General features: G+C 39.3%; 1 protein-coding gene and 2 pseudogenes across 3 annotated transcripts; 1 reads left to right on the top strand and 2 right to left on the bottom strand.

Moving 5' to 3' along the window:
• Positions 1 to 17,877: 17,877 nt before the first annotated feature.
• Positions 17,878 to 18,845, bottom strand: LOC150004694 (glyceraldehyde-3-phosphate dehydrogenase pseudogene; annotated as a pseudogene).
• Positions 18,846 to 53,278: 34,433 nt separating this feature from the next.
• FRMD4B (FERM domain containing 4B) lies at positions 53,279 to 195,721 on the bottom strand. Of its 3 annotated transcripts, XM_090283847.1 has the most exons (22): positions 195,656 to 195,721; positions 193,209 to 193,303; positions 185,117 to 185,209; positions 170,977 to 171,061; positions 124,861 to 124,917; positions 123,911 to 123,933; positions 99,902 to 99,985; positions 98,358 to 98,423; positions 96,208 to 96,265; positions 94,702 to 94,788; positions 78,075 to 78,151; positions 76,130 to 76,268; positions 75,523 to 75,664; positions 74,482 to 74,615; positions 74,262 to 74,381; positions 72,900 to 73,128; positions 67,385 to 67,441; positions 66,027 to 66,174; positions 63,682 to 63,801; positions 62,077 to 62,879; positions 59,137 to 59,269; positions 53,279 to 53,791 (listed from the first exon to the last, which is right to left on the bottom strand). In XM_090283847.1, exons 1-22 carry the CDS (start codon positions 195,719 to 195,721, stop codon positions 53,668 to 53,670), a joined length of 2,940 nt encoding a protein of 979 aa, XP_090139973.1. In that variant the 3' UTR covers positions 53,279 to 53,667. The 3 variants fall into 3 exon arrangements, with proteins under 3 accessions (XP_090139973.1, XP_090139974.1, XP_090139975.1); XM_090283848.1 differs by lacking the exon at positions 63,682 to 63,801; XM_090283849.1 differs by lacking the exons at positions 123,911 to 123,933; positions 124,861 to 124,917; positions 170,977 to 171,061; ... (1 more) ...; positions 193,209 to 193,303; positions 195,656 to 195,721 and adding an exon at positions 112,159 to 112,303.
• On the top strand, positions 56,660 to 57,482 carry LOC150004693 (ras-related protein Rab-11A pseudogene; annotated as a pseudogene).
• Positions 195,722 to 259,454: the final 63,733 nt, after the last annotated feature.

Genomic DNA, 259,454 nt, shown 5'->3' with positions numbered 1-259,454 from the left:
AACAGATGGGGACAACCAACCAGCACTTGAATTTCCACTGAGTGGGGAGTTTAATATTTTAAATAATTTGTTTTTCTTAAGTATTCATTAAACCAGAATAAATGTAAATGGATCTCAATTGAAGTGTAAAACACACACACACACACACACACACACAAACAAACAAACAAAAATCCCCAAACATTAAAGTGCCAAAAGAGAGCAGGAAAAGATATTTTCATAACTACAGAATATGGCAAAAATTTTCAAATTGCAATATTTATCCAAATGACAGATGTACATTTCTTTTGAACTAGCCATTCTACTTTAAGGATTTTTAAAAAATTTAGAACTTTTTATCCACACTTTTTTCTTACAGATATATCCCCATATGGGTGAAATGACAGGTGTACAAGATTATTTTATGTAACAAAGTGAAAAACTGTGTATTGTAGGTTATTATTTGTGTGATAAAAGGTAAAAAGAATATATGTATTTAAACAAATTTTATCAACATAATGCATTCTTGGAAAGACACACAAGAAATCAATAACTTTGGATAATTTTGAGGGAATGGGATGTCTGAGAAGGCTGGGAAAAAGACTTTGTTACTGTATACCCTTTGATAATTGTCATAATTTGAACTTTGTGAATATAATACTTATTAAAAATACATATTTATTATACAAAATTAGGATAACACAGAGAAGCACAAAGAAAATAAAAAATTTCCCCTTCTCTCACTATTAAGAGCTTACCACTATTAATATTTTGGTATATCATTGCAGTCCTTTCTGGTAGGTATATAAACTTAATATCTTTTGTTTTGTTTTTGTTTTTTTACTTACAAAATCAGTTCTTTTTCTAGGCTATTGTATATTCTATGTATATGCTACTACCACAAAATTTTTGCAACCCATCATATATATATGTACATACAAAATTATTTGCAAAGTATATACATTTTACTATTCCAATATCATACATAATTTATAAATATTTATAGTTATATTATATATATTATATATACTTGATATATGATTAAATAATATATTCTAAATATTATACTTATAGTAGTAATATATATTTTTAAATAAATCTATAATTTTGGTATATATTTTATACACACATACATATATAATGAAACATATGTGAAAAAAAACAACTGTGTAGTTTTATTTTATTATTTATTTATTTATATATTTTTAACTTCTTTTTTTATTGTTGTTCTATTAGTTGTCCCGATTGATTCCTTGTTGCTCTCCACTGCCCCCCACCCCCATACCCACAGTCAATCCCCACCCTGTTGTTTATGTCAATGGGTCATTTATATTAGTTCTTTAACTAGACCCTTCCCCTTCTTTCCACCCTTCTGCACATCCTCCCTCCCCTCTGGTCACTGTCAGTCTGTTCCTTATTTACTTCCTTCTGTTTTGCTTGCTTGTTTGTTTTGTTCATTAGGTTCCAGTATTAAGTGAGATAATTGGTATTTATCTTCACTGCCTGGCTTATTTCAAAATGCATAATACTCTCCAGTTCCATTCATGCTGTCTCAAAGAGTACAAGTTCTTTGTTTCTTTCTGCTGTGTAGTATTCCATTGTGTAAATGTACCACAGTTTTTTTATCCATTCATTTACTGATGGGCACTTACGCTGTTTCCAGCATTTGGCTATTGTAAATTATGCTGCTATAAATATAGGGGTGCATAGATTCTTTTAAATTGGTGTATTAGGATTCTTCAGATATAACCTTAGCAGTGGAACCACTAGTTCAAAAGGCAGGTTCATTTTTAGTTTTTTGAGGAAATTTCATACAGTTTTCCACAGTGGCTGCACCAGTTCGCATTCCCACCAACAGTGCTTTAGGGTTCCCTTTTCTCCATATTCTCACCAGTACCTGTGTTTGCTGATTTGTTAATGATGGCCATTCTGACTGGTGTGAGGTGATATCTCATTGTGGTTTGCATTTCTCTGAAGACTAGTGATGTTGAGCATCCTTTTGTATGCTTATGGGCCCTCTGTATTTCCTCCTTGGAGTAGTGTTTGTTTAGGTCTTTTGCCCATTTTATTTTAAATTTATTTTTTATTTTTAAAGTATATTTTATTGATTATGCTGTCACAGTTGTCACAATTTCTTTTCCCTTTGATACCCTCCATCCAGTATCCCTCTTCCCTCCAGCGATCCCACCCCCACTGGTTCATATCCGTGGGTCATGCATATAGATTATTTAGCTTCACCCTTTCCTATATTATTCTTAACTTCCCCTGTCTATTTTGTACCTACCAATTATGCTTCTTAATTCCTGCACCATTTCCCCCTTTCTTCCCCTTCCCACTCCCAGCTGATAATCCTCCAAATAATCCCCATACCTATGATTCTATCCCTATTTTGGTTGTTTGCTTATTTTTTTTATTTTTTAGATTTCTTTTTTAATTTTGGTTTTTCAATTACAGTTGTCCCCTTTTCCCCCAATTTCTCTCCCCCACCCAACCCACCCCCTCTCCCGCAATCATATCCCTCCCCGTTGTCCATGTCTATGAGTCATTTATACGGGTTCTTTGACTAAACCCTTCCTTTACTTATCCCCCTTCTCTCCCTCTCCCCTCCCCTCTATTGACTGCTATTCTGCTCTTTGTTCTATTTAGTTCCTTTGTTTGTGTTGTTCTTTAGTTTCCTGTATTAGGTGATATCATATGGTATTTTTCTTTCTTTGCCTGGCTTATTTCACTAAGCATAATTCTCTCTAGTTCCATCCATGTTGTTGCAAATGGCAGGAGTTCTTTCTTTCTTTCTGCTACATAGTATTCCATTGTGTAAATGTACCACAGTTTTTTGATCCACTCATCTACAGATGGGCACTTAGTTTGTTTCCAGCACTTAGCTATTGTAAACAGTGCTGCAATGAACATAGGGGTGCAAAAGTTCTTTTGAATTGGTGTTTCAAGATTCTTTGGGTATAATCCTAGTAGTGGAGTCGCTGGTTCAAAAGGCAGTTCCATTTTTAATCCTTTGAGGTAATTCCATACTGTTCTCCATAGTGGCTGCACCAGTCTGCATTCCCACCAACAGTGCAGTAGGGTTCCCTTTTCTCCACATCCTCGCCAGCACTTGTTGTTTGTTGATTTGTTGATGATGGCCATTCTGACTGGTGTAAAATGGTACCTCATTGTGGTTTTTCTTTGCATCTCCCTGATGGCTAATGATGTTGAGCATTTTTTCATGTGTCTATGGACCTTCTGTATGTCCTCTTCAGAGAAGTGTTTGTTCAGGTCCTTTGCCCATTTTTTCATTGGGTTCTTTGTTTTCTTGATGTTGAGTCGTATCAGCTCTTTATATATTTTGGAAATCAGTCCCCTGTCTGTGATGTCATTGGCAAATATGTTTTCCCATATGGTTGGTTTCCTTTTCATCTTGCTGATGTTTTCTTTTGCTGAGCAGAAACTCTTTAGTTTGATATAATCCCATTTATTTTTTCCTTTATTTCTCTTGCTTTAGGAGATGTATCCGTGAAGAAATTGTTATGTGAGATATCTGATATTTTCTTGCCTATGTTTTCCTCTAGGACTTTTATGGTGTCACGGCTTACATTTAAGTCTTTGATCCATATTGAGTTTATTCTCGTGTGTGGTGTAAGTTGGTGGTCTAGTTTCATTTTTTTTGCACGTCCCTGTCCAGTTCTCCCAGCACCATTTGTTAAAGAGGCTCTTCTCACTCCATTTTATGTTTCTTCCTCCTTTATCAAATATTAGTTGACCATAGAGGCCTGGGTTTATTTCTGGACTCTATTCTGTTCCACTGATCTATATGTCTGTTCTTATGCCAGTACCAGACTGTTTTCATCACAGTGGCTTTGTAGTATTGTTTGATATCTGGTGTTGTGATTCCTCCTGCTGTGTTCTTCTGTCTCAAGATTGCTTTTGCTATTCGGGGTCTTTTTTGGTTCCATATGAATTTATGGAGTATTTGTTCTAGGTCTGTGAAATATGTCATTGGTATTTTAATAGGGATTGCATTGAATCTGTAAATTGCTTTGGGTAGTATGGCCATTTTGATGATGTTGATTCTTCCCATCCAAGAACATGGTATTTGCTTCCATTTATTTGTATCTTCCTTAATTTCTTTCTTCAGTGTTATGTAATTTTCAGAGTACAGGTCTTTTATCTCTTTGGTTAAGTTTACTCCTAGGTACTTTATTTTTCTTGTTGCTATAGTAAATAGTATTTACTTTTTTGTCTCTGTCTCTGATATTTTATTGTTGGTGTACAGGAATGCCTTAGATTTCTGTTTATTTATTTTGTACCCTGCGATTTTGCCAAATTCACTTATTATATCGAGTAGTCTTTTAGTGGAGTTTATAGAATTTTCTAGGTATACTGTCATGTCATCTGCATATAATGAAAGTTTTACTTCTTCTTTCCCAATTTGGATGCCTTTTATTTCCTTTTCTTGTCTGATTGCTGTGGCTAGGACTTCCAACACCATGTTGAAAAGGAGTGGAGAGAGTGGACAACCTTGTCGAGTTCCTGAGTTCAGGGGGAATGCTTTCAGTTTTTGTCCATTGAGTATGATGTTGGCTTCAGGCTTCTCATATATAGCCTTAATTATGTTAAGGTATGCTCCCTCTATTCCCGTTTTGCTGAGTGTTTTCATCATAAATGGGTGTTGTACTTTATCAAATGCTTTTTCTGCATCTATTGATATGATCATGTGATTTTTGTCTTTCATTCTGTTTAGGTGATGTATTATATTTATTCGTCGTCGGCAGCCGTCCGTCTCGAGAGACGATGGTGTAGCTTCTCAAGAGTCTATCTGCACCGCCGAGAATGGCTGTGCAGTCCGACTCGGGAGTGACATGGTATCTGTCTCCTCCCGTGTTGAATCGACATCTTGTGATGACGCTGAAGCTACAGAGCCTGGGCAGGGTAATATGGAGGGTCTGCTGTTGCCCATGCAGCAGACCCCCCCTCTCTTCGCAGCTGAAGGGTCCAAGGGAAAGACGGAGTCGATACAGCTTGGGTTCAGGTGCGCCGCAGGAGTTGCCGGTGTTGACTACAACGTCAAACCGCCTTAGGGACTCCGGCTCCGGATTTTCTGTCGGGGTTTACTCCCTTAGCCTTTCCCCTGAAGAGGTATGCCGCAAGGCAGCGGAGGTTTTTTGGAGTCAGAGTTTTCCTTCTCTGATGTGCCCTGACTGGAAGATCGAACCAGCGACACTTAGCTCGCAGGCCGACGCTCAATCCACTGAGCTAAACCAGCCAGGGCTTATTATATTTATTGATTTGTGAATATTAAACCATCCTTGCATCCCTGGATTGAAGCCCACTTGATCATGATGTATGATCTTTTTGATGTATTGCTGGATCCTGTTTGTCAATATTTTATTGAGGATTTTAGCATCTATGTTCATCAGTGATATTGGCCTGTAGTTTTCTTTCTTTGTTGTGTCTTGACCTGGTTTGGGGATTAGGATAATACTGGCTTCATAGAAGAAGTTTGGGATTTTCCCCTCTTCTTGGATTTTTTGGAACAGTTTGAGGAGGATAGGAGTTAGTTCTTCCCTGAATGTTTTGTAGAATTCGCCTGTAAAGCCATCCAGTCCAGGGCTTTTGTGTGCAGGGAGATTTTGGATTACTGTTTCAATTTCCTTCTTTATTATTGGTCTGTTGAGACTTTCCACTTCTTCTTGATTCAGTTTTGGAAGGTTGTATGTTTCTAGAAATTTGTCCATTTCTTCTAGATTGTCAAATTTCTTGTCATACAGTTGTCTGTAGTAATTTCTAACTATCATTTGTATTTCTGAGGTATCAGTCGTGATTTCTCCTCTTTCATGTCTGATTTTGTTTATTTGGGTGTTCTCTCTTTTTTCTTGATTAGACTGGCTAGAAGCTTGTCGATTTTGTTTATTTTCTCGAAGAACCAGCTCCTAGTTTTGTTGATCTTTTGGATTGTTTGTTTAGTCTCTATGTCATTTAGTTCTGCTCTGATCTTGATGATTTTGTTCCTTCTTCTTGCCCTAGGCTTTGTTTGTTGTTGTTGTTCTAGTTCTTGGAGCTTTATGGTTAGGTTTTTTAATTGAGATTCTTCTAGCCTTTTCAGATATGCCTGTATTGCTATGAACTTCCCTCTCAGGACTCCTTTTGCTGTGTCCCACAGGTTTTGGGCTGTTGTGTGCTCATTATCATTAGTTTCTAGAAATTTCTTGATTTCCTCTTTGATGTCATTGTTAACCCATTCATTACTTAATAGCATGTTATTCAATCTCCATGAGTTTGGGTGTCTTTGATTTTTTTCTCTGAGGTTGTTTTTTAGTTTCAAGGCATTGTGGTCTGAAAAGATGCTTGATATGATTTAAATTTTCTTGAATTTGTTGAGGCTTGTTTTGTGACCTATCATGTGGTCTATCTTTGAAAATGTCCCACGTGCATTTGAAAAGAATGTATATTTTGCTTCTTTGGGGTGAAAAGTTCTGTATAAATCAGTTAGATCCATGTGGTTTAGTGTGTTGTTCAATGCCTGTATATCCTTGGTGTTTCTTTGCTTTGATGATCTGTCTATTGTTGATAATGGAGTGTTGAAGTCCCCTACTATGAGTGTGTTGTTGTTGATATCCTTTTTGTGGTCTTCTAGTATTTGCTTTATGTATTTGGGTGCTCCTATGTTGGGTGCATATATGTTTATCAAAGTCATATCTTCTTGATGGATTGTTCCTTTAAGTATTATGAAATGTCCTTCTTTGTCTCTTTTTATTGCCCTTGCTTTGAAATCCGTTTTGTCTGATATGAGAACTGCTACCCCGACTTTTTTTTCCGGTCCGTTTGCTTGGAATATTTTTTTATATCCCTTTACTTTCAGTCTGTGTAAATCTTTTGTTATGAGGTGTGTTTCTTGTAGACAGCAAATATGTGGGTCCTGTTTTCTTATCCATTCCATTACCCTATGTCTTTTAATTGAAGCATTTAATCCATTTACATTTAAGGTTATTATTGATGTGTATTTATTCATTGCCCTTTGTACCTCTGTTCCTCTCCTCTCTTGTTCTTTTCTTCTTTTTTCTTAGAACATTCCCTTTAGCATCTTTTGCAATGCTGGTTTGGTGGAGATGTATTCTTTCAGTCTTCCTTTGTCTGAGAAACTCCTTATTTCACCTTCTATTTTGAATGAGAGCCTTGCTGGGTAGAGTATTCTTGGTTTTAGGCCTTTGTTTTTCATTGCTTGAAATATTTTTGACCATTACCTTCTGGCTTGTATTGTTTCTGTTGAGAAATCAGTTGATAGCCTTATCGGAGCTCCCTTGTATGTTATTTGCTGTTTTTCTCTTGCTGCTTTTAGGATCCCCTCTTTGTCTTGGAATGTTGCCATTTTAATTATGATGTGCCTTGGAGTGGGTTTTTGGGGGTTCCTCTTCATTGGAACTCTCTGTGCTTCCTGAACTTGTATAACTTTTTCTCTCATCAGGTTCAGAAAATTTTCTGTCGCTATTTCTCCTATCAGTTTTTCAATTCCATGGTCCTTTTCTTCTCCCTCTCTAATTCCTATGATCCTGATATTATTTCTTATCATGCTATCCTGTAATTCCCTTACATCTTGTTCATATTTTTTTCAATCTTTTTTCATTTTGCTGTATTGTCTGGGAGTTTTTCTCTACATTATCTTCTAACTCACTAATCCGATCCTCTGCTTCATTTAGTCTGCTTTTGACTGATTCTACTGTGTTTTTCAGTTCAGAGATTGAATTCTTAAGTTCTTCCTGGTTCTTGTTAACAGTTTCTATGTCTTTTTTTATGCTGATGTAGTTCTCTGCAAGTTCCCTGTAATTTTCTTGGAGCTGCTGGTAACTTCCTTGGAGGCTGTCATAGTTGATTTTAAGGATGTCGAGTATATTGAGCTTCTTTACCACCATTGTTTTGAATTCCATGTCTGACATTTGGGCTATGTCTATTCCATCTACCTCTCTTTCTGAGGATTCCTCTTTTCTCTTCATTGAGGGGTTATTTTTGCGTCTTACCATGTTGGATTCTTTTTGTTTTTATTTATTTATTTATTTATTTGGTTTTTTTTTTTGGGGGGGGGGGAGTCTGCTTTGACTTCCCTCCTTTGTGGTGTGAGATTCTTTATCGGAGATCTGGAGGTTTCAGTGGTGCAGTCTCTTTGATATCCTGAGCCTGATGTCCTTGAGTTACCCTTTATGTCGTTTGTTTATGCTGTTTGGTTATATTTCAGATGTTCTTTGGTAGGATCTTCCTTCTGGCTAGTTGGTTGAGAGTCACTCTATTCACTTTGTCTTGAGTTCTTTTGTGGATATGCGGTTAAAAACATAAACACACAGCCCAGGCAGGAGACCCACACCCTCAGAAAGTATCCCCCACTCTCTATCCTGCTATCGTCAGCCAACGAGCCCATATTAATATAAATGTAAAGAGATTAGAGCTTTTATACTATAAGAAGAATAGATAAGAGTTGTTTTTGGGGAGGAAAAATATAATTTTTGATAGAGGGGGTGATAGATTAATAATAGTTGAGAATGTGCAAGCCAGTAGGTAATATTTACATTGTATGTTAATAAAAATAGAAGAAAAGGATGGAAAAATGCCGAATATAGTAAGAAAGTGGGATTGTTTTGTATTGGGTTTATATAGTAATTATATTCTATTATTTAGAGTGATAGGGGGGCTAAACTAGACACACAAATGAATAAACAATGATTAAAGAGAAAGGATGAGAAGGAGAGGTTATATGCAACACGTTAGAGATAAAGTTTGTTGTTCTTTTTGGAAGGGGAGGAAACCCTCCGCCCCAAAAAAAACCCAAGAAAAGAGAAGAAAGAAAAGAAGAAAGAAAGAAAGAAAGAAAGAAAAGAAGAAAGAAAGAAAGAAAGAAAGAAAGAAAAGAAAGAATAAAGAAAGAAGAGAAAAAAATTGAAAAAAAAAACCCACAAAAAACCCTCCAAAAAAACCAAGAGAAGAAAAGAATAAAGAAAGAAAGAAAGAAAAGAAAGAATAACAAAGAAAGAAAGAAAGAAAGAAGAAAGAGAGAAAAAAATTGAAACCCCCCCCCCAAAAAACAGCGATGTTTTTACTCCGTTTTAGCCTTGGTGTGTCGCCTTCTTTTTCTGCATCCGCAGCTGGTCTAGTGTGGCGGTTCAGAGGTTCTTGTTTCTTGCAGCACTGGTGTGCGCCCGTGGTTGCCACAATGGTGCGCGCCCACGGTTGCCGGCACGGCGCGCTCCCTTGCTACCCGCTGGAGCCAGTTGAGGTGTCCTTGCGCACCAGCCCATGCACAGGCGGGGCGGCCCGAGAGTTTGCCCCACGTTTGGCGCCTATTGTTGCCGGGCCGAGGTGTTTCTGTGTTCGCGCTGAGGTGTCCCCTCTCGCATCCCTGCACGGGCGGGGCGGCCGAGAGCTTGCCCCGAGATTGGTGCCTATTGTTGCCTGGCAGAGGTGGTTCTGCGTTCGCGCCGAGGTGTCCCTCCGCGCGTCCCTGCACACGCTCGAGCGGCCCAAGAACTTGCCGGCGATTGGCGCCTATTGTCCCTGGGCTGAGGTGTTTTCGCGCTCACGTGCCTGTGTCCTTAGTCCCACTGAGCCGAGCTCCCGGAGTTCGTCTCTCGCCTCTTAGGGCGGGGCTGTGGATACTTGTGCTCAGTGAAAGTGAGCGTCTATGAGTCGCTGCCGCCCACTGTTCCTGTGCTGCAGCCGCCTGCCTTCCCTCACCCATCTGGGCGGGCACGAACAGAGCCTCCACTAGTGGTCTGCTTTCCAGCCTGGGGCCCGGCGCCCACAGGAGCTGTCTAGGGGTATCTGCGCACGGTCCTCTGCGTGTTCAGTGGGCCCTTCCTGTGCCCGTTGGGGCACTGATCTTATGTCCATTGGGGAGTGTCCGAGGGACGCCTGGACTCACGGCCCCGTGCACCTGGGCCAGTGAGTGAGAGCACTTCCCTATGCGTGCCCCCCCCCCCACGAGACCCAATGGTAGGGTTGGGAAGTGGATGAGCGCGCCTCTGCACCTGCGCTCCTCAAGAATGGCCTACCACCCCAAAACTTTCCTCCCCTCTCCACCGTCCACTAGAGAAAAATATAAAGGAGAATTATGTTCTCACTTGCCCGGCAGCACGCTGTCTCCTGTCCTTCAGCGCCAATGCCACTTGGTCGAGTCCCGTCTCTGCCAGCGGGCAGAGACCCGCTCTCCTCCCGACTCCTCTATGGGGTAGCCTGTGGTGCCAAAAAGCCTTTGTGTACTTCCAGCCGCAGCTCGAGCAGCCGCCCCAGTCAGGAATCCCGTTTTGTCCCCTTTTCCTCCTCTATCCTCACTAAACAGGTTGTTTCCAGATGGATTTTCTCTAATCCAGCAGTGCCTTGGCTCGACTCCTGCCAGTGTCCAGCTGTTCACTGAGATGTTCTGTCTGCAATTAGCCCAAACTGCAGATGGGTCTCGGGAGCCTGAAACCGCAGCCTCTCCTCACTCCTCCGCCATCTTCCCCATCCTAGATTTTGTTGTTGATGTTATGAGTTTGTTGTCATTTTAATATTCATAGTTTTGATCTTCTCTTTTTTAAGTAAGTCCCTTTGACATTTCATATAATAACAGTTTGGTGATGATGAGTTCCATAATCTTTACCTTGCCTGGGAAGCACTTTATCTGCCCCTCCATTCTAAAAGACAGCTTTGCTGGATAGAATAATCTTGGTTGTAAGTCCCTGCTTTTCATCACCTTGAATATTTCTTGCCAGTCCCTTCTTTCCTGCAAAGTTTCTTTTGAGAAATCACCTGATAGGCACCCCTTTGTAGGTAACTCTCTGCTTTTCTCTTGTTGCTTTTAAGATTCTCTCTTTATCTTTAAACTTGGCATTTTATTTATGATGTGTCTTTGTGTGGTCCTTTTTTGGTTTAGCTTGTTTGGAACTCTCTGTGCTCCTGGACTTCTATGTCTATTACCTTTGACAAAATTGGGAAGTTTTTCTTCACTATTTCCTCACATAAGATTTGCATTTCTTGCTCTTCCTCTTCTCCTTCTGGCATCCCTATTGTTTCTGATGTTTGCACACTTAAAGTTGCCCCAGAGGTTCCTAAGCCTCTCGTCATTTTTTTCAATTCTCGTTTCCTCATTCTGTACTGGTTGACTGTTTTTTTCTTCCTTATGTTCCAAATCATTGATTTGAACCCAGTTTCCTTCCCTTCACCACTGGTTTTATGTGGATTCTCCTTCATTTAATTTAGCATAGCCTTAACTTCTTCCCTTATGCATTTGCCACACTTAAGCATATCTGTCAAGTCTGTGAACATCTTTATCACCAGCATTTTGAACTCTGCATCTGTTAGGTTGGCTAGCTCCTTGTTTGTTAGGTTGGCTATCCCCTCATCACTTAGTTCTCCCACTGGAACCTTGATCTTTTCCCTCTTTTGGGCCATACTTCTCTGTCTCCTCAACTTGACAAGCTCCTGTGTTTGTTTGACTCTGTGTCTCAGGTAGAGCTGTTGCACCTGTTACATTGTAAGGGGTGGAGTCTTAGGTGTTCATCAGTACAGGGCGACCTGTTTCACCACATTGTGGCACTGTGTTGTGGGGTAGGGGTCTGAGAGGGAACAATGCCTCTTGCTCAGCATTTGCCCCTTTTCCAGGCACTTTTGCCACTTCTGTATGGGACTGGTGACTCTCTAGTTGTTGCTCTGGTCGTTGTCCCCAGAGGGGGTGCGTCTGCAGACATTCTAGGACCGTTGGGGCCCTTTAAACAAGTGGACTCTTCTGAGAGACCAGAAGTTTCTTCCTCTGCCCTCACCCCCACTGGTTTGCACATTCAGAAGCAGTGAGGCTTTATTTTCCCCAGCACTGGGACTGTGAGCTGTGCGATATAGTCTGATGCTGGGAGTGCTCCCCAGGTGTCCTTCCCAACTTCTTACAATGTGTGACTGTGCTTTCTGCTGGCCTGCCACTGCTGTCACCATCCCTGTTGCTGCCACCACACCACGTCCTCTCTGCCCCAGCTCCGCCCCTCCTCTCTGTCTAGATGAGTATTTCTTCTTTATATCTTTGTTTGTTGGACTTCCATGCAGCTTGATTTTTCTGGAACTTCTTGTTGTTTCTAGTTTTGAGGTAGTTGTATTCCTTCTTAGTTGTGGAGGGAGATGCAGCATGTCTGCCTAGGTCACCATCTTGGCTGGAAGTCCACACTTTCTCTTAATGATTTTCTGTGGCTGCCACCTCAGCAGCTTCTCACATCAGAAGGCTGCTATGATACCACAATCATATATTTACATCAGTGATATCTATATTGATATACAGTATGTCAATCAACATAAAACATATTTATAGAGCTATAGGTACAGTATTTATATCAATAAAAAACAGATCCTATTTTCTTCTTTAGACATTTCCATTTTTTGAATATTTTACTAGTATATATAGTTTTATAACCCAATAAACCTGAATTATGTTCTTAGTGCATGTTAATATATAGATAATATCCTTGTGGGTATTATCATGCGGAGGCTAGCCTGTTCCTCTGTTTTACTATCTTTAAATAAAAATGTAAGAAATAAGAAAATATACTTTTTAAGGAGCAGACAATAAATAAATGTGTCAGGAAGACAAATTATGTGGGAAAAAATCATAACTAGCACAATCAGTGTTTTGAATATTTGTTCACTATGGATTAATATATAGATTTTGATAGATTTTAAAGTAATCATATTTAAGGTATTCAGAGTAATTAAGTATACTGTCTATTTGAGAAGAGTCATATGTTGTACACCTGAAACTAATAAAACATTATGTTACCTGTAATTGAAAAAACTGTATGAAGAAATTATACATGATTAAATAGAAAAATGTAAAAAGTAAATTAAAAATCTAATCTTGGAAATAAATAATATAGTTATGGAAATAAACTGTGTGTGAATGAGATGAACTCCAGCTGGATAAAGAGTGCATTTTTATGTTGGAAGATAGCACTGAGGTGTTCAGAATATGGTGGGGGAGTCAAAAGGCTGAAAGAGCAGTTGAGATACAGAGAATGATTCTAAGGCTCTCACATTTGTTGAATAGAAATTCCAGAATAAGAGAGTACAGAGAATGGTGAAAAAGCAATATCTGAAGAGAAATTATTAGTTATTTTCCAGAATTAAAGAAAGACCTGGGTCCTCAGAATGAAAATGTTTTCTAAATGCTGAGCAAATAAGTTTAACCACATTTAAAACCACTTGTAATTTGAAAACATCTGTACCTGGCTCTACTTAGGCAGTTTATAGTAAAATTGTAAAACTTCGAGAAACTATCGGAGAAAGAAAAGATATTATTGAGAGAATAACAAAAAATCAGGGTGACAGTAAACATCTTATCCATAGTAGTAGATACAAAAAATTTACAGAGTAATATAAAAACATTCGTGGCCAAGAAAAGCACCAAATTCAGGATAGTGGTTCTCTCGGGCAGAGAAAGAGTAGAATGAAAGGAAATGCTAACCTAGGACCTCAAATGTAACTATAATATTTGATTCCTTCAAAAAAATATTTAGCCCTGGTTGCTGTGGCTCAGTGGATTGAGTGTCGGCCTGTGAGCCAAGTGTCACTGGCTCGATTCCCAGTCAGGGCACATGATTAGGTTGCACGTCAGGTCCCCAGTTGGGGGCGCAAGCGAGAGGCAACCACACAGTGATGTTTCATTCCCTCTCTTTCTCCTTTCCCCTCTCTCTAAAAATAAAATAAAGAAACAAATAAATAAATAATTTAAAAAATATATTTAAAGCACCGTTGGTGGGAATGTAAAATGGTACAAGCCACTATGGAAAAAAGGTTGTCAGTTTCTCAAAACATCAGAAACAGTTAAGCACAATGTGGTATAAGTCTTAAAAACAAGGAAATCCTGCCATGTGCTATAACATGAATGAAACTTGAGGACATAATGAGAAGTAAATAAAGCCAATCACAAAAAGACACTGTATGTTTCCTCTGCAGTAGTCTGATTCAGAGTCAGAAGGTAGAATGGTGGTTTCCAGGGGGTGAGGGGAAGGAGAAATGGGGAGTTGTTTGGTGGGTACAGAGGTCTAGTTTTGCAAGATGAAAAAGTTCTGGAGACCCACTGAACAACAATGTTAATATACTTAACATTACTGAATTATACACTTTAAAATGGTTAAGATTGCCCTGGCTGGTGTGGGTCAGTGGACTGAGCACCGGCCTGGAAACCAAAGGTTCGTGAGTTTGATTCCCAGTCCGGATACATGCCTGAATTGTGGGCCAGGTCCCCAGTTGTGGGAGCGTGAGAAGCAACCACATATTGATGTTTCTCTCTCTCTTCTTCTCCCTCCCTTCTCCTTTCTCTAAAAATAAATAAAATCTTTTTTAAAAGTAAAATTGTTAAGATGATGAATTTTATGTTATATGCTTTTTACCCCAATTTTATAAATACTTGAAAAACTTTGAACAGAAAATACTAGAAGCAAATAATTAAATGATCAAGACGTTTCCACTAGTATTTATTATATGGGATTCTATTAATTATTTCTGAATTATCTCACAAAATAAAATCTCACTCTTTAAAAGTTAATAATTAAGTCCGTCAACAAAAAAATGGATTAAAAAAATTGTGGTTTAGAGGACTTCCGGCCAAGATGGAGGCATAGACAGACATGCTGCATCTCCCTCCACAACTAAGAAGGAATACAACTACCTCAAAACTAGAAACAACCAGAAGTTCCAGAAAATCAAACTGCATGGAAGTCCAACAAACAAGAGATAGAGAAGAAATACTCATCCAGACAGGTAGGAGGGGCGGAGCTGGGGTGGAGAGAACGTGCTGTGGTGGCGGCAGCAGCAGCAGTGGCACCAGCAGGCTGGCAGAAAGTGCAGTCACACATTTTAAAAAGTCAGGAGGGACACCTGGGTAGCGTTCCCAGCTCCTCACCGGACTTCACAGCTCAAGGTCTCAGCACTGGGGAAAATCAAGTCTCATTGCTTCTGACTGTGCAGACCAGTGGGGGTTGGGGTGGGGGCAGAAACTGCCTGTCTCTCAACAGAGTCAACTTGTTTAAAGGGCCCTCATGGTCCTAGAACGTCCACAAACCCACCCACTGTGAGAACGACAGCCAGGGCAACAGATAAGGGGCACCAGTCCCATGCAGAAGTGGGAGAAGTGCCTGAAAAAGGGGCGAGTGCTGGGCAGGTGGCATTGTTCCCTCTCAGACCCCTCATCACATACAGCGCCACAACGTGGTGAAACAGGTCGCCCTGTACTCATGAATCCCTAAGGCTCCGCCTACATAACAGAAGCGACAGCTCTACCTGGGACATGGAGGCAAACAAACAGAAGCCTGTCAGATGAGGAGACAGAGTATGACCCAAAAGGGGAAATGGATCAAAGTTCCAGTGGGAGAACTAAGAGGCGAGGAGATAGCCAACCCAACAGATGAGGTGATAGCCAACCTAACATATGAGAGTTCAAAACACTGGTGATAAAGATGCTCACAGGCTTGACAGACATGCTTGAGTATGGCAAATGCATAAGAGAAGAAATGAAAGCTATGCTAAGTGAAACAAAGAAAAATCCACACAAAACCAATGGCGAAGGGGAGGGAAATCGGGGTTCAAATCAATGACTTGGAACATAAGGAAGAAAAAAAACAGTCAACCAATGCAGAATGAGGAAGAAACAATTGAAAAGAATGAGGAAAACTTCCCAAATTTTGTGAAGGAGGTGGACATACAGGTCTGGGAAGCACGGAGGGTCGCGGGCAAGCTGGACTGAGAGGAGACCACACCAGGACGTATCATGATTGAGATGCTAAAGGTGAAAGATAAAGAGAAAGTCATGGAGGCAGCAAGAGAGAGGCAGAGAGTTGCCTATGGGGGTGGTGGGGATGGGGGTGGAAATAGGACTATCACCTGATTTCTCAGAGGACACTTTGCAGGCAGGAAGGGACTGGCAAGCAGTATTCAATGTGATGAAAGGCAACCTACAATCAGGATTACTCTATACAGCAAGGCTATCATTTGGAATGGAAGGGCAGATGAAGTGCTTCTGAGACAAAGTAAAGCTAAAGGAGTTCACCATCACCAAGCCATTATTATATGAAATGTCAAAGGGACTTACTTAAGAAAAAGAAGATCAACACTATGAATACTAAAATGACAACAAACTCACAACTATCAACAACAAAATCTAAAAAATAAAAACAAAATCCAACTAAGCAAACCAAAATAGGAACAGAATCATAGGTATGGGGATCATTTGGAGGGTTATCAGCTGGGAGGGAGAGGGGGAGAAATGGGGAAATGGTGCAGGGATTAAGAAGCATAACTGATTGGTACAAAATAGACAGGGGGAAGTTAAGAATAATATAGGATAGGTTGAAGCCAAAGAACTTATATGACAACCCATGGACATGAACTAAGGGAGGGTGGGATTCCTGGATGGAAGAGGGGTACTGGGCAGAGGGGAGCAAAGTGGAAAAAAATTGGAACTACCGTAACAACATAATCAATAAAAGATACTGAAAAAATTGTGGTTTAACCAATCAAAAGAGACTACTCAACAATAACAATAACCTACTGGTAGACACAACAGCATGACTGAATTTCAAAAACATTAGGTTGAAAGAAAGAAGCCAGACACAAAAAGATACATGCAGTAAGATTCTATTTAAATGAAGATCAAGAACAGGCAAAGAAAAACATTGGCTATAGAAATCAAAAGAACATTTGCTTCTGGAGGGTGAGGATTGATTGGAAAGCTAGCACTAGGAAACTTTCTGGGGTGACAGCTGTAACTTGATTGGAGTGTTGGTTACATAGGTGAATACATTTGTTACAAGTCATCTATTTGTACCTAAGACCTAGGTATTTCTCTTAATGCTCATTTCACCTCAATATATAAATAAAATTTTAAACAAAGAGTGAAGCTAGAAAAAAATGCAGGGCTGTCAGGAGTGGCAAAAATAACCTCAACCTTGGTGGCACCCAAACTTGAGGATACAAACAAAGAGCACTTCAGTTGATTGAAATGCAAGGAGAAATTTAGATATCACAGTTCTGTTACTTAAGAAGCATTAGGACATTGGAGAAAAGGTCAGAGCTTCAAGAAACTGTAGAAGCATAACCTGAAACTGTGTTTTCTGTCTCAAAAATTTTATCAAATCTTACTAAGATACAAGCAAGCCTCTTCTTTAGTGCCTTGCCAAAGAACGGGCTGAAAAATATGGTCATTGGAAATAAGTTAATTCTTGTCTCTCTTTTAAATAACTTGATTTTAATTACATAAATCATAAATGTTTATTATAGAAAAATAGAAACTGTGGATAAGCAGAAAGAAAAAATTGAAATCAGTTAAGAGATAACCACTCTTAACATGTGTTCATTTAATGCTGTGCCTCTTTCTTTTAAGATTGTTCCTATCTTTTCTATTATATAAGTGAGATTCTCACTTTGCAGAAACCTGTGGCTATCTTTCCTGGGGAAGATCCAATAGTTTGAACATGTAATTAATCATATTTGGCCCTAGACTCATGGTGTGATTTTAAAATGCTTTCCTCAGTTTCCCTTTTTCTAATGATAAGAGAAACTAATTTTGTCTTTCAAATGTTAGCATTTATGACTTGGAATATGTTCTGTAATTTTAAGGTAGTACTATTTCTCCATGAATGATTTCTTCCTATTGATATAATTCCATCACTTATACCTGTGTAGGAAACATGACTACCAATGGCTGTAAAACATGGGTTTTATTTATTTATTTGGGTACAGTGCATGTTATTGATGGGGCATGACAAAGTAGGGCTCCCTAAGCGCCTCCTCTTCTTCAGGGGGTTGGGATGGAAACTGTGGAGATTGGGAGATTCTCTGTCTTGGGGATTGATTTGGGGCAAGGACTCCCCATGAGCTGAGGACCTCTCTTCCTCTTTCTGGGGCCTCTTACTCCTTGGAGTTGCTATAGCCAAATTCATTGTCTCACCAGGAAATGAGCTTGACAAAATGGTCATTAACAGCAGTGCTAGCACCAGCATCAAAGGTGGAGGAGTGGCTGTCACTGTTAAAGTCGCAGGAGACAATCTGGTCCTCAGTATAGCTCAGGATGCCCTTGAGGGGGGCCTCTGGTGCCTGCTTCGCTACCTTCTTGATGTCATCATATTTGGCAGCTTTCTCCAGGCAGCAGGTCAGATTCACAACAGATACAATGGGGATGAGGACACAGGAAGCCATGTCAGTGAGCTATTCATTTAACTCAGGATGACCTTGCCCACAGCCTTGACAGTGCCAGTAGAAGCAGGGATGATGTTCTGCACAGTCCTTCGGTCATCATGCTACAGCTTCCCAGAGGAGCCATCCATAGTCTTCTGGTGGCAGTAGTGGCATGAGCTGTGGTCATGAGTTCCTCCACAATGCTAAAGTTGCCATGGATGACCTTGGTCAGAGGGGCCAAGCAGTTGGTGGTACAGGAGGCATTGCTGACAATCTTGAGGGAGTTGTCATACTTGTCATGGTTCACACCCACCACATACATGGGGGCATCCACAGAAGGGGCAGAGATGATCACCCTCTTGGCTCCATCCTTCACGTGAGCCCTAGTCTTCTCCAAAGTAGTGAAGACACCAGTGGACTCCACAATACATTCAGCACCAGCATTTCCCCATTTAATGTTTGTGGGATCTTGCTCCTGGAAGATGGAGATGAGCTTTCCATGATAAAAAGCTTCCCATTCTCAGCCCTGACTGTGCCTGTGAACTTGCCATGATAGAATCATACTGGAACATGTAGACCATGTAGTGGAGGTCAATAAAGGGGTCATTGATGGAGACGGTATCCACTTTGCCAGAGTTAAAAGCAGCCCTGGTAACCAGGCGCCCAATACAGCCAAATGCATCAACTCTGACCTTTACCATTGTGTCTCATGATTGCAGCTGACACTGCGCAGGAAATCGTGGCTGTCGGTTGAACAGTAGGAGCAGAGAGTCTGAAACATGGTTTTTAAAAGTGAATACACTATAGTTTATAAATCTAATGAGCCTGTTCCCCTATGTAGTGATTTTGGTAGGATGTGTACTTATCCAAATGGTTCTGCCACTCAAAAAAGCATCTTAGCAATATTTCTCTGTGAGCTGCTTTAGCCTATGGTGGCTTCTGTTTAATACTCTCAGATTGACTATTCTTCATTAGAATATGAGCTGAGTAAGATCAGAGACTCTATCTATCTCATTTACTTTGTTATCCCAATGCCTAGAAGAGATAAAGAGGGGTTTGAAACTGATGTGTTGAGTGAATGGTAATACATTTTCATGTATTGAGGGTCAGCTGGTTGCTGAAATAATTTATAGTTTTCCAGGATGACTTCCCCATCCTCCTTACCACCTCCCCTCTTCCTTTTTACTGTGGTTGGGGGTTAATGAGTGAGGGTGAGAGTGACAGGAAACACCTCTGGGGAGATAGGCAGGGGTCAGATATTTTATACTAAATTTAAATGCAATTGGAAGCCACAGCAAATTAATTAAAAGGGAATAAAATGAATTGTGTCTCAAAAAGTTTTCTCTGACTGCATGAGGAGAATAGATTTCATGGAGGCAGAAGTGGAAACAAGGAGACATTTAAGAAGCTACTGTGAAAATCCAGAAAGAGAAGATGGCAGCGTGAGCTAGAGAGGTCATAACAGCAATGGTGAAATGTGGATTGCTTCTTTTTTTCCCTTTTAAAAAATAATTAATGTTAAAGAGAGAAGAGGGGGAAGAGAGAGAGAGAGAAGAGAGGAGAGAGAGAGAGCAAGGGAGAAAGGGAAAGAGGGAGAGAGAGAGAGAAACATTGATTTGCTATTCCACTAATTAATTCATTCATTGGTTGATTCTTGTATGTGCCCTGACCAGGGATTGAATCTGCAACCTTGGTGTATCAGAATGATACTCTAATCAACTGAATTACTCAGCCAGGGCCTGGATTGTCACCTTCTTCTTCTTCTTCTTCTTCTTTTCTTTAAATTAAATTTTAGTTTTCAATTATAGTAAAAGTGGATTGTTTCTGAGTGAATTTTGCTGTTAGAACAGCAGGGCTCCAGAAATATAGTTAGCAGGAACTAAGGGAGATGTCTTCCTCATGCTTGACAGAGACAAATAAACTACCATTTTAGTCTTCAAATTTCTCAATTTAAGATTCAAACTCCAGAGAATAGTATTTGGTCATGTTAGCTTGGATGGTTTGGGGAGGGTGGGAAATCTTGACTGGTGGCTCCAAAAACTCTCCTATCCCGTGGGGGAAATTATTGGGGTGCTATTATCAGGAAAAGAAGAAATGGTTACTGGGTTGGCAAAAACATAATAAATAATCCCTACCTGTGTGCTAAGTTTATAATCACATCATCGACTTTTATAGAAAGAAATATCATAGAATATTATTGACCATGTTAATATTAGTTAATAAGGCATTAAACTTACATACATGTAAAATGGCTGAATAAAAATTAAGATATTAATCCCTAATATTTTCTCCATACCTAAGCGGGCTTCAAAATCTGGTTCCAACTGGCAAAACTTTGCAATATTAATTTATAAAATTGAAGTCCCTTCCATTGCAATTTAATTCTAATATGTTTTCCAGAACTCAGGTGAAAACTCTAGGATCAGTTATTAAATCACTTTTTTTATTTTTAGAGCATCCCAGGAGTTGCTTCTCTATCTCATTCTATCTCTGTTTGCTACTCCCTCAGCTCATTGTACAGGGCACTTTGTATTATGGCAGCTGATTCCAAGTGGAGGCAGCTGGAAAGGAGTAGAAAAACCACTGAGTCAGGTATTAGAAGGTTAAAGGCTGTCTCATAAGCTCTTTCCTGTGGGCAGATGACTTACTTACCTCTTCTAAGTGAAATATTATCAAATATTATCAAATATGTATACCCAACAGATTGTTTTGGAACTGAGAATGTCTGTGAAAGCACTCAGAAAATTGTGAAGATCTATACAAATGCACATTATGATTATTAATGTAGACCATTTCAGAGTTAGGAATCCTGATCTCTGTATTTCCTATCAGGTTCTCCGTCTTAGCCTCCCTTGTTTATATATTTGATTTGGAATACCATCTGTGCCCTATTTTCCTAGCTGACCTCACTCTAAATTTCAAAAACAGCTTAAACATCACCTCCTCCAAGAACCCTTATCTACTCTTCCCATCTGTGGAGAATGCTTTTTCTTTGGACCCTCAACCGTCTGTGCTACCATAGGTGTGAAACTCTCTCTTATTAACTATTTCCTGGTGCGTTAGTTCTTCATTTCACAACCTTGTTGTCTTGCTCTCATGATGTCAGTTTTTTCACCTGTTCAATGACTTGTGTGTGTGCTCCCCTTTGCATTTGAGATGAATTGTTAGTCTGTCATGAATGCTAATATCTGCTATCAGCAGTCACACTACAGGATTATGATTAAGGGCTGGGCATGCTGCTGGACATGATATGCCAGTAGCTTGTTCTCCAAGTGGAAATTTTTTCAATGAACATATTTTTCCTTTTCTGCACCATGTAAGAAGAAGACATGACATTCTAACATATAAAAGATAACTATTACCTAAGCGATCTAAAGTTTACTTGGTTATTCCTTGCATTATTTATAACAAAAGATTTGCCAATGTCTCAAGCATCAGAAAGCTCTATAATGACAAGGGGTATATCTGTTCCCTATGTCTTCATGTGGTGCAGTGAACACAAAAGGTTATCTAGTATTTTGGTTGAGTGAATGAATGAGCCACTTAGGTGGAGAGAAAAGGAAGACAAAAGGACCAAAAATACTTAGCAAAAATAATTTGATAAATTTATGAGGTCAATAGAAACACAAAGAAAGTCATAACTCATGTGTCCCCTTCTCTGCCCTGTTGTTTAGAACCAGATCTTCCCATCAGAGCATCTACTGTGCAACAGAGCTCACACAGGGGATTTTGCCTCCTTCTCCATCAGAGTTCAGATATCATCACTTTGCAATTGTATGCAACCTGGAGAGCAGCCAGAGTGTCAGTTTACAGAGCAAAGCATTGGAGGTTGTGTGACAACTTTTAGGACAACTTGAACCAAAAATAACCAAGAGTAGTTTAAAATAGCCATCCATACTGTAGTTGGTCTTCAAGTTGCAATCTGAAGTCACAATCAATTCACTGCGTGAGCTCTTGGTATTTTGCGGAAAAAAAGTTGTATTAGAGGTGAGAAAAAGCCACAGATGACTAGAAGTGAGACAAAGTCATTGTTTCTTCAGTTTTTAAGGCACGCCCAATATGCAGGATTATTTCAGGGCTTTTCAGTTTCACTGGTATATTATATTTCTTAGTAAACCATTTCATTGGTTCATGGATACTTTTTAGCAATATGGTTTATACTATCTTTAAAATTTCACATTTGAAAACACATGTTTTTTTCTAGGAGTTCAGAAATTTAACCCATCCAGAAGGAGAAACAACCACAAAACTATTAGGAGAATTATAACTGGAGACTAATTTGTGGTCATCCTACCATGATCATTTTTTAAATTTATTGATTTGAGAGAGAGAGAGAAAAGGGGGTGGGGGGAGAGAGAGATTTGTCATTCCATTTATTGATGCATTCATTGGTTATTTCTTGTATGTGCCCTGACTAGGGATTGAATCTATAACCTTGGCGTATCAGGACAATGCTCTAACCAACTGAGCTACACAGCCAGAGCACCACTTTTTTTTTTTTTTTAATAAGTCACAGTGAGGTCGTCTCTGTAATCCTGTGACCAATGTCATTTTTTTTTCATACTTCACATGTTTCCTGGGTTCTATTTTAAAATTAATGCAAGTATTATATTAAAAATGCTTCAAAACAAAATTTGCATTGTTGGCTTTGAATTTTCATCCTAATAAATCCCACAAAGTACCTGCTTTCTTTGATTGCCAGACATTCCCTGACTTTGCTCAGTAAATGTTTGCATGCAACACAAACTATCAACACTTAAAAAAAAAATACTTGTAGGTATGACGGAAGCTTCTAAAATTGAAAAAATATTTATCTGCTTCTGCCAACTGAAATCCACTGAAATGCAATCTGGGGATTACAGAGGGTCAGATGGTGCCTTTAAAATAACAACCACCCAGCAACTAGAGGAATAAAAGTGCAAGGTTCTGGAAGAGACAAGGCCATGAGGGCTTGGGACTTGCATATTTAACACTTAGTGCAGACATTAATTTGGGGGGAGAAATTATCCTGCTGTAGTTTTTACTAAAATAATTTTTAAGGCTTTTTATATTTTGTGGCATGTATAATTTCTATTAATATGATTTTCCCCTTTTTTGAGAAATGTATGTTTCTAGAATGAAAAGAAATAACATTCCAAAGTTTCATGAAAAAATAAAAATAATATAATCACTAGAATGTTTAGATCTAAAGTAAGTTTATGTTTGCATTCATCCTAATATATTTTCCATCTTTTTTGGCATCAGAATATATTTTGAAAGTTTAAGCACGTTTTGAGAGCTCAAATATATGTGTATAATATGTTCATTAATCCGGTACTTAAATTAAAATACAATTTTAAGTGCAAAATTAGTTCTTGTACATTAGGCAAGGTAAGTGAACAACAAAACTACCCAATTGCTACAAACACATCTGAATAACTAGCCAAGGCCATGTCCACATATAACCCAGAAGAAAATTAACAGCTACTACCACTGACTCAGGTTTATATCACAGATCAGGAATGACAAGTGTATGGCTCTTACAATGCCACTCTTCTGTCATTTCCATGGCAGAAGTTGCCAATTAATCATGGTATTCTCTCTAAGCCCAGGAATAACCTCAGAATTTTTTACAGAGCCCCAGACCAGTCAGTCACTATCAATCAAGTCAGTGCCCAAGATAAAGGGTATATTCAATCCCTAATTAAGACCATCTATTGAGCAAGATGGCCAGAAAGGATATTCTTCACTTGTATATCCTTCAACAACAAAAGTCTCTTTGTTAGAAATTTGGGACTGAGGTAGGAGACTGCAACTCTCATGTAGTCCAAGACTGAGGAGAGTTGTTTGAAATGTCAAGCTCACACTCAACTGGATGACTTGCAGACCATGGTCTCAGTTATAGATCCAGAAATTGCTCTGAGAACTTAGCTACAACCCCATTTGGCTTTCATTCTATTACCAGCAACATATGCCAAGGGACCCATACACCAGGTAATAGGCATACAGACTTTGATCCCAGCTGTGGACCCTGAAGTAGACCATGAAATGGCTCCTTCCTTTCTTGGCTGCAGTCAGGGAGCCTCTGGAGGTAAGCCTGAAAAACTCTGTCAGATTGTAGATTCTGAAAGGGCCCTGAAACTGGGCTCCAGTCCATCCCAGACACAGTTCATAGGTAGGCCTGCTGGCACCAGGACCCAGCAGGAGACACTCCTATCTGTGCCACCAGGGGTCTTAAGATATCCCTGTACTTAGCTACAGTACCCACCCACCCCCACCATAGCCACAGCCTGTCAGCAGTCAAATTTGGTCACAAGAGACAAAGAAGGTCACTATATAGTGATAATTGTGTGACTTCATCAAAAGGATATAACAATTGTAAACATATATGCATCCAACATTGGAGCACATAAATATTTAAAGTAAATATTAAGAGAACTGAAGCAGAAATAGACAGTAATACAATAATAGCAGAGGATTTCAATGCCCCACTTTCAAAATTGGATAGATCATCCAGACAGTAAATTAATAAGGAAACAGTAGACCTAAATAATACCATAGACCACCTAGACTTAACAGAGATATATGGAACATTTCATCCAATAGCACCAGAATACACATTTTTTTTCAAGCACACATGGAAAATTCTTCAGGACAGAACAAGTGCGGGGCTGCAAAGCAAGTTTAGCAAATTAAAGATATGAAATCATATCAAAGATCTTTTTTAAACATGATGTTATGAAATTAGAAATGAAAAATAAGGAGAAAATGGAAAAAAAGAACTCCACAAATACATGTATATTAAACAACACATCCCTGACCAACCAAGGGTCAAAAATAAATCAAAAGGGAAATCAGAAAATATCTTGAGTCAAATGAAAATAAAAACACAGCATATTAAAACGTACAGGATGCAGCAAAAACAATTTTAAGAGAGGAGTTACACCATTCACAAAAGTTAAGAAAAAATGAAAATCTCAAATAAACAACCTCAAGGAATTAGAAAAATAAGAACAAAATGCCCAGAGTTAGCACAAGGAAGGAAATAATAAAGCTTAGAGCAGAAATAAATGAAATAAAGACTAGAAAAACAATAGTAAGAAAATCAATGAAACTGTTGGTTTTCTCAAAAGGTAAATAAAATTGACAAATTTTTATTGACACATTTATTATAAAATAGAGAGGACTCAAACAAAATTATAAATGAGGACTCAAATAATATTATAAATGAAAGAGTACACATTATAACCTTACCACAGAAATACAATAATTATTTGCCAACAAGTTGGATTACCTAAAAGAAGTGAATACATTCCTAGAAACATACAATCTACTAAGACTGAATAATGAAGAAATAGAAAATCTGAACAGATCAATCACTAGTAAGGAGATTGAACCAGTAAATCAAAAGCCTCTCAACAAAGAAAAGCCTAGGACCAGATGGCTTCACTGGTGAACTCCACCAGACATTTAAAGAAGAAGAAATAGCAATCCTCCTCAAACTCTTCCAAAAACCTGAAGAGAAGGAGCCACTCTCAAGTTAGGATTTAACCCTGGGATACCAGGATGGTTCAATATACAAATCAATAAATGTCTTATACCACATGGATAGAATAAAGGATGAAAATTAAATGATCTCAATAGATGCAAAAAAAGCATTTGACAAAATTCAACACTCTTTTATAATAAAAGCTCTAAACAAACTGAGAACCTATCTCAACATAATAAAGTCCATTTCTAACATCATACTCAATGGTGAAAAGCTAAAAGTTTTTTCTTCCAAATCAGGAAAAAGACAAGAATGTTAACTCTCACCAGTCCTATTCAACACGGTACTGGAAGTTTTAGCCAAAGCAATTAGGTGAGGGGAAAAAAAGGCATTCAAATTGGAAAATAAGAGTAAAATGGTCTCTGTTTGCAGATAATATAATCTTATACATAGAAAATTCTAAAGATTCCACAAAAAACTTGCAGGATACAAAATCAACACACAGAAATCTGTTGTGTTTCTATACACTATCACTGAAATATCTTTAAAAGGGAAATTTAAAAATACCATTTATAATAGCATCAAAAACAAAACAAAATTGCCCTAGTTGGTGTGGCTCAGTGGATTGAGTGCCAGCCTGTGAACCAAAGTGTTGCCGGTTTGATTCCTAGTCAGGGCACATGCCTGGGTGTCAGGCCAGGTCCCCAGTTGGGGGCATGTGAGAGGCAGCCACACATTGATGTTTCTTTCCCTCTCTTTCTCCCTCCCTTCTCCTCTCTCTAAAAATAAATAAATAAAATCTTAAAAAAAAAAAAAACCCAAAAAACTAAGTTGAGGAATAACTTTAAGCAAAGAGGTGAAAAGTCCGTACCTTAAAAACTGTAAGACACTGACAAAAGAAATTTAAGGAGACAAATAAATGGAAAGATATCTTATGTCTGTAGATCAGAAGAATTTATTTTTATAATGTCTGTACTGTCCAAAGCCATCTATAGACTCAATGCAATCCCTATCAAAATTCCAATGGCATTTTTTACACAGATAGAAAAAAAATCCAATCCTAAAATTCATATGGAACTACAAAAGACCTTGACGAGGCAAAGCAATCTTGAGAAAGAAGAACAAAGCTTGAGGCATCATACTTCCTGATTTTAAACTATATGACAAGCCTATAGTAATCAAAACAATATGGTACTGGCATAAAATAGACACATAGACAGTGGAATAGAACTGAGAGCCCAGAAATAAACCTACGCATATATACTCAACTAATATTTGACAAGAGGGCCAAGAATACTGAATGGGAACAAGATAGTTTCTTCCATAAATGGTTCTGGCAAAACAATATTTACATACAAAAGACTGAAACTGGAGCCCCATCTTACACCATTCACAAAAGTTAACTTAAGTGTAAGACCTGAAACTGAAAAACTCCAAGAAGAAAACATAGGGGAAGAGCTCCTGGACGTTGGTCTTGGCAACAACTTTTTGTATATGATACAAAAACACAAGTAACAAACAGAAAAAATAAACAAGTGGAATTACATCAACCTAAAAATGTCATGCTGACATCACCAAAGATGCTTAATTTACAGGCAAGAAGAATGTCAAATGCCTTGCAACTGGATGTCTTTCCAATAAGACAGTCTTGCAGATTTAAAGACTGGTTTGTGGGTTTATGTTGCATAAATTAACACGTGTGTTCTGTTTTCATAGGTCATAAGCCTATGATCTCATTACCTGAGTGACTGTCTGTATGTATAGGCCTTACTTAATCCTGTCTGCATCTCTGCCTCCTGAGACTCAATGGTTTGGATGAACTAAGTGGCTGGGTTGGTGAAGTATGGGGTGGTCTGTGGACTTCATTTTAAAACTGGTTTCTCTTTTCTATCCTAATGCTTGGACAGAAAGAGCCTAGAGGTCTGAGATGGGGGAAACCTAAAATTTTCCCCTCAGCCCAAACTAAATGTAGTAGGCAAAAGGGTTTTGGACATGTGTGGTGTGCCTTGCACACCTTCCTCTAAAGAAGCCTTTTTTTCCCCTAATGTGAGACATAGAAAAATTAATCCCTGCCTTTTGTCATCTAGTGGTTATAGACTGAATGATGCCTTTTAACCTTGTTGCCAAATCTGTTGCCCTCAGAATACAACAAGGATGCCAGCCTGTTAAACCAAGCATGCCATTGTCCAAGGACGACCAACTGACCTGAAGTCTGCAAGACCCTTCCCCATGTGGGAAGGCCACCCTCCCCTCCACATCCCCACACTTATTAGGGATTTCTGGACTCAACGGTAGGTAAGACAATGACCATGTCCAGCCTGAAGCAGCTAGAGGAGCTTGAGACCTTCGTCCATTGTCCTTTATAAGATTAAAAAGTGTCTTAAGTCTGAGAGGTGTTGTTACAGACTGGGGTCCCCCCACCCCAAAATAAATAAATTAGTTAATTTTTAAAAAGACCCAAAAAATGTCATGCACAGCAAAAGAAACAACCAACAAAATGAAGAGGCAACCTATGGAATGGGAGAAAATATTTCTAAATCTTATATCATATAAGTAATTAATATTTGACTTCTGGTCTAGTTGGCAGAGTAGGTAAGTGCTGTGCTTGCCCCCTCCCATGATCTTATCAAAATTACAACAAAACCACAGAATAACCATTATTGATAACCATGTGAAGTGTAGCTGAATAGAAGCTACATCAGAACTGGTAGGAGGGATGGAGATGCTGATTGGGCTGGTCCCACACTTACATGTGGCAGACAAAAATTGGGAGGGCTATCTCAGTTCTGGAGGTCCCCACTGAGGAATGAGGAGTCTCAGGGCCCCCAGCCCAGGGTTAGAGTGGCAGGAAGAGAAGTCCCCCTAACTTTAGACTAAGAAAACCAGAAGGGATTGTGGTTTAGTGAGAAAGAGGTTCCTGGTTCCTCACGCATTCCTCTTAAGGGCTCATGTACAGATTTGCTCACTGATAGACCCACTTGCTCTGAGCTCCAGTGCTCCACTTGTTCCACTTGTTAAAAATGTATTGTTGATCAGAATCTAGGAACTATTTTCTTTCTCTTCCAGGGTTTATCTGATTACCTCACTAGTCTTATGGCATAGTAACTTAAAAAAAAAAAAAATATATATATATATATATATATATGTTTGTTTATTTATTTATTTTTAGAGAGAGGGGAAAGGAGAAAGAGAGGGAGAGAAACATCACTGTGTGGTTGCCTCTCACTCATGCCCCCAACTGGGGACCTGATGTGCAACCTAGTCATGTGCCCTGACTGGGAATCAAACCAGCGACACTTGGCTCGCAGGCCGACGCTCAATCCACTGATGGCATAGTAACTTTTGATACTGCCCCAACATAGTCGCTGGGCTAAAGATGTCTCCCTTGAAATTCTTGGTAGGTCTCCAGCCCAAACCTTGCTCTGTTAAAACTGTGCCAGGTCTACAGCATATGTCAAGCCAACAGCTCTTGAGGGAGAGATTGAATCATTATTGCTGGTCTAGCATTATTTATGTATCAAATTAACACTTAACCATTTGGTTATTGAGGTGCTTGTGTTAGTTGAAACCAGAATTTTAAACTTATTAAGACCTGAATTTCATAAAGCTTTTCCAAATGTGCCTGTAGCCAAAAGGTATAGATTACTTGAATAACCTAAGGGGATCTTTACAGAGAGGGCTCACATGTCTATCTAACGTGGTCAAATCCCAAGGAGAGGAACCCGTTTGTGTAGATCATCTCCTCCATTAGGTACTGTACATGTATATTTCTCACCCACATCTCAACAACAAATTAGCTTCCTCGTTCCCACGTGAGAGATGAGGAAAATGACCTTGGGCATATCACTTAATAAAGCATCAGTTTGTTTATCTATATAATGGGAGTGGTTATACCACCTACTTCATGGGTATGTTGTGAGGGTTAAATGGGATAACATGTGGAATCTTATTACATGACAAGAGCTTTAGTACTGTTAGGCCTTATTATCATTATCCCTACTAATATAATCACAGTGTAAGAAAGTGACCCCACAGTATGTTGTTTTCATTGTATCACATGACCTCCAATAACAGGAGCCACAATTTTTCAGTTATTTATATGTAATCTTAGAAATGGCTCAAATGGACCATACACATTGATCTTTTTCTATCTCTCAAGTTTAACTTATTATTTATTTCTCAGAATCTCCCCTCTCCCCATAGCCCCCCCCCAATAAAAAGGAAAAAAGCCATCAACCAAGCAACTTGGGAGTGCTTTCCCCTAGTTCTAAGGTACTCTTTCTTTCAGAATTTAAGAAAATCATGATTATTTCAGTCTGGTGTGCTTGGATTACAGGGAGATAAAGAATTCATTACAGTAAGGATGGTTCTGTAGCTATGGTTCCTGGACAAAAACCTATGGATTGGCTGGTTCCCTGCAATGTTAATACCACAAATTTCTTACTGCTTGCTCTGCTCTTGGATGGCTACTACCCAATATTTTCTGGTCCTTGATGATGATTACAGAAGTAATACATTTCTCTTTTTTCTCCACCTCTTCCTTCTTCTTTTAGTTTCACAAGATAATAGCAATCTTGAACACACACGCGCACACACACACACAGAGTCAGAGAGCACTTCCTTGACTCTATCTGGCCCCCCAGATGGATTGGCTGCCCATACCCAGTTCCCTTTTTGTCCCTGATCACATTACTTTGCATTTTATTACAATTACCTATGAACTTAACTGACTTCATGATTAGACAGCAAACTACTAACGTATGGAGCCCCTGTGGTTTTCTCATTGCCCAGCACATTATAGGTAATAATTTATAAACAAGTTATTGAGTAAATAAATGAAGACCATATGAAAAAACAAGAAAATGAGAATGAACACATAGTGTGTTTGCACATGCTTGCCTGGTGGCATTGGAGAGAATGAGGAAGAATGGGGAGAGTTTTGAATAGAATGAACAGTGGTCCCTGGAGATTAATTAAGCAGTGAGGCGAGCTAGAGTATGGTAGATCTTAAGTATGATATTTAGATCTGGTGACCTGAACAGCAGAGAACATTTTTCCTACCTTTTTAATTTTATTGTGGAAAAAGATGTATTACATAAAATCTGCCATTTAACTGTTTTAAAATAGCAATTCAGTGGCATTAATTACACTCATAACATAATGCAACCATCATCACTATTTATTTCCAAAGCTTTCTTATCGCTTCAAACAGAAACTTCTTGACTACTAAGCAATAACTCTCCATTCTCTTGCTCTATTCAGCTCTTAGTCAACTCTAGTCTACTTTTGTTTTTATAAAGTCACTTGTTCTAGACATTTCATATAAGTGGAATTATACATTATTTGTCCTTCTCTGTCTGTCTTATTTCACTTAGCACAATGTTTTCAAGATTTATTTACATTGTAGGACTCAAGTGGAGAAGTATCCATGTATTCCAGTCAACCATGCTGGACTTACTGAAAGATGGCATATCACTTTTCATGTGGGTCATTTCTAATAAATTTTCTGGCAATATTTTATTTATTTAAAAAAAGTTTTGATTTCCAGCCAAGATGGAGGCCTAGACAGACACGCTGTATCTCCACCCACAACTAAGAAGGAATACAACTACCTCAAAACTAGAGACAACCAGAAGTTCCAGAAAGCCGAGCTGCACGGAAGTCCAACAAACAAAGATATAAAGAAGAAATACTCATCCAGAAGGTAGGAGGGGTGAAGAGGACATGGGGTGGTGGCAGCAGCAGCGGCAGTGGCAAAAAGTGCAGTCACACATTTAGAAAAGTCATGAGGGACACCTAGGGAGCATTCCCAGCACCAGACCAGACCGCACAGCTCACGGTCCCAGTACGGGAGAAAATAAAGCCTCATTGCTTCTGACAGTGCAAACCAGTGCAGGATGGGGCAGAGGAAGAAACTGACAGTTTCTCAGAAGAGTCTGATTGTTTAAAGGGCCCCCAAGGTCCTAGAACATCTGCAGACCCACCCATTCTGGGAATGATGGGCAAGGCAACAACTAGAGAGGCACCATTCCCATATGAAAGTGGGAGAAGTGCCTGGAAAAGGGGTGAGTGCTGAGCAGGTGGCATTGTTCCCTATCAGACTCCTCCCCCAATACAGCGCCACAACGTGGTGAAACAGGTCACCCTGTACTGACAAATACCTAAGGCTCCACCCCGTAAACATAAGAGGAGTGACAGCTCTACCTAAAACACAGAGGCAAGCAAATACAAGAGCCTGTCAAGATGAGGAGACAGAGAAGTATGGACCAAAAGAGAGAATGGATCAAGGTTCCAGTGGGAGAACTAAGTGGTGAGGACAGAGCCAACCTCACAGGCAAGGAGATAACCAACCTAACAGACACTGAGTTCAAAACACTGGTGATAAAGATACCCACAGGCTTAACACATATGCTTGAGTATGGCAAACACATAAAGGAAGAAGTAAAGGCTATCCTAAAGGTAACAAAGGAAAATCCACACAAAACCAATGGTAAGGGGAAGGAAACCGGGGTCCAAATCAATAATTTGGAACATAAGACAGAAAAAAAGTCAATCAGTACAGAATGAGGAAACAAGAATTGAAAAAATGAGGAGAGGCTTAAGAACCTCTGGTACTTGCCAACGTCCAAACCATAGGGGTGCCAGAAGAAGAGGAAGAAATTGAAAGCTTATGTGAGAAAATAATGAAGAAAACCTTGCCAAATTTGGTGAAGGAAATAGACATACAAGTCCAGGAAGCACAGAGAGTCTCAAACAAGCTGGACTCAAAAAGGACCACACCAAAACACATCATAATTAAAATGCCAAAGGATAAGATAAAGAGAAAATCTTCAAAACAGCAAGAGAAAAGCAGAGAGTTAGTTACCTACAAATGGGTGCCTATAAGACTGTCAGCTGATTTCTCAAAAGAAACTTTGCAGGCAAGAAGGGACTGGCAAGAAGTTCAAGGTGATGAAAAGCAAGGACTTACAACCAAGATTACTCTATCCAGCAAAACTGTCATTTAGAATGGAAGATCAGATAGACTGCTTCCCAGACAAGGTGAAGCTAAAGGAGTTCATCATCAGCAAGCTATAGTATATGTAATACCAAAGGGACTTACTTAAGAAAAAGAAGATCAAAACTATGAACATTAAAATAACAAACTCGCACCTATCAACAACTGAATCTAAAAAATAAAAACAAAATCCAACTAAGCAAACCAGAATAGGGACAGAATCATAGATATGGGGATCATTTGGAGAGCTCTCAGCTGGGAGGGGGAAGGGGAGAAACAGGGAAATGGTGCAGGGATTAAGAAGCATAATTGGTTGATACAAAATAGGTAGGAGGAAGTTAAGAATAATATAGGAAAGGGTGAAGCCAAAGAACTTATATGCATGACCCATGGACATGAACTAAGGGGAGAAGGGTTGCTGGAGCGAAGGGGTGTACTGGGCAGAGGGGAACAAAGGGGGAAAAAGATGGGACTACTGTAAAAACATAATTGATAAAATATACTTAAAAAAATTTTATCCTTACCTAAGGACATGTTTCAGTTGCTTTTAGAAAGAGAAAGAATGAGAGAGCGAGAGAGAAACATCGATGTGAGAGAGAAACATTGACTGATTGCTCCCCATATGTGCCCGGACAAGGGATCATATGTGCCCTGACTGGGAATCAAACTTGCAACCTTTTGGTTACGGGAAAATGCTCCAACCAACTGAGCCACACTGGCCAGGGCTGGCAACATTTTTTCACCAGATACAACTTTCACCTTATGGACTAACTTTAGAACCTCCTTCAATTTTAGATTAGTCTCTGTTATAGGATATGGTGGGAAAACTATAGCATCTTGAGATCTCTTGGGGTGACAAGTAGCAGAATCTAAGTAGAGCTAGCTCAAGCTTAAAAAAAGATAAGATATTTCATAAGAATCTGCATTTGTGTATGCAGTTATGAAGATGCAAAGGGTGCCTTCTAATAAGGCAGCAGACTCTCCTTTAATGTGTCTCAAGCTGTAATGTGTACCTTGTTAAAAATGCATCCTTATTCAGTAGGTCTCAGATGAAGCCTGAAATTGTGTCTCATGTAACAGGCTCCCAGGTGATGTTGATACTGCTGCTCCTCTGACAGCTACTCTTCTCCTTTGACATTGCTTGGTCTCTGAAGCTTTCACTTCCCAATTCCAAATTCTTAAGAGCCAATGCAATTGTCGTAGCTCGGGTCAGACACACACTGCTGGATTCATCAACTATACCTAAACAGGTCAGATCATAGCAAAACCACCACCATCAGTAGCATTTAAACAAATGTCTTCTATGAGCCTGTCAATGTACTGTGCATTTTATACACATTATCTCCTCTAATATGCAAATAAACTCTTTGAAGTGAGGGGAGAAAATGAGGGCTTAGAGATGCCTAGTGACCTCCCCAAGGTCACATGGCTAGTAGGTGTCAGAGCTAGGTTTTGAACCCACACTGCCTGACTCCAGAGCCCCTGTGCTCTAACAACTTTAAGATTTAACTGTGGGGACTGGGGTCCTTTGTGACTGTGAGGAAATAGTTCCTAGAGGAATCACTGCCACCTAGGCAGCAGTGCCCTAGAAGAGTTACAATTGGCATTTGTGAGACAGTACAGAGGTGGGGACCAGTTACGGTTCTGGAATTTTATATTTTTTTTAATAAATAATATGCCTCTTTTCACTCAAGTTCAGAAAAAGGACACAGGTGTAATATAAAGACCAAAGCATGTATAGTATTGGGTTGCCCAAAAAGTTTGTATTTTTTTTCCATAAGATGGTTCCAGTAGTGCTTGGTTGTCTTGAACTTCATTCAAAACAATTTTGATAGATTTATTGTGAAAACTGTCATATCAGTGTGCATTTAAAAAACTTATCAAAATTGATAAATTTTTGTGTAGCTATTTTAATATTGAAGATAGGAGAAAATATGTGACATTTTTGGCATATTATGCTTTATTTCAAGAAAGATAAAAATGCAAATGAAACAAACACAAGATTTGTGCAGTGTATGGAGAAGGTGTGGTGACTGACTGAACATGTCAAAAGTGGTTTGCGAAGTTTTGTGCTGGAGATTTCTTGCTGGACGATGCTCTATGGTCAGGTAGGCCAGTTGAAGTTGATAGTGATTAAATCGAGACATTAATTGAGAACAATCAATGTTTTACCACCCAGGAGACAGCTGGCATACTCAAAATATTCAAATCAATAAAGTTATTGGTGAAAATATGCCCTGGCTGGTTTAGCTCAGTGGATTGAGCGTCGGCCTGCGAGCTAAGTGTCGCTGGTTCGATCTTCCAGTCAGGGTACATCAGAGAAGGAAAACTCTGACTCCAAAAAACCTCCGCTGCCTTGCGGCATACCTCTTCAGGGGAAAGGCTAAGGGAGTAAACCCCGACAGAAAATCCGGAGCCGGAGTCCCTAAGGCGGTTTGACGTTGTAGTCAACACCGGCAACTCCTGCGGCGCACCTGAAGCCAAGCTGTATTGACTCCGTCTTTCCCTTGGACCCTTCAGCTGCGAAGAGAGGGGGGGTCTGCTGCATGGGCAACAGCAGACCCTCCATATCACCCTGCCCAGGCTCTGTAGCTTCAGCGTCATCCCAAGATGTCGATTCAACATGGGAGGAGACAGGTACCATGTCACTCCCGAGTCGGACTGCACAGCCATTCTCGGCGGTGCAGATAGACTCTTAAGAAGCTACACCATCGTCTCTCTAGACGGACGGCTGCCAACGAATATTGGTGAAAATAAAAAATATGTATTTTATTTTACAAAAAAACCCACATGGACTTTTTGGCCAACCCAATATGTATAGTGATAAAGCTGGGTAGAAAGGGATGGTTTATTGCCAGCTCCTTGTTACTTCAAATGTGAGCCATGGACAAGAACATAGACATGTCCTGGAAGGACATTCTAAATGCAGGTTCTCTGCCCCTGCACCAGATCTTCTGAATCAGACCCCTGTGTTATCAAGGTTCCAATTGATGCATGGGGCTTGGGTTAATCAACATTCCCTGGAATTTCACAAGCAGCTCTGGACAATTGCAGAACTCACTTTATGCATTTTGCTTATAGAAACTAACATGCTAAGTTTACCTCAGGGCTGTGGGGAGCTGACCAAATGCCCCCTGTCTATAGGCAGGCATACTGAAAAAAGAAGAAGAGGGTTGGTTCCCTGGTAATAATGGGGAAGAGGTGGGAAGAAGACAGGTCTGGCTTAGTGGTTTTCATTCCCCACACTGTGATGCCTATTAGTATCACCTAAGTACTTAAAAAAAAAAAAAATCAATGATTGGGTTTACCCTCTGGTATTCTGCTTTAGTTGTTCCATTGTGGGGATGGGGCATTAGTATGAGATTTTTTAAAGCATCCTGGGGGGATTTAACATACACAGGTCTAGCTGAAGTCCCTCTATGGGAACATAAGGAATAGGCAGTGAGAGTGCCTTCTTAACAATTAGTTCACAATTTTGGGTGAAATGAGGCAAAATGAACAGAGCAAGTCTTCTTATACTTGAATACGCCTGAGCACAAGCTGAGGATCTTTCTTTTTTTTTTTTAAGTCTTATTTTTAAATTTTATTTATTTATTTACTTGTTTGTTTGTTTATTTATTTTTAGAGAGAGGGGAAAGGAGAAAGAGAGGGAGAGAAACATCACTGTGTGGTTGCCTCTCACTCGCGCCTCCAACTGGGCTCCTTTGGGGACCTGACGTGCAACCTAGTCATGTGCCCTGACTGGAAATTGAACCAGCGGCACTTGGCTCGCAGGCCGACACAAGCTGAGGATCTTGAGCTGACTCTGGCTCAGCAGATTTGGTCTGATCAATACTCTGTTCTCAAAAGCCAACATCCTGATCTGGTTGAGGTGTTTTTGTTGTGTAGAAATTTTTACAACCAGAGCCTGTTAATCTAGAATTCTATTTTATTCGAACCTCAAAAACACATCCTTTGGATTTGGGTGATTTTTCTTCTTCATCTGGTAGGTGTTGTTATGGGTTGAATTCTGCCTCCCCACCAATATATGTTGCAATCCTAAACCCCAGTACCTGTGAATGTAACCTTAGTTGGAAAATTTGGTCTTGACAGATGTAATCAAGTTTAGGTGGATTAAATTAATATGACTGGGATCCTTAGGAAAAAGGGACACTTGGACACAGCGACATGCACATAGTGAGAATGCATTGGAAGAGGGAAGCAGAGAGCAGGGTGATGCTTCTACACTCAAGGAATGCCAAAGATTGTCAGCCAACCTCCAGAAGCCAGGTGAAATGCAGAGAACAGATTCTCCTTCAAGCCGCAGAAAAAACCAACCCTGTCCAAACCTTGCCATCAGACTCCAGAACTGAGACAAAATATTCTGTTGTTTAAGTCACATAGTTTGTAGTTCTTTTCTTACAGCAGCTCTAGCAAACTAATACAGTTGTATATACTTTGCAATTACACAAGCACCTGCTAGACAAGACATTAGTTTTAGATCCTAAATGGAACACATTTGAATAAACATGGTCTCTGATTTCTAAGAGCTCACAAGTGGAGGGAAAGCGCACGCGCGCACGCGCGCACACACACACACACACACACACACACACACACACACACACACAACCTCCCCCCCCCCCCCCGCCAGAAATCCAGAAACTGGGTGATCATATGAAGTGTTAGTACTCTGAGAAGGATCCATCTGTGTTGAAGGGATCTAGGGAAATTTCATGGGGTAGGTGGGGATGAATTAGAAATTGAAATGGTTGTCCAAATCATGCAATTCCCTAAAAACCTACTGACAAGTTTTAATGATTCACTTTTCTGTAATTAAAACCCTAATTCCTCGAATAGTACTTAAAATCAGGCTAGCTTAATTTTTTCCCTTTCTCCATCTGCATGCAGTAGCATTATTAAAAGAAATAATGGCTGATAACATATTTAATTTGCCTAGCTCCAAGGAGCTAAAATTTGCTAATGTTTTAATTCTAGGTAGGCAACATGATTATCAGTATTTTTAAAGACTGAATTTTATATTCGTTTAATCATTTTCATTGCACTGTGAATGAAAGCAAATCTTTGGAATTCAGAATATTGTTCTGTCAAGGAAATAATTTATGTTGCCCAGAGCTGGAGATCTCAAAATAACATTTGCAAGACATGCAACACGGAACACCTAAAGCATTTTTTTCATTTTATTCCAACTCAGGACTGTAATTTCTTATCCCAAAGCATCTCAGGAAAAGCCAAAAAGGGACTTTGGTAAAGCCAGACGAAGCTCAAACTGTCCTGTTGCTTTTAAGCCTAAAACACTAAGCCAATTTTCTATATATTTTTTGACCCTTGTTACTCTATTGAAGTGGTTTTTTTCCTGGTCTGTGCTTAGGACAGAAACAGCAGGCTTAATCCAGCGGATCTGTTCCATTTTGAAATTGCAAGCTTTCTTTATTACATTATCTGGTCACCTTGGTGATGGGGTGGGAAGGAGGACTGTTCCATAAAATAAAGAACGTGCATGTGACATGCACATATTAAAAATTATTCATTGTTTTCTCAACTTCGAGTTCCACTGAGTACCCTTCACTCTTATTTGGTAAGTCTGGGAACTCTAAACACAGTACAAGTGTTAGATTATACCCCGGGTAGAAAAATTGTAGCTTATGTCACTTTGTGAATGTGAAACATGAACAGAGAGAAAGGGCAAGACATAAGTTTTAGAATCATTCCAATATGGGGACAAATTCTGGCCCTATACTTGATGATGTGGCCCTGGGCAGTGTTTCTGAGCAGTTCCTCACAGCTTCCTTTCTCGCATCTGTAAAGTGGGTATACGTAACATTTGCCTCCTCCAGTTGTTAGGACTGTCAGCACAGTGCAGTGCTGAGGCAAAAGGAAAAACCAATAATACTGATCCAGTCATTATTAAAATTTTTGATATTTTGTTGATCATTATTTTTTTGGGGGGCATAAGTTTTAATATTTTAAAAAAGATTGCACTAAAATATTATTTGTCAACTGGGTTTCCTGGTGTTCCTTACATTTTGTACCTGAGTAAATAACTCTCTCATTTCACCCCCATTCTAGCCCTGGTGCTAAATGAGTGTTAAATATTATTAATACTACTATTCTAATTTTGTTACTATTTAATGATAATTAAATATTATTAATAAAAACTCTCATATCTCTCATTTTCACAGTGTCACATTAGAAACAATAATGACAACAAACATTTATAAGGGCTTACTGTCTCCTAGGCACTGTCGTCGTCGGCAGCCGTCCGTCTCGAGAGACGATGGTGTAGCTTCTTAAGAGTCTATCTGCACCACCGAGAATGGCTGTGCAGTCCGACTCGGGAGTGACATGGTATCTGTCTCCTCCCGTGTTGAATCGACATCTTGTGATGACGCTGAAGCTACAGAGCCTGGGCAGGGAAATATGGAGGGTCTGCTGTTGCCCATGCAGCAGACCCCCCCTCTCTTCGCAGCTGAAGGGTCCAAGGGAAAGACGGAGTCGATACAGCTTGGGTTCAGGTGCGCCGCAGGAGTTGCCGGTGTTGACTACAACGTCAAACCGCCTTAGGGACTCCGGCTCCGGATTTTCTGTCGGGGTTTACTCCCTTAGCCTTTCCCCTGAAGAGGTATGCCGCAAGGCAGCGGAGGTTTTTTGGAGTCAGAGTTTTCCTTCTCTGATGTACCCTGACTGGAAGATCGAACCAGCGACACTTAGCTCGCAGGCCGACGCTCAATCCACTGAGCTAAACCAGCCAGGGCACTAACCTGCTTAAGTGCATAGCTTTATTGAATTTAATAATTCTGAGAGGTTGTTACAATTATTATTTCTATTTTATAGAAAAGTGATATGTAAAAAAATTTAAACAACTTTTCCAAGATGGCACAGCTAATAAATCAAGATGTAGGGTATTGGAAATTAACTTTTTTTTCTGCAGAGTTCTTGAAGCATTATATGAATAGTATTTCAATTCAGAATCAGATCTCCTGCCTGCAATAACCCAAGTACGACTCTAGGTGACATCATTGACCAATTTTGTAAATACTGTATGTATGTTAAGTTAGGTAGGTTTAAGAGTGTAAAATATGTTTAAGAACATAAGTAGTGTTTATAAAAGTGTGGCAAAGGTTAATAAGGGAGTGGGAAAGGTTAATAAGGAACCGGGAACAGTTTATAAGTGTGTGGGAAGGGTTTATAAAGTCTTAAAAAATATATAAATACTAAAATAAATGTAAGGTTCCTACTTTGTGGATTTTCACCTATCACAGGGGGGTCTAGAATGTAATAACCGCAATAAGTGAGGGAATATTGTACCAGAATTCCAGGTCAGAGAAAACCAGGTTTTAGGAAAGAATGATTTTCTCAGTGTGCTTTTCCAGAAGATCTTCTACACATCTGTGCATGCATGCAGAACAAACTGAGTCTGACCTATGTGTGTTAGAAGGTTTCTTGTGTGAAAAAAGGCTCTGGATTGAGCAGGAATGATCTCCCCTTGGATGGGGAAGATGTGGCACACACCTCCCTCATGCCAAGACCAAGACGGCCTCAAGCATCTAATTATTGTCCCACATGCTCATGGGCAGAGGCCTGGCAAGTGTGGTTGGCAGGTAGGTATCCTGTATCTATAGGACACGTTCTGTATTTATTGATTTTGTTTGGTGTCTCGCTGTTTTTCTTCCAGGATGCCCTAAATGTCCTATATTCAGCTTTTTAGAAAATTACAAAAATCGAATATCTAAGTTATTTTACAAATTTAACTGGACACCCTGTATTTTCATTTGCTAAATCTGGCCACCCTACTGGTTGTCTCGCTTGCGTTTTTAGGCATACGAGGCAGACGGCAGTCCTTGAGCCAGCAGCAGGACCAAACCCAGGATGAAGCAAGTGAGGCAGCCAGGATGCCCATCTTGAATAGGTGCTCACTCTCAGGCTTTTGCAAGTGCAACTCGCCCTAAGTCTCTGCCTTGCAGGAGAGCTCTGGTTAAAAGGTCAGTAACACACCTTAATTGTCTTGACTCTTTGGGTTAAAACTTGTGCAGCCTTCCTCCACAGTGGACCCCAGAGTAGCCAACTTCATATTTCACGAAACTTCTGCTTTATGTATCTGTGAATTGCAATCCAGACCTGGGTCCCTTCTAGATATGTAACTTAGACAAACTACCACACCTTCCTGAGGTTTCCTTTGGGATTAATGATTGCAAAGTTGCTGTATGCGTTAAATAAGAAAAAAAATCCAAGTGCCCAGACACTGCCTGAGACATAACAGCCCTCGACAATGATAAGTTATTTCAATAGTGTTTTCATTTCAGTGGTTAACCTGTGCAAATCCTTAGACCCCAACTTTCTAGATCTCATTGAATACTCAACATTACCAGTCTTTCCTCCAGGAAATAACTTATATTATGAAGCATGTGTTGGAGACTAGGTGGTTTGCTGAGCTCTTTATGTGCATTATCTTATTTAGAGCACAAAATACCTTTGTGCAGTGCATACTGAAGAGGAAACTGAGGCCCGGGGAGGTTAGAAAACGTACACTAGTTCATACAACCATCAAGCAGTGAGAAGGCTGGGGTTAATTCCAAGCCTGGCAGTCTGTCTCCAAGTCAGCCTGACTTCAAAGCCCACACATTTAACCACTGTTTTAAAAGGATGGTGGTTTCTGCCCAGACGCCCACTGTCAGCTCCGAGGAAGGCTCCTTCCATAGTAATTGAAGGGTTCAGGAATGCCCTTCCCAGTCTGGCCTGCTGGTATCCCTAATGAGAGCCTTCTCATTCTGGCTTTCCATTCTTTGATCTCCTTTCCTTATGGAGCCATTTTCTTCTGAAAATAAGAGGACACTATAAAGAATGATTTTCCAGGAAAAGTTAAGTGTTTGTGTTGGGAGGGAGCAGGGATGGGAAGTTGCCCTGCTAGGCTAATCTCAATTCAGGAGCCTTTTGATAGCATATTCCTCAAATACCTTTGCCCTTTTCCTCCAACATTTTTGCAAGGGTAATTCCAGCCTGATTGGTTATTAATTGGCCCTTCATTCGGTATATATCTTCCAGCTGTGCCCTGATCAGAACTATCTGAATTGTTGAATTGCACAGCTTGAAAACATGCCAAGCCTGACTGCAGGCTGCCTTTTCTCTGGTTACTTTCACCATGCAAGCTGATTTTCCACTAGCCCTGGGCCCTCTCTCCTTTTTCCTTCCTCCCCAGGCTGACCATTTTGCTTATTTCTTCCCTTCCCTTCCCTTTTCATTTTCTTTGATTTCCATTTAAGAGGTCCTTGGTGAACATGCTTTTTATAATGTCATGGTTAATAAAAAGTATGGGATTTGGAATCAGACAGACATAAGTTTGAATATTAGCTTCACAACTTACTGCAAGGTCATGTAACTGAGGCCATGGGAACCTTTTGATACTCTTTTTTTGTATCCTTTTCCGGGAAAAGACCACCTCTGGCACCCAGTTGTAGGAAGGATTAAATGAAGTGACATACAATAGCCCAACATCCCATTGGTAGATATAGTGAGAGCTCAACAATGGTGCCAACCTTTCTTCCTTATTTCCTGTATTTCTTTACTCCTGGCATACTCTTTCTATTCTCATATTATAGTTTCTAAAACTAGCTAAGCCTCTCCTAGCTTTAAGGCCTTGGTGAATGCCATAACGCCATTCTCTTAGCCCTTAAAGAGCTTCTTTTCCTTTTTCCTTAACTGGATCTTCTCCTACCAATCCTCAAGTCTATAGTTAATCATCACAGCCCCAAGGGGCCCCATGTGTCCTACCAATCCCAGGTTTTGTCCACATCCCCTTTCTTCTCTCACTACTCTTGGCTTTTAAAGGACTAATGAGAGAGTCTAAGATGGCGGAGGAGTAAGTGGAAGCTACACTAACCTCCTCCCAGGACCAGTCTGGAATTACAACTTCATTTTGGAGAAATCATCTGGAATAACCAACTGAACACTTGTTACAGAACCCCTGGGCTGCTCCAATTGAAAACAAACCTATGGGCTCTTTAGTTAGGGGTCCGATTGCCCGCCGCCAGAATTACAACTCTTAGTACTTCAGTTGAGTGAAAAGAAAATTGTTCATTTAACAGTTACACATATCCTTGCCTCCCCCCTACCAAACCTAGCCAGTTTTGGGAAGGTCAGAAACACCGTTTCCCTACTTCCCAAACACAGTTCAGCTTTACCAGTGGCTGCCAATCATTCAATGTGATTGGGGAGGTCCTTTCTGTGCTGTGGTGCCCTTCAGCTCTCAATACAAAACCGCCGGGATTCTCAGCCTCCTTGCAAACTGTCTTCTTTCTGTAAACCACGTGGATCTCCTCTCCTTCTCCAGAGCACCCCTGCGAACACCCACCAGTGAGGGAGACAGCCCCAGAGTGCGCCGTCCCCCTAAAGTGTTCGCAGCTGCCTATATATCCCTGACTGCGTCCTCTGACGCAGTGGGTGTTGCCAACAGTTCTGACCATTCACAGAACCCCACGTAGGCTCTGTGTGCTTTCCATACCGTCCCCTGGTTCAAGACTCCTCCCATCCACCTGAGGCCTTGGAAGCATCCAAGCAATTTTGCATAATGAAAGACACCAGCCACCAGCCTCAGGCATGTGGAGGCATTCTGAAAGCTGCTTCCTTCTCCTCAACCCCCAGCCACAAACTCCGGGGATTTTTGGACTCCCCTGTTTCTGTAACACACTAGCTGGAGAGAAGTCTTATAACCACGGAGAGACAGAAAAGGCTGCTACATCACAACATGACCGGTAGGGAGTGTGGAGATGCAGAAGGTCTGGCTGGGCTCCCATGGGTGGCAGCTGAAGGGACTGAGAAACATCTTAGCAGCTGGGGGTTCCCCCTGAGAAGGACAGGGTCTAAACCCCCAGCTGGGCTTCCCAGCCTATAGCAACAGAGTGGAAAGTAAAATAGTATCCAGCTGTGAAAAGCAAAAAGCCACAGGGTTTCTTGCTAGCCAGAGAGAAACAGCTGGAGAAAAAGAGCTCTTAAGCAGATCACATATGAAAATATTTTGGTCCCCACTTACCCTGGGCTCAAGCGGAGGGAAGGCAGAGAGGACTAGAGACACTTGGGGAGAGTTGGCGCAGTGGCTTTGAGGGAAGAACTGGGGGAGCAGCCAACTGGGTCCCAGTGCTGACTCATCCCCAGTACTGCAGGTAGACCATTCCCCTCCAAGTGGCATCAGCCTGAGGGAAAACAAAAGCCCTGCCTACAGGAATTAAGCTGCCACACCCTCAGTCCTTAAGCCTGATGGCTAATCACAGATTGAACAGGTTAACAACTAAAACAGACAGACAAAGGCAGTAGATCCCTGGAAGTCTCCAACAGGCTGCCTCGGGCCAGACTGGTACAGGATCTGATGCCACCAGGGGCAGATCCAGGAAGTGCAAATCAATCTAAGAAGCAACAACAAACAATAGGAGTCACAAAAATGGGGAGACAGAGAAACAACCCCCCATCAAAAGGAAAGGTAGAATCCCCAGAAAGAGTGCTAAATGAAATAGAGGGGAGCAAACTATCAGATATGGAATTCAAAACACGGATTATGGAGAAGCTCAATGAGCTCACCAGAAACTACAAGGAACTCCAGAAAAACTACAACAAACTTACTGAGAATTACACCAACATGAAAAAGGACATAGAAGCTATCAATAAGAGCCAGGAGGAAATGAAGAATGCAATCTCTGAATTGAAGAACCCAGTAGAAGGAATGAAAAGCAGGCTAGAGGAAGCAGAAGATCAGATCAGTGAGCTGGAGGACGACATAAACAAAAACTCCCAGACAGTGCAACAAAATGAAAAAGACTGAACAAGAATGAGGAGGTTCTAAGACAGCTGCAGGACAACATGAAACGTAATAATATCTGTATCATAGGAATTCCAGAAGGAGAAGAAGAAGAGCAAGGGATAGCAAACCTCTTTGAAAAACTAATGACAGAAAACTTCCCTAACATGAGGAGAGAAAGAGTCACACAAGTCCAGGAAGTACAGAGGGTCCCAATGAAGAGAAATCCCAACAGACCCACTTCAAGACTCATTATAATTAACATGGCAACATTCAAAGACAAAGAGAAAATCCTAAAAGCAGCAAGAGAGAAACAACTAATAACATACAGGAGAGCTCCGATAAGGCTATCATCAGATTTCTCAGCAGAAACACTACAAGCCAGAAGGGAATGGCAAAAATTATTCCAAGCAATGAAAAACAAAGGCCTACAACCAAGAATACTCTACCCAGCAAGGCTCTCATTCAAAATGGAAGGTGAAGTAGTGAGTTTCCAAGACAAAAGAAGGCTAAAAGAGTACATCTCCACCAAACCAGCATTGCAAGAGATGCTAAAGGGTCTGCTTTAAGAAGATGAAGAAACAGAGAGAGACAGAGAGGAACACAAGTACAAAGGGGGGAAATTATGCTTAGCAAAAATAAGCCAGGCCACAAAAGAAAAATACCTTATGCTATCGCCTATTACAGGAAACTAATGAACAACACAAACAAACGAGCAAAATTGAACCAGAGGTATGTAAACAATAAATAAACTAACAGTAACGAGGGGGGAGGTGGGAGGGAGAGAAGGGGTAAGAAGGGGAAGGATCTAGTCAAAGAACATGTATAAATGGCCCACAGAGATGAACAACTGGGTGGGGACTGACTGTGGGAGAAGGGGGGGGCAGGGTACGGGGAAGCAAGAGGGGGAAAAAAGTGGGACAACTGTAATGGAAAAACAAACAAAAAAATTTTTAGTGGGGGAAAAAATGAAAATATAAAGAATGGAAATGCAAGTTCAGTGACTATTAGAAGGACAAGGATTTTTCCTTCACACTGTATATTTTTCTCCCTATCTGATCCCTCCAGAGTTTGCATTCTAAAGAAGTAAGTAATGACATAAGGCTCTTCGCATACAACTAATAAGACCAGTTGTTAACAGAGGTTTTTTTTGACCAAGACTTTGACTGGAATGTCATGGCTAAAGGAGACATGCTTGGGCTCTGGTTGTTACCAAAAAGCCCTGAGGAACTGAGATTGACTTTCAAAGGTAATAAAAGCCCACAAGATAAAAGGTCTGGTACCTTGGTTGGATACGTGGTCCATGGCAATCTTCCCAGGGAAGGAATGAAGGTTGTTTTCCTGAAAGATGGCTAGAAGGGCCCTTAAGGCACAATGGAAAACCTGAAGGACTTGGAAAAGACAGGTGTTTACATTCAAGGCTGAATGCCAGGTATGTGACTCAGCTTCTGTGCCCTGAAGGGCAGACTGAAGGTCACCCTAAACGTTTCTTGTTCCAGCAAAGTAGAACTAAAGATCATAAGTGATCATTTGCTGCTCTTGCTGTGTTTATGCAAATGAATAGGATAAATTAAAAATGGACTTAATGCAGTCCCTTTAATGACAAGGAGGGTAATCTTAGGGAGAAAAATCATGATGCAAGGAAAATCACAATGCTCAGTGGTAGACTATATAGTGCAGCTAACTGTCTTTAAAGTTTCTTTTCATTTAAAATTTGTTTTCATTTGAAAGTTAAACTATGTGCTATCATCAAAGATGTTTAATTTACAGGCAAGAAGAATGTCAAATGCCTTGCAACTGGATGTCTTTCTAATAAGACAGCCTTAGAGGTTTAGAGACTTGTTTGTGGGTTATGTTACATAAATTAACATGTGTTTTCTGTTTTCAAAGGCATAAGCTTATGATCTCATTACCTGAGTGATTGTCTGTATGTATAGGCCTCACTTAATCCTGTCTGCATCTCTGCCTCCTGAGACTCAATGGTCTGGCTGAACTAAGTGGCTGGGTTGGTCTGTGAGCTTCACTTTAAAACTGGTTTCTCTTTTCTATCCTAATGGCTTGGACAGAAAGAACCCAGAGGTCTGAGAGGGGGGAAACCTAAAATATTTCCCTCAACCCAAACTAAGTATAATGGGCAAAAGGATTTTGGACAGGTGAGATGCGCCTGGCACACCTTCCTCCAAAGAAGCCATTTTTTTCCCTAATGTGGGACATTGAAAAATTAATCCCTGCCTTTTGTCATCTAGTGGTTATGGATCGAATGATATCTTTTAACCCTGTTGCCAAATCTGTTGCCCCCAGAATACAACAAGGATGCCAGCCTGTTAAACCAAGCATGCCATTGTCCAGGGACAGCCAACTGACCTGGAGTGTGCACGATCCTTCCCCATGTGGGAAGGCCACGCTCCCCTCCATACCCCCACTCTTATTAGAGATTTCTGGACCCAGGGGTAGGTAGGACTACGACCATGTCCAGCTTGAAGCAGCTAGAGGAGCTTGAGACCTTCGCCCATAGTTCTTTATAAGATTATAAAGGGTCTTAAGTCTGAGAGGGAGGGATTGTTATTTTTTATTGTTAAAATAATTATTTATTTGAAAAAATAAGAAGAAGAATCTATGGAAGGGTGAAGTGGGAGAGCTTGTATGTATGACCCATGGGCATGGACTTGGGGTCGGAGATTGCTGGGGGAGGGGGATGCTGGGCCGAGGGGAGCAAAGGGGAAAAATTAGAACTATTGTAACAATATAATCAATAAAACATACTTTAAAAAAAAGGACTAATGATCATTATTCAAATTGTTCACTTTTGTTTCTCCGTCATTGGGCTGTCAGCTTCAGGAAAGCACTCTCCTCACTGCCTAGGAAGAACAGCGACTGACTGACACAAAATTCATTCCAATTATATGGTTTTTAAAATCACATACAGTCTTTCCCTCACCCTCAGAAAACAATTGTCTTCTTCACTTTCCCCTTTGTCCCTCCCTCCCAAACTGAGAAATCTCTGCTTCAAACACTGGAAAACAGCACACACAGACTTGCTAACAAACACTTTTTCCTACCTAAGTCACCCAGGGTTTCTCAGTGGGGTCACTTTGGGCCAAACAACTATTTGCTGTGTGGGGACATCACATGCCTTGCAGTATGTTTAATGTCCCTGGTTCCTAAATGTCAGTAATAACTTCTTCCAAATCACTGGGAGATTCCAAAACACAGCAACACATTTCCAAATGTCCAGAGAGGATGGTACAGCCCTAGTGAAAATCACAAACCTCTTCAAGTTTGGGTAGTTCATGAGTGTTACAAGCACTCAAGAAGAGATAATTATCTAAAATTCTGAAGTCAGGTCAATTTTCACCTGCTTCTGGTCCCAGTACACTGTTTTCATCAAGGCTGCTGATATTCAAAAGCACAATGAAATGAAGAAAATGTGTTTATATGTGTGTGTTAATATTAAAAATCAGGTATTGCCAAAATAAATCTTGGTGCATAATTCTTATTTTCTTTTGCAGGGGAGATACTCTTCAAATGAATCACCAAAGGTAGAAGAGGACGAAAGTGTTATAAGGACTTTCTAGCAGTGGGCTCAGATTATAATGGCAGATTAATTTCAGATTCACTCTTTCCAAAGAGAATCAAACTGTAAAGCCCATAGCACATACATCTGATAGAGCTGAATTCTGAGAGGACTCTACAGGGCACTGGGAAAAGAGCCGATAAACTTAATATTATCATACTGCCCTGAGCAATCAAAAATGGGGATGAATCAACAGATATTTTCAGTGCTACTGATCAATATTTAGTTTGTTATGGCTATCTGTGATTGCAACACATATATTCATTGGTGTGAGACATTCTATCAATGAGAAAACAATTTAAGAAATGTTCTTCATCCCCTGATGAGCTCACAAAGCAATAAATAATGTGGCCTAGTGGGCAGCCACCCAAAACTAGGCTGTATCCTAGATAAGCATTATCTTGACCTGGTCTGGACTGAGGCCTTTATGCCTCTGTTAAGTGGAAGCAAATTAGGTCCATTATCTTTAGAAAGTAATGAGCAAGGAAAGCTGAACTTAGCATATATTCACTGAAATTTTCATTAATATATTTTTTAAAGTACTGTTTGTTACTCTTATTGTAGAGAAATTGTTCACAGAGCAAGGTAGTTTAGAATTTGGAGTTTGAAAACTCAGAATCTATTCCCTACTTTTCTCCTAATAGCTGTATGACTTCAGGCAAATTACTTGACCTTTCTAATTCTCAGATTCTTTATCTGTAAAATGAAGATAAAAGCACTATATTCCTTGTTGAGCTGTTGTGGGGATTAAATGTGCAAATAATTTATAAAGCACTTTAGCACAGTGGTCTAGCAAACATTGAATCATAATTAAATAAATGCCTATTCACTTCTGCAGGATGTACTTTTCTTTTTTCTACTCCAGAGTGGCATAAGGATGGGGGTGGAGAGAAAGCAGAATGGTAGGAAAGAAAGACCTATGGGAATCTAGAGGAGGCACTTACAAACTTTGAGCTGAAAGATGACTTAGTTTTGCATCATCTTCTGGACTCCATGTGTGTGTTAAGATCTTTCTTTTTGGAAACATACAGCATCTCCATGCCCTGTGAGATAACAGGGGACAAATGACTTGCCTTATTAACAAGCATGGATAATAGCACCTCTTCTGATAAAACCCCAGGTCAGTGCTACTCGAACGGTTGTCTAGCAATTTTGATACTGGAACTTGGGACAAGGTAAGTATAGATACTGAGGTCAGCATTTAGAAACTTTGATTGAAACCTGACAGAGTAGTTTTATGTCAAATGAATCTAATAATAAACATGAATGTATATTTTTGTATGTTTACTTTCCCTATCTAGCAATTTATTTAAAAAAAATAGCTTTTACCTTAGTAATTAAACTTTTATTTTACTTTAAAAAACTATAGACCCTCAATGGTTGAAAATTTTAAAAATTGGTCTTTCACAACTGATAGTTTGAGAAGTATTACTCTAGAAAATAAACCAAACTTTTCTCCTGTAATGAAGAAAGTTATTCTAATTATATAAGTTCTTAAAGACTGACATTTGAGGGGAAATTCTTTAGTTTGAACCTTTTTTTCCTAAGAACAGGTCAAATTACTAATTTAAAACAATTCTGGAGTTATTATCATGCATAATATTAAGCTTTTATAAATATTAGAAAGAATTTTGAAGAATTTACTTAAATACACAAAAAAATTAAGTGACAAGGAAGGTGAGGCAATTTTAAATCCACCTTGTAAAGCACAACACAAATCCTTATGAGGTACATTTATATATATTGATATAGAGTGAGGCCTAAGATATGTTAGGTGAAAAAAAAAGTTGTAATACTGTACTTGTAATATGATGCTGTATTTTGAATAAAAATATCTGTATGGAAAAAATATGAACTAATATACAATAAATTAATTATATCTGGTAACATTCGGCTTATAGGGCACGATTGTATTTTTATTCTATATATTTGCTTTGTGTTTGCATTTAAAATTTTTACCGTGAGTATATTTTGTAATAAAAAAGGAAATTTACATGTTGAATAATGTACATCTGTCACTTTTTGATTATTAATAAACATAACAATAAAGTGATTGAGAGATGTTTTTCGCATAGCAGGCCCATTCTAATTTCATTTCTACACCTTTTTTTTCCTATTTGGGAGCCAGGTCACATTTGTTCTTTAAAGGTACACTTGCAATTCTGAGCATACCATTTCTTGAATAAGAAAAGGTCATTCCCATATAAGGTACTTGCTTGGAAATATTAGGATCTCCCTGTCAGAATATGGCGGCAGCTAGAATGCACACCTGGACCTTTGGTATATGCTAATCAACTTGTCCCTGGATTTAGTTGTTCCCAAAGGATATGCTGAGGGACTGAACCCATTTCCAGAGGAAATGGTAATGGACCTAGCCCGATGTTAACTAACCTGGTGTGTGTGTGTGTGTATGTTGGGGGGAAGCAATGAGATGTAAATGACCTACTGAATATGTTGATAAGCAAGCTCACCCTTACTGAAAGGTGTGTTTCACAAGTATAAAAAAGGGTGCCTGCACCCTGGTTGGTGTGGCTCAGTAGATTGAGCACTGGCCTCAGTTCGGTTCCCACTCAGGGCAAATGCCTGGGTTGTGGGCCAAGTCCCTATTTGGTGGCATGAAAGAGGCAACTGATCCAGTGGATTGAGCGTCAGCCTGCGAGCCAAATGTCGCTGGTTTGATTCCCAGTCAGGGCACAAAACTAGGTTGCACATCAGGTCCCCATTTGGGGGTGCGAGTGAGAGGCAACCAAACAGTGATATTTCTCTCCCTCTCTTTCTCCTTTCCCCTCTCTCTAAAAATAAAATAAACAAACAAATAAATAATTAAAAAGAAAAGAAAGAAGCAACTTATCAATGTTTCTCTCACATATCTTGTTTCTCTCCCCCTCTCTCCCTCCTTTCCCCCCTCTCTAAAAATAAATAAATAAAAATCTTTTAAATTAAAAAAAAAAGAAGGGTGCCTGCAGGTGGGTGGGATTCCTACGAGTCCACAACAAGGACCTGGAGTCCCCATTCCCCACTCCCCATTCCCTTGCTCCCCATTTCCCTTGCTCCTACAGGCCCCTTGAGCTGTTCCGGACGCTGCCTCTCCCCTCCCCACTTCCCCCACCTTTCCCTCAATAAACCCATTGCCTAATCCCACAGTGGTGCCCAGGTGATTTCTCAGAGCAAGGCTGCCCTGACACTCCCTACATTTCATTTCCCACTCCGCTTCCCCCATTGAACAGGATAAAAAGATGTCAGGTGAAATATTTTCTTGAATTTAAAAGACCTGTTTGCTAGTCAGCAAAACTATGATGACTTACGTGTTACAAAAAACAACATTCACAAGATTAGAAAGCCTAAAAATTCACATCAGTGAGGCAATAAGCTACTGTATTCCATCAATTTTAAGACAAGTTATTGTAAGACACAGCAGTATTTTATGCATCACTAAGAAAGAAAAAACACACTACAAAGTCAGCTAGAACAGGCTATCAATCAAAAGATTCACCCTGATTTCAGATATGTAAATATAAAACACTTGCATCTTGGAAACAATAACACATGGTAATACTCGTCGTCGTCGGCAGCCGTCCGTCTCGAGAGACGAAGGTGTAGCTTCTTAAGAGTCTATCTGCACTGCCGAGAATGGCTGTGCAGTCCGACTCGGGAGTGACACGGTATCTGTCTCCTCCCGTGTTGAATCGACATCTTGCGATGACGCTGGAGTGTCTTCTCCAGTGAAGCTGAAGCTACAGAGCCTGGGCAGGGTGATATGGAGGGTCTGCTGTTGCCCAAGCAGCAGACCCCCCCTCTCTTCGCAGCTGAAGGGTCCAAGGGAAAGACGGAGTCAATACAGCTTGGCTTCAGGTGCGCCGCAGGAGTTGCCGGTGTTGACTACAACGTCAAACCGCCTTAGGGACTCCGGCTCCGGATTTTCTGTCGGGGTTTACTCCCTTAGCCTTTCCCCTGAAGAGGTATGCCGCAAGGCAGCGGAGGTTTTTTGGAGTCAGAGTTTTCCTTCTCTGACATGGTAATACTATATAAGTAAGAATCTGCGATCTTATCCAACATGATTATTTGAAGTAGACCACCTTAAACTGCTTTGTATGAACCCTAAAAATAAATGAAAGAATACATAAACATTTTCAGTTGCACACTTTTAGTTTATTGACCTATGTAAAAAAAAAAAAAAAAGGTCTTAAAAAGTCAGAAAAGTAAAAGAATATGCAAAAGGGCATTTCTGTTTCTAGAAGGCTATACAAATATGCAAAAGGAATAAGTTGTTTTTTATTATTTTTTTTGCATGTCCTTTTTGTGGTCCCAAAATTTCCCCCAAAACTTAATTTTTAATGATACAAATGACTAAGGACCGGTTTAACAAATCAACTTTATGTATATATTACATGCTTTGGGATATAGATAGAAAATGGCCCAAAACAGTTGTTTAGAAACTTCTCTAGTCACAATATGAACAAGAAACCTGTATAAAAGGGGGGAAGGAGCACCTTTTATGAAATTTTAAAGCAGAATAGATGACAAAAATGATATGGAAGGTGGAAATATTTGTTAAAAAAAACCTCAACCATGAACTATAATTAGTTGTTCTTCCACAAAAAGTATGAGGTAGTTTTAGCCTCATAAATAAATCTACTGCAGCTTGGAGGTTTTTTTTTTTTTTTTCTTGTAACTGACTAATCTTGTTTTTGTCACTTGGTGACTTAGAACTACCTATGGAATCTCGACAATATGCTTATTTTTCCAATGGTTATATTTTAAGGCACACAATTCATCTAAAATAATGGTTTTTTTTCTTTTATTTTATTTTGGGATCTTTCTGTATCACCTTAAAATATTTTTCTAAATTACTGATTAGAAAACTTTGCATATCAAGCCTCCCATTTCAAATGACAGCCAAATTGGAGAGTTAACAGCCTGAATAATAGCTCATACCATTGTATAGAAAGAAAAAAGGAGCTCAATGATATTGTACCTCAGAAAATTCTCCAAGCGGTTTGTCAATTATTCAGTGGGCTGCTTCATTTTCCCCAATCTGCTACCATAAAGTTTTATGACAGGATGCTATGGCAATACGTCTTTCTGGACCCCATTTTATGGTGCTTATGAAAACCATCACTCTTTATAAAATCCTAAAAACATTTACACTCATTCAGAACTTTATGAAAATCCAGCTTCTATTCAAGTAATTTTCCAATACTGTCTAAGTTGTTCATGTCCGTGTAGAAATAGCATCATTCTTGTCAGCTCACAATCCAAACTTTCTGATGGTGAGCAATGACTATAGAGCTCTGGCTTCCCTCCTCTCATCATTCTGAATTGTGCTCTGAAATTTCCCGTCCTTTTTTCTTGGAGATCCTGAAAGCACTTTTCACAGTTTTGAGGTTTGCCTTCAACAATGTTTATTCCATTAAAAAGTGCTTGCTATTGATAAAGATTAAGTCCTTCCTTGGCAGTGGTTCAACATGTGATCTGATTTTTTGCTGTTAGGCTAGCGCATGGACTTTGAAAGGCAGGTTGTCCTGCAGCGGTTTGTGCAGCTTAGTGTGGGATTCACTTTCAGGGCAACGTGAGTCCTCGCTTCAACCTCTGATGCCTTTAGGTTCCTAAAGACAAACAGCCTTCTGGTAAGACAAACACATTTTGCAAGGCACACTAGTGTGAGAACGCAGTGGTTGGTCAAGAGGTCCAGCTGCAGTTCAGACTAATGTTCCAGGCTTTGAATCTTCATGCCAAAAGAGCCTCTGCTCACTAATCTCCAGGCTGTCTGGTTCCAACTGGTTTCCATCTGTACTATCCAGTTGACTGGTCTCGGCGTATTGTCTATTAAAGGAAAGCAGAAAAGTTATTACCTGTGGTCATTCTGTTCTCAGACTACAAATTATTATACTCAAAAGAAGTTAGTAGAAAACACTGTTAAGAAAATTATCCAAAACTTGGAAATAAGGCAAAGGATGACTGTAGTTCTTTCAATATCACCCTGGAGCATTGTCTAACAGGACCATGCAGGAGTAGTTGATTGTCTAACTTACATTTACCATTGATGAGGACCCAGATTATGTTAAGATAGACATTAACTTAAGAGGTTTTCTTTTGGTCTGAAGGAATACAAATAATTTCTGTCTAGTATGAGAGATTATGGTTATAGTTGTATTGCCCTGTAGGACATAAAAGTTGTTCTATATCTAATCTAGTAATCTTGCTCTGGCATTTCTCTTTCAGTGTGTTGAATACATTCTCTCTAATTCTCTTGGAACAGGTTTTCCATTCTGTTAGTTCCCTTATTAATGTGTTAAATAAATCTTTGACACATGTCCATTCTCCATTTATGTGAGAGTCATATTTTTAACGCTTTAAAAGGTATTTTTTGACAGCCTTGGTTCCCATACCGTCCCCTCTCCCCCTGCCTGCTTGCAGCTGCCTGGGAGTTTCCCATGATAGTGGGGTGTATCAACCCAAGCTCCATTTGGCCTTGATCAGCCCTCAGACTCACAGCTGCAAGATAAACGACTGAATTCAATAGTTTCTTTTTTTCTTCACCCTATAAAACAGCCCCTCCTTCCCTAGGAGCCCAAAGTCGGAGCCATTCGCGGCACGACTTCCTCCCTGCTTGCTAATTCCCTCAATAAACTTCTTTTTGTCTGCTTGCTGCGTCTTAATGGTTCTCTGAGCGACTCCGTTCTTACATTTTTGACAGCCACGTTTTAAGTACTCTTCCAATTATAGGAATATACCAGATGTTTTCTTCACGGACAAAGGAAGATATTCAGAGGGAGGCAGGGTCACCTTGGGATATATGTTAGATCCCTAGGGTTTATGAGTCAAGTGTAAATTTGAAAGAGCATCATATATAAAAATCATAAACATTTTTAGATGATATCTTCAAATGAGAACATCCTATTACACAAACCATTCCAATAAGAAAAACCTCATTCTTGTAGCAGCAGGTTAGAGTAAATTAGATGGTTAGTAGATTTCCTTTCATTTCAAGTTTCAATGCCTTTTAGTAAGGGTAATAAAAAGCCTTTGGAAGAAGAGCTTTGGAAATACTACTATGTGAATCCAGGTATTTAGTGCTTTCATCTAATATAAAAACAAAGTCAGATTTTCATAACTTCACACAACAGTCAGGACAAGCAGAACCCCTGCTATGTAAGAAGCAACACACAGCTTTAAGAGACTGTACTTACTACAGCTGACTACACCTAGCAAAAGAGAATTTAAAACTGATTTCATTTCTGGAGACACAACCATTCTCTGGGACAGAAGCCCCTCGTTTTGTCTAGTAATAGGTAGAGTGAGATAAGGAAGAGGAAGGGAAATGGAAAACAGGGAATGAAAGAAAAAAGTTATCTGAAAACACAATTTGCAGCAGTAGAGCCAAGACTCTTGACTATATTATATACTAGGTAGCACAAGAGATTTTGACATTTCTAATTTTGGAAAGTTTATGCTGCTGACAATTACAGCACATCATACTAAGAAAAAATTTTTTTTTGTTTTGGTAAAAAATTGTAGTTTTCTGTAGTAGTAAGACCTGGACACTTTGGGGAAAAAGAGCTTTAGATAATATGCATTTTATTTATAATAATCTAATCACTGATCACTAAGTACTTCAAATCTTTAACTTGAGAAGACCTGAAGGTTTTTACCTTTATCTTAACACTCAATTTCTCTTACTTAAAAAATTAGGTTTTCATCAATAATAACTTGCAAATTTAAGGCAAAATATTTAAAGCTTCATGGATGGTTGCTATTATTCTTGCATTGTTAATAGGTCAAGTTGAATTGAGCAAAGTACACAATAATTTTAAAAAATCCTAAATAGACATATGAATGAAAATAAGCACTCCCATAACTCTGTGGCTGGGATGATAAACAGGCAAATTTTTCTGGAAAGCAGAGTTTAGGAAATTATACTTTTCAGTTTAATCCTTTAAGTCTATTAATTGGAATATATCCTAGGAAAATAATTTGGAATTCAGACAAATATTTTGTGCAAAGATGTTATTAATAGCATCATTACTTACAACAAAAAAAGAAAATCCAAACAGAACATGGATGACTGCTAAATAGAGTATGTTGTATTAATGGAATGCCATATCAGTCACATAAAATAAGGTTTAAAGAGCTTTAAAAAACATGGGAACATGTTTATGTTATAATATTAAATAAAAATCTTGGAAGAAGAATTTCACATACAATAAAAAAATTGTATATGTTATCATTACAGCCATGTTAAAAATGAATGCAGAAAAATGGGGTGAATGTGCCAAAATGTTAATAACTGCTATCTCTAGATGCTGGAATTATGGGTAAATTATTTCCTACTTAGTTATCCCTTTATGATTTTCTTAATTTTACACAATGACCTCATATTATGTGCATGTGCACACACACACACAATATGAATCTTTAAATAGTTCTAATTTCCTGTACATTGTGCCCCTTGGACATCAGCCTCTCTATCAATCCATCTTAGGCTGGTTGAATTAGGAGGGCAGACTATTTAAAAACAGATGTTCCCTAAAAATGATTAGCACTTCCTGAATCTAGTGAGAGTAGTGTTAAGGATACTCTTAAAACTGTCTTATAACACCCGCTCTGGCAGCTGAAGCTCGGAGCTCCGGTTACCCCTGCCGCGACGCCCCCTGGTCCCACCGATACCACTGCTGCTCCCACCGATACCACTGCTGCTCCCGCCCCTTCACTCATCGGCCGCGCAATGGGCACCCGCGATGACGAGTACGACTGCCTCTTCAAAGTTGTCCTTATCGGAGATTCTGGTGTTGGAAAGAGTAATCTCCTGTCTCGATTTACTTGAAATGAGTTTAATCTTGAAGCAAGAGCACCATTGGAGTGGAGTTTGCAACAAGAAGCATCCAGGTTGACGGGAAAACAATAAAGGTACAGATATGGGATATGGCTGGGCAAGAGCGATATCGAGCTATAACATCAGCATACTATCGTGGAGCTGTAGGTGCCTTATTGGTTTATGACATTGCTAAACATCTCACATATGAAAACGTAGAGCGATGGCTGAAAGAACTGAGAGATCATGCTGATAGTAACATTGTTACTGGGCAATAAGAGTGATCTGCGTCATCTCAGGGCAGTTCCTACAGATGAAGCAAGAGCTTTTGCAGAAAAGAATGGTTTGGCATTCATTGAGACATCAGCTCTAGACTCTACAAATGTAGAAGCTGCTTTTCAGACAATTCTGACAGAGATATACCGCATTGTTTCCCAGAAGCAAATGTCAGACAGACGTGAAAATGACATGTCTCCAAGCAACAATATGGTTCCTATTCATGTTCCACCAACCACTGAAAATAAGCCAAAGGTGCAGTGCTGTCAGAACATATAAGGCGTTTCTCTTCCCCCCTAGAAGACTGTGTATAGTCCATTTCTCAGGTCTGAGATTTAAATATATTTGTAATTCTTGTGGTCACTTTTGTGTTTTATTACTTCCTTATACTTAATGAATGTTCCATGTTTTAAGTCTTTTGATTTTAGCTTTTTAAAATTATGTTTGTCCCGAAAAAAAAAAGAAGAAACTGTCTTATACATTGAATGTTTTATATCATTTCTAACTGAGACAACAAAAAAGGAAAGTAAAAGTATATAAACATGAGAACCATTTGCACATTATATAAAATAATTAGAACTGAACTGAAAAAAATTCATCACAAATGCTGAGCCAAAACCATTTTGGTTCTTGGTCATAACTCATTCTCAAGCATTATTTACAGAAATCCAAGTTATGTCACATCCTTTGAAGTACATTTTCATTAACCTTCTTTTCTGAGTACATCCTTTGTTGAGTTTAGACAACTGGACTAATATTTCATGCCAAGAAAAACTACTGCTGAATATGGAGAAGAAAAATAAGGCTTTTGGGGGTGAATATGTCTAATTTGCTGTAACTGAGTGCTTTAATAAAAAACTAACCTTTAAAAATACCATATGATATCACCTAATACAGGAAACTAAAGAACAACACAAACAAACGAACTAAATAGGACAAAGAGTAGAATAGTAGTCAATAGGGGGGAGGGGGGAGGGAGAGAAGGGGGATAAGGGAAGGGTCTAGTCAAGGAACGTGTATAAATGATTCATGGACATGGACAATGGGGAGGGATATGATTGCGAGAGAAGGGGTGGGCTGGGTGGGGGGGGAAGCAATGGGGGAAAAATGGGACAACTGTAATTGAAAAACCAAAAAAAAAAAAAAAAGAACAAAAAAAGAAACTAACCTTTACAATTCACCAGTTTAAAGATCTTTATAATTAGAGTCTGTGTAAGTTGCCTATGACTGAAGCATATGATTTAAAGAAAACAAAATTAATTTTCTAAAATTCCCCAGAAAATGTTCTCCTTCTTGCCACCATGGCTGTGGTTTATATTCTGTGAGAAAGTGATAGGGAGAAGTGACCTCTTCAAACCTAACTTCTCCTGTGTAATATGAAAAACTGAAAAGGATGTAATTCAGACTTTGCAATCTTTTTGAAAATTGCATTTGAATAAACTGTTCTTATACATTTCCTCTAAATGTTTACAAAAAATTACTTTTTACAAATAGGACAGCTGGTTATGTCTGTTGTTTCTTAATAAATACAGGGTCAGATATAAGAAGCCAGCAAATGTTTGAAATCCAGCCCACCAACTGTCTATAAAGAATCTTGGTATGAACAGCCTTTTTCTGGAGAAGAGATATTTGTTCTGCAAGGTTCCAGAACCGTCTAAATAGTTAAATCAATTATGCAGTTTTAAGTACTGCAATTAAGCACAAAACCTTCAGACACACAATTTAATGTACAGAACTCTAAGAACAGGGTCACGTTTGAAGGAACTATATTTGAGGGTCAACAAAGTTTTCCTTAAAGGGCCAGATAAGAGTGTATTTGGTTGGCCATATGGCCTGTGCCACAACTACTCTGCGTTGCCCTCTTAGTGCAAAAACAGCCATAGATAACATGAAATGAATGAGCACGGCTGTTTCCCAATAAAACTTTATTTGCAAAAACAGATGGCAGCTGGTTTTGACCCATAAGCTAGAGTTTGCCAACTCTTGACTAGATTATTTAGCACTCATAAAATAAAATAGGATTCCTGAATTCTTTTTACCAGGAACAGGCTACTAGAATATATGAGCATTGCTTCCTCACCTGGCTGGAGAGGGCAAAGAATTATAGATGTTGCTATAGCAGCTGGTATAAGAAGGATGTGCCAGGGTCTCGTATTCAGAAAACCCTACTGTTATCTGGGTCCTCCAGTTCCCAGAAGCATTTGTAGAAGACACTAGAAATAAAAATGAAAAAATAGACAAAATTAGTGGTAATATTTAAAGTGAAAATTGTTCAGGCTATTTAGATGTACATTGTAATCAGCTGTATGTAAAATAGAGATTAAGAGCCAATGTTTGGAATCAACAAAGTTCCTATCCCAGTTTGGTCACTTACTGGCCATGTAACCTTGGACAAATAGCTTATTCTCTTTAAATTTCAGGTTCTTCATCTGAAAAGTGGGGATAATAATATAAATATATTTTTATGGAGATCATATCAGGATTAAATAAGGTAATGAATGTACGAAAATATTTAGCACTGCTCCTGGCACAGAGTAGACTCAATAAATGATAACTATTAATATTATTAATGGGGATAAGGTTAATTAAAAGACATCCTATAAAAAAAAAACAAACCCAAAATACAAGCCAGAAAAAATACCCTATATTGAGAGAATCCTCCCATTTGGTCTAAGTTGGCTGGTATATAAGGCTTCTGTTATCTAAGTAACGTGATGATTGAGTTTCTTGGAGGCCTTTTGAGGAAGCATAATCTGTGTATAATCCTGGAGCAACACCCAGTGGATGCCTCATCGCTGGGCATTTGTTGTCCTCTCTCTAAAAGGAGTTCTGCTCCACACCTAGGCTGCACAGGTGACCACAGTGCCATCTGGTCACCTGAGACTCAAATAACCATCACTACTCATGGTTCTTTCCAGCCATCCTCCATTTCTCTTCCTGGCAGCCAACTCCTTCCTCTTCACTCTTGTACCCACAAAGCACTTGTGACCCATGTGGGACAAACACTTTTCAAAACCCTGGATGCCAAATCTCACTTTGAGCTTCAAGAATGTATCACCAGTATCAGTTGGGGCTGTGAGGCTTGGTGGTTAAGATGTCAGAGCTGGGACTGAATTCCCACTCCACCACTTACTAGATTTGGGGCTTGGGCAGGGTCATTTATATTCTCTAAGCCAGAATTGCCTCAGCTGCACAATTAGGATAATAATAATAAGCACTCATTGTATAGAACTGTTGCATACATTAAATAGGATAGTGCAGGTAAAGTGCTGAGTGTGCTGCATACACATGGTAGTATGACAATAAATGGAGGCTTGCCACTACTACTAAAACTGAGTCACTGAGAGCCTTTGGGTGGCTGGAAGGAGCTACAAAATCCCCGACTAATATGGCACATAATCAGGAACTTACCTCTGCATGAGAATGAGGCATGGCTCTTGTAATATATTTCAACAGCTATAAAATATAGACAGGAACAGGGAAATTTCTAAAAGCAATTCTGGGAGCACTGATTTCATATCTCTCATTCAAATGGTGCCTTTTGGTCTGTGGGGCCAAATCCTGCTGGTATCAGCAAGGCTCAAGCCAGGTCCAAATCAGGATGCATTAACTCTGTTCTCACCTTTGCCCGGAACTGAGCCCATTGCTAGGAATGTTAATAGTTCTTAGTTACACCTGCTTCTCCCTGGCCTCGCTGTTTAAAGGAGGCATTCCCTCTGCCCGGATAACGACCCACATGCATCTCAGCCTTCTTTGCTTGTTTTTTGATTTGTAGCACTCTGCCCAGGTTTGGTTTCTGTCAGTTTCTCATGCTATGCCTTGAACTTTAGGGGGAAGAAAGGCATTCTCTAGATTGGAGCCATAAGTGACAAAAAATAATTAAAGGAGACTTTTCCTATGTTAGGTGTGTTAATAGATGGAAAGTACTAGTGGAAGTCTGAAGTCCTGCACAAACATAAGATAACTCAAACTCAAACAGAAATCTCCATGGAAATGCTTCTGGTCAACAAGCTTACGAAACTTTTAGAGGTACAGTTTTCACTGATTAATTACACCACGATTTGGGACTACTTGTGCATGTCTCACTGAACAGTCATGCTTGAAGGAGGGGGCATGAGTCATGCCCTCCAGTTTTCATGCTGTTCAAGAATTTAGTCATTTCTTAGAAGCTTTAAAATTGCTTAATTTTCATACATTCCTTTGACTGTGAACTAAAATGTGAGCCCATCAAGGCACACAACTGTTTTAACATTGGCTCCCTAGCATCTTGGATGTGCTAGTTGTTTACTGAATAAATTAAACCAGAGACATATACTCCTATCACCCATTTCTCTACTTAAAGTACTTGGCACAGCTGGAAGGTACTCAGTAAGTTCACCACAAATGTCAGCAGAGTTACAGGCCAAAGTCAACGCATGAAGGGAACACTAATGAAAACTATCTCTGAAAATCCCTTAAATTAACTGTAAATTGAACTATATATGATTATTGAATTGAGTCAAGACAGTGGCAGGAACAGTACTTAATAAATGCCAGCTTCTATTACAATTATGAAAAGCTGTCTGCAGGTAGCAGAGCATCTGAAGTACACTGATCAAACTTTTGGTGGTGAAAAGGGAAGGATGTATAATTGTTTTCTTTGTACCTGAAGGACTTAGTCTGTTCTTTTAATATATCAAACCTCAATGACATGAACACATTTTAGAGATGTGACTGTCAATTAAGATCTAGAAAAATAAAGCATGTGAAAGCTCCTCATGTGGGCAGCATATAGAGCAGGTGCTCAATAAATGTTTGCTGGATTTCAATCTAAAACTTGCTTCATCAGACCTGTGTGACAGTGTTCTTTGGAAAGCTAGAGGGAACTGTTTTTAAGTTGGCAATTTGGGTCCACCCCATGGCACCACCCTCCTGATCTTGGGTACTGGTCTCCTGATCCTTGAGGGGCATGGTTTTGGGTGGGAGGGGAAATAAGGGTATGTCAAATCCGGGTATCAAGTGCCTCCTCAAGTATTCTTACCTGAAGAGTAGGAAGATGTGCGACTGCCTGGAGAACAGGGCACTTGGAGCCCGGTAAACCCCAGGTACCCCTGTGACCCCCTGTCTGAGTCAAAGCTGGTCTGTGGGCTGTGCCCTTGCTCCTTTTGCCCAGAGGCCCGCTGGTACCAGCCCCGCAGGTGCTCTGCAACTAAGGCCCTGTGGATGTTCTTGGTGATGCGCTTGGGTGCAGCAGCCTTCCTCGGCAGCCGGAGGGTTGCATATGGGTTATGGGGCACCCGGTCTGTCTCGTCTTCATGGAAAGACCTACTATAGTCCCTCTGGTGGTCGTATGCATAGTGAGCCAAGGAGCGGTAGGAAGGATTGACACTGTACTGCCCCTCAGTGTCATTCTCATAGACGTAGCCGCCGCTGTAATAAAAGTCACACTCTGCATATGGCATGTACCCAGCGATGTAGTAGCTGGAAGAAGGCTGCTCATAGCTCTTTGTACAGATGCTATTTTTCAGACTGTCTCTTTGAGCAAGATTGGGCATGCTTCCTGAATTCGAAGTGGAAATGTTCTGTTTCTTAGACCTTCTCTGGCCCCTGGTGCGCGTGTCCAGGGTGTGGGTGCTGTGACAGGGGCCCATCATGGGAGTCATACAGTAGTATTCAGCGCTGGACTGGCTGGTGCAGGAGGACCCATCATCCAGGACTTCAGTGCTGCTGCTCCTTTGGGATTTATGGAGGGAGAAGGGCCCATTGTGGTCAATCTCGGACAGCAGGTGAGACTGGGACTCCAGGCTGCCACTGCGCTGGCGGCAGTGCTGAGAGGACTCTGGCCTAAAAGAGAAGAAAGGCAAACTTGTCAAAGAGAGAGGGGAAAAGGGTGACTGAAATAAGGAAAAAGAATGCCACATTAAAGGTTTTAATAGGACTTTTAAGGTTTCCAAAGCTGACGGCTCAACAGAACCCATTGGTTCACATACAGTTCACTGCCATGGTCAAAATGAGAAATGAACCAAGTTCTGTCAATTGTGTAATCCATATTCGTTCTTGAGAACCAGGAAGATAAACTGATGATGCAAAATTGCATTAAAGTCTGAAAAAAAAACAACAGACTTTGATGGGTCCTGTCTTCCAACAGGATAGGAAAATACATGGACAGAGCCTGGGCTCTGCCGGCAGAGTCTGAGTGAGTCTTGGCTCTGCCATTTTCCAGCTGTGTGAGGTTGACCAAGGTATTTAACCTCTCTGAGCCATGCTTCCTCCTCTATAAAGGGAGGACAAACATAGTACCTAATATTTACAATTACGCTTGTTGTGGGGACTAAATAATATGGTGCATATAAAGTATTAGCACAGCCTTCAGTAAACACTTCAAAATGTTGCTACTGTCATTATCTTCATCCTCACCAATAACAAATGGTAATATCTGGTTGGAAAAATTAAGGTACAAAAAAATCCAATATTGACTTGAACATAATACATTTTCTTTGCTGAGATATGTGAAATTGTGAGTAGAAAATGTAGATTTCATAAATAGAGACCTGCTGCCAAAGTCCCATAAAATGATTACAAACACAAGTGAAACACAACCTTAAAGCAAAGATTAACAAAGTCCAAGTGACCAAAGCGCTCTTACTCCAGGTGGCTGCTGCTGTATGTGTTTCGGGTGAGCACAGGGGTGGTGGGCATGCTTCGTCCTCCCTGGGGCCGCTTTTCCAGCGTTTTGTAAGGGCTGCTGTGTGTCGACAGAATTTCTCTGTGACGGTAAAAAGAATTCAGAAAATGACAAGTTCCAAACATCTTCTTGCAAAAGCTGACAGAAAGGGTGCATGGGGAGAAACTTAGAAAGGTCTTTCGGTGGTGTGGGATCCTGGTACATCCCAGATAAGTTTTAGAAAAGTTCATGTGGTCTGACTCTGAGTCATAAATATGAAGGAAAAAATTAAAACGTTTTTTTAAAAAAGAGTGTACTGACTAAAATAGAATGAAAGCAACTAGAGCAGGGACAGCAAACCTTTTCTTTCTGTAAAGAGTCTAATAGTAAATATTTTTGGCTTTGTGGGTGAGGTGATCTGTCTTAATTACTCAACTCTGCCCTTGAAGTGCAGTGGTAGTGCAGACAATATGTAAGTGAATAAAACTTGACTATGAATATCAAAATTCAAATTTCATATAATTTTCACATTACAAAATATTATTGCTTTTGATTTCTCCCCCAACTATCTAAAAATATAAAAACCATTGTTACCTCATGGGATATATAAAAATAGGTGTTAGGATGAATCTGGCCAGTGGGCCATAGTTTGCTGGCCCCTGGTCTAGAAGGCAACATCCTTGAATCCTCTATTAAATAATTGTGATTAAATTTTTACTTATCACAAAAGGATGCCAAGCTCATTGCAAAAAAGTTCAAAGATACAGATTTTAAAAAATGTAAATGTCCATAACCTGATACCTTAGATGTAGCCAGTCAATACTAAATGTTTTCAGATATTTTCCCCAAGTATGTATACTTATAAGTATTTATACTTTTTAACAACAAAAATGAGATCTGACTATATATTTTTTCAAAACCCATGTTAAAAAAGTTAAATTATACCTAAGATTTCAAGTTGCTTGATATTTGTTTACCATGTTATTTTAACGACTATGTAACATTCCATTGTAAAGATTTACTATAATTTATTTACACAATACATTTAGGTTGCTTTCAATTTTCACTAATATAAACAATGCTGCAATGAGTGTCCTGTATTTAATTACTCCAAGAGGAAAAATTCCTGTAAGTGAAATTACTGGGGCAAAGGGCAAACTCATTTAAAGCTATTGTGGATGTGGGCATAATAATTTTTAAGATAATGATTCTTAATTATAATTTTTCCTTTTGCTGAAATAGTTTTGTTTTCCCTATATAACAAATACAGGGGTGGGCAAAGATAGGTTTACAGTAATTCATATTGAAAATAATATAATAATAAATGAATAATAATACAAAAATAAATTCCATGTTTTGTGTACTTACAACCGTAAACCTACTTTTGCTCACCCCTGTATACTTGTCCAGTGTTATCTAACAGGACTTTCTTCAGTGATGGAAATGTGTTATATCTGTGCTGTCCTATAGTATAGACACTAGCCACATGGGGCTATTAGCACTTGAAATGGCTAGAATAACTGAGGAAATTAGTTTTTAATTTTATTTGCTTTTAATTATGTTGGACAGCAGAGAGACACTTAGAGCTCTATAATTTAACCCTTTGAGTGCCAGCATCACTGTGAGCAACGCTGACACGTTTTCCCAAAAGTACCAGTGTTGCTCCCAACGACTCTTTTTTCAATGGCTATAAATGTGAATAACAATGGAATAATTTGTATTTTATGTTTTGTTCTCTTTTTTTGTACCTCAGGTTATATATTAATATAACTTTTTCTCATGTTGATCCAAATTTTGAATTTTTATGCTTGTTCAAACACTGACATATTAATGTTTTTATAGACATTTTTCATAAACTCTGCATTTCTCAGCAAAATAGCCTAGCATTTCTCACACAAATTTTTCGCAATTACACATGGCACTCAAAGGGTTAAGGAAACAGTTCTTAAATGTCAATCCACAAACTTGAGCTAATATGATCTTTGACAAATCAGTTATATAACCAAGGTTTGTTTTACTTTTATGAGTGAAAAATTATTTAATCTAAATAATCTTTTATTTTAAAACCAATTTCCATCTTCATTGAGTTACGGTAAAACATATTGACTTAAAATCATATCACAGGTTTGGGAGTAGGCTGCCTAGGTTCAAATCCTAATTCTGACATTTACTAGTTGATGAACCCAATAAGTTATTCATGTTTTCTGGTCCCCTATGTACTCATTTGTAAATGACAATGATAGTAGCAGTACTATCATAATTGTTGTGAGGATTAATACATTAATATACATTAAAGCACTTCGAACAGTGTCAGAACAACCTCTCACCTGCACTGCCGGGTATCTGCAAACTGTTCATTTACGGATGACTTTCTGAAATGGATTTGCTCAATACCGAGAGACTTGGGGGGAATAATTCTTGGAGAATGAGGTACTGAACTTGATCGCTGCCCAGCAAGAGTGAAGGCATCATTGGCTGTAAGAATTAAATGAATGAATAAATGAGTAGGTAAATAAATACGTATATAAATACCATGCCAACACATCAAAAAAGAAATCAGAAGATCTGGTGGACAAAGTGTTCTTCTAATGATGATGTTTTTAGAGTCATGTAAATTTTGAAAATTTATTTTTATATTTTATACACTACAAAAAAGAATTTACTGAATCCAACTTTTGTCAATTCAATAGGTGCCACTCTGAGCAAAGAAATTACTTAGGTGGTACGGGTGATACTATTGCTTTTCAGAATTTATGTCACAGAAAATCCCAGTGCATGAAGGGCCAAGAGGAAGTTGTTCAACTTTACTTTTTAAAGTTCCTAGGCCTCTTTGGTTGACCAGAGGCCATCCAATCATTGAAAGCGATGAAACTGATTTATGGTGAGAGACTGGAGTCTTGTTATGTCTCCCACTAATATTTGTATTGTCAAAAAGGAATGGCAAGTATGACCAAACCTCAGCTCAAAGGAAGAATTCTGAAATGATGGCATTTCATGCGCCATAAAACTTGGGAGAAGATAGAGCAGCAGGTGTCAGAGGCTCCCCCAAATTGCTTAAATCTTATCAGATATAGAGTTACTCCTCTGCTTAATCACAGGGGATTTCAAGGAAATACTGTATCAGCTGATATGAAATCCATTCCATCATGAAATGTGAACACAGCAAATCAACAGTATTGTGTTGTGGCACAACACAACACATAGACACAACATTTTGTACAACATTGTGTCTGTGAAACGGACATAGTGACATGTAACCTAATTTCTAAAACATATATTGCTTTCTAAGGAAAATAAAGTAAACTCCCAGTTATCCAAATATAGGGATAATCACAGGCTACACTATAATTTCCTGGTGTAATATTGGATGTCAAATATGCAAAATGTCATCCTGAGAAAATGTGGGCGAAGGAGTCTGTATTATTTATACAATATATAATTACTTCAAATAAAAAAAAAAACAACTTACAGTCTTCTGATTCCCAGAGTCATGCAATTTGTAAGGTATTTAATGTTAACCTGTGTAGAAGTTCATTGTAACCCCCCCCTTTCCCAGCCTTTCTGCATGACTGTGAGTTGATTCTACTGTTCCCTAAAGAGTAACAAACAGGCTTTAGTTAACTAAAAATCTTTCTTACTATTTCAGAATATTTAACATTTAAACCCAAAAAGGGGTGTTACTTACAATCATCACCAGTGGTAGTGTCGGACAAGGAGCTGCTCTCTGAGGGGATTATGTCTTCTGTGAATAACAAGGACTGCCTTTAGTATAACTGTTCATTTATACAACTATTGTGAGTTTAATAAAGCAATTCCTAGTGGAGTGCATCTTAGATAGATAAATGTAACTACAGTACATTAAGAATAATTAAGTATAAAAAAGCACCCATTTACTATTGAAAATGTAAACATTTCATATATTGTATAAATATTACATTGGATTATTTCTTAAAATGGAACAGAGTTAAAGGCAATTTTGGTTTTCAACTAGTTCTCAATCTAGTTTCTACAGGGGACAAAAACTACACATTGAGTGTTTACAACCAACAAACTGCAAAGAAAAATCATACCATTCATGTCATAAGTGCTAAGTGTTATGAAATATACAAGGTCTGTCCAGAAGGTATCCAGCCATATAATATGAAAAATAGAGACATTTATTAAAGAAGATACAAGAAACATGGTACACAGGACAATGACATTTCAGTCTCCTTCAAAGCAGGCACCTTGGGACCTAACACAGTTCTCCCAACCACCATCAGCTGCCCTATTGTATTTTACTGAATCTCATCGATGGTCCAAAATCGCTTCCCTTTCAAAGGCGATTTTAGTTTTGGGAAAGGCCAGAAGTCGCATGGCACCAAATGTGGGCTGTGGGGGGGCTGAGTCACCTGGGTGATTTGACGTTTCACCAAAAACCTCTGTATGAGACACGATGCATGAGCAGGTGCACTGTATGAAGTTGCCAAACACCAGTTGCCCAGAGCTGCGGCCTTCTGAATCAGCCAAATAGTTTCCGCAGAGGAATGTTCAAGCTTAACGCAAAATTTGATGCAGATTTGTTGCTGTACTTGCTCAGTCATAGTTTTTAAAAAATATAACTGTGTTTTTTTTAGTATATTTTATTGATTATGTTTTATAGTATTCCCAATTTCTCTTCTCTTTGCTCCCCTCTTCCCAGTACCCCCTTTCCCTCCAGCAATCCCATCCCCCTTAGTTCATCTCCATGGGTCATCCATATAAGTTCTTTGGCTTCACACTTTCCTATATTATTCTTAACTTACCCCTGTCTATTTTGTACCAACCAATTACGGTTCTTAATCCTTGCACCATTTCCCCATTTCTCCCCCTTCCCCCTCCCAGCAGATACCCCTGCAAATGATCCCCACACCTATGATTCAGTTGGCTTAATTTGTTTTTGTTTTTATTTTTTAGATTCAGTTGTTGATATTTGTGAGTTTGTCGTCATTTCAATGTTCATAGTGTTGATCTTCTTTTTTATTAAATAAGTCCCTTTAACATTTCATATAATAATGGGTTGGTGATGATGAATTCCCTTAGCTTTACCTTATGTGGGAAGCACTTTATCTGCCCATCCATTCTAAATGATAGCTTTGCTGGATAGAGTAGTCTTGGTTGTAGGTATTTGCTTTCCATCACATTAAATACTTCTTGCCAGTCCCTTCTTGCCTGCAACGTTTCTTTTGAGAAATCAGCTGATAGTCTTATAGGCACCCCTTTGTAGGTAACTCTCTGCTTTTCTCTTGCTGCTTTGAAGATTCTCTCTTTACCTTGAACCTTTGGCATTTTAATTATGATGTGTCTTGGTGTGGGCCTCCTTGGGTCTATCTTCTTTGGGACTCTCTGTGCTTCCTGAACTTCTATGTCTATTTCCTTCACCAAATTTGGGAAGTTTTCCTTCATTATCTTTTCACATAATTTTTCAATTTCTTGCTCTTCCTCTTCTTCTTCTGGCACCCCTATGATTTGAATGTTGGCATGTTTAAAGTTGTCCCAGAGATTCCTAAGCCTCTCCTCATTTTTTTTCAACTCTTGTTTCCTCATTCTGTACTGGTTGACTGTTTTTTTCTTCCTTATATTCCAAATAATTGATCTGATCCCCGTTTCCTTCTCTTCACCATTAATTTTGTGTGGATTTTCCTTCGTTTCAATAGCATAGCCTTCACTTCTTCCCTTATGCATCTGCCATACTTAAGCATCTTTATCACCAGTGTTTTGAACTCTGCATAAAAACTATCTCCTTTTTTGTTAGGTTAGCTATCTCCTCATCACTTAGTTCTCCCACTGGAACCTTGACCCGTTCCCTCTTTTGGGCCATACTTCTCTGTCTCCTCATCTTGACAGGCTCCTGTGTTTGTTTGCCTCTGTGTCTTAGGTAGAGCTGTCACACCTGTTACCTTGTAAGGGGCGGAGCCTTAGGTATTTATCAACAGGGTGACCCGTTTCACCACATTGTGGCACTGTGTTGTGGGGGAGGGGTCTGAGAAGGAACAATGCTGCTTGCTCAGCACTTGGCCCTTTTCCAGGCACTTCTCCCACTTCTATATGGGCCCGGTGCCTCTCCAGCTGATGCCCTGGCAACATGTTGTTCACAGAGTGGGTGGGTCTGCGGATGTTCCAGGACCGTAGGGGCCCTTTAAAGAGACTAGCTGAGGGACCAGCAGTTTCTGTCTTTGCCCCAACCTCCACTGGTTTTCACAGTCAGAAGCAATGAGGATTTATTGTCCCCAGCTCTGGAATCGTGAGCTGTGCAGTCTGGTCTGGTGCTGGGAGTGCTCCCCAGGTGTCCCTCTTGAATTTAAAAAAATGTTTGTGCTTTCTGCCAGCTTGTCACTGCTGCCGCTGCTCCCACCACCACACTGCGTCCTTTTCACCCCGGCTCTGCCCCTCCTACCTGTCTGGATGAGTATTTCTTCTTTATATCTTTGTTTGTTGGACTTCCATGCAGCTTGATTTTCTGGAACTTCCGGTTGTTTCTAGTTTGAGGTAGTGTATTTCTTCTTAGTTGTGGAGGGAGATGCAGCGTGTCTGTGTAGGCCTCCATTATGGCTGGAAGTCCTCTCGCTCAGTCATTTTGAATGTGACGACCACACATGCTCACTCAATGGTGTCTACCAGCCCCACTACCTAGTACAGTGAAGTTGTTATTGTTCAGGCATGTGCATTCCAGTCCACTCTCCTTGGCTGCCAGGTTACATGAAGTCATGCAAAACATCTTGTTATGTTAGCAATGGCTGGACTTTTTCTGGACAGACTGCATACACGTGAACACATATTTGAGAATCTATTGTTAATATTACTTAATTTTAGAGACCTCTCCTGGTGGAAGGCATTTTTTCTTAATAGAGTGTAGACTCTGTGGTACATAAGCTTTTCAGTTAGACCAGGGCGTCTCAGTAGTGTTTGGCACTACTGATATTTTGAACTGGATATTCTTGCTGGAGGGAGCTGTCCTTTGCTTTGTGAATCTCCAGCCCTCTCCCTCAGCTTGACAATCAAAAATATCTCAGACATTGCCAAATGTTCCCTGGGGGCCAAAATTGAGAACCTCTGAATTAGACAGACCTGGGTTCAAATCTTAGTCAATTTATTAATCTCTGTGAGCATTATTTGGCTCAATTTTAAAGTGGGATTAGAACAGGACATAGTTAATAGTGCTGAGGTGAACACTAAATGAAATAATGGATGCAAAGCCTTTAGCCCAGCTCCTGGAAGAAGACAAATGGTCACTAAACATTAACTCTACTTAACTATTTTGTAACCTAGACATAGTGTTCTGGCAAAAGAACTCTGGTGGTTGGAAATGCCCATAGTGCTCTGTATCAGTTGATCTGCTTTGGCAAACAATTTCTCAGTGTTAAGTACTATCAAGATTACAGGCAAAAACGACCCCTCAATGTGAGCTTCAAAGCCATTGTGAAGGGAATCTCCCCCAACCAATCTCCAATATTAATCTCTATCAGAGCCAGGCAGACTATCTCTTAATCTGATACACTATAGAACCTGAAGGCAAGGTGCCAGTATAGTCAGCTGTCAGACACACTTAAAAAAATCTATCTAGTGTAAATGCTCAACCATTGGCACCACTTGCTGCCCAAATAAATGTCAGTCACTGTAGAGAACACTGAAATCCTGCACAATCTGGGAAGGAATCAGCCACAGAAAATGGCTATGAAAGTTAAGTGCACTGTCAATCACTCTTCTCTTACCACCATCATGGCCAGCTAGATTTTGCATTTAGAGTCAAAGCCATCCTAAATTCTTCTGATGTCATTGACTAACACTTGTGTGTTGATGTCTGTGCATTTACTTTCCAAAAGCTTTATCTGTTTTTTATTGTTTTGTAATCCTCACCTGAGGACATTTTTTCATTGCTTTTAGAGATAATAGAAGGGAGAGAGAAACATCAGAAAAAAAGAGAGGGGAGAGAGAGGAGAGAGAGAGGGGAGAGGGAGGGGAGAGGGAGGGGGGAGGGAGAGAGAGAGAGAGAGAGAGAGAGAGAGAGAGAGAGAGAGAGAGAGAGAAACACGCCCAGACCAGGTGTTGCCTGAACCCAGGGATTGAACCAGAAACCTAGAAATGTGCCCTGACTGGGAATTGAACCTGCAATCCTTTGGTTATGGGTCAATGCTCTAACCAACTGAGCCACCCTGGCCAGGGTTTATCTCTCTTTTTAAAATCCTATGCCCTATACCCAAATGTGCTTTAAACCTAGTTACCATATCTTGTCAAATCTAATCTATATAATTATTTTATGTCCTAGTAAAAAGAAGAAAAACTTACTGCCAATCATAACTATAACACCATCTAATATAAGAATTATCCCAATTTCACAGGTGCTTAAATGTGAAAAAGGAAAAATCTGGGAATCAAAGAAATACAATCAGATTTCAACCAATGATCAAGGCTAAAAACCATGTTAATAAATATGTAGGGCCAATTGAACTTGAAATCTACATAAGTGAGATTTTTCAGTTTACTTTTTTTCTGAACATGAAAGTTTTAGATACATAATGTTGAGAATTTTGAAAATACAGAAGAGTGTTAAGAAAATTAGGTTACCTGAAATTCCACAACTATTACTATTTTAAACTATTTCCCAAAAAGTCTGTGTGGACATATTATATAATGTAGGGATCATGTTGTGGTTACAATTTCATATCCTGCCTTTTTGCATTTTACGTTCTGTCATGAACATTTGCCTGCAACTTTAAATAGCCTCTATAAAATTACATGACAGTAATTGTCAGAATTCTTTTCCAGCCATATTAAGTTGAATAGGTCCTTAAAAACTGTATGGTCTGCATTAAAGACCTTTGCAAAACTACTGGGTTTGCTCTCTTAATGCTACTCTGTGTTGTCAAATGTATTTCTTGCAATGTCATCAGGCCACTTAAAGGTGAATCTGTCTTATTATGAATCAGCGTTTTTGTGAAAGCTCTTTTATACTGAAAATTAAAGCAATGTAGTAGTATAGCATTATTACAATAGCGAGAATGTCACCACAAACCAAGTTTACATACTTGTAAGGCTGAAATTCCAAATCTTTTTTATCCCAAGGAAGTTATTTTTAATCCTATTATTTCTTTTATCTCTCACCAAATGAACTGGTTTGGAAATGCTACATGCCATCAAAAGCTTTGACTATGGGACTCAAAAGAACTTTACTTGTTACTAACCTGATAAAATTACTGTCCCTTTCTGGCTAGGTTTCTTTCCACATTTAATTCGGTATTCATTTATTGTATTTTCAATCTCCTGAAGCTTTTTCATTGCATCTGTGTATTCTTGCTTTCGTTTTTTCTTCACCGTTTTACAAAGGTCTGGCTCACTGGCAAGTTTCTTTGCAGCTTCAACCAGCTTTTGCTGTATCAGGAAATTGCTCTCCATTTCTTGCAAGGCAGGATCCTGCATTTATACAATGATGCTGTTTTATTTCTATGGTCACATACAGTTACTCTCACCTGTACTGGGTAATAAATCAAACTTGTTGTGCATTCTTAAACCAGATGCCCTTTGGGAATAAAATCTTCCTAAATTTTACTACATGGGTATCCTCAAACATTTTCCTAAAAGACATGACCTCCCTAATCCAAACTTATCCTCTTTCCTTATCAAAGGAAATGGCCTTTCATTCATTCAGTTGGTTGGGTGAAGATCACATTTTTCAAGAAAGGGATTCTTAACCCAAGATTCATAGATGCAGAAAGTTGTGTTCACATACATGACTTTAGAGACAGATAAATTTGGGTTTGATACCTCTTTCTGGTGGTTCCTGTCTGAATTACCCTGGACACACTGCTTAATTTTTTAATGATTCAGTTTTTTTCCATTTGTAAAATAGAGATAACATGTACTTTACACCAGTATATGTGCATTTGTTATACTTTACACAAGTATATGTGCATTTCTTAGTTCAGAGCTGGGTATACAGTTAGCACTCAATAAATAGCAAAGCCCACTCTTATTGGTGGAAACCACTATAATTTCAGGATGGCTAAATTTCTATAAGAAACAGGAGTAAGGTCATATTGATAATATGTGATGAGAAAGGACATTCTATACTGGCTAACAATTTTTTTTACTTTATTGTACTCATGTGCTATACATGTATTATCTCATTGAATACTCCGTACACCTCTGAGGGAAAAACAATCATTGCACCTCATTTTATAGATAAGGAAACTGAGACCTGAGAATTAAGACTTCAAAGAGGGAAAAGTATTTGCCAAAGATTGCTACTTAGTTTTAAGTGGAAGAGTCTAATGTCAGAGTTCTTAATTCTTACGTTTCTCAGTTTATAAGCATTTGGAGTTTGTTGAATGCTCTCTCTGTTTGGAAAAGTAATGTAGTAAGAAGTAACAATTTTAATTGAACTGTGCATAAAAGAAAGAAATTAACTGGTCTACATTATCGCTTTTAACTGGTGAGATAAAAATGCACAGCAGTGACTCAAAAACCAAAGGAACAAGTCAACCACACTCAACGGACAGCTTTTCTGTCTCACTGTTAAGAAAAATGCTGGGAGCTGGGGTTCATACCTCTTCACTGGGCAGCAAGTTGTCATCTAATTTGAATGCAGTACCTATACGCCTTCTGACCTGAGGAGGTTTCTCACCTATGTTCAATGGGTATTCCTTTGGCATTTTGCCTGTGAGCTCCTGTAGAACAAAACAGAATTGAGAGGGGATGATAGACACTGGCTGGAGTTGTCAGACAGAATTTGAGGAGCACCCCCCTCACAAAGCAGAAGACACTCACAGCCTCCCGCAAACAGATTTTCTTAAGCTCCTCGACTTTTTTCAGGAGTTTTTCTTGCAACAGCTTTTCCTTTTTCTTGAGTTCAAGAATTTTCTCTCTCTTTTGCTCCTCACTCCCTTCTGAGTCTTGAGAACCTGGGTGAATTGGAAAGGAGGGTCAGGGAAGTTTTATACAAGGAACGTTTCCTTCCTTTTCAAAGGACAAAGGATTTTTAATTCAAACCTCCTAGTAAATAGTGGTTTATTTCTGATTTTCCTCATTTCTGAACATAATAAAAGGAAACTGGAAAACGTTTTCTCATACTTCTGGGCATCAAACATAGCCTGGTAATAAAATGTGCCTTTTGCATTTTGGCTCAGTCATTTTAGAAACAATAATAAAATGCTTAATGTTTTAGACACACCCAAGGAAAAATTTAATTTTTCTGAGCAGGTGAGAAGGTTAGATGTTCCTTGAGGTAGTTGTTTAGAATGTTCTTTTAGAAAGCAAGCAAGCAGGGCAAAGGAATGTCCTGTGCTTCAGATTCACAGGTTGACAATGGGATTTAAATGAGAAAATTCATTTTAGTGAAGTTATGTGTACTTAGTGATAAAGTATTCCAGAATTCTGCACAGGAAGGGCTTCAGGAATCAAGCAGTGTGGGGGTGAGGTGGGGTGGGCGTTCAAAGCTTTTAGTCACATTTAACTTTATATTAAATGGAGAATTAGGCAATTGTCTGTGTCAAAAACTAAATATTGGAGGAAATAAGAAGCTGATGGGATTTATGGGGAGAAAATGTCTTTCCAAGCCACCCCTAGGCACTCACTATCTTTGCACATACCATTACTTATGCAGCCTATTTATAATTTAACTTTATACTTTTTGAAATTAGTTTAAAAATTTTGTTCAAAACTGTTGAATACTATAATTTTAATATGCTTATATGCTTATTTATTCCCAAAATAATAGGTTAAAAGATGCATTTAAAATTGGTTTACAACAACAACAAAAGTGAAATAAAGTAAAGATTGCTTGTATTTTCCTTAATCCCAGGATGTTACCTGAAGAGATTAAGCTGCCATTGCTGGCCATAATGAACTGACTTTTTGCCTCTAAAGTGACCAGTTTGGAGGTCCTTGGTGTTCCTGTCTCTGTCAAATCCATTGCGATATCGTCTAAACTTCTGGTTGAAGGAATTTTTGCCTAAAAGACATACAACATTATAATGGAATTCAGTTAATCAAACCTATTTCAAATTAATATGATAAGTTAGTATAGAATAAAAATGTCAACATAGAGGACAATTTTGAATTTTTGTATGTATACTTAAATGACACTCTTCAGAAAAGAAAAGAAAAAACAATACCAAAGCTTTGTAGCTAAAGCATATTAATAATGATGCATGATTCTTTCTTATGGTATAGTTCAATCATTAGCTTTAAAATATCACTAGGGTACACATACATGCATGCCCAAAATTCTGCAAATCTTAGAACTTTCGAATAAGATTATATGAGTATATTGCTCATTTTTTAAATGTTAAGAAAAATTAAAACAGTTTGCAGTAAATTTAAAAACACTAAAAGAACAAAACTCCATGTGCTTGCATCTTTTCTGAGAATGCTTATCTTTTAAACAGAAAGCAAACAAGGTTCCTATAGAACTTACTTTGCTTTGCTTCCGGTCCAAGTAAAATTGATGCTGACTTATTGCCATTACCCAGATGGACTTGATCAGAGAAGAGTTTGCATACCAGGTTTGCACAAAGAGGCCACTTTGCCCGAAGGTTCTTCTTGACACAGAAATCCTGAAAGATTAGGAAAAGCCCTCAAATTATTTGCCTCTGGCCCAAGCACAGTACAAAATATCTCCAGGGCGCAATGCAGGAATACATCTTCTTTTTTTAAAAAAGCATATTTTATTGATTATGTTATAGTAGTCCTATTTTTTCCCCCTTTGCTCCCCTCTGCCCAGTTCCCACTTCCCTCCAGCAATCCCAATCCCCTTAATTCATGTCCATGGGTTGTGCATATAAATTATTTGGCTTCCCCCTTTCCTATATTATTTTTAACATCCCCCTGTCTATTTTGTACCAACCAATTATGCTTCTTTTTTAAATTTATTTTTAATAATTTATTTATTTGTTTGTTTATTTTATTTTTAGAGACAGGGGAAAGGAGAAAGAGAGGGAGAGAAATATCACTGTGTGGTTGCCTCTCAATTGTGTCCCCAACTGGGGACCTGATGTGCAACCTAGTAATATGCCCTGACTGGGAATCGAACTGGTGACACTTGGCTCGCAGGCCGATGCTCAATACACTGAGCCACAGCAGCCAGGGTCCAATTATGCTTCTTAATCCCTGCACCATTTCCCCATTTCTCTCCCTTTCCTCTCCCATCTGATAACCCTCCAAATGATCCCCATACCTATGATTCTGTTTCTATTCTGGTTTGTTTAGCTGGATTTTGTTTTTATTTTTTAGATTCTGTTGTTGAAGGTTATGAGTTCGTTGTCATTTGTAAAGTATCTTCTTAATTATTTTTCCACTGCCACACTCTCATGTTGACAGGGTTCTGATTTTCTCCTTTTATGACAAAGCCAGTCACACCTAGGTAATATCTCTCTGTAAAACTAGCATATTAAAAATGCATACACTCAAAAGCAGATAAGGACTAGTCAAATTAGGTTGTACTAAAACACTTAGTTAAAATCATCACAAGCAGTCAGGAATAAATGTGATAATATTTTAGAGACAAAGAGTTATGGGATCAGTGTCTTCCTCAAGGTGAAAGAGCATCTTGGATCTAAATAAACTTGTCTGACTCAGACATTATCAGAGGAAGAACAAAATAATATTGCCTGAAAATATGCAAGTACAAACCTAGTCCAGATTGCTGCTTAAGCACAAACCAGATGAAAAGGAGGACAGAGTGAAAGAGAGAAGAATGAGGGATGGGAAGGAGAAAGGGACCAACATTCTTTGTAGGAATTTAGGTCATCTCTTTGTGAAGGGCTGTTTTTTCCCCATCCCTCTTACCTCCAAACATCCATAAATGTATCTGAAAAGCAACCACTGAGGACTGATAAAGAATTGCTCTGGAGAGTTTGGAGAAACTACAATCCTGACTTTAATTAATGTTGATAACTTGACAGCTGTTTTTTGACGTGATCAGAAATACCAAATTTTAAAAATGAGCAAAGGAGCTGAATAAAAATTCCTACAAAGATATACATATGGCCAATGAGCACATGAAAAGATGCTCAGCCATCATCAGTTGTGAGGAAAATGCAAATCTAAACCAAAATGAGCTACTACTTCATACCACCAGATGACTATTAAAAAAACAATGAAAAATAACAAGTGTTATGGAGGATGTGGAGAAAATGGACCCATATACATTAATGGTGTGAATGAAAAATGGTGTAGCCATTTTGGTAAACTTCTGGCTGTTCCTTTAAAGGTTAAAGAAAGTTAGCTTTTCACCCAGCAGTTCCTCTCCCATTTCTCCCAAGAGAAATGAACACATGTTTATGCAGAAACTGCACATGAATATTCATAGAATTATTCATAAAGTCACCAGGACCATACAGAGAAAAAACTGTGATCCTCACCTCCGTGGGTCGTGAACTTCAACAGCAAATTTTCTCTCACGGAAATATAAGTTCTCCAGCTGTTTCCATTGGAATAGCTAATAAATTAAGAAAACACAAAAACCACACAGCTTTTTAATGTTGGTTTACTAAATCTAGAAATCAGTTTAATAATCATGTAATGAAAAATGTGCACTAAGATTAAGAACAAACATGTGATGCAGTCTCTACAACCTGAATCCATTTTATTCCTTCTTCAGTAGTCTTTACTGACAACTCTTGGAACAATAAAATTAGGCAACTGTGGGGAACATGCATACTATTTTTCCTGTGAGAGTTAGTAAGGAAATCCTCATAGATTCCAGTAGGCAAATGCCTACTGATCAAAGACATTGATTTCATATTTAAATGAAAAGATATTCAAAGAGATGTTTCAATAAGACCACAGATTAAATTTCAAAAGAAAGCAAAGCGAAAGTAAACCAGAATCCCAAGTAGGGGTGATTCTCCATGGACAACAGTTTTCTTGCCTACAAATGTTCCCCTAAACTGGACAGAACCATGAATTGGAGGCAGGAGTGGGTTAGGGGTGAATGCAGGAGCTAGCTGCCCTTTTGGTTTCTGAGCTGGAGCCTCCAGTTTTTATAAATAGAACCTATGTCCATATTCCCACTGCTGACATTGTAATGCTGCACTTGGTGTTTTTTGCCAGTTTATTGGGAGAAAAGACTTTACTAGCAATATACTTTTGAAAACCACATAATTAAAAAAAAAAAAAAAGCAGCTCATTCACAGAACTGAGTGTGCCCTGCTGTATTTTTTGGCCCCTTATGTTAAGACCTTGTGCTAGCCTGAGCCTCATCTTGTCTACTAATTTAGATGTCATAGAATTCCTCTACTCCATTTCTAGTCTTGATTATTAGGGAAATAATAGCAACAGTGATTTCATCCTATTATAAGACTTTGGCTGGATTTTTAAAATCATTTTCAAAGAGTCTTCAAAAATCATTTTCATTATCTAAATAATGCATTATCAGTAAAATCATTTCCTGAAGTATAGAAACCAAGGCATTTTACAAACATGTAACCCTCACGCGAGGGAAAAGCATGAGTTTAAGGGTCCTGTGCATATAGTCAGGAGATAAGTGTTCAAACTAGACCTGCAATCTAGAGCGAAACACACCAGCCCACACTAAGACACATGCGGTCATCAGTAACTACAACACTCACCCAGGTTCAAACAGTTATTAGTGAAAGGTTAAAGCTACATACCAATTTCCTAAAATGTCCGTAGACTTGAGGCTTTCCTTTGTTTTAATCCAGAGGTTCCAAAAATGGGACAGAAATGTGAGGGAAAACCCTAAGGTTCTTTCTACGTCCCCTTCTCAAACAGCAGCAGCACGGGTGAGCTCTGAATTAAGTTTCATAGGATACTTAGGTGTAACTCGGTTTCACAAAGTGAGCCTCCCACGGCTGACACACTGACTGACATCAGCAACTCTTTATCAGGTGGCACCTCCCCAGTTTCACTCCTTCTTCCAACTGGTGGGACAGAGCAAAGTTCTCAGACAAATTTTCCCAGAAGAGAGACTCATTTTTCAAACAGGGTACAGTGGGGATTCAGACGACCTTCCTAGGAAGTAGGTTGCTCTCGACGAAGGTACAGGTTTCACTGCGGCTGCCCGGGGAAGCCATTTCTACCCGGTTACTCACCCGGGACACGAACAGGTTCTACAGGAAGAGCTGCAGCGCAGCTCAGCTGTGTTTTCCTTTGCGTCCATTCCCACAAACATAAAAACCAGGGCTGAACTTGAAACAGGATCTCTTAAAGCCACCCCTCCCCCGCAGCACTTACAAACTGAAATCCTAGCTTTTTTGCCTCTATTCGTTCTGTCCCTGCATTGAGAACAAACATGCCTCCTACGAGCAAAACCCTACTTAAAAGGTGAGGGGCTTCAGCTTATTTAAAGAATTTGAAGTAATTAGATGGCAACTGGGTTTGCAGAAGAAGTTATGGGAACGAGATTTTACATCTGGAAGGCAAAGCCATTTTCCTACCTGATATCTTAAAAGCCTATGCAAAATGCGATTTCATATATGTATCTGTAATAATAAATTGCAATGATAAACTAATTTGTGACTGGTTGCCACTAGGGCAGGGATGGTAGAATGTACAGGCGCAACTCGTACAGAAAACTTCATTACCAGTAATGTTTTATTTCTTTTATTAATAAAAATAAGATGAAGTAAATGACAAAATATTAGTAATCATCAATTTAAGTGGTTATGTAGGTGTTATCATTTTTTGGTACTCCTGTATTTTTAAAAGATTTAAAAGAAATGAAAATTTCTCAAATTACAATGAAATGCTTACATAAAATGAACATAGCTCTGTCTCTTTTATGCAATAGTACAATGTCCACCTCCTAAGCACTTAAAAGGCCTCTATTGTAGACACTTATTATCATTGCGATTCTTATCAATGTTTGGGTTGCTAGCAAAATACTTGTAATTTTAGTGGCACTAGATCCAGCTTACAGCTGGAAATAGGCTAGTTTTTCTTTCGGAATTCCTGAAATTATTCTTCTATTGAGCTTATATATTGTTTTTGTGTCCTGACCTCAGAAAGGCAGGATGGAACTGAAAATGGCAATGGAGCTGATGTGAAGTATTCATTTACTCTAAGGTCGGCTATGCAACAGCTCCTTGCACACAGCAGGCAACTGACTAATTTCATTCCCTTCCTTTGTGCCAGTGTTTTCCTTAAAGGATAAATAAGAGCCCCCTCTACACTCCTGTCAAAATGGAAGGAGAAGGGGAAATTGGTCAAAGAATTATTTACCAGGCTGACCTGACTTGTTGGGGCCTCTGCATCAGATAAATGGTCTATCATGGAATAAGAAATATTCTAAACCACTTGAAATATGAGGGGCCTTAAAGAGGTCAAAGTTCAAAGGTAGAAGAAGGCAAATTTTCTATTATTTGGAGAATAACTGGTGCCCTTATAGGGTAGGATTATTACCAAGTATAATGTCTTAAGCTAGGACAAGACTATTACATATATTATTTATCCATGTGTATATATACAAACACATCTGTAATTTTCATATTAAAATTGAAAACAATGTTTTGTCCAAGCCCAAATTACCATTCTTGGAGATTTAAATGAGGAGTTTAATTTGCCTTGCAACACAAAGTATGAAACAGGACTGTTTTCTAAAGTGATCATTAAACAAGCATTATAACAATCAATTACTAGTATTCGTTGTGGTTTATGTGAAAGTCACTAGTAGCTATAAGTTAGAAATTGTACTGTTTTTAGAATCTGTGGTGGAAATACTTATATGATGAAAATAAAACTATGAATTAGGTCTCTCAGATTTCTTCCTACCCTACACAAATCTAGAATGACTAATTGTGCCCTTCAGCATCAAAAGAAAGAAGTAGATAACAACAGATGAAATAATAGCTGGGACTAACTTTGAGGCTACAAAATAAATGAATAAATAGATAGATAAAACAGAAAAAGTGAAAGAGAAGCAATATGAACAATGATATTAACAAAGAGATAATTAAAAGCTACAACAGGAAGAAAACATATCCTAAGGTCAGTAATAATTTTGTCTTAAAAAAAAAAAAGTGTCACCCTGGGTGGTGTGGCTCAGTGGATTGAACGCTGGCCTGTGAACCAAAGGTTAGCTGGTTTGATTCCCAGTCAGAGCACATGCCCGGGTTGCAGGCTAGGTCCCCAGTTGCAGATGTGCGAGAGGCAACTGGTTGATGTTTTTCTCACACATCAGTGTCTCTCCCTTTCTTCCTCCCTTTCCCTTTCTCTAAAAGATAAATAAATAAAATCTTTTTAAAAATGTCAAAAAAATTTAAATTGATGCAGAAAACCAAAGCAGACTCAAACCCTATTTTGAAAGTGAACTTATGGAAAACATTACATAATCAGAAAAATTCCCTTTATCCTTAGATGTAAAGGAAGTTGGTGGTTTTAGAATAATTTGCCACACATTATTGCACTTTAATGAAATGCATGGGTTTAATATTTAAGCCATTTTCTCAAAATCTACAGTCAATTTTTTAGTTACATTCCACTATTATAGACTAAAAAAAAAAAAAAACACAGAAGAAATCACCTCTTTCCCATTCCTACCTCACAAATTCAATGGTTCCTAAATACCCGAAACTACTGTCAAATTTTGATTACAAGACTATAAGGAAAAGCACAGGAACTTTTAGAACAGGGTGATACATACTTTAGTAGCCCATGGAGTCATTTATTCATTCCTCTTGAATAAACAAATATTTCTTGTCCACCTTCTACATAAGAGGTCCTGTTCTTGTTGGCGAATAATAGCCAGGTCCCCTCCCTTGTGGGGCTTACCTGAACCAATTGGACCAAGTCAGACAGCCTTGGTTTGCATTCTGGTTCCATCAGTTGTGTTTTATTTGACAAATTGCTTAACTTTCCTAAGTCTCAGTTTCTTCATTTGCAAAATGGGACCAACAGCGCTTGCCGCAGAGAGTTGTTGAACAGTTCGGTGATATTATGTCTGTGAGACATTTAGCCCAGTGCTTGGCTCAGAATAAACATTTGGTAAGTGACAAAGCTAGTTGTATTTGTTAGGACTCTCAGTCCAATTCCCTAATTTTATCATGCCTTTGTGCAGAGGGAACACAGCCAGTTAATAGTAGAAACAGAACAAGAAACAGCTGTCTGGATCCCATATCTGTCCTTCCGCTGATGAGAGACAGCGAAGTTATTCTGTTGACACACCTGTATCACTCAGGCTTCCAGTTTTGTAAGTTTCAACCTCTGTAAAAACTGCTCTATATCTGATTATTTCATCCGTGGTTTCCAAATACACCCTCTAGGTAGGAAATGTGTTCACTGATCCTGCAACATGGAGGTCACAGAGGAGGAGGGAGGAGTGAGTCAAGGGCACGCCTGCAGGGAGATGCAAGACAGCAAGCTCCCTCCTGTCTTGGGTACCCAGTAAAGGAACGTGTCCTGGCAGGTGCAAGAATGCTGAGAAGTGTACACTTGCCAACAGTCAGAGATACCTCCTGGGTTAATGAAAGACAGAGAAAAAGCCTCAGACAGGATCAAACTGTCTTTTTGAATCTTGAAAAATTGAAAGTAGACACCACTCAGACAGTAAAGATGTCATTGGAGGTTTTCTTTTTGTTTTTGTTTTGTTTTTTTTTACATAATAGCGCTTATAATATAGGTTAATCATTAAACTACAAATTTACCTCAAAATGACTAAATTTAGGCTAGTCACAGCTGTAGTGTATGACTACATCAGTGACTCATATAGTGTCATCCCCTGCTATAACCTGAAGAAAACAAAATCATGGTATCATTGATTTATTTTTTTATTTAAAAAAGTGTATTTGATAAATATACTGTTCATGAATCAGCTAATGAATTTGTTTTGCTTTCTGAAGTATGTACTACAAAAGTAGAATTTTCCTGGATTATGGGCTTTTAAGAAAAGCCAAATTGACCTACCTTCTACCGACCCAGCCATCCTTCTATCCATCAAATGTTTATGTGACTGAGATTGTGTTTTCCCAAAAACTCGATGGGGAATTACTACTTTTAGTCTCATTTTATGAAAGAGAAAACTGAGGCTCAGGTAGTAATTTGACCCAAGTTACGTACCTAAACAGGGGCAGATCTGGGATTCACAGCAAGGCATAACCAGGCTCTAAAATCCCAGTGCCTAACCACAGCCCACTGTCCTACCTTTCTCACCTGAGAAGTGTGCTCTATGGACATTTGTAATGTTAACAAAAAAAAAAAAAAAAAAAAAAAAAAAAAAAAAGAAAGAAAAAAGGTGTAATTCCCAGTTCTAACTCACAGGAAGAAAAAGCAGCAATTATGGCATTTACAAAGAAGGACAAGTCCCTCGAGTAGTCGAACTATTTAGACTAGTAGTTCTCAACCAATGATTGATTTGCATCACTCTGCATACCGAACCACAACCTCAGGACACCTGGAGAGATCTGGAGACATTTTTGGTTATCACACTGGAGGGGAGGGTGCTACTAGCATCTTGTGGGGGAGGCCAGGGATGCTGTGTAACATCATACCATGCTCAGGGCAGAATTATCTGGCCCAAAATGTCAAAAGTGCAGAGATCGAGAAACACTGACTCAGAGAATAACTTTTGGCAATGGAACTATACTGTGATCAGTGGAGTGTATTGGTGAGGAAGTTGACATTTTTATTCTAAAAAAATGAAGTTTGGAGTTCTATTTTTCTCAACTAGGTAATGCCTTAGGAACAAATGGTTATTCAGATTGTTTTCTAAATGCAGACGTTACCTACCAGAGGGACTTACAACACCTGATCAAACCAGAAAGGCCCTGCTAACAGTGTCAGGTATGCCGAACTCAAGTTTCATAACATACCCAAGTGGTACACACTCAGGTAGTAAGAACTACTTTTCACATATAATGTCACAACCCTCCATACATGAAACATCACATCTGAAATGTAAGGAGTAGAACATTCTGGTATTTTTGAAAAAGTTTCAGTGAAGAAGTTCTGGGTATCAGGAAATGCATAAAGTAAAAATCTGGCCATCTAGGAGGATGTCATCTCCCCCAGGTTTCCTCTGTGGCTGAATGTCTAACCTTCTAGGGCTGACCTCATGCCTTTCTGTTTCTACATACATCAGAGTGCTCACCGTATGAACATGGTACAACTGGAGTTGACTGGTTGCTCACAGGCACCTACGTGATTCTTCCAGATGTTTACAGCTAGCATCCCTTCTCACAGGCTGGTACCTAGTCTGGTATTACATATTTTCAACTAAACCCCTAATTTTGAATATAATCCTGTCTTTCCAGTTGGATTGTCACATCCTTGATGACAGAGTCTTGGCTTTTTCCTTAAGATAAAGAATAAAAAGTACTAGCTCGAGGCCCTCATAGTCAAAATGGTACCAATAAAATTTTTTTTGTTCCCAAAAGTTGAATGAATTAAAATGAAATCCATCTTCAGCATGAGCATGCATTGAAGAAACCTTCATGACATTCCTGGTTCCCATGTCCTCCCCCTGCCCCCCTGCCCCACCTACCTGGGAGATAACGATGTTTCAAGGCTGGAAGTTTCCCGCCTGCAGCTGCCTGGGAGATAACAGGGTGCTTTAAACTGAAAATAAACTAAAACTGCATTCCACTTTGATCAGCCTGTCGCACCCGCAGCTGCGAGATAACCAAACAACTAAGCTCAAAAATCCATTTTTTCTCTCCCCCTATAAAAGAAACCCCTTCTCCTCTAGAAAGCTGGGGTCCTAGCTGCCCACTGGCAGGGCTCCCTCCCCGCTTGATAAGTTCAGAGTCCTGACTGCCCATGGCAAGCCTCCTTCCCACTTGCCGATTCCCCCAATAAAACATTTTTTCCCCTGCTCGCCGTGTCTTAATGGCCTTCTGAGCGACTCCATTCTTATATTTTGGTGCCAAAACCTGGGATTGGGACACCGGCTTGACTGGGACTACCGAGTCAGACTCGGGCCCCTGAGCTGGCCCCAATCCTTGGACCCGGAGTCTCTCAGCTCTCCATGAGTCAGCAGCTCGAGCTTTCCCTCTGGCTTGCTGACCCCATCTGCCTCCTTTTTCCTCCTTCGCCTTCTCCAACTGCCACTTACTCAGTCAACACCAGTCATCAGATTAGCGGTTGAGTCCTTGCCTTCATCTCCTCTGGTGGTTCTGTTTCATGGTCTATCCGAGACCACCCCAGGCAGTTTGGCTCTAAATCTGAGCGCCCAGTCAGAACCACTCCCAGAGTCACCTGATTCCTCGGGTCAATCGGACCCACTCTCTGGAGCCTGATGGCTCCTGGGGATGCTCGGGACAACTCAGTGCCTCTCCTCTTGGCCTTAGCCTCTCCACTCTCCAGTTGAAATGGGGACGCTCATCTTGACAGATTGTGGAGCCAGGAACATTGGCTTGGATTCACCCTTCTCTTCTTTCTCAGACTCAAATTAACCCTAACCACTGCTATGGGAATCGGTCAGTCTCTCCCACCCAAAGATACCCCTCTTGGGTGTTTAGTTCGTAATATCAGACCTCTCCAACTAAACAGAGAAGTCAAGGCCCATGACTTGTCTTTTTGTCCACTGTCGCGTGGCCCCAATATCCTCTGGATAACCAGAAGGTGGCCGGAAAAAGGCACTTGAGTTCAAAGTTCTCACAGACCTCGATAAATTTCTCCGGTGGTCAGAAATTCCCTATGCTCAGGCTTTCTGGACCCTTCGGAGAAAACATTCTCTCTGCGAACGGCTCACTACTGACCAAGTTCTCCTTGCCCAGGAAAAGCCGCCTTCCTCTCGACTCTCTGCATCCCCTCTAACTTCTCCTTCTTCCTCGGACATCTTTGATCCCACTGACCACCCACCTCCCTATGACCCTGTGTCAGATACCTTCTCGCCCCCTTCATAACCCCAGTCACCTGACTCCTCACAGTTCCCAGCCCCACAAGACCCCGGACCTTCTCCTCCCCCTACCTGATCCTATGGGCCCATCCTTACCTCTTCTTCCCTGGCTCCCTCCCCCTCCGGTCAGCCTCACCCTTCTGGTCTCTGTCCCTGTCGCTGGTAGAGATGGTGTCATGTGAGTACATGTCCCCTTCAATTTGGCTGATCTTTCCCAAATTGGGCAGTGTCTTGGTTCTTTCTCCAAGGACCCCACTCATTTCATCAAAGAGTTCAGATACTTAACCCAGACCTATGACCTTACTTACCATGACATCATCACCATCCTTATTTCTACCACAATCCCTGAAGAGAAAAGTCGTATCTGGGTGGCTGACACAGCTTATGCTGATGAGTTACATGCTGACGGACCTGCAGATGCTGACTATCTTGTCGGGTCAGTAGCAGTCCCTGCAACCCCCTCTCATTGGGACTATAAGATAAATTCCCCTGACCTTCAGAAAATGTTTTACTTCCTTGCATGTCTCCTTGCTGGAATGTGCAAATGGGGCTTTAAAGCTGTCAACTATGACAAAACCCTTGAGGTCACCCAGGGTCCTAGTGAAAATCCAGCCACCTTCTTAACAAGGCTCACAGAATCCATCCAAAAATACATCAATCTAGACCCCACTTCGCCTGAGGGACACCTCTTTTTACACCCCCACTTCACTAGTCAATCAGCCCCAGACATTCGAAAAAAGCTCCAAAAGTTAGAGGCGGTCCCCAAGGCTCCCCAAAGTGAACTTATTCAGGTCACCTTCCCAGTGTTCAACAACCAGCAAGATGAACAGGAACAAAAAGAAAAGGAGAGGGAAAAGGAGTGACAGGAATGGGAAGACAACTGGTATCTTCTGCTAGCTAATGCCCTGGAAAACTCCTCCAAGGAACAAAATGAGCCTAAGGGCAAAGCCTCCAGCATCAGGCAGCCTCCAGGCCCTGTTTCTGGTGTGGTCAGGAGGGACATTGGGCAAAGCTTTGTCCAAACCCCTGCTTACCTCCTCCAGGTCCCTACCCTATCTAAGACAGGTCACTGGAAGGTTAACGGTCCAACGGCCTCTAACTGGGGGATTAGACTGCCTACCTCAGCAGTGGATCTGGACGTGGGTCTCTCAGTCCCAGACCTCCCAAGACTTTCCACTGCCTGACAGCGCCTGGGTTCAGGAGCCCCGCCTCTCACCGACATGGCTGCAAAACCCAGGGTAAACATATTGGTCCTTAATCCTTAATATGGGAGCCATGTATTCCGTCCTGCCCAAATTTTTGAGGCTCCTAACTCCCTCTGCCATATCGGTTGTAGGAATAGACGGCAAGTCGACCCAACCCCTAAGTACTCCTCCCCTAACCTGTCTCATTGGGCCTCAGGCATTCATCTACTCCTTTCTAGTCCTGCCCCACTGTCCAACCCCTCCGCTCTTCAGACAGATAATGGCCCTACCTTTGTTTCAAAAATATCCCAGAAGTGGCTCAGGCACTAAACATTAAGTGGCAACCATCACATCCCATACCGACCCCAGTCATCAGGGAAGACAGAATGAGCTAATGGCCGCTTCCAAGGCAATCCCCAACCTTGGCTACTTCCTCGAGACCTCCCTCTTGTTCTGCCCCTGACACAAATGAGAACGGCAGTGGTCTGAATTTGGCAGACATGCGTACAGCAACCCTATCCTTGAACAACTGGAAATAGGGCACTCCATATATAGAGGCTTCTTCTGGTTCGTAGGAATACCCCAATTAGAGAAATCAGTACTAAATCTCTCTTTATCCCTTCAAGAAACTTGGAATGCCACCTTCTAAGCCCTAGAAAAACAGCAAGAATCCCTGAACAGCTAGCAGACGTAGTTCTCCAAAACAGGAGAGCCACAGACATCCTCACAGCTGAAGCAGGGGGGAACTGCACCATGCTAAATGAAACTTGCTGTTTTTACATTAACAATATTGGCATAATAGAAGAAAATTTACAAGTACTTAAAAAACGCATTGACATTATTGCCCAAGCTAGGGAATGGGGATACAGAGAATCCTGGTTTGGAACCTTCCTCTCATACTTCTCTCTCTTCAAAGCGATCCTAGTGCCTCTCATAACGCCACTGCTTCTCCTCCTATTATTCCTCACCCTTGGCCCTTGCTTCCTCAAACTGCTAGTTAACTTTATTCAAAAAATGGTCCAATCCATGACAGCCTCTACTGTCCATAATGTACTCTTATTAAAATCTTTCAGATATCAACCCGTGGCAAGAGACGAACCCGAGCCGGCAGTCAACCCCCTCCCATTGCCCTAACTCAGCAGGAAGTCATTATAGAAGAGAGATTCAATGACCCCTCTCCCATCCGGTCTCTAGCACACAAAACCACTCTGCTGCCCCCCAAAACTCCCTACCCCTCACCTCCTTTTATTAAAACAAAAAGGCCAGAATGACATCCCTGGTTTCCCAGCCCCCTGCCCCCGCCTGCAGCTGCCTGGGAGATAACAGGGTGCTTTAAACTCAAAATAAACTAAAACCGCATTCCGCTTTGATCATCCCATTGCACTCACAGCTGCGAGATAACCAAACAGATGACTAATCTCAAAAATCCCTTTTTCTCTCCCCCTATAAAAGAAACTCCTTTTCCCCTAGAAAGGCAGAGTCCTAGTCACCCACGACAGGGCTCTCTCTCTTTTTGATAAGCTTGGAGTCCTGACCGCTCATGGCAAGGCTCCCTCCCCTCTTGCTGATTTCCCCAATAAACATTTTTCCTGCTCGCTGCATCTTAATGGCCTTCTGAGTCACTCTGTTCTTACACTTTACTGTTCATGCATCTTCATAGAACAATTTTTCACAATTATTTATGTACTATTTGGTTTTCTCTGCATTTGGACTAGTCAACCAGTTAAAGAGGTATCATTTTTCTCTATGTATCAACAATTCAGCCATTTGGCAAATGCCTAGAAATATAAGGTAATATGAAATAATGAAACCTAATGGTTTTGCCTATCCAGCAGGCATTTCTCTTTTTCAGTTTCTACGAGGATCAGTCTTACTCTAAGCTCTAGCTCAGCGGCCTCCCCTCAGGTGTTATAAGGTACCAACCTCCTTCCCAGCAGTGCACACTGTTGTCTGACTAGAAAATGCCAACCCATTCCGCACAAACCCAACTCCCTCTCACCCTTCATGTTTCAACTTAACTGTCACCTTTCCCGAGAGGCCTTCCCTGAACACACCAAGTGTTCTCCACCCATCCCATTATTGTTCTGCCATCTCATTTGTTTCCATCAGAGACTATTCAAAATTTCTAATTGTCTTTATTTCTTGCTTATTTGTTTCTCATTAACCCCCCCCAAAACACTTCAAAGAAAACAACACAGTGTGACAAAAATTACTTATCACCCTCAGAATGTTTTTCTTCCTTCCTTAGTAATAGAACACCTTGAGGTAAGGTTTTGCCATGGTCACCTATACCCACCATGGCCTCCCTCGCAATTAGACTGGGTAATTTATGAATAATATGGCTGTCTGCCTTGGGTTCTTTCCATTTGCCTGCTGGTTTTGAAATAAAAATGCATACTCATTAATGCCCAACCAATTCTCCGAGAGTTTCTTGTCTTAGAAGAGCTGCTGAAAATCCTAATTGTGATTACTGTGGGAGGGGAAGAGAAATACCTATTCTGTCCAGTATACTTTCTACAGAGTATTGTGTGAAGGGAAAATACCTACTCAGTGAAGGAATTCACTAAGTCATTTGGTCCTCAGAATAATCTCTGAGGTACATAGAGTAGAGAGAATTATTTGAACTTGACAATTGAAAAGTAAAGACCCAGAAAGGTTGAGTGACAGCTCCAGGTGAGGTAACTGGTAAGCAGGAATACAGGGCTGGTTCTTATTTCAAATCCAAGCTATATGATTTGAGTTTTCCACCCACTGATCCTGCAGAAGGTTTTAACATTCAGATTGATTATTGGTGTGGCTGAACCTTTATTATACACTTTACAAACAGGATGGACTGGTCTCCAGCTGATATTTGGTGATTCAGTTTTCTTCATCCACACCATACTGTATTTTGTACTGATGCAGAAAGTGCGAATGGACAGCGTATGTTCTCTTCTACAGTTAACCTCATCTAGCATTTGAGCAGCATTAGAAGTAGTATCCTAATTGAGATCCATGGTGATATGATAGTTGTGGGAAAAGCAAGGGAAGGTTAGAAATAATCAAGATGGCTCTGCTTAGAAAAACAAGTAAGTCACTCTCAGTTTAAATGAAACTAACCCTGTACTTTTGTGATAAAGAAACAGAAAGACGTTTGTGCTTGTTACTTAATTCATCTAGCTCTAGGCATTTGGGAATTCTAATAGTTAAAAAAATAAGCAGTTCACTGAAGTCTGAGAACCTTTTCTCCCCACCCTAAAATGCCTTGGGATGATTATAAGACTTTCTCAGCCTGTTATAATGCAGAAAGATACTAATCTTGAAAGGCCTTTTTATCCCATCAACTTGTATAACACCTTGAACTAGCATGGCATTTTTCTTTCTCTCATCTCAGACTGGTCCTGGTTTTCACAGGTGAAATAACTTGCCAGAGAGGTTCAAATCAGTCATGACATATACTTTAATCAGCCACTGACCCACTGCCTACTTAGTGAAGAATAGACATTTTCCATGAAGTACTGAATAAACAATAAAAACGTTGAAGAAATACAAGTCTGCATTTTTTTTTTAAAGTAAAACTTCATTTGAAATTAAGTTGAGTTCTGGTGTGTTTTCACAATCCATAAGAGTCTGCAGTGACATGTTTCCTGCACAAAGGGAGGATTTAAAAAAACTGCTTATGATCTGAAATTTTAAAATCCTGAATTTTTGTGTTTTGTAACTCAGAATTCTAAAATTTTCTCTTAATTTTCATTATGCATTATTGTTAATGAACTGGGAGAGGCAGAGTGCTTACCAGTCTCTGAAACAAAAAAACTTGAGGTGGAGCATAAAGGCTGTGGGTTTGTAGCAATGTTGGGTTCTTTTCTGTTCAAACTGTGACCCAAGAATATTTGCCCTACCCTTCTTTATTGTATCTCTCCCTCACTAACAACTACCAGGTATTAAGTGATGGCTGTGTAACAGGCCCAGTGCTAAATATAATCCATTTATTTCTTCTAACTACCCTATGCATTTGGGGGCATTACCATTGTGCAGATGAGGAAATTGCATTTAAAGAGAGATTAAACAACATGTCCAAGGTTACTAAGCAAATAGACATCAGATATAGGCTTTGGGTTGCTTCCCAAACTATCTCCTTCATCATTCTACAATACTACAGGATTAAAAGCAACTTGGTCCCATTACTGGCAAAAGCCTTACAGTCAAATTATATAAAGGGCACTTGTTGGGTATTCTGGGAGGGAAGACAAACATAGGCCCCAACACTCACAGGCCATAGTTGATAGACATTATGTGGAAAGGACAGAAGGACTCAGCCTGTGGATCTTGGACCAACCTCTTTTCAAAACAGCCTTCTGGCATCAGTTGGTCTCTCTTATTGTTGGCAACTCTTCCTCCTTCTGGCCTGTTTTCAGTTCATATAATTATAACACAGCAGGCATGTGGTTCAAGAGGCTGAGCATGTTCAAGGCCTCCCATTCCAGCCTTTGTTTCATTTGAGTCTGCCAATTTGACCTTCATACATGTCCAGCCATTCGTAACTTGCTACATGCACAGGTCCATGCAAACAGCAGAAGCCATGATCCTCCTTTTGTAAGTCTGCTCTCATAGCCCTTTAAATGATGCATTTTTTTTCATTTGTGCCAGCTGGTCTCAAGGCAGGGACTTATAAGCCATCCTTCCTCCAATAAACCCTTAAATTGTTTAGATGTGGAAAAATAGTTGCAGAAACAAAACCAATTGTCAGGTTTAACAGAATAAGAAAGGAGGAGGCAAACAATGGTTTTTGAGCTGAATGGCATATCTTATAAATGAAACAGGAAAACTCTGCAAACTGAAAAAAGGAAGTGGCTTCTGATCCTTGTCTAGACTCTGGAATGAACAGGTACAGCTAATTATGATCAGTGTCAAACAACAGTTACCAATTTTTGTGAAACTGGTAAGGGAAAGAAAGGCCTGTGAGTCACGAGCAATCAAGAGCAAGTTCACTGCGCTGTTCACTGTGAACATTCTGATTTGCCATTCTTCTGGGGGAAGGCTGGCTGTTTTCAGTGGAAGCACTTCCAGTCTGTGGGAATCTCAATTTTAACAGCCATGTCGGCTAAGAAATTACTTGTGAGCCAACTTGAATTATATTTTTCATGCAAGATTCAAAAAACCAGTAAGACTCTTTGTTATTTCTTAAAGTAAAATTAAGGGGAGAAATATATTACCAAAAAATGTTTACCTCACTGAGGTCTACCTTAAGAAAACATAAACCATAATTTGATCTTATAAAATGCATAAATGAGGGATTAGTTATTTCCATGGCTGGGACTCAACTCTGACCCACCCTCTCCCAATGGAAACACCATAATAGGCATTGAAAGAGAGTTAGTTAAATACATCATATATTTCCTCATTATGGAATGAGGCAGCTTTGCAAAGACTAAAAAGAGACCTCTGTCTAAGTGACCTGAAGAAATATGACCAAGTGTGGAATAGGATACATAGCCAGATTTCTTTTTCTCTGTAAAAGCTTAGTACACACTGACGAAGTCTAAATGAACCATTTCACAGCTTTCTCTTGACACTGGTCATTGTGGGAGAAAAATGGGGACTACAGAAGGACTTCCTGCTCTCACTGACATGTTTCTATGGTGGTTGCTTTTTCTGGTTTTACAATAAATATTTATAAATCTTAGTAAAAAATTAAAATATATAACTAAATAAAAATAATTTTGAAAAAATTATATGGCCCTCATTTCTAATTTGGTCTCAGAAGCAAATTTTCAAGTATCCTCTTCCTTCAACTGATCTTGGTCATAGGGCTTACAGAGACAACATTCTATCTGTATGATTACATACATGCTCTCTCACTGTCCTCACCTAGATAGATTTTGGTTGTGAATTAATGTCTTAATATTTTTATTGATAATTTTGGTAAGCTTCAATGCCCAAATAGTCTGATTCGGAGAGCTGGATAGGCAGTAGAAGAGGACTTTGGTGGCCCGGGCCCACCATTTTGCGTTGTCTGAATTAGTGTCATCACCATAAAATGGGGAGAAAAGGGGAGATTTACTTATTTTCTCAACTCAAAGGAATATTTGCACATTGATTGAAACTAAAAGGACACTTAGATGAAGAGCTCATGGTATGATTACAAGGTCCTAACTTCATGAAGCATATGGCTGTTATTCTAAAACACATTAATGATAGATGTTATTGAATGCTGTGATGTTGGGGTATAATAATGCAGGCAGGCTGACCATAGTCTATTATTATAGGCCATTGTTTCACTGCTGTGACTCCTAATGATGCAGCAGAGCATAGGGAGGGTGGCAAAACTGACAAGGCAGCATGAGGAAACCTTTACACCCTTAGAATACTGACTAGGCCTGGGCAGCTGGATGGTTTTCTCTATGGACTCATCAGTTCTTACATAGACAAAAATGTATTGTATGTTTGTGCTTGGGTTGAAAGAAACAACTTCATAATCAAATTTCAAATTGAAATAATGTAACTTATTAGCTCTGGCAAGTCCAATCTGACAAAGTGTGACCCTTTACTAAACAGCACATAATTTAGTTTTTTTTTTTTTTTTACAAAAAGCAGACATGTTTAATGTGGAAAGTTGTGAAACAGAGATAAGCAAAAATAGCAAGAGTAGTAAAACAAAGATTACAATACTCATAAATATATTGCTGAGAAGTAATAGCACCAAAAATTTTGGCTTATGTCTTTACAATTCATCCATTTATCCATCCAATTAAATATGTACATCGTCCTGTTCATACTCACTTAAGATAGAAACCTCCTTGTACGCACTTGTGAACTATGTTGTGATCAGTGTTATCTTTGTACACACATTTCACACTTAACCTGAGCCTTCCCTGAACCCATGGCTTCACCAACCTAACTAACGTTCTTGTTATTCTTTAACAAGTATAAGCAAGTTAAAACAAAGCTGTTCAGTGCCTCTTAAAGCAATGTTCCAAGCTCTAGAACAGCTCAAGGTTCTCCTAAGTGTCTAAAATGATTCACACTTACTTTCCGAGGTTTCACTTTATCTTGTAAGTCATACTGGCCTATTCCTTTATAGCTGATTCCAAGCCACCAAGGAAGTCCTTGTTTATCCTGGAAGATGGAAAAGCATGAGAACCAAGACCTAATTGTTAAGTCTTCTAGAAGTAAAGTAATTTTCATCAGTTTCATTCTTTAACAAGTATAAGCAAGTCAAAACAAAGCTGTCTTGGTAAACAAAATAGCACTTAAAAACCTAAGTTGTTATTAAAATGCCTTCTTAGGGTTTCTTCAAATAAGATCTGTAAGTCACAACAGACCTATTAATACTATCAAAAACAATAAAGCATTACTGTTTTGATTAAACAGTTGGAGAAGAAATAAAATGTAAGTAATTCAAGAATTAATTTGAAGTATAAAGCTAGTTATCTATTAGAAAGAAAGAAAGAAAGAAAGAAAGAAAGAAAGAAAGAAAGAAAGAAAGAAAGAAAGAAAGAAAAGCTCTTTGTTTTCTTGATTAGTAACCAGCTATAAAGGTCAGGGAACTTTCCAAAGAATTACAAAGATACAAAAAGTGGTTCCAAATCCTGATGCTTACAATACACTTAACAGTGCACATGGGAATACTGAAGAACAGGATATTTGAATAATGCCTTTGAGATACATATGGGGAGGGAAAAATTCTTTTACATAAATTTATCTTTTAGGTCTTGAAAAGCAAAGATGTATTGACATAAGGAAAGAAAAACTTAGGCTGAAACATATACCCATAGACAAGTACACTAAGAATCAGTAGAAATTAAAGTTGCATTAGTATACATTTTTAGTGCGGGTGTCCCCATTACGCAAGAATTTATTATGCAATTCCCCACCATTTTGAATTGCAAACATTGTTAGAATTTGAAAAGTCAATCAAAATTGATCAATTAGAAAACTATTCCTCTTTCAAACAACATTCCGGTCTTAACCTGCTTTATCCCTTATCATTGCACATTATTTATTAGTCAATCTCTCCCTACTATAGACATCTGAAAACACTACACAAATACAAAGCATATCAACCAAAAATTGGTATTGCAAATTCTAAAAAAGTGTGAGGATTTTATGAAGTTATTGAAATGACATTGGGGAGTGTATGGTTCTCATACAAAGGCACTATCAAATGAACTTCTGGTAGCGTTAGAAAGGGAAATAATTGGAAAAGAGAAATATAAGTAAGAATAGCTAATGGAACAGGTGTGCCAAAAGAGGATGATCTGAATATCTTAGGACTAATAGGCTTTGGGAAAACATTTAGACATAGCAAATATTTGGCAGAAATGTATTTTATAATTTGCTAAAAATGACAAGATATAACCAAGCTTTAATCTTTTTAAAGAAAATCAATCCTATTCTCAATGCTCAAATTTCTAGAAACAATTTAAATATATATATGTACATTGATTTATGTGCTTTTAGAAAGTTGGTGTAATTCAGTAACTCTCATAGAATAACATGGGCATTATGAAAGCTTAGCCATGTAAAAGTATTTACCTTTACTGCATAATAATGGACTCCATAAGTTGGTAGAGCTTCTACTATTTTCATATACCTGTAGAAAATGAATATATATTATAGCCCCTTATTAAAATAGAGGGTCCTTCTGGGGAAAGTGACCAAAAGAAACATAACTTGTATCTCCTTTCATTATAACCATGTCTTTGAAATAAAATAAGCCATTCTAGGGAATAATATATTTTACTTTATCCAAATGTTTGGAAGTTACTAACAAAACTTTAATTTCGAAAAGCTACAGGAAATGTTATTTTCTACATATTAAGAGTCATGTGGTTTAGAAACATATTGTACTGTATTATACACTCAAATTGTAAGTATTTTTTAAACTAAGCACCAAATAATGCAAAGCAATGAAAATGAACTTTTGGGTCATTCTCATAAAAAGTAAAACATAGAACTATTCCATGTATTGATTGTGATAAACTCTTAGAAATATATACTCAACTCCTAAGTCAAATCTTTTAGAAACATACTTAAAAAGGGTGAATTTTATTGTATAAAAACCTGATTTTAAAAAGTATGACCACTCCCCCCTAAAAAATAAAAATTCAAGCAATGGTGCTAACCATTTGCTACTTTTAAAAATTCAATAAGTATTTATTGTGTACCTCTAAGACTTCATAGAGTGGACTAAATTGTGTAAGACTGCCTCTCTGCCTACAAGGAATTGAAGATCTTATTTGATAAAAGTGGACTTATTAATGATATTTGAAGATTAATTGCTCTGGACTTTGTAATCGATAATTTGATAATTTTAAAAGCAAGAAAATAGCCTATATGTAAATGCATATAAGGGGTCAGGTAAGCGTGCCAGGGTCATGTAGCAATTATACTGTGCAGCCAGGATTCTAATAGATTGAGTTGAATTTTGAAGTCTAGAGCCTTAACTACCAAGTTAGACAGTTCCTTATTTGGAACCACAGTGATAATGATCAGGGGAAATAAAAAGACTCCATTTAAGCAAGGATACTTCACAATATGCTCATTAACCTAACCTAAAATCCTCAGGGAAATTCTTACTCTTTTAGTTATTTCATTTCAGAAGATAGGCAAAATGAATTAAAATGTCAAGGATTCAACTTTAGGACTACTAACTTCTGATTTCTACCTTGAAGATTACAGAAGGTGTGTTATGACACTAAGAAAATTAGTGTAAGAGGTAGGGATAGGGGAAATCTATGTATAAACTGACTGGGAATTAGCAGCCTCCAAGGCTTTATTTCAGTTCTCACATGCTCTGAGCTATATTCAATAGTTTTCTTTTTAATTTAGTTTTTATAATTTAAAATTTTAATGTAATGTGAAAAAAAATTTTTTTTAAGTGAGAGGGCAAGGGAAGGAGAAAGAGAGGGAGAGAAACACTAATATGAGAGAGAAACATCGACAGGTTGCCTCTCGTACATCTCTGAACCGGGACAGAATCTGCAACCTTGACATGTGCCCTGACTGGGAATCGAACTGGCGACCTTTTGCTTTGTGGGACAATGCCTACAACTGAGCCACACCAGTCAGGGCACTTGTGAACTAATTTTAATAAATGGGTGGTAACTCTAAGAGTGGAAAATGCAGAAATATATCAGTATGACTTTTCTCGGTAGCATGAAGAAACAGATTATCCAACATGAAAACTTTGTGTTACATTCAAAGTAGGGTCACAAACCTGGCAACCAAACAAAGCTGCCAGACAGGTTTTGTTTGGCTCACACTGTATTAAAATTTCTTAAAATTACTTTGCAATGTTTAAAATAGGATTTAAAAATCAGAAATTCCAGCTTTTCTTGGAAAATATCAAAGATCTGATAACATTTTGACTGAATTTTTAAGCTGTGTAGCTTTGCCTCTACTCAGGGCAAAAGCTCTCCAGTTCACCACAATCCCCACCATTCCCTATTGCCTCATACTTGGTCTACATTTCTCATTTTTGTTACCTGCCTGACACTGGTGGCATCTGAATTGATAACACCAATATATGGAATGAAAAGACATTTTACAATTTAAGGTAAGATATTTCTAATCAGATAAGGGCTACATGCACATAAACCACACAACAGAAATCATTTCAGATGACTTCTGCAAAAAGAAGACATTAAAGTTATATTTAAGCAAAAGGAAAAAAAGACACTTACTGAACCACAGCTTGACCTCGAGTCAGACCTTTGACTTTCAAATAATGCTCAATTACCCTGTCCTCACTGTAAAACAAGGAAATGAAAAGTATGGTAATGCATAATTATCTGAGACACTGACTTATTACAAGTTTCTCAGGTGTCTATTTGAGAAACTTGAGAAGGAAGGCCTTCATCATCTTATTTGGGAGAGAGAAGCTGGCTGACATTTGTTTCTGTAGGACATGGATTCAGAAGGATTCAAACCTCAGACATTTGACTATCTTGTCATGATTTTTAATTTATATGTTATATAATATATTTATATAATATATATTACTAATTTAAAAACAATTTATTAGAAGAAACAGTATCAATTTATCAAATGAAAAACTAATATCCTTCTCCATAATTGAATAAAATATAATAAATACAAAATAATGTTAGTAAAGAGAGATCAACAAGTACTAGGTATTAAAGATAGTTTCCTTAAATTATTCAGAAAGACTTAGAAAGAATTGAAACTGCTTTAGAGTGTGTGTTCAATCTAGAATACTCTATTGTCGCTACTTGGGACACACTGCATTGGGGGAAAACCGTTCATTATTATTCTAGGATAAAATGTTGGCTGAAAAGGGGAGATGTGAGCTGAAGTCCAGTGACCTTGGCATTCAACTATTGTACCCTACTTTCAGACAGGTAGCATTTTCAGTCATATTTCAAGTATAAGCTAGAATAATAAATGTTCTTATCTCTATACATCTGGTAATCAATAGTAATTGGGTCTTTCTTTTTTCAAGAAAATATTACTTAACAATGATTTTTTAAAGTTCCAGACTCAGGATGCAATGTGATCTTAGTACTTATTTTCACTGCTTATTTGGGAAATGTATTCCACCTTTCATATTAAAGCTATTAATGTTGAATATTTATTTTGTAATCAATATTTTAGTAGAAAGGAAAACCATCTGCAGGATTTGGAGCCTTTAACCAAGCAAAATATATTTAAAGTATGAATGTAAGTAATTCAAAGGGGGAAAAAAGTACTTCTCTAGAAAAATAACATTACATAAAAAATTGGTACTATGGATTCATTAAAATACAAAGAAATAAACTCAAAATACAAAACAATTTCTGGCCCTAGAGGAAACTGCTAGTCATTCAGGTCATTTCTGGTTACTAAGAAAACCTCTGTCCAAGGAATTTTGTATTTTATACCACTTATACTGCATTCCGCTAGCTTTGGACCATATTACACAATGACTGCACATCCAGTGAGGATTATGTTCACTAAAGCATGCTCTGCAGGCCTTCTCACTTCGATAGGAAGGCACACAGCCAGCTGCTCATTACAAATGACTATAATCTTGGTACAATGATTCTCAGGGAACTTTGACAAGATCCTTTCACTGAAAGGATCACAGTCTACTTACAGTTACTCTGACACATTTGGTGGGCAATTTGATATTGTCTTCACTTATATTTCTTTTAATTTACTGAGAAGCATGCAGTTCTCAGTGGAGGCTGTGATAACAGGTTCACATGCTGTCTTTGCTCTGGCTTACCAGTAAGCAAGGGACGGATGCTCCTGAAGAGTTTTGGTTGGAAAGGCTGGCAGAGTCTTTAAATCTTTCCTGGCATTTTCATCACTAAAAAGAAGAGCAGGACAGTAATGTCAGTCACTGTTACCTACAATATTATCCAAGCTAGTAACCAGACGAATCTGAAAAATAAGTATGGCACATTGGGCTCTATTAAACCTTTCTCAGCACATATCAGACTCTGGTCTCTAACCAGAGATAGACCCTATTTTGACAACCCTCCCAAAAGTCATTTGATATTTTAAAGTTTAAAAAGACCAAAATAAATAAATAAAATAATCGTATTAAACTACCTTAACCCCATTTTCCTTATTCTCCTCATAAACTTGCAGCCACTTTCATCACATATTTTCTGTATGTATCTATATTATTGCACATAATTGTTATGATATGCACAATCTATATTCTATTTTAATATAGCATTTTTCAAATTTTGTTATATATTTTCACCATCTTCTTATAGCAACCTCATAATTATCTTTAGTGACTACCCTTTTAGAATATTGTTTATCATAAAACCATTCACATAGTGTTACCAATATTTCATAATAGATATCATTGCAATAAAGAGGTTTAGGTAGACCTGTCTATTACTCATATACTATTTCTGCCATCTGTGGAAATCACTGGAATAGATGACTTGAAAACATGTTTCTAAAGAAACTCAAGGTATCGTTTAAATTTCATCAAGTGAACTACAATGTGCCCCATGTAAGGTCAACTGTTATCTAATTATAAAATGGCAAAATTCTGGTTGTCAAAAGAAAAGAGTGTGATCTTTATGGAGTTTAACAGAAGGAGAGTAGGTGATATGGCCCAGTCATAGTTGGTCCCGCACTGTATGAGAGAAAACACTCTCTACCTGGCCCAGATATTTAAAGAGGTAGTCTCTGAGGAGCAGACATGACTCTCCAGAGTCTATGAGAGCCTAGCACAAGGTCCTGAAAGAGCTACTCAAAATCCTGATCAAAGAGCTGTTCATCAAGCAGCGTGTCGGTAACTGCTACTTTCCACTTCTTTGTACCTATACCCTAGTGACTCTTTGTAGAGAACTTACCAAGAGCCAGGCACTATGCAATGCACTTTGGTGGTATTATTGGTATCAGGTAAGTTTCATCACAGCTCTTCCCATGCAGTAGGTACTATTATTACCCAGCTTTACAGGTGTGAGTGTGAGGCTTAGAGGGGATAAGCCACTTGCTCAATGTCTCACAGAAGCTATGAGGAGAAGCCAAAAGTCAAATTCAGTCTATTTGGCTTAAAAGGCCAAGACCATAACCATTGCATTCTCATTTCTTGCAAAGACATAGTTCCCCTTAACCCTCACCCCTAGTTACCAATGAAAATATTAACCCATTAGTTTAAAAATTCACCATTTATGCATTTTTACATTAGTTTCTTAGGGTTTGCCCCAAAGTGAATCATGATACTGAAAAAACAAAAAAAAAAAAAATGAACCCCCAACTGGAGAACCAAACATTGAATCCAAGGTGAATCTTTTTCTGAAGCATTCATTCAACACTCATACATCAATTGCTATAGGTCAAATGGGAAGCCAAGTACGGCCTGAAGACAGGTTTTGTCTGGCCCACATTGTGCTGTGCTGTCTTAGAAACTGTTCACTCTGTTACTTAATCAGGTTTGGTGTAAGTGACTCTCCTTCACTGACTACAGAAGCTTGTTTTCTGATTCTGGTTTCCAAGTTTCTTGATCATGCCACGGGCAACGAAGTAAACCCACTGAGCAAACTATACATAGACTTACTGTCTTTCAGTAGCAACAGAGAGTTAGGGTTGAGTGTCTCCTAGCTTGGAGACACTATGATTTGCACCTGCCAACATTCATTTCAAAACTAGGTTCATGGTCCTTCTTAAAGGTGAAAGATCTGGCTTTATGAATTGTTACAGGAAATAAAGTCACTTGGCTCCTGTTCTTACATAAGGATAAATCTCTCTATTTATTTGAAATCTGAGTAGTATGGCTTAACCACATTGACAATCTTGAGAAACTGGTTTGGGCTTCCTGAAAACCAAAATGTACCACAATCCAATTTTTCATACTAAAGGTCACCTGTCAACTTCAAGTAATATTATTTATTTTTCTTAATAATTTCTTTTATACTCTGTCCTGTCCTTCAAATCCCATTTCCTTTTTAAAGAAGTTGGCTTGTCAGTTTTTTAGGAGGGGCAAATGCATGTATATGTTCTAAAATGACAGACTAAAAACATTTTTTATATTTATTTATTTAAAAAAAAATTTTTAATTAATTAATTAGTTTGTTTATTTTTAGAGAGAGGGGAAAGGAGAAAGAGAGGGAGAGAAACATCACTGTGTGGTTGCCTCTCACTCGCGCCCTCAAATGGGGACCTGATGTGCAATCTAGTCATGTGCCCTGACTGGGAATCGAACCAGCGACACTTGGCTCACGGGCCAATGTTCAATCCACTGAGCCACAGCAGCCAGGGCACATTTTTGTTTTTAATCATCACCACAAACCACATGCATATTGTGCTATTTTCTGGGTCTGTGTGAACTGTATGATCCCAGCATTCACTTATTCTTTGAATTATAGTTAATTTTGTGGCAATCAAGACCTCACTAAAGTAGAAGCTGTGATTTACCATTAAGTTCATTTATTCACTTAGCAAGTATGTGTTACATATATGTACTGCATACCTAGCATGTGGAAGCAAGTGTTATATGATAAAGTTACCCACTTTCCTTAACCCCATTGGCCAGAAAGACATGAGCATCCCTAATTGCAAGGGACACTGGCATATATAGTCTTTATTTGGGGCAGTCACATGGCTAGCTAAAAAATCCATTAGTATGGGAGAAAGGGATATTGGATACTGGGGAAAACAATCAGACTCCATTGCTGATAAGGAACCATCACTCAGATCTAGGAAATTTCTGCTGTGTGTGAATGTGGATCTACTACTGATTGAAAGTTTTCAAAAATAAGGCAAAATACCATAGTTTTATGTAAGATATCTAAATTTTAAAATATTGCCTCAACCAAAAATAAAAAATAAAACATTTTAGTTCAGGCCATATATTATATGATAAAAAATATCAGCAGACCATCACCATCACTTTACAATTTCTGACATAAACTCTTAGTAAAGAATGGATAGGGAGATGCCTTCTCAGCTTTTCAACTTGGTTTCCAGTTTTAGAAAATTTATTAACAGTTCGAAATCTTTAGTACCACACACACACAAAAAGATACACATAAATAATTTTGACTAATGTGAAATCTAGACCATCCCAAATTATTGCATTCTCAGGAAAGAACACAACCTTATTTCTCTGTATTGGAAAAAGTTCCTAGTATTCCCCCAAATATGGTTATTTATGCTATTGCAAAACATCCTTTCTTTCTGAATATAAGGCATTACTTGCCTATAAGAACCCATTCAAAAACCCATTTCAAACAAACCACCACTTGAATTGAGGTGACTGAGCTGTGGACCTAGCAGTAACTCTAAAACAGAGAAAGAGAGCTCCAGCAGGATCCAAAGATGGCTGAAACAAACATCCTGGCAGAAAAATGGGTCAAATCTTCCAAAAAATGGTGCACAGAAGTAGAAATCCAAATGGCCTACAGACAGAAACAAGTGTCCAACTTAATAAGTACACAGAGAAATGCATATTAAACACTCAATGAATCACCATTATGCATCAGATTACCAAACTTTAAAAAGTCTGACAATACCTAGTTTACATGAAGATGAAGGGCAAGAGGAATGCCCATCCATTGCTAGTGGGTAGGGCAATTGGTGTGATCATTTTGGAAATTTGCATACCCTAGGACCCAGGGATCCTTTCTTAGGTATATACCCAGAGATACTTATACAAAGTGAGGTTTATAGTAGCATTGTTCACAGTAAGACAAAAACAATGACATAAAATAACCCAAATATTCCCCAACAATAGAAATAACAAAATTGCAATCACACAATGGATGGCCTCAGAGCAGAGAAAATACACTGGAACTTCACACAGCATGATGAATCTCACAAATATTAAGCAAAGAAGCAAGAGCTAAAATACACACATTACAATGCCATATATAAAAGTTTCAAAACAAGTAAAATGAAACTGGAGAGAATCATATAGAAGTGATAAAAGTATAAAGCAAAACAAGAAAATATGTACCAAAGTCAGAGTACCTCTTGGGAGAGGATTTTATTGTGGGTGGGTGGAGTATGAGTGGGTATTGTACATAATGAAGGGGGTGAGCTCTTGGCAACATTCCTCACTGGGTGTGCTTATGTGGTCATGCATTTTCTAATTTGTTCCTTAAAACCTGTATACAAGTTTTATGCATTCTTCCGTAAGACAAAATTCACATGGAAAACTGGATTGCATCTGGTTGGTGGGGGCAGTGAGGGTGCAGAGAAGCAGCCTGTGCAGGAGGCTAGGGCTTACTAACCAAAAAATTTAACCACCAGTGTGTTAGAAACAGTGGCATATTATTCTAAATTAATCCCAGCCATTTTCAGGGTTCAGGACCATGCAGGGTTTCACGTTTGAGTAGAGGACAGTATCTGCGTGTTTATTTATTCAACCTTGGAAGAACCGTGGCTGGGGAATTTGCCTGGAGCCTCAGGCCTCGTGGATCCACTGAGCCCCCAGGGGCAGGAACGGGGCTGGGCTTATGTGACTCAGGATCTAGAAGAAGGACCTGAAAGCAGCCACGAGGTTATCTGCCAGATGGGGATGTCTCTGCCTTTCCCCAGCAGTAAATGTACTCATACAGTCTGGACAGTCTTGACCTTAATGGCAAATGGAAGTGTTATTTTAAAGATGCACTTGACCAGAATTGCCAAAAGGCACTGATTCTTCAGGTCCTAGCCAGAGAGAATACCTACAAATCAAAGACTTGCTACTTCTCAGAAATGAAACCAGCAATTGCTTTTCTGCATAACTTCAGCAGGATTTCAGATGTCACAATGAAGAACATGGCTTGTGTTTTTTCTGATTAGGCTCATCCTCTCCTTTAGGTATTCCAGATTCCTGTTACTTTCCAGAAGGAAGCTGCCCACGACCCACCATTTAGCCACTGCAACAATGTTTCAGGCAATGATTCCTCTTGGCATTCATTTCCAAGCCCTCTTTCATGGCCTGTTGTTCTTCACCGACCTCAAAAATCCTGTAGGAATGTGCTAACCTCACTTATTTTTGGGGAAGCCACATAGTTGGCAAAACCGAGGCCACCCCTTTTGTGCGCTGGAGCACTTGTGAGGCAACAGCCACCAACAGCAAATGTGTGCACCTGTTAGTGGCTCACTAGGAACTTGCTCCCAGTGGTAATCAGCCACCTGCCATTCTGAGGCTGAAGGGCAAGAGACTGTGGGCAATGAGCAAACTGTGGGTACTAGCCTTCCTAGAGCAAAGGAATCACTGAGTTCCCTAGAAGATGGTACCCTGGCTCTGCTTGCTGTGGGGCATCCTGAAGTTTTTTAGATGGTTTGAAAGAAGGCCTAAGCCCCAAACTTCCCTTTTCTTTTCAAAGTTAAAGATCTCCCTTATCAGAAACCCAAAAGCAAAGGTGCCTAAAAAGTGTGTATTAAATGTAATGACTCAATGTAAATGTCTGTAGGGACTTTGTGTAGAAATAAACTGAGCCATTTAAAATGTAACTTGACAATAAAAAAGAAATTAAATAGAAAAGAAAAAAAAGAAAAAAGCGGAAAAGGTAAAAAATATAAACTAAAATGTAACTTGGGACTGCAGTCTTCTTTCATTCACATATAGCTCAAAATCCATATTTCATAAAAAGGCACATGCAAACGTAAAAACGTTATACTGCCTGTCTGAACACTCAAGATAAAGTCTAATCTGCAGCCTAAATATCATCAGAAATTAAATGAACGTTTATGAGTAGCGGTGTCCAAGAACTTGGGCAAGTTGTCACAGCTGGGAGCCTTACTTAATGCTGTGTCCCATACAAACTAAAGATTTCCTCTCATTAGGAATTGTGCTAATCAGAGACATCTGTCAGTCTCCAGTGTTGCCTTGTACAGGCCCTGGTGATAAACCACTTCCTTACCGATGCTTGGGAGAAACCTGAGCTGACCATCAAAGTACTGTGTGATCCTGAAGGAGTGGGACAAGGTAATGATCATAACAGTTAGTGACAGTGTATTTCATGTCTGTGAAATGGTGTAGCAGCTGCTAACTTATCTGGTAACGCAGCACTTGAGGATGGCAGCTTGCTTAAACATGTCATTATTAGAAGGATCTTGTTTCCGTGTATCAACACCAATTTCCTCGACTAAGCTACCAGCATTGATCAACAGCTCTAGCAGTTTAAGGTGTGTTATCAGTTTACTTAGAGGAGTTTTTCACTGGCCAGACTGCCTTTACATCACCCTTTTTTAATTAAAAAAAAATCACATTTCTCTTAGTTATCTGGGAATTTGGCCTTCAATAATAATTCTCATTTATTATCTCCTTACTTAATAACTATGGAGTGTTAACAATAAATTTCTCTCTACGAATTCCTACGTATAGGGATATTAACGGTAACAAGAATAAGAAAACACAGTACAGTTGACCCTGAACAACACAGTTTGAACTGCGTATGTCCATATATATGCAGAATTTTTAAAAAATAAATACTTGTACTGTTTTTGTTTTGCAGTTAGGAGTCTGTGGATATGGAAGGCTGACTGTAAGAACTGTTCTATGCCATTTTACATAGGGGACTTGAGCAGCCACATATTTGGATATCTGCAGTGGGGGGATGTCTTGGAACTAATCTCTCACAGATACTGAGGGCAGTTCAGTTTCTGGGGAGTCAAAAGTTATACTCGAACTTTTGACTACACAGGAGTTCAAGTCAAAGCCCCTAACGTTGACATTGTTCAAGGGCCAACTGTTACCACAATCCCTTGACCAACAGCATCAGTATTATCTGAGAACTTGTTAAAAATGCAAATTTTGGGGCCTTATCCCAGACCTACAGAATCAGAAGGGCTGAAGGTGGGATCCAGCAATCTGTTTAACAAGTGGCTGAGAGCCACTGCAATAGAATAACTGAATAAACATATCATAAAATACTGGGAGATTTTCAAGAAAGAGAGAGTAATCAACAATTTAAAACAGGAAAGAAAGTCAAGGAGGCTCATAGCCCAGGAGACTCTCGGAGGATGACCAGCAGTGATGCAAAGTGAGTACAGTCATTCAATCCCTGAAATAAGTGGCTTCGAACAACAGCTCACACTCCCTGGGCATTACTGGGTGGCAGAGGGTGGGCATATTATGCTATCCTCACCAGCATCTCCATTTCACAGATTAAGAGAGTTAATTTAAACTCATACAGCAAGAAAGTAGATGTGACTCCAAACCTGTGCTTTATGTAATTTTGTCTCACTCCTACAGAATTCCTAAAATAGGGAATAGAAATGGGGAGGAAGGGAAGACTTCCTCAGCTTAACTTGGGGCTTCAGCACTTATAATTATAGTGGCCACTGATGAATTTTACTACAGTGTTTATATCTTGGGTGAGGATGGGCAGCTTTTAAATGCTATGTTAATTTGAATTAGCCAAAAACTGGATTAAACTACATAAGAGATATGAACACAGATAACAAGACCGATATATATAACTTAGTGTTTCTTGAACCAAACCAAAACACAGTCTATAGTTGTCCCCTAATAGCAAAGATACCAAATTTAGTTAAAAATTTTTTTCTAAAAAGAGCTACAAAATCAGACCCCAACCATTTTCAGCACAACTGTAATTCAAGGCATCCAAACTCACCTGTGTGCCACTTCAGGTAAGAAGCCCAGCCCCCCCAACAGATACCTTAAAACACACAGGTATTCCTGATGCCCGACTTTTTATATTGACTCAAAAAATTCATTGGAAGATCTCTCCCCCCCGATGAGGCACCTGTTCCAGGATTCCCAGGCCTGAGACCAGAGGGAGAACAGGAAACCAGTTGTCAGAGACCTGGGGCTCAAATCACTCCACATCTAATGTCATTACCGATTATTGCAAGCACTCACATAGAAAAACTGCTTACCGACCGAGGTAATTTCATAACAGTGAAATGAAGTGCCTCCTCACTTTCTGCCCTTCCAAACCAAACCACAGCCAGCTGGTGAAGTGCTGAGTTTGCAGTTGGGGGACTTCCCCACTGTTGTGTGAGCTCTTACCAAAGGCCCTAAAGCCAAGAGGCAGCAGCTGGGGGCTGGTCCTGGGACAGAGGAAAGGAGAAAGAGTGGAGAGGATCGGAAAGCTGGGTGTGGAGGCGAGTGAAGGAGGGGCGGGGCTGGGAAAAGCTGGCTGGCTGGCTGGCTGGCTGGCTGGCTGGGATCCACCTCGCCCCTTCCCATCTCTTTTAAATATTCTTGATCATGTCTCTAGTCAAATCAGGTTGTAGTCAACCACAGTGTGGACAGTGATAACTAAAATATTACATAAGCCATTCTCCCAGCCTCTGCTGAAGCTAGGGGTGCTCCGCTGCTTCTGGGAATGGGACTCCCCCTTCATCTTCACAAAATGAAACTCCTTCACTGAGGTAGGTCCAGGTGTGACCATTTCTAGGCTGCCTCTGGTTTCCAGCTCCCTCAGACCTCTCAGCCTCTTCACAGGACAATGAAAGAAACCCCGGTGGCTTGGATGGGGACTGTCCTGGGCAAGTGTGGTGTGGCAGAAAAGTGCTCACCATTTTACTTATAGGAATTTGTTTAATCATACAGCAAACTTTGACATAGGTGCCACTTCTAATTTACAGATAAGGAAACTGAGCTTTACAGAGCCGTCTACTGCCCCACTGCAGCTGTGGGCAGCCAGGATTTAAATGCAGACTACTGAAACAAATCAACAGACCCACCTACCAGCTGGCCCAAGAACTGTAATTTGCAGTAATATGTTTTGGTCTTAGAACTGGATTCAGTCCCATGTCTCCATGTTCGAAGGAATTTTGTGGTCATAGATAAACTAATCATTGTGAGCCTTGGTTTCCTTATCATAAAAAGATTTTTTCAAACATTGTATTCCTACCACTCTCAGACCCGGCTAAGTGTGGATTATTACCATTATGAATACGCAGTGGGTAGAGTGGGTGATCTAGGTTAAAGATGCCAGTTTAAATATTTAGAACATGTCTATACTATAAAAATATTTCAGTGTTTATATGAGATTCAAATTTAAGTGGGCATTCTATATTGTTATTTGCCAAATCTGACAACCCTAAGGGTTCGTAATGACTCACAAGGGAAAAGAACTTTGAAAACTACTGCCAAGTTCAAAGTAGTAAGCGGTTTTAGGGTTTATTCGACAGAGAACCACAGTCACTGGGAAAGTCCGGCCTTGACATTTGTTTTCCTGATAACAGGACAAAACCATGGACTCTGTCAGCCCCTTCTTATCTCAGCACTCTCCCAAAGATGCAAGAAAACTGCTTGTGTTCTGGGAAACAGAGCATCCTCTCAGCTAGAATTCCTTTGCTGTTAAATTTTTGTCTGTGGCCTAGCCGGTAATAGAGGACAAATTACTCTGTCCATTGGCGTGCTTGATAGGGATCAAGTGTTAAACTATTTCTTTTTTAAGTCTAAAGAATATATAATAATAATAAAAATGTGATGAGAGACTTTTGTAAACATTATCCAGCTCGCTGAGGCTTCCGATTGTGTCTACTTTGAACTTTCAACTCTTAGAGGAATGACTTGCTCTGAGAAGCAGATTAAAATGAAAATCTGTAACTATTTAAAATAAAAAATATTTTACAAATTTATAGAGACAGAAAGCAGAATGGTGGTTGTCAGGAACTAAGGGAAAAGGGAAATGGAGGAATTGTTTAGTGGGTATAGTTTCAGTTTTGTAAGATGAAGAGCTCTGGAGATTGGTAACACAACAATGTGAATATATTTCATACTACTGAACTATACACTCAAAAATTATTAAGATGGTAAATTTTATGTTATGTATATTTTACCACAATTAAAAGAAATTTCCTCTCATGCAAATCTAGAGTTAGAAAAAAAGGCACATGGAAGAAAAACAATCAGACAATGTTTTCCTACAGAAGAATGTAAAGACAAAGAAATCTATTCCTCCCCTGGGAAATCTCCTACTAGACAAATGAGAATTATTTATGGTCAACTTATAGCCCCAAAGCTTTATTCCTTCTTCCTGTATGTGTGACTCAGTATGTCCTTCCTGAACACACAAAAACTAGATTAACCACATCAGCTGTTTGAACACAGATAATAAGGCTGAATACGCTTTATGTTCTCACTTCATGTTTCTGGAACCAAACCAAAGGCACCAAATGTGTATCAGTGAGGGGATATAGACATCATCCCCAAATGCCATCCCTTAGCATGGGTAGACTCTGGATAGTGTGCATGTCATGTTAGCTTCTATTCATACCAAACACCAAACATGCGAATGTTGTAGCCAGCTGCTATCTGAAAAACCCAGATAAACTTGAGTTTCATTTTGATACTAAATCACAGTGATGGGCATAATGGCCCACTTCACACCTGGAGAGGAAAGTCACTTCCTGAACAGGACTGATTCTCACTGTGCTGTTAGCAGCTGTGTAAAGATATCACACTTTGGAATACTTACAATGTACTAGACACTGAACTAAGCATGTGACATGGGCTACTTTACATAATGCTCACAACAATCCTTTCCACAGGTAAGCTTACCACCCCCATTTTACAGAGGGAAAAACTAGGACTTAAAGAAGAGATGAGACTTGCAGAAGTCCACACAGCTGCTCAGGGTTGAGTCGGGATTAGAACAGGTGGAATTCCAGGGTCTGAGTTAGTGCAGAGGACATTTCATTACTGCCAGAAACAAGCTATCAGAATTGCCTGGCATTTGGGTCCAGAAGTTCCCCCAAGTCTAACTTCATCGGCATTGTCAACCCAGTCCACTAATACCATAAAACACATTTTGGATTCACTGTTGAGGAATTATCTATCAACAGAAAGACAGAGTGGAAATTCAGATGATGTGGATTCAAATCTAATTTCACAATGTCGAAAATAAACAAAAGCTTGTTACAGAAACAGGGGAGTCCAAAAACAAACCCCAGAGTTTGTGGCTGGGAGATAGGGAGCAGGAAGCAGCTTTCAGGATGCCCTTGCATGCCTGGAGCTAGTGACTGGAAACATTGTTGCAAAGATCCGCTTTACTTTCAAGACTCAGGAAGATGGGAGGGATCTTGGACTGTGGGCTGGTACGGAAGCAGACAGAGCGTAATTGCGCAGGGTTCTGTGAATGGTCAGGACTGTTGCAACACCCACTGCATGGGAGGACGGAGGGAGAGAGAGGAGGCAGGGAGGAAGAGAGGAGCTGTGGACATTTTGGGGCTGGCTCTGGCTCTACGAGGCTCTCTCTCTGGCTCTCACGCCCTCACTCTCTGGCTCTTGTGGGCTCCCTCCATGTGGCTTGGAGAAGGGGTCTCCAGGCTGCTTTAAGAAGAAGCTCTCGCCAGGCGGTTTTGAGAAGGAGAGGAGATCCACGCGGTTTACAGGAAGAAGGCAGTTTGCAAGGAGGCTGAGAATCCAGGCGGTCCTGCATTGAGAGCTGGAGGGCACCACAGCACAGAAAGGACCTCCCCAATCAGAACTGAGTGATTGGCAGCTACTGGTAAAGCTGAACTGTGCCTAGGAAGTAGGGAAACGGTGTTTCTGACTTTCCTAAGACTGGCCAGGTCTGGGAGGGGGAGGCAGGACTATGCGTAAATAAACAATTCTTTTTCTTTTCACCAAACTGGTATTCAGTTATAATTCTGGCAGCGGGCAATGGGGCCCCTAACTAAACAGCTCGTGGGTTCTGTTTCAATCGGAGCAGCCCAAGGGTTCTGTTACAAGCTGACCACGTGTTCCCTCAGGAAAAAGGATTTTTTGGGGGGAAAAAGAAAGTATTGCAGTCTAGTATATGGAGACTTAGCAAGTCACATGCTAGTTCTAAGACAAAGAAGATGGTAGTTCTCTTTCAGAGGGGAAGAGGAAGTTAGGGGGAGGGACAGTTATGATCATGGAGTCCTTGTAGCTCCCCTGCCGCCCCCTGCCAACCACAGGTCCTCCAGATTAATGTCTTGGATAATGTCTGTCATAATTTTGATGACAACATGTGGAGCAGATTTGTACCCTTGATTGCCAGCCCTCAGTCTCCAAATCTGTACAATGAGCATCTCAACAGGTACAATTTAAGGAGAAAATGTATAAAGAATGAAGAGTACCTGGCACCTAGTGGATAACCATACAAGCAGTGTGCATAATGGTGAAGCAAGAATATGAGCTCTGCCATCAGATGTCCTGGTTCGAATCTCAGCTCCACATCTTAGCAGCTGTGTGACTTAGGCAATCACTCAACTTCTCTGGGCCTCAGTTTCCTTATCTGTAAAATAAGGATAATAATACTGCCTAGCTCATAGAGTTGATACAAGGTTTGAGGGACTGAACATTGAGGAAACTTTTAAAAATGAGTATTCCATGTGCTAGGCACTGTTCTAACTCCTTCGTATGCATTTTTCTTTCTTGATTTTCATTAACAGGTAGAGGATATGTTACTCCCCATGTTTCAGACCTAGGAGATCATGCATACAGGAATTAGAAAGGGCTAAGAGGTTCCCAGACATATATGTAAAAAAGCTTCTTTGTAGTATTCTGTGTGTGTGGTTCCTTCCACCTTTCTTTGTGGAGCTCCTGGTAAGACACCTACAGAAGGATCTCTCCTTTTAATGATCCATTTAACATCCAGGCCTTCTCAATGCCTTACTGTTTTCTACAGCCAGGATCCACCACACAATTTTCAAGGCCCAGTGAAAAAAAGAAAACGCAGAGCCCCTTCTTAAAAAATCATTAAGATTTGGTGACAGAGAAGCTTCAAACCAAACAAGGGCCATTGTGAGCCAGGCATCCTGTGCGCAGGTCACACCCCATGCAGTCAGCCCTGCCCACAGTTTATTATATCTGGTAAGTTTCCACTGTCTTAGTTGCTTCCTTTCTGCCTGTCCAGCCTCTGGTGCCTGTGCCCAGAACTGAGTGAGCTGTTTACAGAGGGACACAGGCCTCCAGGAGGCAGCAGGCTGTGGACAGAGCCTCCACAAAGTTCACTGCTCTTAGGGGCAGGAAAAGGTTTGGAAATTTCTGTCAGGCAAAGTGAGTAGTATTCCACAACTGTTACATTCATTTTGAAAGAGGATTTCTGTGTGAGAGTAAGTCACTGTGCTAAGCTCTGAGTTTAAAAAACAACAAAATAATATAAAACATTTCTCACAAAAGCACTACATTTTCATTGTTGTTAAATGAAAACACAGCGACACACAAAGGAGAAAAGTTGTAAACATTTCTATTCCTACCACCCTAAGTCAACTGTTAGTCATGACAGCAATGACAATAGTTTCATTTTTTTCTTCCCCTACTATAAACCAGTGTGCAAGCACTAGAATGCTGTGCTGCATATTTGAAAGTTGTTAAGGGAATAGATCTTAAATGTTCTCATCACAGAAAACAAATGTGTAACTATATGTGGTGATGGATTTTCACTAGATTTATTTTGATGAACATATTGCAATATATACAAATAGCGAATCATTATGTTGTACACCTGAAACTAACATAATGTTATATGTCAATCATACTTCAGCAATGAAAAATAAAAAAGAACTGTAATTATTTCTATTTATATGAGGAAATAGGCTTAGAGATGGTCAGTAATTTAGCTACTATTGTTCTCCAGTGAGAAGTGGAAACTGGAACTAAACTCAGCTTTGCCATCTTCTGAATCTACTCTCCTGCAGCCTTTATGGTGGAGAGGTCTGCAGCTGTGCAGAAAGAAAATATTGGAACTTCAAATAATATTTATTTTTATCCATTTCTTTGACCATGTTACTCTACCTCATTCATTTTGACATGTTTACTCTTTTGTGAGGTTTTTTTCTCCCTAGATAGAAATCAACATACCAGTTTTATTACGGTAAATCTGAATTGGACAATGCAGCCTGAGACCACAATTGAATGACTCAGTCTTTCCACAGAATTGGGTGGACTTTTTGACCCAGTTGTAGGCAGCAAAGCAGGAAACCTTCAGACCTCCCCTGGCATGGCAGAGCCTGCCTCTGCAGTTTCCTGTAGGAGAAGTAAGAATATGTATCCATGCTATAAGTTAACTAGTCTGAAGGTGAAGGAAGACTGGACCCAAGGCAACACTGCACACATCTTTTGTTAATATTTAAATATGTATACCATGTTGGTATAGTTCTATGTGTACATAATTGTATAAATAAATAAAAGGTATGCATATATTGAGAATACATATATGGGACTGAATGAAGAAAAAATATTAGAGGCCACAGCAGACCAGTTTTTATATATGTATCATGTGTTTGAATATATTGTATACTTTTTTTTCCACTTCATATATGGTAATCATCTTTCCATGTCAATAAACATTCACCTACAACAATATTTTGACCATAAGTACTGAACTCCTTAAGTAATTTTAATAGGCAAGATCCAATTTTTAGAATAATGACCTGATATCTATCTTATATTCCTATACCCAAATCCTACCCCCACCGTAATGAATAGTGGAATATAATTAACTACCTGGAAGCCAGGGACTCTTTTTAAAAAATACATCTCTCTTCCCCAGAGAATTGAAAACAGGACCTCAGAGATATTTGTATATCCCTGTTGATAGCATTATTGTTCTTAAAAGCCAAAAAGTGGAAGCAACTGAACTGTCCATCCATGGATGGATGAATAAATAAAATGTGGTATAAACATACAATGATATTATTCAGCTTTAAAATATAGGAAATTCTGATATACTGTAAAACATGCATTAACCTTGAGGACATAATGCTAAATGAAATAAGCCAATCACAAAAAGATGAGTATTGTTTGATTTCACTTACATGAGGTGCCTAGAAGGCAAATTCATAGAGACAGAAAGTAGAATGATGGTTGCCAGAGGCCAGGGGAGGAGGAGAGATGTGTTATTGTTTAGTGGACATGAGTTTCAGTTTTGTAAAATGAAAAGTTATGGAGGATGGTGGTGATGGTTGCATAATAATGTGAATGTACTTATGCAATGAATATTTGTTTAGATTTAACCAACATCTCATTAATATCTTGGCTGACTTTTTTTCCCTGAACTCCTAAAACCCTTTGCATTTACTAAGTTTTTGATGGACCATTTTTAAATTGAATCTCAGGCTTTTATCTGGGATTTGTTTCCCTCTGCTTAAAGAATAGCTTTTATAAAATATTTAATGAGAGTTTTTTAGTAGTAAGCTTTTTTAGTTTTTGTTTGCAAAAAAAAAAAAATCTTTATTTAATCTTCATTCTTTAAAATATTTACACTGAATGTAGGATGCTGAGATGTCTCTTATTTTATCACATCAAAGTTAATGCTCCATTTCCTCTGGCTCCCACTGATGCTATTGAGAAGGTAGTCTGCTAGGTTTTGGGTGGGTTAATCTGCATTTCTGGCTGCTTCTAAGGTCTTTTACTTTAGTGTTCTGCAATTTTACTATGACATATATATAGTTATGAACTTATTTTTTTCTTCCTACTTGAGATTTATTGTGATTCCTAAATCTAGAGATTGGTGCTCATGAATGGTTTTGAAAAATTTACAGAAATGTTGGAAAATATTGCCTTTTCTTCATATTTCTTTGTTCTTCCTCTGCAGCTCTGATTAGATTCAGGTTACCTCTCTCTCTGTCTTAACCTCCATAATATTCCCAGCTCTTTTCGGTTTTTTTTTGTCTGTTTTGTCCTTTGTTTTTGTTTCTCTACGTTAATTTCTGGATAGCAGTTTGAGATCTTATCTGATTTGCTAATCAGCTGTGTCTAATCTTAAGCCTTATATCCTACTGTTGTTTGTTCATATTTTCAAGTTATTTTTTATCTTTAAAACATTAAACATATGAATCCATGTCTGATAATTTTGAATTCTAAAGATTTTGTGAGCCTGAGTCTGCTGTGTACTCTTTCTGTCAGTTTTCACTCATGGTGCCTTATTTTCTTACGAGTTTTGGGTCTATTGAAAATTTGCCTGGGAATTCTTTCTTTTTTTAAGATTTTATTTATTTATTTTTAGAGAGAGGGAAAGGGAGGGAGAAAGAGAGGGAGAGAAACATCAATGTGTGGTTGTCTCTTGCACACCCCCAAGTGGGGACCTGGCCCTCAACCCAGGCATGTGCCCTGACTGGCAATCAAGCTGGCAACACTTCGGTTTGCAGGCCAGTGCTCGATCCACTGAGCCGCTCCAGCCAGGGCTGCCTGGGAATTCTTTAAGGTCTGGGTGCAACTATGATCCTCTTGAGGAAGCTTATTTTTGCTTCTGTTCCTCACGTTACGGTACCACGTACTTTAAATTTCACCATTTGGAGTTTGGGGACCACCCAGACCATATGAATTTGGACCAAATATATATGTCCCCCAAATACATATGTGTGAGGGACAGCTTGTGATTATTCATTTTCAGGGGAATTTTTTGTCCCACCAAGTGCAAATATCAAACCAGGTCAGTGGTTTTATTTCTCTTTGATTCTTGCAAGGGTGTAGCCTTTGGGATACCATTCCATGAAGGTGTGTCCCACTAGAATTCCCCTTTGGGGGGCGGTCCTAGGCTTAAGCTCTTGTCACCATCACCTCTGTAGCCATCGTAATGGAAGCAAAATTCCTCAGGACAAAAGTCAGCCTTAACAATTGCTTCCCTCTCAGGGTTCCAGCGTTCATGTCAGTTTTTGGTCTTGTGGATTCTTTACTATTATACCAGTTTAGAGCCCTGGCTGGTTTAGCTCAGTGGATTGAGCGTCGGCCTGCGAGCTAAGTGTCGCTGGTTCGATCTTCCAGTCAGGGTACATCAGAGAAGGAAAACTCTGACTCCAAAAAACCTCCGCTGCCTTGCGGCATACCTCTTCAGGGGAAAGGCTAAGGGAGTAAACCCCGACAGAAAATCCGGAGCCGGAGTCCCTAAGGCGGTTTGACGTTGTAGTCAACACCGGCAACTCCTGCGGCGCACCTGAACCCAAGCTGTATCGACTCCGTCTTTCCCTTGGACCCTTCAGCTGCGAAGAGAGGGGGGGTCTGCTGCATGGGCAACAGCAGACCCTCCATATCACCCTGCCCAGGCTCTGTAGCTTCAGCGTCATCGCAAGATGTCGATTCAACATGGGAGGAGACAGATACCATGTCACTCCCGAGTCGGACTGCACAGCCATTCTTGGCGGTGCAGATAGACTCTGAAGAAGCTACACCATCGTCTCTCGAGACGGACGGCTGCCGACGACTTAATACCACTGAACTATGCACTTAAAAATGACTAAGATGGTAAAAACAAAAAACACATCTCGTTATAACAGCTGGGATTCAGTGGACAGTGGAACCAAACTTCCATGTATCGAGTCTCCACCCTACAATGTGCTTTATCTCATTCAATCCTCACAATAAACCACTTAAAGAAAAGGGAACTTAGGTTCAGATGGCTTGAAACTGACTCAAGGGCACCCACTAGCAGACAAGAGCTTATCTCAAACTCACTTCTGAATCTAGAGCCCATGCCTTTCCCCAATGGTGCCTATAAAGGATTTAGAATAAGTGTGGCTCAGTAATAAAAGGAAGACTGGACACTCAGTTTGTCTCCATCATAGCCCTTGCTTGGTCCAGTGCCTTGCACACTATAAACTGTATAATTTTCGGGACTGAATGGGGCTGAGCAGTGAGAAAAAGGAAGGTATTCTAAGGGCACTGATGAGCCAGTGATCATTTCCTGCCTTCTCACTCTTTTTCTTTTTTTTTAAGATTTTATATATTTTTATTTTGTTGTTTATTTATTTTTAGAGAGAAGGGAAAGGAGAAAGAGAGGGAGAGAAACATCACTGTGTGGGTGCCTCTCACTTGCACCCCCAACTGGGGACCTGACATGCAACCTAGTCATGTGCCCTGACTGGGACCTTCTCACTCTTAAGCTATCTTCTCAAGTGACTAATATTAGACTTGGGACCACTCCACTGATAACACCACTGAGCATGGTGGAATCCACTGCCTGCTGTCCCTCATTGCCTTCTATCAGGCACTGTAAGGATCCATGTAGGCCTCTCTACACAAGCGTAAGTTATAACAGTCCCTCTGAGATAGTTGGAGAGACCTGGGAATTGGAGGCCTGGTCTTGTCTACCTGAATTGTCATGGGTATGTCACTTTTTAGTTCATCAGCTCTGAAATGACGGTTCAAATGCATGATTTAGGGCAGTCTTAACATTGTATGCTCAGAGCAGATGAAAAAGTGCCCATTGTATGGTTCCAAACCTAGGTCTCTTCAGAAAAAGCAGTTTCAGAACTTGATGGATGTTTACTCTGCCTGAGAGTTAATGAAGTTAAAATTGAGGGAGTAATGAATCCTTCCAGGAGTCCAAAAACAGTTTCCCCCTGACTACTTATCTTAAAAAATATATATATTTATTCTTAGAGAGAGAGGAAAAAGGGAGAAGGAGAAGAAGAGAAACATCAATGTGAGACAGAAGCATCAATCGGTTGCCTCTTGTACCTGACTGGGGACCAAACTGCAACCCAGACATGTGCCCTGACTAGGAATTGAAATGGCAACCCTTCTCTTTGCAGAACAACATCTGACCAGCTGAGCCAACCCAGTCAAGGCAGACTGCTTATCTGTTAAAGGAATTTCAATACTGAGATTTCAGAAAATAAGTAAATCACACCTTACAAAGTGAAGTCCATAGAACACGATTCCAGTTAAGTGTGGGAAACACTGCTTACGTATCTTCTGGGAGATTCACAGTGCACATGAGCAGATTGGAAACATACTGAAAAAAACTTGAACTTTTACATTTTTAATGAGGTATTTCCCACATTTATCTGTTCATGGTTCCCTAGTGGTTGTTGTTTTCTTATTGTTTGTTTCAACATACAACTCTTAACATCTGGCCAAGCCATGTGTAAATAAATGTTAAACCATAATGTGGTAATATAAGTATAATGCCACATGAAATCTCTTAATCTCAATTGTAATGTGAGGATACTCTTACACCAACTTCATAAGGTGAAGATGACAATTAATGAGTCAATGTTTGTAAAAACAGCTTAACACTTAGAAGTATTTACAAATCACTAAAAATAAAATACAAATGCAACAAACTGATTTGCAAAAAAACTTGTCTGTATCTTTAAGTCAATTCTTAACACAGTCATTTCCCAGAAAGAGAAAAGCCACTGTTTTTCACAAAAATATTTTGCTGATTCATTGAAACCCTCGCCTGAAATAAGACAGAAATGTTCAATTTTTGTTAAGTCAGGTTTCTTTATTCTGCCAGTGAGGAAGGGAATGATTTTTACAAGTTTGTGCTGAAATACAAAAATGGAGGTTCCTGTGCATCAAGAATATGAGGTTTGGGTGGGGGAGAGAAATTGGGGGAAAAGGGGACAACTGTAATTGAAAAACCAAAAAAAAAAAAAAAAAAGAATATGAGGTTTGGAGCCCTGACCCTGCACTCCAGCCATGTGACCTGGACAGCAAGCTATTTACTGTTGCATAGCTCAGATTCCCTAGCTAAAAAACGTGGACACTTACAATGCCTATTGTCACAGGTTTGTGTAAAGATTGAACATATTAGTAATAATAACACATAATATTTATTGAGACAAAAACTTAATTCCACAGTTATACAACAAATGACTGGGTTTGCATTTGAACCCACACAGCTGAGTACTAGAGCTCCTGCCTTCAGTACGGCCTCCTCATTGAGAGGAAATACTCAGCACAGAACCGGCCCCTGGTACCTGCTATTGTTATATTGTCACTCATTAGTTTTTCAATCCTTATCTGAGGATATGTTTTTATTGATTTTTAGATAGAGAGGAAAGGAGAGAGAAAGAGAAATATGTGAGAGAGAAACATCAATTGGTAGCCTCCTATACACGCCCCAAATGGGGATCTAACCCATAGCCTTTTGGTGCAGAGGCCAATGCTCCCACCAACTGAGCTGCCCAGCCAGGGCTGTCACTGATTTTAAAGGCCCTGGAAATAGACTAGAGCTTCAAATGTTGTAGTGGTGTAAAGACTAGGTGAGAAGTTCTTTAAAGTCTTTGATTTTCCCCCTCTCTTTTTAACTACTGACAGGGTGTCCAGAGAAGCTCTTTTCCCATGGGAAACAGCTGCATTTGGTAGCACAGCTGTACCTTGTGAATTAACCCTTCCCATTGAGGCTGGGTGACAATATACTGTCATTCTGACCCAGCACTGAAATGTAAATTGTGGTCACTCACTTTTTCTTATAAGCAGAGGTGCCCTAACCACATAGTTACTTAGTAACTTCCACCTTCCAGGAGAGAGAGAGAGAGAGAGAGAGAGAGAGAGAGAGAGAGAAATTAAAAAAGAAAAAAAAGCTTGGCTTTTACAAAATCATCTGTGACTGCTCAGTGATCAAGCCTTTTCTCCTTGCCAAGTCAGCTTTCAGGAATTCTCCGTGTTTGTCTGTGTTGTGTTATGCCAGTAGCTTGTTATCTTTGCAGCTTAAGGGCTCACTTAGAAATTCAGATTGTCAACTATTTCAAGAAAATGGAAGTCCCCACTCCACTATTTTAATTAACTTTTAGGGAGTGAGGTTTCCTACTGGTTATGATAATGTTAACTTAAAATACTCTTAAGGAAACAGGGCAGGAAGCAGAATGAGGACCAGAGGACTGTTGTTTTTAAAGGCATTCTGGGAAAGGGAGTTGAGCAAAGCCACAAAGGCAACGTAGCACAGGGTATGTGGAGAAAAGAGAGGAGAGGTACAGACAGATCTCAAGGAGCATGAACAGTAGAGGATGGAAATGAAAATGTACAATGCAGTTTAAGTACAGCCTTGAATGACAGGTTAGGGTGTGGGAGGCTGGAATGAGAAACTGTAAGAGATTGTTGGAATCAACAGCAAATACCAAGTTTATATCTTAGGAAACTAACTGGGGTTATGTGCTGGGTGCTGTGCAATGGGACCAAAACTCACTGGCCATGGGACAAAGTCTCTTTAGGACTACAGTTGCCATCTATTAATTTGTTAAATGGCGATGATAACAGTTATAATGGAGATTGAATGAAATCAGGGGTGGATGCTTTAAATAATGTCATAGAAAACACTCAAACGAACAATACACACACACGCTTTTATGGTCAGGTTGGGTGAAGAAAAATGTCTGAGTAAGCTGGGGTTCTGATAAAAAGGACAAAAAAAAAAAGGGGGTGGAGCTGACAGAGGGCAAAAATGATGGAAGGATGGAAGGATGGAAGGGCAATCCTTGGAGAGCATCAAGAGAATGGTGATGTTATTCATCGGCAGACAGTTGGAAGAAGAGGTGGCCTGGGGACTGAGATGCTGGTGAGTTTAGCTTTGCAAATATTAAATTTGAGAAAGAGGGAGACATTCACAAGGAGTGGGTGGAATAGAGCAGCTTTAAGACCAGGGTGTTCAATTTGTTTTAATTGAAAAAGCCACATTGCCCTGATCTAGGAATTTATTTGGGGAGCGCTTCTAGCCTGTGTTTAAAGGTCTAAGTAACCTCAATGAAGTTCTAAAAGCCAAAAGCTGCAGCCACCTGCATGTAAACAATAACATGGGATTTAGAATTGCCCCCTAGGTAGTCTTGCTAGAAAGCAAGTTCCCTGGAAGGAAGACCCTGCCTCTGTAGTTCTGTATCCTCAGAGCTGAGACTGGCGCTGACACATTTCAGGCATTCACTAGATGTTACTGGATAGAGTTATAAATTATGTATAATTTTAATTTAGTAGTATCAAGGATGAGTACATTTCATTTTAGCACTTTGCCTCCTTTAAGGAAATTTCCTTTGCTTATTCCCACCTGAGAAATATCACTTAAGAAAATAATCACAGATAACCACAATCCTAACTACACAAAGTTGTTCACCACAGCATTTTTCATATTAGCAATAAAATGAGAAACACTTCATATCTGAAACAACAGGGGAGTGATAAATCGTGTTCATCAATTTCATGGAATATTAACGTGGCAATTGCAGAAACTATTCTAAGCACTTTGTAAATTTTAATTCATTTAATCCTCATAGCAATCCTACAGGGAGTATACTATTACTATAAGTCCCATTTTGCAGATAAGGAGACCAAGGCCCAGAAAGGACAAATGGCTCACTTCAGGTCATGTTCCTTGTTTTTTGATTCCCAGTCCCATGCTCCTGCTGGTCAGCATTATTTAGAAATTTCAAACCTGTGTCCCCCATTTCTTCAGGCTTGCATTTACTCAGGTACCCACCAGGGACAAACAGAAGTTAAAAAAAAAAAAGGATTGGTTTGGACTTGGCCAGACTAACTTGCTAACCTTGAAGTCCTAGGGCTAAAAGGTCTGGACTACCACAGGAATGTCTTTTCTAAAACTTCTTCCTCCTCTAAGGAAAGTTTCTGTAATCTACCTTTTTCTTCTATTCTTTCCCCTGACATGTTATCATGGCTTCTCCAGACCCACCTTAGTCCCAAGAGTCTCTTCAGAGGTTGCCAAAAGACTGGACAGGATGATAATAATGATGACGTCAATAATGATACTATAATAATTAATAATAATAGCCAAAGTGTATAGGGGGTGTGCTGCAAGCCAGATACTGCTCTGGACAGCGTTTACATACATTTGATCCCCCACCACTCCTCTGGGGTAGGTGCCCTTTTCCTGATGAGGAAATGAGGCTCAGAGAGATGGACAAAGTGAGGGATGAAGGGCTAGCCATCCACAGACTGCACAGTGTGAGCCTTGGAGCCCTCATTTGTAAATCATCTTCAGACTCACCCCCTACATGATGGCATTCTTTACATATCTGATCTTCCTAGAAAACATGGCTCCTCCAAGAAAAACAACAGGGGGACAGAGCAGTTCTTGATGTTAATGACCCAGAAACTATTTATAATTGTCCTCATTTTATCTCCTGACATTTTCTTTTCATTAATAAAATGGTGTTTATTGATATTTATGATTTCTACAAACATATTTCCTAACCTAAAACAATTAAAAATAATAGCACAAGTGGAGCTAACAGGAGATGTAGTGAGTGGATCACAACGTGGTAAGTGCACGCCTCAGTCATTCTACCAAAGCGAGTGGGCAGCCAAGGAGTGCTCAGAGTCTGAAGTGACACATTACTCCGGACTGCAAGTTTTCAAACTTGGAAGGCATTAGTTTGTTATCAGTCCATTAAGGAACACACTAGTCAAAGACTTGGCTGGGAATGTGCACTAGCTGATATGTAAATAATCTATGGGTTAAGTTTACAGTGGTCAAACATTAACATGGTAGAGGCAAGGCTTGCAGTGAGTCATTGGCCCTTGGGCTGTTGCTAACAGGAGGCTCTGCCACCTTGAACCGTTTCTACTTCTCTAACTACAACTATTGCATTAAAAGGACAGAATAGAGCAGGCAGAGGCTAAAGTCAAATAAATGTGAACACTGTGATGATGTGACCAGTTATGCAGATAGGACGAGCAAGAGATTTGGTGGCAACAATAGAACTGTTAGGTCAAGTGTATGACGGTGAGGCCCCTTCAGGGCAGCTGCAAAGAGAACGCCTGTATTAATCCCTTAACTAAGCAGCTGTAGAGTTAATCTTTTTGTGTTTATGGTATAATTCTTCAAACACAGGATTATTATACGTTTAAAAAAGTCAGCACAGGCTACCAAATCTTTTTATAGATTTCTTCATCATGTTAACAGATGACAGAAAGTAGAACTTTGAGAGCTTCTTACAATTCACTGTCGCTCGGGACTGAAAAATTGTAAGAAAGCTTCATTGCTGGATTTAGTCACAAAAAGAATAGATCTCTATTTGAAGAGGGAAGAGATCTCAGTCTCAAGTCTTGGGATCTATTCGCTTTTGATTTTGCATCCATTGTTATTTAAAATAGCATCAAAAGACTCAGCCCGCATTATTTTGCATGGTAATATGAGAAAAGAAACTACTTTACCTGGTGTAATCCCCTTTGGCTTCCTGGAATAAAAAACAAAAATAGATGATCTATTTGTATTTGTTAATTAAGCTAAATTAATTTTACTCTTTATTATTTACCCCTCTTAAAGTCCCTGAGTTCTGTTTTGTTTTGAAAAATGTTCTGAGGAATACTTTCTCTATGACCGCGAGGAAGAATGTGGCGTCTATAAGGAAACGCTAGCAGTCATCAGCTAGTTCTTATTCTTAACAGAAGAGGCAAATATATCTTTAAAAGCACAGAGGATTATTTCTCCTTTTATCCTAAGACCATGTGATAAATGCTTGTCTATTGGAGTGGCACAGTTTTTAGTCCGGTAGCAGACCTTTTAAACCACGACACAGGTAAATCAACACATGCTAGTTGTTTACTCTTTTACAACTAGCATGGGGCACACTTACTTTTTTAGTTACTAGTGCTTTTAGAAATTAAAAAGCTCTTTGGGGTGGTGAACACGCAGTATAGTGTACAGATGATGTGTTGTGGAATCGAGCACCTCAAACCCGTATAATTTTGTTAACCAGTGTCACCCCAATAAATTTAATAAAAGGGGGAAAAAAGGAATTAAAAGGCTTTTAACTCAACCTCAAGAAATTATAAACAAAAGTTACCAAATTTAAATGACAACGGCAGCTTTTGTAACAACTGCTCCCTTGTTAATTCAGATAACCCAGAGCTCCTTTCCAGGAATATGGTCTTAACTCTTCCTTCAGAGCAGTCCCAATTTCATTTTCCTTTGAGATATACAATCTCACGCTGTAGCTCATGCAAACTATGCTAAGACCGAACATGCGTGGCTCACATTTTTCACTGGCAAACAACCAGCTGGCTTAAAAATCCATTAGTCACTGACCCGTGCAAAAGTTTCATATTTGCAGACCGTATACAAAAAGCAACAAACAAAAAAGGAGCAGTTGGTCAGTTCTTACCTGTAAAACCAGCGCAGCTAACTTGAAGATGGTTTCACTGTCTACTTCAATTTGCCCCTGTTGGTGGGAAAGGAAAGCATCAGTGGACTCAGGCTGCCCCTTGTTGTAGCAAATAGCTGTGGAGTTGGGGAAGCTGTCACAGCTTGGCACCTCAGTGTGGGATCAAATGCAGATCATACCATTGAGAGAAAAGAGAGGGGGGCATGCAGAGCTGCCTGCAGGGTTAAGAGGAAGCCTCATTGTGTGTGTGTGTGTGTGTGTGTGTTAATTAGCTGTGGGAGTTTAGAGAGCACTTCTAAAAGTTACATGAATGACTTTGAGGCTGAAAATTCAGACTATTTCTAAATGAATAATTTATATCTCTACAAGTTCATTTTTAAACTATGACTATTTTCTTAGATCAGTTCAGTGTTTTTCTGAGAATTTTTTTCTTCCTGTGTTATAGCATGCTTATTTTGGTATACACACAATGCAAATACTATTAAAAATATAAATTAACTTCTGTGACAATAACACATTATTGAATTAATATTTGTACCATTATAGATAAAATGTAAAGTCTTAAAAAGAGTTATAGCAGATGCTTCAAAGACTAAAATTCTGTTATTTTTCCATTATTTTAGTTTTTCATCCTTCCAAGATCTCAAATTATAATAAAATAGGAGTTTTGGGCCTTAGTTAACAGAAATGCTTTTTCAATAGCCTGATTGGGATGCATAAGTGTGTGTAGAAGGGGGTTGCATCTATCAATAATACTCAAATGCGCCTTCATTTATTTTAAGTATAGTGATATATGTAAATACTGTCACTGCATTATTCAATATAATGCAACAATACATGGTTTAGAAGGATCTCTATTTTTAAAAACTGTGGTGATATTCTAGCTTGTAAGCATACACACACATAAAAACAATTCCATGTCACCCACCGCTTGCCAAAGTCCTGTATAAATGAGCACTTGAAGTGTTTAACGATGTGGAACTCTTGGGCCTGGGAATTGCCCTACCCTCTCTCCTTTTCCCCTTCTACCTGAGAATCCAGGCTGGATGGTTTTCCAGTTATCCTGAGTACATCAATGGGGAGCACTTAAGCAGATCAGAATAAATGCACACTTGGTGGGTTTACAGAAGCAGTTAGCACTGTGAGGTTTTCTGGAAGGGTTATGCTTTTCTCTCACGTTGTTGAGTGATTGATTTCACTGGGGTTCTCAAAAACAAAACAAAACTAAAGTCATAAAATGAAATAAATAAACCAGACACATAGGGACATTACAATGTCAGCAGTGATAACTATCCATTTTTCTCTTACATTACAAAATGAACACAAACTAACTTCATTTGCCAACACCTATGCGTCCCTTCTGAAACCTGAGGCAGCAGATCTGCTTCAAAGTTTTCTGCTTCATAAACTGAGAGGCCTATAGCCTTTGAATTTAAAGCTCGCCTATAATCTCTAGAAACAGATTATACAATCAAAGAGAAGCCAGGTTGTTGATAGGAATCAACTTCCCTCTGTCTTCCAGGCAAGAGACAGTAGTTTTTAATCCGGTGAAAAATATGGAACAGTTAACTCAACAGGTGAGGTGGGTGTTGAACAAGATTAAATTTTAGAGAGGTTAAATTCCTTACTTTCAAAGTAAAAAAAAAAAAAAAAAGAAAAGAAAGAAAGAAACTCATGCAGAATGAAGAGGGAGAGGATGGGGAATCCTAAAACATCTCTGAATTTGAAATTAGGCTCAAATTCAAAATTAAAGTCAAATTTGTCTTAAAATCTTAGAGAAGAGAAAAAGTAGATTATTTTGGGTATGAAAATAACAAAAGCTGAATAAAATATATTGAAAATATTTGACAACCCCTCAAGACCCCTTTTGCCTCATCAGAACCTTAGGTGAGTCATCCAAACAATGCCTTACAATTTTACTTATTTATTTATTTTTAGAGAGGGGAAAGGATGAAGGAAGAGAGCCAACAACAATCCGTTGGCTCTCGCCCCAGCTGGGGATGGCCCACAGTCCAGGCATGTGCCCTGACCAGGAATCAGCAACCCTTTGCCCTGCAGGATGATGCTCAACCAACTGAGCCATGCCAGTCAGGGTCAAACAATACCTCAGACACCAATTTTTCAATTTAGTAAATGGAAGTTCAGCAGATAAAAGACATCAAACAGATACTGTTAAGGATGCTGCCAAATAATTCTCTACCTTAGAAGGGTCATTAAATATTAAAAACCCTGAAGTGTGGAGCTGGAGCATGGAAGTACCAGGCTGAGACAGCTCCAGCAGAGTGGGGACAACTCACTTGTGGACTTTTTCACCCACACGAGTGGCCCCAGCACAATCCTGGTGGAGGAGGGCTGTGGTGGGGCAGAGGGGTAGGCCCTATCAAAATCCAGGGAGAGAGAGAAAGCATAATTTGACAGTGCCACATGTTCTTTTATATACCTCAGCTCCCACATTATCCTCGAGTTAACCTCTGTTCTGGAAATTCAAGGCAACCTATTTTGAGTTCTAATACTCATGCCAAGGTTAACTGACTACTTACCTGATCCTCAAAAATCACATGGTATAATTTAATTAAGGCTTATACTGAACTATAGAATTTCGTGCCTGAAGTGTAAAAGTTCTTTTGAAACTGCAGTCTTCTCTAGGACCGAAAATTTCTTTTACTTACGACCATGGCAACAGAGGTAACCTTATAGGTACTAGGCAAGCTAACACTTGAGTAATGGATCTCCTCAAAGAGAAAGGTAATGGGATCCTTTAGTGGGTTTACATGAGTATCAAGAATAAATAGAGATGAAGAGAAGTCAGTCAGATGATGTGGCTGAATGCACAGAGGTAATATGAAACAGTATCAGGTCCTGGTGCTGCATCCTCATGGCTAATTTAACTGGATTGTGGATTCAATCACTGGGTCAGGTCACTGAGTTCAGGCTCTACATTGGACACCTTATTTTTTTTCCTTGGCTTGTTGGCTCAGTTAATGAAGACATCATTCTAGAAGGTGAACTCTAGGTTTTTGCTTCCCAAGTAGGAGAACAAAATACAAGAGAGTTTTAGGCTTTGAGAGTGAATTTAGTGGAACTGTTTTACAGATGATGGCACTCCACAAGGACATGATCCTCAGTGCACTACCCAATCCCATAATGGATGTTACTCTGGACTCCCTGCAGTGCCGTTCCCACTCTGCCAAGCACTAGCTAACTTGCAATGACTCCAGTGCAAATATCTCACCAGGAATCTTCCAAAGATATGCTCTGGTAAAAATTGGAATTAGGTAGATTGGAAAAAAGACTCCAAATGCCTCTCCACTGTTGGTCGGACAGTATGTCATCATCAAACACATACACTCAGAATGGGAAAACCATTTCTGAACATTCATTCTCCTTGTTATATGTATCAATGTTGCTCTCCATGGAAACTACTCTGCACTACAGCAATAGGCATTAATAACTTGGTCACAAATACTTACGATTTAGAATGACTTGACAACATGTTGGGAGACTTATATACAAGTCTATTACTAATTACCTTAGTAGAACACTGACAAATAAATTTAGAAGAAATGAAGGAGATAGAAAATAACCACTTGCAACAACCATAGTACTACTTGATTCAGACAGAGACTTCAATAGATAAAAACGATTAGGGCAAAGTTAGAGGAGAAACAGGACATGATAGTTACATAATCTCAAAGGATCTCACAATTACAAAGGGGAAAATGGTAACTCACCATGGTGAATCGAAACCTAACAGATACTGTCTTAACCAAGGAATGAAATCACCAATAATTGGACAGACCAGCATCATGTGCCTTCTGATGGTATGCAATGAGGACACAACTATATACAGTGCTGAACTGTAAATGTAAATGTTTCACAAACAGAAATGTGGGGGTGGGAGTAGGGGGGAGAGCCCTGATTTGTAGCATTTGTTGACATCCATGGTGCAAATACTCCCACCTTGGCTGATTTCAAGCTACCAATATGACATCACAGAAGATGGTGTTGGGAAGAGATAGGAGAATTGGCTCTCATAGCTGGTGCTAGCTGGGTCCAGCATACCACTGGATAGTATTCCTGCCAAAAATACATCACTAGGTCTAATCATGAGGAACCATGAGAAGAAACCAAACCTTGGGGTATTCTATAAAACATCTGGCCCATACTCTAAAAATGTCAATGTGATGAATGAGAGAGAGAGAGAGAAAAGAAAAGAAAAAGAAAAAGAAAGAAAAAAAGAAAGAAAGAAAAGAAAAAAAAGAAAAGGCTGAAAACTTTTCCAAAGCAAAGGACACACGAGTCATAAATAAATGCAGTGCACTATCTTGAATGAAGAGAAATTGTTATAAAGGGCATTACTGGTACAATTAGATTGTACAATATATTAGGCAATAGTATATAGTCAATGTTAAATGTTCTGAATATGATCATTGTTATGTGGTATTTATATAAGGGATGTCCTTGATTCTAAGAAATATTCAGTGAAATATTTAGGGATAAACAGTGTAACTTACTCTCAGGTGGTTCAGGACAAACAAAATTACACTTATTGGTGGGAGGGAAAGAGAAAGAGAGAGAGTATGTGCAGATGTGGCAAAATGTTAACAAATGGCAGATTTATTTGATAGGCATACTGGTATTTTTTAGGTTATTCTTGTAACTCTTCTGTGAGATTGAAATTATCTCAAAATAAAAGTTTGTTAAAAAAAGACAGTTTCCTAGAATGCAGGATATTTATTTGTCTTGACTGCCTAGTATCCCTCTCTTATTCTGAGCAGAATATCCCAGTTTTTTGAGAATTGATTCTTTTTCTACTGGCTCTAGTGAAAATGGAACCATCCTTTTCGGGGCAAGTAATGGATGCTGGTTCAGAGACTTTCCCAGCAATTTTCTAAATTAGAACTAGGGAAGAAAGCTCTCTTTCTTTCTCTGGGAACAAAGTTAGGGAGGATGTGAACCAAAGAAAATCAAAGTCTGCAGATGGAGAGGGGCTTCTTGACATTGGTAGTCAATGATATCAACTGCTGAGCTGGACCAGTCTCCAGAATCTGTTCAAAATGCAAAAACTGGCAAGAATGATGCCTTAGATATTGCTTAACTGCTCTCACTTTGGTTTACCACTAGGCCTGCAAACAATGTCAAGGACAGATATGAGAAGGACACAAATGAGTCAGTCAGTGGGTGTAGCTCCCTGAAGCCTCTCTTAATTCCTTCTGTGGACACTTCTACATGGAGGAGGAATCTGCCAGCTCACAGAGACCCATATCTATGAGCTGACTAGTTTTCAGACAATTAGGCTGGTGGAAGGGCCACGTTAACACTTAATACCTACCTAGTGTCTATCAAGGCGATTCTTGCGAGGCCAAAGAAACATACTTCCCTGTGCTAGTTCTTATTTTCTAGGGGTTATCATGCCCCTTGAAGGTCAGGCTATAATTACCACATCTGTACCCCCATCCTCTCCATGTGCAAATGAACCAATACTTCCTCCTTTTTGTCCAAGCTAGTTGTGAGAGGTAATGTTTATGGAGGATGGATTCAATGATATATTGCTTGTTCATTTGTCTAAATCAGAGTTTTGCAACCTTGGCACAACTGATGTTTTGAGTTAGATCACTCTTTATAGTGGGGCTATCCTATGCACTGTAGGGTGTTAAGTAGCATTCCAGGTAAATGTTTATACTTCCTTTTGTTCCAATTTGTTGACTTGAATCCCAGCTTCCTTTCCATTACTGTTGGTTCCCTGTATATTTTTCTTTTTCTTTTTAACTATATTTTATTGATTATGCTGTTACAGTTGTCCCAATTTCCTTTTCTTTTGCTCAACTCAGCCCAGTACCCACCTTATCTCCAGCAATGCCTCCTCCCTTAGTTCAAGTCCATGGGTCATCTATATAAATTCTTTGGCTTCACCTTTTCCTATATTATTCTTAATTTCCCCTGTCTGTTGTGTACCTACCAATTATGCTTCTTATTCCCTGCACCATTTCCCCATTACACCCCCTTTCCCCTCCTAGCTGATAACCCTCCAAATAATCCCCATACCTATGATTCTGTTCCTATTCTGGTTGTTTGCTTAATTTGTTTTTATTTTTTTAGGTTCTTTTGCTGATAGTGGTGAGTTTGTTGTCACTTTAATATTCATAGTTTTGATCCTCTTTTTCTTAAATAAGTTCCTTTAACATTTCATATAATAAGGGCCTTGTGATGATGAACTCCTTTAGCTTTACCTTGTTTGGGAAGCACTTCATCTCCCCTTCCATTCTAAATGATAGTTTTGCTGGATAGAGTAATCTTGGTTGTAGGTCCTTGCTTCTCATTACTTTGAATACTTCTTGCCAGCCCCTTCTTGCCTGCAACGTTTCTTTTGAGAAATAAGCTGATAGTCTTATAGGAACCCCTTTGTAGGTAACTCTCTGCTTTTCTCTTGCTGCTTTGAAGATTTTCTCTTTATTTTTAACCTTTGGCATTTTAATGATGTGTCTTGGTGTGATCCGCTTTGAGTATAGCTTGTTTGGGACTCTCTGTGTTTCCTGGACTTGTATGTCTATTTCCTTCACCAAATTTGGGAGGTTTTCCTTCATTATTTTTTCTCATAAGTTTTCAATTTCTTGCTCTTCCTATTCTCCTCTGGCACCCCTATGATTTGGATGTTGGCACATTTAAAGTTGTCCCAGAGGTTCCTAAGCCTTTCATTTTTTTCAATTTTTTAAAACAATTTTTATTTATTTTTTAACAAGGTTATTTTATTTTAACTTTAGTTTATTTATCTGTTTTTAGAGAGAGGAGAAAGAAAAAAGAGAGAAAGAGAAACATCAATGTGCACTTCTCATGCGCCCTCAACTGGGGACCTGGCATGCAACCTAGTCACGTGCCCTGACTGGGAATCGAACCAGCGACACTTGGTTCGCATGCCGATGCTTAATTCACTGAGCCAGCAGCCAGGTGTTTTTTCAACTCTTGTTTCTTCATTCTGTACTGGTTGACTGTTTATTTCTTTCTTATGTTCCAAATCATTGCTTTGAACACCAGTTTCCTTCCCTTCACCATTGGTTTCATGTGCATTTTCCTTCGTTTCACTTAGCCTCGCCTTCACTCCTTCCCTTCTGTGTTTGTCATACTCAAGCATATCTGTCAAGCCTGTGAGCATCTTTATCACCAGTGTTTTGAACTCTTCATCTGTTAGGTTTACTATCTCCTCATCACTGAGTTCTCCCACTGGAACCTTGATCTGTTCTCTCTTTTGGGCCATATTTCTCTGTCTCCTCAACTTGACAGCCTCCCGTGTTTGCCTCTGTGTCTTAGGTAGAGCTTTCACACCTATTATGTTGTAAGGGGTGGAGCCTTAGGTATTTGTCGGTACGGGGAGACCCGTTTCACCATGCTGTGGTGCTGTGTGTTGAGGGAGGGGTCTGGAGGGAACAATGCCACTTGCTCAGCACTTTCCCCTTTCCCAGGTACTTCTCCCACTTCCGTATGGGACAGGCACTTCTCTAGCTGTTGCCCTGGCCGTTGTTCCAGAGTGGGTGGGTCTGTGGACTTTCTAGGATTGTGGGGACCCTCTAAATAAATGGACTCTGCTAAGAGACTGGCAGAGTCTCCAATGCCCACTGGTTTTCACAGTCAGAAGCGATGAGGATTTATTTTCCCTGGTGCTGGAACCATGAGCTGTGTGGTCTAGTTTGGTGCTGTGAGCACTCCTCAGGTGTCCCTCCCTACTTTTCTTAAATGTGTGACTGCACTTTCCACCAGCTGGCCAGAGCTGCTGTCACTGATGCCACCGCCACACTGTGTTCTCTCCACCCGGATCTGCCCCTCCTACCTGTCTGGATGAATATTACTTTTTTATATTTTTGTTTGTTGGACTTCCATGCAGCTCAGTTTTCTGGAACTTCTGGTTGTCTCCAGTTTTTCAGTAGTTGTATTCCAATTTGGCTGTGGAGTGAGATGCAGTGTGTCTATCTATGCCTCCATCTTGGCCAGAAGTCCCAGGTATATTTTCCTTTATTTCACTTTGTGTATCCTTCACTTCTTGCTTTATTCTTTGGCTGTACTCAATCATTTCTCTGAACATCCTGATTACCAGCATTTTGAACGCTGCACCTGATAGGTTGCCTATCTCTGTTTTGTTTAATTCTTTTTTCTGGGGTTTTGTTCTGTTCTTTCATTTGGGCCATATTTCTTTGCCTTCTCAATTTGGCAGCCTCCCTGTGTTTGTTGCTGTGTATTAGGTAGTAGGTGTCCTGTAGGGTCCAGTGGCACAGCCTCCCAATATGGGTACTCAAGGTGTGTCCTTCGTGTGGGCTGAGTATACCCTTCTCTTGTAGCTGAGCCTTGGCTGCTGATAGGAAATCAACAGGAGGGATTTACCCAGGCCAGTCAGCTGCAAGGACTGGCTGTGACCACTGACCACCAACCTCTGCCCTCCATGGAGGATCGGCTGTGCAGGGGCGGGGGTGGTGGTGCTCCAATGTGGTCTATGGTCTGTAGCTGTCCACTGGGTGCACTGGCCCTGGGGTTTCCCAGGTGGTGTAGGCCAAGGTCAGCCCTCACCTATGTTTTGCCCGGGGCACCCTGCCGAAGCTATAAAGAAATTTGAAATGGCTACTATTTGTGCTGGGTTTGGGGATTCCCAGATGAAGGCAATGTGTCAATCTAGACTGGCTGCTTGTAGTGCTGGGCCAGAAGCTCACTGAGGCCAGCTGTTGCTCGTATGATATGATTTAGGAATTTGTGAAGCATGATCCCAGATCAGCCATTCATATGGAAAAGCAGCTGGGATGGGCTGGTAAATTGGGTGGGGCAGAGACTCTGGAGATCTCCAAGGCAGGTCAAACAATGTTAGCCAGGTTGATGGAGTCTCAGATATGGCACCAGCTTGCTGGCTCAGTCTCAATGGATGTGGTGTCTTGAATTCCATAGTTGTCAGACTTCTTCCATTCAACTCGATTTCTGACACTGGTGTGGCTGAGCAAAGAGGCAAGCCATGCCTGCCTATGCTGCCATCTTGACTAGATACCCCAATACAATATATTTTCAAACAAACAAACAGAACTCCTGATCTTCCCTGTAGCCCCTATCATCTTAACAGAAATTCCACCCTTAGGTCCAAGGTCTCCATGGTAGAGAACTGGGCAGTGAGAAACCTGGGCAGCTGTATTCGGTGACTCTGCTTGCACCTTTGAGTACATTATACACTTTATTTATTTATCTTTATCATATTTCTCCCCACATGCCATCGCTGCTGCCTGGTAGGTAAAATCTTTAAGAGCATGGGTTTTTAGCTATTTTGGCCTTAGCTCTCTCTCTAGGACCTAGAACACTGCCTGATACACAGCACTTGCTCAATAATATTTATAGAATATCAACTAAAAGAGTAGTAAAGTAAAAAGCTGATGCGAGTATTTTTATTAGTCTTTTTTTTTTAAGGGAATGCTTCTTGTGTTTCTTGATTCACTATGCAGTTGAGTTGACTTGGTTTTCAACTCAGAGTAAAGAATCCCAGCTTTCTGAACTGTGAGAACATAGCACAGGTTTTGCCAGTGACAGCAGTGAGACCTGTAAGCACAGTACCTGCGTGAGCAGTAGACATGTAAACTTAAAATGCTAAACACAATGAGGTGCTAGATGTCAAAAAGCCTTTCACTTTTTTGCTTCACTTTCTAAAAATGCAAAAGGAAAATAATAATATCTGTCTCACAACTTCATGGAGTTTGGAGAACAAAAAGAAAAACCAGATATAAAGATGCTTTGAAAAAAAGTAAAAAAGCATTACAAGAAAAGCAAACAAGTACAGGCGCTTTGTGGGTGTGTATCACAGTTTCAAAGACATGAGCAGTATGGCCACAGTATCTGGGCAGACTGCTTCTCAGAAACTTGATCACAATGAAGATAGGAGCAAAGAAAAAGAGAGAGAAAGTTTGTACCATGTGAATTAGTGTTTGGTTGTGGGAGGATAATACAAATAAACACATGGAATGGAAATGAGGGAAGAGGGAAAACTAAACAGACCAAACTTTTGAGGATCAGACCTACTACAGTTTGTGCAGTGCATTTTACTTTTATTTTAGGTGGACAGGTGGCACACATTTTTGTTCTTGGGATGAAGTTCCAACTAGTTTAAATAGAAACCAGATCTTGGTTTCTAGCTCCCATTCTCCACTACCAGGAAAAGCCGCTGATTCCAAGGCCACAGCAGTGAGAGCATTTTGAGCATCAATGACAGAATGGATTACAATACATTGAATACAAAGGAATCCATGAGTCCATGCTGTTATTAAAAAAGTATTTTTCAAAGGTTGAGATGGAAAAGGGAAAGTTATTTTTTACAAGCAAATGCTAAGAAAAGTTGAAGATGGCTGAATTAAAGAGTTATAATTTCCCATCTCCACAGTGCTAACTGACTTGGCAAGGTCCCCACTGGAGGCCAAGATCACTGGGGCAAAGACTTGGGAAGTAGCATAGCCAAGCAGCTTCCAAGTGTCAGTTCCAGGAAAATGATTAATCACATAGGGGAAAAGAAGAGAAAACTGGCAGATACCACCTTAACTAAAATTAAAGCTTACTTACATTGCAAGCCTCTTTTGGGGACACACTGAGAAGAACACAAGACAAGTTCTGTAGTGCTCCTGCCACAAGGAAATGATATTAGACTACAGGCTCTCGGACTTTGATGTGTAGCAGAATTACTCAAAAAGCTAATAATGAACACAGAGAGAAAGGCCCAGGCTCACTGCAGTAGGATAGGATGAAAACAGTGTGGCTTTCTGTATTTTCGCCAAATTCCCGGATAATTTTTAAAGTATATATTTTATTGATTATGCTATTACAGTTGCCCTAATTTATTTTTCCCCTTTTCCCCCCTCTGCCCAGTACTCCTTTTCCCTCCAGCAACCCCTTTTCCCCTTAGTTCATGCCCACGGGTTGTGCATAGAAGTTCTTTGGTTTCTCCATTTCCTTTACTATTCTCAACACCCCCCTGTCTATTTTGTACCTACCAATTATGCTTCTTAATCCCTGTACCTTTCCCCCCAATTTTTGCTTTCCGCCTCCCCAATGATAACCCTCCATATGATCTCCATATCTATGATTCTGTTCCTTTTCTAGTTGTTTGCTTTGTTTTTTAGATTCAGTTGTTCATAGTTGTGTTTGTTGTCATTTTACTGTACATAGTACTGATATTATTCTTTTTCTTAAATAAGTCATTTTAACCTATCATACTATAAGGGCTTGGTAATGATGAGCTCCTTTAGCTTTACCTTTTCTAGGAAGCACTTTATCTGCCCTTCCATTCTAAATGAAAGCTTTGCTGGATAGAGTAATCTTGGTAGTAGGTACCTGCTTTTCATCACTTTGAATACTTCTTGCCAGTCCCTTTTTCCCTCAAAGTTCCTTTTGAGAAATCAGCTCACAGTCTTATGGGAACTCCTTTGTAAGTAACTCTCCTTTTCTTTTGCTGCTTTTAAGATTCTTTATCTTTAACCTTTGGCGTTTCAATTATGATGTGTCTTGGTGTAGTCCTCTTTGGGTCCAACTTGTTTGGGACTCTGTGCTTCCTGGACTTGTATGTCCATTTCCTTCACCAAATTAGGGAAGTTTTCCTTCATTATTTTTTCACGTAAATTTTCAGTTTCTTGCTTTTCCTCTTCTCCTTCTGGCACCCCTATGATTCAGATGTTGGCACTTCTGGAGATGTCCCAGAGTCTTAAACTCTCCTTTTTTTTTGAATTCTTGTTTCTTCATTTTGTTTTGGTTTAGTGTTTATTTATTTTTTTCATTTCTCAGAATCTCATCTTCTTCTTTTAATATATTATTTTATTTTGTTGTTGTTCAATTATAGTTGTCCCAATTTTTCCCTGGTTGGTTGTTCTCTCCTGCCCCGCCCACCACCTTGCTACCACAGTCAGTCTCCACCTTGTTGGTCCTTTATACTTGTTCCTTGACTAGACTTTGCCCTTTCTTTCCCCTGCTATCCCCTTCTCATCTCCCCTCTGGTTGCTGTCAGTTTGTTCTTTATTTTCATGTTTCTGGCTCTGTTTTGCTTGTTTGTTTGTTTTGTTCATTAGGTTTCACTTATAGGTGAGATCGCACAATGGAATGTTTATTTCTTCCTTATGTTCCAAATTGTTGATTTGAATCCCAGCTTCCTTCCATTCACTATTGGTTTTCTGTGGATTTTTCTTTATTTCACTTAGTATAGCCCTCATTTCTTCCCCTATGCATTTGCTGTACTCAATCATTTCTCTGAACATCTTAATCACCCATGCTTACAACTCTGCATAATCTGGCTATCTCCTTTTTGCTTAGTTCTTTTTTCTGGAGTTTTGATCTGTTCTTTCATTTGGGCCATACTCCTTTGTCTGCTCAATTTGACAGCCTCCCTGTGTTAGCTCCTGTCTATTAGGTAGAGGTGCCACATCTGTTATGTTGAAGTGGGGAGCCTTAGATATTTGTCAGTGCAGGGCGACCAGTTTCACTGCCTTGCAGTACTGTATGTGCAGAAGGGGTCAGAGAGGGAACAATGCCACTTGCTCAGCACTTGCCCCTTTTCCAGTCACTTTACCCGCTTCCTGTATGTGACTGGAGCCCCTCCTGTTGTTGCCCTGGTGATGGTTCCCAGAGTGGGTTGCTTTGCATATGTCTAGGACCATGGGGTCCCTCTTGTAGGGGCACCAGATATTCCCTGTAAAAAGTTGCAGAGGTCTGCTAAATATATAAATATGTAGGGGCTTCAGATGTTCTCTGTAAGAAGTAGCAAAGGCCTGCTAAAAAACCTTAAAAAAAAAAGGGAATGTTATAGCCACTCAGTGATTTACAAGTGAAAAGACCTCAGCTTAGCCCCTATCTCCTTCCCTTTGCTTGTAACTTGTTTAGAACTCTTATAAAGTTATGTCTTACAAAGTGTCTAGCCTTTTTGCAAAATTAATTGGTTTACAAAGAATTCGACCTAACTAAAAGGCTGTAGCTGCATGCTAAAGATAACCTTATAGCCTTGTGAATTTCTGTTCCTGTAACTGCCAAGACATTGCTGCAGCCCTGCCCATCCCCCAGGGCTGCTTCCTGCCAAAGGAGAAACGAAGAAGCACAGCCCCCTATATAAACCTGGCTCTAAACCCATTCCTGGTGGGAGCTTTGTTAGAGACCTGCTCAGGATCTCTGCCCGACTGCCAGCAATTATTAAAATCCTTTGCTTGCTTTATACACTGCTTCAGAGTGTTCAATCTCGCCTATGTAGCCGCAACACTCTAAATGGACTCTCCTGAGAAACAGGAAGTTTCTTCTGCTGCCCCAATTCCCACTGGCTTTCACAGCCAGAAGCTATGAGGCATTTTTTCCCCTGGTGCTGGAACCATGAGCTGTGTGATCTAGCCTGGGGCTGGGATCACTCCCAGGAGTCCCTCCTGGCTTTTATCTGCAACACATGAATGTGAGACTACTTGTTCCACAGGCCACAGTTGATGGCTTTCTACACCACCTTACTTCTACCACACCATATCCCCCCCACCTGGGTCCCATCTCCGCCCCCCCTAACCTTTTCGATGAATGTGACTTCTTTAAATCCTTGTTTTTTTTTTTTTTTTGACTTCCATACAGTTCAATTTTCTTGCAGTTCTGCTTGTTTTTTGTTTTGAGGTAGCTGTAATCCTTATGATTGTTCAAGGAGGCAAAGGGTGTCTACCTACACTTTCATCTTGGCCAAAAGTGCAGTTCCCAGATAATTTTGAGATATGTCCAACATAATACAGGTTTGTAATGACTGAATTATCAAATCCATGTTTCACAAATTGAATTGTAAGATATTCTGCAAGGCAACTGGCTTAAAGTCTCAAAAATACCCATGTAAGAAAAGCCAAAGAAAGACTCGACACCTGTTTCTGATCTGGAGACTAAAGTGTCATGACAACTAAATGCAATGTGTTGTTCTGGACTGAATCCTGGATCAGAAAAGGAGAAAAGAGCTATAAAGAACATTATTGAGACAATTAGACAATTAAATACTTGGCCAATAACTACACATTGAACAATAAATACATATTAGATACACATAATTTGTGAGATATGGGATTAATGGCATAAAACCCCCAAATCCACAACAGGCAGAGATCTGCTTAGCTCACCACTGCACAGCCAGCAGTACCTTTATAGTTCCTAGCACAGTGAACATAAAATAAATATTTAAAAAAATTAATCTGTACTTAAAAAACTAAACCTTTTGATGACAATGTTCTGCCAAATGAGGCTGAAAAAATAGTCAGGATTGAGTCTTCCTCCTCCTAATTCTTACTCTCCTGTTCTGAGGTCTTGAGGTTCCACTGTATTCCTTTTAAGCCCAGGAAGAATGAGATGGTCACATGGTCAACATCAGAAGATTGGCTCCACCAATCCTTCTAATAAACTCTTTCACCAACATATTTCAAAGCAAAGGAGTGAATATTTATGAGACTGCCCTGAAAATTAGAGGTGTGGCAATCTAAGGACAAATTGTTATGCAATGCAAGAAAGGCAGGGAGCCTAACTAGGTCAGACTCTGCTAATAAGCATGGACGTTCAAGGCACCCACATCTGCTAAATATTCAGGGAGACAACTGGAGAACAGATGAATAATCACTAAACAAATGCTTAGAATGCAGCCCTCAACTTCTGTACTTACCCTTGTTCATTATAAGAGTACATACACAGCAGACTTTAATTACAGCATTCTAATTGCTTAACTGTAGACTGGCACCAATTTATAATTAAAATTTGAATTTGTAGTATGTATTGGAGTGTTCTGATGGATGACCAGTCATATATGTATTTTTTAAAAAGTACAAGGTACTTCCAAAATAATCAAGGATTATCAAAGGGAAAAAAGATGAATCAGGAACAAGAAAGGTATGGTCATAATGTTAAAACTGAGTCTTTGAATAAAGAAGCCCTGCTAAAGTCAATATCCTCTCTGGACATTTTGTATGAGTATGTATGCAATGATACTTTTATTTTCAAGACTATTGTGCATTCATCTTACTGGGCCTCCCATTTATAATTTTATTTTTCTTCAGGGATTATCACTTTGAAAACATTTTCACTGACATTCTCCTTCTACACCATAATTATGGTTATTTATGCTCAAGTAATTCTCATAAATGAGTGCACTTTATTGCAGTTCTCTTGGGAATTTTAGAATAATATTGTCAATAACAACAAAAACAAAAAGATTTAAATACTAATCATCTGTTCTAAGAGACTGGCATACATTGATTCATTGAATTCCCAGGACAACCCTGTTAAGAGATAATGGTATTGCCTCACTCCACAGGTCAGGAGACTAAAGCTTAGGAAGGTAAAGAAGCTTAAGGCCCTGACTGGTGTGGCTCAGTGAGTTGAGCATTGTCCTACAAACCTAAAAGGATGATAGTTCGTTCCTGGTCAGGGCACATGCTTGGGTTGTGGGCCAGGTCCCCAGTTGGAAATCTGGGAGAGGGAACCGAATGTTCCTCTCTCACATTGATGTTTCTGTCCCTCTCTTTCTCTCTTCCTTCCCTTCTCTCTAAAAATAAGTAAGTAAAATTAAAAAACATTAAAAAAAAAAAAAGAAAAGAAACTTAAGGCAAGCCTGTAAGTGGTCAAGTCAGGTGAGACCTCCTGTCTGCAAACTTTGTCCCCTTTGCCCCCTTTTTGAATGATCTGTACAAGGAGTGAACAATCTTAGTTTGTTTGAAATATATTTTCTGACTTCACTTTAGCTGAGATAAATTGTACTTATAATATACATTACATATTTTCATTGTAAATTAAAAATAGTAATATCTGTGGCCAAAACAGGTTTACTTGAAATGTATATCTCATTCTATTACCTAATGGATCAACATCGCAAAGCATTAAATATTAGGGCTACTTAATTATGAAATGAAAGTCCTCTATTCAATGTCTTCTTTCTGAAAAATATGAAGATAGCCCTTCAAACCTCCTCCACACTCTTGTTAAACACATGTAACACTGCAGAAAGGCAAATTACATCTGCTTCTAGAATGGGTTATAAAAAAGAGATAACAAATAGATGATAAATGGACAGGTAAATGGATGGTATGGGTAAATATATTTTTGGAAGTTTCTTTGTCATATTCCTTTTGAAATACATGATTGTGTCTTCAAGGATGTCAACCTAAAAAAGCTGGAGATGTACAAAGAAATTTGACATCTAAAATAAATAGAAAATATCTTAGAATTTTTTTTTTACCCATCACTAGATTTAAAAATTTTGTATTTTTAGTTGAATGAACCTTCTACCTCATACTTCCATCCAAGCATTTATCATACTATTTTAATGACTTTTTCTTGATGGTTTATCAAAAGTACCAGTATTGGTTTTAAATGTTTTAAGATGACTTATTCTAAGTGGCACCATTATGAAATGCAGGTTTTCCAAATGAATTTTCAGTAGGCCCTCTCAACAAGCTCAACAAATATTTGAGAGGATACCTGTGCTGGCTATACATCAATGAACAAAGAATTCATTCTGTGTAAGTGCACCTGGCTGGTGCCAATGGCAGGGCACTTTCCTGGTTCTCCACACCATAACCAGGTCCTTTTACCCTATGGGTTTTGGTTTTCTCATCTGAGGACCCAACCCCTTCCCTTTACCATCACACGGAGGCAGAGGTGGTAAAAGCATATGACATAGTGCACATGGGAAGTCCCTGAGGGTTAAAATTTGCAAGTGTTATAAGCTATTATTATGAAAACTTTGGTTCTCACATATTCTCACAAATGCACAAGGCAGCATATATCTGAAAGCTCATGGCTAAGATACATCATTTCAAAGTTATGAAAACAGAGGGAAAGCCACATGAAACAGGAGGTGAGATATTTATGAAACTTTCAGTAGCCCTTTAAAATATGGTGTCAGATGTCATATTTCTTTGTTCCTTCTGGTCTGGCTCTCCCTCAAACCAAGTAATTTCACTTGGTAAGTATCAATGGCCAGTTATTTGAAAAGACATGCTCACCTCTCCATGGACAGAATTTATAGGCTGAAAAAATTCAATTTCTGATCCTTTAAATTATTTCAGCATATTGAAGTGAGCTTGAGGATTAACACACACACACTGACAGGCAAACATTCTCAAATCCCAAATGCTAAAACTCTGTCAGGTTAGCAGATATAACAAATATTTCAGTTCTTTATAACTACTCAAATTGTTGGTTGTTGAACTAAATGGATGAGAATCACAGGTGTGATGCTGACAGTAATGGATTGGTTACAGAGGAATATGCTTCAAGTTCTGTTAGGTGAAGTTGAGCTGAGAATAATTCCTCTTGCTTCAGGCATTATAAATAGGGATAGTAACAAATATTTCAATGACTATGTACTTTATAAAAGCCTCTTCAGCAAGAACAGGCAGCTGGAACAGTACTAAATCATCAAAATATCTTTCTAGGTTTTAGAAGAATGTTTCTCACAAAAAGAAGTCACACTTTGATTTTTTAGGAACTCATTATTGACTTTTGGGATGATTCATTTCTCCAGATTTTATTCCATCCCTGTTTTGCTTAAATGATAACTCTGGCTCTACTAAGAAGGAAAAGGAAAGTCAATGGTATTCTGAGTAGTCTAGGTAAATGGTTGGGTGGCTCATATGATGTTTTAGGATTAACTGGACTTCCATCTAGCTCAGATGTCCCCTCCATGTAGCATTAGCCTGAGATCAAGAAAAATCTCCACCCATAGGAATTACTCTTTCCCACCCTGTGGTCCTTAAATCTGATTGCTGATTACAGATTAACTAGATTAACAACTGAAGGAGACAGCCACAGACTATGGATCCTTGGTAGTCTCCAACAGGCTTCCAAGGGCCAGACTGGGACATTATCTGACATCATCAGGGTTTGGTCCAGAAATTTAAAACAGCGGTAAACACTAGATTCTACTGAGATGAATTCCATCAAATTCCACCACCACCTTCTTCATGATTGGCATTATTTTCTCTCCTTCAGAGCTTTTAAATATTAAATTCTTGTCCTTCAAGTTTGTGCCTATTAGGTCAAAGTTTTTATATTATAGTTTATTTCAAATCTCATATTTGACTCCTTTCTTCCCTTATTCTATCTTACCTTCTTGTTTCCTCTTATTTTCATCTTAAAATTTATTTACTCTATTGTTATGACTTATTTCCATTCTGCACTCTTACTATTTTTCCCGCCTCCAGCCTCTCAATACCATTTTTCTTGTCATTAATCATCTCATATTCTTTTCCCCATTCTTAAAATACCCTTATTCTCTCTCCACCTTTATTAGTCTTTGCCCATTGGTTGTGAATATGGTGGTTGTTGCATTTCTTCAATATTATTTCTAAATCTTTACTATTTTTGTATTTCAAATCTCAAATTTTACCATTCCCCTCTCCTACTCAATTTTGCATTACTCCTGCCCTTTCTTTATTTCATTTTAAATTTTAACTTGTCCCTGTCGTAGCCTGGTTTTCATTCCTTACTCTTAGTATTTCTTTTCTCTCTATCCTCCCAAATTCACTTCTCTTTCCTTGAGACATCTCTTAAGCTTTTCTTTCTTTCTTCCCTCTTATTCTCACCCCACATATATTAATCGTTGCTCATTTGTTGTTGATAGTGCTGTGGTGGATCTTTTCTTCCAATTCTGTTCCTATTTTTTCTCTCTCCATATATATTTCACGTGAAATATATATATCACATATATATAATTTGTTTAAATCTAATACTATATTCTTCCCTTCTCCATTTCAATATCTCCATCCTTTTAAAAAAATTACAGTGTAAATTTTATTTTCTTTCTCCTTCCTCTTTGTCTCAATAACCTACTCTTTTATAAAAAAAATTGTTATTTTATTTTATCCAGGGTTTCTTTTTTTATGTATATTTTATTGATTATGTTGTTACAGTAGTCCCAATTTCTTTTCCCTTTGCTCCCCTCTGCCTAGTACCCCCCTTCCCTCAGCAATCCTACCCCAGCCCCTTAGTTCATGTCCATGGGTTGCGCATATAAGTTCTTTGGCTTCATCCTTTCCGACATTATTCTTAACTTCCCCCTGTCTATTTTGTACCAACTATTATCCCTGTACCAGTTCCTCATTTCTCCCCCTTCCCCCTCCCAGCTGATAACCCTCCAAATGATCCCCATACCTATGATTCAGGTCCTATTCTGGTTTGCTTAGTTGGATTTTGTTTTTACATTTTAGATTCAGTCGTTGATAGTTTGAGTTTGTTGTCATTTTAGTGTTCATAATTTTGATCTTTTTCTTAAATAAGTCCCTCTGACATTTCATATAATAATGGCTTGGAGATGATGAACTCTTTTAGCTTTACCTTGTCTGGGAGGCACTTCATCTGCCCTTCCATTCTAAATGATAGCTTTGCTGGATAGAGTAATCTTAGTTGTAGGTCCTTGCTTTTCATCACATTGAGTACTTCTTGTCAGTCCCTTCTTGCCTGCAAAGTTTCTTTTGAAAAATCAGCTGAAAGTCTTATAGGCATCCCTTTGTGGGTAACTATCTGCTTTTCTCTTGCTGCTTTTAAGATTAACTCTTTATCTTTCACTTTTGGCATTTTAATTATGATGTGTCTTGGTGTGGGCCTCCTTGGGTCTAGCTTGTTTGGGACTCTTTGTGCTTCCTGTCTATTTCCTTTGCCAAATTTGGGAAGTTTTCCTTCATTATTTTTTCACATAATTTTTCAATTTCTTGCTCTTCCTCTTCTCTTTTGGGCACTCCTATGGTTTGGATATTTGCATGTTTAAAGTTGTCCCAGAGGCTCCTCAGCCTCTCCTCATTTTTTTCAATTCTTGTTTCCTCATTTTGTACTGGTTCACTGTTTTTTTCTTCCTTGTATTTCGAATCATTGATTTGAACTCCGGTTTCTTTTCCTTCACCATTTGTTTTATGTGGATTTTCCTTCGTTTCACTTAGCACAGCGTTCACTTCTTCTCTTTTGCGTTTGCCGTACTCAAGCATATCTGTCATTCCTGTGAACATTTTTATCACCAGTGTTTTAAATTCTGTATATGTTAGGTTGGCTATGTCTTCATCTGTTAGGGTGGCTATCTCCTCATCGCTAAGTCCTCCCACTGGACCCTTGATCTGTTCCCTCTTTTGGGCCATACTTCTCTGTCTCCTCAACTTGACAGGCTCCTGTGTTTGTTTGCCTCTGTGTCTTAGGTAGAGCTATCTCACCTGTTACATTGTAAGGGGTGGAGCCTTAGGGATTCCTCAGTACAGGGCAACGTGTTTCACCACGTTGTGGTGCTGTATGCACTTGTTTGCACAGTCATAAGCAATGAGGCTTGATTTTCCCTGGTGCTGGAACCATGAGCTGCATGGTCTGGTCAGGAGCTGGGAACACTCCCCAGATGTCCTTCCCCACTTTTTAAAATGTGTGACTATGCTTTCTGCCAGCTTGCTGATGCCATTGCTGCCACCGCCACCACACCGCATTCGCTCCACGTAGGGTCTGCCCGTCTGCCCCTCCTACCTGTCTGGATGAGTATTTCTTCTTTATATCTTTGTTTGTTGGATTTCCATGCAGCTTAATTTTCTGGAACTTCTGGTTTTCTCTAGTTTTGGGGTAGTTGTATTTTCTTAGTTGTGGAGGGAGACCAAGTGTGTCTATCTATGCCTCCATCTTGTCTGAAAGTCTCACAATTCCCTACTCTTATTATTGCTAATCCCTCTACCCTCTCAAAATCATTTTTCTTTCAGGTCGTCGTCGGCAGCCGTCCGTCTCGAGAGACGATGGTGTAGCTTCTTAAGAGTCTATCTGCACCGCCGAGAATGGCCGTGCAGTCCGACTCGGGAGTGACACGGTATCTGTCTCCTCCCGTGTTGAATCGACATCTTGCGATGACGCTGGAGTTTCCTCTCCAGTGAAGCTGAAGCTACAGAGCCTGGGCAGGGTGATATGAAGGGTCTGCTGTTGCCCATGCAGCAGACCCCCCCTCTCTTCGCAGCTGAAGGGTCCAAGGGAAAGACGGAGTCAATACAGCTTGGCTTCAGGTGCGCCGCAGGAGTTGCCGGTGTTGACTACAACGTCAAACCGCCTTAGGGACTCCGGCTCCGGATTTTCTGTCGGGGTTTACTCCCTTAGCCTTTCCCCTGAAGAGGTATGCCGCAAGGCAGCGGAGGTTTTTTGGAGTCAGAGTTTTCCTTCTCTGTCAACAGTAGTAAACCCTCAATAAACGGCAGCTGTTACTGTTGCGGACAGGGACGAGAGGGTGGAGACAGTTATCTGAGGCACATGAACAGCAACATCCTGTCTCAGGGAGCACAGTGCCACAAGCAGGGGACATCCAGGACCTTTCTCTTCTCCAGAACACTTTTCACCCTCAAGGGGGAGCCTCAGAGCAGCCAGACTGCTCTGGGAGAGTCATTAACAAGTCTCCCAGGCCCCACCCCAGCAAGATGCCTCTTAGCCCACCCACAGCAACCACTAGTCATGCCCTTGGCTTCCAGGACAAGTCCAACCCCACCCCCACCCCAAAGGTGCCAGGGCAGTATGGGAACATACTTGGCCAGAGGTAAGCAGAGCCCCAAACTGGTGTAGCCTAAGGGCCCCGACTTTCCTCCCCAGGGGGCTGAGAACAGCCCTCATCCACCTTCTGGCCCAAGTTCAGTTGTCCCCAGCCTGTCTGGCCACAAAGGGCCTGGTTTTGTAACAGAGGCCTGCTTTGTCCTCCCTTCCCAGTTCCAGGGTCTATCAGGCACACTCTACTGCGGCCCTATGGAGACCAGATCCTGGAGGATCCAGGTAGTCTTCTCATATTGTTTTTCCTTTCTTATAATGATCTTAATCTCTTTACACCTGCATTAATATTGGCTCATTTGCTGTTGATAGTGTTATTATGGGTGGAGGATTTTTTGAGTGTGTGGGTTTGTTTCCTGGGCTGTTTGGTTCCATTTCGGCAGCATCTTACAACAGCACACAAGATGTGGTGAGCGGAGTGAGTCTCAGTGATCCAGCTAGAAGTAACGACACACTAAATAATGACCCAACAACAACAAAAACACAATGACAACAAGACAGCCTGAATAAACAGCATAAAGGGCATCCCAAGAGCATCAAGTTCAGGAGATCAAGGAGACTGCATCACTGAATATCACAGGTCTATTACCACAGAAGTTCATAGCATGAAGACATAGAGTCAAAGAAAATCAATCTAAGAAGCAGAAACAAACAAGAAGAGTCACATAAAATTGAGAGACAAAGAAATAACCCTCTATCAAAAGGGGAGGAAGCCTTGGCTGCTGTGGCTCAGTGGATTGAGGCTCGGCCTGTGAACCAAGTGTCGCTGGTTTGATTCTCAGTCAGGGCACATGACTAGGTTGCATGCCAGGTTCCCAGCTGGGGGCGCATGAGAGGCAACTGCACATTGATGTTTCTCTCCCTCTCTTTCTCCTTTCCCCTCTCTCTAAAAACAGATAAATAAAATAAAATAAAATAACCTTGTTAAAAATTAATTAAAAATGAAAAATTTAAAAATAAAAAGAAAAGGAAAGGAGGAATCCCCAGAAAGACTGCTAAATGAATTGTGATGAGAGAAAAAGTCACACAAGTCCAGGAAGCACAGAGGATTCCAATGAAGATGAATCCAAAGATGTCTACTCCAAGACACATCATAATTAAAATTGCAAAATATGAAGACAAAGAGAGGTTATTAAAAGCAGCAAGGGAGAAACTGCTAGGAATATACAAGGGAGATCTGATAAGGCTATCAGGTGATTACTCTACAGAAACAGTATAAGCCAGAGGGAATGGCAAGAAATATTACAAGCCATGAAAAGCAAAGGCCTGCAACCAAGGCTCTCATTTAAAATGGAAGGTGAGATAAAGAGTTTTCCAGACAAAACAGGCTAAAAGAATGTATCTTCAACAAAACAAGAATTGACAGAGATTCTATAGGGATGGTTTTAAGAAGATGAGAGAGAGAGAGAGAGAGAGAGAGAGAGAGAGAGAGAGAGAGAGAGAAGGCGAGAGAGAGGAACACAGGTACAAGGGGAAAAAAATGGCAATGAATATGTACCTATCAATAACAACTGTAAATGTAAATAGATTAAATGCTCCAGTCAAAAGACATAGGCTAGCTGAATGGATAAGAAAACATTACCTGCATATATGTTGTCTATGAGAGATCCCCTCAGAACAAAAGGTCTACACAGACTGAAAATGAAATAATATTCCAAGCAAATGGATATGAAAAAAATCTGAGGTAGCAATACTTATATTAGACAAAATAGATTTCAAAACAAAGGCCATAAATAGAGACAAAGAAGGACACTACGTAATACTTAAGGGAGTAATCCATCAAAAAGATGCACCCAACATAGGACCACCTAAATATATAAAGAAAATCTTAGAAGACGTCAAGAAAGATATCAACAGCAACACATTCAGAGTAGGGAATTTTACCACCCCGTTGTCAACAATGGATAGATCTTCCAAGCAAGAATCAACAAGGATACTGTGATATTGCACAACACTCTAGATCAAATGGGCTTCATTGATATATACAGAAATTTTTGCCTCGAAGAAACAAAATATACATTCTTTTCAAATGCACACAGAACATTTTCAAAGGTAGATCCCAGGGTAGGACACAACACAAGGCTTAACAAATTCAAGAAAATTGGAATTTTATCAAGCATTGTCTCAGATCACAATGGCTTGAAACTAGAAACCAACCTCAAGGAAAAAACTCACCAACATTCAAATTCATGGAGAATGAATAGCATGCTATTAAATAATGAAGGTGTTAATAATAAGATCACTAAGTTTCTGGAAACAAATGAAAATGAACACATAACAGCCCCAAACCTATGGGACACAGTGAAGGCAGTTCTAAGAGGGAAATTCATAGCATACAGGCCTACCTAAAACAAAAAACAAAAACAAACAAAAACAAAAACAAAAGCTCAAATAAACAACTTAATCCTACATCTACAAGAACTAGTGGAACAACAACAAACAAAGCTCAGAGAGAGGAGAAGGAAGAAAATAATCAAGATAAAAGCAGAATTAAATGACATAGAGACTAAAAGAACAATTCAAAGAATCAATAAATCCAGGAGCTGGTTCTTTGCAAAGATAAACAAAATCAATAAGCCTTTAACTAGACTCATCAAGAAAAAAAGAGAGGACCCAAATAAATAAAACCAGAAACTGAAGAGGTGAAATCACAACCTCTACACAGAAATACAAAGAATTGGAAGAAATTACTATGAACAACTATATGCCAAGAAATTTGACAACCTGGGTGAAATTGACAAATTTTTAGAAACATACCAGCTTCTAAAACTGAATCAAGAAGAAGCAGAAAGCCTGAATACAGCAATAACAACTAGTGAAATTGAAGCAGTAATAAAAAAAGAACTAGCACACAAAAGCCCAGGACTGGGTGGCTTCACAGGCAAATTTTACCAACATTTTAAAAAGAGCTAATTCCTGTCCTTCCCAAACTATTCCAAAAAAATTAAAGAAGAAGGAAGACTCCCAAAGTCTTTTCATGAGGCCAATATTATGCTAATTCCAAAATCAGGTAAAGACACAACAAAGAAAACTACAAGACAATATGGCTTATGAACATAGATGCTAAACCCTCAATAAAATATTGGCAAACTGGATCCAGCATTACATTAAAAAGATCATACATAATGATCAAGTGAGATTCATTCCAGGGATGCAAGGATGGTATAATATCTGCAAATCAATAAATGTAATACACTATATAAAATAAAAGACAAAAATCACATGATCATATCAATAGATGCTGAATAAGCATTTGACAAATTACCTCACCAATTTATGATAAAAATGCTCAGCAAAGTGGAAATAAGGGGAGCATTCATCAACATAATAAAGGCCATATATGACAAACCCACTGCCAGCATCAAACTCAATAGGCAAAAACTACACGCTTTCCCTCTAAGATCAGGAATAAGACAAGTATGTCCGCTTTCACCACTCTTATTCAACATAGTACTGGAAGTTCTAGCCACAGTGATCAAACAAGAAAACAAAATAAAAAGTGTCCAAATTGGAAAGGCGGAAGTAAAACTGTCATCATTTGCAGATGACGTGATAGTGTACATGGAAAAACATGGACTCCACCAAAAACTATTCAACCTAATAAGTGAATTTGGCAAAAGAGTGAGATACAAAGTCAATATTCAGAGATCGAAGGCATTTTTGTGCACCAAAAATGAACTATCAGAAACAGAAACTACAGAAAATAACCCATTTACTATAGCAACAAGAAAAATAAAGTACCTAGGAATAAACTTAATCAAGTAGGTAAAAGATCTGAACTTGAAAAACTATGGGACACTGAAGAAAGAAATTAAGGAAGATACAAATATATGGAAGCATATACCATGTTCATGGACTGGAAGAATTAACATCATTAAAATGTCCATACTACCCAAGGTAATCTATAGATTCAATCCCTATTAAAATACCAATGATACATTTCACAGGTTTAGAACAAATATTTCAAAAGTTAATATGGAACCAAAAATGATGCCAAGTAGCCTTAGCAATTTTGATAAAGAAGAACAGAGTAGAAGGGATCACAATACCTGATGTCAAACTATATTACAAGTCCACTGTAATCAATATAGTCCGCTATTGGCATAAGAACAGACGCATAGATCAATGGAACAGAATAGAGAGCCCAGAAATTAACCCAAGTCTTTATGGTCAATTAATATTTGACAAAAGGGGCAGGAGCTAAAAAAGGAGTAAAAATAACCTCTTCAACAAATGATGTTGAGAGAACTGGAATGGTGCATCCAACAAAATGAAACTAGACCACCGACTTATACCACACACCAGAATAAAGTCTTAATGGATAAAAGATTTAAGCATAAGCCGTGACACCATAAACATCCTAGAGGAAAACATAGGCAGTAAAATTTCAGATATCCCACACAGCAATATTTTCACTGATATATCATCTAGGGCAAGGGAAATAAAGCAAAGAATAAACAAATAGGACTACATCAAATCATAAAGCTTCTGTACAGCTAAAGAAAACATCATCAGAATGAAAAGGAAACCAACCATATGGGAAAAGATGTTTGCCAATGATACCTTGGACAAGGGTTTGATCTCCAAAATATATAAAGAACTTACATGACTCAACACCAGGAAAACAAACAATCCAATTAAAAAATGGACAAAGGACCTGAACAGACATTTCTTCTAGGAGGACATACAGAGGGTCCATAGACATATGAAAGGATTCTCAACATCATTAGCCACCAGAGAGATGAAATTAAAACCACAATGAGATATCCCCTCACACTGGTCAGAATGGCCATCATTAACAAATCAACAAATAACAAGTACTGGTGAGGATGTGTAGAAAAGGGAACCCTAGTGCACTGTTGGTGGGAATACAGACTGGTATAGCCATTGTGTAAAACAGTATGGAATTTTCTCAAAAAACTAAAAATGGAACTGCCTATTGACCCAGCAAGTCCACTGCTGGATTTTTACCCAAAGAATCCTGAAACACCAATTCAAAAGAACCTATACACCCCTATGATCATAGCAGCACTATTTACAATAGCAAAGTGCTGGAGACAGCCTAAGTGTCCGTCAGTGGATGAGTGGATTAAAAAACTGTGGTACATTTAAACAATGAAAGGGGAAGGATCTAATCAAGGCACAGGTATAAATGACCCATGCACATGTACAACAGGGTGGGGATTGACAGTGGGAGCCAGGGGTGGGTGGGCCAGGGGAGAGCAATGCAGGAAAAATTGGGACAAATATAATAAAAGAACAATAAAAAATGGGTAGTAGTAGTTATAATGGCAAAAACATTAACAGCAAAACAGTCTAAGGGGCAGACACTATTTTATAGACCATGTGTATACTAACTCATCCACTGCAGTAGGAAATACTATTATTCTTACTTTACAGTTGGTAAAACTGAGGCTTAAAACTGTAAGGTACACGCCCAGGTTGGAGCCAAGGCTGTGCTTCTGAAACCATGTTACCTGGCCTCAGTCCTAACTCAATACCACTGCTACTGCATAACATAACTTCTGAAGGTAGCAGGAGCTAGGATGTATTAAATCTTGTTGATTTTATGTTCTATAATGCTTCGATCTTGCCATCCATTTGTTCATTCTTTAATCATTCATTTGTTTGCTTATTCATCCATTCAACAACTTTTTGCCTAACATCTAGGTAAATACATCAAAATTCTACCATAAGAAAACTTAGTCCCTACCCTCAATGTGCAAGTTTATATTTAATGAAATAAACATGTAAATTTTTGAAGTATCTCTGCCTTTCTTCCCTATGTTGCATACTGATCTTATAATACAAGTCCATATAGAATATAGGAAGAAAAGAGGACAAGATGAGGTCAAAATAGCGAAAATACATAAAAAGTGAAAGTCTAACAAAATGTAAAATGTAGGCAGCAATGAATTGATCTGAAACAAGAAAAATACACACTCAAATGAAAGAAATAGGTCAAAATAATGTAATTAATGTTCTAGAATTGGGATTATGTGTTAATTCTTTTTTGATTGTACTTTTCTGAATTCTCTAGATTTTCTACAATCAACAAGTATTATTTTTACAAACAGAAAAAAATTCAGTCAGTTGTCTTTAAAAGTAGAACTTTTGCTTTTCTATATAAAGCAAGTAGGAACTTTCAACTTCCATGTAGCTCTGTCCAGTGAGAAAGACGACTGAGAGTTTTTCTAAGGAGATAAAGTGATCAGCACGTTTTTATTTTCTATTTACGGCTTTATGGAGGTCAAGTTTAATGAACACATGATTATTTTTGTCTTTATTATTCTGATTTAAAACTAAGTCAAGTTTGTTTAAAAAATAATCAGAAAAGCACTACTTAGAAGGAAAAGCTCTTCTGTAATCTCACTCCCAGAAAATAATAAATATTTTCACTGTTATACATTTTTCTACAGTTTTTCCTATGAGTACATTCTATATACATATAAAAGTAAATAATGAAGTTAAAAATAATCACCCAATATTTGCTGTTTTGTAATTTGATTCTTTTTAAACTTAACATGGTAGTTTGGACATATGTCCATGTCAGCTGAGGAGGGCTAGTCTATGCTTTTTAATGGCTGCACAATATCCTATCATATGAATGACTGTAAATTATTTAATCCCTGGTGAAGTGTATTTAGGCAGTTTCAGTTTCCCACTATTAGAAATAATAACCTAACATATTTTACATTTATATTTTCATATTTCAGTAAAATCTTGCAAGGGATTATTTCTAAAGCTGGTGGAGTGCTGGGTACAAAGGTATACATAATCTTAATTTTAATGAACATGGTCAAATTGCCATCTGAAGCCATGTGGGCTTTTAAGAAAGCTTTAGAGCCCCTGTGTTCACACAGTTAAATGCAAATGGCATTAAGATTCTAAGGACATCCTACAACAGGCTGTATCACTCTGAGTGGGGTGAGAGCGTGTTTTGAGATGATAGTGAGAATCTCACCATGTGTACTAAGGAAAAAAGAAATGGGACAAGAGAGAGGATAAAAATAAACCTGATTGACAGTCTTGCAATGACTCTACTTTTTAATAGGATTACTAATGTTTGGCCAATCTGTACTTCTACATTTATTCAAAGTACAAAGAAATGAATGCTAATGAGAAAAGAAAAGGGAGCATAATGAAATCAATTAAGGCATTATAGACCCATTTTCTCTTGCATCTTGATATGGTCGTGCCTGTTCCTTGGTGAGTTCTCGGTGAAGTTGAGCTGACCTCCACCCCCATGCGTGATCTCTACCACAAAGCACCTTTTGAATCCCACTTGCTTCTCCAGTTTTTGTTTTCTCATTATTATAATAATTTTATACACACCAAAAGAGACAATGTGGTCAATACTATTTTAATTTTTCAAGCATGTCTTCAAATCACTGATTTAAAAATAAGGGGTGATAAATGTGGATTGACTACTGAAATCACAGGTATGGTCAAGGAAGCCTCCAAAAAACAAACCTACAGTTTTCTTTCATGCATTTAGACTGTTCCAAGTTGGCAACAGGTTGTCCAAGGTGGACCTCAGTCCACACGATGAGTGCTTGCTTCCACATTCCCGAGCCAGTTTTGGTGTTTCCTCACATCACCACCTGGCACAGGTGCTTGTTTTGCAAAGGCAAGGTGTGCCCCTCTGCATTCTCACCAAGAAAGCCAAACAGGTTCAAGAGCTCTCACTTGAATGACAACTCAGACAACAGCTCTCTCCTGGGAAATAGTTGACCTGTATGGGTAGTTCCTAACTTTCTGGCAGGTTCTGTTCCAACATGAGTGCTAATGCACTTCTGAAATATCCTTTTGGATTGGTTTGTCCTTCAGCCCAGCCTGTGAAAGTCAATTGACCTCTAATGCCCAGAGATACCTTATTAACAACCATGGGCTAAGAATATCATCATGTACAATAATGTTTGAAATAAAAGGAAGACTAAATTTGAACTCATGATGCCACAGACATGTGTCCCACCCCACACACAATGTGCAGTGGGTACACAGCCCTCATCCCTCAAGAGGCAGTAAGTGCAGTGGTTAAACTCATGAACTCTGACTGGCATCACACTGCCTGGGATGAATCTTGGCTCCTCCACTCATTAGCTACGTGACCTTGTGTGCATTACGTATCCTCTGTAGCTCAGCCTTCCCACCTGTAAAGTGGGGGATAATAATAGAACTTATCTAGTAGGTAAGTCACCTAACTTACCTAATAGGGTTGAAGTGAGAATTAAGTTAATGAATATATATAGTATGTGCTGACCTACAAGTTATATATATTCGATACTTGTTAGCTGCTATGATCAGCCTGCTGTGTAACAATAGCCCCTGAGCTGTAAGTTACTGAAGACACGTTTATTTCCCCAGAGCAATAACTAAAAGGAAGCTAAGACAAATGAGAGGCAATTTTAAGGGTCAGAGTCTCCTGATGGTATAACTTGCCAAGGACATTTTCCCCACCTATGAGCTCTGTGATGTTAAGCAAACTACTTAACCTCTCTGTGGCTCAGTACTTCTATTTGTAAAAGGCGATCTATTTGTGGGCTATGATGAGGATCAAATGGAATAAATGAGCATCACAGCACAATGCTGGCACACAGTAATGTACAGGAAGACATTTCCTTCCTTCCTTCCATCCTTCTGTCCTTCTTTCCTTCCGTCAGTCTCAGAGCTGGAATGAATTTTGTAACTTCCCTTGCTCCCCAGTTTGTAAGGTGAAATTCCGTTTTGTTTTCTAACTGCAAGTGAAAAAGGAGGAAGAATGAAAATGTATCTGTCTAATGTCTTGTTTCTGGAACTTGATTCCTATTTCTCAAAGTAAAACTGAGCATTTATTAGAACATTCTGCACTATTTAACATGTAGAAAACCTCATGGTTCCTCAATTGAAGTGTTCAGGAGAATTGCCTGAGAATTCTGTTTAAAAGGCTGATTTCCAGCTCCCTCAGTTATGACTCTGGTCTAAAGAGAGGCAAAGTGGCAAGAGTTTGCTCATTAAAAATGAGCATTTATTATAAATCTGATAAAAGTAGTCAAAGGTCACACAATGAGAAATGCTGTCCTAATTTCACTTGGAAAAGGAAAAAATGGTTCAGTACCTTTCCTAAGACCACACAGCTGTTACAGCTTAGAGGTTGCCCTAGCCCAGAGACCTTTCATTGGAATTATATATCCATTTTAAGATCAAAACATAGTATTATTTTTAATGTATTTTCTTATATTGAAAATTATTGCAAGTCATGATGGACAGAAAACAGAAACATCTAATCATTTGAATTACTTTATAAGGACAGGCATACATTAAACCAGGTTTCGTCATAACTATTGCTGAGGAAGGCTTTTGTTTTGTGATGATCACTTCATAAGATACATAGGTGTCCAGTCTACTATCTTTTACACCTGAAACTAATATAATGTTGTACGTCAACTATACTTTAATAAAAATTTTGTGGTTTCTAATATTTATCCATATTGTGTATTTTAATGCTGTTTAATATTCCATAGAGTAAATAAACCAAAGTTATTTGTTTAAAAAAATAAAAAAGAACCATCCTATGCAGTAATATTTTTGCTGATATATTTCCTAGGGTAAGGGAGATAAAGGAAAGAATAAACAAATGGGACTATATCAAACTAAAAAGTTTCTGCTCACTGAAAGAAAACAGCAAGATGAAAAAGGAACCAACAGTATACCTCAGATGATACCTAAGACAAGGACTTGATCTCTAAAATATATATAGAACTTATACAATTTGACACCAAGAATATAGATAATCCAGTTAAAAAATGGGCAAAGGGCGTTGGCCTGCGAACCAAGTGTCGCTGGTTCGATTCCCAGTCAGGGTACATTACCAGGATGCACGTCAGGTCCCCAGTTGGGGGCGTGTGAGAGGCAACCACCCAGTGATGTTTCTCTCCCTCTCTTTCTCCTTTCCCCTCTCTAAAAATAAATAAATAAATAAACAAAAAACAAACAAATAAATAAATAAATTATTTTTTTTAAAAAGGCTAAAGGACCTGAACAGACACTTCTCCAAGGAGGACATACAGAGGGCCCATACGCATATGAAAGAATGCTCAACATCAGTAGCCGTCAGAGAGATGCAATTCAAACAACAATGAGATACCACCTCACAACAGTCAGAATGGCCATCATAAACAAATCAACAAACAACAAGCACTGGTGATGATGTGTAGAAAAGGGAACCCTAGTGCACTGTTGGTGGGAATGCAGACTGGTGCAGCCATTATGGAAAACAGTATGGAATTTCCCCAAAAAACTAAAAATGGAACTGCCTTTTGATCCAGTGATTCTACTGCTGGATTATACCTGAAGAGTCCTGATACACCAAATCAGCACCTATGCAACCCTATGTTCATAGCAGCGGTATTAACAATAGCCAAATGCTGGAAACAGCCTAGGTGCCCATCAGTGGATGAATGGATCAAAAAACTGGCACATTTACACAACGGAATGCTACACAGCAGAAAAAAAGAAGGAACTCCTTTTGCAACAACATGGATGGAACTGGAGTGTATTATGCCAAGCAGTGAAAGACAAATACCATATGACCTAATGAACAAAACAAACAAGTGAGCAAAATAGAACCAGTGGCATGGAAATAAGGCACAGGCTGATAAGTGACCAGAGGAGAGAGGGGAGGGGGGTAAGGGGGAAAAGAAGGGGAAGGGCCTAGTCAAAGAACTAGTATAAATAACCCATGGACATGGACAACAGGATGAGAATCGACTGTGGGGCGGTGGTCAGGGCAGGGGAGAACAATGGGGGGAGGGGGGTAATGGGACAACTGTAATAGAACTACAATTTAAAAAATGAAGACCCCCCCCCAATCACAAAATCCTCAAAGTATTTTCAGTTGCAAACAGCCTCAACCGTGCTGACAAGGTAGCAAGCATTCAATAAATAACGCTAGAAGACTTCTGGCCAAGATAGAGGCATAGACAGACACACTCGGTCTCCCTCCACAACTAAGAAGGAATACAACTAACTCAAAACTAGAAACAACCAAAAGTTCCAGAAAATCAAACTGCATGGAAGTCCAGCAAACAAAGATATAAAAAAAAAAAATACTCATCAAGACAGGTAGGAGGGGTAGAGCTGGGGCGGAGAGGATGCGATGTGGTTGCAGCAGCAGTGGCAGTAGCGGCAGGCCAGCAGAAAGCACAGTCATACATTTAAAAAAGTCGGAGGGACACCTGGGGAGTGTTCCCAGCTCCTCACCGGACCTCAAAGCTCACGGTCCCCCCACCAGGGAAAATCAAGCCTCATTGCTTCTAACTGTGCAGGCCAGTGGGGGTTAGAGCGGAGGCAGAAACTGCCAGTCTCTCAGCAGAGTCTGCTTGTTTAAAGGGCCCCCATGGTCCTAGAATGTCCGCAGACCCACCCACTCTGGGAACGACAGCCAGGGCAGCAGCTAGAGAGGCGCCGGTCCGGTGCGAAAGTGGGAGAGGTGCCTGGTAAAGGGGCGAGTACTGCCCAGGCAACATTGTTGCCTCTCGGATCCCTCCCCCACATATAGCACCACAACGTGGTGAAACAGGTTGCTCTGTACTGAAAATCCCTAAGACCCCTCCCCTTACAACATAACAGGAGCAACAGCTCTATCTGAGACATGGAGGCAAACAAACACAGGAGCCTGTCAGAATGAGGAGACAGGGAAGTACGGCCCAAAAGGGAAAATGGATCAAGGTTCCAGTGGAAGAACTAAGCGATAAGGAGATAGCCGACCTCACAGATGAGGAGATAGACAACCTAAAAGACGCACAGTTCAAAACACTGGTGATAAAGATGCTCACAGGCTTGACAGATATGCTTGAGTATGGCAAACACATAAGAGAAGTGAAGGCTATGCTAAGTGAAATGAAGGAAAATCCACACAAAACCAATGGTGAAGGGAAGGAAACCAGAGTTCAAATCAATGATTTGGAACATAAGGAAGAAAAAAACAGTCAACGAGTGCAGAATGAGGAAGCAAGAATTGAAAAAAATGAGGAAAACTTCCCAAATTTTATGAAGGAGATGGACATACAGGTCCAGGAAGCACAGAGGGTCCTGGGCAAGCTGGACCCAGAGGGGACCACACCAGGACGCATCATGATTGAGATGTCAAAGGTAAAAGATAAAGACAGAGTCCTGGGGGCAGCAAAAGAGAGGTGGAGAGTTGTCTACAGGGGGGTGCCTATAGGACTATGAGCTGATTTCTCTGAGGACGTTTTGCAGGCAGGAAGGGACTGGCAAGCAGTATTCAATGTGACGAAAAGCAGCCTACAACCAGGATTACTCTATCCAGCAAAGCTATCATTTGGAATGGAAGGGCAGATGAAGTGCTTCCCAATCAAGGTAAAGCTAAAGGAGCTCATCATCACCAAGCCATTATTATATGAAATGTCAAAGGGACTTAGTTAAGATAAAGAAGATCAAAACTATGAACACCAAAATGACAACAAATTCATAACTATCAACAACTGAATCTAAAAAGTAAAAACAAAATCCAACTAAGCAAACCAGAATAGGAACAGATCATAGGTATGGGGATCATTTGGAGGGTTATCAGCTGGGAGGGGGGAGGGAGAGAAATGGGGATATGGTGCAGGAACTAAGAAACATAATCGTTTGGTACAAAATAGACAGGGGGAAGTTAAGAAAAATATAGGAAAGCGTGAAGCTAAAGAACTTATATGGATGACCCATGGACATGAAGTAAGGGGGGTGTGATTGCTGGAGGGAAGGGGGGCACTGGTCAGAGGGGAGCAAAGGGCAAAAAACTGGAACTACTGTAACAACATAACCAGTAAAATATACTTTAAAAAATATGCTTGAATAAATATTCTCATATGTACTTAGCTCTAGCCATTGTTGAATTTGGCCTGTACACCAAAGCTCATAATTAGAGTTGATCAGAACAAATTTCCAACAGATTACTATTGACCTTCAATTGATATGTAAAAAGATTAGAGAAAAAAATCCAGTGGGCTTTTCAGTTTTTTAAATATTAGGCTGGTTGTAAAATTTTCTTCTTTATGGAATCATTCTCAGTTATTGTTTGATAAAAAGTGTAATTAGGCTCTGGCTGAGTAGCTCAGTTGGTTGGAGCACCAGAAGGGTTGTAGGTTCGATCCCTAGTCAGGGCAAATACAGGAGGCAATCAATTGAGGTTTCCCTTTTATATCGATGTCCCTCTTGCTCTCTCCCTCTCCTTCTCGCTCCCTCTCCTTCTCTATCCCTCACCTTCTCTTTCCCTCTCCCTTCCCAATCAATAAAAACATATTCTTATGTGAGGATTAAAAATAATAATAAAACACTGTGATTAGAGTTACTATAGTATTACTGTTATTCACTAATACCTGAAAAAGAAACCACTTAGAATTTTAGATGTCCAATTTCTCAGTAAATTTATATATATTTCATACTAGTCAAATTATGCATCAGATAAACTGTTTTTGCTTATTGGTTGACTTCTTGGGAAGCAAGGGTTTGTTGGTCATCAACAATACCATTCAATTATTGAGTTAGTCAACAAAATTAATTGAATGCCCAATTTGTACTAGATTGTATATAAGAGAGTTTGTTCTGGAGTAAACAAAAGTGAAAACATTCTTTAAAATATTTTATTTATTTTTAGAGAGAGGGAGGGAGAAAGAGAGAGAGAGAGAGAGAGAGATATTGGTTGCCTCGTGCCCCTGACCAGCGACCTAACCCACCAGGAATCAAACCCAAGACCTTTTGCTGTGTCAGTATTTGCAAATATGAGCTCTCTCCTCCTACCTATATGTACTGTCTCAGTAGCAGGCAGGTGCTGGCAGTGGGGAAATCTGCCTGGGAGGGAGGAACGAGTGTGTGGAGGTGACAGGAGGTGCTGAACATATTGCTGGTGGGAACTATGTCCTATGTACAGTGTAAACAACTCCCTCTCAGATTTAGCTAACACCATCAGTGACTGGCCAATCAATAATCCACCTACATTCATTCTACAGCCAAGGCTATGTTCTTATAAAACTTATTTATTCCTGGGCCTGTGATTCAGATAACATTCCTTATGTGGAATGTTCTTAAATTCCAAGATCTGTTCAGAAAAAGTTCAACCATTGTTAATATAACGAGAATGGTTTATGCAATATCGATGTAATCTGGCAGCCAAGGAGGATGGACTGGAATGTACCTGAGTGAACAATGATGACTTCATTGTAGTATTAATCAGTGGGGCAGTAGATCCTGTTGAGTAAGCATGTGTACTGTGTGGCCATTGCATTCAAAATGACTGCGCAAGAAGAGCAATGAATCTATATCAAACTTTGCATTAAGCTTGAACATTCCTCCATGGGAATTATTTCAATGATCCAGAAGGCCTCAGCTATGAGAAACTGGTGACTGGCAGCTATATCACGACAATGTACCAAGTCATGCATCACATCTTGTGCAGAGTTTTTTGGTGAAACCTCAAATCACCCAGGTGACTTAGCCCCCTTGAAGCCCAGATTTGGCATCCCATGACTTCTGGCTTTCCCCAAAACTGAAATCACTTTTCAAAGGGGAAGAGATTTCAGACTGTTGATGAGAATCAGGAAAATATGGTGGGGTAGCTGTTGGTGGCTGGGAGAACTATGTGAGGTCCCATGGTACCTACTTTGAAGGGGCCTGAGGTGTCATTGTATATGCACAATGTTTCTTGTATCTCATATCTTCTTCAATAAATGTCTCTATTTTTTATATTATACGGCTGGATACCTTCTGGACAGACGTTGTATCATGCATCTTAAAGAAACTACTTGAAAGATGCTCTGTCAAACAGCTGCCAGATTTTGTTAATGTATTGTCTATTGGATCACATAATGTTTCTTGAATTGTTACTAGCCATCTGCAAATTACTTAGACGGAAAATATTCAACTCTAAATTCCTACAATTGTATTTAAAAAATTATTCCAATAACAGTCATAGGTCATAGTGGCTTACAATATTATGTTTTATAAAAGTTCTTCAGTAAATCTCCTTTATAAAGCAGCTCCCAGGAACTGACATTCATAAGATGAAGTAGGATTTAAAAGAGCCTTACTGGACTTCCAGCCAAGATGGAGGCCTAGACAGACATGCTGCATCTCCCTCCACAACTAAGAAGGAATACAAGTACCTCAAAACTAGAGACAACCAGAAGTTCCAGAAAATCAAGCTGCATGGAAGTCCAACAAACAAAGATATAAGGAAGAAATATTCAATCAGACAGGTAGAAGGGGCAGAGCCGGGGTGAAAGGATGCAGTGTGGTGGAGGCAGTAGAGGCAACAGCAGCAGACTGGCAGAAAGTGCAGTCACACATTTTAAAAAGTTGGGAGGGTCACCAAACCACACCGGACAGCTCACGGTTTCAGCACTGGGGAAGATAAACCCTCATTGCTTCTGACTGTGCAAACCAGTGAGGGTTGGGGTGGAGGAAGAAACTGCCAATCTCTTAGCAGAGTCCACTTGTTTAAAGGGCCCTCATGGTCCTAGAATGTCCACAGACCCACCCACTCTGGGAACAATGGTCAGGGCAACAGCTAGAGAGGCGCCAGTCCCATAGGAAAGAGGGAGAAGTGGCTGGAAAAGGGGCAAGTGCTGAGCAAGAGGCATTGCTCCCTCTCAGACCCCTTTGCACATAAAGCCCGCCACAACGTGGTGAAATAGATCGCCCTGTACTGATGAATACCTAAGGCTTCGCCCCTTACAATGTAACAGGTGTGACAGCTCTACCTAAGACACAGAGGCAAACAAACACAGGAGCCTGTCAAGTTGAGGAGATAGAAAAGTATGGCCCAAAAGGGGGAACGGATCAAGGTTCCCATGGGAGAACTAAGCGATGAGGAAATAGCCAACCTAATAGATGAAGAGTTCAAAACACTGGTAATAAAGATGCTCCCAGACTTGACAGATATCCTTAAGTATGGCAAATGCATAAGGGAAGAAGTGAAAGCTATGCTAAATGAAACAAAGAAAATACACACAAAACCTATGGTGAAGGGGAAGGAAACCAGGGTTCAAATCAATGATTTGGAACATAAGGAAGAAAAAAGTAGTCAACCAGTGCAGAATGAGAAAACAAGAATTGAAAAAAATGAGGAGAGGCTTAGGAACCTCTGGGACAACTTTAAACATGCAAATATCCGAACCATAGTGGTGCCAGAAGGAGAAGAGGAAGAGCAAGGAATTGAAAACTTATGTGAGAAAATAATGAAGGAAAACTCCCCAAATTTGGCGGAGGAAATAGACATACAAGTCCAGGAAGCACAGAGAGCCCCAAACAAGCTAGACCCAAAAAAGACCACACCAAGACACATCATCATTAAAATGCCAAATGTTCAAGATAAAGAATCTTCAAAGCAGCGAGAGAAAAGCAGAGTTACCTACAAAGGGGTGCCTATAAGTCTTTCAGCTGATTTCTCAAAAGAAACTTTGCAGGCAAGAAGGGACTGGCAAGAAGTATTCAATGTAATGAAAAGCAAGGACCTACAACCAAGACTACTCTATCCAGCAAAGCTATCATTTAGAGTGGAAGGGCAGATAAAGTACTTCCCAGACAAGGTGAAGCTTAAGGAACTCATCATCACCAAACTATTATTATATGAAATGTCAAAGAGACTTAAGAAAAAGAAGATCAAAATTATGAACATTAAAATGACAATAAATTCATAACTATCAACAACTGAATCAAAAAAATAGAAACAAAATCCAACTAAGCAAACCAGAATAGGAACAGAATCATAGGTATGGGGATCATTTGGAGGGTTATCAGCTGGGAAGGGGAGGAGGAAGAAATGGGGAAATGGTGCAGGATTAAGAAGCATAATTGGCTGGTACAAAATAGACAAAGGGAAATTATGAATAATATAGGAAGGGTGAAACCAAAGAACTTATATGGATGACCCATGGACATGAACTAAGGGAGGTGGGACTGTTGGAGTGAAGGGAGGTTTTGGGCTGAGGGGAGCAAAGAGGAAAAAAATTGCAATATTGTAACAACATAATCAATAAAATATACTTAAAAAAAAAGAAACTTGCTTTTAATTTCTTCCTCTAGGCAACATAATTTTACATACAGAACTACAAGAGAAGTATGCCATGTTGATTTTGCATCCTAACTTTTTTTACATTAGCATCAGAGCAAACAATCAAGAAGACTTTGACTGGGCCATGTACATTAGAGAGTGAAATTACCACAAGGGGTAATTGTATTTCTCCACATAGAAGATGATGACCAACTGTGGTTTATGAAATGTTCTCCTGACTCAGTAAATGCTGCATTTGCTCTATGATTGTTTACTTATCAGTCAACCACTGGAGTTCTTAAGGAAGCCCATGTCTCAGAAAAGAGACTGGAATAAAACCTTTGGTGCTGGGGATATTTTAACTTCTCCATAGAATTAGCGAAAATCTCTGCTTTGGATGTTTCTCTTTCTGGCCAAGATGGAGCATCAAGAACTGGATTTACCCTCTCATCTGAAAAAAACTAAAAAACTAAAAAAATAGACAGTAAATATGAAACAACAGTTTTCAAAACACTGAACACCAGGCAACAGAGAACAGTGAACCTTGAAGGCGTAAACCCCATGGCTGTCCCACCTATTGCCATCAGGTTTCCAAGCTCTGGTGGGGAAACATAGATGGAGCAGGGTGGACTCTCTGAATTGAGAAGGCAGAGCTGAAAGATTGGGGAGACCAGAATGGATAGAATTTGTGGAACAGAGTGCCAAGACAAGACAGCTACAGAAAGAGAATCCTGAAGCTCTGCAGAGGGTATCCTTTGAGTATTCATCAGAGTATTAATCACAGAATGGAAAGAGACTACCCAAGGTTGGAAAAATAACTATCTGGAAGGATGAAAGGGTAGAGTGCCTGGTTCTCACACAGGAAATGGTGCTTGTTTCCACCAGCCAGACTGAAAATATTCATAATTCATAGAGCACTGAGTAAAGTACTCAGGAAGGTCTCAGCTCAGTAATGGGGAATAATTAGCTCTAGAATGTGCACTGCTCTGGACCAGCCTACCATATCATGAAAAGTAAGGCCTGAGAAAAAAATCAAACTGCATCCAAGTAACTAAACTGTATCCTAAAACAAATGTCAAGAATATTTATAGGAATATAAAAATATGCAACACCCCCAAAAGATAAAATTAAACAATTAAATATTTTATTTCACAAAAGCAATAACAATGTTGTGTACACATATAAAATTTCTAGAGGTAATATGTATGAAACCGAGAGAATAAAAGCTGAGTAGGGAGAAACAGAAATATACTATTGTAAAGTTCTTGTACTACATGGGAAATGTTATAATATCACTTGAAGGCAGACTTGATGAGTTAAATATGTATGCTATAAACCCTAAAGCAACGATGGAAATAATAATACAAATAGTTGTAGGCTAATAATCCAACCCAGTGGGTAAAAAGGAATCAGAATATACTAAATAAATCCAAAGAAGGCAGAAAGAAGGAACAAAGAACAGGGACACCTAGAAAACAAATAGCAAGATGACAGACTCAAACATGACCATGCCAATATTCACATTAAATGTAAATAGTGTAAATAACAAGTTAAAAGACAGAGTTTGGCAAAACTAATTTAAAAAATCAAGATGCAACTATATGTTGTTTACAAGAAATGCACTTTAAACACACACACACACACACACACACAAATAGCTTAAAAGGATGAAAAAGAGATTTACCACACTATCACTTATCAAAAGAAACTTGGACTGGTTATATTAATATCAAACAGAGCAGATTTCAGAATAAAAATATTACCAGGATAAACAGAATCTTTTTATAATGATAATCAAAAGGACACAGCAGTCTCAAATATGTCCAAATAACAGAGCTTCAAAATAAGTGAAAGAGAAGTGAATAGAACTGCAAAGAGAAATAGAAAAATCCACAATAATAGCTAGAGATTTCAATACCCACTGTTTGACACAAGCAGACAATTAGCAAGACATAGTAGACTTGAACACCATTATCAACCAAGTTGACTTAATTAACATTTATAGAACATTCCACACAGTGACAACAGAATACATGTTCTTCCAAAGTGAACATGAATCATTTACCAAGATGAAACATATTCTGGACCATAAAACAAGTCTCAATAATTTTAAAAGGATTTAATTCATACAAAGTGTGTTTTTTGACCACAATAAGATTAAGTTAGAAATAAAAAAACAGAAAGATCTCTAAAAATTCCCAAATATTTAGAAACGAAACTTTACCATTCTAAATAACAATGGACCAGTGAAGATATACCAAAAAGAATTTCAAAATATTTCAAAGTACATAAAAATGAGTATGCAACATAGAATTTGTGGGATACCATGAAATCAATACTTAGGGGCAAACACTATAGTACTAAATGCCTATATTGGACAAGAGACATTTTAAATTAGTGATCTCAACTTCTATCTTAAGAAACTAAATAGAAAGAGTAAATTCAATCCAAAGGAGAGAAGAAAGGAAATAATAAAGATAAAAGATAAAGACAATAAAGATCATAGCAGAAATCAATGAAACAGGAAAACATAAAACAACAGAAAAATCATTTAAACCAAAACCTGGTTCTTTAGAAGCTCTAGACTGATGAACTTCTAGCCAGACTAATTGTGAAAAAAAAGTGAAGACAGCAATTATTAATATCAAAATTGAGAGAGGTAATATCACTACAGCCTGCACATGTCAGAAGGATAATAAGGAAATACTATGAACAATTATGCCTATAAATTTGACAACTAGTAAAAAGTCGTTCAGATTGGAATGGAAAAAGTAAAATTATCTTTATTAGCAGATGACATAATCACCTATAAAGAAAATTTGATGGAATCTATTAAAAAACTATCAGAAATAATATGTAAGTTTAGCAAGATTGCAGAATCCAAGATCAATTACAAAAAGTAATTGTATTTCTATATACCAGTAATGAACATTCAGAAATTGAAATAAAAAGATAACATTTAAAATCATGTCCAATAATATGGAAGACTTAGGGACAAATCTCACAAAAAGCCTATATACTAAAAACTATCAAACACTGCTGAGAGAAATTCAAGATGATGTAAATAAATGGAGAAGATAATGTAAATGAATGGAGATATATACCTTGTTTGTTAGGCTGGTGACTCAATATTGTTGACCTGCCAATTCTTTCCACATTGATTTACAGATTCAGTGCAATCCTAATAAAATTATTAGCATATTTTTCGTAGAAACTGACAAGCTCATTTTAAAATTCATATGGAAATGAAAAAACTTAAGATAAATAAAACAACCTTGAAAAAGAACAAAGTTGGAATTTGTCCTGATTTCAAGACACATGACAAAGATGCAATAATCAATACAGGATGTTATTGACATAAATGTTGACAAATAGATCAGTGGAAAGGAATAAAGTCTGGAAATAAACACAAATATATGGACAACCGATTTTTGAAAAAGGTGAAAGGCAATGCAATGGAGAAATCATAGTCTTTTCAACAAATGGTACTGGAACAATTAAATATTCACATGCAAAAAAAAAAAAAAGAAACTTCAATCTATATTTTGTGCCATAAATAAATGGATCACAGACCTAAATGTAAAACTGAAAACTCTAAACTTCTAGGAGAAAATATAGGGAAAAATCCTTGTGAACTTCTTTTAGACAAGGTTTATTGAGATACAATATCAAAAACACAATCCACGAAAAAGTGCATTGATAAAATGGGCTTCATTAAAGTAAAAGTCTTTGAAAGACATTAAGTGAGACTTCCAGCCAAGATGGAGGCATAGACAGACATGCTGTGTCTTCCTCCACAACTAAGAAGGAATACAACTACCTCAAAACTAGAAACAACCAAAAGTTCCAGAAAATCAAACTGCACGGAAGTCCAGCAAACAAAGATATAAAGAAGAAATACACATTCAGACAGGTAGGAGGGGTGGTACCGGGGCAGAGAGGATGAGGTGTGGTGGCAGCAGCAGTGGCCTGCAGAGGCAGGCTGGCAGAAAGCACAGTCATCCATTTCAAAAAGTCAGGAGGGACACCTGGGGAGCATTCCCAGCTCCTCACTGGACCTCACAGCCCACAGTCCCAGCACCAGGGAAAATCAGCCTCATTGCTTCTGACTGTGCAGACCAGTGGGGGGTTGGGGTGGAGGCAGAAATTGCCGGTCTCAGCAGATTACACTTGTTTAAAGGGCCCCCATGGTCCTAGAACGTCCTCAGACCCACCCACTCTGGGAACAATGGCCAGGGCAGCAGCTAGAGGGGCACCAGTCCAGTGCAAAAGTGGGAGAGGTGCCTGGAAAAGGGGCGAGTGCTGGGCAGGCGGCATTGTTCCCTCTTGGACCCCTTCACCACATACAGCGCCACAACGTGGTGAAACAGGTCGCCCTGTACTGACGAATTCCTAAGGCTCTTCCCCTTACAACGTAACAGGAGCGACAGCTTTACCTGGAATGCGGGGACAAACAAACACAGGAGCCTGTCAGAATGAGGAGACAGAGAAGTATGGCCCAAAAGGGGAAATGGATCAAGGTTCCCGTGGGAGAACTAAGTGATAAGGAGATAGCCAACCTCACAGATGAGGAGATAGACAACCTAAAAGATGCATCATTCAAAACACTGGTGATAAAGATGCTCACAGGCTTGACAGATATGCTTGAGTACGGCAAACGCATAAGAGAAGAAATGAAGGCTATGCTAAGTGAAATGAAGGAAAATCCACACAAAACCAATGGTGAAGGGAAGGAAACCGGGGTTCAAATCAATGATTTGGAACATAAGGAAGAAAAAAACAATCAACCAGTGCAGAATGAGGAAGCAAGAATTGAAAAAAATGAGGAAAACTTCCCAAATTTTGTGAAGGAAATGGACATACTGGTCTGGGAAGCACGGAGGATTCTGGACGAGCTGGACCAAGAGGGGACCACACCAGGACACATCATGACTGAGATGCTGAAAGCGGAAGATAAAGACAGAGTCCTGGGGACAACAAGAGAGAGGCGGAGAGTTGCCTACAGGAGGGTGCCTATAGGACTATCAACTGATTTCTCCCAGGACATTTTGCAGGTAGGAAGGGACTGGCAAGCAGTATTCAATGTGATGAAAGGCAACCTACAACGAAGATTACTCTATCCAGCAAAGCTATCATTTGGAATGCAAGGGCATATGAAGTGCTTCCCAGACAAGGTGAAGCTAAAGGAGCTCATCATCACCAAGCCATTATTATATGAACTGTCAAAGAGACTTAAGAAAAAAAAGATCAAAACTATGAACACCAAAATGACAACCAACTCACAACTATCAACAACTGAATCTAAAAAATAACAAAATCCAACTAAGCAAACCAGAATAGGAACAAAATCATAGGTATAGGGATCATTTGGAGGGTTATCAGCTGGGAGGGGAGAGTGGGAGAAATGGGGAAAGGGTGCAGGGACTAAGAAGCATAATCGGTTGGTATAAAATAGACAGGGGGAAGTTAAGAATAATATAGGAAAGGGTGAAGCCGAAGAATTTATATGCACAACCCATGGAGATGAACTAAGGGGGGTGGAATTGCTGGAGGGAAGGGGGGTACTGGGCAGAGTGGAGCAAAGGGGAAAAAATTGGAACTACTGTAACAACATAATCAATAAAATATACTTAAAAAGATTTAAAAAAAAAGAAAGAAAGACTTTAAGCGAGTGAAAAGCAAATCACAGAGAGGGAGAAAATATTTGCAATACATATAACTAATGAAGTACTTGTATCCAGAATAAGTACACTCTGAGAACTCAATAAAAGGAAACAAACAACCCAAAGAAATTGGACAAAAGATCAAAAATAAAGAAGATATGATGGTAAATAAGTACATGAGAAATGCTCAACACCATATGTCATCAGGAAAATGCAAATTAAAAGCACAGTGAGATACCATTGCATACCTATTAGAATGGCTAAATGAAAAAGACTAACCATGTCAAGTGTGGAAAAGGATGTGAAAAAGCTAGTATGCTCCTACACTGCTGGTGGGAATTTAAAATAGCATGCCAGTTTGGAAAACAGTTTGGCATTACCTTAAACATGTATCTACCATATTATCTAGCCATTCCACTCCTAGGTAAGTACCCTTGAGAAAAGGAAGCATATATATGTGCTTACAAAGATTTGTACACAAATGTTCATAGTAGTTTTATTTGTAATAGTCCCCAAACTAGTGCAGTCTAAATGTCCATTAATAGGTGAATGAATCACTCATAATATGTAAGTGTATCAGATTATCACACAATGTTATATATATGTCAATCATATATCAGTAAAGCTGAAAAAAATGAGAAGAAATACAGGTGAGTGAATAAATTACTTAAGGTATAGTCATACAATCGAATCAAAAGGAATAGACTACTGATACATGCAACAATTATGGATGAATGTCAAAATAATTATGAAAGAAGACAAAAAGATTATCTACTATATGGATGCATTTATATAAAACTTTAGAAAATGTAAACTAATCTATTGTGAGAAAAAGCAGATTCTGTAGTAGGTGGTTATATTCACTACCTTGATTGTGGTAATCATTTCCTGGTTTTTACATATGTCAAAACTTTAAAGATTGAATAATTAAATATGTAAAGTCAATTATACTTCAATAAACTGTTAAAAAGCCAAAAAACGAAACTCTGCTCTTGCTGGATCTCACACCAGTTAGAGCTGTGTGCGTTCAGTGGGTCACCCTTAACATTTTGGGAGCCTAGGGGAAGAGCACAAGTGTGGATTCCCTAACCCACAGTCTTTGCCCCTTGTCTCTCCAGACAAGACATGATCCAGCTGCCCTGGGAACCCTCAGGTATAGGGCAATACACGTATATGGGTATAAGAGGTTCCCCCCCAGCCCTGGAAGTAGGCATGGGGTCTGAGGTCCTGAGCACTGAGAGTATAATCTGGAAGGCAGAGCTGAAGGCCTTTAAAACAATGCTAGTCTGCAAGAATATAAGACAAGAACTGAGCTTGTTTAAAACATAGCAATGTGACATGGCTGCACCATCCAAGTGTGGGGTCATTTTCTCTGAATATGTGTTTATTGAATTTTACAAAAGCAATCTGTCTTTGATGAATTGAATACATATAAAAAACAATTTAAAAAATGATCCTTCCCTGCAGGTAACTGAGCCACTGCTTTAAAGTACCTGGCTCTGAGCAGAGGCCCCTAAACAATCCCAGGTTTGGATTGTGCTGAGTGTGGGACATATTCTGTTAAAAAGATCTCTGGTCTGACCTTTGGGAGGTTGCAATCACAATCCGACTGATGTATCTTTCTGTCTCTCTGGGTTTTTCTGTGTGGAGTATTAGCTGCATTGAAAGTAGTAGTGATTGTGTGTGAACATGATTCCTTGTCAGATAAGCTGTCTTTTCCACTCAGAATTTGAGAAGAGCTGCCATTTTGGGGGTAGGACTTGGGTAGGAGAATCAATTATTATGGCATTAAAAAAAAAAATTTGAACATGAAAACACAGGCAGCACTATTTCTCCCTACACCTCCAGTCTCTCTGGACTCATTCCCTGGATATCAAACAGGCACCTTACCTTGTGCACACAGGACTTCGCGTTCAGGAAAAACAGCTCCACAGTGGTTTTATCCTTTAAAAATGATATGCTCTCAATGTAAAATCTGAAAAACAGTAACACAAATTTGTTTCTTCAGTTTTTTTCCTTCTCTCAGCATGATTTCATAGCCTCATTTAATTTCTTCCAGAGCAATGAGAAAATTTTGAGAAACCAGGGGATGTTGTGCTTTTTGTTCCCTTTTCTAAGAAATCTGCAACATGTATGTATGTAGGTGAATGTTCGCATATATGCAGATAAAATCTCTTATGTTTTTGTGTGTTGGAAGGCGAGTTAAAGTGAATCCACAGTGGCATTCAAGAGCAGACCCCACTTTCCCTGTGGGGCTCATTCCTCAAAACATGTTCTGGGAGCTCATAACACCTCAGACAGCTTCAAAACAGGCCCAAGTGAGCTTTGAGGGTTGAAAGCAGAAGTCAGTTGATTAAGCACTCTGTAACTGAACCTTGAGGCCTGCTGGCAGCCCAGTGGTTTTCAGACATGGGAGGTATGAGGGCCCCACGTTTACCGCCTACCTACCCTCTTCCAGCAGGAGAGTTTCAGTAACAGCCTCCTCCTTTCCTGTTATCCTTCCAGGCTCAGGCTTTCCCTGGGCTGGAAGCCAAACTCTCAATAATACTTAACCTTGGTCTTTTCTCATGCAAATCAGAGCATTCTGGGCCTTACTCTCTCTACCCGGTTTCTGGGCTTCTGCTCCGTCAGTCTGTTTGGCAAGAGATTGCAAGTCTCTCTCTTAGAAGAGCCGACAGCCCATGTAGGGATGAGAGGAGAGTCCTTCAAAATTTCTGTTTTCATAATCTCGATGCAATGAAGCTGGGGCCTCTGGGGTGGGGGAGTGGGCCAGCCGAAGCTCAGTTTTTCTCAAGAGCTGGAACCCTGCTTGAATAATGCAGAAAGAACATAATGGTCCAAGACAGCTTGGGTCCTAAAAAAGAATTTACTCTCAAATGGTTGAGACTCAAGATAAAGCCAGCCTGACTGTGGCGTGGTGAGCGTGTCCTTTGCTCTGCAAAATCATGCCAAGGCCTTGGGCATTTGCTTGCCCCTCATCAGTCTTCAACAATGACAAATCATTTAAGAAATAAATAAGACTGAAAAAGACTATGGAAGATTTTATCACTGAGATGGTAAAGTCATTTGAAGAATTCCATCTCTACTGTTGAATCATCAAGGGAAATTCCAGAAAGAAAATAAATCCTTTATAGTTTTATGTACAAAGGTTTGTCTGACTTATAAGTGAGATTAATGAAGATGGATGAGTATGGTTTGTGAGAGGAGACAGTTAGGGATTAAGGTAGGGAGGGGCAAGGAGGGTTGGGGGAAATAGGCTTTGGAATCAGAAAGATCTAGAATATAGTCTTTGGGTCTTTTTTAAATGGGGTCATGTCTGCACTTACTTCACAGGGTTTTGGGGAGAATTAAATGAGATAACATATATAAAACACTCAATACATTTTAACAATTAACAAATTTTAAAACAAACTAACAATTTTTTGACAAAAAATTATTTTCTGGAATTTAATGCTTCAGGTTTGAGTTTAAGATCCATAATATACAGAAGGAGAAAATGATGCTTGCCTAGGAGGGTCATTTAAATGATATACATGAAGTGTCCAATATAGTGCTTGTCACACAAAAAGGATTCAAGAAATTCTAACTACTCAGCAAAACTTGCAATATGTTAAAATGGTTTGGGTTTAAAGGACATGATGGGATTTGAACTATATCTGAAGACTAGAATAAAGTAGGATGTTGAAAGATAGAAAAAAATCCAGGTGAGGAAAATACTGTGGGTAAAGAATATCTCTTTTGGGTGATAAACATTCATAATTTGGCTTTCACCAAGACAGAATTCTTTATAATCTTGGTATTCTCACATCAATTTAATTTTTCCTGCCCTGGCCACTGCTGGACAGATCAAGGCTAGTCACCTGACTCCAGAGCAGTCTCTGCAGGGTGAGGTAGGGGGTTGTGAGGGGCTGTAGAGGGAGGGGGTGAAGGAGGGCTTGACCATCAGAGGCTCCTCAGTGAGACAAGGACTGGACACATTGATCATGCATAACCTCTCAGAGAGACAGGCCAAGAGGGAAACAGTGGAGGCAAAGAGGCTCTAAGCAGCAGCCATGATGCGGGGAAGGAACGACAAAAGTCAAGGGCAGGGCCTCGTGGAGCAGAAGGGAGAGCTGTGAGTCACCAAGATGGTGGACACAAAGGAGGGAGCCTGGAATGACCTGTGTCACTCAGTTCCTTGCAGCCTGAAGGACCTTCTGGTTCAACTAGGTGGTGCTGGTTTCCTGCTTTCTCTGCTTTTGCATTGTGTACTTTTATCCCTTTTCTCTTAGAAACCAAGCAGGTTCCCAGCTCATATTTCCTCAGCTCTCGAATGGCTAGGCCACGCTTAATGCTTTCCATGCACTTTGTTTAATTCTCGCAACAACCCTGGGTGGCAGATCTATTGTTATCCCCACTTCACAGATGCAGAAACTGAGTTTTAGAGCTGCACCAACATGGCAGGGCAAGGTCTGGATTTGGGTCACTGGGACTCCATAGAAAATGCTCTTATGTAAACTTCCTTCTGACTGTCTCTGCTCATTCAACCAGAATTTATGCAGGAAGCTAAGAGAAACAAGATCATTGCAATGTTCCCCAAGTTAACACACACAAGTACTTTTTTTCTCCGGTGCTGCAAAAACAGAACAAGAACCAGTGGGAAAAAAAAAAGGTGAAAGATTTGCAATTCACCTATGAAACACTTTTTTAAAAGTTGAAGTAGTAGTCTCAGAAAGAAGTGATCTTCCTGTCCTATGAAAATCTCAGGTTGGATTGACAGAATGCAGGATCTCTTTTCTCTGCCAAAACTGGGTAATATTTTTTCCCTTTCACTTTCAATTATATATATATATATATCAGGGAAGGACTGCATTAAAAACATAACCTCAATGAATATTCACACTAACAAGGGTCATAATAATTATTTAATATTTAAAACCTAGTCATTTAAATTTTTGTCTTATCTCCAAAAAATTATTTTCTTCTTTAATTTATGGTTGTGGTCTACAGCAGGAGTCACATATGCAAAAAGCCGTGAGGGTCAGTGGCTGATGTGAAAGAGGAAAAAGCACATTCCTTCTACTCAGCTCAAGCTCACTCTCCAAGGTGTGGGCATGTGACTGAGCCAGACTAGTCAGATTCTTTCACCTTGGAATATCAATATAATTAGAATGACCTGAATATCAAAGATGGTTGGAGCCTATTATTCTGCCATCAATACCTTGATGGAATCCTCTTTTGGTTCCTGCTCTCTAGATCCTTGCCTGAATTTATATCTTTTCTGAGGCCTTGTTAGTTCAGTTTTCCTTCAATTCTATTAGTAAGCTACAATGTGTTCCTGTTGCCAGCAACCAAAGAATTAAAATTAATACAGGCCTTCCTATATGCTAGGGACAACACAAAGGACTCTGCGTGCATCATTTCCCTTAATGTTCAGTACGAACAGATGCTGTAGATAGCAAATTATAAACCCATTTTACAGATGAGAAAACTGAGATTTAGAGCAACTTCCCAAAGCCATATAGATGGGAAGTAGTGGAACCATGATTTGAACTAAAGCCTATCAAACTTCAAAGTTCATATTCCAAACCAATATGATATGATGCTTTCCTACAATAACAAGTACAATGAAATATAACATGTACACAGCGAAGTGGGGTCCAAGTGAGGGGGGGATACAATGAACTCAGTTTATGACTCATGAGGGAGAAGGCTGCCAAACTGAAATCCATAGGACTAAGTATAAGTGTCCTCTGGGACAATTGAGCTGAGTCTTAAAAAATGCATGAGTTCACCAGGTAATGAAGGGAGGAAGGGCCTTCCAGGGAAGGGACATATTAGTCAGACCAATCCTCTTGGTAGTCTTCAAGAATTTAAGAAACCACACACACAGAGACAGGTGGCTGGGCTTAAAATTAAGTTGTGGCTTATTCAACTCTGAACAGATACTTTTGTACTAGAAACTGAGTTCACCTTGTTCCTGAAGCCCAGGCCCCTGTCTATACCTTAGTTCCAGTAAACAGGTACCTATCCTGTTTCCCACCACTTTCTGGCAACTTGCCCTCTGCTTTCTACTTTTCTGCCTTGTCATCAGATTACCTGCTCCCTGAAGTCATGATCCCATCTCTCCCTCAAGGGGACCATTGTAGTGACTTTATATTTATGGAGTGTATGAAAAGTACAGATGGTTCTCCTGGAGAATGACTGCCAGGCACACCTATCAACACATACCACGAACTGAAAACTAAATCTAGAGCTTCTTCATCAAATGCAACGAACTATCCCAGACTCATAAAATAAGTCTTTTGTTTCAGCCTTTTTTGACAGAAGGATACTATTTCCTTTCTGCATGCTTACAGTGAGTGATTTCACCTTAATTTTTGTGAAGATGAAGCTCGTGGTTAAATTTTCAGCCTCAAAATAAGCTTAGGCTTTTTGAGTATATTTCACAGATAAATCTCATATAGTGTAACAATTTATTGAGAAAAGAATTTGCTTGGGAAGGTTTTGTCTCTGCTTTTCATGCTCCTCCCATTAGCACCCCCCTTCCCCTTTCTTGATGGGACAGGTGTTCACCTAACCACTCATCAGTGGTAAAAGAACATACCTCAATGACATGATAGAGATGGCTTGCAGGGGAGGCAGGCCTGTTAGCCAGATGCCAACACATGTGTGTCACAGAGCAGAACACTGATTGTCTGCATGGGCTATTGTTAGCTGTCTCTTACATGTAGGTGGCCAATATTTTTATCCTGTGACATTTGTTCATCATGGTCAAAGTCAACACCATGGATTTAGGAAGATACAATGGCTCTAGTAGTGCTAAGTTGTGTTTAACTTTCTTTGAAACAATGTTGTTAATTATATTGTGACAGCTGACATATCAGTGTGCATTTTAAAAAACGTATCAAAATTGGTGAATTTTTGTGCAGCCATTTTAGTATTGAAGATGGAAAAAATAGGCAACATTTTCAGTGTATTATGCTTTATTATTTCAAGAAAGGTAAAAATGCAACTGAAACACACACACACAAAAGATTTGTGCAATGTATGGAGAAAGTGCTGTAATTGATCAAACATGTCAAAAGTGGTTTGTGAAGTTTCTTGATACTATTGACAGTTTGGCCAAATAATTTTTGCTGTGGGGCTGTCTTATGCATAGGAAGATGTTTATTTAGCAGCACTCCTGGCCTCTACCCACTGGAAGCCAATAGCGGGAGAGAGCCGACATACTCAAAATATCCAAATCAATAAAGTTATTGGTGAAAATGAAAAATGCGTCTTTTATATTACAGAAAAAACTAAACAGATTTTTTTTTGCCAACCTAATAATTTGAACCCCAGCTCCAACACCGATGGGTCTTTGGGTTTTGAGCCAGCTGCTTGGCTTCTCAGTGTCTTACCTTCCTCACTTGCTCCACACATCAAAGAAAGAGGAGATGTTTTAAATGTGGTCAGCACAGTCAACAGCCAGTGAATAGTGGTGATTATTACTGTATTATTATTATTCCTCTACTGAGGGACTACAAAAAAGACAATGACTTAGCTGGGAACTTCTTTAAAACTTCATAAAAGCAAGAATGGAAATTCTAGGTATATTTCCTAAGATATTTCTTTCAAGGAAGCAAAATGCTACAAAAGAACCCATTTTGAAAGAGAATGGGTAAATACTGTGAAATGAAAGTTCTTCTGACCAGTTATGACTTTTCCTTCCCAACTGAGCTATATTCTTTGAGTTCCAGGGCCTTTGTTATTGTCTGAGTCGTATCTCAGACAAGAAGGTGAATCGGCAAGAGTTGCTCAATTATTCTGCATTCTGAACAATGCTGAGTTTGTGATCAGTCAGTATCTAGTGATGGCTAAATTAAAATGCCCCATTCAGCTGTTGTGGGTAATTTTAGTTATTCACTGTGGCCAACTGCGTAAATAGATTTTGATCAGATCCTAATTCACATTCTGAGCAGGGAGATCTCTGTTCATTGCTTGTAATGACCCTGCAACATCATAGCCTCACTTTATAATGCTGCTGAAGATAGCAGTGTAACTTAAGTGTGTTTCACTTTCTCCCAGCTATTATGCTGTTCTTGTGGTAGTCCCATAGGTTCCTTTCATCTCTGGAAGGGGTGCAATCCCAGTGACTTCCCTGCCAGGAAAACTCTTCTCCACTTCTGAATTTCCAGGTATAGCTAAGAGAACCAAAGATAGCCCTCCAGGCAAGCTTGTAGAAACCTACCTTCTGCTCCTCTCCTACAATGGTACTCTTTCTGAGTTCTCCAGTGAAGGGATGGAGGCCCAGTAGAGGAAGGCCTTCCTGTGTCCTGTCCAAAAGGGGAAGAACTATTCTTCCCCAGGTAACTGTGAAGTGTCAGAGTCACAGGTGAATTCCAAGTGCTTGCTTTTTCCCTTTAAAACTACAAAACAGTCTGCTCCCTGACTCCAGAGGAAAGTAGGGAGTGTGTTCTGTGAAGGAGGCAGGTAGTGGACAGGAAAGGCAAGTTAGATAGGGAGGGTGGAGCTGGGTCTGGTGAATAATGAAGACAAAGTGAATGGTTAGCTGCAAGCCAGACAGTCCCAACACCTCTATATTCAATGCCATATATCAGTTACAAATGTTTTACCCACTGAACATGTGGTTGAAGCAGTCTCTGATATTTTCATCCTAAAAACAGTTAACATTAATTAAGTGTCTACATTACATACTAATACCTATAATTCTCTGACACCCCCTGTACTAAAGCTCTGTTTTATCGGTGAGCAAACAGGCCTACAGAGGGGCTGAGAGCCATACAGCTCTCAATAAATGAAAGAGCTGGGACTGGAACCCAAGAATGATGCTAATGCACTGGTTCTCTTCTGGGGGGTGAAGTGCATGTGGCAATAATGTTAGACATTTTTGATTGTCCTGATTTGGAGGGTGTTACTGGCATCTCAAGGGTGGAGGCCAGGATGCTACAAACATCCTATGCACAATGTGGCTCCTTACAACGAAGTTATCTGGCCCAAAATGTCAATAGTGCTACTATTAAGAAACCCTTACACTAACGGCCAAGCTTTTCCTTCTGCATCCTACAGCTTTTTTTCCACCCTTTACAACCTAATTATTTTCTTCTGCCCCTTTGATGTCACCCTGAGGACAGATTACAAAAAAGACTGAGCAGATTCACACAAATGATGCCTGATGTTGGATCAGGGAGCACACAGAAATACAATCCTGTAAGAAACTGGAATCAGGATTGAGCACGAGTTTTGAAAGATTCTGTGTCTTTCTGGAACTCTCATATGGATTAGGAATGTTGGATCCTCCAAGAGGGGGGCTGCAAACCAGCCTTCTGGAGGTTCAAAAAGGGATTAGGCCACTTAGGTCACAGTGGATATTAAGACAACTGACAGCTGCACTCTCAGGATTCTGGAATATTGTGCATTCAGGTGGGAGTGTGGTGGGTGGGGAGAGAGCTCTGCCTAACTGACCCTCAAATAGCCTCTGCTGAGCCTACAGTAGGAGGAATCACTAATTTCTCAGGGGTTTTAGTCACATTCCTTCACAAAGAGATAAGTTTTCCTGTCCTCCCCTTATTGTAAATGACCAATTCTTTGATAGCTTTAAAATAACTCATGGCTTTCCAGACACAAACATTTTAACTTCTCTTCCTCCTATCACTCCTCGCACTTGCATTAAAAATGCTCAAGTAATATCTTCATTGTAGGAAAAAATATATAGACAAGCAAAAAGAAATAAAAATCATTCCTACAATCATTGTATCAGAGATTGACTACTGCTAACATTTTTAACTTTTCCCCCACCCATCTAAATAAGTGCAATCATGCCGCACATCCTGTTTTGTGGTCTGCTTTATTTCTCTGTAATATACTGGGAGCACCTTTCCATATTCACCAGAGTCTTTATCTGTGAGATTGTATTCCATATATTTGGCTCTTTTTTAAAAAAATCAGGCCAAATGATGGGAACCATGGGTTTAGTCATGATGCTTCCTTGAGTTAAAGTCTTTCTAAAGGCTGAAAATTCCAGCACTAGGGCAGGGGGTGCTGAAAAGGCATTCAGCTACCTTTCAAAAGCTCTGTTTGCAGCCACTTTGACAGAGAGGTGGCAGTTTCTCCCACATCTTCTACTAGAACTTCCACTAATGTGGTGACTTCTCAGGCCTGAGTGTGACAGACAATGCTTCGGGGTACCTCTGATGGCCTCTTATAGTCCTAGGGCATAGCAAAGGTGACTTGGAAAAAGGAGAAAGAAAAAAAGGGAGGAGGAGGGAAAGATCAGAAAGAAGGGAAAAAACCAGAGGTATTCAAAGGAATGGGACTGAAAGATGCAGAGATCTTGGCTTTGCATGCGGCTGGGTGGTACCAGTCAGAGTTACCTCCACTTGCCATCCCCAGACGGAATGGGAGCTCTTCTCATGAGGTCATTCCAAGTCCCTACTCTCTGATTTAAATGCTTGCTCATTCCCTATCAAGCTTTCAAATGCTCACATCTGGGCTGCATTACCAAGAGGCCCGTGTGTTTGGGGAAGATAATTTACAGCAGCATATTAAGATAACAAGCCCCGCCTGGATAAGTCCACCAGCAACCAGGAGTTGGGACTCACGTGGAAATGGAAACTTGGTTAAATGAATTATGGTGCATAAATAAACTATGGGGCACCCGCACACACATGTGTCATGTACATACTTAGCACATTACCATTGAGATTTTATAACTGAGGAAAATATAACTCTTTAATAAAGAGGGAACCAAGTGCCCTAACCTTAAACATTTTCTTCATTCCACACAGACGCAGCAGGAGTTTCTAAGCTACTCCCTTGCATCGTGGGAAATAATAGCCAGAAGAAAGTCTTACCTCCCAAATCTGTAGGACCCCAGGGCTTAGCTTAGAATCAATGACACCATATTTAGCCCAGTGCCTGCCCCTGGATTAATCCTATATTTCAATAGAGAGGAAAGTTCTGGAGAGCAAAATTTTATGTGGCATTTTCTTTTTTCAGTGAAAAAAAAATGTGATTCTTCATTGTATTTGCATAATTCTTTGAAAAATCATTTTGTACCTTTTGATCTCTCTTTACTATTCACAACCAATTTGCCCTAGACCACACTCACCATCTCCAGGGCATTGCACCAGAATCTGGGCCAGGAATGTGGATGAGCTGGGGGACTTGCGGGTTGGAGAGGCATGACTGTGTCATTTGAAAAATTTCCCAGGACAATTCTGATATGTTCTCTTCCTGGGAGAAGCTCTGAAGTGCAATGTACTTTTTCACCTAATCTCTTTTACTAAAGTGACCAATTGTTCACTATAAAAATGCCATAATTTACCGAACCTATCTTCGCTGTTGGCACTTGGTTACTTTCCTTTCTCCCTGTGCATTGATGACTTGGTGGCGGCATAGCTTGGTACCTGTGAATGAGGCTGGCAGCAGGGCTTTAGTGCACGCAGCTCACCTTGCTGATGGGAGAGGCAATGAAATGACCCTGCTATTAAGAGGTCCTGGGTAAGAGTAATGGGGGGGAAAATGGGACAACTGTAATAAAACAACAATAAAAAGAAAAAAGAAAAAAAAGAGAAAAAGAAGTACTGGGTATTTTCAGAGGCTCCTATAGTGACCAAATATCTAACCAACTGTTGTTGGTTTTCTTCTTTAGTGAATGTTTAGTACTGCAGGCAACCTAGAAGGTTGGTGCTGGTGTCTGTTGGGATTTAGGTATCACTATCAGTTTTGTTTTCTTGAAAAGGTCAGAGGCCCCCTGAAGTCATGACTTTACCAGGTCCACAGCAAACAAATTGGTAAGACCTCCAAGAACTACATTCCACTCAATGATCTATGTCAAATTCCCTTAATTCTTTGGTGTGTGTTTTTGCTTGATCATTTATTTAATTAAATTGGAGTTGCAATAAGTACTTAATTGGAATAATAACAAAGACTATTATGATCTCACTGTTCTGTTGGGAGGAAGAATTAAGTGAATAATTAAAAACTTGATAAGGGTGTTAAACAAGTAGTCATGCCTAGTGATTGTGGGGCACTCTGGAGATAACACTAAGTAAGTGCCGAAACTCAGGGACAAGCAGCAGGATGCTCTCGTATCTCAGGAACCTGCTCCAAAAAGATAGGATGGCTTTATAAATGACTGTACAGAAGGGAGGACATAGTTTCCTCCCCTGGTATTTTGAGACCAACAATAGACCAGATATTAGCTGTCAAAGAACTAGAACACAGGTCTAGTTATATATGTGGCTCTTGTTAAATTCTCTGAAGACGTAACACTTCCACTAAATTCCTCTCCATGAGCACTACCTGTGTGCACAGAGATGAGAGTACCTGAAACTGAGGTGCTTAATAGGACACTGGATAGCTCAATTATGGAAGACCAAAAGAAGATTTTTATCCACCTAATGAAAGATCTCCAACTAAAAGAAATAAAGTAAGTCACCAAACAACTTATCACTCTTATTTTTCTCAAAGAAGGGGAACAAATTGGGGGTAAAAGTTAAGGAAGAAGCCTGGTGGAGAGTAATATTTTGTTTTCTACTTTATACTTTGATATAGTTGGAAATGTTTACAGTGATAATATAATTCTTTGTAAAAAACCTGATATATGTTATGCCATTTTTCCGATATAAGGTTATATATTCTTATTCTTTATTATTTGACCCCTGCTTAATCACTAACAGAATTTTTTCCTGTTACTTGCTGGCTTATGTTTGTTTTTATCTTCATTTCATGGACACAAGCACTCATGTCACACTGCTTCCAAGAAACTCCTGTGTTTTTTTCTGTATTTCTGTCCATATTTCCATATTGGCTACGTTCTTTAGACAAATCTTCATTATGCTCCCCCTTCCTGGGGTTTAAAAATGTAATTTCTGGTAGCAAAAAAGAAATTATAAACCAGATTTCAAAGCAGAAAGCCAAAAACAAATTGGGGTTGTCACCACTTTGTTTACTGAGTAAAAAGTAGCTACCATCTATAATCACCATTGATTCATATATAAAAAGAACCTTAAAGACAAAGGGAGGACATCTATTTACCACATTTTTGGATTTCATGGAACACACTGAAGTTAAAGAAAAAAAGTGTGGAAATCAACATGATAGTCCCAGATAATCATAGTATAAAATCCACCCCCCCAAAAAATAAGAAGCTACCATTATCATGTCATAAAACAAAGCACATTTCAACACCCAAGAACTAATGTAAGCTCAGACTAAAGGAACATTTTTCAGGTTGATATACATTTATGGTAAATCTATTATCTTAGCTTATTTTATCATATTTGGTGTTAGACCAGGAAAGCAAAATTTACCATCAAATCTAGGATAGTAGGGAGAGGGGCTTTCAGCAAAATAGGTAATATTTTATTTCTTAAGCTAGGTACAAGAACATGAGTGTTACTATTCATAACATTTCATTCATCTTGGAGTGTGAATAATTAATGTGAAAAATATTTCCATCATGGTATGATTTTAAGAAATTACTGAGGCTTCTGGTCAAGATGGAGGCATAGGTGAACATGCTTCACCTCCTTGTACAAGCATAAGGATTACAACTACCTCAAACAAAGGAAACAACCAGAACTGCCAGAAAATTGAACTGTATAAAAGTCTGACAACCAAAGGTTTAAAGAGGAAGTGTTCATCCAGATGGATAGGAGGGGCAGAGACAGGGACCTGGAGCAGAGAAGACACAGTGTGGCAGCAGAGGCTGTGGCCTGCTGAAGGAATGAGTGGTTCCACATTACAAAAGCCAGGAGGGACACCTGGGGAGTGATCCTAGCCCCAGGCTAGACCACGCAGATCCTGGTTCCAGCACTGGAAAAATAAAGCCTCATAGCTTCTGGCTGTGAAAACCAGTGAGGGTTTGGGCAGTGGAATAAACTTCTCGTCTCTCAGGAGAGCCAGTTTCAAGGGCCCCCATGGTCCTAGAATGTGCACAAACCCACCCACTCTGGGAACCATCACCAGAGCAACAGCTAGAGGGGCGCCAATTGCAATGGAAAATGGGTGAAGTGACTGAAAATGGGACAAGGACAGAGCAATCAGCATTGTTCCCTCTCTGACCTCTTCCCCACATTCAGCACCACAAAGTGGTGAAACGGGTCACCCTGCACAGACCAATACCTAAGACTCTGCCCCTTACAACACAACAGGTGTAGCAGCTCTACCTAATATACAGAGGCAAACAGAGGGAGGCTGTCAAATTGAGGAGACAGGGAAGTATGGCCCAAATGAAAGAACAGATCAGAACTCCAGATAAACAAAGTAAAAGGAGATAGCCAATCTGTCATATACAGAATTCAACACACTGGTAAGAAGGATGCTCAGAAAAATGATTGAGTACAGCCATAAAATAAAGAAAGAAGTGAAGGTTATATACAAAGTGAAATTAAGAAAAACATATAGGGAACCAACAGTGATAGGAAGGAAACCTGGTATTCAAATCAACAATTTGGAACATAAAGAAGAAATATACATTCAACCAGAACAAAACGAAGAAACAAGAATTCAAAAAAATTCTTTAAGAATGCTGGGACATCTCCAAAAGTGCCAACATCTGAATCATAGGGGTGCCAGAAGGAGAGGAGGAAGAGCAAGAAATTGAAAACTTATGTGAAAAAATAATGGAGGAAAATTTTCCTAATTTGGTGAAGGAAATAGGCATGTAAGTCTAGGAAGCACAGAGAAACCCAAACAAGTTGGACCCAAAGAGGACCACACCAAGAAACATGATCATTAAAATGCCAAAGGCTAAAGATAAAGAGAGAATCTTAAAAGCAGCAAGAGAAAAGTAGAGTTATCTACAAAGGGGTGCTTATAAGACTATCAGCTGATGTCACAAAAGAAACTTTGCAGGCAAGAAGGGACGGGCAAGAAATAGCCAAAGTGATGGAAAGCAAGGAATCAAGATTACTCTATCCAGCAAAGCTATCATTTAGAATGGAAGGGCAGATAAAGGTGCTTCCCAGACAAGGTAAAGCTAAAGGAGTTCATCATCACCAACCCTTATTATACGATATGTTAAAGGGACTTATTTAAGAAAAAGATCAAACTTTGAACAGTAAAATAAGAATAAACTCACAACCAGCAACAACTTAATCTAAAAAACAAAAACAAAAACAAAAACAAATTAAGCAAACAACTAGAACAGGATCAGAATCATTTGGAGGGTTATCAGTAAGGAGAGGAAAGGGGGAGAATGAGGGAAAAAGTACAAGGATCAAGAAGTATAATTGGTAGGTACAAAATAGACGGGGGATGCTAAGAATAGTAAAGAAAATGGAGAAGGCAAAGAACTTATATGCACAACCCATGGACATGAACCAAGAGGGGGGGTGATTGCTGGAGGGAAGGGGGTACCAGGTGGATGGGGGTAAAGGGGGAAAATTGGGACAATTGTAATAATATAACTAATAAAATATACCTAAAAAAAAAAAAAAGAAATTACTAATTTAATGAATGCATCCATTTCAGGAGGAAATGACTGACTTGCCCAAGCAGAGCTCAGAGAACAGTCAAGGACTGCATTGTTCTGAGCAGTCTCTCTATCTTCCTGCAAGCTGAATTCAGATTTATGCACTGTTTAGATTATTTTTTCAGTGAGCAGTTGCTGCATTTTATCTTCAATTCAAATTAATGGTGTGAAATTATATAAATTCAATTATTTCCACAGTTTCCTTAAAATATTCCTACAGAAAATGTAATAATAAATATTTTCCATAATTGAAATACAAAAATTCTAAAGTGTGTTGAGTCAGAAACATACTTATGTATTACATACATTACCTACGTCTTTCAACTTTAAATTGATCCGAGATGCTTTGAGTAAAAAAGGTAGGTGAGTCTATCCTTCATCTTCAAAGAAAACTGTTACCCAATATCTACGGTAACTTGGTCCCTAGACTAAGAATGTCAAGAATCTCTTTCACATAATAATGTTTTGATGGGTTGCTTCTTTTTTAAATTCTCGATCTCTGATCACCAGAATTTTTTCTTTTTTTAAAGGGATGTGGGGGTGCTGGGTGAGTCTGTGGATACATACCTCACAGCAAAGTACAAAATAGTTGGGCCTGGTTTCTTGGGCAAATCATGGTCGAGAACTCGGTGATCTAACTGTAGCCAGTTCTGCTGACCTCTGTGAGAACAAAGCAAAGGATTAAATAGAAAATCAGAGAAAGGTTCAATAATATACTGTGTTGGTAAAGTTGTGGAGAAACAGCTACTCCCATACACTGACAGTAGCTATTTAACCTGTTACAACTAGTAATGAGGACAATTAGCAATTTCTATCAAAATTATAAAAGCTCCCCTCTCTGAATCAGCATTTTCACTTCCAGGAGTTTATAAGGATAAAGTTGCATGTGTGGAAAATGGCCTACATATAAAGTCACTCACTGTGGCATTGTTTATAATAGTGAAAAGACTTGAAATGACCTAAATGTCTAACAGGATATTGTTTTAAAAAATGAATTCAAAACCTCAGTGATAAAATACAATGTCACAGACTGATATTATCCTTACAAACTTGTTTTGAACAATAGCCAAGACATGATGTTAAATGTGAATATCACTATTTTTAAAATTAAAAAAATAGGTATACATATAGGTATGTATGTGTATATATGAATATATATATAAAATATCTCTGAGAGGTTAAACAAGAAATAACACTGGTTGTTTTAGAGGTCAAAAACCAAGTGACATTAAGTATATTAATCTTTAAATTCTTATTAAATATAAAATCTGAAATATTTTGATAGTTACAAAAGAGAAAAATTTCTGGTCATTTAATGAAATCAAACAGACATAGATAACAATACCCAGCTTTTAAAAAAGTGCAGGGTTCAATACTCTCTGGGTGCTGCTTCTGTGTATATGTGTATGTATAATACATATATGAGAAACTTTCTAATATTTAAGCATATACAGGGTGGGGTAAAAGTAGGTTTACAGTTCTTTATATGGAAAATAATACAATAAATAATAATACAAGAATAAGTTCTGTGTTCTAATACCCACAACTATCAACCTATTTTTGCCCCACCGTGTATATTTCTTTATTTACTCAAGGCCCTCACCATGTTTATGGGTATAAATAGTTCATCTCGACTTTTGACTCCAAGGGACTGTTGACACTGTGGCTCAGGATTGCTTCCATGACATTTTCAAGGTTGTTCAACTAGTTGATCTCTTTTGGACTGTGAATTCCCACAGGGCACAGACTCCATTTTGCCTGCTTACAGAAAACTTAAGAACATACTGACAGTGGTGGATTGCCCAATTCTAACAAAATCTATAATGGACCAGAAGACATTTTATAATCTATTTTGGTCGTTAAGAAAATAATATTTTAAAAATCAGAAAATTTTAAGCTGTACTCATTATAAATAGGAAAAGTGGACATAAATAGTATTAATATTAATAATAATAGCTACTCTTTATTGAGCAACTGCTCTGTGCCAGCCAAGGTGGGACCTTTATGCAAAAATGCTCTATTTAACAGTAACTCTTCAAGGAAAGTGACAGAGCTGAGATTTGAACCCAGGACTTTCAATACAAGAGAAAATGAGATGAGAGAGTTCCATCGGCTTTTATGGCTTTGATTTCTGTCACTTACTAATTTTAACACTGGAAATAACCATTTCTGTTTCTGTAATTATAAACCAAGGCTTCTGATTACTAACTGTTCCTAGGTGTCCTTGGAGGAATATTATGAAGATAAATAAGCTGATATAAATGATATAAGGGGAGGTTCATAGAACTATTGGTGTTGTGTGTAAAATAATATAAAAATGGAGGACTGGAATTTTAGGGTTTCTTACACTGTATTTTATCACTAGGATGGCATTGAGTTAAAGACATATCCCAGGTGTTCAAACGTGTGTCTTAAAATACATAAAATGTTGTAAGCATCAGATCTTAAAAGCCTTTTTGTAGAAAATTAGATTTATTTTGAATTGTCTTTTTTGCTTTTACATAGGCAAGATGTGGCATTATTAAAAGTGCATAACATATATTTATATAAAATTGCATGAAATGATATCCAAGAATGGATAAATCAATTATATTAACCACAGAAGCAAACTCAAAACACTATTATAGATGGATGAAACTTCTTGGATATAGTTCTGGAGACATAAAAAACAAATAGCTACAATCAAATGGGATTGGTTTCAACTATTATAGTATATGTTTTTATAACAAGATGTTCATGTAAAAGTAATATAATTATCTTTTATTTTTTTTAAATTTTTTATTTTTATTTTTGTTTTTCAATTAGTTGTCCCATTTTATCCTCAGTGCTCCCCACCACCCAGCCCACCCCTTCTCCCACAATTATATTTCTCCCTATTGTCCATGTTCATGAGTCATTTATACACATTCCTTGACTAAACCCTTCCCTTACTTATTCCCCTTCTCGCCCTCCCCCTTATTGACTGTTATTCTGCTCCTTGTTCTAGTTAGTTCATTTGTTTATGTTGTTCTTTAGTTTCCTATATTAGGTGATATCATATGGTATTTTTCTTTCTTTGTCCGGCTTATTTCACTAAGCATAATTCTCTCTAGTTCCATCCATGTTGTTGCAAATGGCAGGAGTTCCTTCTTTCTTTCTGCTGCATAGTATTCCATTGTGTAAATGTAACCACAGTTTTTTGATCCTTTCGTCTACAGATGGGCACTTAGGCTGTTTCCAGCTCTTAGCTATTGTAAACAGTGCTGCTATGAACATAGGGGTGCATAAGTTCTTTTGAGTTAGGGTTTTAGGATTTTTCAGGTATAATCTTAGCAGTGGAATCGCTGGTTCAAAAGGCAGTTCCATTTTTAGTTTTTTGAGGAAATTCCATACTGTTTTCCATAGTGGCTGCACCAGTCTGCATTCCTACCAACAGTGCAGCAGGGTTCCCGTTTCTCCACATCCTCGCCAGCACTTGTTGTTTGTTGATTTGTTGATGATGGCCATTCTGACAGGTGCAAAGTGGTATCTCATTGTGGTTTTTATTTGCATCTCTAGTGATGTTGAGCATTTTTTCATGTGCCTATGGACCTTCTGTATGTCCTCTTCGGAGAAGTGTTTGTCCAGGTCCTTTGCCCATTTCTTAATTAGGTTGTCTGTTTTGTTGATGTTGAGTCATATAAGCTCTTTACATATTTTGGAGATTAGTCCCTTGTCTGAGGTATCATTGGCAAATATGCTTTCCCATATGGTTGGTTTCCTTTTCATCTTGCTGAGCGGAAACTCTTTAGTTTGATGTAGTCCCATTTGTTTATTTTTTCCTTTATATCTCTTGCCTTAGGAGATTTATCCATGAAGGTATTGTTACGTGAGATATCTGAAATTTTCCTGCTTACGTTTTCCTCTAGGACTTCTATGGTTTCATGGCTTACGTTTAAGTCTTTGATCCATCTTGAGTTTATTCTCGTGTGTGGTGTAAGTTGGTGGTCTAGTTTCATTTTTTTGCACGTCCCTGTCCAGTTCTCCCAGCACCATAAAGTAATATAATTCTTAAGGAATAAATTAGAAATTAGATTTAAAAAATCCATCCATGATCTCATAAACAGGATAAAGTTAGAAAACCAAGAAGTAAAAATTTTATATAACTCTATCACAGAGATATAATCAAAGTTAATATGCTATTTTATAGTCTTTGAGGTTCTCATGTGATTGAAAAGCTTATACAGTAATCTGCTTTGCTCAAGTTTTTCTATCAGCAAATATAACAGATCTAATCAATACCTCAAAAATACATTTGAATCTACACATTCACTTCTATCAAGTTGTGCAAGCCAACCTTTAAGCCAGTTTCCTTTTTGGCTAGAACTGTATCAGTTGAAGGTCCATCAGATGGTAATCAAAAGTCATAACTGTGTTGTAAAACCTATTTGTTACGTCTTGATAAACAAAGCTTATTCTAAAGATCTTTCCAAAACAAGGGAATTAAAAACATGAAATGGGATGAAGGAAATGGGAACCCTTGTGAACAGAAGGGCCACTGTGTCAGGAGGGCCATGACTGCCCTCTAGGGGTAACAGACTCACCCTGCACACTGAACACCAGAAGGTAAACAAGGTAACAAGGGTAAATCTCTGGAACTGGATGTCTGCCCCTGTAATAGGACCATGAATTTGTTTTTGTTGGTCACCATCACTACTTTTATTATGTAATTGAACAATTCTATTTTTCCATTTCTCTTCTAAGCCTGTGTTGTAGGGTATAGACATTAGCTAGTTTTTACTAGGTGACATCTAGGCTGGAAAATTCAGTTCAGACAGCATCCTAGTAGGGATCTGACTCAGTGGTTTTATGGTGGGGGCAGAGGAGGGAGAATACTGGAAGAAAATGCTTTCCAAAAATATTTGCCAAGCAAAAATAAATAGGTTGGTGACCAAAACATTCCAAGGAGACACCCTTAGACAGAAGCAATTTTCCAGACCTGTTCCACAGGAAGGTGGAAATGTCTAATTCTACTTACTCTGCCCCAACAAAAAGCCCCGCTCATACTTCTTCTGAGAATAAACATAGCTAGAGCCAGAGACACCTCCCAAACTGGTCATAATTCAAAAATAGACTTTGCTGTCTCCTGCAGGGGAGTGCATGGAAGACTTTTTTGAGCCAGGCTTCTTGGAAAGACTGTAACATTGGCCACTGCAACCAAAGGAGATAACCAGGTGATGCCTGGTAAAGGCCAGGGTGGGGGTGCAGGGTCTTGGTGGAGGGGGCAAGAGGGGGAGAAATGGGGAACATCTGTAATAGTGTCAACAATAAAAAAATGAATAAATTTTAAAAAGCAAGGACCAGTTCTGTAAATTCTAGGGAGGCATTCCAGACAAAGAAACCAATGTAAAACGTGGGACTGAACTTGACTTTTGTTTCTTTGAGAAAGTAAACAAAAAGCCAGTGTGGCTAGAATATAGAGGCCAACTGGGACAAGATATTATATTGGGAGGGAGGCAAAGAGTGGATATCATAGAATCTTGGTAGCTGTGTGATCTTGGACCACTTACTTGACATCTCAGACACTCAAATTTTCTCATCTGTACAATGGGCATAATAATGCCCCTGTAATAGGACCATATAATAAGTACCCATATAATAAGTACTACATAAGGCATATATGGCACTAGTGTTATGTACTGGCCACACTGGCTTTTTGTTTACTTTCTCAAAGAAACAAAAGTCAAGTTCAGTCCCACGTTTTACATTGGTTTCTTTGTCTGGAATGCCTCCCTAGAATTTACAGAACTGGTCCTTGCTTTTTAAAATTTATTAATTTTTTTATTGTTGACACTATTACAGATGTTCCCCATTTCTCCCCCTCTTGCCCCCTCAACCAAGACCCTGCATTCCCACCCTGGCCTTTACCACAATGTTGTGGTACGCACATGTTCTTTGCCTAATTTCAGCTCCCCATACCCTCTTCCCCTCTGAGATTTGTCAGTCTGTTCCATGTATCCATGCCTCTTTTATTTTGTTCATCAAGTTTATTTTCTTCATTAGATTCCACATATGAGTGAGATCATATAGTATTTGTCTTTTTCTGACTGGCTTATTTCACTTAGCTTAATAATCTCCAGGTCCATCTACGCTGTCACAAAGGGTAAGAGTTCCTTCTTTTGTATAGCTGTGTAGTATTCCATTGTAAATGTACCATGGCTTTATAAAAAGATTTAAAAAATATATCAATGTGTGAGAGAAAAATCAATCAGTTGCCTCTCTACCCAGGCCAGGAATTGAACTGGCGACCCTTTGTTTTGAAGGACAACACCAACCAACTGAGCCACACAAGTCAGGGCTATTTATTTATTTTTAGAGAGAGGAGAAGGGAGGGAGAAAGAGAGGGAGAGAAACATTAATTTCATATGCATCCCCACTAGGGACCAAACCCAAAACCCAACCAAGCATATATCCTGACTTGGAATCAAACTGGCAAGCTTTTGCTTTGCAGAATAATTCCCAGCCAACTGAAGCACACTGGTCAGGGGTACCATGGCTTTTTTATTCACTCATCAACTGATTGGCACTTGGGCTATTTCCAAATCTTGACGATTGTAAATAATGCTGCTGTGAACAGGGGGGGGGGGTGCATATATTCTTTCTGATTAGTATTTCGGGATTCTTAGGATATATTCCCAGAAGTGGGATTTCCTGGGTCAAACTGCAGTTCCATTTTTATTTTTTGAGGAAACTCCATACTGGCTTTTGCTTTTTATTATACATCTATAAACCTTCCTAGCTCACCCTGTCTAAAACTGCACTTGGTCATGGCCTCTTATTTTATGTTCTTCAAAGCACTATCATTTCTGGTATATTCCCATGTATCTATATGTTTATTTGTTCTGCTAGACCATACCATTGCAATATAAGCTCCAAGAAAGCAAGAACCTTATCCGTGTGGTTCACGGCTGACTACCTAGGACTTAGAACAGTGCCTGGCATTTAGTGGGCATGCAAGAAATAATTTTGAATGAACAAATTACTCCAATATTTATGCTTTTAGACTTTACTCTGTGACCTCTTTATAGTGTTTATGGCACATACAGATTGCACCATATAACTTAGCCATTATGTATTTACGGTTTTATGTCTTTTACTGTTCACTATTATTTCATTCACATTCAGATTCAATGTGTGTGTGTGTGTGTGTGTGTGTGTGTGTGTGTGTACGCGCACGCACACGTGCGCGTGTGTAATCACTGATTCACATGAACTAGTCCTGGTTTTTCTCACTAGAGCACTTGGTCAATGGACACCTGCATTTCCTATTTCATCCAGCAGAGGACTAATCATTCAGGATCCCAAAAAGTTGCTGATTCAGAGTGAGGTGGGTGATGTTGAGTGTACTTTTTTCTGCCTTGTTGAACCCTATTCAAAAATATACTGAGTACAGCCCTGGCCAGTGTGACTCAGTTGGTCAGGCATTGTCCTGCAAACTGAAAGGTCACAGGTGTGATTCCCAGTCGGGGCACATTCCTGGGTTGCTGGTTCGGTCCCTTCTTGGGGCCCCTATGAAAGGCAACCAATTGATGTTTCTCTCTCACAAAGATGTTTCCCTCCTTCTCTTTCTCCCCCCTAATAAAAGTTTAAAAAAATACCGAGTCCAGAATCAAAGTTTTCAAGGCTTTCCTTGTTGCCTGGGAACTCAGTTGCCTGGTTTTCCCTGACTCAAGTCCTCAGCCAATGGCATTTCCAGGAGGTTGTAGGCTTATAGCCCACAAAGCTGGGAATAATCAGAAGTCACAGGTGTGAAAAACAAATTAACCCCTTCTGGAGATTATTCTATGCCCGGTGAAGCTGTATATTGAAAGACACTTAAATTGCAGAGTTAAAAAAGAATTCTGGGTGGTTGTCTAATATAGTTTGTCTGGAACACATTTTCTTAAATTTTAATATTTGAAGAAATATTAAAAGGGGAAATATCAGAAAGGGGAAGAATTCCTCTGATAATGTATCAGACTGAATATAATATAGGAAAATTAGAATACAGGTGAATTGGGCTGCCAATAATAGACAGAAAGGCACACACATACATACACACACAGAGAAGTGTTGACAAGTCCAAATGCATTGGCTAATATGGAGTTTTAAATTACCACAAATTTATTGTTGATATACTTGCCTCATTTTGGAGAAGATTTAAATTATTGAGAAACATACACAATATCCAAGTTATCATGAAAAATGGAAGTAAAAGAAAAAAAATGATGGTAAGGAGGTAACATAAAGTGGACCTAAATGGAAGTTGAAACGTCCACTCCATATTAAACTATATACATATTTTATGGGTGGGCCATAAATTTGCCTTCAAACTTTCTTGTCACCAACACCAAAACATTATTCAGTTTCAAGATGTGAATAAATGAATATCTAGTATTTCTCTCACTGATACATGAGCAAGCATAGTGCATTCAAGTTTCTAAAACAGGACAATATTTTGAGTTCTTAAAATGGTCAATTTTTTTTTCCTCTTTTTGCAATAGTCCTAGAAGAAAGATCTTGCATTAAAAAAGTCTTTAACTGAGCAGGACATACTCTAAATATTGGAGCATTTCCCCCCTTTTTTGCTAACTGTAAATGACAATGAGTAGGTAGTCCAGACAAAAGGTAAAGAAATAAAAATGACTGGAAAAACACTTACGTGTCATCTGTAAATGTGATTCCAAAGTATTCCTTTTCTTTCAGGTTGAAATGTGAAGCCACGAGGTCCAGCAACTCTCTTGATAAAAGTTTGGGCTGTCAGTATGAAAATCTGATTAGAAACAATCTGGTTGCCTCTCTCTCTCTTATTGCTAGCACCTTCTTCTGCCCCAAATAGTTTGAAAAAACTTTTGTTTGTTTATAAATACCTACCCCGCAATGCTGCATCAGTCAATCTACTATAGATCATTCTCTAAGTAATTGGGAAGGAAGGGAAATGGGAATAAGTACATCAATGAGATCACCATTTTCATACATTTGCAATTCAGTCCAGTACCTTACTTCTTTCCTCTAAGGTATAACTGTGCTTACTAATGCATTGGTATTTTGTAAAAACAACCTTTTATAAGTAGTATGGTGCTAGTGACCAAGACAAAAAATATTAAATACCTTCCTGTCTGGATTGTAGGAATAACTTTGCTCGGTGGGGGTTAGTTGAAAAAGATCAAGACTCAAAGCTGTGGCATGGGGGTTGGGGGGGGGTGGTCATCACAGATAAAACTAACAATAACAACAATAATAACCATTGTGTTGAACTCTTTATATCTATTACCTCAGATCCTTACAATGAGCCTGTGAGGCACACGTTCTTATTTCCATTTTATGGATGAGTCAGCTGAGGCCAAGAAAAATTAAGGACCTTGTTTCATGTTACAGTTAGGAAGGGTAGGGATCTGAATCCTATTCTAGCTGATTACAAAGCCTAAGCTTTTCACTTCTCTCTAGGGAGTAACTGTACTCATTGTATAGATGGTGACAACTAGTACTTACTGAGCACCTAGAGGAAGGACCTAATCTATGAGCTTTTAGTAAGCACGGGGCTTGGTGGGAAGAAGCATGGTTTGGAATCAGACAGAATGTCCAGAGTGACAGTGGATGCTGGGTTTTCCAGGGTTGGGGAAGAAAAGGGGGTTTGCAAGAGGGCATGCTAGATGGATTCTGTTTTAACTTTGAGCCGAACAGTTTAGGATTCATTATGATGGTTTGAGGGTTGAATGCTTGCTGTTAAGGAAGAAAGAATAGTCATGATTAGAGAGAAAGAAAGAAAGAAAGAAAGGAAGGAAGAAAGAAAAATAAAGAAAAGAAAAACAGGTGGAAATCTAGACTAAAATGTCTTCTCTGGTGAAACTATTGTTGACTGTACTATTTTCATTCTAATTGAAGCCTATACATAGTGAGCTAGGGATAAGCCTCAGAAAGGAGAAAAACTTAGGTTTGGTCAAAGGAAAGAACTCTAGCCATAGCTGTAGGTGTGGTTGTCAGCAGGGACTTCCACAGTTTTTAAGACTCTTGGTCCAAAGTATTGGGTAGATAAAGTGAGAAGCATCAAAAATTACTACATCATCACTGATAGAGTCCCATATATAATCTAGCTTGATTTTAATATAATTCTGCAATGAAGACTAAACAATCCCAGTTCACACTTTATGAAACTGGGTATTTAACTTAAATAATGTCATATAGCAGGAAAGTGGCAGAATGCAGATTTTCAGCTCACAATAACCTTTTCAGGGAAACACTATGTTCCCCAATTTACCAACAAAAGGTCCAAAAGTAAAGTCACTTGCTCCAAGTCACACAGCTACTGGGTGAGTGTCAAAGCCACGAATGGGACTCAAGTATCTCTGTATATATGAGGAGGGACCCCCCCACCCCTGCAAACCAGAATTTATTTATTAAAAAGTTTGTACTTATTCTCATATGTTTAAACTTCAATCACCTTCAAAGTACTCTCTATTTGATGCAATACACCTATCGAGATGTTTCTTCCACAGTTCAAAACAGTTTTTGAACTTGTCGATTTTGACACCTTTTAGTGCTTCTGCTGTTTTTGTTTTACCTCTTCCACATCACCAAAATGTTTCCCTTTGAGGACTTTTTTCATCCAGAGAAACAACAACAAAAATGTCACTCGGGGTGAGATTGGGTGAACAGGGAGGGTGGAGCATGGGGTTCATGCTCTTTTTGGTCAAAAATTGCTGAACACTCAGCGTGGTGTGGACAGGTGTGCTCATAAATCACCAATCATGAAATGGGCAAATGCATTGAAAGAATCTTGAAAAAAAATTAACTGAAGCTTAATGTAACCTCTCACAACACCGACTGGTACACTGATACAGATGGGTTCCTAGAACATTCACTTAGTAGGGGAAGTCTGTACTATAGGGGGGCCATGCTCCAGAAAATATTTCTGGGTTTTTTGGGCCCCCCTTGTATGTCACCAAGCTCTAGTTCCATACAGGTTTTCTGACTTCAAAGCTACCTTTTGCTTCTCAATCAATCCCAAGTCACTGGCATTGAGGCACAGGTAAGCAAGCAGCCTGAATTTGGGCTATGAAGCTCCCAGAGGGCACACAGGTGGGCTGTTGCTATGTGGGCAACACCTACCTGAACCAGCAGCTCCAGCCTCCTATCATCCAGGAGATGCACCTGGCAGTGCCTGCCTTCTGTCATCTGTGGGGCAGGACATCAAGAGTGGTGTCAGGGTCAGAGCTGAACTTGATTTATCATTTATTTCACATGTGGTCTGCTCAGCCTTAAGTTAATCAATAGGCTTGATCATAAACAGATTTATTACATAGTATTAGCTCTTGGATTTCTTACATTAAAAACATTTTTAGCTCTTAGATTTAAAATGAGAAAAGAATAAAAAGCAGAGATGACTCAATATATTGAAAAAATAATACCTACACATGCACATACAATTTTATTATAAAAAGTAGGTTTCTTTCTGAGAGGAAACTACTATACTTTTCTTTGAATCAATACTTTATTTTTCAAATGAAATGTCTTTATTCATTGATGTGTTTTAATAAATACAACATATGCATAATTATAAAAGAAAAACATGATTCTAAAGTTCAAATTGAAAGTTCCCATTTTTGAAACTTCTGCCCCCTTTACAAGTATGTCACTACTATAGTTAAGAACAGTTAAAAATGTTTGATGTATACTTTTCCAATCAGATTAATTTTTATCACTTATAATTGCAATACTGGGAAATATTCTTTGTAAAATATTTAAACAATGCATAGAATGCAAAGGTTGACCTTGATTAACTCATGTTTCAAGTCATTTGACCTGCTGAAACCACCACCCTGTCAACTTGAAGAGAATTCTCACAGACCATCTTTATGTGAACTTTCACATATATACAAATAAATAATTTTAAAAATTGCATATTAGGTGTTTTACTTTATTATTATATTGGATACATGTTCTGAAAATGAAGTAAATACTCTTAAATGTGTGCTTGTATGTGTGTAACCATCCAGAAATTTTATATGTATATATATATATATATATATATATATATATATGACTCTGTGTGTGTGTGGGTCTGTGTATTGGGGTATGTATGTATGTGTGTGTGCATGCATTTTCCTGTTTTCAGTTCAAGTGGAACTATGCTATTTCTCGGAGGTCTTTCCAAGATCAACATATATAGACCAACCTCATTCTTTTTAAAGATTCTATAGTATCAAATCTTGTGTACAGTAATTTAACTAGACTCCTGCTGAAAAACACACTGTTTCTGGTCTTTTGTTATTACAAGCAAGGTTACATGAGCTTTGCACATCCAGCTTTGCCCACAGATGTGTGGTTGCTAAGTCACTTACAAAAAGCACGGGCAGCAGTTTATTTCTCAGCTGTTGTACAACACCATAAATAAGACCTGAAAACTCAGATACATGTAAATCTAATTTTAAAAGAAATCGGCTTCCACCACTGAGCACCAACTATGTCTTTAGCATCACTCTGGTGCTTTGTATAGAGCATCTCTGGGCTACACAGCAAAGTTACCTTTTGGGATTGGTGTTATTATTCCAATTTCACACATAAGGTCATGCTGGTAGGTGATGCACTGGCCCCAATTATATCTTGAACTCTGCAAGGCCAAGGCCAAATACACCTCTTTGTTCCAGGCACTAAGCTGTGCACTGCATGTATATTACCTCATTAAAGCCCCACAAAAATCTATGTGCTTGCAACATCCCCATTTTACAGACAAGAAAACTGAGTTTAAGGTAATTTATTCAAAGTTACCTAAACAGGAAAAAGCCAAGTCAAGATTTGAAGTTATCTTTTTTCCACTTTACTATGGGATGAAGTAAGTAAATTGTCAGTTCAAATCATTTTATTCTTTTGTAAAACCCACACAAGGAAATTTCAAATACATGGCCAATGGAAAGGAAATAATACCCAAAAGATCAACTCACACAGTATGAATCCATTAAGAAATATGTCAAAACTCATAAAATATTTCAAGCTATCTTGTTGTTCATAATCCAAATGAATTTATTTCCTTATTTAATTTAATTAATTTATTTTTTAAATTTATTGATGAGAGAGAAAGAGAGAGAGAGAGAGAGATCTGTTGTTCCACTTATTTATGCATCTATTGGTTGATTCTTGTATGTCCCCTGACCGGGGAATAAACCCTTGATCTTGGTGTATTGGGATGACACTCTAACCAACTAAGCTACCCAGCCAGGGCCTTATTCCCTGATTTAAAAAAAAAATTTTTTCCTTTCCATTTTGCTTTGGACCTCCCTTGGACTAATCAATGTTTCTTTTGTGAACAGCGTATTTTTCCTTAGAGAATTAAATTGTAAATTTTTTGGTGTGCAGTGGTGGTCATATTTGTATAACATGGTCCTGCCCCTTTGGCCTCAGTTAATTGGACCAGGGATGCACACCTGATCCAAGCTGAGCCACTCAGAACCTCAGTCCAGGGAATGTGGAATTAAGTGTGAGTAGATGACAATGTGGTTGCCAGGAGGCAGCCACTGTCCCCAGTGTATGGAGAAGGAAAGCCATGTGCAGGAAGAAAGAAGACAGGCAGCTCATCAAAGGCAGGAGAAATCCTGCAGCCTGAGAGGAACAGCTGAGAGAATTGATGTCTGCATCCCTATGTCTTCCCATCATTTCTAGTCCTTCCACTGGTCTGGGTGAATTTTTGTCCTTGGGTTCCATGAAACACCCCTGTATTCCTTCAATAAATCCACATTTTTCCCTCTCTCTTAAGCTAACTTGAGTTGGATTCTGCTTCTTGCAACTAAAAGCACCTTTATAAGATACTACAAGTATCTGTACCTAAACCAAGCAGAAGGTTTCCAGAGGATGAACTCCCCCTAATGATGTTATTAATATGGTAAAGTTGTCAACTCATAATCACTGATGCTCCCACCAATGACCATAAACCAGCCAAGAGCAAGGCTGACATTTTGTGTGAAGGAGTTCTGAACAAACACCTCACTGTGTGAGGTGATAAGATACACACATGCTGGAAAAGGGCAGAGCAGATGACGGGGAGAAAAATGCTACAGTTTTATCCCACCCAGCACATCTGCACAGTGTTCACCAAGCCCTTTCTTCTCTGTGAGGATGGCTGTACTGGGAGGTCACATTGTCAGCAACAGAAAGTCCTGCCCTTGTCACTTACTTAAATTGAAGGTTGAAAGGTGGTGAATGTATTGTGTTCATCAAGACAATGCTTATGAATAAATTATAGTTGATAATACCATAAAACAGGAGATGGCATTTAATAAAAGTCTGGATGGTAAGATCTGGGAACACTGGGTTGGATTTCTTTCATGGCAACAACTGGACAACAGAGCAGCTCCCTGTCTAGATGAGGTCTGTGGTCTCTGGCTCATCTAAACCTATTACCTGCAGGTTCCTGGGAATCCCATTACGTGAATTAGCAATTCCCAATCCAAGTTCACATGGTACTAAGAAAGAGACTCACTAATATCAAAGATGTTGTATACCAGGCAAGGTGCTTGACACTTAACTATGAAGGGGGCATCTCATTTTAATGACGAGGAAACTGAGGCCTGAGAAATGATGTAACTTACACAGGAATTCTAAACCAGACTTGGGCTCAAAATCATATGTCATACCTCAGTAGCTGTGTTACCTTGGAGAAGCCACTTAACTTTTCTGAGCCTCATGGGCAATGTCCTGATCACTTTCATTCTGACATCCTGAGAGAGAAATAAACCACTTCTGAGGGCCACATTTATTATAGTCTTTATTGGCTTGAAAATTAACAAACAGCTAAATCTTTCTGTAATCCATCTATTCTCCCATTTAAAAAAAAGAACAAGCTTTTTAATGATAACACTATTACTAACCCATTTTATTTTATTTTTGTTTTTTTAAATGCTTTTATTTATTTTTAGAGAGAGGGAAAGGGAAGGAGAAAGAGAGTGAGAGAAATATCAATGTATGGTTGCCTCTTGCCTGCCCTCAACTGGGGACCTGGCCCACAACCCAGGCATGTGCCCTGACTGGGAATCGAACTGGCAATGCTTTGGCATGCAGGCTGCTGCTCAATCCACTGAGCCACACCAGCCAGGGCTATTACTAACCCACTTTAAAGAACATAAATGACAGGTAAAGTTAACACGTCAGTTAATAAGCACCAGGCAGAAATATTCTCCAGAACTGATGGAGCAGAAATAAAGAAAAATGGGAGCCCATTGGTTCCTGTGTGCATTCTGTGTGCCTGGCACCCAGCTAGGCATTTTAATAATAACAGTAATAAAACCACTAATAGGTGTATTCTATGTTCCAGCCATTGCACTAAGCACCTTTCACATATTAATATATTAAATCCTGTGATACTCACATGAAGTAGTTAGTTTTATCCCAATTTTACAGGTGAATGAGTTTAGAGAGATTATAAATAGCAAGATTCATAAATGGCGGAACTAGACCCAAAACCAAAGCCCAAGCTTTTCAGCACTTTGCTACGCATGGTGTTCAGCACAATGCAAAGTGTCAGCTTGGGGACAGCCTCCCATGCAGACCCCCACAGAGCCCTTTCTTGATGGTTAGATGAATAGGCAAAAAAGGGAAAACAAAGTGTCCTTTTGGTTCCAGAGAAAAATGCGTTCACTAGAAGTAGTTGGACGTGCAGAGTTTAAAAATAGAAAGAATCTTGAAGGCATCTAATAACCGCCACTTATTTGACATCTGGGGAAACTAAGGAACAGACCTACCCAAAGCCACATAGCTAGTTAATGGGAAACCAAAGATTAAAACTCAAGACACTGACCTCGAGGCCAGAGCAAAAGTGCTGTGCACAGATTATTCAGCTAATAAATAATACCATCTTATTCAAAAGCATTTTTGCCAACAGGTTGATTTTTAATTAAAAAAAAAAAAAAAGCCTGTAACTACAAAAAAGAAAACATCAAACTAGACATTCTTATTTATTTAAAACATGAGTCCCATTGATTTTTATCTTCTAATTTCAACAACAGGAGTTACATTTGTAGGACACTATTCATGGATCACAATAATTATGTCCATAAATACAGAATCACTTCAAAAAATAGAAACAGCACCTAATTTTATTGAGCACATTCAATATATTTAATATGTAGTAAGTCATTTAATGCTATGAGGTAAATATCTCTATTATTAGTATTTTACAGTTGAAAAACTGAGGCAGTGAGAGGCCAAGCAACTTGCTCAAGGTCATACAGCTGTTAAGAGGCAGAACTAGGATTCCAGCCTTAGCAGACTAGCTCCTGAGCTTGTATTCATTATTACCCCATTTTTCTCTTCTTTTATTTTCCTTTTAAAGATTTTATTTATTTTTAGAGAGAGGGGAAGGGAGGGAGAAAGAGGAGAGAAACATCAATGTGCGAGAGAAATATCGATTAGTTGCCTCTTGCACGCCCTCAACTGGGTACCTGGCCTGCAACCCAGGCATGTGTCCAAACTGGGAATTGAACCAGAGACCCTTTGGTTTGCAGGACAATGCCCAACCCACTGAGCCACACTAGTCAGGGCCACCCCATTTTTCAATGTAATTATTACCCATGCAAGAAATGAAATATATTTTCTTTCCATTCCACAATCTATTTGGTTATTTTGACAACTTGCTTTTTGTTTTTTATAACAAAAACAGGAGTTTTATGATTTTACTTAGAAGAAGAATAAGTAATTTAGCACTTTTTATTACAAACTTCCTTCTTTAAGATTGAAAAGTCTGTATTTTCCTGTTTAGCTCTTCAGTCTGCTCATCCCAGATAAAAACCAGTTTGCTAAGTTAGGTCACAATGTTTCATATTAAAAAGTTCCCCAAAAGTGCAAATTTCTTCTCTTATGGAAAGAAATTTCCTCTCTGTGTGTGAAATTGAGGCACAAAGAATCACTATGAACCCCACAGAGACCAATGGAACAATTTCAGATTTGACACCCACCCAGTGACAATCAAAAGCAGCAATGTCTCGTCTGGAATAAAAAACATAAAAATGACCTCTTTGGAAAGTTCTATGTAACACTCACCCAGACTTGAGGCCCTTCCTGCCACCTCCCCTTCCATTAGAGCCCAGGAATATGGAAGCTGACTGTGCATGTTGGATTAATATCCCACCTTGGTTTGTGGCTGCCCTGTGTGTGCTGCCCAGGTGACAGAGCAGGTTCTCAGAGTAAGCGCTGCATGTTGGTGGAAAGACCTATTCCTCTGGTCACTGGTCAAATGAGGAAGATCAGGAAGGAAGAAAGAATCAGCCCCAGGCCAGACCTCTGCCTTCCTTGAGCACCCTGATGTGTAGCCAATAGTGGGGTTCATTCTTTGTGAATATTCCCCTCCCCCAAGCCCCCACCCAGCTACTTCATGTAGGAGAGGAGAGAGAGAAACCTAAAGGCAAGTCAGTACAGGGAAGTGTGGGACCATTCAGTGTGACTGGGGTCAGCTTAGAGAGTAACAGGAAATAACAGCTATAAAAAAGAGCAGAACCCCAGCCTACTTTTGTTTAGTAGTTCTTCAGTACACAGAAGTATGAAAGTTTGCTAAGGAAGCAGCAAGCCTACCTGCTCCCTCCTGCCCACCCATGTTCCCTTTGACCTTTTCTGATAACTTAGCATGAGAGGGCCTCCCTCACAAAAAATGACTTCTCAGGAAGTCATGGCATTATTCATCCAGAGTCTAACCCACCATTGTCCCTTTCCTGGATGTGTGCAACATCAACTATCTGTCCAGGCTCCATGCTTTTCTCTGAGCCCCATGATGGTGCAATCTCTGCATGGCCATGTACTGATATCTCTAAAATACAGATCAGTCCCTTCACTTCTCTACTTAAAATTTCCCACTGGCTTCTCATGTAACACAGTGGAGACTCTTCACCTCACCGACAATGTCTGCATTACCTGTGCGCCCCCGCCTCTAGTTTTATCTCCAATCCATCTGCCTTGCTTTGACGCACCAGCCACACTGGCCTCCTTTTCCTCCTCAGAACAAAAACTTGTTCCTACTCCAAGATTTGCATATGTTGTTCCCTCTGTCTGGTCTACCCTACCCCAAATTGTTGCATGATTGGGTGCTTTTGCCTCTTCCAGAACTTAAATCAAAGATCACTATTTCCAGGAGGCCTTCCTTGTGCTCAAATAAAGTGGAGATCTCCCTTATCACACTGGTTTTGTTCATTTACAGCTAATATTTCTATTCCGTTTTTTTGTTCATCCTTCCTTATCTTTCACCATCAGAAGGTATATTCATGGGAAAGACCTCAATTGATTTGCTCACCACTGTATCCCCAGGGCCTAGAACAAGTACCTGGCATATGATGAGAATGTGGCAAATAAATATCTGCCAAGTGAAGGAACCTTAACTATTAATAACCTAGATAGAGTGAACAATGAAATAAATTCACAAATGATTTAAGTTTACAAAGCATAATATTAATTGAGGATGTTCCAAAACACCTCCCAAGCCTTGGCCCAGACAGACTTACATGTACAAAGCTAGCTCTCCACACAGAGAACAAGGTGTGCTGTTCAACTCCTCATCAGATGAGCTATTCTGGAGGAACTGGAGAGAGGCAGAAGGCATGTATCTAGGACATTTTTACTTTGGGTTCTATTGAGTGGACAGAGTTTTACATTTCACTCAAATGATGTCAACCCCAGCTGAACAGGGCCCTTTTATATCATCTCTGGGTGCTGACTGAACATGAACTATTGACACTCTCATTCAGAGAATGGCCTTCACTGACACAGATGTCTCCAAGCCGCATCAGCTGTGACTTTTTCCTCAGGTTTCAAGGGCGCTTCCCTCTCAATGTGCAGCCTTTGGGAGCTGCTTTCCTAGTATTGATAGATGATTCTCCTGTCTTCTATTAAACACTTGCTGGATGCCCCAGGAGCTCTAAGCACTTCACACACACAGTACCTTCCTTCATGCTGCTAACAACCCTAGGAGGTAAGATGTGTAGATTTTATAGACGGCTAAACTGAATTGCAGAGAGGGTTATGTGGCTATATGACCTGGGGTAGAATCTCATATTCCATTAGTTGTAAAGAAGCAGGACTCTGGTATGTCTCTTGCAGTTTCACAGGAAGTAGAGGAGGAAAAAGAGAGACTGGAGAGAGGAACACAGAGATGGTGCATAAAAAGGAAGAAAGGAAAATGGGCAGAAGTTGGGAGTGATAGAGAGGTGGTAAATTCAGTTTACCAAAGACGAAATTAACTATCTGCCTTAGGAAAAATGTTAATGAGTAATGGCAGCTGTGTACTTGGCTCTGTCCAGAGTCCTGGTTTTAATTTACACAGGCTGTTTAAATTTATTCATACAACCCTGTGACATAGATTCCAATATGAGCTTCATTGTATGGATGAGGAAACTGAGGCTCACAGAAGGTACATGACTGACCTCACCCACCACACAAGGTCACAGCTGAAAAGAGGTGGCTTAGGACGTAAATGCAGACACCTTGATTGCAGAGCCCACGTTCTTCACTGTGATGTTTCATTACTTCTGTTATATGAGCCATATATATTAAATTGCACATAGCTGAGGGATTTCATATATTTGATTGCCAAGTACAACACTGTTCTGGAAAAGCTGGACCAAACCACAGTTGTCTGGTTCAACTAGAAGCAAGACCAGAGAAGCAAATGCTCGGCCGTCTCCTGGTCCTGCTCTGGAGAAATATGGGCACCAGTCTATGTGTTTGTTATTGATTTTCTTTGAGCCTCAGGATGGAATTCATCCCCACTTGTTGGGCTGCTGGCTCTATCATGCTTATGTGCACACTTTGGGTACAGGATGGTATAGATCAGTTTTGTGGCAGCCTGGGCCTGACTCCACAATACTCTGGACTTAAGGTGTACTCTATCATACAATGCAATAATTCAGTGTGGAAAACATCTGGATTGTGTGCTCATTTATTCACTCGACTGATACTTGCTGAGCACTTCTAAGTGCAAGCACTGCACTGGGTACAAATATGTATCTGCAAATGAGATCATCAAGGATCCTATCTCTGGAGCTTGTCTTAGAGAGTGTTTTCAGCTTTGGCATTATTGACATTTGTGGCTGGATAACTGTCTGTTGTGGGTTCTCTGGTGCATTGTAGGATGTTAGCAGCATCCCTGGCCTGCATCCTATAGATGCCAGTAACACCCCACCCCACCCCGCTGCCTCTTGTGACAACCAAATATGTCTCCAGACACTGTCAAATGTATCTTGGGGAACAAAACCATCCCTAGTTGAAAACAACTGCTCTAGAGGTAAAAAGAAAGAAACTGTTAACAATTAAATAAGACATTTTCAGATAACAATAAGGGATCTGAAATAGCTCAACTGATATTAATTTCTTAGCATGTGCAAAACTTATTTCAAAAGTCACTGTTTACCTAGGAAACATGAGAAATGAGGAAATTCAGTGGATTGAGCGTTGGCCTGCAAGCCAAGTGTTGCTGGTTCCATTCCCAGTCAGGGCACATGACTAGGTTGCACGTCAGGTCCCCAGTTGGGGGCGCGAGTGAGAGGCAACCACACAGTGATGTTTCTCTCCCTCTCTTTCTCCTTTCCCCTCTCTCTAAAAACAAACAAACAAATAAAAAAATAAATGAGGAAATTGATGGAGAGAACTTATACTGAACCACTGCTCTTGACAAGTGACTCCCAGTAGAGATGGGAAGGATAACCCTGTTTTCTAGACAATAGCACTCAACTAACTGCAAGCTCTTTTCTGTGGCAGAGGTTGGAGGACAGCAGACAAGAAAGGCTGGCCAGGGGGCAGACATTTCTGGAGCTTCAGAGTCCACCTAGCAAACAATTTCGGTCAACTTTGGCAGATACTCCCTGGAGAGGGTGTGCTCATAAAAGGCAATCCTTTATCAGAGTATAGTCAGATCTACGGCTGGCATAAAGAAAGGCCTGGTTTCAAAGGAAGAAAGAAAGAAACAAAATAGCTTATTAAGTCTGGGGCTGCAGATCATCAGGAGACACCAGACTGGTGTCCATGAGGAGTGCACAGGATTTAGAATCAGGAGGCTTGGGTTTATGTCCCTGCTCTGCCATTGAACTCAGTTTCTGCCTCTGAGAAATGGGAATGATGAGAATTAATTTCATTTAGCTTTATTTGTTTCTTATAATACTGAGGGTTGAACCTAAAATCTACCCAAAAGGTACAGATGATAATCGTATTACCAGTAATACACTTTATTTATTGGGCTGAGTTTGGGTGTTAGGGTCTGTGCTAAGTGTCTGACATGTCTTATCTGCTTTACCCCAATGCAGTGAGTACCTTTATTAGTGGAAATGATTTGTAAGCTGTTGACTGCTGTTTTGTTAACTGTAAGTGATTATTTTGAGTTGGATGAATGGTACTTTTCTTAGGAAAAAAGGTTGTCCTGGATTAAAAGGGGTCCAACAGTCATACTCAAGTTGAAAATCAATCCACCAGTTAAACTCTGGAAGCAGCAAGCAACCCACAAGGTAGAAATTAATTCCATTTAAATTTTTCAGTAATAAATCAACAGGCTAACTCAGGAACTTCATTTTTAGCCGCCCATGTGCCCAAAGCTGGGAACTCTTGCAAACTCTCTCTCCTTATCTTACTGCGACCAGATGGCGGCTTGTGCCAGCCACTTTTGTTCTCACCAACAGGACATGGAGATGAACGTGTGCTGCCTGCATTGTCTATGTCACGTGCTCTGAGATACATTTTATCCACTGAATTCTCACAAACCCACTGAAGTAAACCTTGTGCCCTTCATTTCACACTGAAGAAGTTGAGACCACAGAAGTTGAGAATAACTTGTCTGAGGTTCCTAGCTAATAAGAGGCTGAGCCAAGTTCACCAAGGACTTCACCAAATGACAAGTGGGAAAAGAGGTAACAAGTCTTTATGGAAGCTTCATGGAAAAAGCTGCAGTGAAAAGCAAGATTCTTGTTATAATTACTCTGCATTTTTCCAATTAGAAACTTAGATGAGAGACTGTCAAATGTTTATTTCCAGAAAATCATGCAGGATATTTATGCTGTTCCTTTACAGAAACATTATCTTAAGACCAGTTGTTAGATTGTAATTTTAGATGTCATGGGACAGTATCAATGAGTCAAAAAAGAAAAGAAAAGAAAAGAGAAAAAAAACACACACTGGAGGTCACAGATACTGTTATCAGGAAGTCACAAAGTGTAACCAAGAGCACAGCCTGTGAGTTGTGGGGGATTTTAGTTCTTGTGTGCAGTTCAGGTTGACCAAAAACTAAGTTCTCCGGGAGCCTTGTAGAAAATGGAAATTTTGGCTTCAGCAATTATGTAAGTAGCAGACACTTTGTGGTCTGGAAACTTTCTGCTTTGCTAAATGTCAGTTTTCTCTTTTCCCATGAAAAACAGTCTGTAGGAAGGAGCAAAAGTATTGTGCTTTTCAAAAACTTAGAAGTAAAGACAAGCACAACTAGGGTGAAGGGATTTTAAAAATAAACTGGAGTGCTTGTAAGTTATAGATAGTCTAAGTACTATTTATTCATGTAGAATTCTGAGCTGAATATAAGCCATTCACAGAGCAAACAAATCACATACATTGCCTTGAAACCCAAAAATAAACACAAATTATTTAGAAAACCTAAACCAACTTTACACTAATTTTCGAGTACTCACTCATTGTCAGAGTTTTTATGTTTTGATTTTTCATCAGCCCTATTATGCTTTTCAAAGTCTGTTTGTTCAAAGTGGTTCATATACAAGTGGAGGATAATATAAATCCTTTGGGAGTTTGTAATTTATACAGATTGTATTAGGTCCAGAGCCCTATCTTGATTGGTGGCACTGCCATATTTGGGTAGGGGATTTAGAAAAGCATTACCAAACTGTGAAAACAGAAAAGTCAAACTCATTTGGGACAATATAGGAACATTCTTAATCATAATGCCCAGGACTGATTTTAACAACACAGAAGAAACCTTCCTTCTCAACCTAGACACTTATAATATTTAGAGAAAAAAAATTTTTGTCACCTAAAGCATATTGTATTTTCAAATGAGATTCAGTCTTTTCTTTCAGCTAACACAGTGTTCAAAGATTAAAACAAAACCAAAAGATCACAGGTCAAAAAGACAAAAGAAATAGAAAAAAGGAGCCCCAACAGATTTCTGGGAGAACACCAGGGAATAGAATAAGGGACAAAGAACCCTACGAGCGGGGGAATGGCGACATGGGTCTCTCATAGCAGCCCAGAACAGCCCACTGCCTCATTTTCTAGCTGGCAGTTAAGGACAACCAATATTAAAAATTAAAGTTTATGAACTTACAATGAAATAAATTACATTAAAAGCAAAGGTAATAAATGCTCAAAACTTGTCACTTTCCAATTATTTTATGACATTTTACTATTATCTTTGTTCTTGAGGTGACTTATGTCTATTGAATCTGTATGGTAGCCATGGTATTAAATGGTGTACTCATCTCTTTTCAGCTCAGTGATGTTAACTGGTAACACGAATTCGGTTGTGGTGAGAGTATTTACACCATGGAAATTGGCAAATGCTACAAATTGGATCCCTTTTCCCCAGAGAGCTGGTTGTTTAACACTGAGCAGCACCCCACTGGAGAAGCTCAATGGGAGAAGGAAGTCTTGGAGAGGGTGCATGCACAGAGCACGACATCAGGATGTTGAGGCCATTGAGAGACTGTGTGGCAAAGACGAAAGAATACAGGCTGCAAATTCAGACAGAACTATGTTGCATGCCCAGCACATTTAACTTTTCTAGGACTCATTTTGTACATGTCTAAAATGGGACTAATAAATCTCCCAACAGAGCAGCTCTGTTCAGGATGCCTTGCACTGAGCTTGGCAAACAGAGGCCTGCACAGAAGGTGACTAGTACACATTTAACCCTTGAGCAGTGCCCAGAGCTGGGATGCGGACTTTCTGTGCAGTCTAAGATTCATGAATAACTATGTAATTTATTATTATACATACGTCAAAAAAAAAAAAAAAAAAAAAAAAAACCCAGTGGGCAAGCTCACCTCTGGGTTTCTCTTGACTGAGGACTGTGCCTCTTATGCTCAGTGTCATTTGCCACCAGAATGTTTCATTTACTGCTGCTTTGCTATCTCCTCAGAAAGTGCCTAGCCCCTCATGGGGCTTAAGAAATATTTGTGGAATGAATGAATCTCTCACTCCACTTCTGAGTTTTCTACCATTTCTTCTGTTCAGATGTCATTGGAAACTAAGTGACTTCTTTGTCTCTTAATTACTGAATTCCATCCTGTGGCTACTGTCCTTTTGGAATCTATCAAACCATTGGCAAGCTTTTCCCTGCTGAGGGAATCCACCATGACCTTAAAGTGTCGGTGAGAGCTGTTTCCAGCATTTTTATTCACAAGCAGAGTCAAGCATATGTCATTGCGCTCTTTCAGCAAATTCTCCCCACTTCTATTCCTGCTCTTTCTAATCTCAGTTCCCTTCTGCCTCCATGAGAAGGGATGAGTCTTGTGAGAGGAAATCTTACCCAACACATTAAGCTGTATCCAGGGAACCAAATATTTACCCTGTGGCCCTGGTTCAGTGTTGTCTCTTGGACCTGCTGATCTGGAGCAGCATGTCCAAAGGAGTGTGATGGGCTGGACACTTAAACAAACACCACGGGTGCTTCTGGTAAGAGTGGCTCAGACAGGGCATTATGCAAACTCATTGGGACATCATTAAGTTCTGTAACTCCTAGTGTTTTTTTGATCATACTTGCTTTAGACAGGGGCTAATATGGGGTGGAGGTGCCCACTCAGCCTCTTGATGCAGGGCAGGGTTGGGCAGTCAGCCCCTCGGAAACCAGATGGGCACAATGTCTAATCATGGTTCTGCTTCTAACTTGCTGGAGACTTCAGGCAAGCTGCTTACCGTCTCTGTGTAGTTGCTGAAAAATGAAAAGAATTTTGCCTAGTGCACTGTAAGTATTCCATAAGAAGCAGCTACTCCTTTTACAAATGCATATAGTGTATTATTTAAGAAGTGTGAAGGTCAAGGGCATAGGCTCTGGAGTCAGATAAGAGCTGGATTTCAACCCCAGTTCTGCTCTTTAGTACCTGTGTGGCCTTGTGCAGGGTACCTCACTTCTCTTGAGTCTTGGTTTCCTCATCTGGAAATGTGGGTAATAATAGAACCCCCTCCCAAGGCTGAGAGGGTCACATGAAAGTACATGCAATTATAAATAATATTATTATACTTTTCAACTATTAAAAACCAAGCAATTGCTACAGACTCCTTCAGGGTAGATGCTCTTAAAGGTCATGTTCAGGCGCTGAGTGGGTGGTGAGCAGGTTCCGCCTTGCCCCTGAACTCTACAGAAGAGAAGAGGCAAGTAGCTCGTGCTATGAACAAATTTGGTCTGAATGTTCCAATTAGCCATAACATCATCTAGCTTGTCTGGAGTGCTTTAAACTTTCAGAGTGCCTTCACCTCTATTTCTTTTTATAAACTGTACAAATTTTAATGTGCCAGAAGTGTCATATCCCTTTTTTATAGATGAGGCCACTGAGACCCAAAGAAAAGATGTGACTACCCTGTGGTCACACGGCTGTAGAGATCCAAGGATCCAGTTGTAGAAATTGCCCCAAACAAGTTCCACATCCTTACAAAAGTATTCACCAAAAAGTAAAGTTAAAAAGAAATTCTAAAATACAAGCCAGCTCTGCACATAATGTTCCACCTTGTGTATTTCATGGTGGGAAGCCTGCTGTACATTAAATTGGAATTGTAGAGTCTGCAGTGTCCATCAGCACAGCCTGGCTGCCTTGAGGGCTCTCTCTGTCAGTCCCTGAAGTCTTATATTCAACTGAGGTCAATTAAAAGAGGCACTCTTAAGAAACTGAAGAGTTTTACAACAGTCCTGAAGAAAAAAGTCTTGGTTTTATGGCTTGGAAACAATTATTTTAATGACTGTCACCTTTTCAGAGATCTAAAGGGTTTAATGCTTTGAAACAAAGAATAGTTTATCAAAGAGAAAGTGATTTATTTAAATAAGAAAAGTACATCCCTTGGTGCTGGCAAGGACAGAGGGTGAAGGAAGAAGGTGTGGATCTGCTAGAGTCAGGTGTCTGCCTGTCACCTCCAGATTTCCAAAAATATGCTTGAGAATTAGAAATATTTGGAGAATTTTCCAGTTTGTTCCATGATGATGCCTTTGTTTCGTATTATAGCCAACTGAAGTTCTGCTTCGTTCCTACATAAATTTATGTATATCTCCTTCCTCTGCAAATATAATGGTAAATTATTGATGGGAAGTATATTGAAAACAACCAGGACTCTTTTTTTTCTGTAATTGGATATTATTCTGTTTTACAGTTTCTTTCTTCTGATTATTTAATATCCAAGTTCTACAAAATTGTGAACATTGCCCATTTTGCTGGCTTCATTCATTGTTTTGTCTGCTTTCCAATGAATAAATATTTTTTGAACACCTGCACTGTGTCAAGCTCTTGGAGATAAAACAGTGACTGCACATTTTTGTTTGGTCATGGGGGACCAGAAGTTATTATTTTTTGATGTATAGATCATGAGATACGTCAGTTTTAATGACCTTCCCACTTTCCAGTCAAGATAGGGAAGAGATAAGACTAAGGGATCAGCCTTTTGCATCTCTTAGTAGAGATGCAATATCTAGTAGAACTCTCTCTGATGACAGAAACATTCTAGAGTGTGTTGGCTGTTGGGTATGCTGACACTCAAGAAAATGGAGCTATGACCAGGTGTGTCAGCTCAAAGGACAGGTTTTAGAAGAAGATAAAAAAAATAAGTTGGCTTTACAGTCTTTTTAATACTGGCACCGTGGCCTTGAGCATTTAATTAAACTTTTCAAGCCCTAGTTTTCTCATCTGTAAAATGGAGATACAAACTGACCAATTTCACCAGGGTGTTGTGAGGGTTAAATGAGTGAATATGTATAAAGAACTTAGCACATAGGAAGCACCCAATAAATATTAAATCTCTTCTGTTTTATTCCTCATTCTCTCTTCCAAACTTCTACTGGTTAATATCCAAATACAGGTCCCCACTCCCTTTAGGACTCTCTGTTTTTGCCAATTCCACCAATTCAGCCAGGGAACTGGTAAACCTGTAACGTGTTTACAAGACAGCTTGAGGTCATGGTGTTCTATTCAATTTCCTTTCTTTTTCCTTTTTCGTATAAGAGCTAACTGATGGCTTAGAAAATGAAACTTAATGTGAAACCCAAATTTTAGAATCAGTTCTATCATCAACTTTGCACAGTTTTTGCATCTGTTAAATAGGAAGTGCTGTATGCAGGGAGGTAACACCATGTAGGTTCAGCATGGACTGGGGCATCAAGCAAGCCTGGATGCAAGTTCCAGACTCTGATACTAGCCAGTGGGACCTTGGGCAAATCATTTAATCCTAGTAGATCTGTTTGTCTGAAAAAATGAACTGTAACAGTCCCTACCTTACAGAGTGGAGGCTGAAACACAAGAATACATGGAAAACACTCAAACAGTGCCTGCCACCATGATGGTGATGATTACTGAGCCTGTCACAGGCACAATGTGGCTACATGAACCATTATGGAAAATGTATTCCTCCAAGTCTCAGAAAAGGCAGAATATATTTTGGTTTGAGAAAGACATCAATGGGACAGGTTGATTACCAGATAAAGCATCCTCAAGCAGGCTGCTTTCTATAGTGACCTGAAATAATCAAGGCAGGTCAGGTGAATGCCCCTTAGGCAGCCCCCAAGCCCTGCCCCTCCTACTTCCTGCCCGCCTGGCCCAATTTTGTCCTTCTCTCTCAGGGCTCCAGCCACACTGGTTCTCTTCTAGTTCTTTCTCTGTGTGATCTTCCCACCTCAAAGCATGAGAAGTTGCCAAAAGTCCTAATTTATCAAAACAGATTAAAAGTCACTTTCTCTTGGAAGTCATGTGTAGTGATTATGAGTGAAGACTCGTGTCAGATTGCCTGAAGTTCAAATCCTGGCTTTGTGGGTAAATGATCACATCTCTTTGTTAACTGAGTTCCTGATGTGCATAATGGAAATGATACTGGAGCCTTGCTATGAATTTTAAATGAACTGATGTACAGAGAATACCTGGAATAGCTCTGGTCTCCATAACTCTTATTCTGAGTGTTATTTGTTCTTTTAGCTCTCTGTACTTCCCTTTTGTAGCACTTTTCACAGTTGAAATTAAATAATGATGTACTTTTTATATAATACCTGCCCCTAAGGACCATATCTGTTCTTTTAACCACTGTATCCCAGCAACTGCTCAATAAACATCTGTTGAATAAAAAAATGGAGTGCTTATTCATTTTCTAAAATTTGGGAAAGTAGTCTTTTTTCTTATAAAATATTTCAAAGTAGCACTAGTTTTTATGAGTAGTCTCTTAAAAAGAAGGCAAAAAGAATAATGCAAAGCAATATTTTTGATGCGTTGGACCTCAGTACTTGTTCTAATAAAGTGGGGGGTGCTTGCCCCTTTATGTGGGCACTTTAGGCTATGCATCATTACCAAGAATGATCTCCTATTATTCCAACTCAAATCCAGTGGTTACTAAGAAATCTCTGCAGTTTCAGATGAATCCCTAAAGTCAGATGACCATTCTAATGGTAAACAGAGTAATCACTTTCAGGTCCCACTAAAGTGACCTTACTCTCAGCTCAACACAAGGCCAAGTACCAGGAGAAAAACTCACACCCTGGTTGTTGCTAAAGGTATGACTCCTGCTTCCAGAGAAGCAGGATAAATAGCTACCGAGGACTTGTTCTTAGAGTCTAAATATCTTCTGCGGAGCCCAGGTCAATTCTAGGAAACCACACTTCTGGCAGGCTGAAATAAGGCTAGGTGCTGAAGAGTTTCAGAAAAACTCATTTCTTGGGCATCACACACAGAGGCCAACTAGTTTCTTACAAATTCTCTGAAAGACACACAGTTTGTTCCAGTTCTTCAGCTGGAATACACGAACTTAGCATAGGTCTATTCATGAGGTTAGTAGGGTTTACAAAGTGCCCCTCCCCTTCCAAGTATAGATAAAATGTGTTGGTGAGAACCTTTACAGGAAGACTTTCCATAACTTTCATCAGATTTGAATTGGCTCTCAAAGTGGTTTAAAATCAGGTCCTTAAGAAGATGAACACTTGACCTCAAGCCCATGACAATATACCACAATCAGTTATTTGTGAACTTGTGCCCAGTGAAATCTAGACAAACATGTGCAGAGTCAAGTGATCTCATGTGTCCAAAATGATGAAAGGATGATGAATATCCTGAAAATGTAAAGATGCAAAGATTACTCCAAAAGTGGGGTAATAAGTAACTAGTTCATATTTATGCTATTGTGATCACAAACAGCCCTGAAAAAATTACTTAGTCATTATTTTGTACACTCAAGTCTTTGGGTGGTGTCTACATATTTTCATGACATCACTGTCTTTATTTGCTGCACTTGAGATAGATGTATAATAACATTATTATTGAATAATATTAACAGACAGTTATTAGGTATGACTTCATGCCAGAGACTAGCTCTAATCTCCCCAATAACCTCATAAGGTAATTTTAATTATCCCCCATAAGAGGGCCAGCGGGAGCCTCAGTTCATACGTGGCAGAGCAAGGGTTACATGCTAAGACTTAAAACACTGCCTCTCACCATTCTCTCTTCCTTGTGTTTCATTTAAACAGAGCCTATAAAAAATAATACCTTTACTAGTGGACCCCTGAATATGTTAGGGTGTCAGTGTTTGTTGTAGTTGACATTTCTCAATTTCTACCTAAGTATACCCCTGTCTGTCTAACCCTTTGACTTCAAAATCATAATAATTAAATTCCACTGTTTACAACCATTTCATGTTAATGGTGTTCACACTCCCCAAATGTGGGTGGTAAATGTATTAAAAGTCAAGCTTGTGAGAGCTAGAGTAACTGGAGGGTTCTGAATTGCATTCTCCCACTGGTCGGGGCCTCCTAAGTGCAGTTGCCACATCTCATTCACCTTTGCAAGTTCAAGCCTGGCACATTGTTGGTGCAATAAACACCTAGAAAATATGTGTTGACTTTAAAAATTTTTGGAATCTAGGGAGCAGTGTCCAATTTCAATATAAGGGTTTATATCCATTATCCACAAGGTCCTGATCTCTTCCTAGACAACATCTCAGTGTTTGATACCAGTTGGCGGTATCAGTACTTTCTCCATCTTGCAACTTCGTCTTACTCAGTTTTCTTTCACTATATTCTGCCACTGGCACATAGATATTTGGTCATGTAGTCCTAGCCCTGAATTCTTCTCTAGTGAAAAGGAAAAGATCAGTGGAAAGAAGGAAGGGAGAGAAGAAGAAAGGAGGGAGAGAAAAAAGGAAGAGAGAGCAGGAAGATGGAGATACGCAGAGAGATATATAGCTGCAATTTATCTGAGTGACAAGGAAGGAACTACAAATAATCACAGCATTTTAAAGATGAAAAAGAGCCTCAGCATTAGTCTAACATTCACCCACAAATGTGTATTCCGAGGTCTGGATAGGAAAAATGAGCTCCCCAAGATCATAGAGCTTGTCAGAGAAGTGGCCAAGTTAGACCTGGGATTCAGCTGTTTCTGCCTACTGTGCTTTTCAGCTGTGGACTCTGCTCTACCAGAGAGGTTCTCTATAATAGAAGGTCAGCTCTCAACTAGTCCCATTCCTGATTTGAAAACCTGAATATAAACACAGTTAATAGAAAGGGTGGTATAAAGTCTTGAAAGATCAAGTACAAATTTTGCTGACTTGTTCATTTTAACTTACAATGATAGAGAAAAAGAGAACCCAAAACGAAAATAAAACAATACAGAGGGTACTGAGGTGAACATACCTTTACAGCCCCACCTGCAAAATATTTTTGCTGTTTTATTTTAAAAGGTCTGAAATAAACAGAGAATGTACTCAATGTTGTCCTTTTCTTAGCTTGCTTTTATTGGAATGATACACTGTTTGCCTAACCTTGCCAGATTGCGTTAACCTATTCTAATGTATATTTTACCTGCACTCAGCTTTATCCTTTCAGTTAACAAAAAGTCTTTCATTTGAATGTTTTTGTAATGCTCCAACATTAAGCAAGAAAAAAAACTTAATTAGAGCTTCACCTGAGGGATAAGTGATACTCTTGTTCTTGCATTAAAATGTTGAGACAGACCTATATGAAGAGCTCACTAATATTTTCAGGTGTCTTACAAAACAATGAGAAAGTGTTTTAGCACATTTTAGTAAGGGCTACAGTTTGTTGTGACCAGCAATAAGACTTCTGGTTCTTTCTTGTAGGGTCTTTCATGCACCTGCCCTCTGGTTTCTGCCTGCAGCTGGAAGCAGCTCAAAACCTCATTGAGGCTGCAGCTCCCATATTTCTAGTCCAAGAAAGAAATGCATACATGAGAAAAAGACATGTTGTATGAAATGCAGAGGCCAGACATCAGGCAAAGCAATAAGTGGTTCTAGCAACAGCACAGCAGTGGACAGAGAACAGAATCAGGATTCAGGAGACACAGATGCTCAACTGTGCCCTGCCCCTAAAGGGATGAGATTTGAGGAAAATTCCTTCATTTCTCTGGATTTCAATCTCATCAGCAATAGAATAAAGGGATTAGACAAGGTTTCTTCCAGCTCGGATGTTCCATGGCATAAATATGTTTAACAATTCAGCTCAATCTTTCTTCCCAGAGTTACCAAGCACTCTCTCCACAGGAAGGCATAGGAGCCTCCACTTTCTTGTACAGTGGTTCCTCCTTATCTGCAGTTTCAGTTACCCTCAGTTAACCATGGTCCAAAACAGTATATGAAAAATTCCAGAAATAAACAATTCACAAGTTTTATTTTATTTTTTTAGTATATTTTATTGATTATGTTGTTACAGCAGTTCCAATATTTTCCCCTTTGCTCCACTCTGCCCAGTAACCCCCTTCCTTCCATCAATCCCACCCCGCTTATTTCATGTCCATGGGTTGCGCATGTAAGTTCTTTGGCTTCACCCTTTCCTATATTATTCTTAACTTCCCCCTGTCTATTTTGTACCAACCGACTATGCTTCTTAGTCTCTGCACCATTTCCCCATTTCTCCCCCTTCCCGCTCCCAGCTGATAACCCTCCAAATGATCCCCATATCTATGATTCTGTTTCTATTCTGGTTTGCTTAGTTGGATTTTGTTTTCATTTTTTAGATTCAGTTGTTGATAGTTGTGAGTTTGTTGTCGTTTTAGTGATCATAGTTTTGATCTTCTGTTTCTTAAGTAAGTCCCTTTGACAGTTTATGTAACAATGGCTTGGTGATGATGAGCTCCTTTAGCTTCACCTTGTCTGGAAAGCACTTCATCTGCCCTTCCATTCCAAATGATAGTTTTGCTGGATAGAGTAATCCTGGTTGCAGGTTGCGTTTCATCACATTGAATACTGTTTGCCAGTCCCTTCCTGCCTGCAGTGTCCTCTGAGAAATCAACTGAGTCCTATAGGCATCCCCCTGTAGGAAACTCTCTGCCTCTCTCTTGTTGCCCCCAGGACTCTGTCTTTATCTTTCACCTTTGGCATCTCAGTCATGATGCATTCTGGTGTGGTCCCCTCTGGGTCCAGCTTGCCTGGGACCCTCCGCGCTTCCTGGACCTGTATGTCCATCTCCTTTGCAAAATTTCGGAAATTTTCCTCATTTTTTTCAATTCTTGCTTCCTCATTCTGCACTGGTGGACTGTTTTTTTTTTTTTCTTCCTTATGTTCCAAATCATTGATTTGAACTCCAATTTCCTTCCCTTCACCATTAGTTTTGTGTGGATTTTTCTTTGTTTCACTTAGCATAGCCTTCACTTCTTCTCTTATGCGTTTGCCGTACTCAAGCCTATCTGTCAAGCCTGTGAGCATCTTTACCACCAGTGTTTTAAATTCTGCATCTTTTAGGTTGTCTATCTGCTCATCTGTGACGTTGGCTATCTCCTCATCGTTTACTTCTCCCACTGGAACCTTATCCATTTCCCCTTTTGGGCCATATTTCTCTTTCTCCTCATTCTGACAGGCTCCTGTGTTTGTTTGCCTCCACATCCCAGGTAGAGCTGTTGCTCCTGTTACATTGTAAGGAGTGGAGCCTTAGGGATTCTTCAGTACAGGACGACCTGTTTCACCACGTTGTGGGGCTGTATGCGGGGGAGGGGTCCGAGAGAGAACAATGCCACCAACCAAGCACTCGCCCCCTTTCCAGGCACCTCTTCCACCTCCGCACCGAACTGGGGCCCCTCTAGCTGCTGCCCTGGCCATCGTTCCAAGAGTGGATGGGTCTGTGGATGTCCCAGGACCATGGGGGCCCTTTAAACAAGTGGACTCTGCTGAGAGATTGGCAGTTTCTGCCTTCACCCCAACTCCCACTGGTCTGCACAGTCAGAAGCAATGAGGCCTGATTCTCCCCAGTGCTGGAACCGTGAGCTGCGAGGTCCGGTGAGGAGCTGAGAATGCTCCTCAGGTGTTCCTCCTGATTTTTTAAAACGTGTGACTGTACTTTCCACCGGCCGGCCACTGCTGCCGCCACTGCTGCCACCACACTGTGTCCTCTCCACCCCGGCTCCACCCCTCCTACCTGTCTGGATGAGTATTTCTTCTTTATATCTTTGTTTGCTGGACTTCCATGTAATTTGATTTTCTGGAACTTCTTATTGTTTCTAGTTTTGAAGTGGTTGTATTCCTTCTTAGTTGTGGAGGGAGACACAGCATGTCTCTCTATGTCTCCATCTTGGCCAGAAGTCCAATTCATAAGTTTTAAATAGCATGCCATTCTGAGTAGTCTGATGAAATTTTTCACTGTCCCCTCCATCCATCCTGGGACATGAATCACTCCTTTGTTCATGAATCACCACCCCGTATATGCTCTCCCCTGTTAGTCACTTAGTAGCTGTCTTAGTTATCAGGTTGACTATTGAGGTATCTCAGTGCTTGTGTTCAGGTCAGCCTTACTTGCTTAATAATGCCATATATACATAAATTTTATTAGAGTATATTGTTATAATTGTTCTATTTTATTATTAGTTACTGTTGTTAATCTCTCACTGTGTCTAATTTATAAATTAAACTTTATCATAGTATGTACTTATACGAAAAAGACAGTATATAAAGGGGTTCAGTATTACCTGGGGCTTCAGGAGTCCACTGGTGCTTTGGAACCTATCCCCTGCAGGTAAGGCTGGATTACTGCATACTCCAACGGGAGGACCACGTAAATGGTGCATTTGAACAAAAAGAATATGCTCGGGAGTGGGATTTGGTATGCCTGGGAATATTTTATTTTATTTATTTATCTTTTCTGCTTTAAGGTATTTATTACAGGTGGTACCTTTGTCTTTTACTCAGTATCTAGAGTAATTTGTTGGGAAATTCAGAAGATAAAATACCTAGTGGATAACTGTCATTGCCTTTTATAATATGTACCCCTTCCTTTAGTACTAAATTTTTTATGTGCTTGTAGCACTCCTTTGGCCAGATGTTAGCCTGAGAAACTATACAAGGTTGAGTTATCTTCAAGATAGAGAAATCTGAACTTCCAGCCAAGATGGAGGCATAGACCGACATGCTGGCTCTCCCTCCACAACTAAAAAGGAATACAACTACCGCAAAACCAGAAATAACCAGAAGTACCAGAAAATAAATGGAAGTCCAACGTATGAAGTTATAAAGAAGTGGTGCTCATCCAGACAGGTAGGAGGGGCGAAGCTGGGGAGGAGAGTTCAAGCTGTGCTGTCTGTGGCAGCAGCAGCGACAGAGGCAGGACAGCAGTAAGCACAGACACCTGTACTTAAGGGGAGGCAAGAAGAGCCTGGGGAGCACCCCCAGGTGCAGACCAGACGTCAGCTTGCGATTCCAAAGCCGGGGAAGGCAGACCTCCATTTTCTTGGACTGTGAGGCCCAGAGGGTGTAGGGACAGAGGAGGCGGCTCCTGGTCTCTCAGCAGAAAGTGAACAACAGGAATCCATCTTGGACCCCCACCCCCAGCAGAACACACCACAGCATGGTGAGAAGGGTTGCCTGGTTGTGATGAGTGCACAGGGCTCCGCCCCCCATAGCATAGGAGGTGTGACAGCCCTGCCCAGGAATCAAAGGTAAACACAAAACAGTCAGGATGGCACAGATCATGATAGTGATCCCAGTGATGCAGCTGACCATACAGCAAATATCTAATCTAACGAAGCAGCAGATAGAAAACCTTTCTGAGGCACAGTTCAGAGCTTTGGTTATAAAAATGCTTACAGACCTAAGAGCAGATCTTAAACAAGACAGGGAAGGAATGAAAGCTAGCCCTGCTGAAATGAACAAAAAGATATACAAAAGCAGTGGTGAGGGAAAGAAAACCAGGGACAAAATCAACAAATTGGAACATAGGGAAGGAACAGTCAACCAGTGCAGAAAGAGGAAATGAAAAGTAAGGAAAATGAGGAGAGGCTCAGAAACTTATCTGACAGTTATAAGTGGGCCAACATCTGAATCATAGGGTTGCCAGAAGGTGAAAAAGAAGAACTAGAAATTGAAAAATTACGTGAAAAAATAATGAAGCAGAACTTCCCTAACTTGAGGAAGGAAATAGACTTACAGGTCCAGGAAGCACAGAGAGTTCCAAAAAAAAAACTGGACTCAGGGAGAACCACACCAAGACACATTATAACCAAAATGTCAAAAATTAAGGATAAAGAGAGAATCTTAAAAGCAGCAAGAGAGAAGAAGAGAATTACATACAAAGGGGTCTCCATAAGACTGTCAGCTGATTTCTCATAAGAAACTCTGCAGGCAAGAAGGGACTAGCAAGAAATATTCAAAGTAATGAAAAGCAAAAACCTACAACTACAATTACTGTATCCAGGGAAGCTGTCATTCAGAATAAAAGAGCAGAGAAAGTGCTTCCAGGACAAAGTAAAACTGAAGGAGTTCATCAGATCCAAACTACTGTTATATGAAATGTTAAAGGGATGTGTTTAGGAGAAGGAGGATCAAAACTATGAACATTAAAATGAAAACTGTATCACAACCAACAACAGAAGCTAGGGAATTGAAACAAAGACAGATTAAGTAGGCAATGAGAGTGGGAAAAGAATTATAGGTATTGGGAACATTTTGGGGGGAGGTCAGTGAGGAGAGGGAAGGGGGAAAGGGAGGGAGATGGTACAAGAATTAAGCATAGTAGGAGGGAGTAGAGTAGATAGGAAGATGTTGAGAAGAACTATATGCACAACCAATGGGCATGGACTAAGGCGGGGCAACAACTGGAGGGAGGGGTGTCACTGGGTGGAGAGGAACAAAGGGAAAAGAAATTGGAACAACTGTAGTAGCATAACAATAAAGCATATTTAAAAAAAAGATAGAGGAATCTGAGTTGCTATACTCAAAGCATCATCAACCTGATATTAATAAGCCACTTGGTATCAATCGGACCTATTAACTTGGAAGATTATGACTATAGGGGAGGGTAATGTTGTAGTGCCTGAGAATACTTTAGATCCTCTGATAGGAAGTATATTTTCTGATTCCTGAAAGAGCTGCTGTACAAAACAGTCTTACTGCTGGGAAGCTTCTATGGCCTGAGTTGTAAGAGTAGGATCATCTAATAATGCCATGCTAACAATACAGGTCCAAGGCCTGCATTTTGGATAATTTATATATTTTTTCATTCCTTCAGATCAGTGAATACCTTTAAACAGGACTGATTTAGAGACAACTGATTCATTTGTCCACATAAGGCCACACTATTGTATTATATTATCGTAAGGGAGCACTGTCCCATTCCCTATTGTGATATATTTATTTCCTTGACGTTTCTCTTTTCTTCCTAATCCTACCTACTTCCTCCACAGACTTCCTTTTATACGCAAGAGCTTTTCAGTCTCCTGACTCACAACTTCCTTCGTTTTCTGATGTCTAACCAGATTTTCCTCCCCTCCTCCGTCTCTAACATCCACCTACTAGGGAAGAAAAGAATGGACAGACAGAGTTGGACTTGATGAGTTTACCATAACCACATTACAAGGAAGGGAAAAATAAAGCTTCCCTTTAATTAGCATGTAAGAGTTCCTCTGAAAAATCATAAAAATTTTATTAATTAATTGATAGCCATCCCCCTAAATGGTGTTTTCAAGATCTCTATCTTGAGCTGCTGAATCTGATTGTTGTCTTCATCATAAACAGTAACAGGGGACAGAATTCAATTTCCCTGCTTCTTTCCTGAGGCAAAACAGAGAGGCACATTAAGAGGTCTTTTCAGAAAAGTTACTAATGAGTTCTTGCACCCTCCCTAGGATCTGTGCTGCCAAGAGCTCACAAAGAGAGGAAAGGCCCCAAACACTCTGTGCTAAGATCACTAACAACTTCTGGATCTCAAGCATTTCATGCTGCTTACTAACACAGTTCCCGCAATCTTGTTCTCCTTTCCACATCTATAAAGAGCCCTAGTCTTTAAAATTTTTGAAACTAAAAAGAACAAAAGAAAAGATAAAGGATAATAGTGGGGTGAAGGATGCAGTGAGATAGAATAATAGGCTTCAGCAGTAACTACCCAAGTTCTGAAGTGAAAACAAGAAATCGGCCTTTTAGGACCTTGAAGGGAGCAGAGATATCATTTAAAGCAATGACAAGAAAACCCTCCAAAACATGAGCAGTAAGGACCATCTTCACTTCAGTATCAACCTGGAGCATAACCAATTCTTGTTGAGAAAGCGATTCTTTGAAAAAAAGCAAAAATAAACATTTCTTGTAGTCTCCTTTTCTGAAAGTTGGGTTCCGAAGCATTAGTACTTAGTCTACTTCAGTATCATATTAAAATCTGCCCAAGATTTTGTTAAGAAATGCCAGTAAGAGCAGCATTACACTATCTGCAGTGAGAAGATTATAAGAGAAATTATTCTTACCTCTGAACCATGATCTCGGCTCATTTAAAGGGACTGAAGAGAATGTGCAGGACAAAGGACACATGTATTAAGCACTTGTGGTGTGAGTGACTGTGTGTGTGTATTTTCTCTAACTACAAGCTGGTGGAAGTAGAGACCTAAAAACCCCTGATGCCTTCCGCTGCTATATAATTGCAAGGAAATGACCTTACTGTTTGTTGCTTTGATTAGAAACAAAAGCCTTTCAACAGAGTCAGGAGAGCAAGGAGGGGAAAAACCCGACAATAACAACTGAACACTTCTGCTATCACTTTGGCCACCTAAAGTCTCTGTGCTTTGTATGTTTGAAACACTCGATGAAATGTTTATTGTTTTCTAAACTTCATTGATAATACTCAATCTAGGCTGGATAATTAATCAGAGATGGGCTATGCCATTTAAGAATCCAAACTTCAATTTTGGCTCTTTAGCCTCTACGTATGTTGAGAGAGGTAGGTAATTTAATATATACAAATAGAAACAATATTGAACTCAACTTTGCTATGCATAGCCATTTCATGTTAACAGCTTTTACACTTCGGAAGACACTCAGAATTTCATGGGACAACCTTTGTGATATCAGTCAACATTATCAAGGCTAGCCATAAATAAAAACCTAGGCAGCATGACTCTGGTCTCAAAAAAGGTTTTATTTCATCATTTGAATTTAACAAAATTATTCCTATTGGAATTACTCAACAAATAGGGAATAAACAAAAATACATTATACTTCAAGGTAAAGGAGAGAGAACATATGAGGGGGGACCCCCCCAAAAAACTGGGAGTATCTTTTGGAGGGTGAGCCCCTTGTAGTACAGGCTTCCCTTACTAGGTAAGTGTTCTAGGAACCTATTTGTATCAGTGTACCAGCTGCGGTAATCGTGAGGGGCTGCATTCACCTTCAGTAAAAAATTTTTTGAAGACTCTTTCAATATGTTTGCTCATTTCATGATGGGTGACTGACGAGTGCATGTGCCCACATCATGCCGAGTGTTCAGCAGTTTTTGACCAAAAAACGGCATGACCCCCATACCCTACTCCCCCTATGCACCCAATCTCACCCCCAGTGACTTTTTTTTGTTTCTCCGGTAGTATGGACATTTTAATGATGTTAATTCTTCTATACATGAACACACTCTATTTTTCTATTTATTTGTCTTTTCTTCAGTTTTCTTTTTCAGTGCCTTATACTATTCTGAGAACAGGTATTTTACCTCCTTGGTTAAATTTATCCTGAGGAATTTTATTTTATTTTTTTGATGCAATTATGAATGGGATTGTTTTCTTAATTTCTGGTTCTGATGGCTTGTTATTGGTGTATAAAAATTCAACTAGTTTCTGAATATTAATTTTGTATCCTGCAACTTTGTTGAATTTATTTATTACTTCCAATATTTTTTTGGTGGAATCTTTAGGGTTCTCTCTCTATAATATGTCATCTGCAAACAGTGACAGTTTTACTTTTTTCTTTCCAATTTGGATGCCTTTTATTTCTTTTTCTTGTCTGATTTCTGCAGTTAAGACTTAAAATACACTACGTTAAATAGAAGTGGTGAAAATGGATACCCCTGTCTTATTTCTGATCTTAAGGAAAATGATTTTAGCTTTTCCCCCTTGAGTATGATGTTAGCTATCGGTTTGTCATCTTAGGCCTTTATTTTGTTGAGGTGTATCCACTCTAGTCACACTTTGCTGAGAGTCTTTATCATAAATAGATGCTGAATGTTGTCAAATGCTTTTTATTCATCCATTGGTATGATCATATGATTCTTTATTCTTTATTTTGTTTATGTGGCATGTCACATTAGTTATTTTGTGGCTATTGAATCAATCTTGCATCCCAAGAATAAATCCCACTTGATCATAGTGTATGATCTTTTTAATGTATTGCTGAATTCAGTTTGCTAATATCTTGTTGAAGATTTTTGCACCTATGTTCATCAGAAATATTGGCCTAAAATTTTCCTTTTTTGTACTGTCTTTGTCTGTTTTTGGTATCATCGTAATGCTAGCCTCATAAAATGAGCTCGGGAATCTTCCCTTCTCTCCCAATTTTTTTGGAATAGTGTCCGAAGGATAGGTATTAATTCTTTGTATATTTGGTAAAATTCACTTGTGAAGGCATCCAGTCCAAGACCTTTATTTGTTAGTAGTTATTGGCTTGTTGAGATTTTGTGTTTCTTCTTGCTTTGGACTGCACAAAATAAATTGCCATTGAGGAGGAAGACACACTTCAAGTTCTGCTTTGAGCTACCGATGAACAGTTGCCATTCAGTTGCGTTCTAGATTGGAATTCCCAATTCCACCATTAAACCATGAATGTTATGGCAATACAAAAAGCCACCGTCACTTCAGAAGTACTGCAGAAATGCACTTTCTCTTGATTGAAAGTAGGATGCCTTTGCTCCTTTTTCAAGCAAGTTTTTCTCATGCAGCCTTGATGCTAGGAGTCCTGAAGCCTTTTTGGATAGTCCCAAATCTTGTGCCAAATCATTCAACTCATGCTGATCAAACCCCTTATGAAATGAGTCATCTTCACGTTGAAAATCTTCATCATTGCTGTCACTTAGTTCTTCACCATACTCCTGTTTTTTGAAAGAGGGTAGTTCAATGAAAACTGTCACTGGGATTTCAGCTGAATGAGGCACTGGGTGTATAGCTGATGGTAGAATAGGATACCCTATTTTACATTTATTTTTCTTGTTATATCCTTACATTTTCACTATACAAAACTAACAGTCACTTGAATGATCTTTGGGCTCTTGCCAAACCACAGGTATACCAAATGGCAATTTATCATGTGATCCCTTCATCCACACCCATAAACTCTCAACACACTGCTTGCACACCTTGTGAGGGGCCCAAGACTTATCTTGATCATCAAGTTTTACTTTAAAATATGCAAAATAGGCTTGCCTGACAAATGCACTGATGTTTGTCCTTTGACTGGAAATGGTGAAACTGCCACAGATATAACAAAATGAATCAAGGTTGTTTAGGCACTTACAATGAGAAATAGCAGAGGCAGATATGATCTGAAGGAAAGGAAATTAGTACATATGTAAATAAAAAATAAATTCTGCTAACTCCGTGTATATAGACAAGAACTTGGAATATGATTCACTATATAGAGCGGCACACAACCTCTCACAATACTGTTTCATGTGTGACTGAATAGCCTAGACAAGTATGAACCTTTTGATGGTCTCCAAAGTTGTCCCCCACCCCCCACCACTAGAGGGAGATTTGCTCTCAGCCAACAGGAGAGCACTAGTGCTTCCCTCAATCCAGGTTCAATTCAGCCTAGAGTGGATGAATTAAGATGAGCTGTACAGAAAGAAACTTGACGTGATAGAAGAAAAGTAACTGAAGTTTTGAAATCAACATGCCTATTTAAGTCTAAAACAGCTGAAAAATTGAACTCAACAGAGGTTATGTTAAAAATTGTTTCCCTGTGTATTCTTAGTTATAGGAATGCTGTTCAGCTAGTCTTCAAGTGGTTCTCAAAATGGTTGTTCTACAATTTAGCTGTAATTTTTATGCAGTCATGGGAGGAGGTGAGCATAGAGTTTAACTACTCCGCCACCTTGACTGGAAGTCCTAACACACTTTTCTTTAGCTAGTTGTAATTAAAAAAAAAAAAAAATTCACTTGTAAACAAACAAAAAAATGTCTTATTTAATACGTCAGTTTGTGGGAGAAAAGAGAACTGGAGTCAGATACTCGACCAGTTGACCAACAGTATTCAACAGCCTGGGTGCATATCGACACAGAAATGGGGAGCTTGGGGAGCTCCAGTTGCAGACATGGTTAGGCTTGGGTACCAGGGATTCAATAATGGGGAAATGGATAGTTCCTGCAGTACTACGGTATCAGAGAGGAGTTTTGTGATCACTGAATCAATTTGGAAGTGGTCCTAGAGAACTGGCTTTCAAAGGCCCAAACATGAACAGTGACAAAGCTCATTCTCCATCTAGCATAAAACAACTGCTCTCCCACAAGGCTCCTGCCAGGGAGTCAGACACAAGGCAGGGCTTAACCTGGGATCTAGGAATGTAGATTTTGGGAGCCCTGTTAAGTCCCATTAGAAATGAAATTATACCTTGGAATAGGTTTAAATGAAATAAAAACACATTGGAAATTATGCCCATATAATACAAATTGTAGCATAATTAGATGGTCACCTAACTGGTGAGCTTATACAAGAGTATCAGTGACTTTGTGGGAGCTTTTACTATGCCTGGAGGTGGGATGAGGGAACTGTGTCCATCACTTTAGGAAAAATATGTGGAAGTGTAGTCCCAAATTTTAAGGAAATACGGAGTCTTAGGAATCTTTATGAGAAGCTTTGCATTTATTGCAAAACTATCACTTTCATCACAGAACACACCTATACTGAATGAATGCCAGATACACTGTAAAATCCCAACACAAGCAAAAACACAAGATTTCTAGAACTCTTACAGCTGAGCATAATTCTGAGTCACTGTCATAAACTTAGAGGACAACCTCAAGACCAGTTCATCTCCTTCTAGGTTTAGTGAGGTTTGCACTAAAGAAAGGAATAATTCTTTCATAACTCCTCATCCTTCTCTAATTCTTCCTCTAGAACCGATTCAGCTTAGTTCAAATGCTCATTCAGCACGCCATACATGCAAGGCCCTGTAAGAGAGTCAGAGAGAAATGCTGTGGTCCTGACGCTCAGGGATTTCAGGCTCGACTTGGTGTTTCCCAAGAGATCAGAGTGATCATCTTATTTTTCACCACACAGTCAACCCTGTCATTGAAATTATGCATTCTTCTATACACATGCTGGTTTCTGTTCTTAATCTTTTATCATTATGTGTATATGTCAGAGCTCTTTTTGGTCCTGATATTTTTTCTTAGATTTGCATTCATTTCAATAACTATTTTGGGGTGATTATTAGATGCTAGGGCTGGAATAGGTGTATGACCTGTGTAGTCCCACAGCATCTTATGCGCAGAAGGTTCCTATGCTTGGGTTGATGCTCTGCTTACTGTCTTATAATAATACTTTTTGAACAAGGAGCTCCACCTTTTCATTGTGCACTGGGCCCTGCAAATTATGTAGCTCGTTCTGCTGGGTACTGGACTAGGTGGTAGGACATAGTGGCAAAAAGCAGAGACATCTAGAGGAGGGTGAGCAATAAAAATAAGTTAATAAATAAGGCAAATTTAGATGGGGATAAGACCTATGAAGAAAATAAAACTGTAGAACATGATAAAGAAAGACAGAGGGCACGAGGTGCTGAGAGGGAGCTTCCAGGCTAGGACTGTGGATGGCTCGAGGCTGAGTTCAAGGCCATTTCTGCCTTGTTCTGCTACAACATGTGGCATGTGGAAATCTCTCAACTAATATTTTGAATGAATACAACATTTGTTTAAAAAGAAAGAGCACCAGATACAGAAAACTAATTCATAACTTATTAGAAATTGGGACAGCATCTCTGACTGATAAGGGACATTTGAAGTTTACTTAAGGTCTCTTTCAGGATCACATGTTTTAGCAGTTGGAAGGGTTACACCATATCCAGGAAAAACAACCCTGATGGAAAAGTCCATTACTCATGGTCTCCTCCAGGCAGAAAAAGAAGGAAGTTTCATGTTCTAGGCAGATTCTCTTGAATTTTTAACCATAAATGGAAAAACAGGGGGGAAAAAGAATTAGAAAGAAAGGCAGGCATTGCCTGTGTGTGTGTGTGCAGGGGTCGGGGTGTGTGTGTGTTGCTTTCTGTCTGTTTTAATAGGATGAGTGCCATGACTCTTGGTTTGGTTTTTACCATAGGAATGTACAGGTTTTCAGGCAGTGAACATAAGCTTTGTAAAATCTAATCTCATCTGTGTTTGAAAGATGAACAGAAAAAAAAGACCTTTGATATTCAGAAACCATAAAAACGCTCCAACCTTTACTGACAAGTGCATATTCACTTTTTGATTTTAAATGCTACGTACAATAAAATAATAGTCAACAGCCTGTATTTATTGAGTGCTGACTAGTACCAAGTGTTATACCCCATGCTTTCCACAGTTTTATTCTTTTATCCTGGCAACAAACCTATGGAGTGGGTACTAGTTTATTTTCATTTCACAAATGAGAAATTGAGGCTCAGAGGATCTAGTAACAAAAGTTCCTTAAATGAGTGTAGAAGAACAGAATCTGAACCCAGGCCCAGATTCTTAAAAACAGCCTTTTCATTTGGCTGTCACAGTCAATGAGAAATGTATCCAGGGGTTAACATTTCAGGCATGCTGTTAGACTTCCTTCCTGTATTTCTGCAGAATCTAGCTTTTTGTTTTGTTTTTCCCTTTCTCTATTCCTTTAAAAACAAGACAAAACTTTTTATGGTGGAAAATTTTAGGCACTTACAAAAAGTGACAGGCTGGTGTAATGAACCCTCCTGTATCTATCACCAAGTTTCAACAGTTATCAATGATGCCTCATTAATTTGGTTTCATCAATATGTTCACCCACTTTCTGTCCTTCTGTATGCACTATTTTGAAGCAAATCCAAGATGTCAAATAAATTCATCTATAAATATTTCAATATAAAAAAACTCTTTAAAAACATGTCCCCAAGGTTCCAAGATGGCGGAGGAATGAGTGGAGGCTGTGCTTGCCTCCTCCAAGGACTAGTCTGGAATTCCAGCTTAACTGTGGAGAAATCATCTGGATGACCAACGGGACACTGGCTAGAGTTAAGCCTTCTGGCTGAGGGCAGGCGAAGGAGGCTGTTTCATAGCGACCTGTCTGGTGCGGATTGTGGAGGAGACATGGGACTGCTGAGTGCCGACTTAGCTTCTGCGGGTGGCAGCTGGGCATGTGGAGAGATTTTTCAGTGCTTCGAGGATTCTCCTTGATAGAAGTGGGGGTTGGAAATCAGTCTGGGCCTGCTGGCAGAGCTGAGAGTAAGCCAGGTGGCATCTGGCTAAAACAGGCATAAATAGAGATTTTTTTTGCCAACCAGAGAGGAATGGCTGGAGGTACAATGAGATTCTTGAGGAGAGGGTGAGCAGGATTGCATTGGCGCCCACTTGCCCTGGACTCTAGCAGAGGGAGGGCAAAGTGGACTACAGACACTTAGGAAGAGTTTGGGGTGGTGATGATGGAGAGAGAGAGCTGGGGGAGCAGCAGGCAGGACCCCAGCGCAGACTCATTCTCAGTGCTGCTGGAGAAATCTTTTAAGCAGTCCAGTCCCCTCCAAGTGGCATCAGGCAGAGGGGAAGCAATAGCCCGGCCTGAAGAAATTACTTGGCCCCACCCCATGGTGCTTAAACCTGACTGCAGATTACAGAGCAACTAGATTAAAAACTGAAAGAGACAGACACAGGCAGCAGAACGCTGATAGTCTTGAACAGGCTGCCTAGATCCAGACAAGGACATGATCTGAAGTCACCAGGGGCAGATCCAAAAAGAGAAGAAAGTGGTAGAAACCAGATACTATGGAGATGAATTCCACTGTGATCTTCTACAGGAGTTATTTGTCTTCTGCATATCCTTTCAACAGTCATTTCTTGTCCTCCCAGCCTTTACATTTTAATAACTAGTCTTTATATTATAGTTTATTTCAAATCTCATATTCTGCCCCTCCCTTTTCTCATTCAATTTTACCATCCAATTTCCTCTTCTTATTTAAAAAAAAATTCTATCTTGTCTCTTGCTATTACTCGTTTCCAATCTGCAGTCATTATTTTTCACATCTCCAGCCTATCCATACCAGTTTTCTTGTCGTTAGTCACCTCACATTCTTTTTCCTGTTCATAAAATACTTATTCTCTCTCTACCTTGATCAATCTGTGCCCACTGAGTGTGAAATGGTGGTAGTTGTGATGTTCCTGCAACTTTATTCATAGATCTTCACTATTTCAGGTATTTCAAATCTCAACTCTTGTCTCCCTCCCCTACCACATTTCTGCCTTCCCCCAGCCTTTCCTTCTTTCATTTTAAATACGAATTTTCCCCTGTCTTAGCTTGGTTTCCTTTCCTCACTCTTAGTATTCCTTCTCTCTCTGTCATCTCAAAATCAGTTCCCTTTCCTCCAAACATCTCTTAAGCTTCTCTTTCTTTCATTTTTACCTCTTACTCCCATCCCACCTATATTAATCTTAGCTCATAGGTTGTTGATAGTGCTGTGGTGAAACTTTTTCTCTAATTTGGTGCCTATTTTTTCTTCTTATTCATTTTCCTTATTTTTTGAGTGTGTTCATTCTCTCACATACACCATATATATTACTATATTATATATAATATTATAATAATTTCTGTTTAAACCTAATACTACATGCTTCCCCTCTCTTACTTCATTCTGTCTTCTTCCCTCCCTTTATATATACATAAATTTTACTTTCTTTGTCTCATTGTCTTGTCCCTACTCGCAACTATTATTGCTCTTCTCCCTCCCCTCAAAAAATCATTTTTCTTTCAGTCAACTCTTATTTGTTTTTCCTTTCTTATAATAGTCTTAATCTCTTTATATCCTTTTTAATACTGACTCATTTGCAGTTGATACTGTGATTGAGGGTGGGGGATATCTTTGTGGGTGTGGGTTTCTTGCTTGGGCTGGTGGTTTTGTTTTAGCAGCAGCTCAACAACAGTTTACAAGATGTGGGAGGTGGAGTGACTCTCAGACAGCTAGCGAAAGGGAAGGACCCACCAAAGAGCAACACAACAACAAACAAAACCGAAATACTACCAGACAACCCAAATAAATGGCATAAAGGATATGCCAAGAGCATCAAGTTCAGGAGATCAAGGAGTCTACACCACTGAATCCCATAGGACTCCTACCACAGAAGGTCACACCACAAAGGCAGGAAGTCAAAGCAGATCCATCTAAGAAGCAGAAACAAAGAAGAGTTAACCTAAAATGGGGAGATGAAGAAACAACACCCCATCGAAAGGAAGGGAGGACTTCCCAGAAAGAGTGACAGATAAACAGAGACAAGCAAACTATCAGACATAAAACTCAAAATGATGGTAATAAGGAAGCTCAATGAATTCAACAAATGCAGAAAAAACTACAAAGAGCTCCAGGGAAACTACAAAGAACTCCAGGAAAGCTACAAGGAACTTACTGAGAACTACACTAGCATTAAAAAGGACATAGAAACTATCAGTAAGATCCAGGAGGAAATGAAGAATACAATTTCTGAACTGAAGAACACAGTAGAAGGAATCAAAAACAGACTAGATGAAACAGAGAATTGGATCAGTGAGCTAGAGGACAATGTAGAAATAAATTCCCAGATAATGCAACAAAATGAAAAAAGACTGAAAAAGAATAAAGAATAAACCTCTTGAAGAGAGATGCAAGACAACGTGAAACATAATATCTGTATCATAGAGATACCAGAGGGAGAAGAGGAGGAAGGGAGAGAAAACCTGTTTGAAAAAGGAATGACAGAAAACTTACTGAACATGAGAGAAAAAGTCTTACAAGTCCAGGAAGCACAGGGGGTCCCAATGAAGATGAACCCAAACAGGCCCACTCTAAGACACATCATAATTAAAGTGGCAAAATTCAAAGACAAAGAAAGAATCCTAAAGGTAGCAAGAGAGAAATAGCAAATAACACATAAAGGACCTCTGATAAGGCTATCAGCATTTTCTCAACAGAAAATGACAAGCCAGAAGGGAATGACAAAAATATTTCAAGCAATGAAAAACAAAGGCCTACAACCAAGACTACTCTACTCAGCAAGTCCCTCTTTAAAAACAGAAGGTAAAATAAGGAGTTTCCTGACAAAAGAAGGCTAAAAGAATACATCTCCATGAAACCAGCATTGCAAGAAGTACTAAAGGGAATGCTTTAAGAAGATGAAGAGAGAGAGAGAGAGAGAGAGAGAGAGAGAGAGAGAGAGAGAGAGAGAAGGACACAGGTACAAAGGGAAAAAATCAAAATAAATAAGTACTTATCAATAATAACCTTAAATGTAAATGGATTAAATGCTCCAATAAAAAGACATAGGGTAGCTGAATGGATAAGAAAACATGATCCACATTTAAGCTGTCTACAAGAGACACACCTCAGAACAAACGATCTACACAGACTGAAAGTGAAGGGATGGAAAAAAATATTTCAAGCAAATGGACATGAAAAAAAGCAGGGGTAGCAATACATATATCATACAAAATAGATTTCACAACAAAAGCCACAAAAAGAGATAAAAAAGGACATTTCATAATACTTAAGAGAAAATCCATCAAGATGATATAAGCCTTCTAAACATATATGCACCCAAAATAGGAGCACCCAAATATATAAGGAAAATCTTGGAGGACTTCAAGAAGGATATTGACAGCAACACATTCATAGTAGGGGACTTTTAACACCCAATTGTCAACAATGGACAGATCTTCCAAGCAAAGAAATACAAAGGATATTGAGGCACTGAATAACACTCTAGATCAAATGGACTTAATTGATATATACAGAATCTTTCACCCCCCAAAAGCAAAATATACATTCTTTTCAAGTGCAAATATGATATTTTCAAAGACAGGCCACATGATAGGACACAAAAAAAAGCCTCAAAAAATTCAAGAAAATTCAAATTATATCAAGCATCTTCTCAGACCACAATGGCTTGAAACCAAAAACCAAAACCAATGAAAAAAACTCACAAACGTTCAAATTCATAGAAACTGAATAACATGCTATCAAATAATGAATGGGTTAACAATGACATCAAGGAAGAAATCAAAAAGTTTCTGAAACAAATGATAATAAACACACAATAGTTCAAAACCTATTGGACACAGGAAGGCAGTCCTGAGAAGGAAGTTCATAGCAATACAGTTCTACCTAAAGAAGTTAGAAGAATCTCAAATAACAAATCTAACCCTACATCTGCAAGAACTAGAGAAACAACAACAAACAAATCCCAGAATGGGTAGAAGGAAGGAAATCATCAAGATCAAAGTAGAATTAAATGACATAGAGACTAAACAAACAATTCAAAAAATCAATAAAGCTGGTTCTTTGAAAAGATAAAATCGACAAGCCTTTAAGTTCATCTAGAAAAAAAAAGAGACAGGACACAAATAAATAAAATCAGAAATGAAAGAGGAGAAATCACAACCAATACCACAGAGATACAGATTATAAGAAATTACTATGAACAACTATGTAACAAAAAAATTTGACAACCTGGGCAAAATGGACAAATTTCTAAAAACATAATCTTCCAAAACTGAATCAAGAAGAAGCAGAAAGCCTGAATAGACTGATAACAACTAGTGAAATTGAAGCAGTAATCAAAAATCTCCCTGCACACAAAAGCCCTGGACTGGATGGCTTCACAGGCAAATTTTATCAAACATTTAGGGAAAAACTAACTCCTGTCCTTTTCAAATTATTCCAAAAATTCCAAGGAAAGGGAAGACTCCCAGACTCTTTCTATGAGGCCAGTATTATCCTAACTCCAAAACCAGGTCAAGACACAATGAAGAAAGAAAACTACAGGCCAATATCGCTGATTAACATAGATGTTAAAATCCTCAACAAAATATTGGCAAACCGGATCCAGCAACACATTAAAAAGAGCATACACCACGATCAAGTGGGATTCATCCCAGGGATGCAAGGATGGTTTAATATTTGCAAATCAATAAACTTAATACACCTCATAAACAAAATGAAAGACAAAAATCATATGATCATATCAATAGATTATGTAAAACAATTTGATGAAGTACAAAACCCACTTATGATAAAAATACTCAGCAAAGTGGGAATAGAAGGAGCATACCTCAACATAATAAAGGCCATATATGAGATACCTGCAGTCAACATCATAGTCAATGGGCAAAAACTGAAAGCTTTTCCTTTAAGATCAGGAATAAGACAAGGATGTCCACTCTCTCCACTTCTATTCAACATAGTTTTGGAAGTTCTAGCCACAGTGATCAGACAAGTAAAAGAAAAAAAAGGCATCTCAGTTGAAAAGGAGAAACTAAAACTGTCATTATTTGCAGATGACATGATAGTGTACACAGAATACCCTATAGACTCCACAAAAAACTACTTGACTTAATAAGTGTATTTGGCAAAATAGCAGAGTACAAAGTCAATATTCAGAAATTGAACAATAAAATATCAAAGATATAAACTAGAAAAATATATCCCATTTACTATAGCAACAAGAAAAATAAAGTACCTAGGAATAAACTTAACCAAGGAGGTAAAAGATCTGTACTCAGAAATCTACAGAACACTGAAGAAAGAAATTAAGGAAGATACAAATAAATGGAAGCATATATCGCTTTCATGGATGGGAAGAATCAACATCATTAAAATGTCCATACTACCTAAAGCAATTTATAGATTCAACACAACCCCAATTAAAATACCAATGGCATATTTCACAGACCTAGAACAAATACTTCAAAAATTCATATGGAACCAAAAAAAGACCCCGAATAGCCTCAGCAATCTGAAGAAAGAGGAACAAAGTAGGAGGAATCACAATTCCTGATATCAAACGATATTACAAAGCCACTGTGATCAAAACAGTCTGATACTGGCATAAGAACAGACATACAGATCAATGGAACAGAATAGAGAGCCCAGAAATAAACCCAGGGCTCTATGGTCAATTAATATTTGATGAAGGAGGCAAGAGCTAAAAACAGAGTGAAAACAGCCTCTTCAACAAACGGTGCTGCGAGAACTGGACAGGGACATGCAAAAAATGAAACTAGACCACCAACTTATACCATACACCAGAATAAACTCAATATGGATAAAAGACTTAAATGTAAGCCATGACATCATAAAAATCCTAGAGGAAAACATAGGCAGTAAAATTTCAGATATCCTATGTAGCAATATTTTCACTGATATATCTCCTAGGTCAAGGAATATAAAGGAAAGAATAAATGGGAATACATCAAACTAAAGAGTTTCTACTCAGTGAAAGAAAACCCCAGCAAGATGAAAAGGGAAACAACTGTATGGGAAAATATATTTTCCAATGATACCTCAGACAAAGGTTTGATCTCCAAAATATAAAAAGAACTTATACAACTCAACACTAAGAAGACAGACAATCCAAATAAAAAATGGGCAAAGGACCTGAACAGACACTTCTCCAAGGAGGACATACAGAGGACTCATAGGCATATGAAAGAATGCTCAACATCACTAGTCATCAGAGAGATGCAAATAAAAACCACAATGAGATATCGCTTCACACCAGTCAGAATGGCAATCATAAACAAATCAACAAACAACAAGTGTTGGTGATGACATGTAGAAAAGAGAATCCTAGTGCATTGTTGGTGGGAATGCAGACTGGTGCAACCACTGTGGAAAGCAGTATGGAATTTCCTCAGAAAGCTACAAATGGAACTGCCTTTTGATTCAGTGATTTCACTGCTAGGATTATTCCTGAAGAATCCTGAAACACCAATTCAAAAGAACCTATGCACCCCTATATTCATAGCAGTGCTATTTACAATAGCCAAGTGCCCATCAGTAGATGAGTGGATAAAAAAACTGGTACATTTACACAATGGAATACTATGTAGCAAAGAGAGAGGTGGATGGGATTGGAGAGTATTATGCTTAGTGAAATAGGCGAGGCTGCTTAAGACAGATACCATATGATCTCACCAAATACAGGAAACTAATGAACAAAACAAACGAGCAACATAGAACCAGAGTCATGTAAACAAGAAACAGACTTAACAGTGACCAGCGGGTAGGAGGGAGGGGGAAGAGGGAGAAAAGAAGGGGAAGGGCCTAACTAGTATAAATGACCCTTGGACATGGACAACAGGGTGGGGATTGACTGTGGGGGAGGGGTTGGCCAGGTAGGGGAGAGCAATGGGGGAAAAAATGGGACAACTGTAGTAGAAATACAATAAAAAAAAAATTTACCCCCATTACCTAAAAAACGTAATAATAATTTTTTAATATCATCAGATATTCAGTTAGTGTTCAAATTTCCAATTGCCTCTTAATGTAATATTTTTCAAGACTGAATTGAGATTTTAAAAGTCTACATTTTGCGACTTGTTGACCTAAGTCTTAGGTTTCCATCAATCTTCATCCACCTCTCTCTCTTATTGCAATTTATTTGTTGAAGAAACTGGGCTTTAAATTCTACCATCTGAGTGTTACTGATTACATCTCTGTGGTGTCATTCACCATATTCCTATGTCCATTGTATTTTCCAAAGGTTGGTAGAGTCTGACAACTTGATCAAATTCTGATTAGAATTTTTTGTGGCAAGACTGTCTCAGAGTTTACCAGCCTGAGTCCTTTCATTGGGGAAGGGGCATCTCAACAGCTGGATCATTTAATTAAGTGTTGTAATATGATGACTTTCCAATTCTATTACCCTTTAATTATCAGCTAGGATATTTCTATAATGAGAAATTTCCCCTCATGTATTAATAAGTTGCCTTGTGATACAAATCATACAGGAAAGATGGAGCAAGTGCTTGATTCTTTATCTTTACTTACCAGTTTTCAAAATAATGAGTTAACACCTCTAATGCCGGCCAAAATGTTTTTTAAGTATTTATTAATATAAGCACATATATTATATATTTACATATATTATATATTTCAATCCATTAATGTCATTTTCTTTATTGATGTCCAAATTATCCCATATTGGTCAATGGTAGCTTCTTTGAGTCAGTATCTGCACCTTTTTGACATGACCCTAGAAGTATTTTATATTTTCTTTGTTACTTGGGATGAAAAGATGCTCCCCTTATACACTTACTAACCAAGACCTGTGCAGCATGTTGTTGCTGTTTGTTTCATTTTTAAAAATTGAGTTATGATTTATATAGTAAAATATGTATTTTTTAAGTATTACAACTCAATCAGTTTTGACAAATGTATACACACACCTACGTTATCCACACCCCTACCAAGATATAGAATACTTCCAGAAAGTTACCTCTGCCAATTTTTCCCCATCCCCTATAAGCAACTACTGTTCAGATTTCTATTACCATAGATTAGATTTTCCTACTTTAAAACTCCATATAAACTGAATATTAGAGTATGTATTCTTTTGTGCCTGGCTTCTTTCATTGAACAAACGTTGAGATTCATTCATGGTATTGCATATATTTACAGTTCATTTTTTATTGCTGAATAGTACTCTACTGCATGATTATGCTACAATTTACCTACTTACTCTCTTATTAATGGAAACCTGGGCTATTTCCAGTTTGGGGGTATTAGAGACAGATATGCTATGAACATTCTTTTACAAGGTTTATATGTGTATGTGTACATACACTTTTATTTAGCTTAAAGACATAAGCAGGAGTAGAGTAATAGATCACAAAGTGGATGTATATTTCGTCGTCGTCGGCAGCCGTCCGTCTCGAGAGACGATGGTGTAGCTTCTTAAGAGTCTATCTGCACCGCCGAGAATGGCTGTGCAGTCCGACTCGGGAGTGACATCGTATCTGTCTCCTCCCGTGTTGAATCGACATCTTGCGATGACGCTGAAGCTACAGAGCCTGGGCAGGGTGATATGGAGGGTCTGCTGTTGCCCATGCAGCAGACCCCCCCTCTCTTCGCAGCTGAAGGGTCCAAGGGAAAGACGGAGTCAATACAGCTTGGCTTCAGGTGCGCCGCAGGAGTTGCCGGTGTTGACTACAACGTCAAACCGCCTTAGGGACTCCGGCTCCGGATTTTCTGTCGGGGTTTACTCCCTTAGCCTTTCCCCTGAAGAGGTATGCCGCAAGGCAGCGGAGGTTTTTTGGAGTCAGAGTTTTCCTTCTCTGATGTACCCTGACTGGAAGATCGAACCAGCGACACTTAGCTCGCAGGCCGACGCTCAATCCACTGAGCTAAACCAGCCAGGGCCAAATATAGTCAATAATACTGTAATAACTATGTATAGTGCCAGGTGGGTACTGGAATATTGGGGGTAACACTTTGTAAAATATATGATTGTCTAACCGCTATGCTGTACACCTGAAATTAATATAAAATAATAGTGAATGTAAAGTAATTGAACAATAAAAGTAAAAAAAAAAAAAATCCCTTTCCTCTCTCTAATGTTTTTTCTGAGATGCTGGCAAATATTTCCAATCAAAACTACTATTACATTAATTTAAAAAAACTGTAGGGGGAAAACATGGGACAACTGTAAGAGAATAACAATAAGATACTAAAATTTTTTTAATAAATAAATAAATAACATTAAATAAACTGTACTCTCTAATGTAAAGCATACTGTTGTTTTAGAATTTCTTTTTACTTTTACCCAGCTTACTCTAAACTCAAACATTTTCCTTTTATCAGCACATGTCCAGTTCTATTCCATTAATCCTTCAAAAGTTTCTTATTTTGAGTATTTGTTTGCACAACTCTTCCATAAGTTCTGATCTTTAAGTACTGAGCATATATTATATCAGAATGCTTTCTGTAGCTACAAACAAGAAGTGAGAATAATTTTAATATCATAGATCTGTTGTTTCAGTATCTAAAGGTAGGATAGTTCCAGGTTGGTGAGGTTCACAGATTAGCAATGCCACCAAAGACTCAGTTCCCTTCTATTTTTGCACTAAGCATGTTCTCCTCAAGCTAACATTCTCTTGTGGTGGCAGTGTAGTTGCCACTGTTCCAAAAAAGGACTCTCCTCTTTCTTCTATGTCTCTTTAGAGGGCATTTACAGAAGTGCATCAGCAAGCCATCCCTCCACTGGCCAGAGCTGGGTCATATTTTTACCCTAAACTAATCCCTGGCAAGAGGAATAAGGTCATTCTGATTAGCTTTGACCACTTTAAAACCAATGTGTGGATATACTGGGCAATAGTTATTCTGAGATAAGGTCCTGTCAGCCTTCAAGGAATCCTGAGACCCTCCAGCCCTGAGCGGCCTCATATACATTTGCCCTGGGTACCATATAGACATTATTATTTTGTATGTACTCTGTGACTTGGAAAAATGTTGAAAAGCACTGGCTTAGAGACCAATCAAGATATCTACAAGTTACATGATATCTATCCCTGAATCAAATCAGGCCTCTCAGGATAGAAGAAGGAAAAAATGGTTCTTGGAAGCAGGCTTAGGAAGTGGACAGGAACAAGAGAACCCATAAGGGAGCAAACACAGCCAATATCATGCTCTACAATGGTCTTGTCTGTGTCCCACCCCCACTTGCTGCCTTGATGGCTCTGACTTCCAAACATTCTCTCCCCTAGCTCGACACTCCCGAGTGCAAGAATGTGCAGGCACCCATTGGCCAGACTGAGGCCCTAGTCTAGTTCCTAGTTAAAGGGGGCAGACAGGAAGATCTGGGCAGAACGCCTGTACTTGGACTTGCTTTTTGGATATTTGTCTGGTGGGCACTTTTAGAAGGGAGACAGAGAGCTAACAAGATGCTGATGGTGAATGCTGGCCAGTTAATGTGACAAAAGCCCTCTTTGAGGGGCTTCCTGTAGTAATTCTAATTTACCTCTGAATTAGTTTGACCCTGGAGAAAGTCTATGTCCACAATCCTTTAGCAAGTAACCATGGCATTTATGGGACCAACAGTTGCAACCATCTCCCAACCAGTCAGTTCTAGTGCCTTCCAAAATGAAACAATTTTAACAGCTGGATGGTCGCTTGTGGTTATGAAATCTCATTGAAACAATTCAAGTTTGGTTAATTATGTTTAAGTTAGTAAACATAAATTTAGAGGGCCAAATAAGCTTAGAGGCCTCAGGCATCTAAGGTGAAAAAGAGAAGATAAATGGTGCATTATTCTGTGTTTATGCTCCAAGTTTTATCCCTTATATAAATAGATAATAAATAAATGCCTTGGTGATTGCTTTCCAGCTTTCTAAATGAAGTATATATAGAGCATTCACAGAAGAGATAAAATTGCTGAAATCCACTAAATAGTAAATGGGAAAACCATGCAAGCATTCCCCCTTATCCACAAGAAGTATGTTTCAAGACTCCCAGTGGATGCCTGAAACTATGGGTAGTACCAAACCCTGTATATATCCTGTTTTTTCCTATCTGTACATACCTGTGATAAAGTCTCCTTTATAAATGAGGCACCATAAGAAGTTAATAATAACTAGTAATGAAATAGAATAATAAAAATATTCTGTAATGAAAGTTATATAAATGTGGCATTATGAAGTAAAAATGAGTGACTTGAACACAAGCACTGCAACACCTCAACAGTCAGTTTGATATGGCTGGAGACACTGGACAAAGGGATGATTCATCACCCAGGCGAGACCAAGAAGGATGGTGTGAGAGTTGAAGTTACTCAGAATAATATGCAATTTAAAACTTGTGAATTGTTTATTTCTGGAAATTTCTATTTAACTGTAGTTTTGGACTACAGTTGACCTCAGGTAACTGAAACTGCAGAAGGCAAATGATGGATAAGGGGAAGTACTGTGTGAAACCAAACAATATAGTGAATATGAAAAGAAAGAACGATGCTCAGCTCTTTCTAAATCTTAAGACTTTGGTGCATGACAAGGGGGCTACATGAGACTCTATCTTTATTACACTACAGGATTTTAACTAGCAATGTTCTGCATAAGCTTATTTTAACTCTACAAGGAAATTCCATATCACTTTGAGATGACAAACATTTTCTAAGAGAATAAAAATTTCTCTCAAATCTGGCTCTGAAAACATGCAGAGCGATTTACAGTGTGATAAAAGGCAGCATACTTCCCCTCATGTTCTCAGGCAAGAATGATTCCCATGCTCCAAGCGCTATGTCCCTTAAAAAAGTTATGAAAACTGGACAGCTCCGCTAGTACATGACATAAGATAAAAATAGCAATAAAATAAAATGTAACTTTTTGGCTAGCATAATGGTATAAATCAAAAGTTGTTGGCTAGAGTATGGAAAGAGGGATTCTTGATCATTCATGGCAGCATAAATTGTATAACCTTTCTGGAAATCCAATTCCTTCCAAATAAGGTATTTATCTTACAGAAATTCTCCCACAAATGTTTTATATATAAGTACTTTCATTGTAGCACTGTCTTAGTAAAAATTGGAAACAACCACCCTGACTGGTGTGGCTCAGTTGGGCATCATCCTGCAAAGCAGAATGTCACTGGTTCGATTCCTGGTTGGGGCATATGTCTAGGTTGTGGGTAAAGTCTCTGGTCAGGGACTGATTGATGTTTCACTCTCATATTAATGTTTCTCTCCCTATCTTTATCCCTCCCTTCCCCTCTCTCTTAAAGACAAGATTTGGAAGCAACCTAAATGCCCATTCATAGGGCTTGGTGAAATTAATTATGCTACATTCATACCATTGAAGACACAAGCTATGAAAAATAATGAGATAGGTCAGTATCTAAGGCATCTTAGTAAGTGAATACATTTTGAGCCAAAATGTACATGATGATTTAGTCTCTGTAAAATTTATATTGATGTAATATATATGTCACTATAGAAGGAAAACTCTGACTCCAAAAAACCTCCGCTGCCTTGTGGCATACCTCTTCAGGGGAAAGGCTAAGGGAGTAAACCCCGACAGAAAATCCGGAGCCGGAGTCCCTAAGGCGGTTTGACGTTGTAGTCAACACCGGCAACTCCTGCGGCGCACCTGAAGCCAAGCTGTATTGACTCCATCTTTCCCTTGGACCCTTCAGCTGCGAAGAGAGGGGGGGCCTGCTGCATGGGCAACAGCAGACCCTCCATATCACCCTGCCCAGGCTCTGTAGCTTCAGCTTCACTGGAGAGGACACTCCAGCGTCATCGCAAGATGTCGATTCAACACGGGAGGAGACAGATACCGTGTCACTCCCGAGTCGGACTGCACAGCCATTCTCGGCGGTGCAGATAGACTCTTAAGAAGCTACACCATCGTCTCTCGAGACGGACGGCTGCCGAGAGATATGTTTTGAATACATCTAATGAGTGTGTACCACTGATAAAGTACTTTCACTTTTAAGCTATGCATTTCTATAACAATTCAATGCATGGACTTATTTTAATTATAAAAAATCTATGGTTTCAAATGAGCACAAAGATTCCTTTTTATTCAATAGTAATCAAGTCATAATAAGTAATGATCATTATTAAATGGACACACTAAATAAACACTTGCAGAGAAACTACTACATGTTGGGTGCTATGATTCAAGGTGAAATTAGACAGATCCCTGATTTCCAGAAATACTTGACACAAGCACCTGGATTAAATGTTTGAATAGGAAGTTTTACAAAAATTACATATATCCTTGTTCTAAAATTTAACTCAGAATTATGAAAGTAAAATAAGTAGAAACCCCTCCCTTTGTCCACTTATATTTTCTAGAGGTAAAAATTATTAATGGTTTGGTGTAGTATATATTTCCAACCCTATTCTCCCTTGTACTGGAACACAGAGACACATTTTTACATATATCTTATTTATCTCTCTATATACATACACACATCTTGTATATTCTGTTTATTTTTGTTTTTACCCCAAAACATATCACTGTTTTTGGTCTCTGACATAGAGTTCTTATCATTCTTCCTGCTGACCTCAGAATTCTATGGTAGGGAGGTACAGTTCACCTTTGAACAACATGGGGGTCAGGGACTCTAACCTAACCCCCTTATTCCCATGAAGTCAAAAGTCCACATGTAACTTATTTTTAATCTTCTCCTAAGGATATGCTTATCCTATATGCACCCTGATTGGGGATCAAACTAGCAATCTAGATATATGCTCCAACTGGAAATTGAACCTGAAACATTTTAGTGTATGGGACAATGTTCCAATCAACTGAGCCACCTGGCCAGGGCCACATATAACTTTTGACTCCCCCAAACTTAACTACTAATAGCTGATTATTGACCATAGCCTTACCGATAATATAAACAATTAGCAAATATTTTATTATATATATTACATACTGTATTCTTACAATAAAGTAAACCAGAGAAAACAAAATGTTAATAAGAGAAAATATATTTACAGTATTTACTGAAAAAATCCACATAGAAGTGGACCTGTGCAGTTCAAACCTGTGTTGTTCAAGGGCCAACTGGTACTATCATTTAATTAATCATTCCTCAATTCATGTCTCCACTGGCTTACTATTTCAAATAATGCTGCAATAAACATCCTTGCACATATACCAATATATGAGAATGTCCTTTAAGATGATTTTATGAATTGGAAATGTTTGGTCAAAGAGAGCCCATATCTTACAGTTTTACAACTGTCTTACAAAAAAGTTGTAACAATTTACCAAATCAATTATAATTTATTTTTTCTGCTTCAAAAATTAATTCCATCTCCACGAGAAACAAAGCGTCCCATTTCTAGAATTTCTTCCTTTTCTTTTTTCGTATTTTAGTAGTCAGAGCTTTTTTCTTAAACTACAATTTATTGAGTTCTTGTCATGTCCTAGAACATTGGTCTAAGTAGTCACATGGCATCCTCCCATTTAAACCTGATAATAACATTATGCGATATTATTTTCCCATTTTATAAAGGAGAAAATTGAGGCTCAAAGGGATTAGGCACCCATCCAGTGAGGCACAGGATTGGAATTCACATTCATCTGACTCCAACATCCTCATATAGTAATATACATGTTACATTAATATAAACTTTACAGAGATGAAATCATCCTATACGTTTTGTTTTGAAATATGTTTACTTACCAACAAAAAAATATACAAAATATACCAAAAAATAGAAAAGAGAAAAAGATAGGCCTTAGATACTGACCTATCTTATTATTTTTCATAATGTGTATACAAAAGATTTGTGCAAATCACTCAAAGGAAATAGATAAGACTTTTCATTTCATTATAATGTCTATTAAAACAGACTAATGTCATTAAATAGCTGTAAATAATGAATGAAGCTGCTTTTACCAAGGAAGGTACTGTTGTTTCCCAGGCTGCCTCCTCTGTCTTTCTCCTCACAGGTTCCTCCCACCTGTAGCCATCCACATGGTTCTCCTTCTTGAACAGGGTTGCTGGGGAAGGAGGATGGGCAAGTACTCAATTTTGAGTGACTTGCTCTGCTGCTCTCTACTTACTACTCAGCAGCCCCCAGTGTGGCAGCCCATGGCATGGTCCTGTTTCATGGAGGAGTGAGCCAGGCCAACCAGGAGGTGACATGGGACACACATGTCTAGCACACAACCAGTTTTCTGGTTGTTCACCAAAATTTCATTTACTGAACTTCATCAAAATTGACAGCAACTTCCTAAAGGATATAATCTATTATGGAACCTAACCATATTATTGGTATTGACTACTTATTCAGGGTTATAATGCAACCTTAAATGTGATATTGAAGGTTGGGGAAAATATGCTATGTTTGGTGAATATATGTTGGTTCATGGTTTTACTTTCTGGGAAAATGTTCAGATACAGTCATATATACTATCGTCGTCATCGGCAGCCGTCCGTCTCGAGAGACGATGGTGTAGCTTCTTAAGAGTCTATCTGCACCGCCGAGAATGGCTGTGCAGTCCGACTCGGGAGTGACACGGTATCTGTCTCCTCCCGTGTTGAATCGACATCTTGCGATGACGCTGGAGTGTCCTCTCCAGTGAAGCTGAAGCTACAGAGCCTGGGCAGGGTGATTTGGAGGGTCTGCTGTTGCCCATGCAGCAGACCCCCCCTCTCTTCGCAGCTGAAGGATCCAAGGGAAAGACAGAGTCAATACAGCTTGGCTTCAGGTGCGCCGCAGGAGTTGCCGGTGTTGACTACAACGTCAAACCGCCTTAGGGACTCCGGCTCCAGATTTTCTGTCGGGGTTTACTCCCTTAGCCTTTCCCCTGAAGAGGTATGCCGCAAGGCAGCGGAGGTTTTTTGGAGTCAGAGTTTTTCTTCTCTGATGTGCCCTGACTGGAAGATCGAACCAGCGACACTTAGCTCGCAGGCCGACGCTCAATCCACTGAGCCAAACCAGCCAGGGGTCATATATACTATATACATACATGTATATATGCATGTACATATTTTTGGTATATATATTCTTATCTAAAATTTATTTATACATTTAAACATGACCTATTTAGTTCAGAGAAAATATACAAAAAAAAAAAAAAAAAAAACAGGAGAAAAGAGAAAAAGATAGAAGGAACATAATCAACTTTGATACTTAAAACACACAGTATACAGTATAAAGGAGTGGTAAATTTTTGCTATATTTGTAACCTACTGTAGTGTATAGCCTGAAACAAATTAAACTGATGCAACTCGGTAGTGAATAAGGAGCACTGTTTGAACTCTGGCACTAACATCTCAAAATTTTTTTTGAAACTCCAAGTTGAGTTGGCTTCTTTATTAAACTAAAAAATTTATTAAAGGAGAAACACATTCACTAAAAATAAAAAATCTCATTTCCAAAAAGAATTTGAGAGCAGAAACGTATGAGCTCAGCTGGAACTGTATCTGCTTGGCTAGCACTATATCGGCAGCCGTCCGTCTCGAGAGACGATGGTGTAGCTTCTTAAGAGTCTACCTGCACCGCCGAGAATGGCTGTGCAGTCCAACTCGGGAGTGACACGGTATCTGTCTCCTCCCGTGTTGAATCGACATCTTGCGATGACGCTGGAGTGTCCTCTCCAGTGAAGCTGAAGCTACAGAGCCTGGGCAGGGTGATATGGAGGGTCTGCTGTTGCCCATGCAGCAGACCCCCCCTCTCTTCGCAGCTGAAGGGTCCAAGGGAAAGACGGAGTCAATACAGCTTGGCTTCAGGTGCGCCGCAGGAGTTGCCGGTGTTGACTACAACGTCAAACCGCCTTAGGGACTCCGGCTCCGGATTTTCTGTCGGGGTTTACTCCCTTAGCCTTTCCCCTGAAGAGGTATGCCGCAAGGCAGCGGAGATTTTTTGGAGTCAGAGTTTTCCTTCTCTAATAGTTTTCCTTGGCTAGAACTATATCTGGCATTAATAACTAGAAATATTAACGTTTAAAAAACTTAAGGAAGAAAGAATCCCATAAATCTAAATATGAGTTGAGAGTTAAGATTCTTTCTACCCTGACAAAATTGTTTCAAACTTAAACATTAATTTTGTTTAAAAATTGGCACTAGACTACTTACTAATAGTAAATGTACTCTGTCTTCAGAAACTATTTGGGCAAGACCTAGCATTACTTTTTGTTCTAGAGATTATGATTTTGTCATTATTTGAGGTTGATAATTAGACACAATAACCAGCTTTTGTAACTCAAAGGGTCAAACTCTCTTTATAATATTGTCTGTGCTTGCAGAATTTCAAAAAGCTTGGATATAGCCAAAGACTTAGGGAAAGAAAGTTTTTAATTAAACACTAATGAGGATCAGAAAAAAATGCTGTTTTTTTTTTTTTCTCCCTAGAATCCAGACAAATCTAAGGGATCCTTCAAAATCCTTAATTCCAGTGCATGAGAAAGACTTGAGACAGGGTCTGAATCAAAAGGACATCCACAGAATACCAAAAGAAAAATAAGGTCTGAAACGTTGGTCAGCATTCGTCAGTCAAAAACAGGGCACTTTCCAGAGCCTAACCACAGGAAACAGCCATCACTTGACTGTTGAAGCTGACGAGAACTGTAGAAACTGCCAACTTCCCCACCCTGGCTGGGCACGATTAGGACTTGCAGCTGGGGTCCTCAGGTGACCCTGTTTTCCAGGGGCTGGAGGCAATGACCTGTTCTGCTCTTTAAAAGGCTGCTTCCATAATAAAATGACCATCAGAGAATCCAAATGAATATATTCTTAACCAGCCTACACAATTTGGGGCTATTTTCCATCACGTAAAGAATGAACACACACATACAGATACATTTCAACATGTACGACTTTCTTCCTGGATGAGGTTTCCAAAACTTCTGAGAATTCAAACATTCTCTTTGGATAGAGTCCCCTAATGCTGCTTTCTCCCCTCCAAATTCTTAGCATCTTCTATACCACATGTTGCCTCCACTCTAGCGCTGGTCCCCATTGTTTCTTAGCTGGATGCAAGAAAAGGCCTCTTAATTGCTCTTTACTGCTCCCCAGCCATTCACTTAGAGTGGCAAGAGAAAGCTGATTCCTTTGTTCATTTAGTCAATAAATGTTTCTGAAGGACACACCAGGTTCCAGACACTGAGGATACTATGGTGAACACAGAAGAGTCTCTGCAGGCCTTCAGCTGATATTCTGATTGGGGAGGAAAACCCAATAAGCATGTAAACAAATGAATCCCAACACTGGGTGGTGATAGGGTTACAGAGAAAAATGAAGCAGAGAAGAGAAATGTTGGGTGGCCTTTTGGGTTGGGTGGCACCTTGAAGGAAGACCTGCATACCATGTGGACTTCTGGGTGATGAGATTCCCAGGCAGAGAAAGTCCAAAGGCAAAGGTTTTGAAGCTGAAATGTGCTTGGATGAGTTGAGGGACAGCAAGGGGGCCAGTGTTGCTGGAGAAAGTTAGAAGGGGGAAGATGAAGGGGTAAAGAGTTGGGAGTTCAGACTGGACCTTGAGTGTGTTTGCTGGTGGTAGGGGTAGAGGAACCCTGAGCAGGGGGCACCAATCATGCAGAGGCTTGCTGGTATAGTAGGGCTGACTTTTTCTCAAGTTGGGAGATCATTGGGAGGTTTTGAATAGGAGAATGACATCATCAGAGTGTCCATCAGCAGATGAGTGGATAAAACAACTATGGGACATTTACACAATGGACTACTACTCAGCAGTAAAGAAGAAGAAAGTTTTACCCTTTGTGACAGTATGGATGGACCTGGAGAACACTATTCTAAGGGAAATAAGCCAGTCAGAGAAAGACAAATATCATAGGATTTCACTCATATGTGGAATCTAATGAACAAACAACTCACAAGGAAAATGGGGACAGACTCATAGATGGAGAGCAGAATGACAGCTAGTGGGGAGGTTAGGGGGTAGAAGGATTAAGCAAAAAGAAAAAGGACTCATGGACATGGACAACAGTGTGGTGATTGCTTAGGGGAGGGAGTATAAGGGACTAAATTATAATGGAAAAAATACAATAAAGATTAAATTAAAAATAAATAGGTCTATATACAAAAAAGAAAAACATAGAAGCTGGGTTGAGAATAGACCTCAGGGGACATCTCAATGAGTTTATTAATTTCTTCTGTGGCTCCAGGATTTGGTTGAGGGAGAGATTAGAGACTGGGAATGTCCTGAGAAGGACTCTATGAAGGGAAGTGTAGAAAAGGAAGAGGTTGGATGGTTTGCAAACTAAGTCCATTCTATACAGTGGCTGAGTGAATGGGATTTGGATTTAGACAGATCTTTCCTCTTGGACAAGTTACTTAATATGTCTAAACAATTTCTACGTCTGCTAAATGGGTTTAATACTACCTAATTCATGTCACTGTTAGGAGAATTCGATGAAATGGTAATTATAAAGTGCTTAGCACTATATCTGACACATAGGAAATATTCATTAAGTAGAAATAACCATAGCTAACACTTTTTAAATGCTTACCATGAACCAGGCACCCTAGTGAGATCTTCATTTATGTGATCTAGGGTTGTTCCTTCAATGACTCTGGGAGGTAGAACTACTGTCATCCCCATTCCAGACACACAGAAAAATGAGACACCGAGCTCATTGACTGGGGTTTTGAGCTGGAACCTGTTCAGAGTCTGCACTCAGAACCACTAGGATTGTCACTTGTGGCTTTGGATCAAGTTTGTACAAGGGGTTCACATTTTTGCATTTGAAAAACTACTACTTCTCAATCAATATTTTTCAAATCTTTATACCAAACTTAAGATGTAGAACTTGTTTAATCTTTTGTAGAGAAACAGGTTCAGAACAATTAAGTAGCTTGGCTCAAGGTCCCAAAGCTGGTAAAGGATGAAGTTTGGTTTTAACCTGAGTCCCGCTGACTATGGCCCATTCTATTTCCCTATTTTATCAAGGTCCCTTTCTTTCTTAGATAATAAGCATCTAATCACATTTTAATGAGGCAAACTAATGAGACAAAATATTTGCTGGCTACATGGTCCAAGGGTAGCATGATGCTTGTAATAGCTGGGTCCCCTTAGCAGTTGCACATTTTAGGGTCACATGGGAAGCAAGCTTACACAGATGAGAAAAAGCATTCAGTGGAGCCCCACAGGCTTCATGCGTGAAAACTGGGGGCTCTTAGTTCTCTGGAATAGGGTTCAGGGTTGAGATGAAATTTTAACAGCTTTCTGTGGGAGAGAAAGAATTAAACAATTAAAATAAACCAAGAAGAGAGCAGCATTGAGTTGTCGGGGTCTCCTGATAAAAAGCTGTTATCATGAAAACATGTGGACAGTGTCTCTATGCAGTAGTCAGTGGGCTATTTTCCTGGCCTATAATTCTTAATCTGGGGTGAAGGAAAAGAAAGGAGTCAAGGCTTCTGCAGATTTGAGAAGTTCTAAAGGTTATTCATGTGCAGAAGAAATTCAGAACACAGCACATATGAAGATTATTTGCCATGAATCCATTCACCCAACCATCCAACCATCCATCCAACCATCATTCTGTTGATCCATATGTATATCCACCCACATATAAATCTAGTATGTTTTCAGTGCTTTTTAATACATTTACTTTTTATAACAATCATAGGAGAATAAATCTTTGAGGTGGATACTCTAATTAAACCGAGTTTCAGAGAACTCACATGGCAATGAAAGTTGAGTCAGTATTTGAACTCAGGCAGTCTGATCTGATGGACTTAATTTGTGTAAGCACTAGACTACATTTCTACCCAATGTTTGCTGAGTGAAAGAATTAGTGAATAAATGATAAAATTTTATTGTTATGTGTTATTTGCCTTTTAATAAATAAAGCAGCAAGTCAGTGGCAAGAAGCCAAGCACCTGAGTCATTAGAGCTCTGTTAAATCCCAGTGGCACAACTCATTAGCTAATAAGTATATGCAATCACTAAAGTGGGATTCATGGGATCATCTTAAAGAGTTGTTCTAGGGACAAAGATAAGGCACAACATCTAATAATGATGAAAAATCTAGTAACTGTCCTTGTGAGTACATACCCCAGAGAAGCTCTTGCTCATATGCACAAGGAGACAAATACAAACATATTCACTGTAGTATTTTGGGACACTGAATCCATCAACAAGAAATTGATATATTCGTTGAAAGCAGGGATTAAAATGAATTGTCAATTTTAAAAGCTTGTTGAGAGGAAAATAAGGTAGCAGGATGACATATTCACATATCAATTTTACAAACATAAAAATATATATTGTTTATACAAAACAGAAACAGAAGACAGATACAGAACAAGCTGATGGCTTAGGGTATAAAAAAATATACATGTATATATATTATTTATAGATACAAACATATGTGGCAACCCTAAAAAACATGTCCAGGAATAAAAAACACCAATGTCAGGGTAGATTTTTTATAGGGGGAGAGGGAGGTACAGAGGTGGTTTCAACCTATTCTACAAAGTTTTACTACATTATGAAAAAGTATCTGAAGCAAACATAGCACAATATTAATATCCCTTAAAGCTGAGTGGTTGATGCATGAGTTTTATCTATATTATCTTTTATATTTTTGCATATTAAAAAAATCCCAAAAAGATTTTAAAAAATAAAAGATAATACATGCAAAGTGCCAAGCACAAGGACTAGCACACAGCAGCTGTTTAATAATTAGTAGCTATTATTAGTTGAATCACAACAGTGAGACTGTAAAAGCACAAGTTAAGGAGAAAGTAATAATTTAATCAACAAGCTTTACCCAAATAGAAAATGCAAGAGACTTAAAAATGATTAGGACATTGGAGAAGATGATACTATTTAATTTCCATATTTGCCGGCATCTTTCATGGCAAAGGTTATTTCAAGGATGCAGAATGTATATGCTATGTTTGTTTATATACACACACATATATAATTACATATGGAGTTTAATTTCTGCCTCTTTTTCATGCTGTAAGTCAGCTTTGTTTATAAAATATCTATTCCCCATTTGAATTACTCAGACTTCTCCACACAACTAAGTTGGACATCACAAAAAGAACGTTCAGAATAAATATTTGTAGGGGATGAACAGAAAATTGTTTTCTGCTGTAGCTCCACCAAGATAAAATGGAATGAGAAAAAGAAACACCAATTTGAAAAGGCAGGAGAGTCTATTCTTAACTTGGTGTTTTTCAAGCTGTGCAACAAGGTTCAAAAACACCTCAAAGATCCTGACACTAATCTTGTTGATCTTAAATAATATGGCCTTTTAGAAATTGATTTATATCAAGTGATTGGCTCAAATATTAAGATAGTTTTCCTTCCCAGTTTTGGGGTACCTTAGCACCTTAGTTCCCTGCCATAAAATTGTAGCCTTGGTTAAACCCAGAAAAGGTGGAAGATGAATTTGCTCAGTAATAAGTGGACTCATATTTCATTTATCAGCCAAGTTTTCTGTCCTTTCCATATGTGTGGCTACTAGTAGCTGACTCCATGGATACCCATCCATTTAACAGAGTATAGGATCCAGTCAGGAAACCACCCTGATAACCAGACCATATTTTAAAGCTAGATTCTTCTACATCCTTCCCCTCAATGCAATCCTCACTTTTTGTTTCCTTCCTGCTGGCCCCACCTTAGTCCAGGCTTTGATCCCAGCACCAGTTGGGCAGGCGTTTGTAGATGTTGCTGTGATGTGCTGTCCAGAATTATTTCATCAGCCCTCAGGACTGTTGTGAGCTGACAGCTCTCAGCTTTCAACTCCCTCTGGGAATTGCCCTGCCTGAGAGAGAACTGCCTAGTCCAAGATCATACTGTCTTTTCAAGGCCAGCCCACCACTAATGATCAGTTGATGCAGATGAGGGGAAGACCTAGACCTCTTGTTCCAAGTGGGGACAACTCTCAGTTTCAGAGTTACCCATGAGGTCAGCAGAGGCCTTTGTTGAGCTGAATTGTAACCCAGCTTCTCTGCTCAACTCTGCTTCTTCCTGTTCCCTCCTGTAGACCTTTACCCTCAGAGTAAGCTCCCTCCTGGTAATCTCCAGTTCAGAGTCAGCTTCTTAAGGAACCAAATCTGCATCAGCATTCATGCTGTTCCAAAGTAAGATTGCTTCCCGGTCTCTGTGGTTGAGTGGGTTACATGACCTGCTCTGACCAGTGACTTGTAAAAGTGACACAAGCCACTTTGAGGCTGAGCACTTAATTGCCAATGAAAAGGCCCAAAGAGTTCTTCACTTTCTATCATGGCAACTGACAATGTTCTGGAATATTCTGTGAGCCTAAGTGACAGTGACGGCAGAGCTTATAGCCAACCTGTGACTAGACAGGTAGTATAAACCAAAAATAAACCTTTATTGTTTTAAGCCACTAGGATCCTGGGGGCTGTCTGTTGCCATGGCAAAACCTATCCTGTCCTGATTTATAAACCTTCCTCACTGCAGCAACCTTCCAACTTCCATCCCCTTCCTACCTCTGCTATGCCACCCTCTCCCAAATCTATTAGTGACACAGTCAGTGGTGCCATTGTTGTTCTCTACCGGCCTCTCTACTTCCCCAAAGGCCTGAAGAAAAACACCAAAATCCTAACCTTAACATACAAGATCAATCAAGTTCAGATGTTTTTCTCAAACAAAATTTCTCTGTCTGCCTGATTCTGTCTCTCTCTCCTCATCAACCTTAAAAAACTTTAAAATCTGGACTTCCAGTCAAGATGGAGGCTTAGATGGACATGCTCGGTCTCCCTCTACAACTAGAAAGGAATACAACTACCTCAAAACAAAGGATAACCAGAAATTCCAGAAAATAAAACTACATGGAAGCCCAACATATTAAGTTATAAACCAGTGGTACTCGCCTGGATGGGTAGGAAGGGCAAAATCGGAACCGGAATGGAAAGGTCAGGAGGGGCTGTTTGCGGTAGCAGCGGGGAGAGCGGCAGGGGGAGCAATGGTGGCTGCAGTCGAGCCCCAGCAGCTCGCGACCCCAACGCGGGGAAAGGCAGCTCCCCCCCCCCACCCCATTGCATCAGACGGTGAGGCCCAGAGGGTGGGAGGATGGACTCCAATCTCCCAGCGAAGAATAACGGCAGGTATCCATCTTGGACCCCCGCCCCCACACAAAGTGCCGCAGCGGGAGAAAAAGGTCGGGATCGACACAGGTCGCCGGGTAGTGATGAGTACACGGGGCTCCGCCCCCCACAGCCTGCCCAGGAAGCAAAGCAAAACACAAATCTGTCAGAATGAAGGAGACAACGATTGAAATCCTAGTGAGGTAGCTCACCAGGCAGCAGATGAAGAACCTGACAGACGAACAAATAAGAAACCTGTCAGAGGCTCAGTTCAGAGCTATTGTTATAAGGTGGCTTACAGAATTAACAAAAGATCTGGAACAGGACAGGGAGGGAAAGAAAACCACTCATACTGAAAAGAACGAAAACACATATGAGACAAGTGGTGAGGAAATAAAATCCAGAGATCAAATCAACAAACTGGAACATAGAGAAGGAACAAACAGTCAACCAGTGCAGAGAGAGGAAACGAAAAAAAAAGAAAGTGAGAAGAGGATCAGAAACCTCTGGGACAGCTATAAGAGATCAAACATTCAGATTATAGGATTGCCAGAGGGCAAAGAAGAACCAGAAATTGAAAAATTGTGTGAAAAATAATGAAGCAAAACCTCCCGAACTTGGGGAAGGAAATAGACTTATAGGTCCAGGAAGCACGGAGTTCCAGAAAAACTGGACCCAGGGAAAACCACTCCAAGACACATTATAATCAAATTGTCAAAAATTAAAGATGAAGAGAGAATCTTAAAAGCAGCAAGAGAGAAGAAAAGAATCATGACTATCAGCTGACTTCTCAAGGGAGACCCTGCAGGCAAGAAGGGACTGGCAAGAAATATTCAAAGTAATGAAAATCAAAAACCTACAACCACAAATACTCTATCTAGCAAAACTGTCATTCAGAATAGAAGGACAGAGAAAGTGCTTCCAGAACAAAATAAAACTGAAAGAGTTCATTAGATCCAAACCACTATTATATGAGATGTTAAAGGAACTGGTTTAGAAGAAGGAGGATCAAAACTATGAACATTAAAATGAAAACTGCATCACAAAAACCAACAGAAGCTAGGGAATTGAAACAAAGGCAAACTAAATAGGCAATGAGGGTGGAAAAAGAACTATAGGTATGGGGAACATACTGGGGGGACGTCAGCAGGGAGGGGGAAAGGGGAGTGGGAGGGAGATGGTATAGGAATTAAGAAGCATAGTAGGAGGGAATGGAATAGACAGGAAGATGTTGAGAAGAACTATATGCACAACCAATGGACATGGACTAAAAGGCGGGAACAACTGGAGGGAGGGTGGCCACCGCATGGAGGGGAGCAGAGGAAAGGGAAATTGGGACAACTGTAAAAGCATAATCAATAAAACATATTAAAATAAAATAAAATAAAATAAAAAACAACTTTAAAATTCCTCAAAGCCATATCTTCCTATGCCTGAAATGCTCTCTGTCTTTCTTTATCTACTGAACTCCTCTTTGTCCTTCAAACCTCAGCTAGAGCTCAACTGCTTCTTTTGCTTGACCCCTGTCTGAATTAGACCCCTCCAACTGTGCACCTAAAGCACCTTGGGAAAAGCATTTCCATAGTTTGACTTCCTTACCTGTGTCCCCTACTAGACCATACATTTCTTGAGGAGGGGAAGAAAAGTGTCTGTTTTGATTTTGGGTTGCTAACACCTTGGCACAGTAACTGAGATGTAGTGAACACTTGATGGGTTTTAGGTATAAATAAATGGACAAATGAACCAATCTATAACTCCAATTATTATGTTCTACAAGGAAAGACTTAGTTAAAGTAAACTGAGCATTCATCATCTGTTTATTAATTTCCTAGTGACTAAGTTTTTCATGAAAAAATTCTTCCATATTCCTTCAAGTTCTGTTTTTCTATGATTGAATTCTGGACTTCCTCTAGTATTCTCTAACCAATACATTTTTTGTTGTTGTTTTTCTAGTTCAGGGATTGGCAAGCTTGACAGCAAATATTTTCAATTCTGTGGCCAATACAGTGTTTGTCTCAACCACTCAGCTCTAAGTAATTAAGTCACAATTACTCAATTTTGCCACCATAGTGAGAAAGCAGCCATAGACAACATATAAATGAATAAGCAGGTCTGTGTGCCAATAAAACTTTATTTACAAACACAAAGGTCAGTTTTTTTCTGTGGGTCATAGTATGTCAACCCCCATCTAGTTTATATAATCCGTAGGATGATGGAGAGTGAAGGGTGGGAGCAAGCAAAGTGTATATGGTTTGAAATGCACACAGGTCACTGTATGCTCAGTGAGAGACTGTCCTTTGAGAGACTTGGTCTTTTCCATCCAATGTGATGGGATGCAATGTTCAGGTGTTACCAGTTTATGGATCATCAGAGTCTTGCATATAACCAGATTATCTCCTTACTGTAACCTGTCTGTGGCCTCTTAGATTTTATATAATGGGCTTAAAGAAAATGTAGACCTACTATATGGAAGACAATTACAAATATCTAAGGTCCACCCTATATACACTGCAGTGGAAATCCTACAGTCTTTCTTACTGAACATCATCACATGTAAAGATGAGAATTCAGTGTTCAGAGAAATAGTCTCACTTATGAAAACCATGGTAATACCCATAGCTATCCTTTATCAAGTATGTTCTAGGGGTCTGGTGTTAAGTCCTTTATGTAACCAAGAGCTAAGATTTTATTGAGCATTTGCTTGTACCAGCAGGGTGCTCAGTGTTGTACACATTATCTCATAAATTTTGGACGCTATCCCACAATGCAGGTACTACAGTTTTTCCCTCTAACCCAGGAGGAAGTGGGGCTCAGAGATGGAAAGGTCAAATTTGCTCAAGTTTGTGTCCAGAACACTGCTGTGTTCTGCATTGCATGCTACGCTGTCAGTGTCAGCAGCCTGCCTCATAGGAGTGGACTCAGCCTCTTGTGGTCACTTAATATCCTGGATTCTGCCCAAGTTGCCTCCACTGGAGGCAATGACTCTATTCAGAGTTTGTACGAAATTCTACCTTTGAGACATTGGGACATGAAAACCTAATCCCAAGTCACAAACTGAAGGCTTTGTTAGAACATGTCACCCCTTAATAAAAAGCAAAGAGTGTGATATTTTGTAAAACAACACTCTCCCATCATTTTCTACCTTAATTGCTGGTTAAACCTAATTAATAGCTATAATGCAACCAGTCCATGCAAGACATAAGCAGGATAGCTATATGGCTGACAAGGCAGCTTTTAGCATTTAGCTCAAAATTGAAGGTGAATATCCCATATTGGCAACGTTAACCTAATTCAAAGCTTCACTCACAAAGTACATCTTTGTTTAAAGCCAGCACAGTGCAGCCTCAGCCTGCTTTTCATTTAGTCTCATTACTACAGAAGTGCCTTATAGCTAGTATCTTAATTATTCATGGTTATTGTCAAATTACCAATAGAAGAGGAGGAAGCATTCCATTCCAAAGAAATTATGTTTTCCTAGTGCTGCCAGCCAGGCAATAAGTTTGTTGCCAGATTCCATATAAATAGGTTGAAGATTTTATATCACTTATAGTATATGAATAAACAAAACACCCCAGGCAATGGCCAGGTATTTCATGTAATGAATATCTCCCACCCTATACTTCTTTTACTCTAGAGTGATTGAGGTCTGGATTTCCTTACAAACAAGACCATTCAGATGAGAAACAAGAAAAATGACACCTTTTTATTATCAAGATGATAAAAAAAATTAGGTTCAGTGAAATATGTAACTCTCTGGTGTGTGTTTGCAGTTCATATGCCCAGTAAGCTGGGTGGTCCAATGGAAGGAACACTCCCCTCTACAGCTTAAAATTCATAATGATGGAATAACAATACGGGTTTTCCAATGATGCCCCCCCCAACTCAAATTACTGTGGCAAAATACTTACAAATGTATTTGTGCATGAATATTTGTACTTAACTTGAAAAACAACTCATTATTTTATTTAAAGAACTCTAGATTTGAGAGTCTAATAATGCAGGTGCAGTGAACATTGCTGATTGCATTTCAACCAAGCATTTACTCTCCCTCGTTGTTTGGCAATTATGTGGTGGTCTGGGGGCTAACCTCACTCCCAGCTTCAGTAGTGGGTCCTCTCCTCCATGGGCCTACACCAATCAATATAACTAAGGGTTTCTCAATATTTTATTCATTATCACCCCCTTAAGAAGCCTGTTTCAGTTTTTAAAAAATATTTTATTTCTTTATTTTTAAAGATAAGGGAAGGCAGAGAGAAAGAGAGAGAGAGACAAACATGATGTGTGAGAGATACATTGATCACATGACTTTCACCCCCCCCCCCCAGTTGGGGGCCTGGCCTGAAACCCAGGCATGTGCGCTGACCAGGAATCGAACTGGTGACCTTTCAGTTCAGAGGGTAGTGCTTAATCCACTGAGCCACATCTGCCAGCGCAGATTTTTGTTAGCTAGTTCTCACACCCCATATTCTAATGCAACATATGTACTGTATATCTGCCTATGTATTGTAGATCTATTGTATGTACAAAGGGAGTAAGGTTTTTTTGTTCCCTCCTACTCTCAGGAAACTATTTTTGCCTTTTGGGGACCATATCACTCTAACTGAGAATGCATTTATTATAACCCCATTCCCTGTGCCAATCAGTGCGTGGAATTGAAGGTGGCCACAGTTCCTCAGTTGACCCACAGAGTGCAAACTGGAAAATTTTTTTGATAGTTGGTGAATAGGAGGCATTCTTTTTCTATCTGAAGGGTTGGGACATGGATCTAAGCTATGAAACTACTGTGGCTACCTACTATCCTGAGGGAAGAAATCAGCCGAGGAAAAGCCAACACACAAATCAGACAGGGCTGAAAGAATGATGGGGAACTAGCATGATGTCCTGATCAAACCTTACCTGAAGTTTGTTCTACTATTAGAACTTTCAGTTGTGTCAAAAAGTCCCTTTTTATTCTGTAGGTTAGTTGAGTTGGGCTTCCTATTATAATAAATGAATCCTGACAGAACAGAAAGCATTTATCGAATGCTTCCTTCCTAAACTCTAGGCACTGTGCTAAATATCTGACATATTATTTCTCTTAGCAATGTCTATGATTAGTACTATTACATTTCCCTTTCTATAAACGATGAAACCAAAACATAGTAAGATTAAGTAACTTACCCATAATCATGCATAGGCAGAGATAGTGTTCACTCCTATGTCTATAGAACTTGGAGCTGAAGGTATTAATCACTTTATTTTACTTCTCTTCAGTTCTATGCAATTAAAATCACTACTTTCTTGCTAGACATTTCAAAAGCATTAGAGAAAATGGTGTTTTATCACTAACAATGAACTATATTGTTCAATGAAAAAATCAATGGTTCTCCTAAAGTTTTAAAATATTTTAAAAATCTTATTTCTCCAAAGACACAGGCAGCTTTAAACTTAGAGAGATTATTTTCTACTTATGACTCATAAAGTGGGCATCATTATTTTAGAGGTTCTTTCTAATTGTTATAGGTTATTAGTTGCTCAGTTACCATCCATTTTACAGAAGAGAAAACCTATAGTTTAGTAGGTTAGTCCTTCAAGTTGCTGTTCTGCTTTAAAAATTATTGATTAACCTTATAAAGAACCTATGGGGTCTGAGGTTTCTGGAACCTTCACTTTTGAATTGGCCACTAACAGCAAAGAAATAACCCACAAGTCTCCTGAATCCTTGGGGAGAGAGGCATGGAAGCTGTTTGGTTGGTTATAATACTTATGTTGTTCTTTTGAAAGTTTTTCAAACATTAAAAAGCAAAAACAAAACTGTATCAGGGTTACTTGTCTTACAGACCAAACTGAACACAATTTCCCCAAAGAGAAAAAGGTTGAAAGGCAGATATACCTCTGGCTCCAAAAACCCAGATGATCTGTGTGATATGGCCAGATAAGATATATCCCCAGCTCCACAATACTCTCAAACCCCTACATGCTGTCTGGGTTCTCAAACCTGGCTTTTGGATTCTTTCAAAATGCAAGACATTGTAGACATGTTATCCAAAGCAGGAGCTGCAAAAGGACAAAG

Source organism: Furipterus horrens, unplaced genomic scaffold, assembly GCF_987537825.1.
Source record: "Furipterus horrens unplaced genomic scaffold, mFurHor1.1.pri manual_scaffold_7, whole genome shotgun sequence".
Taxonomy (NCBI): Eukaryota; Metazoa; Chordata; class Mammalia; order Chiroptera; family Furipteridae; genus Furipterus; species Furipterus horrens.
The sequence above is the reverse complement of the archived record's forward strand: the minus strand, read 5'-3'. Positions and strand labels throughout refer to the sequence as shown.

Excerpts from the sequence above, each read along its gene's own strand:
- FRMD4B (XM_090283847.1), bottom strand. The coding sequence starts at position 195,721 with ATGACAGAAGGCAGGCACTGCCAGGTGCATCTCCTGGATGATAGGAGG. Across the intron at positions 124,918-170,976 it reads CGAAGTCCTGTGTGCACAAG|GGGCAAATTGAAGTAGACAG; the intron begins GTAAGGTGCCTG and ends TCCCACCAACAG. Across the intron at positions 66,175-67,384 it reads CACTACCACTGGTGATGATT|CCAATGATGCCTTCACTCTT; the intron begins GTAAGTAACACC and ends TAATTCTTACAG.